General features: G+C 43.0%; 7 protein-coding genes across 13 annotated transcripts; 3 read left to right on the forward strand and 4 right to left on the reverse strand.

The window, feature by feature from the left end:
- The first annotated feature begins 104,002 nt into the window (after positions 1-104,002).
- vwc2l (von Willebrand factor C domain containing 2 like) lies at positions 104,003-114,798 on the forward strand. The gene is made up of 3 exons (XM_067228213.1): positions 104,003-104,392; positions 111,000-111,129; positions 114,647-114,798. The coding sequence occupies exons 1-3, from the start codon at positions 104,003-104,005 to the stop codon at positions 114,796-114,798; spliced, it is 672 nt and encodes a 223-aa protein (XP_067084314.1).
- Positions 114,799-119,014: 4,216 nt separating this feature from the next.
- Positions 119,015-129,482, reverse strand: bard1 (BRCA1 associated RING domain 1). Its single transcript, XM_067258798.1, has 11 exons — positions 129,391-129,482; positions 129,245-129,301; positions 128,766-128,914; positions 127,157-128,223; positions 126,542-126,622; positions 125,571-125,743; positions 123,537-123,663; positions 123,109-123,241; positions 122,168-122,260; positions 120,297-120,391; positions 119,015-119,713 (listed from the first exon to the last, which is right to left on the reverse strand). Exons 1-11 carry the CDS (start codon positions 129,480-129,482, stop codon positions 119,384-119,386), a joined length of 2,397 nt encoding a protein of 798 aa, XP_067114899.1. The 3' UTR covers positions 119,015-119,383.
- A 3,705-nt stretch (positions 129,483-133,187) lies between these two features.
- abca12 (ATP-binding cassette, sub-family A (ABC1), member 12) lies at positions 133,188-163,812 on the reverse strand. The gene is made up of 53 exons (XM_067252091.1): positions 163,804-163,812; positions 163,477-163,589; positions 163,156-163,223; positions 162,617-162,768; positions 162,254-162,384; positions 161,838-161,980; positions 160,890-161,072; positions 160,531-160,748; positions 157,399-159,816; positions 157,032-157,135; positions 155,580-155,686; positions 155,105-155,313; positions 154,895-154,971; positions 154,583-154,713; positions 154,102-154,272; positions 153,511-153,675; positions 153,019-153,214; positions 152,753-152,892; positions 152,495-152,614; positions 152,241-152,331; positions 151,917-152,096; positions 151,435-151,750; positions 150,515-150,629; positions 149,828-150,157; positions 149,440-149,509; positions 149,185-149,319; positions 148,929-149,093; positions 148,487-148,670; positions 148,009-148,227; positions 147,683-147,879; positions 146,922-147,079; positions 146,510-146,746; positions 146,137-146,284; positions 145,660-145,906; positions 144,957-145,046; positions 143,847-143,940; positions 143,549-143,676; positions 143,342-143,429; positions 142,804-142,912; positions 141,919-141,973; positions 140,023-140,200; positions 139,757-139,872; positions 138,691-138,850; positions 138,228-138,481; positions 137,791-137,995; positions 137,517-137,626; positions 137,134-137,284; positions 135,137-135,271; positions 134,895-134,998; positions 134,419-134,511; positions 134,125-134,230; positions 133,644-133,781; positions 133,188-133,512 (listed from the first exon to the last, which is right to left on the reverse strand). The coding sequence occupies exons 2-53, from the start codon at positions 163,511-163,513 to the stop codon at positions 133,402-133,404; spliced, it is 9,987 nt and encodes a 3,328-aa protein (XP_067108192.1). The 5' UTR covers positions 163,514-163,589; positions 163,804-163,812; the 3' UTR covers positions 133,188-133,401.
- A 4,535-nt stretch (positions 163,813-168,347) lies between these two features.
- On the reverse strand, positions 168,348-182,878 carry LOC136967203 (uncharacterized). The gene is made up of 22 exons (XM_067261103.1): positions 182,828-182,878; positions 182,483-182,558; positions 182,016-182,109; positions 180,457-180,616; positions 179,156-179,283; positions 178,975-179,048; positions 178,146-178,325; positions 177,853-178,046; positions 177,481-177,599; positions 176,601-176,707; positions 176,158-176,304; positions 175,364-175,530; positions 174,831-174,961; positions 174,571-174,701; positions 174,257-174,418; positions 173,912-174,120; positions 173,187-173,317; positions 172,832-172,952; positions 169,948-172,656; positions 169,615-169,727; positions 169,334-169,401; positions 168,348-168,836 (listed from the first exon to the last, which is right to left on the reverse strand). Exons 2-22 carry the CDS (start codon positions 182,546-182,548, stop codon positions 168,348-168,350), a joined length of 5,700 nt encoding a protein of 1,899 aa, XP_067117204.1. The 5' UTR covers positions 182,549-182,558; positions 182,828-182,878.
- A 1,084-nt stretch (positions 182,879-183,962) lies between these two features.
- pofut2 (protein O-fucosyltransferase 2) lies at positions 183,963-189,662 on the reverse strand. The gene is made up of 9 exons (XM_067258215.1): positions 189,472-189,662; positions 188,937-189,187; positions 188,636-188,780; positions 188,333-188,443; positions 188,125-188,191; positions 187,234-187,359; positions 186,467-186,647; positions 185,976-186,099; positions 183,963-185,100 (listed from the first exon to the last, which is right to left on the reverse strand). Exons 1-9 carry the CDS (start codon positions 189,660-189,662, stop codon positions 184,947-184,949), a joined length of 1,350 nt encoding a protein of 449 aa, XP_067114316.1. The 3' UTR covers positions 183,963-184,946.
- A 616-nt stretch (positions 189,663-190,278) lies between these two features.
- myo1b (myosin IB) lies at positions 190,279-243,544 on the forward strand. Of its 7 annotated transcripts, XM_067250660.1 has the most exons (32): positions 190,279-190,433; positions 197,374-197,517; positions 200,194-200,309; positions 214,326-214,420; positions 217,090-217,194; positions 218,478-218,524; positions 220,696-220,759; positions 223,058-223,156; positions 224,696-224,799; positions 225,882-226,029; positions 227,211-227,329; positions 228,404-228,490; positions 228,591-228,656; positions 230,392-230,496; positions 231,655-231,717; positions 232,012-232,212; positions 232,699-232,925; positions 233,041-233,241; positions 233,912-234,005; positions 234,709-234,858; positions 234,972-235,040; positions 235,162-235,248; positions 235,638-235,724; positions 236,875-236,961; positions 238,070-238,156; positions 239,234-239,308; positions 239,472-239,606; positions 239,741-239,847; positions 239,993-240,125; positions 240,407-240,559; positions 240,746-240,876; positions 240,989-243,544. In XM_067250660.1, exons 2-32 carry the CDS (start codon positions 197,392-197,394, stop codon positions 241,116-241,118), a joined length of 3,498 nt encoding a protein of 1,165 aa, XP_067106761.1. In that variant the 5' UTR covers positions 190,279-190,433; positions 197,374-197,391; the 3' UTR covers positions 241,119-243,544. The 7 variants fall into 7 exon arrangements, with proteins under 7 accessions (XP_067106761.1, XP_067106769.1, XP_067106777.1 ...); XM_067250668.1 differs by lacking the exon at positions 236,875-236,961; XM_067250695.1 differs by lacking the exon at positions 236,875-236,961 and having other exon boundaries at positions 190,308-190,437; positions 197,379-197,517.
- Positions 243,545-247,265: 3,721 nt separating this feature from the next.
- On the forward strand, positions 247,266-252,093 carry LOC136956742 (eIF5-mimic protein 2-A-like). The gene is made up of 12 exons (XM_067250718.1): positions 247,266-247,370; positions 248,362-248,435; positions 248,535-248,711; positions 248,851-248,945; positions 249,090-249,155; positions 249,292-249,427; positions 249,594-249,703; positions 249,879-250,049; positions 250,171-250,317; positions 250,456-250,594; positions 250,907-251,029; positions 251,354-252,093. Exons 2-12 carry the CDS (start codon positions 248,372-248,374, stop codon positions 251,383-251,385), a joined length of 1,260 nt encoding a protein of 419 aa, XP_067106819.1. The 5' UTR covers positions 247,266-247,370; positions 248,362-248,371; the 3' UTR covers positions 251,386-252,093.
- Positions 252,094-256,313: the final 4,220 nt, after the last annotated feature.

Raw genomic sequence — 256,313 nt, forward strand, 5'->3', positions numbered from 1 at the left:
TACTTAGAAGAAAGTAGAACATATCTGTTGCAGAAACAATACAATTTTTGCAAACCAAACTACATTATTGGCAGGGATCTATCTTGTTTTCTTCACAAAATGAAAGAGAAGCCATCATTCTTTCTGATAATGTGACATATGAGGCTAATGATGTGTAGAGGATGCTGAATATCTGGTGGTTCCTGGTTTGACTGATAACCAGTTATAGAGAGTGAAGGCTGCCTTAGCCCTCTTCACGCCGAAAAACCACACCCCTCACCAGGGAGAGAAGGTAGGAGAGATAGACAGTGAGACAGAGAAAGAGAGTGAAACAGAGAGTGAGAAAGAGAAAATGACAAGGGGTTGCATGGCAGCATTCGTATTCTGTCTCTATTTCTAAAATCACAAGACAAGCCATCTCTGTTTGATGGTCAACTAAAGAATTGATATTTTGGGATGGGGTTTAGTATGTTTGATTTCCTCGTGATTGAATAGATATTTGAGGAAGTCAGTTTTGGTCACATTTGGGAATTCATCCAAAACAGAACTAGAAAAGAAAGATAAGCTTAGGGAAAGTTGCTGCATCAATGATACATTTAATAAATTGCTTGGGCTATCAATGACAATTTGCCTGTGGCTCTACTGAACTTTTTCCAAAAACATTTCCATGTAAATTATTTTACATGATTTCCTTCCAAATAAATACTATACGTTTACACAACCTTACTGCTGCCATGGAAACTAGGGACACTTTAAATGTGGTGTATATTAGTGTTATCCCAGTAATAATATATAGAATGTAATTATTTTGATCACTTTATATATATTTGTTGTGATAACATGGATTTTCTGTAATATTCAATGAGGAGAACTCCACTTTCATCCAATCTATGACTTCTCACACCTCTGAACCAAATTATTACGTAATAGGTGGGAATTCTAAATTCTCTCTCTCTCTCTCTCTCTCTCTCTCTCTCTCTCTCTCTCTCTCTCTCTCTCTCTCTCTCTCTCTCTCTCTCTCTCTCTCTCTCCTCTCTTTCTTCTCTACCGGTACAGACAGTAGGAATCCCAAGGGGCATGTATTCCACTACGATGTGTAATTCCGGCTCCTCTCCAAAGTCTACAGCTCAACAAGGTCTTGCTTGCAGGTTGTGCATTCCGTCTCAGTCTCTCTATCATATAAAGCTGTTTCATCGACCATGAAACACCTTTTCCGATTGCTCGCTGCTCCTGTCCCTCCACACAGTTAGCTGTGTGAGGATATGCATAGTCAGGAAAGCGGATAACTGTATCTGTGTTACAAAACAGTTTTTTTCCCCACTACTGTCACTGCCTGAGATGAAATCGGATGAAGTGACAACCCTGAAATGAATACACGATTACTAGAGTCCAACTATACAAGTGTTACCATCTCTGGTGGAGACTGGAGGCTGACCTGTGTGAAATCAATCAAAGAACCTCTGCCTGAGAGAGTGCTTAGATAACCAGGGTAACTTTGTGCGCATGCAGATATGAAATTAAAAGTGTTTTGGTGGGGTTTCAAATCCACCGCTAATGTTAAGTCCTATGTTTCCATTGCACTGTAATTAACATCCACTTCGTTCACATTGACAGCGGTGCCAGGCAATTCTAAAAACACAAATCAAGTCTCATCTTTGAAAACCATCACCACTAACTGCAGGGGTCCATGCTATAATGGAAGGTTTGTATGCTTTGCACTTTACCTTACTTCAAACAAATGACAAAAAAATGACTATCCTGTCATCGTCACTTCATTATTAAGGTTGGTCTCATGGCCTGAAATTTAATCAAGCCTTGAGAAAAAGGAAAGGACCTCACTTTGACAGCCCAATCGACATCCAGCCTGTTGTCTAATGATCCAGCTTCCCTCTGTTATGAGACAGGGGAAGGAGAGGGCATAGACTCATGACATTGGGAGCCTCTCAATCCTCCATTGGCCCTGGTTGTCTCCGGGTTATTAGTCAAATCTCTTTTAATCAGACCAAACTATTCCGTGGTGGGGCTGGTGATTTCAGGCCAGTACCAAAGACCTCCCTCATCTATTCTGCAGTCGGCTTCTGATGCAGCTGCTGGCATCTCGCTGGGGGAGAAGGAACTCCATGAACACTTTAGTTCTTTCCCCAACTTAACCTCTATACTGCCTCAATATCATGGATGAATTATCCTCTCTCCGGTAAACATTAGTCCCTATAATGAAGGCTTCCATCATCTGCAATGGACCAGTGCACATGGCTTATTGTGTTTGATAGATTATAATGAATAGGAGACATAGGATACAGTGTGATAAACATTCTACTAGCATGTTGACAGCATGATGGTGTTTACAATGGAACTACAGTGGCAGGTGTAGTGATACATCTATTTCTCTCGTGACTGTTAAACAGCAGGGAATGGTGCTACTTTCTTCTCCTAAACCAGGTTATTTTGCTGTCGAAAATATGAGCATGACTCCCTTGTAATGCCACTGAAACCTCATCTAGGGCATGAGAACAGCAGCTGCCAGACTCCAGCCTGATTCATAAGCTGGACCCTACTGTCTGCCATGATCCAGTCTCTCATCCTCGCTTCTCTCCAGATATTACAATTGAGTTTGTAGGCCAGATGGCCTCAGCCAAGGCAAGGTTCCTGAAGAGAAAAACCGAAAGAAGTTATTCAAATATTCATTGGATATCACACATCTCACCCGAAACAACGTTTTCTAAGTAGTTGTATATTATTGATCACGATCACAGAAGTGTGTTAGAAGTAGCTTACATCAGCAACAATTTGTGTTACTTATGAGGAAGTGAAGATGCCAGGATACATGATTGAATTATGCAACAGCTTTGTGTATCCAAAAGGCATCTTGAATATTGATTTAGTCAAGAGTGTAATCATTTGTTACGCTTTGTGCAAATAGTTTTGTACAAATGTATTTAATAAACTGTACTCCTACTACTCTTCTGATACAAGCATTTGTGTTTAGCACCACACACACACACACATACACACACACACGCACACACACACACAGACCCTGTATATGGATATAACTTTGAAGAGCCATCCAAGTGCTATTACTGAGCAATACAAGACTCAAGCCTTTTAGTGAGATCCCATTCCCTCCTCATCAAAGGAACTGTATGTAGGACAGACGAAGAACGTTGCTGTGATAAGGTTTGCAGCACACTCTGAGAACTAGGTTCAAATGTTTGGGAAAATGGCTCCTACAAACACAAATGAGTCAAATGAGTTGGGAGTCAGGTGGCTGAGCAGTTAGGGAATCGGGCTAGTAATCTGAAGGTTGCCAGTTCGATTCCAGTCCGCGCAAAAAGACGTTGTGTCCTTGGGCAAGGCACATCCTACTTGCCTCGGGGGGAATGTCCCTGTACTTACTGTAAGTCGCTCTCGATAAGAGTGTCTGCTAAATGACTAAATGAAGAGAAACATTAATTTTCAAAGACATGTCCTGCATTGTCCATGTTGTGGTTGTGTTTCAAATGGAGACAGAAAAAACATACTTGAAATGCTTACCAAACAATGGAGCTCCGCTCACTCACAATTTAGCTGGAACGGCAAAACTTTATGTAAATTCAGTCCCCTTAGGTTTCTGTATCAGGGTTGTCTCAGCCAAAGCTTCTCTCACTTGGAAAGCCTGGGCTCTGGCCAGAGCTCCCTTTGTCTCTCTCTCTCTCTCTCTCTCTCTCTCTCTCTCTCTCTCTCTCTCTCTCTCTCTCTCTCTCTCTCTCTCTCTCTCTCTCTCTCTCTCTCTCTCTCTCTGTCTCTGTCTCTCTCTGTCTCTCTCACTCTCTCTCTCTCTCTGGGAACGACTCCAGAACAACACCCAGAGCCAGTGGCTTTTTGTCTCCCCCAGTCTTTCTGGCCTTCCAGTCTGGCCAGATGGAGCATTGGGTTCACCAAACCCCACTTTTTGTCTTTATTGCTCTCTCTCTCTCTCTCTCTCTCTCTCTCTCTCTCTCTCTCTCTCTCTCTCTCTCTCGTTCTTTCTCTCTTTCCTTCTCTCTTCTTCTCTCTTTCAACCTCCTCCACACCTTCTGTTCCTCCCACCCATGTAATTACAGTTCCAGACCCACCATTATCTTGGCTCCATCATGACACACGTGGGCCAGGTTCATGGTCTTCACTGGTGTTCTGCAGTACTGGAGTTCTGTGTGTTAATGCTGTCACAATAAATCCCTGCTGGTGGAGGTACCACATTTGTTTGGAGCCCTTCTATTCTACTAAAAAAGAGAGAAAAACAGTTGTTGAGCAATGCGTGGAATTCTGCAGCATAACATTCAGTAGCATGAAACATTCTATAAAGGTGCTGAGTAGGTGTGTAACGAGAAGCTGTTGTCTGTATCTTTTACCATAAAAGTAACCAAAAGTGGGGTGGAACCTAACACGGACAACATTTAATTGTGTTTTGTGAAGATTCATGTTTTTTGGTCTATGCATATTAAAGGGGATCAGAGTATCAGCAATACAAGAGCAGGGAGTCAGGTGGCTGAGCGGTGAGGGAATCGGGCTAGTAATCCGAAGGTTGCCAGTTCGATTCCCGGCAGTGTCAAATGACGTTGTGTCCCTGGGCAAGGCACTTCACCCTACTTGCCTCGGGTGAATGTCCCTGTACTTACTGTAAGTCGCTCTGGATAAAAGCGTCTGGTAAATGTATCACTGGATCATTCTACAGAAGAGAAGATTTTAGGTTTATTCACTCTCAAAGTTGCGTTGTTCCCATGTTTTTTCCATTCAAACATTCAGTCACATTAAGTGAAAGCCTCAATGACCATCTTCCTACCTTTACAGAAAGCCATTGACCACATTGCTACTACACTGTTTGTGGTAACAATAGATTATTGTGAAAGCATCTATCTCTGAGGCTAACAGAGCTAGTACTTTGAAACTTGATATAACCTTCTTTACGTAGACCTTGTGGAGTGAGATTCAACTGGCCAGATCTGTATCCAGTTTAAGGATTTGTGTGCAGTACTTTGTCCACCACATCTCCACAGTGAGTCCGGGTGAAAGTTCGGAATGTCAGCAATTCCTCTTTCAGTTGGCATCTTCCACCTATCAACTTATTTTGACAGCAAAATACCTTGCCATATTTAAGTTAAAGTCACAGAATCCAGAATCCAAAAGATCTGTGTTACTTTAGGTTAACATTATTCCCCTGCATGCTTTTGGTAAGAGTACATGTTGCAAGACTTCAAACTCAAGAATAGAAACACTGTGTGTGAACTTTACCATCAGCACCAGACTGCAGTAATGCTATAAATAGCCTTTTTGTCAAATGCTTGATGGCTAAATAAAAGCTTTCTCTGAAAAATGCAGAAAGAAGAAAATTGCTATACTGCAAATAAAACAGAGACTGTGCCTAAATGTTAATCCGTGTATTATTTTACTTTGAGTTAGCAGTGTTAGGTACAATCAAATGTCACATTAGTGTAGATTGACAAATTAAATATTTGCATGCTGTATGTACAAATGACATCTAAGTACTTTTTGGGGCTTGTTCAAGGGTTGTCCAAAGCAGAAAATAAGTAAATGAAAATGTGAGTCATGATGAACACACCTACTGTATGAAAGGTTATACTGCACATTTTCAAAAATCTTCAAAGCCAGAGGCAACTAAAAACAAGTGTCTTATGGACATTGGAACACAACCATTATGCAACGCCTTAAAATGACATCCAGCTTAAATTTGAGACAGGAGGATTGGGCACATGGTAATTGTTTTCTGAATGCACATTACAGTTCAAATTGCCTGTGCACTTTCATTGGAGAGCAAATGAATTAGATAAAAGCCTTGTTACTCAAGACCTCTCCCACTCAAGAAACTAAATTGATTCAATAGCTTTTAGTCTGACCTATTCTGTCTGACCAATAACTACTGTTATTATCTTATTATTATTATCTTTACAAGTGTCCTTGCAAGAACCAGGGAGGCAGTATTCTGGATAAAGAAAGCATAACTTAGCCTGGTTGGTTCTGTTGGTAGCAAGATGCACCACAAACACCCCAGTGCAAGAAATCGCCTGAGCAGCTTCTGCCTGCATCACCAGTGCCTAGCATGTTTTCCTCTCTGCATCTCTGGCTCAAATAAAAAGGCGATCCAAAGTGCTGTGTTTTCTTTTGAACTGTAAGCACCGGCAGCACATTGGTCACCGGCTGGGGCACCATTGGGACTGACATCATGTCAAGCCTCTTTTCGATTGGGGTTGTCAGGGAGAATGAGAGACGGGGAAATGCCAGTGTCAAAAATCCCTGTGTTTAGCTTGTCCATGCTGACAGGTGGGGAAATGGAGCGTGCTACCTGACCGGCATAAAAGAACAGGAGCAGCTGGCTCACCTGTGGGGCTCGCAGTCAACAACTCTTTCTCCTGTCAGTCACCCAGGTGCACTCTCTATTCTCCACCCTGTCAGATTAACACAGCCGTGCCTTACTGTCACACACTGCATCAGAACTGGCAGTCTTCGGAGTGCTCTGGGATCAGTTATTCACGGGGATGCCATCTCCTGACGCCGTAACCCCTACCTTTCACAAAACAGATTATTCCACATGAATTATCTCTGTGGAACTGATCATTACTTTCTCCTTCCAAGCGCGGGGAATTTAGTGAGGCTCGGGGATACCTGCTACCTGGTGATGTTCGTTTGTGTCATCACGTTGCTTCAGGCTAAATTACACTGAATATATTCTCATTTGAATGTGCTGACCTCCAAGAATCACTGTAGTAAATGGGGCAAGATCAGTATAGTAATTTCTATTCATTTTACATTTACATTTAGTCATTTAGCAGACGCTCTTATCCAGAGCGACTTACAGTAAGTACAGGGACATTCCCCCGAGGCAAGTAGGGTGAAGTGCCTTGCCCAAGGACACAACGTCAGTTGGCATGACCGGGAATCGAACTGGCAACCTTCGGATTACTAGCCCGATTCCCTCACCGCTCAGCCACCTGACTCCATTCAAAGCATAACTCATAACTCCTGACTCCTATTCAAAGCATAATTAAGAACCATATTAAGCAATTGACTAATGGCTTTACTCAATTGTTGGTACTGCACTTTTGGAAAGCCACAAAGCACAGCAAAAAAGTGAACAATTGTCACTGCTCTAAAGTAACACACTAAAGTATTGTGAACAATCTAACATATGTTCGCATCCTACAATTTTATATAATCTGCATAATATGCAATATTTCTCTATAGAAATACACACTTGAATGAACTCGAGGGATATTGAAAACATGCCATCAACCAGACAGTGACTAATAGGCTATTTTTGTCTGTGCACAATACCTCCATATTGCTTAGGTTTCAAACTTAAAGTACAATACAGTATCCCAGATGCAAGCATCTTAATAGCATTGAATAGAGTGTAATCAATATCCCATAGGAAAGAGCGATGAGGCATGGATAACTTCAGGTCTTGACTCCCAAAGTGATGTGGAAACATTGCTCTGACCTGGCGCTTGGCTACAATATGTGTATTCACTGTGTCATGAAAATGACTGTGTGAGTGCTGTTGGCTCGACCATGAGAGAACCTCCCTTAAGAACTGTATCCCATTGTTTGTTTTTATCTTGAGCAGATCAACATTGTTGTCGCAGACAAAAACACTGACCATCTGTAATGAAATATTAATAATATAATTTTGAAATATTATTCCATGGCTAAAATGGGTAATGTACAGCTGAGTGTTAGGATGTAACCACGTTTTGTCACTTTTACAAGCTTGTTATTTCATGTTGAAATAGATACAACTGTATTGTAGGTATTGCATTGCTATCTTTTGCTTCTTCTTCATGGAATGCAGCTGTGCTGATGGACATATCTAGCATTTTTAAATTGAATTTTCAACAGACCCTTTGTCTTGAGATGTTTTTGCACATGCTGTGAGAATAACGGAAAGTACGTGGCGTAAGATCTGTGTATGGCGAACAAATGCTTTTTCTCAAACCTTGACATGAACGATAAACAAACAAACAAAATGTTAACTCTATGCCAGCGTTTGCCATATTACTCTTTGGTCTAACAACGCTCTCAGAGAGTCATATTGTAAAATTCCCAACTGAGGAATAATCTGTTTTATCCCCAGATTCCTATACAGTATTTGCTGAACAGTTTATTTGACACCTCTGCCTTACATAAACCAAAAAGTATTGGTCCTGGGACAAAATACGATTGTGGAGCTCTATCCATTTTTATTTCTTGACAGAGCCTACTGTAATATCTCCCAAATCGAATAAACGTCATCATTCATCACCAAAGCAAGTCTCCTCTTATTTGAGAGGCAGAGGCCAATTCAATCCACTTTGGCCAAACATCAATCTATCAACCTCACTCTCAGTAATACAACTTTAAGGGTCATATTTTTGCTCTGTTATCTACACTGCTCTATATTACTGCATCACTTGATCTGAGAGTGTGGATACAGCCACATCATATTTCTCCTCTTTATCACTACCATAGAGGCATGGTGTGTAAGGTGCATCCATCTATTAGTGGTAGAATGAAAACATGGATGCTTCATGGCTGCTTCTCCTAGCTCTCAAAGGTTTGGGAGCAAGGTCTAAAACTACAGAGGATGTTCTCTTTAACTGGGCCTTGTTACATTTATAGATTTAGGACAGAGGATGAATGGGAGTGATGGCTGCTTGAAAGCTTTGAGTGGACATAAAGATAATAGCATATTTGACCTTTTCATTCCATTGAAACACATATGTATCTTTAATAGGATTCAGTAAAGAAGATGTCTTCATGTCATATTCTCTTCCAAGAATGGAACTGGAATGTACGAGTAAGGAATCAGTGAACTGCACAAGATTATGAGGAGATAATGCTAACTTTGTATCACACATCCGTCGATAGGCATCAGTCATTTTGTGGTCAAAATGAAAGCAGAGGTGCAGAGCATAATTGTAAAAGTGTAACTCAAACCAGATCCTGCATTGCAAGGATTGAACCTTACAAAAAATGTACAGCTTGACCATAGCAGCCAATAACGTCATAATTTTCACCTGATATAACGGCAGAAATACTTTAAAATCTAAACTGACAATTAATGTTTTATACAAGTATACAACATTGAAAATAGTGTTGGTGTCATGTTAGCCTACTGAAAACTAACATTTGACACCGATTTGTCATTGGAAATGTAAACTCCAGGCTTTTGTACAATTTGTAACTTATGACAGATGGCAAGTGGTATGTTGATGTCAAGCAAAGATACACTCAACTAAAATCCGTATCGATGAGTAATGAACCCGCCCATACTCATGGTGATTGGTTGATGTGCAAGGATCATCCATCCAACCGGAATAGATCTTAGATTACACATCATTAGAAGATGTTACACAAGCGAGCAATGAAGACAAAACAGTCAACAGTGATTCTGAAATGTGTCCTTTGGCTCGCCTGATCTCACAAAATGTTTACATTCAAAAATGGTTTTAAATCTAATTTAAAATTGAGAAAAAAGTTTACCTTAATATTTAAGTACTCCATTGCACTCCCACGGATTGTAATGGAGGGATACGGTCACCGTTTTTCTAGTTTTTAACCTGACCCAAAAAGTTGAAGGTAGTATTACATTATTGATAGAAATGCTATTACAATATCATTCAGGAATTGTTATTATATTATTCTTTTTTTTGTGTAAATGATTACATTGTTAGGTGCTACAACTACATTGATGTAGGCTGTTTAGGAATTGTAATGAACATCACAACTGTAGCCTATTGTGTAATGTAACAATGAAATATAGTGTGTAGTGTACATGGATCACAGAATAGTATGTCATAATGTTGGCCAATTATTGCCATAATGTGCCATTTGGAGTGTAGAAAATATACAAAATACAGTACAGCGTGTTTCCAACCCTGGAAGTATTAGAAGGATGGGCCTCTTACCGAATACACATTGGCACTAATGCAGCATCTGAGGGTCTCTTTAGATTCAGATTTGCCGTCTGGAAACCAGAGAGAATAGCTGAAAATTGAGGTAATGTGGATATGGAAAGCTGAGTGGAAACCTCCAAGGCGGTAGGAGGGACTTGTAAAATGCTTTTCTCACTGTGAAGAGCACAGACAAGCACATCAGGAACTGTAGTCTCACAGGATACGCTGTCATTTTCAGTCGAGGTCACCAGATTGGTTTGTTTTCTCTCACACTCCTCCAATAACCTGCTTTTTCTATTTCAGCTCAAATCAATTCATATAACTGTCTCTGTTCTAAATGTGGTTAGGTGATTTGATATGCTTCAACAATTTAGATGCTCACCAACTGCTTATACCAGTAAAAACAAAACATAATTTGGGTCATGGTTGAGTCATGCTGTTGACTATCTTAGCTCATTATAAAGCATACAAAAATTACTTACCTTCAGTGTTTATATATCTGTGAACTGACTTTTGGAACTGACTTTGGATATTTTAGAACTGCAAATGCTCCAGGGTTCAGTTTAAATGCTACGGTCACGAGACAAACTCAATAGGCAATATGAAAGGTAAGAGCTCATGCAATTTACCCAGAAGTCATTGAGACTTGCTGCACCATGTGAGTGCAATAATTGACATATACGTAATTTGATTGCACTCCATAATAAATCAGCCTGACGGTACATGCAACATCTTTACTTACTACAGTTATGTAAAGACTAATACAACCTAAATTCACAGAGGCTGAGATAGAAGTTCGCCAACTTAAAGTAAAGACAACTACAAAGCATTATGGAGACATTCATCAACCCCGCATTTCTACGTCTAAAGCAGTGTGCAATGATCTAGGAGTGGCTGTTGCAATAGCAATGGAAATGCAAAGAAAGGTTGACCACGAAAGTGTGAAGTGGTTTGGAGGGGTTAGAGGCAGGAACATCCAGTACCTACTGTACGCAAAATATATTTCCTATATTGTAAAACTTCTAGTCGATTGATATGCAAAACCACCAATAAATTTGTGTTTAAAGTCTTCAGCTGATTTGATTCAGGCCTATGTAATTGATCTAAGATCTGAATAATGAATATACTTCAAAGAAAACAAAAATGTTTTATTAATTACTGTAATGTCACATGGACTCTACGCTCTCTCCTGGAGCACCCGAGAGTGCTACTCCTCAGCTAGCAGATAGCACATGCATCCTTTGGTGTGCCCATGCTGTAAGAAGAGAATGTTAATTTTTTTAATTGTCTTTTTATGTATTTATGTATTTATTTTTTTACATACATTACCTTAACATGCTTTTCTGTCTTCATTGAAAATTTGGTTTTGGAATAAAATTACTTTGTTGAGTAAATTGCTGATGAAGAGGCCATTTGGATAATAATTTTTACCGAATAATCTTTCACACAAAATATATTTCCTTAGAATCTTCCTCAATGGGGTTATGCTGATTACTGTTATGCTTAATAGAGTGTCGGAAGCATGCCAACATATCCACTCTACACAAGGAATCATGCGATGACATTCTACAAATACCAGTTTTCCTGTTCTCCTTAAGCAGGCCCTGAGGGTTCCCTGTCGCTGCATTCATCCTCCAGTCTAGCTGCACTGTACGCTCCACTTGGAGCAGGCAGATCTTTTCTTCCTCCCGGACACACAGAAAAGACCTCGCTCTCGCTTCCTGCTTAAATCCTCAGAGCATCTGATGTGATTATTACCAGCTCAGTGGCCATTGAAGTAGCTAGCCAGGGGTGTTATTCAAACATTCGTACATACACGCTCCTACAGGAGGTTGACATGCATGAAGATTTAAACCGAGCCACTGTTTACATAGAGATGGGAAATCACCATGCTTGTGTTAGTGGCATTGTGTTTTCATTCAGTGATTGTTCATGCAGTGATAATTTGGCATTGTGTGAATACATGAGTAGCTGTAATGGCCGCTGGGAAATCTACTGTGTGCTAGAGTGGTGGCTGTTTTCCTACATTGGTGAAACTTCTCTCCGCACCTCCCCTGTCTCTCACTGGCTTTAATAATTTATTTCCCATGTGATCAGGGGAGCAGTGGTGTGGCCAGAATGCAGTGTGGAGATCAGAGACACTGAATGACATTGGCTCTTTTCACTGATAAGGGGCCCCCATGTCAAAACATTTGATTTACTTATTTTAATAAACTGTGCATTGTCGACACAAACACTTGCAGGTATCATACTGTGCACTGTTGCAGAGGCAGGGTTTTATTTGATCATCAAAAAGAGCCTTTATAAAAACAATATAGGTCAAAATTTGAATAACCTCTGATTTTCAGTCATTACTCTGTCTTTGTCACCTAATAATAACTACCATTTCCTGACATGGCCTTCCCCCAAACACATGAATGTTAAAAATGTTTCCTCTGAATAAAAGTGCCAAGTCCCAATGTCATCATGACTGAAACATGTCTAGAGGCAATGCCAAGAGATCAGTTCGAGTTCAGCTAGGCTCTAGAGTCACTGGGTTTAGGAATCTCCACTCCTGCCTGCTGCAGCTAGATAAGAGCTTAATGGTTAGACAGTCCTTCTCAAGTCACAAGAAAACTTTTGCTCAATTAAATGGCTCAGTACAAGAATAGCTCTCAATGTCATTGTATTTGTTTTGACAACAGCTTTTTTTTAGGAGACATCAACTTCAGTACTAATGATACTGTTGGGTAAAATCTGTCCTGATCTAGTCACTCCAAACTGTGTTTTGCCTTTCATTTGGTGGCTGGCAGTGTTCTGAGAACAGTACAGCCTTCACAAGATTCATTTTGTGGATCCATGGGTAGATATTGTTTTACTGCTACCCTGCAGGCATCTCTAATTTGGTCCTTTAGAATCAGCTCTGTCCTGCAGAGAACAGCCCTTTAGAACCAGCTCTGTCCCGGAAAGAATTGTCCTTGGAACCAGCCTGTTCTTGTCAGAACAGTTATTTGGCACAAGCCTCGGCCATGTGAGAACAGTTCTTTAAAACCATGCCTTTCCTGGTGAGAACTGTTGTTTAGAACCAGCCCTGTCCTTGTGATAGTAAGTGGAGCAGAGAGATTCTTGGCTCCGGAGGGTCAGACTTGGATAATAGCTGCTCTCTCAACAGGAGCAGCAGAGAGAACAACATTTTCTGACACTCAAAGGTGCAATTAGCCTCAATCAACAAAGAGCCCTCCTATCTTCCCTCGATCCCATCTCTCATTCACTTTACAAGCTGCAAATATGATTGATATGCCGATTCTCATCGGACAGATTCCCTGTTCCATTGTTTTCAGGTTGTAATTGAGTCACAGATGAGTGACTGCTTCCCTCCTCTTGTAATGAAGATACAGATGACATCCGCCACTGCCACCAGGCCAAGGATTGAGGATGGGGTCAATTTAAGCAATACGTTTTTCTCACTGGGTTTTCTGTTACAGATACCGTTACCTGTAACCTCGAAGGCTAAAGGGTTAAGCACATGACCTTTGCACAAATTATTTAAACGCTTGATGAGGGCACATATCTATCAGCTGTTCAACTGACACTATGGCTATGGAGTTAACCACTATCAAAGTATACAAAATGGACCCCCAAAGACTGTGTTGACATGCCTTAAGTATGGAAAACATTACTGAAACAGCGACTTAGGTCCCACTTTTGTCCTGGTTTAAAAGCAAAATGTTTATGAACGTTACTACCCATATAAATCTGACTAGCTCTGTGCATTCTTATCTGAGTGTGTGAAACATGCGTGGCCCACGAGAACCAGTCACATTAAATGCAACCATGCATTCTGGGCATTAGTTGGGTGAACCTATCTCTAAAGAGATGTGGCCCACGAGAACCAGTCACATTAAATGCAACATTATAATTTTATTATCCAAATGATAAGATAACCGATGTATCATGAAAATGAAACAAATCTATCAAGAAACACCTTCAGAGAATTCACTAACAAATGCAATTAAAGTGAAATGAAACTAGATGCCTGGCGCAGCGGAGCTTCCGTCTTAAAGAACACACATATCTGACATTTCAAAGCATACAAATTCAAATGAGACAATTTTCAGTGACAGGAGAGGCACCTTTGGAAGATGAAGGAATTATGCAAACACCAAACTATGCTATACCATACTACAATACTAAAAACACGACTAAAATATGGCCCTTAAAAGAAGAAACATGATGCTGCCAAACATTGCATGAAAAACTGTTCTCCTCCTCTTCACCGTCGAGGCCACTCCTCAAATATCGTGTGGTTGAAGATGTGAAGACGGTTTTGTTGGACCAATAGCTTCCACAGGGGCTTCCACTCTCCCACACATAACTTCATATAGGCACTGCAGGTTGGATGTGGCAATGACATTCGATGGAGTCCTATTTTGGTCATTGGAAATTTGCTTTTGTCACATTGATTTACAATCGCAACTATGTGTTTATGCTTAAATTTTGGTTGGCTTGTGCATGGTTTGCTGACCTAGATATAGTAACTCTTCTTCAATGACATACATTCTGCAAAGGACTCACGGAAAGGTCTCCTTACAAGATATCATATACTAATTACTGTCCACAGTGTTAACAAGCCATTATGTGTAAGCACTGACTGAAAGGATTTGGTTGTTATCAGTCATTTAGCGTAATTAAGTCTGCTTTTGAGGACTCCTAATTATCATCCTTCCCTCTCCCATGACACCCTCACCAACCCACCGGCTGAACGACTGACAGCATCTAAGGTCACACCTCTGTGCCTCAAAAATGTGCCTTCAGTTGAAATATTGCCTTTCCACTGCATTGTTTGATCCAGCATGTAGTCTTTTATTCATAGGCTTTCAAAAATGCAAGAGCAATACCACAGGAATGCACACAGAATCTTAATAACACTCCCCCATCTGCAGGAGAACTTTGAAATCCAGCCAAGGTCATTGCCGAAAACAACAGGGACCTGCGGATTTGTCAGTATGTCAGGCAAGAATTAGCAGATTGCAAAAGGCAATTACCGGGAGGTCGCAAACCTCGGTGCACATGCTAAGCCAACACAACCTGATCAGGATTATGATGTCCTCATTTCCATATATCTGCTATAACCCCAACAGGAGGTGTGCCTGACTGATTGTAATCACTGGGAATATTTGACGATTAACAAACCTGCCAGGTCACAATGTCTAGCTCGCAGCTAAAACCCTCGGGTACGATGCTACATTTTGTTTATGATCAGCCGTTACCTTGGTTTAGAAAATGATGTGATGAGGTTGGATACACTGAATGGGATGTCCCACTTTGTGACAGCTATGCACCAGGGGTTTTCATTTTTCTAAAGTCATCCAGTCATCTCAGATAGGTTCCCCTTACAAAGGTATGAAACATAAGCCCTTCGAAAAAACCTTTCTCACACCAGAGCACCTGTTAGGACCATGATCAATCATCATTATGGCACACCTCTCCCTGACATTGGCAGGTGCTGTCAACCTTGCATGGTGGAGGGGATGCTTGTTATTGAGCAGACATGGACCAGGAGAACAGTGTATCCAAGGCTTACTGCTGCCATTGTCCTTCAGAAAGACATGACTGGGCACTTTGCAAAAGAATGAGAAAGAGTGGGTGGTTGCCAGGTTGGCACTGGGCAAGATGGATGTGGTACACTGAGGCACATCCACACTGGCAGAATGGGCACAATAGTGCTGCCGCAGCAGGCAGCCGACCAACAATCAAGCACACAGAAACACATGCACACACAGACACAAACAAACCCACCTTCATGCACACATGCTGGCACTGGCAAATGCAAGCATAAATACTTGTACACTCCATTTATTACCTTCATACATATGATAGATGTATGACTACTGTATAGTATTATAGGGCTGAGCCATTGTTTCTGACCAGGTCTGATCTCTAGTTTGTAGATTATTTTTCATTATGTAACATATAACTTAAGGTAACATTATATGGTCTGGCAAAACTCTGGGGTAAGCAGACATTAAACTACAAGAAATGTTCCATAGCATTCCATGAGGAGAAATGTTCTGTGATTGTGGTGCGTCCAATGAGAACAGGCCAGACACCTTTATTGTTTGCAATTCATCTAATCACCAATTCATACCCATTTATCAATGAAGGTACAATATGAGGAATGTCGAAGAAGATATAATAGATTACACATTTCAATAGAATACTGCGATGCCAAATGGAAAATTAATCGAGCCGTACCACTAACTGTGGACAAATGATCTTCCTTGGTGCCAAGACGATGACAGCATTCTCTGAGTCCTTGCTCTGACTGCTCCAATCTCTCAAATGTAGCTTTTGAACATGGCCCATCTGGACTGGGGGGAAATTGAGGCATGGTGCTTTAACTCTCTTTCTTCTTCTTTACGATTTTAAATTTTTGTTGGAAACAAACCAGTGCCAACTGTTGCCGCCTACTGCCAGCAGTTTCAGAGTGTTCATTTCATTCTGGGCATTAGTTGGGTGAACCTATCTCTAAAGAGATGTTTCCTTGGGTTTAATTGTTTTTATGAACCTGGAACTGTGGAGTGATACGATAACAAAGTGAACAGCATCCAACATGAACAGCAGGTTTTTTAGTAGCTTCTAGAATTGTCCTAATCCAAGGATTGAGTGAGGTCATCGACCACCACACTACAATATACCAGGAAAAAAGGATGTTTAAAAGACAGCAAAAAATGCAAACGAGGTATCTTACCCCTGAGAGTTTAATTAAGAAAAGCAAGTCAGCTCCTGCCTGGATTGCTAGGACAAGTAGCATAGCAACCCCACCCGACGTGGAAGATATAATCATCATTCATGCCATGTTTGCATAGTTAGAGGTTAGCTATGCACCAGTTTCAACATTTTTACAGAATGTACAGTCCACTTTATGAGATTAAAACTGGAATAATACAACTATGTATATATACAGCATGCTGTAATGTACAGTCTTCAACATAAGTTTTTTGCATATTCGATTTTGTGACCTCAACAAACTCAACAGAGTAGGACATAGGACCAGTGGACAACATGAAGGATGGTAGGTGACACAGAAAGAGAAATATGGCCGTAATGATATGGACTTTTGAACAATAAATAGTGTTCGGAGTCTGGGAGGAGACAGATGCATTAGTTTAATCCACTTCCATAATGGCAGAGAGGCTGGCAGTGCCAAGTGTCTGGTTTATTGTAAGGGTTTTGAGGTTGTATGCGAGAATCATTATGGGAACTAGTACTGTTTAGAACCAGGTTGGTTTGATCAGTTGAGACAAGATTAAATATAATTGTATGACAAAAAGACAGTAATTGACAAATTGACAAGTTATTTCAACATACTGCTCTGTGGACTGCTACATTGTACCATAGTGATGGCACACTGAAAGAGACTTGTCATGTCATTACTCTACAGATTGTCAATCAAGTTTGCCTGTGACATAACCAATGTTGGAGAAGAAAGGATGTCCTTGGGATAGCATTTTGACTGATGAGGAGGGCTGGGAGAAAGTATAAATGTCTCTGGCAGTCCAATTGCAGCAGAAACAATAAATCAACAAGGATAGAAACTTGGTGGACCAGTGATGGACAGCGTACCATACCAAAAGAGCTGGACACTCATGACAAATATAGATCTATCAGAACAAGGTAAATGTTATAGCTTTACAAATCAGTGGTATTGTGATATTTTTCCAAACTGATTTTGTTAATGGTATACATTGAAGTTCATGTCCTAACTTGTCAATGTCAACACAATCTACACTTGGAAAAAGCTTGTCTGCAGAGTTTGTAGGCTAGTTGTGGTCTCTTAGGGGAATGTGTTGTGGGACTGAAGCCTGGAGCGATGCACTTACACAAACATAAAATACACACATTAATTTTACACTGGCCCTGAGGGTCCAACATAACACATGAATACATTGGGAGGCATTTTTTGCCTTTCTCCTGCTCCAAGCTAGCAGGAAGGCAGTTGGGCACTCGTACCCAAATTGTGTATAATTCAGGCAGGAGACTCAGTAATATCTAACAAACACTTTATTGATGATTCAAACACATTCATCTTGGCATATATGGATGTGCTCGCACCGGCTATCTGTCGAACTCAACAGAGACACTCTCTCGACATCCGTGACTGGGAGACATGACGGTGGTGCTGACTGACAGCACATAGGTCTCTGAGTCTCCTACATGACTCTTGGTCAATACGTACACATTTGGTGACAAAAATGGAAAACAGCTACAAGACGAGAGCATGCCGAGTTGTAGATCTATGAAGGGTTGTCACATTTGTTTTTCAAAATTGCTTGGTAAATTGCCTCCAGAACGGAGCGGTCATTACTATATGGTAAAACAGTATGGGGCCTCGTATACATGTGACCATGACAGAGCGCATCACACTGTTTGATGGCAAGTGTAACAATTACACTGCCAGAGCAGGGGGAAATGTGTCAGGGTTCAGCGTGAACACAGTGACACATAGCAACAGCGAAATAGATTAAATGTGGTTGACGCATTAGGGTTCCAAGACAACTGAGAAACAGAATGTGTAAGATTGCATGTGTGAAAACAGCAATACTGGACAGAGGGTGTATTTACGTGGTGTAAAAAATCCACAGTCTTTGACAGTCAGTTTCAATCTGTGCATCAGCATGTTGCACATACAACCCACAAATGGATATATAAAGTAATCTCACCATAATAAATCTCTCACAGTATAATACTTTGAGACTGAACTAAACTGTGCAACCAGTTATTCACAACAACATTATCAGTTGGCAAATTGTGCATTTGTGTATTTGTCCCTCCGGGTTTAGCACTAAATCTCTGTCCTACTCTGTCTTCCCACCTGTCTCGATCTTTCTCTTTGCCCTGGTGATATAGTCACTTCCCTACCCATTAGTCTCCACAAACTTTCCTTTGCCCTGTCAGCATGCTTCCCGTCCCAATTACAGAACCTCCACTGCAGAGCCGAGGCCCAAACTCTCTGTTCTGATTCAGCAATTAATGTGTTCTGCACCACTACCCTGTGACAATGACCCCCAATCTCCAGAGACTCCCTCTGCTCCTCCGGCTTCCTCTCTCTATCTGTCTGGAGTGGACATCAGATGGGCCTGCTGTTGGAGCCATGCCAGCTTTGGAGAGAGATATCAAATGTTTTAGGGTCCAGGGGATACTGACCAAGAAGTCAGTAATTCTTCAGAAGAAAGGACAAAGTTATGGAAGAGAACTAGTTCCCACAGCAATTCAATTCTTAGATTTCAACCTTTCCAGTTCTACGTTTTTTAGAAATGATCTAAATACCACTACGTTTATTGGATGAATTCTTGCTACCAATATTGAAAGGCTGTGAGGGAAATATTCTTTGCTGTTTTAAATCATGTTATTAATGTTAATGTTAACTAAAGACTTGTTACAATTAAAGCTCACCAGACCTCAACTCATGTCTTTAGCTAAAATTTATGCACAGGTTGTAATTCATCATAATTTGAGAACGTGAATGACACTTAAATGATGGTCCTGGATATTCGAAGGTTATGGGAATTTGTTTACAGGCAAAAAACTTTACACTAGTGAACTGACAATAACTTTGAAATGTTGGTGCATATTCTATTGTATGAAGGCATACAAAATAAATGGCAAATAATTAATTAGGACCTCTTTCCTTCTTAGCAGTTCAGAAAGGTGAAAATAATGTAATTAATCCAATGTCACTTTGCTTTGAGTGAAGGTTTTACAACAGAAGGGACTTTCTGGACAACTTTGAACAGAGATAAGTCAATTCTTTGCTTCACTAGTTCTGAAATGGTTTCAACTGGCAGCAACTAAGCAGACCCATCTGTTAGCATGAGACTAATCTTCACTATTCTCACAACAAGTTGTATAACAATGCAAAATAGCTGCCGCTTCAGTGGACTGCACATGCTTTTCATTTCTGAAAATCGTTTCAGAAAAATGCTTCTCATTCTTCTCTCAAAAGTTTTTATTTTACCATTGTGTGTTGATGTCTGGAGCTGCACATTTGTGCACCATACTGAGAATATCCACCCCCTGCTCTCTTGGAGGTTTTGAAGCATCCATTCACATTGCTCATCAGACTCGTTCTCTTTTGTTTACCACCCAACACTCAAGAACATTTCAACAATTGAAAACTGTCATATTGTGAAAATTCTCTTCAATTCCAGTCATTTTCAGCAATTACAAACACGTCTGTATTGTCAGTTTCTGTTAAACATGACTAGAAAACAATATTATTTGCTTCAATAGATAAGCATGTAAATGATTTGTTCCAGCTCCAACGATTTGTTCTCTCATCCGGTTTTGTGGAACACTTGTCTTACATCAGTGAGGACAATCAAAAATGTGTGTCACAAAGAGGAAGGAGCTTGACATTAAGTGACGTTTTATTCATTAAGGGAACACACTCTTCAGGGAAAGGTGTGTCCTAAACAGATAGTCGACAGTACAATCACCCTGCTTCTTTTTCTGTGATTTGAACACCTTAGTCTTTACCTCCTATTAATGGACAGTGCTTGCATTGTGTTTCACACACATATCCCTTGCTTATAGTATAGACTATTTGCTCTGTGTGGCATTCAATTAGATGACATGCCTTTTGGTTGCATGGTAGTGTCTACTTTTCAAGCCAACATTGATTTGGGGTAAGTAGCACAGCCTTCTCTGTGTGCATCCAACATGAAATGAACCTGTCTGTCCTAAATTGACTCGACAGAGGGCATGCTAAATTGAGGAGATGGCAGTGAAATGCTGATTTGTTGGGAAATAATGTTCTCCCAGTAGAACCTACTATGCTAATGTAGGTTCCAGGCCATCAGGGTGCACTGATGCATGCAAGACCCTGAGACTGCTATTCCCAGGACTGACAACAGGGAAGCTCAGTCGGATCATGAAGACAGGACCTTGCCACTTATGGGGAATAACTCGTGGACAAAATGAATCCAAACATGGAGCATAATGGACATCAACAGTGTGATTACAGCTTTTGTGGCTGTCAAGTGTAATTTCATTTGTCAAAGTGGTGGAGGAAGTGGAATTCTGACTGAGCAGAGTGACATTTTCTAAAGCACTGTACAACGTCTGTAGTTCCGCATATGACTAATCACATGTATTATATTCCACTCACTGATGGCACAATGAACATTGTTTTCTCATAGTCACATTCTCTTGTACTGAGGGGTTGCATTGAGGAGTTTATATCTTTATGCCTGTGCAGGACATATAAGTGATTGGGTCGAGCCAAAAGTATGTGGTTCAATTAATTTAACAATGCAGAAGTACTGCGCAAAATAATATGTTTGATAGGAGGGGTTCATTGTAAACAGATTAGGGGAATTCACTCACCTTCAGTCAGAAATCTGGCAATCTTTGTGGAAAGTATATCTGCTGAATGAACAAGGCAGCTGTCTTTGGTTTCTCACTGACTGTTCAGTCGTACGCTAAGTCGGTTTGTTGATTTAATGGTTAGGTGTATGTAGGGAGAGAGGAAAAAAAGGGTGAGGCGGCAATTGCTTTTTACTGGCATCCTTTGGGATTCCTCCACAAGCAGCCATTCAATGGCAAGGGATTGTAACTTCCAAAACCTGATACGATTTTATGTGTGTTCTTCCATAATGTATAGTTCTGCTTAGAATCCGCCAATGTTTAGGAGCATGTATTGTCGTAAATTGGAGCTCAGGGGATTCCACAACATGGATATCCACAGAATTCATGATCAGGCGTTCACAGGCCATTCTGCAATGGCTGTTCAGGTACCCCGTGGGATCCATCCAGTGAAATGCATTATCTACGAAGTGTATTGATCTAGCAACTTTATAATGAGAAGGGTCTTCAGTGGTGTTTCTAAGAAACCCCTTGAGAATTGAGGATAAGTGTATAGGCTGAGTGGAGTGTTGCCATGCCACCGTAGCATACATCACATCTGTCCAAACAGTGTATTTGCTATCCATTCCATGTGCAAATGCGTGAATAACAAGGTGGCTGCCTTCCAACAACGCTAATGATACTATTAGTGCACCGCTAATGTATTCAAAGCCATAAAGAACTCATTGGTGGGTTGAGCATGAACCTGCTCCCATGCTGACCACGTTTCTCTCTTTCCCGGTCCCCTTTCGGCCAAACCCAGGATCCGTTTTCGCTTTCTCTCGTTCCTAAGGTTGCTAGAGAGAACAAAGCTGGGAACCTGTCCAGAACATGATATTAACACACCCAAACAGAATTTGATTGATTTACTTCCTTCCATACTGTACCTTCATTAACATGAGCTCGCCGACCCCCAGAATCAGCTGGCATAGCGCATCACTTAAATTATGATTGCGCACGATACAGTATGTTGTTGTACTTTTTCGAAACAATAACTGAAATTGCATGTCTGTGTTTTGAACTTCAAACTATGCCTTTCCAAGTTAGGTGTAGGCTCACTGTGTGCTGGGTATTGTTTGGCCTCTCTCTTCGATGAACTCTCTTCGGGGCTGAAGGCTGTAGTAAGAGAGCCTTGTAGGTAATGGGCCACAAATGACATTAGCACTGCAGAATTGAGGAGATGGATTCTAGCAGGGGCTTGACCTGTGTGAGCCATGCCATCAAATTGTGCACAAGCAGAGGAGGAGGAGAGCACAAATTAGCTTTTCCAGCTTGACATTTCTGAAAAAGTAAATGTTGCAGCTCAATGTCTCATTCATGGGAAATTATTTGTTTGCTTTTCATGTCCAACTATGAGAATAGGCAGACATGTAAATGTATATACATGGTTTGTGTACATCAAAACTGATGTAAAGGGGAACTTTCATTTAGCATATTGGTTTGAACACATCTACGTGTGAAAACAGCAACTTCTCATTTTCAAAACACTGGCTGAGGTAACAGCACCGATAATAACATGTTTGTTTGATGATCCATAAAGACAGAACATAGCGTGAAGGTGATGTGTATGTCAATTCATTTTGTGATGAATATTTGATTATGAATGCATTTTTTTTTGTTTCAAGCAAGCTAGCTGGCTTGGAGGAAACTGAACGATTGTTCCACTTGGCTTTTGTTTATTTCATGCTTCCCTTGATTTCTAATTCCACACCTGCAGAGTGACTGCACAAGCAAACATTCACTTGGTACGACTGCCTCTGACAATAATACATACAGACACTACATAGACAAAATGCTTTAGGCAAAACAAAGGTCTTAATGCAAAGTGTTATAAGTTGTAAATGACCATTAAGGGCTTCAAGGACACATTAAAGGACTTTGGCATTACATGAACATGTGGAGCCACTGGTGTATTTGAAGCCTGTTCTCACCACTAAACGGAGTAAAAAAAAAGAAGCCATTGTACAAGGTGTAGTGTGATTACCAGAAACACGAAAGTATCCATAACATCCTTTCCACTAAGCTTTTGCAACCTTGGAAGCTCAAACTAATGGCTAGAAACGTGGTGTTTTACAGTGTGCGATGCTTACAAGATCATCCGTTTCTCAAGCTTAAGCTTCACTCTGAGCTTCCCTATCCCTGTTCGTCTAATGTTTAGCCACATTCCTCTTATCTAACTCCTCTTTGTCCACTGGGAGAATTACAGTACAAGGGTTAAGCTATTCACTGTCACAGCTGTCTATCCCAGTTAAACATCAAAATCTCAGGACACACTGGCATTTAGGCAGAGACTGACATTCTGAGCGTTTCATATAGTGCAGAAATTGGAAAACTAATATCGTGCCTTACTTTGCTTGACTCTCTCATGGGATTTTACAATGAGTTGTCGTGGTTTTGCGGTTTCTCAAAGTCTCCAGGTGAGATATTCCTGCTTTCTTGTTTTGATATAACACATTTGTCTCTTCCTGCAGGTGCCCTCATTTCACAACAATGTCTTCAGAGAGCGATGGGAGGAAAGGAAGACGTTATTAGAAGATGTGGTTGCGTGATGCTTCTCATTACAGGAGACTAAAGTTTGAGGTGTTCCCACAGAAGCAGTAAAAGACTCACCCAGATCACTAGGCCACCATGTCTCAGACTCCACTACATGCAAGCAGAATGAAGCCTCTTTGATTTCAATTGATTCATATACATATCACCATAGAATACATATCATAGAGGATGATAGTACATGTCATTAGGTCTGTGTTTCGTGAAATGTAGCATGACCATAGATGATCTTGCTCGTAGATGGTTACATGCAATGGTCAACGAATGTATTATATACATTCATATATGAAATGTGTTGATCATAGATATCAAGAGTAAATAAAGAAAACATTTGTAATAATGTTGAAGGCAGACGGGATGTCAACGCTTACTGAAGCGCTGTTCTGTATTCTCATTTCTCCCCATCCATATTTTGTTGACTATATTTCCATTGATATTTAAATGTTTGCTTTATTCGTAATATCTTTGCTGTTACCTAAAACAACAAACCATGATTTCCCAGTAGAATAAGGAGCCCAGGTGCCATGGTCACCAAGATTGATTGGATCTGGATAATTCTTCATGGTTTATTAATTGATTCTTTAGAACCTGTGATCTAAAGCAGTTATTTATCAAGTTTAGCTTTGATGTTGTATCTTGTCTAGAGAAATGGAAGTTCAATCAGAGTGATTTCACAGTATTGTCAGCAACAAATCGTTAGAATCAGTGACACCTGAGGTGCAAATCTGTCAGTCATAATCCAAGATTGCCCTTAAGAGTGACTCACATTATCATTCATCCTCATTAAGTATTTAGTATATTTGTTTTTGTTTTGAATTGAAACAACAACAGATTGAAGATATGTAGTGGCTGCACAGACAGATGGGCACATTTCCTATTATTCATCTCAGACAAAAACAACTTGTTAGATAGTGGCTTGTGGAAATACATCCTGTAGATAAAACCATGTAAGGTGGCATCACCAAGATCAGTGGGAGGTTCCTATGCTGTCTCCCATCTACTCAGTCACCAGCTCACTCACCACGCGATGAAGAAGGAACTTCCAACACAATCCAACGAGATCTGACATGACTTCACAGAGCAAGCAGTAATTACAATTCCATTCACTTTCAATTTGTCCTGTTACAAATCAATGGATTTCCTCCTTGGTACACACATTTGTTTTCGTGGCACTAACAAGCTATGACAAGTTACCTGGAACCACGTGATGATAATAGAGGATGTAGAAATCGTTTCAAATTACACACAATGCAAAATAGTATTGACAAGAACACGGTATTCCTCAGTATACGAGTATTTGGAGAATAGTGTTTTAGTTTAATCTGTTAATACTTTGCCGTTTGTGTTGCTTTTAAAATCCTGAAGTAATACTAAAACCTCTCCTTTGTTCTTCTCTCAAACATCTTATCTGCAAATCCCTCTCTCTTTCTCACTGTTGTTCTCACATTTCCTCTCTGAATTTTCACCAATCACTGAGTCTCAGGATTTCATTTCACCCCTTTAGTGATGGAGGTCAGCCCAGCCTCAGTGTTAAAATCAATTTCCCAACCACTCCTTTCCATTGCCCAACATGGACTGCCCTCAGTGACCCAGCAAAACGGAACCTCTGACATGTTAGGTGTAGCACTTGAATGACAGCTAAACAAGTTCCTTTCTCCAATGTCAAGGCAGACAAAGAAACACTTTGCACTATTATGTTTGTGTGCAACCAGAAAAAGCCTTGGGAAAAAAAGCTGTTGTGTTCAGCAACAGCATTTGCAAGATCGTCCGGCCAGTGCCATCTCTATTTCATCATGAGCCTGCAAATCGTTACCATATTTCACAAGAGCACTTCCAAGAGTTAGCTGTTGTGCTAACATGAATCACTCCAGCTCTGTCTAGGGAAGGGGGAACATTTTCCAACCCTGTGACGTTTAAAGAACAGAATTTTTCTATGAGGTGAAGCTTAATTTGCCCTTGGAGACCTAGGTTTTTATGGAGACCACAGTGACTGATAGGCTGTGTCACAGGCAAAGGGCAGGAGGATGAGTGAAGTTGCCTTGTAGTGTAATGGAGGTTATAAAATGTAAAAGAGCTCAGTGATGCCTTTAGTAATGTCCATAAAGTAATACTCCACTACAATTTTCCATGGTGATGAAGTGTTGGGTCTGCCCCACCTTCTAAAAGCACTGTGTGTGTGTGACCGATCATTGACAAAGTACAGAGATTCTTTTTTTGGTGGGAGAATATATTTGACAGGGTAATTTTGTACTGTTCCAATTGTTCAGCATTTTGAAGACAATTACACAGTTTACCTTTTGTTTCATATCTTTTCCATCCAATATTTCCCATGTTGTTTGCTTGATTAGACATTTGTGAAAACACACATTCGTTAACTTGACTTTTTTTAACAGGTTCCACTGTCCAACCATGTCCACCCTTTTAATTCAGTGTTTTGAATCTCGACCACACATGGTGTTGTGTTGATGAAAATGGGCTGACTCCATTAAAGCATTGTTTATCATCATTAACAGAGTGGTCACAGAGAATGTCATCCTAATGAGAATAAATGGGCTGTAGGGAGGGCACAATGCTGGTCAGCACATGAACACCCCGGTTCCTCTCCTCCAATGTTCGCACTCCATCTCAGTCAACTCTTGTCTTCCCTATGAGGTTATCCCCATGGCCATGTGTCCCAAGTCAGTAACTACTTTTATAGGGCAAAGCTACCGAGGATGCGTGCATGGTCCTGAAAATGCAAAAGTGTGAATTCGTCGTCGTATTCTGAAGGAAAACTAATACTGGAAATGTCGCCCCAAATAGTTGTCACAAGTGCACTTGATTTGGGAACAGCACACGTTACAGAGGACGATTTCCTTGTGGAAACCCTCTCAATGTTCCTTGTTGTAGCAGTGTATTTTTTTTTACCGTCAGCTGTCTCCCCAGTTCCTGTAGTTCTCCTCTGTATGTGTGTCCTATCTCAGGTAGTCAGCCTACTGTGCTGGTGCTGCTGTCGGGCCCTCTGGGAAATGTTGTGAATGACCTGGTCTGTGAAGACACTCTGACACTGAGGCTGTGGAGCATGAAGGGGCTGAGGGTTATTCCAAGTGTGGGTGTCCCTCTCCAACATTCCTCTGTCCCTCTCTAAGCTGCCTGCAGTGTGTCAAATGGAAGAGTGGGCAACACAAATAATACAAGATCAAGCAATGTAGAATCAGTCGGAATCATTCATGCTGTTGTTGTCTGGCGATTCCATGCAGTGTGATACTGGGAATTGTGGTCCCAGTATCACACTGGGACCACAATAAATTGCTGTGGTCACTGCAATAAATTGCTGTGGTCACTGCAATAAATTGCAGTGACCACACCACATCAACACATATCTTTGAATTAATATTGTGACTCGTACCACTCTTCTACTTTTTACATTAAAAATGTAGGTGGTTGTTACTGAGTCACATCATTTGTGTCTGTGAAAAAAATCTTTAATTTCAAAAAAATAATTTACTGAATCATTGCAATAAACAAAGCTGTAAAGGAGCATGATTCTAGAGTAGTTAACCTGGTGGTGATGAGGTTGATGCACTTTGGATCCCTCCATCTGTAAATTTAATTCCTTGGCAGTGAGAACAACTAACCTTTGTTCCTGGCTGTCTCCACAATGATTAATTAACAGTTAGGACATTACACCTCTTGCTGTAATGGCAATCCTGTAAAGCCTGACAACTAAGAAACCAATAATTTTAGTGGATGTTGTAATAATTAATTCAGGCATTAACACATGGCATTGAAAACAGATTATTACAGGTGTAGAATGTGTGTTTGTAGTGTGTACTGTAGTTGTATTTACAATATGCTTACAAATCTGAATTGGTCAACATCAAAGTTGAATGGTCCCCACAGAAAATAACTATGAATGTGTTTTTTACACTGAAATTAATTATGATTTCAAATCATCAGGGACATGTGAAATCTTTTTAGAGATATATATTTTCTGAAAATTATTTCATTTAGTATAATAAAAATTAAATAGTAAAGTTTTGTGGTAACATTCGTGTGATAACATTTGTATTTTAATTCAATTAGATTTTGTCTCTAAAGATGTTTCTCCACGCCCCAACTGGGTTCGTTATTAGTGGCAGGGTACTATTGGGTCTAGGGAGATCTTTAGTTGAATAAAAACATTTCAATTGATATGTTTTGTTCTGTCTTCATGAAGTGTTAAAACATACTAAAGCAGTGTAGAAATAACATACAGATCATTTAGGTGATCAGTACTTTTATCCTGAAACAGTCTTGTCTGAGTCACGTACATGCAGACAGAAAACCTCCTTGCTGTATAGTCCATCTTCTTGTTTTCCCTCAACAGGCCAAAACAGACAAAATCAAAGAAACTGTACTCTCTAGCCATTCTTCCTGGAAATGTATTCAGTGTTTTTGTCACCTCAGCCTTTGTTCTCCCAACCTAAATTGATCATGTGAGGGTCACGTACAGTAGGTCAGCAATTGCCTAGAATGCAAAACCATGTGTGGGGTGCAACTCCAATGCCTTATTTCTTCCCTAAATGGGTTTTGCTTTTAGATGGCTTCTATGATAAATCATAACTGTAGTATAGGGGGAATCCAGCCACCGGCTAGAAGAGGAAAAAACAAGCAATTTCTCAGGTGTAATGGCTTGTGAAGCAGTGCTCTCATTAGGTCCATTCATAGAATACCATGTGTTTTAGTGTGAGTGATATGAAAACAGACATATTGAAATACCAGAAAGAAAATGTAATGAACAGAACTGAAGTGTTAAACAGAAGCCCTTTTTGTATTTCTATCATTTAGTTGGCACTGCTTGTCTGGCATGCATGCCATGATGTAATTTAAAGTGTAATTTCAGGATTTTAAATATCTAATGCAAAAGAATCTAGTTCGGAGTTACATTTACATCACAAAGCGAGTGCGATCTTTTGTAGCTGCAGTGACAACATACACAGACACACAGCCACGACCCCACTGAAAGTGTTTCAACGATGGCCTTCAATTATTCAAGAAATTAAATAATTATGAAGCTTAGGCTTTAAAATGTATTTCTGGATATCTCTATTTAGCAACTTCCTGTTGCAGGGTTTCTTTGTGATCTTCTGCTTTCTGGAATGTAGCCAACTACGTTGGGTAAATGTTCTCAATTTGCTTATTTGAATAACGTTTTCTTCAAGAATCATTTAAAAGAAAGTACTGATTGATCCGAAAGTCCTTCAAACCAAGGCCGAACAAGCTCTGACTGTGACCACCCTCTTAATTGTCAACAGTACAGTATGCACAAATGATAAAACCTGACAACATAGCTCTGCAAATGTGTCCACGATCACAATCATACACATCCCAGTGTCTCTCATTAAGGGTATTTTTGCTGTTTAATGGGCATGCATTTGTCTTGAGTAGCCTGATAGGGTCTAATGAGGATGGGATGTTAATTAATAAACAGCGCCTGGTGGTACATGTGTGGACAATTAATAGTGCTTAACGAGGTGGAAGATGAATGACCAGATGTCTAGAGATGGACCTGTGTTTAAGAGGGCCGGGTGGTTAGGCTGTTCTGGTGCCTCCTCATTGATTTTGTTTTGAAAATATTTCTGTCCTAAGGGTTCTGATGAAGATCCACTCTAAGATAGTGGGGACAAGTTACTTTTAGTCACTGGATTACAGATGGACAGATGTTTCGGTCAAGGTTAACCCTCTGGTTTTAGGGTTTGGGCTGTTTAAACCTAGTTTTATGAATATCTGTGTTACCACAGTGTTTATTCCAATACTCTTTTCCAGTGTCTGGCAGTGCTCATTAAAAACGACCACCCACAATTTGATGCTTCTTGTTGAAAGCTGTAAAAAAAGAATAGTTTACTTCTGCACTCAGAGAGTTGAGAGGTCATTAATATTCCGAAAGGGAGTGTGGGTAAAAGGTTTGACAAAATGGGGCCTCATTCTCAGGTTGGTGATTCAGCATTGGGCTTGTCACTATCAGTTAAGATGACAGAATAATATTGATGGGCCTTGTCCTTGTCGAGGCTGATACTGTACCCAGGCTCAGGTCTGCTCTGTCCCCAGGGCTCCCCCAGAGCTGTACAGAGGAGGGAAAGTGACAGACAGGCGCTTCAGGTGTATAATCCCCGCAGGAGAACATTGGGATCAGTAATGAGAATCTAAAGTGGAGAATATGACTGTTTCGTTCAAGCAATCAATGGCAAGCAAAACAGTTTTTAAATTATTGACCAAATGCCTGTGCCTGACATGGTGCAAGCACAGTGCATTGTGTTCTGGGCTGTTTTGCTGGTATGATAAACAGTTCTATGTTACTGCTTCAAAAACATACAGTATGGTAATGTTGCGTTGAGTCAACATTGCAGATATTGAAGAGGGAATGCAAGTAGACTAGACAAATATTACTAATGCAGGCAATACTCGTTGCCACATTGTGCTGACATTACATTCATGAATGTTATGCCTTTTGATTGAAGAGTGCTTCTAATACTGTCTTATACAGAAGATGAACTGCTGTGTGACCCCTGCAGTACAGGAGTCACAAGCAGTTCCTCATATTCAGTACGGATTGGTCAACCCTGTCAACTGGATAAATTACAAATTAAACAGTGGCCATTTCACATCTGGTAGTTTTGGAACTCCATGTGCTCTGCAGGGAGAACAATATTGTACATTTGGCAACCATGTGCGCAAGAGGAACCAATATGTCTTCAAATAAGCTCCACTCACATAGCCATTAGACCACCATTCCTCCTTCTATTGAAGCCTCTAATGACCTCCTGCTTGGGACAGGTGCTCCACAAATTGCTTCCTCTAAACGATTAACGAGCTGAGATTTATCTGGGGGTTGGCGTGTGTAGGTGTTTGTGCGTGTGGTGTGTGTTTGTGTGTGTGTGTGTGTGTGTGTGAGTTAGGTGAAATGCAGGAGACAAGTGCAGGTGAGCATTTGCTTGGCACAGTCTGGTGTCGCCAGCCTGCCAACCGACCCTTTACATTCCGAACAAATCTCAGTTAGTCTGATTCCTTGATGTGGACATCAACGGATAATTAGGTACAATAATTAATGGTTGATGCTGTGAGGGGCGTCCACAAATACACATTTTAGTGCAATAATGTTTGCTTGGTCCTCAATCAACATGAAAATGCATTAATGTGATGTTACAGTATCTTTCTCTCATGAAATAACTCTACACTGCTACTTACCAGCAAAGATCTGCATTACTTCTTTAGGAAAAGCTATTACCTTCTTATTTGTCATTGTCAGATCCGGTGTGAGAGAGATTCACAGGTGAACTGACCTTTCATTGTTAACATGCAAATTCAGCTGAAGAACATGTTTCTATAGAACAGGGTTGATGGAGTACTGTGCAAACTCAACGTTCTCTACCTGTTCACACAAGATAGATTAAGCAACTGTCTTGAAGAGGAAGAGCTTGTTACCTTTTACAGTTTCTGCTGTATAGCTTTGTACATGGCAGAGATAAAGGCTCAGATGAACCAGCACCATTAAAAAGCCCTACCATGGTATGTGTTTGAGGACTGAGAATAAACCACCTTTTGATTTGACATTTTGCGTACAGCATGTGCACAGAATCTGTAGAGCTAATGATGTAGTCAACTGAAAACAAACCACCACCTATTAATTACTAGAGTTTATGCATGATGGACTACCGACAGTATGAAGAGTCTGTTGTTTGCAGAACTAATGATGTAGAGGTCCCTGGTCATCTGAGAAATGTTATGCGAGCAGGTATTCCACCTAAGGTCCCTCTCATGTTTTATACATCAGTGCTTGAAACGGACAACTTAAAATGGTCATGTAAGACTAAGGACCTCAAAGAGAACGTGAATGTCAAACTTCATTGAACCAATAAACGTACTCACTTTCGCCCAAAGAAAATGTCAAATTTCCTCTGAGTGTGACTGCTCTTGGAGAAAATGGCACCAGGATTTCCAGGGGCAAAAATTAAAGGGCACATAAAGGCTACTTTCCTGCTTGTTGCTTAATGTCAGTGGCTCAGAATAAATGTGATTAGGCATACAGTACTTTATCATTTTAAGTTATATTAATTCTTATTTATCCAATATGAATTGCGGGTACATTGACAAACTATGGAGAGCTTAAGAACAGAACAAGTATTCACTGAATATGTTATTACCTTTCTAATTGAAGTGTTTGTCTTAATTAATTGGTTGAGTATTAGGGAGAGCTTGCACTTGATAGAGGTGCACGCCAGTGTTGTGGAAGAGGGAATTTGTCCAACAGGCCAGAACAAATAAAAAAAATAAACGGCTACTTGAATGGCTTCTCCCAAACAATTTACACACACAATATACTAATACATTTACATTCAATTGCCAATTATATGTATGTGTATATGTTTGTGAGTGAAATACGATACAAAAAGAGAAATGAAAGGAGAGTCTATTATCTTGCTGATTAGATGCCATCTGTAATGAGATGATAAAGATGAGCGTTGGATTAAAGGACAGATTTTGGCTTGACAGTACCATATTTGTATGTTAAACTATTACCCCTAAGAGAAAAGAATACAAAATCCACAACAAATCGAATCAAAGTCCAACCATTTATCCCTGTATTCCAAACAATTGGTAAGGCGAAACGTTTTATGATTGGCGGCGTGGAAGATGCTTTATTAGGTTTAGCGGCTAAACAGCTTTTTAGATGCTGTGAATTTAGCACACAGTACACACATCCATATGGACATCCAGTGTGTTCCTGGATGAGCAAGAAGTTTAAGCTTCATTCAGAACTGTCCAAAATATGGCAGGGAAAGACAAAGTTGCATGATCTGGATAAATGGAGGGAAGCAGTCTTGGAACCCACATCAGAGAGCATTATACCTTGTAGAAAGCTGTTAGTAAGAAATAAAATGGCAGTTGTACCACGGCTTGTCAGCTCCCTAAGATGGGCAGAGCTTTTGTCAGTGAAGAAAAAAGCATAAAAGGGAAAAGGAGGACGAAGAAAGAACAAAAGAATCACGGCCTTTGATGAAATTATGGAGGCAAGCTTTGCTAAAAGCCTAGGTTGCTCTGTGGCTGGTCTATTGTGTGTGCAGAATATGGCACCCATTACCCTGATGCATTTTGCTGCATCGTTCTGGAACATCTGTGGTTCTTATTTTCCACCAGATGTTTGACACTTTATCCAAAGTGGGTGTGAGGTAGTCCAAATAAACAAATTAAACTAAGGTTCATAATAATACTAGAAGGTTTAGAATAGGGAGTGCCACTTTCATGGACATATGTATGTTGTCTGTGTAAGACACAGTTACCAAAGTCTCATGAATGGGCTGCTCTCTGTGTTTCTTGCAGGTCCACGGGAGATTTGTTTGTAGTGATTGCAGATAGAGTAGCTGGGCCACGTTTTACAAGGGAGTGAACATGAACATGTCAGCCCCATGTCAGCCCTATGGAAAGAAGCTTTACTTTGAGGGATGAAAGACACAAAAGGAAGGCTTTTCATCCATTCCATAACCTCATGTCCAGAGCAAGAGACAGATGTCTGCATACTGCCTTTTGCTGAGGGAAGTCAAGATAGAAAAGTGCTATCTCTGCTCAATACGGCTGTAATTATCTTGACCCAGTGTCCTTTAGCACTCCTCATTCCTGTAGCCCAGCAACATGGGGCCACAGTAATGGTCCCAGAATCATTTTCACCTCCACCAGGGCATGCTGAGAATTCAAATTTGGCTCTAATAAAAGAACTTACTATATAGATTGGCTCTAAGATTAGCTTGTGTTCTCAAAGCTTCTCTGTAATCTCAAAGGGACAAATTCAGACTGAAAAATAATTATTAGCTGCCTTTTCTGACTAGTGCATTTATCTCTGTAAACGTTCATGTTGCAGCATTGAGAATAATCAGCCATGGGACCCTGTAAGTATTGGTGAACATGGAGTGGGAGTAAAGATGGATTTGTACTTAAGGGCAGTTTTGTTTGAACGGAATATGCATCGATTCAGACAGCGAGCTTCAGAGGTCTGAGTCAGTAGAACTATATGTTTGCTGATGCTAGGATACATCTAATTTCTGCTGCCTTTTATTAGCCTGCGTAAGTATGCTTGTGTTTGTACTATTAACTTGGATGAGCTGAAACACGTTTTACTATTATTCATAGTACTTTATTTCCTTGAAAAGTAAACTACTGTATGTATGCTGAATTCACAGTTTTAGAATGATAAACAAATTTACTAGCAAACATTTAATACAACAAAAAAGGAAAACATGACTAAAGGTTGATATAGCAATGTGGCATAAAATCATCACAGGAAATCAAACTCTTCCCTGCTTCCTCGATCCTGCATAGCATATATTTTCATTTTTCATTTTGAGATGCCATTTTGAATGAACATGTGGAGTTAATTATACAACTCAGTGGGCTTGGCGTTCCTCATGTTTTCTTATTAGGAAGCGCAGGGTCCGTGGACTGCTTGCTTATGAAGTTATTTGTTTACTGGACTTAATTTGGTTCATGTAAAATCTAATCTTGCTAGAGGTTAATCAGCCCCCTATCCAAATCCTATTTGCATGGCTGCATAGTTTAGCCAGTTATGTCACTATTGCATCTAGAATACTAGGTGGATACACAGTGAAAGCATACAAAATATGTAATGCGCTACACATATTCCCCCAATTGCATTTGTTCCATTTCAAAATCGGCCAAGTGGAGCCTCCCATGTTTTTTTATTCACCCTAATTACAATCATTTGAGTCATATCCTTAACCTTGCGTATATCAAAATTGCACACAGTGGAGGATACCATTTTCTAAGCAATGCATTTCTATGCATATAGCCACATAGTATATATAGTATATCATGGGTAATTGTTGGGGTTCACCTTTAAAAATACTATACATTCAGTTATGCTACAAAAAATGAGTATTGTATTACTAATGAGGCTAGTTACTACTTTATGATCACACTAATCCAGAGTTTATAAAATCTCATGCTCTGAAATGTAATTATTCGGTGTTTATCCATTGTTGGGGTTAAATTCTAGAATGATGCAAATATAAATTTACGATTATGTAACTCTCCTCTGGTCTCCAAAAACATTATTTATAAAGCTATTTTGAGGGATAAAAGTTTTTTTTTAAGTCCACACATTGGCATTTCTTGTAACTTATTTTTTTGTTCAGTATCTGCCCTTATAAAGATAAGATAAGATAAACCTTTATTCGTCCCACAATGGGGAAATTTGGGAGACGAAAGACGAGAACTGTAGAAAAGATAGATCAGTTCTCCTAGCGGCCCTTCTTTCTCCCCCCCTCCCGACCAAGCTGCCATTAATCTCTCTCTAATGACCAAGGTGTCCATCTCTGTCCCAATACCAGCCGTCAAAGACCTATTAGGCTGCTCTAGGCTAGAGCAGTATGTGTCCAGCACATCACTCTGGCTGCACAACACCACATCCACTCTTATTCAAACAGCCTGTGAATCTCCCTGTCACCAGTAGCTTCAGGCAACAAACAATGTGTGTGGTCCACACTCAAATAGGAACTGATGCCTCCTGTGGCTCTAAGAAAAAAACATTTCATACAGTAGGCGATCTGTAAATAGGATGTTTGCTGACCTACATAATAAAGTTGTTGAGTGTTTACCAATCGGTATTATACCTGTTTATTTTGATTGTATAGTTTGCATAGTTTGAATGTGATATCCATTTAGCCACAAAGGAAGAAGCAGCTGGAGTTTTGTTGGATGCATTTTTTGCTGTGAAAATGTATTATTTACAGATAGCCTTGGATTGGACCAGCTGCCATTACCTTCGGTTTTATCACTGGGGGCCATTTGTCTTTGGGCAGGAGCAAGACACAAAGAATTCACACATGGACGCATGCACCTCTCTCTATCTTTCAGTTATTCATGTTCACAGTCTAGTCAGCCTTGGCTTAATCAAGGGTCAGCCTTAATCCACATTATTTTCTGCGCTTTTCAGACAATCCTGTCCTTGCCACAATGCCACAAAGATTACCGCCAGACTGATATCATGCCTTTCTACAGTATTCAACTCTTTCACCAAACACTTCATTGGATAAATCATAGTAGTAGTAGTTTAGTATAACTATATATTGGCTATAGTAATAGAACTGTATACAACAAGAAACAACAACAGAAACATTCAAAGTCAAGTCAAATATTGCTTTAATATAATTGTATTCACACATTTAATTTCTGTACTAATATAAGGGTTACAATACAAACTCAATAGCTAATTCTAAGATGCCTATTTAGATTGTGGTATGACAAGGGGTGCACTTCTCTTTGGAAATGCCGACATCGGTGGCACAAAGACCTGATTGAATGCATTTGATTGCCTCCATTGATTCTGCCATTGTGTGGCCATTTTATCAGAAAAGACAAATTGCTTCAGCAGACAAGTATGGGGACTGAGACGTGACTGAAATCTGAGGGGTCGCCAAGAGATTGCCTGCCACAAGCTCACACTCATCCTTTCATGGACAGGGCTTCAGAAACAAACTAATGATCTTGACATGGAAAACCATGTAAACATGCTTTATGTTGATCTAAGTTCTTGTTTTGAGCAGACTCATTATTTGATTCATTCAAGTTTTACTACAAAAGTGACACACATTCAAGTCTTCTTCCAATCTTTGTCTTAAAAATCTAACTCTAGTCCAGCAATAGGTTTATATACAACGTTGATGTAACAATCAAGCAAATTTGAATACTCTAGATGGTGAATATCAGTCTGAGATCACATATTAGATCATTGACCCAATCATCTGATATGTCTTAGTTAAATTATATGTACAGAACAATTAGGAGAGCCCAACCATAGTGGAATGATAAATAATCTTTGTTTGAAACTGCTTTGAAAGTCCAATGCAGCAGCATTACAATTGTTTTCCTGGGCTCTGTTGGGAACAAAGAAAACGACTTTCCTTTTGAAAATATGTTCCAAAATCAGGCATCCCCATCTCAGAGAGAAACAAAAGAATCATTAAATGAATCAGTTAACAATACAATGTACATTGGCGAAATGTCAATGATGTGCAGCTTCAAATGTTCATTAAAATTGTTTTCTGTCTTGCCTTCCTTATTTATAAGTGGTGAAATATAAAGGCTGCACTGACAACACACATGCAAAAAAGTATAGTGTTAGACCTCAATGTCATGGACAATCATTGAACTCAGTTCTGGCAACACAGTTCCTTTTGGGTCTCCATTCTGTTCATGTCCTTCTAGGCCTTAACTCCCTATCCAGCTGTTGTTGGACTCCTCCACTAATGCTCAGATACGTACCTTGGTTTTCCAAGACAGACAGATGGGAGACACATTCCCAGGCCGTACGTGAACCATCAGTGGGAGAGCAGGAGATGCCAGGGAGCAGACAGCCGTCAGACTCCAGTGGTGCATCCTAAATAACCTCCCTGTCAGCAAGGAGGACAGCAGGACAGACATGTTGCCCATCATTTCCCTATGAAGATGAATCTGGTATTTTCATATGCTGTATGCGTGTTGTTTCACTGTTACTAAAGCTAGTTTATGTACTGTATAATGCATGTTTATGATGCACATTCTTTGTCCATATGTACCAATTAAGTGGCTCAATAATCATGTGCATAGTACATTTGTAGTATAGTACAATGCAGTCTTCAGGTTGCTTGGGAAACGTGACAAATACATTTGCTAGTCATATTTATCCTTGTATGATAGTTTGCCTTGTCTGCCTTCTGTCTACATTGATTGTTAAAGTAAACAAAATGCAAGAGCTGCAGGCTGGCTGGTAGACAATAAGAAAATAAACTAGAGAGGATACAATTTCTGGGGAAATTGTAGGGTGTGCTTGCTTGCGTCGGTTGCACAGGGGTCTGTATATTTTATATAAAAATGCATCGGGCCTACTTATTATTTATAAAGATTACATAGATTTAAAAGCATCTTTTTTTTGCTGCTCATTTACAACTCAAAATACGAGTGAAGTGTAGAATGAAATATGATGTCTTCTCATTTCCCCTGCAAGAGGCAGCTGACAGGCTGAATCAAAACGAATACATTTGGCAGACCGGTGTACAAATGGACCTAATCTCTATGACTTAAACGTCCTTTTAAGTTGTCCCTTCTCGTGATATTTTCAGGCATTTAGCCTACTCATATTGCATTCATTCATTAATAAAGAACCCCCTTTGAAGATTATTCTACGACTTTACCGGCAGAAGATAGAATCGCGATTCAAACAGTACCATCTGCTAACTGAAAATATGCCCCCAAAAACGTAAATAAGCTTGACATTTATTTAGTGGAAAATAGCTCATTCATAAAAAGCTCACTGGTAGCGATCATTGTCAGTAACAACTCAAAATGCGATATAGCCCTGTTTGGAGAAGCTGCCCCGGTAAATTCTACTACTACAGTACAGTACTAGACTACTGCTGTGTTCGTCTTGATAGCGATTGCGTTGGTTGAATTCGATTAAACGTTCCGTTGTACGGTTTAGGCTGAAATTAATTATTTTCATGAACAGATTGACAAAGTTTAGGCTGTGGCAATGAAGTTCAGGTTAGTAGTCAGATAGTTTCCCTACGGAAAGACTTTTGAGTAAGGGGAGTGCCGAACATGTTCTGTTGCCGTTTGACTTAAACAGCTGAGGAGTTGTTGTTAGCTACTCACACTAGTGTCTCGGGTACAGTAGGCTACAGCGTTGCAGTGAGCTACACTGGTTTGAAACCACAGGTAATGGTAATTTCACCAACAAATCGTTTACTAATGTCAGAATAAATCCTACAACGAAAATGTATATGTGAGGAATGTTTATTTTAACGATTGAAAACAGATACATCATAGACCACTGTAGTATGTGTTGCCCGGGCAACACAGGCTAATGTCATGATGCTAATATGTCAGTGAAATAGTAGACTACTGTTTCCGAAAGTAGATGTACTTCCTTAATAATATCAGCTTATATTGTACATTACACATCACAATTGTGTGTCATATCACAAAGTAAAATGAGTAAATATTTATCACCCTGGCCTCTTTGTTTGTGGCGTTTCTGCAGCTGCCTTGCAGTAAAGCTATAGTTAGCCTAGCTATCCCCCAAGTTAACAGATGTGAAACGAATGTTCTGCCAAAGGTAGTCACGCGTGTTTTCGTGACATTATTGCAGACCGGTGTAAAAATGGACCTAATCTCTATGATTTAAACGTCATTTTAAGTTTTTCTCTTCTCATGATATTTTCAGGCATTTAGCCTACTCATATTGCATTCATTCATGAATAAACAACCCCTTTGAAGATTATTCTACGACGTTACCCGGCAGTAGTAGATGGAATCGCAATTCAAACGGTACCATCTGCTAACTGAAAATATGCCCCCCAAAACGTAAATAAGCTTGACATTTATTTAGTGGAAAATTGCTCATTCATAAAAAGCTCACTGGTAGCGATCATTGTCAGTAACAACGCAAAATGCGATATAGCCCTGTGTTGAGAAGCTGCCCCGGTAAATTGTACTACCACGGTACAGTACTAGACTACTGCTGTGTTCGTCTTGGTAGCGATTGCCTTGGTTGAATTGGATTTAACGTTCCGTTGTACGGTTTAGGCTGAAATTAATTATTGTCATGAACAGATTGACAACGTTTAGGCTGTGGCAATGAAGTTCAGGTTAGTAGTTAGATAGACTTTTGATTTAAGTAAGGGGAGTGCCGAACATTTTCTGTCGCCGTTTGACTTCCTAAACAGCTGTGTACTGTAGCTAGATGTTTTTGTAGTGTGTCTAGCGTAAGCTACAGCGTTGCAGTGAGCTACACTGGTTTGAAACCACAGGTAATGGTAATTTCACCAACAAATCGTTTTCTAATGTCAGAATAAATCCTACAACGAAAATGTATATGTGAGGAATGTTTATTTTAACGATTGAAAACAGATAACGCTACATCATAGACCACTGTAGTATGTGTTGCCCGGGAAACACAGGCTAATGTCATGATGCTAATACTTCAGTGAAATAGTAGACTACTGTTTCCGAAAGTAGATGTACTTCCTTAATAATATCAGCTTATATTGTACATTACACATCACAATTGTGTGTCATATCACAAAGTAAAATGAGTAAATAGTTATCACCCTGGCCTCTTTTCTTGTGGCGTTTCTGCAGCTGCCTTGCAGTAAAGCTATAGTTAGCCTAGCTATCCCCCAAGTTAACAGATGTGAAACGAATGTTCTGGCAAAGGTAGTCACGCGTGTTTTCGTGACGTTAGTGACGCAGTGACGTTAGTAACGTCAGTGACTGTGGCTAGCAAATTAGCCACCGTTAGCTTCACTTTTCGCCACAAAAACTTAACTTACGCTTAAACCATGCAACGGAACGTAAATTCCAATAGAAGCAACTCAATCGCTACCAAGACGAAACTTTTGACACCTACGTTGTCTATGTAGGCCAAGTATTTACTGAGTTTTAGGGGGGCAAAAAGAAATAAAAATAATAATAATAATAATAATATATATGTGAGAGAACAAAGGTTGTGCTCTCGCCGAAGGCTTGAGCACACCCAATGAGTAACATATTTACCCACAATCCTTCCACAGCTGTCACACTACCGCTCTGAGAATTAACATATAGAGCAAACATTTATTATAAATATCAAAACCTCAAACACTCAAACTCTATTTGAAATATTTGTATGATTGTCTTCATTTAAAAATACCTCTATATTTTCATAAATATTTATATATATCATATATTCAGTTACATTTGCTGTATATTTTCAGAAATTAGATTTATACTTTTAGTGTTACGTAAATGTATATTCAGACCTATATTTATATATTCAGGAAGTATAATTTAATATTCACACTTATCAAAAATATCCTGAATGTTTTAATTAAACATTTGACCACAGCAGAAAGCTGTAAAGATGATAGACAGATCAACTTGTGCAATGACTGGAAAGAGCTTTTCAGACCACAGTGATCCATTCTAATTCATACAACACCATTTCAAGTTTGCTGTCATACATTTTCAATACCACTGTAGAATGTGCCACAACTATGGAACAAAAGACAAGGAAGCTGTACCCAGCTGTACTCAGTAGAGAAGTCTTGTAAATGGTCGCTTACAAAAGACCAGACTGAAGCCAGCATTATATATATATATAACTTTATTTGCCGGCTCAGGGTCAAGATAAAAGTACACATAACATATTACAAGAGGGCTACACACAAACACACAAACATAAATACATATTGACATACTGACTACCACATATTACACAAAGGGAACATACAAAACATACATACTTACATACATACATACATACATACATATAGCTATGCACAATAATTAAAACAGGTACAGATGTGTGTTCAAGTGTTTCCAGAATTCATGTTAATGTTCTACTGTGATCACAATCATTTTTATTGTAGTAAAACATATTGGGCTCATGGCATATCTCCATAATTATGTATCTGGCTGCTATGATGATTTAATTTCCCTCAGGGGATTAATAAAGTCAACTATCTATCTATATTCTATCTATATCTAATAATTTTGCCATTAGGTAAGTCATCACTCCACTGTACACGTTCAACCAAGCAATCAATCAGAGACTTCATTATATTCTGATAAATATAATTTTTCAGGCTGGCTCATTGACAAATCATGTTTGCCAGCAGACTGAATGAGCCAGACCTGGTGAGAGACTGATGACTTTTAAAGGATCATAAAGAATCCCAGGGGGACAGCTCATTGGAGGATTATTCAAAAGCATTTTAATTTATAGGGTAATTCTCAGGGAAGGGCTTCCCTTATCAATGCTGTGGCTTTAGCCTGACTGTGATTCTTTTGACATTTAATTTGGTTCCCCCAGAGCTCTCAGTTTTAAATAACTACTGCTGTTGCTAAACCTTTCCCTGAATGCCACTAAAGAAATATCATAACATGCTTAGTGCTTCTTGAGATTGATGCAGTCCATAACATTTCCATTTCATTTAGAATGGAACACAACACCATTATAAATGAAGAATAGTGTTTAATTCTTCAGACTATTCCAATATTTTCTCATATTCTATATTAGCATAAAGATAAAATACATTCAACATCAGATTCGGCAAATTTGCAGCCTAATGGAGATTCATATCAATCCTATTGAAGCATGTCATTTTATACATTTTAGTCAGGATATCATGATCTGTACAAGAACAAAAGTTGTTCGACTGTTCACCTGTGAATAAAGGTCAAAGGGTTTATATTTGGCAACTCTCTTCTTTGACAGAACACATCTTGAATTCAGTAGAGGATAATAGTCTTGTCTAAAAATTACAATGTAATGTTGGCCATACCCTAACTTGAGAGGTCTAGTAGAAAGTATAGTATTTTCAAAGTATTTTCCACACATTCAGTTTCAGGAATTTGTCAAATACTTCTGTGTTGGAAAACTCCATGCCTTCCACTTCTCATTATTGTCTAATATTCTGCCTGTCAATCATTCAGGAAAGGGAGACCAGTACCACTCTCATACTAAAGTTGAAAGTGGCCTTTCTCTAAAATGCCAAAATGCTGTCATATTTAGTGAAGGAATAGCAGTAACCTTGACATGACAGAAAAGAGTGAGACACCTATCAGAATGTGGAAGTCTGTCAGATGGCCTGATTAGTGAGAACCAACTGAAAGTTTGGACATAAAGGTCAGTCTGTGGTGATAGCCCTCACGGAAGAATGATGGATATCAATACCTATAGAAAATTATGAAGACAGTGAGTCTTCTGTACTATTGAACTTTTCTCTTTTATTATTTGGTGGTTCCTGGTGTCAAGGTTACAGTACATGTTATTCTGATCATCAAACTTGCAAATATTAATGTTCAAAGTTAAGTATATTCCCTGACATCACTTAAGGTCAATGATGTGTTGTATTCACTCAAATAACAAAGACCCACAAAAATCCCTTAGTACATTTCTTTTGTGACCTATGCTCAGAAATAGGTCATACTCTTATCTTGTTATAAGCTGTGTGCTATATTTTTAGAGTGAATAATTGAAGTCAAAGTAGAGGCAACCTTGTTAGCATGAAAAAAGAAATACTTACTGTCATACTTATTAAAATGGCAAGGCCCTGACATAACCTGTAGAACCCAGAGAATTACACAAGCTTTTAGACATCTTGTTCCTGTCCTTGTGTGAGTGGAAATTTCTGTTTGCTGTGATAAGGTTAATGTTAAATATATTGTTCGTTTTGAGCACAGCCCTGCCTGTCCTGGTCTTCTGTTAATAGAAGCATGACAAATACGTTATTTACTTAGATTCTATCAGAAAAGGTTACTTCCTGCATCTCTTTATAAATAATTTTAATAAATAACAATGAATAAAGTTATTTATTTTACTTGACTATTGCCAGAATTTTACTATGTGCATTTTGTGTATTTGGTTGATGCTAGTTAAACATGGTTCTACACTTGATACAGTACTTAACTATGACCAAAGTATGTCATTGTAATCTGTTCAAGAAAATCTTGAGTTAGATTACGACTTTTTTACCCCACAGGTTCAGATATGTTCATGCTAGTGTCTGCAGGAGACAAATTCTCAAAAAATATCAACGTCTATATATTGTTTCTGGGTTCGTTAAACCATGATTTTAATTGTCACTTGTAATTCTGCACCAAATCTCAGAATACACAGTATAAAACATTCATTTCAGCCACTTACTACATTCCTAACTGGTTTTCCCAGCACATCTCTCCTCAGCTTGTTTGTATGTACTCCATGGGCTTTGACCCTTGGAGAGCATCAGAGAGATGTGTGGGATCTCTTACTCCAAAGGAACGTCAGTGTCAGCACTGTAGAGAGGGACTGCCAGAGGGCAGGGACAGGCAGTGAGCGAAACCCAAAGCTTGGAGGATGAGAGGGAGCAGGGCCTAATGAGCAGGTAGCTTCAGAGCAAACTCTTAGCCCTCAACTCTGTTGTTGTTTGCTCACCCTGTGTTAAACAAAGTTTGGATATGAGTGTCAAGTAATGTGTTAGGTTTTATTGTCAATAAAATCCTGAAACAGACAACCTGTGGTTTGAGGGTTTAGAGGTTTCAGTAACACCTTTCTAATTGTATGTGCCACTGTTGGAGCTATAGCTACACCATTGTCATGATGGCTACTGTAGAGTTACATATCGCAACACTTTTGCCATCTTGATTTCCACAATGGGTTCTCCTATCAACAAATCGTCTAATTTCTTGTCAAACACAAGAAGTAAGGCTCTTAACACCAGAACTGGCTTCAGAAAGCAAAATGAATGGGCCCTGTAATTATGCATGGATACTCCACCAGGCTTGAAGATAATTGTGTAATTAATCCAAGATCTCATTCAAGATTTTATGTAAGAATTCGATTTGTCTCTTGCTGTCAGTACCTTACACTTCTAATAGAAAAGCATTTGTGTTAAAACTTCTTTATTAGATTACTTGGAAATACAACTTTAACCCTTGTGCTGCCTTCGGGTCACATGACCCAAAGGTTCATAACGAACCATCGTTGTGTTTACCCAATTTTACCCAATACAAAAACAAATACAAATTATTTTCTTTTAACCTTTGCAATGTGGGGTCTGAGACAGCCCAACGGTTAAAAGAAAATGCTTCACTTTGTTTTTGTATGCGGTAAAGTTGTCGCAATACGACGGTGGGTCACAATGACTGATGGGTCAGAATGACCCGAAGATAACACAAGGGTTAAGAAATACTCTGGTTTAAAATGTAATTACATTCTGGCTTCAAAATAGGATTGTACTTCTGCTGACAGAGTATCTATGTATCTCTATTGCAGCAAGATAAGTAATGTTCAAGTAGAATGCTAGGAATGCTAAAGTACAATATTGTTACACACAGTAATGTATATAAATATTTGTTTTGGTAGAATCTCCAGATGCTCTGGAGTGTAAGATATATTTTCACTCTCCATGGATTCAGGGTACAAATGCACACAGATTACTTGTTTTGACGTTCTTTGCCTAACTTAAGGCCACAGGAAACTTTTGTAATTAACTTGCCTGAAATAGGCTTTCAGCCCCCTGCTGAAAGCCTATTTCATATGCCTTGCATCATCCACCAGTTATGGTCTATTTTAAGGTAATTCAATACTGTATCCCAATTGTACAGGTTATTTATTCAATGAGCACATTGTGATATATAATCAACAGTTTTATCGTTATGGTCTGTATTTTAACCTTGGATTAAGGAGGAAGGATTCATTCTTAGACACTCAAACATTCAACATCCTGAATTTCAATTAACAGCTTTGCCTTGACTTAGTCTAGAACCTCTAAGTAAACCTCAGAATGTATAAGTCAGTAATACTTTATTAGAAAACTTCAAATGACCCAAGTTATGCTTAGTTCGTCTCTATTCTACATCTTTATCCCACCAACAGTTTTCAGCAAATGGGTTTGACAATTAAGGTGATCATAACATTCAGCTATTGATCCCCTGCCTGTGTGTTGCATAAACAGTCATCTGAGGTGATCCTAATGGTCCACCTGCCATTTAGCATGATGCTAACTAAGTGTGGAGATATGAGAGTCCTGATGATGGACATGTCTGGTCACGACTCCTAGTGGGAGCTGTTAGGTGGGGTACTGCTCCTAGCCAGCTGTGCCAATGATTGTCCAGGGGGCACTGAGAGATTCTGTCCTTGTTTACACCTTCAGCACAACGTTGCTCAGACAGCCTGGCGGCAGAACCACAGGGAACACTAGGCAGATACTTTCCGACATTTGGGTCTAAAGGAGGTCCAAAAGGCTAAAGCTTGCCAAAAGCAGGGAACAGAACAGCTGTCAGTGGCAAGGTTGAGATCAGTTTTATTTGAATGTGGTCAATTATTATTTTTTTAAGTATAGAAGCAACAAGAAGCAATCAGCCAAGAAGCACTTGATGTGCAAGACAATATCTAAGCTGTGTCGATTTGCATTTCACTGCAGCATCATACTTGACATTCTGCACTATAAGCAATACAGGTCTATTCAAGTCCCCTCCATGATCTATTTCATTACTTATACAGCACAGCCCAAAGGCTAAGAGTCCCTCACTCTGCAGTGAGGGCTATCCCTTGTTGGCCAGCTCTCTAAGCACTTTGTTAAACCCCCAGAGGCTGCAGTCCAGTTTGCAGCAAGCTTTTCAAAGCATGAGATAGAATTTAGTTGAGTCGGAGTTGCTGACCTCAGCTCCCTAACCACCCCCATTAGCTGCCCACATAATCTCTTTGCATTTTCCATGTGGAAGTTAGCTCCAGGGTTGGTGCATAAAATTTGAGTTGGTGAATGTTTGGTCTAATTAGATTTATGAGTCGGAAATGTTTTCAGATGTGGCATCACAAATTTGTAATAGTTTGGAATCAGGTCAGATAAAACAAGCAATTGCTCTTTGATGTATATGGTTGGTGAAAGTAATACAGGGTAATGTACTTACACTTAAATCTGAAAAGTGAAGTGTGCCCCAATGGCTCACCAGGCGAGTATCCTTACCATGTAGGCTAAAGCCTTACTGCCATGTACTGGGTTGGAATCCAGACCAGGTCTTATTTTCTCCTCTCTCTCTTACTTACATTTTCTCTTCACTGTATCTGTCCCATTAAAGCAGAAACACCCTAAATAACTCAAACAAAAGCAAGTTATATTAATCCAGCTACAATGTTTAATACATCCCTATGGAAAACATTTTGAATTGCTTTATGACAACTAAAGTTACAGTAACATCAGCAGGTGGACAAATAAAGATTCACAGAGAGAAACAGAAAGAGACAGAGTTACTTTGAAAGATAATATTCAAGAGATTTCCTGGATTTGTGATTAGTCAATATTGAATATTGCACAATACCAATGGTGTCACAGCCAATGTCTTGGTGTTTTCTTGTGTTGGTCCTGCCTTCCTACTGTTTCTATTGCTGCCAGTCCATCTCCCTGTGTGTGTCTGAGGCGTGGGTGTATCTTGTCTCCCTCCAGAACCCATGGCTCCTTCCTCCCCCTACACACCTGTGTCTCCTTTTGTAATCACTGGACATAAAGGTCAGTGATTACAATGTCAATTGTGATCACCCTGTGTATATATATTTGCTTCCTTCGTCGGTCTTTACCTGTCTGTTTTGTTGTCTTTTTTACCACGTAAGTAGTTATGTCCTTTGTGTTCCCTGTTTGTTTTGCTTGTTATTTTTCCGCTTGGGTCCAAGTACCTGAGATTTTGTGTTCCTTGTTATTTCATAAATCCATGTTTTTTGGATCCATCTGCCTGCTCTCCTGTGCTGGGTTCACTCCCTCTGCTTATGGTTTCATAATTCTACGCTGTTTTGAACACTAGATAAACCACTGGCAAGTAAAGCGCAATAAATTAAGTAATCCGTTTATTGGCCATATGATTGTATTTAGATTGATGTAGTGGATATGGTGAATGCAGAGTATTTTGCACTGCAACAATGTCAGCTCACCAATCAAATTATTCATAATGAACCATCTCAGCCATGTATTGTTAGCAACAACAATGCAATAATGAAGAATCTGATTTACTGCGAGAAACAGTAAATTATGTCATTTTATCAACTCAAAATTAACTACTTTGTATCTTTGATTTCAGTGGAAAATGCTAAAAATATAATGCATTTCATATAGAATTATTTATTTAGGTCAATACCCTCCTAAGATTTAAAGTGCAATAAATAAATACTTGTTTCCAAAACTGTGTATTGTAAACACTGTACTGTAAGATCCCGCCTGCATCCTCCATAGGGTTACCCTACACTTACCCTAATCCTCTAAACACTAAAACACTTTTGGTTTACCCTGCCATCTGTACCACCTGTGCAATTCACAAGAGGTATCTAATTGAATAAGCAAAGTGCGCCAATCAAGACTTTAATGGTGACCCTGTGATAGTCTGTGGCACATCAATTCAGTCTCCAGCTGGTCTGAATTATAGACACACTTTCTCATCTCAGCCCTGGTGTGTCACTGCTAACCATTGTTGATTGCACTCACAAGCACTGACGCCTGCTTCTATGCTGTAAGTAACTGGCACTGCAGTCAATATTGCTAATAAATATCTTCAGCCTCTGAAATCTGTTTAACTTTAAAGAAGTTCATACACATGACCACTGAATAAAGATGATGGTAATTTGTTTATGTTTACATCATGGATTACAGCATGTAGTAAGGGCAAAACATGGCTCTTTCAGTAATCATATTTGAAAAGAAAGAATGCCATTCAGTATCATGTCAATGAAACCCAAGACAGGCATCCCTAATCCTGCAGTGTTTCATGACAGCTAGTGAACATCATTAGGCATATGTTGATAGAATGATACAGCAATACACACATGGAAAGGACGCCCCAACCGTGATGTCTTTTTGATGAAGGAGATTGTGCTTCAATCGAAGTGTGTGTCACATTCTTGGCTTTAATGTTTGGTTTTCCCTTCTCCGAGAGCCCCCTTGCACAATACTGCATTAGAATACAGTATGAATAATAAACGACCACAGAGGTCTGTGTGTAAGCATGAGTTATATATCTACCGTACTTTCACAAAGTAAACTATTCAGCATGCCAGGCATGAGCACGCGGCTTTCTGACTCGCTAAGTAGCTTGCCACCTTCATCTTGGATATGCTATAAAAATGCATGAATTCTGATTCTGGTCTTTGTTGATTTCTGCGCAGGAAGTGTGCTCTCAAGATTGACATAGGGGATGGTAAGGCGAGTTGGTATTCACATTGCTTTCATTTTTCATGGACTGACATGAAAACCTGCTCCAATCTGACAATGACTTGCACACATTTGCAGTACTACAGCCTAATATAGGAACTGATAATTGCCGTTGCAGCAAATGGTTAATAGGTCAATTAAGACAACAGTGAGCAAGGTTCATTTGGGTTATATTATTATTAAGGTTTTACATGATCACGCCGTCTTACAGGGACTTTGAAAAGGAAAACATCTCTAAAGACTGCTGCACTGCATGTTCCAGCCCCGGCAGTTTAGCTCATTACTTGCATCCTGCTGAGTGCTTTTAAGGTTCAATCCCAATTAGTCAAATTGTCTGCTGTTCCTTGGCTTGTCATTGGATCATTGTAGTATTTTTTTTCCTGTTCATGCAAACATTATGGTAATTTGACTTAAAATAAACAAATTTAGGAGTTAATTGTGGTTCATGTATATGATTCAACTGGAGGAAACGTTTATATTTACCAACACTTTAACTAATATGTAGGTTTTAGTAAGGTACTACACCATTATTAGTGCAGCTACTAAGGCTGTGATTTACAGTAGTTTGACTGTCCTGTTCAAAAGACTTTATGGTCATTGTATCATATTTGTCAAGACATTTCCTACTTGGTCTTTCAAATAGATCACAATCATCAAAACAATATACTGTATGAAGTGTGTATTCATTGTTGTTAGAAGTCTGATGTGTGGAATATTTCTTGAACTGTAAGTGAAGACAGTTGAGTGAGTTTTCGTAATACTATAGTTATATATAGACTATACATTTAAAAACCCTAAACGTTGTTCCAACTTTTATGACATTTTATATAACATGTAATCCCCCATCATTTCATCAAACCATTTGAGTCAACGGTGCAGTTGACTCTCATCTTCATCACAAAAAATGAAGATATTAAAAAGCAGTTTGAAATGAATATTCTAATTTTCCATCAAATTCAAGGGATTTGGGTTTGGACTAATTGTATGTGGGTGCATACGTGTATATATACTGTATATATCCACATCTGCTGTATGCTTTTAGTTGAGTTTACATTCCCATGTATAAAAATGGGGACTAGTGAGTACTGTAAACCCCAAGAGAACACTTTTATCACAGATAAAAGATAAAGATTTCCTGAAAATAAGGCATGAATGTAAAAGCTCAGGATCTCAGTCCACAGGTCTTATGTTTTTACTATTTAGTTTAAGGGTTCCCCCTGGGCCTTGAGAGCAGCCACCCACTCATTCGCTCTCTAATTGTGTGCGGTTGCTTACCCGAGGCACCTGGCCTCTTTGACACATCACTGTCTCAATCCTCAGATGGTAGACCTCTCTCTTCAACCATCTATCCAGTGGGGACTTCCTGCCTGGAACACAATCTGTACCTCTAAGCTCTCAACTTGTCATGTAAGCCTGGCCTACACTGAGAAAAAACTTTACGAGTTCAAAGTTGACTTGAGGCACATTAAGCAACCAACATCAACGGATGTAAATGTATTGACACAAGATACTCTTAAATACAGGATTCCCTGTCCCAATAAACATGTGATACCATATAATAGAATAACATTATCCTATTGGTATATGCTCTGAATAATGTTTTGATTGTTACAGTAGATACTGCTCTTATAAATACCAACCATATCATTCTCAATAATAACATGTATACCAAAGCCAATTATTCTTTCCAACTCAGGGAGAACATACCAATTTAACACTAGATTACATCAATATAGCATTGCTCCACTGATCTTGCATTTCTGAGTGTTATCTATTGCAAATGCCAGAGGGCTTGAAAGGTGACAGAGAATAACAATCCTGTATTCGTTACAAAACAGATATTACCAAGCTTCTGCATCTGTTAAAAGGGCAGGACTGCAAGATGGTGGAGCGTCACAAAAAGAATTGGAATGCTTCCTTGATTCTAATAAACAGTGTTCTTTTGAACACAATGTGTAGGCTGCTGTTTGTAATGTTAATGTCCTGGTTTAGACATAGACAAGAAATCGTTTCACTCTTACTCAAAATGATCTACAGAGTAACACTATGTAAGACTGTATATCTTGAGTAGTACTCAAGGAGTCCCTGTATTTCCACCTTTGTATCATTTCAAAGGCAATGGTGTTACAATATGCAATCAGCAGTACTGCAGTATCAGTTGGCTTGTCAGAACTAGTTAATATAAGAAGTACTAGATGAGGGTCATTATTGGATTTTTAAGTAATTTGATTTTACAGCCAGGTTTTATTTCAAAAACTCAAACAACTGCTCCTGAAAGAAATAAACATACTGGCTGAATGCCAGTAATAAGCTTAATGGTGAGAATTATGTCCACAACATAAACAATGAACAATGACCATTATTCCAAATGAACGATATGTCTTGTGTTGCTCAACAGCATGCATGTGTACAACATTCATAACGCCTAGCCAATGAAAGGCAGATTATCTTCCATCTCTACTTTCAGGAACAGATACAACTCTTTGAGTTCAGAACTTTCCCCCTGGTATCACATGCTGCAGCATATATAGTAATAACCCTGCATGGATTGAGTGATGTATTACAAAGGAAATCCTGCTTCTAAAGTTGCAAGACTGGCTAGATTTTACACACCAGGGATCTGCAGGTGTTGGATTCATGGACTTATGGGGGAATTCATCTTTCAAATTGCTCTCTCAGCATCCCCCCACCCCCCATCTCTTTCCACCTCTCTCTCTCTCTCTCTCTCTCTCTCTCTCTCTCTCCCTTGTTCTCTCCCTCTCACACACAAGTTCGCATGAAACTGTGTTGCCTCACAGTACCATTCAAAGCAAACTGTTGTGGGAGAAATCATGTTTTTTTATGTGCATATATTAATCACCATCAGTTGATCAGCTATTGCACATAGTGTATGCCCTCTGTAATCATGCTTGTGTATACTGGCAGGGGAGTGGGTTTCATTATACAGCTTTTGAAAACAGCGAATCTTCCCCCACTTTTCATCAAAAATATTATAGTAACATCCGCATCCTCAGTTTATAAAAAAAGTCAGACGGGGGGGACGAGCAGAACCCCATACATTCGGTATGATTTTGGGTCCCGGACTACAAATTAGCCAGAAACCCCATTGGCGCCCCTGTCTAGGAGTCCTGATATGAGAAGACTTCCTGAAATACTGTGTCTGTCATGTGCATGATGTAGTATTCGGCTGATTGAAAAACAAACACGTATTGGCTGTAATGTTTGTTTTCTCTATTCAGCTATAAAACCCGTCTCCTGACCTTCATGCAATCAAATCAGCTGGTTGCTTTATAGCTTCTTCTAAACACAGAACTGATCTGAACGTCATTCCAGTGGACAAAACGTTCGTCCACGTCCAAAGTACAATTTGCTTCAATTTAAGGGGCTTTTGGAGAAGTGTCACCTTTTAGATATGTCCTCACTTTTCACAGTGCCTGCCGGTTTTGCAAAGCCTGTGACATCAGTGACAGCTCAGTGTACCTTCACCGGTGTGGTCTCTGGCTTCCATTTTGTGTTTATGTGCAGTCCTGGCACTATGCGGGTTGATCAACAGACTGTGTCCCAGACATTTCTTTGATGTTCACAGCCTCCGCAGACCCAGCTCTGAGCCATGCCAAGACTGGGAGAACAAACATGGAAGTAGATGACTGGCATCTCAATGGATCTCAAAGGCCTTTTGAGAAAAATGTCAAGACGGTTTAGATTACACAGGAGTCTGTAAATCGAAGTTTGTTGATGGTTTACCTTTTTTAACTTGTTCCGAAAAACAATCACATTTGGTTTCTTGCGGCAATCAATAAACATACAAAAGGGGTAACGGTACTGGTGGTTAAACTTATTTTAGCAGGGAAAGGAAGTCCAACAATGCATCTGGTTCTTTTCTTGCAATTGGGAAATGTGACCTAGTATTTCTGTAGGTTTGGAGACACCCTTGCCCCCCACCTCTCACATGTTAAAGACTGGACTTGCTGGATGTAGTCTTTGCTGGTTAGATGTCACACCTCATTGTGTGACACAGGGGTCATTATGTTGAGGATTCATTATGTTGGCTCAAGATGTGGTCTGATTAGTTGTTCTTACAGATAATTGCTAGGATGTAAAAGGTCACGTGGAGCTTCGTTTTCTAGATTCTTTATCTCCTGAGGTCCCTCTCAGCTTCTGCTTTTCCTTGTACTTCCTTCTATCCTTGCTCTCCTCTTATTCTCCCTTCAATTTACAATAAACATGGTACAGTGGGTAAGATTTTAAACTTTCATTTTCTAACATCCTTGCCTTGGAATTGATTCATAAATTGGCGATGTTATTAAATTTAACTTTGTCATTTAATTTTACTTCGACCATTCTTGCTCTGATTTAACCCATTACGTCAAATAATTGCTATTCCAGCATATTTGGTTCATATTAATACATTGTCCAGTTTACCCCTCTTCCATTAGATCAAGGGGTATCATTGTGGTTAATTGAACAATATAAAACCCCTTACATTTTAATGTGTGTCAAATTGTTGTGTTATACTGTAAGTTGTAGCACAATAACTACTGTAGAGCAGATGGTCCCATTCAATCCGCATCTTAATGTGGATGCAAATAACAAGAAAAGGACAGATAATAGATAGTATCAAAGAAATAAAGAATGTTATTACAGACTCCAAACTTCCTGCTGAGAGGGCTGGAATATGATTTATCTTAACGTCTGATGAGATTCACAGTGTGGAAACTTAATCTCAGAAACTTGCCTCCTAGACACAGGTAGGCCATCTGAGTTTCCTGAGGGCTTCTCTACCAGAGCAGACAGATAAGAACTGGCATGGCTGCCTCTCATTATCTTCTAATTGACACCCAAGGACAAGGTAAATGCTTCTCACTCCAGCTCAAGATTTAAGGCACCAGAGGGAAAAACACTGCATGAGTTCCCAAATACAGTACATATACATGTGTTCCTTACATTGTATTTATCCCTGTATATTTACCTAGTAAGCAGGATAATTGTGCTAGTGGATTTCTTTAAAATTAAATAAATACATAGAGAAATAAATAAAACATCCTGAGAACAGCAGTAAGTCTTTTTGAATATTTGTTTGCAGAATGACTGATTTGTTTTCGCTCTGGTTGGTACTGTAATCTTGAGTCTCATTTGAAACCTATTAGATGATGTGGAGTTGCCGTATGGCATTTGTTTGTTTTCCTGTCACCTGTTTTCTGAAAACAGTGTGACTAGAATATGGAAGCAAAAAATGTTAGTCAAACTTCAAGGTGATCTAGATTTTTTGGTGCCTGCGTAAATTTGCGAGTGGTATTTTGGGAATCATTTATTACATAATGGTTCCATCATTTACAAACCAATAACATGATGAAAATACACTAACATTGACTTTTGATTAAAAAATGGCATTGAAAAATTGCCAAATTATAATATTTAAGAAACAAATTAACAACACACTTTCAGGATCTGTAAATAATCTGAGAGTTAAAACATATAGTAACCAACAGTGAAAACATAGGACATTGGAGAAAGGGTTTTAGGTATTGGAGCTACATGGAGTTCGGAAAGTGCTGTTTTAGAAATGTTAGGGTTTGCTTTAACAAAAAGCATTGATTCAACAAATAGGTTTCACTTTTCAGGGAACACAACTACTTGGTTATGGTTAGCTCATGTACAGTGCTTTAACAATTCATTTGGGTCTGAATTTATAGATTTGCCATCATTGCTAATAAAATCAATTCAATATAGATTGACTTTATCAAAAAGATCTTCATCGGTGTGACTGTGCCAGTCATAAACCCCCAGCTTCCTGCTAGTCCTCAGCCCCAGACCCCACTCTGAGCTCAAGGATGTGGCTTGGCTCGTTAATCATTTAGAGGAAGCAATTTGCAGAGCACCTGTCCCAAGCAGGAGGCTATTAGGGATTTCAATGTGAGAGGGACTGCAGACCTAATGGATGAGAGCAGAGCTCGTTCTTAGAAATATTGCTTTCTTTGGACTGTCTGTTGAGTTGACCGGGGTACGGGCAATTTTCTCCAGAAGTGGCTCTGTGTTCAGTCATTTGGACCAGGTGTCAGAAGCCTGTGATTTTCAGGTGAAGAGTGTGCTTAGTTTAGGTAGGTATACTGATGGTGATTAATGTGTTGTGCAGCTTTTTTTCTGACCAAGGTCTTGTAATCTCTACTCTTAAAAACCAGTAAATGCAGTCAGAGGCTAGATGAGACACAAGGACATGAGGTGGTTGAATATTCAAACATAGTATTCTGTCAATGAAATGACTGTGAATGCTGTAATCTATTCAATAGATGGTCTCTGGATTTTGGTTTCTGCCATTAGGATTTACGGTGATACCCCATTGCCTGCTTGTGTATGGTCTTTACTCCAGAAATCCAACTCAGCAGAGCAGGTGTCTGAGTCCTGAATGAAAATGTTTGTCTCCCAGCTGCCAACTCTGGCCAGAACATCTGTCCCCATTGGACAGTGGACGAGTAGTTCTGTTTACGATGCCGCTGTGCCAGCCTGAGAAGGCGAAACAACAGTGTTCACTAACTCCTGTCACTCAAAAAGTTTTTGATCACAATGATGGGTGTCAGACAGTTTCCCATTGGTCAGTTTGAGGCTTGTCTGTCAATATGTTTGTTTTTTTAAGCTTTGACACCCCGAGCTGGATGTACATATGAAGAATGAAAGTTTAATGAAAGCAGAGTGTGACTCCATGTTTTGCAGTGTGAATAAATTAAGGACAATGTATATATATTACTTTACATACTGTAGAAAAAGAAATACATGCATAAGAAACAGACTGCCTTTGCATGATTCCTAAAACTGAGAGTTTGACAGGTTGCATCATAAATCGGATTTCCTGTTTGAAGATGAGCGTGGTGAAAAGGCTTTCTAGTCAGAACTGAAGGATTTCCTTCCAATGTAGACAGACCAGGATCGGCTCCAAGGGGGGGCATTGAAATCCCCCCAAATGGAATGCTGTGCCCCCCCCCCCCATTATTTTAGTGATACGTTTCCATAACAGCTACAGTATATATAAAATGCCCGCTTGTGGAAACCAAATGCCCCCCCATCTGATTCATTCTGGAGCCGAGCCTGACACAGACAATTATCTTCATTATGAAGTCTTACTGTATGACCAGGGAGTTGAGAAACATCTTTATGCCTTTATGAAATCACATATATTTTGTTACCATACTGTATATTCCCCCTAGGCTGTACTTGGTTATTTCCAATTACAGTGCTTACTGAGAATGGGAGAGAAATGGCGCAATAAATGTTCGTAATGTGATATGTTCCAGTCTCAAAGCTAAGGTTTCCCTTTCTTCTTTTTAGTTCATCTATTTCGGGTAGCTTCAGGAAGGACTTAGATGGCATGGTAAAAGAAAAGAAAGGATGGAGGGTTTTCAGACAAGGCAATGTAACAGGAGACAAAAGGGTGAGAAAACGAGCTCATAACCAAGGCCTTTGCTTCAACTGTAAGACTGAAACAAGTTACATTTTACAGTGTCAGGCTTTACATTTAATGGTCAAATTCAGGAATGGACGGCAACACCACGAAAATCGACTTACTCAGGCAAAAGATGTAAGTGAAATGTAAGTGACACACTTAACAAACGGCATTATTTGTGTAAATGTCACACAATAACAGCATGATTCAGACAAAACAGGAGGATTTAAAATGGTGTTTGTCTGCAATACCAAGTAGATACTGTGGAGCCAGTTGAGGTTGATAAATGGATTATTGATGCTGGTTAATGCTTTGAAATCTGAATGTTTACTAAATTCTCAGTCATGTCTCAAGAGACATGGGTTCTTTCCCCTCATCTTTTTATCTCTTTGCTTCCCAGCTACAGGTCTACTTGTCACCTTGAGCAGAAAAACAGAAGACATTAGTGGGGGTTATTTAGAATTGGAAAAAAAAACTATGTTTATCATTATCATTATTTTATCTATTATGGTATTTTCAATGCCAGTGTTAAAAGACACAATACATCAAATGTGTTTTTTGTATACTGCGACCAGAAAATTATTATCATTCTTTGCTGTTTGTGCCATTTTGTCAGCAACAGCTTAATGCAGTGAGTAGTGAGTGTATTCTGTGTTTATGTCACTACTAATATTTTAGGGAATGATGCCCGGGCAATTGAAATGGTCATCTTGGTGATTTTGTTGTGTTGTCGTCAGGGACACTCTTTATCAGGGAAGTTGGACCAATCATCTCTCACCCAGACAGCAAAGCAAGACAATTCTAATTCATAAGGCAATTGCAGTCATCATCAATCTCACGCAGCACTGATGCCTGAAATGTTTTTGTGTTATTTGCAAAACCTATTGGAATTCCAATGCAACCTTTTGTCAAAGTGAAGACCAGGAAGAAAAAATATCTCAAGCATTCTAGCTAGTGGGTTTATATAAGACATTTGGATGGCAAAGGAAATGGTCAATTTAGTCAAATTCCTGGCAATGGTGTTACGCATGTGGTGATGTTTTCACTCTATTTAATCTCTACTGCCAAAGAACAGTACAACTTGCAACTGGAAATGGTTCCTAAAAGACACCTACAAAGTTGCAAACGATTTAAAAGGTCAAAAGGAATAAGGCTGTTGGTATGTAAACTTCAGATCCAGTGCCATAAATCAGACCAAAAACCGCACAATGTAAGTGCAATAAAAGTACTGTTAATCTGGATCATCAGGAAATAAAAATCAGCTGTCTCTCTCTACTCCATACAATGTGTTACACAGTCCTCCGCCTGGGCTCCTACAGTGTAAACTAAAAGAGGAAGGAATTAGTTGAAGAGGTCAGGGGTTCAAGGGTAAGGGTGCTGGACCTGGCAAACATCCCTTAGTCAAGTCATGCTCCATGGTCTCAGAGTGTCTTTACTGACCAGGTCATTCAAAACATTCCCAAGAGATACAGACCTCAGCACCAGCACTGCGACCTGACCACCGAAGATAAGGACAAACGAGCCTGCAGGAGAGAAGAAAATAGCATTACCCTCACAAGGGCGAACATGAGACAGATGCTGGCTCCTGAGTGTTGGGCTAAGACGCAGAAGCACTGACCCTGTGATCTTTCCCCCCCCCCCCCCCCCCAGAACAAACATTTGCTGGAGAAGAGGATAATTCTAAAGATAGTTTATCAGTTTTTTTTTCTGTTTCTCTATTGCGCTGTAAAGTGCAACGAGCCAACAAACTGTTTTAAATGCCATATTTAATTTGATTCACAGGTTCAAATCAGTGACTTTCATAAGTGAAAATGAATAGACTCTGGCAGAAGGACTGCTACAGTAACTGGTCTACCTTGTGAAAAAAGCGGTATAGTTTGAAATATATACATGTTGGTGTATTTCAATTAGCAAAGCTTAGTGATCGCTGCCCACCATTTCAAAACATTCTCTTCAAACAAAATGTTTGAAAGGTTGAATCGCCGTGAGCATGCTCAAGGGCACAACAATCCCTGCAGATAAAATATTTTCCCGGTTGCGCTTCCCGAATACCATTACATTGGGATGGCTTCTTCTGAAAAGCTAAAACATAATGTCAAAGCCAAAGAGTGTGCTGAGCAAGGACAGTGGCAAATTGTAGTCCTTGAAGAATGGGTCAGGTAAAATCCTATGTGATAGAATTAGATTATGTAGAAGACTAATTGACACACATGACAGACATTATGTTGCAACACACTTAACAGTGTTAGAGGATATCAGCGTTCAGAGTGAGTTAACTTGCAGTTACTGTATGTTGTCAGGTTGCCAGTGTGGACTCCTTACACAGACTGAAAATGAACACTCCCCCACCCCCTCTCTCCAATGATCACTGGACATCGTTTTTAAGCACTTCTAAAAGTTTTAAAAAGAAAGAGTTGACAATAACATTAACATGGTAGTTCAGTACTGTGAACTAGTTCAGAAGCAGTCTAAAGCAGTAAAGTCTAAAGCAGTCTAAAGCAGCCGATGACGTGCTTCCATTCTAAAGCGATTCCATGCAATTGTGTCCTGCAGTTGATTTGAATTGGGCTTTTAACTACATACACTCACAGCTGGGCAGCTCTGCTTACAAAATGGCAACATGTGATTGGCATCTATTCATTCTCTCCCATGCCGGAACAGCCTGAATCACAGTCAATCATTGACCCATTCATACTGATGGAGCCAGGATGTGATGGGAGGGATTAGCACTCTCTGTCACAGCCTTGTTTACATTTCCAAATCCACATTCAGAAGCCAATAGAAACTGCTTCAATTGTGCCAGCTACTAATCATTGCTTAACATTTCTGCTTCTATTCAGATACTTTCATTTCATGTTTTTTTCCCCCTTCCATTTCCTCAAGAGCCAAAGGAAGCACCAGAAGCTGATTCAGTGTTGGAGGGAAATTTTGCCCAAATAAAAGCACAATAAAATACACGAAGACATCCCAATGTCCTTGGTAAGACACATTATGATTATGCTAAAAAGAACAATGTCTACAGCAATAAAACCTCTACTGCCACTAACTCCTCAGTCAATACTGACAAGAAGCAAAAATAGTTCTGGTGGGCTAATATGAGTGCATGCGTACTATGTTTGCAAGAAGTTTTGTCACTATGCTTTCCTCATTTGAGCATCTTTTAACCAAGAGCCCAGGGATGAAGATCAAATCAGGAGACACAAGAGTGCTGATAAACATTTTGAAATTTACACATTGTAATAATTAACACCTAGCCTTGTTAATCCTTTATAAATGTTTATATGCAAAAGGAAATAATGCACAGGGACAACTATGCCAAATATTCAACTCAAATATGGCCGAATTCAGGAAGATTTGTAACTCACGCATGCACGTCTTGCACTTAAAAGTCACCCTTGTGTTTTAATTATTTATTCAACTTTAGGTCACCGTAACGACATTATGTTCCTTAAAAACATGGGGAAAAGGTTGCAGTGTGTATTGCACCATTAAACAAGTCGATACAACAATTCAGTAGAGACATTGTTCACAAAGCAACAGTGAAGATTATGTTTTCGTTTGTTTTCTTTGTCTCATTGTACTGTGGAATCTCATCAGCATGTGTAGCAATTGTCTGTTTGCTTGATGAGTGCATCCCATTGCACCTCTAGAATTAAAAATCAACTGGAGCATGAAATAAACAAAAAAACTGGGTGCAAGATGGTTTATTCTCTACAGTGATTACCGGAGAAGGAAATGTAGCATTCATAATCACATAGTTGGTGCTATTACACATGACTTTCAAATCTATTCCACGGGCAATACGGTATATCGCATTGCTGGAAAAACAACAATGAAACACAGTTGATAGTCCTACTGTCTGTAACCAAAAAAGAATCAATAACTTGTGAATAAGATTTGATGGTTTTGTTCCAATCTGATTTGATTGAGAAACATTGATAATTCAACTCGGTAGTAACAATCATTTGTGATTACAATTTATGCTCAAAACCAAAGTGCCTCTCACATGAATTGTCACACTACATTTGGGATGTTACACTGTTCATATGGCTCAAAAATGAACATAACAATTAATGAAATATGTGAAAAAGTCTACCAGTATTTCAAAGGTTACTGGGAACAAAGTTGGACCTCAAACAAACAAACAAAAGATCAAGCAGAGTTGGAGTTGCCTCAGAGTTGTCATATCCTTTCATACAAATTAATTCAGATAACATCTTCCCAATGGATGCTGTACTACATACAAACTGCCTCTGGAACTCTGTATGCAAGTCCCACTAAGAAGTTGTTGTTGCTGGCTCTGTCAAATCTCATAAGATCAGTAGAGTTCTATCAATTCAGCATTCTCTGTCTGCATATTTCTCTGAAGTGGTTTTGGATATACAAAGAACTATACACACCATAGGTTTCACAAGATCGATGAATGTCACCTTGCTGTCTCATTGATACAGCAACCTTTTCAGTGACCTTGAGCGTTAGCTAATAGGGTGAAAGGTCATGAATCATCATCATTTTTAATCCTGTTATGTACAAATGTTCAACCTTGGATAACTCAATGCTTTCTGAAAAATGACATCAAATATGAAGGGCAGCAAAGTGCCTGTCATTGTTTTTGGAGGGAGATGGGGGTCAAACTCCACCCCTTTATGCTAGATAACGATGCAATATTTTGCCCCAGCAAGGCTCTGTGCCACTTCAATGATTCCAAACAATAAAAAATGGTTATGTGCTCCAGGGCTTGTCTAGTCCTAAAGTGCATAGACGTTCTGATCTTGGGCAAATCAAGCTCTCATGAACTCTGGTTGTGTCACAGTGCACACGTCGTTGTTGGTAATGACTCACTTGAGGATTAATACACGGGCTGCGCAGCCACTACAAACTCACTCATCTTGCTTGGATCTATAAGGTTACAGAAAGTGAAAGTGAAAAAAAAAAGTTATCTCCAGTTAACAAAGGCACACCACACCAGAAAGCTCTTGGTGATTATGGAAAATTGCTATAAATTAAAGGCAATTTTCACAATGTGAGACACTTTTCTGAGACAAGATTTTTCTCTTGACGGGATAGAAAATCATTCTGGGCTCCAAGTATACTAGGGACGGTTTGATGAGCAGAGCCAGGAAAAGAGGGAAGACAGAATGACAGTTCCTAACAAGAGCAAATCTGGACAATTACTGAAACACAAGAAAACAACTTGGTATGGTGAGGTCATAATGCGTACAACAATCTCCTCTCTCACAAGGATCTGGCTCCACTATGTCACTGCATTCACCGGTCTCACTAGTGTAATCACAGTACATTTAATTATTTTAATTGATAAATATTTGTATTTATTTCAACAGAACTACTTTGCACATTCTGTATGATTATAAATTAATTTATGTGTCTCACAAATGTCTACATCTTTAATGCATTGTCACTTTTCACGATGACATTGAACGTAAACAAATGCTGAGGAACTTTCTTTATTCAGGCATGCTACTGAACCTGTAGATTAAGGTTAGACATTAAAACATTAAGATTTAGGGTTCACATCAATACTTCCAGTAAAAACATTGAAGGTGCACACTGTAGGAATAGTCACGTAAGGGTATTAAGTTCTCGGGTTAGGGTTAGGCCATATAGGTAATTACAAAAGTGTAAGAAGGCACAATATAGGTGAGAGGTGTAAGGGTTAAGTGGATGTTGTAAAGGGGCAGTAAATGTTGCCAAAACAATTGAAGGGTGCCCAAATAAAATCCAATCTCCTCCAAACCAAGTTTCCTTTGTGTAATGACTTGTACCACTAAACTGTAATGAATTGTAACTATATAGCAGTTGTTCTGTTATTACAATGTTCTCATTATGGGGATTGCTGTGTAGTTACATGATAGTTATTATAACCTTAATGTGAAGTGTTGTCTGCAGTTCTCAAGCTGGCAGAGTGTATTTATAATGGAAATGTTCCACACAAAAAACAGGCATTTCTCTGTCCACTGCCTTAAAGTTAGTGGTAATCTCTCTATTGTGTGACCAGCTAGTCCTCCACAATTAAACTGGGTTCCCTGCCCTGAGCTCTGATGCTAAGAGAAAAGAGGTTTACACTCATATCGGTAATGATTTACACTTTATTGCTTTAGATTTATGAATTATTATAAATCTGATGGTGTCTCTTATAATCCAGCCACAGGCTCTTTAAATCAAGCTGACAGACTTATTATTGGCCCCTGGCAGAAGAGGCAGTCTTGCATTGAAGTTTGCCATCCATGATGTGGGAAGAGAAATATTGCCCCATACTCCTTTTGGTGAGGAGTTGTTCAATGTAATGACATTCTCAAACACAGCTGTTAACTGTCCCTCACATCTGTCATGTAGTGTTTTGGACTAAACATTGATTTAGTGTGAGTATCAATCTTATCCACTTTTGCTTTGATTATGTATTGTTTTCTATTTTGCAATGCAGACTTTACTTATGTAGTATATACTTTTATCTGGTGACATACAGGGGCAACCTCTTGTTCTGCAGCTAAATGCTTAATCAATACGTTAAACCAATACGGAGCCAATGAGGGAAGTAAAAAATAAGAAAAAAAACATATATATATAAATATAAAGCTGTGGGTGGACAAGTTGAGAACTAAGTCTCAGCATGGCTTGAATTTCTCCCTTAACCACCTCCTCCAATTTTATCAGCATGAAACCATTTTATGTGCAGAGACAGATCCTTCACGTCAATCTCTCTCTCTTTCTGTGTTTTTCTCTCTCTCATGGACACACTTAAAAGATGTTACCTTGTCTTCTCACAGTTAGTATTACAATAAGTGTACATTTAGAGCATACAGTCATTCTTGAAACAACTGTTTAAGTGCTGTCATGCTTCTCTGGACATAACAAACTGATAAAACAGTCAAATACCTTTCAATATAAGTGTCCATTTCCTCTCAAAGAAATATACTGTGTCAAGCAATGCTTCATCTCAAATGTCAACTTTACCTCAAAATCCCCTTCTATCATCCAGAAAATATTTTTAAATGTTCCATGAATCTTGTAGAGACTAAAAATACTTTTCTGAGAGGGTTTTTTCTCTGACTGTGAGTTTGTTCTGAAAATGTCACAGAGCCACATAATGTGTGATGCTACAGTGAATATATAAAATATAGATAGATTTCAACATGTTGATTCAGATTATAAAACATGGTCACGTTATCAACAATTCTTATCAATACACTCAATAACACTATTATACACTTTTATAGACTTATTGTGCTTTGAGCTGGGCCTCACATTTGAACTGATTCCATCACACTATAGTCATTTTGAGTTTGCATGCCTTGCAATACAGTATGTTCTCTGGAAAACAGACCATCCACATTTCCCATTTGAAAATGAAGCACTGAAATGGTTAATGATGTTTTATGATGCAGGAGATATGTTTTTCCAAGAATGATTCACTTTGTGAAAAACTCTGGTAATGTCTGATTTCTTCTGTACTCTTACTATGTGCTGTCACTGTTGTCCCCCCACCTTTGTCCCACCGTGAACATTTAAAAAAAGAAAATGAAAGAAAGAAGAAGAAAAGAAACGAAAATGGCTGACCTTTTTCCACAGGTCAGCCATTTTGTAAAAGGTACTCTAAACTAATGCTGATGTGTCGAAAGTTGTGGCCACAATCCCATTTGAGCGCTCACTGGGACTTTGCAGTGAATGCATTTCAATCTGCTTGAGATCACATTAGGCAGCCCCCTGTTATCGACTCATCTAAAGACTTTACGTTCTCATCTAATTAGGACTGATGCTTTTTTAATAGCGCAACACTTAGGTCGACTTATTTCATAAGTGGGTTTCCGGTACATCTTGAGGGAACAGTGTTCCGCACCACAGTACAATTGAGCCCCATTCCAATCTAAATAATGTTTTAGTAAAACACCAATTGGGCATTGGATGTATTGGATTGTATTATTGTCACGTTATTGAGTGTAGAGCATGGTTCCCTGCAGTGACCAGAGGGGTTTGCTGTAACTACAGTCCATCTCCATACTCCAAGGCACAGTACGATACGATACGATGAACTTTATTGTCCCGCTCAGGGAAATTTGTCTTGGTCTCTGTGGTTCGTCATAAATGCCTTGACAGTCACAATAACAACAAACAATACATCCTCAGCCAAACATTATCAACAGTTACATAACAGTATTGCACATATCCCATAACATAACACATACATACACCTCATAATAATACATGCTAAAAGATCACCGTAATAAAGGCACTATAAAAATTATTACATAGATTTCATCCTCAAGCAGCATTGAGAAATTGTATGGAAGTTGGAACAAATGAGTTCTTAAAACGGTTGAGTTTGGAACTCAAACAGTGTTTGAGTCTCCAGTGTCAGTGGAGAAGACAGGTTCATGGTTGACGCTGATAGGAAACAGTTCCAACGTATCGGAATTGTAGACCGAGTGTTTCACCTCACTCCTTTCTGCTGTTCATGTCATAGGGTGAACAAGGTAATGAAAGATGTGTTATTCATTGGATACTGTGGTGCACTATACCTGCTAGGAAGCTGTCTCTGCCTCATCATTTGATAGTGCCGGAATCCCTTATCTCCCTCAATCATTCTGATGAGACTATTACTGAAGGCCACTGAAGTTACGTAACCTTCAGCATATTTAATTGTAGAGACCCAAGAATTTTTGTTTAAGTCCCAAGAATTTTGTAAATTATTTTGTTACTTTGTTATTTTGTTACTGCAATCAATTTTTCATTACCGTTCAAAAGTGCCAAAGTTGTTGCCAAACTGAGGACCTGTCAGTATACAATCCTAACCTTTTGGTTTCTTTGTTCAGTGGTCACCTCTGACAGTGAGCTTGTATACGACTTGGCAGCTCACTCTGGGAAAAGCAGAGAAAAGATGATAGCTGTCACAGAGACACAATGAGGGGCTCCCATGTTTTTCAATATGTGGTTAAAGCAAGTGTTTCAGGGCAAGAGCCACAGCAACAACCAAGGGTTCAAGGCAGGGAAATCTCATTTCATTCCTGTCATCTGATCTGTGTTGATTTAATGAAAAGGTCAGAGTTGTGTTTAATGTTCTGTGTAGTTTTCATCTCAGAATAATTCAAAAAGATTGTGACTATCAGACGCATATTCAATATAATAACATTGAAATAGTGAACCTTTAAAACTAAGTTATCAATCCATAGTACTTTCATAAGGAATTTGATACATCAGTGGGTAAAAAATAGTATCTCCTCCACAGTTGTACATGCAGGGGATAATAAATGCAATTTGCCTGTGATATCATAACTGCATATCAATTTGGCCATTGCCTGCCATCCTGGACGCAGGGATAAGAACTGTTAAAAAACAGCTCGTATTGGCAAACACGTTTTACTGAGAAGCATTAGTGAAAGAAAAGATCCATTTCACAGAAGGAGCCAGCTGCTCACTGGAGCAGCATCCCAGGTCTCCGGCTCCTGTGCAGGAAGAAGAGGCTCCACGCCGTGCTGGAGACAGATAGGGGTTCAGAGACACCAAAATGGGCCCAGAAGAGGGACCTGCCACTTGTGATACTCATGGCCCTGGCAAAGGGAGAGAGACCATGCCGGTCTAGAATAACCCTCAACCGGCAACACGGTCTCATGTGAGCGAAAAAGGGCTAGAAGTCCTTGTGGCTTTTGATGAGGCAAACATCATATGGAATACTTCTATCAAGAATCCTTGACAATGACGTGAATTCAGATGTTGATTCATACATGAAGCCAAGAAATCCCCCTGAATATCAATGTATGAGAGGTGTGATTGGCATCAATAAGGCTCAGTCTGGTGGTGAATCAGGGGAACAAGACGAGGCTCACTAATACGTGTTTTTGTCTCAGTAGCACCAACCCTGCGAACAATGGTAGTATCAAGTCTGTCTCTATGAGGTGCTTCTCTAGCAGAGAGTGTTCATGTACCCTGTTGTTGTTGTTGTTGTTTTGATGTGCTGGTTGACACTCAGAGAACACACTGTTCTGTGGCTGCAGACCAGCATGCTGTTTCTGGGGTATAATGCTCATGCCTCTTCACCAGCATCGGCTAGACGCCCCCTCACCTGCCAGTCATGGGGTAAACACTTGCAAGGACACATTTAATCACAGACCTGTTTACACTGTACACAAACGTTTGACTATAGCATTGTTTTTATTTGCGGCTTGCAGTACTATGAACTTAATGAAGACCATACACATTATTACTCAAACAATGGGGGATCCCAGAGGTTCAAATATGTCTTGATCTTTACAAAAATAAGTACAGTAGGTTTATGTGTGCTTTTAAAATGATTATGTATCAATAAACTTTCAAATCTAAAGGTTCTCTCATAAAGTTCTATAGAAAACCATTTACAGTCAATTAAAATGCAGGGGAAAAATGTGAGCCCCAAACCATTTTGTGACTTCTTAAGCGCCTCATGTTGGGCTCTGACCTTGGTTAATGCAGCTGAAACAATGCTTTTCAACACTAATAGATTCATTTCTGTTTCAAACTATTATGGTATACAGTAAACCCAATCCAGGAGATTCTGATAAGGTTGTAAATAATTCAGATGCAAAGCTAATTCTACAGGGATATTCATTTCAAAACAATTCAAAAACAAAAAGGTACCCATTCAAATTTACTGGACTAACTGAAATTGTTCTGCATCAAATCATTTTGAACAAAACATAGGATTCGTGGAATGCCAAAATAGAAATGAACAATTAATTTGCAAGTTAATTTGCATGCAAATGAATGCACTGAAAGTTCAAAGAGGGAAGAAAAAATTGTCCAACATCAGTATTCAAAGCGTGGACAAAATGTACACCAAAGGAGGAAAATGTGGAGCCCATCAAAGATAGGACATGGTTGTGTGCCTATTGTTTACCTGACAACAACTATAAATACAAATCATCACTAAATGGGTTATGGATATACAAACACAGGTACAGTGAATGATGTGATTGTTTTCTAATGTATTATAAGTAATATAGTAATATAAACTGCACTGCTAAAGACAAAGCTAGAAGGCTGAGATCAAAGTGAATACAGGTGTTCTGGAAGGAGGGTGTGATGGACTAGAAGTGTCAGGCAGACAGAAGGGTACAGGAAGAGGGGTGTCAGGACTTTACTCTAAATACCAGCGAGTCTGAGGGATTCCCTAGTTTCCAGCTCCCCTTCAGAAAGAGGTGTGGTTCTGCTGTAAGTCAGCATTCCCAGGACAGGAAACAGGACAGGGAGGACACACTGCTCCTACAACTGATTGTCAGGAAAACCAGGAACCATCTTCTTCTGCCAACACATTGGCAGCTAGAAGAACATGCTATGCTGCTAAATGACTAAAATGCTATGAATGCTATGAAACATCTTAGGAAGACTTTTTTTTATTGCAATGTATAAAGCAATATTAATAATTCAGGAGAACTATCAAAGGGGATTTTTGTGGCTTCTTTAAATTCTCAAATCTGATCAAATAATATAGTGGCAAACAAAAAAACAAACAAAAGAGAATTTGAATTATCCATGCAGAGCTGTTTTATGCATTATAACTTGAAAATGGCTATGTTTAATCAGACCCATACCGTACAGGTATACACAGTACCCTATTCAAGACCCAAACTAATCAAGTCCACCTTTTGTCTCTAATTTAACTCACTAACCGTGACATTTAACACAGTCATAAATCAACCTTTCAAGAGTCAAACCCTCTTCATCTATTTGAGCAAGATGGTGTAATTGTGGTTAAATATTTTTCAAGTGTGCGCAGTTACACATGTGTATATAACCGCAGAGATCATAAATACACTACATTTTAAAAACCTTTTGTGTGTTTGTGTAGTGAGCAAGAAGTGGGTTTCTCCTTCCTCTGCTTTTGGACTTTATTTATTTCACTCACGAGAACAGAGCAGTATTAATTTCACACTCTGGCACACAACTCCCCCGTAGGAGCAGATTATATATTTGTCACATTAAGACCATCCCAGATGCAGAACAGTGGACAATTACACCTTAGCCTGATAACGAATGAATGCATGTCAATGGAAAAGGTCATTTCCTAATACTATTCAATCACTCTAATGAATTCTGCGTCTTTTCTCTGTGTGAATGGCTCAAGGAATATTCATGAAAACAGATTCATTACACTGATCTCGGTGGCTCCAACACAGTAATGCACAAGACTACAGGGATCATCGTGAAATCAGCACAGCCTGATGTCAGACCCGTTGGAGAAGTGAGCAAATTTGATAAGGACCTGTGGTGCACCTGCAGCGAGCCGTGTGATTATTATCCGGTCTGCATGAAAGAAGGAAACATAATGGCCAGATGAGAGGAGAGACACAGAAGAGGTGCTGTTGTGTGTAATTCAATTTATGGACAGCATAATCTCAATTTTGGTCTGTTTGGAAGAATACGGATCTCATATTCCAGTCATGAATGAATAAGGAGGATTATCTACCTCTCGTTTTTATGGAAATTACTTGAGCTCCAGCCAATGCATAAATTCAGCTGTGCCGACAGCCCAACGTTTTGTTGTGCTGTTAGGCATTGAAGTAACACAGGTGGTTGGTGTAGCCAGGATCTCCAGTCATTGCTGCTGCCTTGTTCATCTATTTTTGATTTGACCAAGTCAGCACTGACCTGAACCCCAATGCAAGGCTACATTGAACTGTACCTCTGTTAAACAGAGTTTTACGTCGACGCACCGTTGCGACACATGGGCCACAGGTTAAAACAAGCATGTCCACTTCGTTTCGAGTTCCTGCTGCTTTGAGGAACCTTGTAGACAGCCTTCGAAGATTGTGAATCCATATGTGTTGGCTTTGTTTATTTTTGGAGAGGGTAATTACGGTCATCATTCATTTGGTAGCGTGACGGTGGTTCAAGCACTCTTGGGTCCATTCTAATTATCAATACTGCAGGGGTTCTCCCGTTCTTGGGTATTCTTTTATTTCGCCCCACTGCTGTTGTTCCTGTGTGTTGTGACAACCCATTGCCCTCACAGCAGCTATGAATTGACTTTTTTTTGTTTGTTACTGTTTTGATTCCGTGACTGGAATTCCAATAACTGGAAGGCCACACTGGATCCAGACTCTCTGTTTTCACGGCTAATATTACAATGCCCCAAAAAATCTAAGTACCTGAGTAAGAAAAACATGCAACATAGGCTACCGACGTTTTGTCTGTGATACAGAATTAACTATCAACGATTACATTTACATTTAGTCATTTAGCAGACGCTCTTATCCAGAGCGACTTACAGTAAGTACAGGGACATTCCCCCGAGGCAAGTAGGGTGAAGTGCCTTGCCCAAGGACACAACGTCATTTGGCACGGCTGGGAATCGAACTGGCAACCTTCAGATTACTAGCCCGACTCCCTCACCACTCAGCCATCTGACTCCCATGATTACATTTGGATAACAGGTTTTGAATGTAGTACAATGATTAAGTTGCTTAAATTCATATTAAATTTTCTCTGGTTAAATGTCTAGCTGTATTGTGTGTGTGTGTGTGTGTGTGTGTGTGTGTGTGTGCGCCTATGGTGTACAGTACTATAGATATTGTATACAAGGTCAAAGGATCAACTGAGGTTAGGATGTCATGAATCACATTTTTTCAGCTGACAAGGTTAGACTATGCTGCCCGGTTCAGGGGTGCAGCCCCATGGGAAAAAAACAAAGCACTTACGGAGAAAACACAAGGTCAACTAAGACCTCTGCTGAGCACTTACTAGGGGAAAGCACTTCACAGTGGAGTGTTAGTACTCAGGAGAAAGGCATGCTCACTCAATACAGTTGAACACATAGCATCCGTGTTTGATAATGGAACTGCGCTTTTTCTGTGACGCAGAGGCTGTTTACAGTTTATTCACTCTCAACCCTGTCCACTTACATCTCACAAACTCAGATAGAGATAAGAATGAAAACACATCCCACAATCAAGACAGATTCATGTCCAGATCTCTCTAAACTACCTGTCAGAAGAGTGATCCTGGTGTTCCCAGTGGTTTCATCGGAGTAAATCCCATCCCATCTTGAGATCCCCCCTGCCTCCAACCAGGGACTTTTTGACATACAACCTCCATCTGACTCTAGGAGGATGGAAAAGGAACTCATGTTGTTAAAGTAATGGACTAAATCCAGGCTGTCAGCCCTGTGAAGAGGAGGGGGGGCATGTTACTTATTACCAGGGGTCCAGCCTGTCTGGCAGACCTGCCAGGCGCCAGAGTATCTGCCCCACCTTTCCTTCCTCCCTCCCTCCGTCTCTCCACTCACCACTGGCCAGGTCTCTCCCCTTTCTCTCGTGACAATTTATTTCCTACTCCTGTCTCCTACTCTTGCAGCTGCCACTGCTCAGCCAAAGAGGTATGCTTAATTAAAATGAATGATGAATGGTCCCCAGTCACTTGTCAAAAGCATAAGACGCAGCACGCTCAAAAAAGAGAAAAGAAGATGGATTCCCATCGGGGAGACTGATGAGGCTACTTAAATGTGCTGTCTATTTCTAACTAATACTGTGGATTGAACAGACAGAGAGAGAGACAGAGACAGAGACAGAGAGAGAGAGAGAGAGAGAGAGAGAGAGAGAGAGAGAGAGAGAGAGAGAGAGAGAGAGAGAGAGAGAGAGAGAGAGAGAGAGAGAGAGAGAGAGAGAGAGAGAGAGAGAGAGAGAGAGAGAGAGAGAGAGAGAGAGAGAGAGAGAGAGAGAGAGAGAGAGAGAGAGAGAGAGAGAGAGAGAGAGAGAGAGAAAGAAAGAAATAAAGAAATAAAGAGTAAAATTGTGTGTGTTTCACAGTTCTGAAAGGTTTTTTGCTTTCACTTACCAGTCATAGTGTGCTGTGGTGGCTCACACTGACTCAGACCATTTCCTGGTCCTACAGTACATACCACTCAGTGCTTTTGCAGTATTCAGCATGTATTGCTCAATGATGTAACATTGGACATCACTTATGTTCTCTAAGGAAGCTGATGGGTAAGTTGAGTGTGCCAGGCCTTTTTAGACAATATCTGTCTGGTTTCACCTTAGACTGAGCATGTATCTCTTCCTTCTGCTAGTCCTCTCTCCCTTACATGATGCCAACCGTAGCTTCTACACTTTAAATGAACTAAGACATTCTCTTAGAGAGCGTCTTGACCGATTCCTCTGAATCCAGAATCACTAGAAGAGGGCCCCAGGGGAAGACAAGAAGAGAGAAAAGTACAAAAGTGACTACTCAGTGTTTTCAAGGCTGTGAAAACAACCATTGAAACATGATGAGACTGATAATTACAATGGTTGCTATGATACTGTGGTCTTGATGCTCTTGATCCATAATGTCTTGCATGGGTACATAATGGCATGTGGCGTGGTGAATATGTCATTTAAATGGTATTGTGTCTTGTCATTTTCAAAAACATTAGACTTGCATGGTTAGGATTACGGTTAATCTTACAAAAAGTAGTAGGCCAAAATGTTTCTTTATCTTGAAATTCAAAATCTTATTTAACTTTGCCACTGCATCAATAATCTCAAAGGTTACTTTTGCGGCTACACCGCCTACAATATTCTTATGTGTCTGCATCAGAATGGCATATGTTAACCCTCATCACATGATACATTTGTCCATCTCGTGATTGATGAAAAAGGATATGCAGACACACAAACAAACATGGACACACACAAGGACATGGGCATTCCCAGTAAGTTTCATGTACCTCCTTGACGAATTTGATGACTCGCCTATGGCTTGACTGACCATTATCCTATTAAAAGAGACAGCTGTGTCATTCATCTTGCTGTCTTTGTACTTACAACAAGCCAACGTTGACAGCATCACCTTGTCTCCTCACCATACATATTGACTGACTATACACTGAACTCCTCAATGTGACTTTATTGATTGACCTTCAGTTGTGTACTGTAATGCATACAGTATGAAGTTGAGGTGATTTAAATCCCGCCCCCAAAAAGAAACACAACAAAGTAACCTGTGTCTACACAAAGCAAGTCCCTCAATCACAGCTGTCTTCCAGTGAGGACCCCCCCCCACCCCCCACCCCCATTTCCCATGCCTCCCAGCTCATGACACTTTAGATTATAAGAGCCCAGCATGTGTCGTATCTCTATCAGCTGGTGATATATAATGGGACTTTATTCTTCTTCCTCCAAGCGAATTGTCTCATTCCTCACTTCACAGATTCTAGCTGGGTACACACATACACCGCCACTCACACACATTTCCCTCTGTGATGGAAATGAATGGCCGGATCCGGAAGAGAGTATAGGTCTGAGAGATTTACTCCCCAGCTTCCTCACATAACTCTCCGTTGCTGCTGCCTCCCCTGGCTCCATGCTGATGAGAGAGAGAGAAAGGCCCTTTTCACTGATACTCTTCAACATGCAAGCTTTATAGCCTGAACAAAACACACACACGCTTTTGGGGCCTCACCTAACCACACGCCATCTGTTTCAGTAAATATTCTGCAAGGTAAACTAACATGAGCTGTGTCTAGAATTTGTTTTCATGTATGTGGTGAATTATGGTTTGTGAAAAGCCTCGAAAGAAAATAAATTCGAATGACCACCAAAACCCTATCTGAACCAAAGCAAAAACAAAGTGTTTTGTGATGTAAGATGTACAGATCAATATAGATAGAGTTCTAACAAGTGTCATAGCTGTGTACTAGATTAAGATTTGTAGGCTTTGCAATCTATTGTGATTTGGATATTAGCAATTGTTTGGGGGATTTTGAATGAGCTGCAAGACCCACTGTGGACATGGCTGCAAGCCCTAATGACACACAACTATGCATTAAACAAAAATTAAGAAATACAATTCACCAAAGCATTGAGAGAGGAAACCCCTTTTCTATAGCTTTTCTAAGTAACGCTTGCCTGACAGGAATGATATTGTGTTGCCAGTTCCTGGTGCAACTGATAGCCGCCTCAGACAGACATCTCTGCTGTCCTGCTGTCCTCCTTGCTGACAGGGAGGTTATTTAGGATGCACCACTGGAGTCTGACGGCTGTCTGCTCCCTGGCATCTCCTGCTCTCCCACTGATGGTTCACGTACGGCCTGGGAATGTGTCTCCCATCTGTCTGTCTTGGAAAACCAAGGTACGTATCTGAGCATTAGTGGAGAGAGCCAACAACAGCTGGATAGCGATATAAAGGGTGTAAGGACATGAGGAAAATAATATCACAATAATATCCGTGACAAATAGTGAAACGAAGCTCAGATACTATTGGAGTTATTTGTCCAAGATGTTACTGGTTTAGTAAAAGAAGATCCTGGAGGCATTTCTGCCATGTACCAGGCCAAACCTGATGGATGAGGCCAGACCTGATGCCAAACTGGACAGTGCAATACAGAAAACTACATATATGGGTATTCAGTTCACGCAGACATCTTTTTTCCCCAAAATATTTTAGACTTTTTAGTTTTGAACTTGATTGACTATACATATGTTTATAAATATGTATGCATAAGGATCTTGTAGGTTCTTTCACAACAAAGATAACAGACATACATCACAACCTGACCTGTAAACAATGTTGTCATGTGATCTTTGTAGAGCTGGTCTCAGTAGGCCTATCCTCTGGTCCTGCTATTCAGTTGGCATTTTAAGGCTTTGATTGCTTTGTCACCCATCGTTCTTTCACACATACATATGATGTACCGTCTGACTGGAATATCCATACAGCACAAAATAAATGCACAACCCTATGGAAATGTTTTGCCAGTGTAGTGGTGTATGCTGTGTTTACAAGGACAGTTTTTTACGTCTCACACGATAGCTCTTCATCAACACAGATTTTCCCAGGTGTTTTATTACATTGAGAAGAAGTTAATAACCAGTGAAGAGGATGAACAGAGAATACACATTATGTAAATGAAGTGGAAAGGAATTGTTGTTTGAGATTGTGCCTGATCACCAACAAACAAATATCCAATAAGAAGTGATGGATCCAATGATAATGTCTTGACACTTTTGTCCCATACCTTTCCATTTACCAAAAGTATAGTTTGCTCCAAAAGCTACTGTGACATTACTTCAAAATAGTTTTGGTTGCCTTGTCAGAATGTGATAAGGATAAGGTGAGGAGAAGAGAAGACGAGACATTTTGGTTCTCACTTTATGAAACAAAATGCTGCCTCAAGATTAATCCTGTCAAAGCTCTTCAACTGAGCTTTCGAATTTTTCATACAATAAACTTGCCAAGCCATGAAGCTTTTAGATTTGTTGACAGTACTGTAGATTTGTTGCTGGTAGCTGAGATGATGTGACTTTGCGCTGTGGCTGGTAAATACAGACTCTAATCACCAAAATACATTAGACCTATGCACTTCTGATTCTTGATGTTTTGCTGTTTCACATTTCATCATGCACTATTTGAACATCACTTTGGATAAAAGCATCTGCTAAATGAATGAAATGTAAATTACAACTTGTCTGTTAATAATTGTAAAAGTTAAAACATGCTGCATATTCCCGCTTGGAAAACAGGATCTATGCTAATGTACAGAACAGCTGAAGAAATCTTGTTGTCCTAACTGAGCACATGAATCTAGCTATGTTTTCAAGCCCAAAAGATTGTTTTGCCTACAGTATCTTACAGTAACACTGTTATCAACAAAGCTACAAAGGCCTTAGTCTTGCAAAATTAAGCTCTTACAAATCTTATATCCATTCGTGCTCATGAAGCTTGGATAGTCTTTAAAGGAAGATATTTGTGGTGCTTTCAGTGCCTCATCAGCCTAAAAAGCTCAATAATCCTTGTTGTTTATCCAGAGACTGCTGTTGGCAGAACTTCCTATGGTGCTGTGGGGCGAGTCAAGGGCTGGGACGGTTGAGGCTGATATGTTTTCCTATTGGTGTAAATTACGCAATTATGCTAATACAACTCCTTCTGGAACAACACATTGGCTCATCATGGGGGTACACCGGGGTGTTGTTTTGTAGGCTTTGCTACAAATCTATCAGAAGTGAGAATTCCACTTTAGTTTGTTCACTCATCACATAGTCCTCTCCCTGCCAAGCCATTCATCTAAGACTATCTACATTACCATTTATTTAGTTTTTAGTTTTTAAAAAGGGTGGGCACAACTCTTTTCTCAAACTTTTGGGGGGGATCCATTTTGTGGAGAATTATCATGGTGAATTACATAATCAAGGTTATTACCATGATAGACAGGATCCGACTAGTCTTCTATGTGTGTAATTTTGACACGGGAGGGTAACATAGAATTGAAATGTTTAGCTGTTTTAAATATTCAACCCAATACTCAGCCTCTGAAATACAAATGTAGATCAGCTACAAATCACCAGATCCTTTTAGCAGCTTTGACTTCCATTGCATCTCAGAATCCCATTCCCTATACTTTGTCAGTCCATTTCATCAGCATTCCTCTAAGCACAGTGGCATTCAACGGACATTACTTTTCAGTGCAATCACGATATATTTAGAGGTTCTGCAGAGACTCAGGGGGCTTTCCTGGCCAGCAGGAAAATAGGCTAAGGGACAGCGTAGCATTATTCGAGTGAAGGTCAGCTTGTTAACCAAAGTAATTGGATTCTTTTGGTTCTCTGTGGGCCCTAGCCTTCTGCGTACTAAGTGCCAGCCTTAAGCTATATTTTGTCTCTCACTTTTGAGTATTCTTTCTCACTCCCTTCTCTGATTTAGTTATTGATCCCATCTGCCATTTGAACTAATGAAAACAGTCATCACTATGATATATTAGCACAGAACATCCAGGAAAATATTGTATTATATTTGACAAGATCCCAATTGTTGAAAAAGGATCATCCTGATCTTTCAGATCAAGAGATTACAGTCTGACAGTTTGAGTTTCAATACAGTGATTTATTTGGTTATTTTGCGAGAATTAACAGATAATACATTCTGACTTGCACCATGACGAGGTGAGGTAAAAAATAATCTAACGCTGCAACTTTGTCAGTATGAAGAGGTGAAGTTACTGGCAAGCAGATTTAATCTGTTACAGCCAGCAGTAAGAGTGATGGAATGGACTGAAAGGAAATATCAATAATTCATTGTGATGAAATGTGAAAAGTTACAGCCATGGTCTGAGAGAGAGAGGAATTAAATTTTGCTTTGGGCTGTTTTGGGAAACAAACAAAAAAAACTATTTATCAACACACAACAGTACAGCAGCACTAAATCCTGTTTAGGGTACACAATTTGAGGAAAGATAGTTGTCTTTCCCATTTAGAAAAGTAACCACCAACATTAATTTTTGTTGTTCATGTTTTTTTCTTGATGAAAATATACTAATGCTGCATTACAATCAAAATATTCAAGCAAGTCAAACAGCAGGTAGGACATATAATTATGTTCTAATGTGAATGTGAAGGCACTAGTTTTTATGTATCTTCACTGACCATAATAAGGTAATTATACATTGAAGTAGATGTCACAGTTTTAACATGAGAAAAGGTTCAAAGGCTCGAGTTGTAGAGAGTAAAATTGCTAATGCATGAGATATCCAGATATAGTACAATGATCAAGGGTTGTCTCAAAAGGTAAACAGAAATCTGATCCTCACAAGACAGCCCAGGCCATTGATGGTGTCCAAAGCAAGTCATAAGGCATTCAAGTGTATCACTTGATCTAAAATAAGTATGAAAGTATGTATAATGCGTTAAATGTTGGCAACAGACGTTAAAAGGGTCGGTAAGCCAGTATCCAGACGTACATTCTACAGCACACTGAACTCTGCAGATCATGCAACGTGCTGTCTATCTCTGGGGGGGATCTAATTAGAAATGCTGATTTAGTGTTACCTTAGCATTAGGATTCTCCAACTATTAATTAATTATACCAGTTCATCTACATGTGCAGGAATACCATACAGTTGTAATGTGAGAAAAAAGCTTTCTCTGACCTCAAGGTCTATTTGGAAAAGTGTGTAACATCCACCCATCCATCCAGATGAACTATAATGTTTTCATGGCTGATGAATTAATGAAGAGTAATGAGCAAAAGTTGTCCCTTTCTCAGCTGGTGTCTGATGAACCGAGAAAAAAGGTTGGTTTCCTACTGTGTGAGTAACATGGAGTATATAACTGACTGAAAATAAACGCTTCCCCGCTGTATGCTGAACATCACTTTATCTGCCTCAGAAGACAAGCAAAACTGAAATCTAGACATATGACATGAAATCCCTTTTGGCTGTGTGGGCTGGTAAGTCATACAAAATGAATGTTGAGTACAGTATTGTGTCACTACAGAATGCACAAATGTTAATGTTTCTAATTCACTTTAATATTTCCGTGCGAGAAAACTAATTGTCATTGCTTTAAGTGTCATTGTCATAGACTGTTCTGACAAGAGCTCAAACACTTTGTGCTGTGTTGTCTGGGCAAGTTATTCTACAATCTGCACTGTTGAATTTTCCAGAGCAAGTATGAACGTGGGGGGGGGGGGGGGGGGGGGATACTTGCTGTGAGGCATAAAAACAGCTTTGAAGAGTGAGATGAAAGTTACCGGAACCAAATATAGAGAAAGTTGTTTTATATTTGGTTCTGAACATAGAAGTTAAGAACCATGATTAAATCATGCCTTTGGAACATTAATACTTCAGTCTCAAACACAGTTATTTTTGTATTACCTCTACTTCTCCAAATCCAGTTTGTTAAGTTATAAAAATACTGAGTCTATGACTTACTTTAAATAGATGTCAAGAATACATCCTGGCTCTGTTCTAAAGCACTTTGGCATGCTGATCCTTAATAAAAGCACATTTTCTGTGTGTGTATTTTTTACCAATGTCATCTTTATCTTACTTCCCCAGTGGCTCTCGCCATTTTGCAGCCATCTGCACACTGTTGCCTAATTACCATCTGTATTCCTGTGGAGATTGGCAGTGCTAGAGCAGGGGTGTTTTATAAATCACACTAAGGCTTTGGACGGATCATGTGATTGAGGAAGCACTGATACAACCCTTGGTGAAATATAATCTGGAGCATACTGTTGGTATCACACTGAGCAGTTCACAGGGACAATTAGGTAGTGAAGCGCCGTGCAAACACTGTCATGGGCAGACAGCTGGATTTCATAATCCTTCATATAATTATGTCTTGAATCCCGGAAATCTAGTTTGGCATTTCTTTTGTCCTATTGATGTACAGTACAGTACTGAAATGGGACAGGGATTTTTAATTATCAACATTAGAATAATATTAAACCAGTTTAACCCACACATTTGTATTTCCAACGTTATAAACGGCCTCCATCAACTCTAAATAGGAAGAGAAATCATTCAGGGCCCAGCCATGTTTGAGATGTTCAATGGTCAGGGTGCAAAATTATTAAAATTTCTCAGAAGAGTAGTAAAAAATACGAAATACTATGGAACACCAATAAATTATATACTGAAACAGAATATTATAAGACTCCAATGTGACTTCCTTGACATCTTCATGTCTTTCCTCCAAACGGATGTCATCACAAAATGACTACATGATAAGGCAGGACACAAAGAGATATTACATTGTTCCTGCATCACACAAGCAAATATAAACTTGACAGATTCCAAACAGTATGCTGTTTGCAAAGTGCAAAGACTTTACTATGCTTGTGATGTTGTATCATTTCCTGTTCTCTCTCCAAGGCTTCCCATCTGTGGCAGTGAAAAGGCCTGTTAAATCGTGACTACCGCACTCTGATCACATCTGCCATGCAAATCTTGTCAGCAGCTTCTCTCACTTGGCCAACTATTTTACAGACTGAGGTTGGCAATAAAGTCCCAATTGTGGCAAGAGATTGGAGACTGAAAAGGGCACACGTTTCCACTGAAATGCCACCAAGCAATAGTTGGCAGTTTACCACAGACAACACTATATTAGGAGAGAGACACGATACAAAAAGAGTAACATTTGTTATGATTCACATAATAAAACTTTGGCATTCTTAATGTAATCTATGATTGTCATGAGGGAAGAAAGCTTCTTCTAAAATCTGACATTAAAACCAGAAGACTTAGTTGGCATATCCATGGGTCAGTTTGATCATCCGGATTCGTGTTCCATGCACACTGATTCAGAAGAGTCCAGCCCTTGACAATGAGCAAATGTTATTCCTCCCTTCCGTACATGCACCCAAAGCACATCCAAAGATTTATGGAGGCCAAAGCACTCAGACTCCAAGACACATATTTACTTTCTCTGAGATCTCCTCGTCAATCACTGTGTAGAACCAAGGACAACCCTTTCCTCTGACATCTGCTATTCCGGAGATAAACATCAACTGATTGACTCAAAAAATGGCTGATTGCTTACCCATGTTTAAAGAGAATTCATTTAAGTATTCAATGCATGTGCTAGAACATGTTTTAGGTTAATTAATAGAATCTGTAGAGAATATAATACAATTATAGAGAGAATATAATATGAATCTCTGCTTCATTATGTCAATAAAACCATGCATGAATACTTTTAATTATGCTTCATAACCAGATCTGTTATTTATATACAGTACCAGTCAAAATTGTAAAACCTGTCCAAACTTTTGACTCGGGGGTAGAGAGGGTCAAATACTTATTGAAAGTATGGTAGTTCGATCCCTGAAACCCTTGTTCTTGCCACCATTATCCATCAGCTGTTTCCTTTTGCAAGATCCTGTTGGTGTCTTGCATTTGTTTTGACACTAACGCCCATTATGAAAGTGGATTCAGCAAGTGCATGTGTCTCTTCAATCCCTCTAAAGACTGTCAGTGTGATCTACATAAATACGTCTCTTCTTGCCCTTTACCTCTGTCCTTCAAACCTTCTGTTGTTTTATTATAGTGTCTACAAAGAGTGAGAAATCCACTCGAGAAAAGATTCAAACACGTTGCAGATATTTGACATAGTATTTGATCCTGGAGTCTAGGATGGGATAGGGTTGTGCAAGAAGTAATCTCACAGACTCTTGTTGGAGTATGCCCTCTTGGAAGTGAGATGCTAACTGTCTAATTTTAGCACCTACATACGTAGCGGGAATACAGTAAACACCACATCTCATCTTTCCTGGGCTTGTAACAGAAACATGTTCTATGCGTCTGCAAGAATAATCAACTCAGAAGCCTGTGATTTAACAGCATTAAAAGACGGAAAATGAAAAAGCCCTTTGTAGAGGACAGCACAAGGGCTTGCATTTCCTCTCCACACTTGTTTGTTTTCCACAGATACTTGCGGTATTTCTCTTTTGTTCCGTGCCTTGAAAAGAGGGGATGAATATTTAACGTCCCCTGGTAGTCTCCCACAGAGAGCAGCATGCTGGCCTGGTGTGGGTCTTCACAGGCCCCCAAACACAGGACTCTGTAGAGGACAAGAGAATGATGTTTATTAATAATAGACTTCTGATAATGACAATATGCTATTGTTTACATGAACAGGCTACTATATATTTTTTCTTTACATTACATTTAAAGTTTTTGATTTGGCTGATGTTTTAATCGAATGAATGCAGAAATTGTGCATATATAGTAAGTACAGAATATCTATAAATACAGTAGAAGATCAAGAATCAGAAGTGCATAGTTTTAAGGTATTTTGGTGGTTAGAGTTTAGGAACAGTCTGTATTTACTAGCCCTATTTCTTTAAAAAAATATATAATTTATGAACATATCCCGCTTGCAGCACAGTTGTATTTCAATTGTTGCAAATTTTTTACTAAATGCTTGATTTTGCATGTGTTTTGATTGACAAAATCTGTTTATAAGTTTGGATGTATATTTGGTTTTGACATAAATCATTCAGTACATTGGCAGGGGAGAAATGTAGTGCAGAGAGAGCTTTCTAGAAAGTTCCTGAAATGTATTATTTAAGACCAAAACGTCGGGAAGCAGAAAAAGAAGCAGGTTTAAATGGCAGTAGACGGAAGGAACTGCAGGTGCCATTAATAATCGCCGGCCTCATGAAAAGACAATTCACGGGGAGGTTGGAACAAAACTTATTTTACACGCCGGACTGCAGCTTGACGCAAGACATCATTTAAAATCTTCCCTGTGCTCGTGCTGTCACACAGCTGAATAATGGCAAGGTAGCATCACTTTTGTTTGTGCGTGAAGAAGACAAATCATAAACATTGCCCTGTCAGCTCTACTTATATCTGTTTATCCTAATGTAACACCAAGCACACTCAAGCCCACCCGGTAGCCTCATATGGTTCCATTACCCCACGTCAGCATAGTGGCTGGTAGTGGATTTGATTGGAGAAGGACTTAAGAAGAAACGAACTGCACTGGCATGCCAGACAGATACTCTAACTATTTTAAGCACATGACAACTACTAACAGAGTAAAGCCAGAGGTTTCGCAAAGGTAATGAAATATTGAACTCCCTAGCTATGGGGACACTATACGAGAAGTATCTTGGCAAGTTGGAACTCAGTGTCAATCTTGTCCTTTTATCACACCAGTATCATCCTAAATGACATAATTACAATGCATTCATTAAAGATGACTGTTCATCTATACACCCTGTTATCTCTAACGATATTTTATAGGGCTTTAGGGTGTTTTTCTGCCGTTTCATCTGTGAAGCCATTCATGACATTCCTTGAAAAAGGGCTACGCCAATAACAATACCCTGGATTTGATTTAATCTGACATCTTTTCATTACCAGATATTAACTACAGCCTGCATGGACTACAGAGAGTAACCTGTGAACACAGTTCGAACTATTTTGAAGCTTACATTCCATATTGTGTGAGATTGTACAACTTTGTTTCCCTTAATAGTCTGATGAACAATGTTCAGCGGCAGCAATGCTATCCTAAGCATCTCTTGAGATGGTTGGATAAATAGGTTAAAGAAAGTAACTACAGACTTGTCAACAAACATGACAAAATCCAACAAGAATTTGGCTTCATTGAGAGGGCTCTGTTGTGGAGGGCTACAGTCAGTGTACCATTTCTCTCCGACCCCATGATAGGAGGTGATTACTATAGAATGCTCATAGTGCCTGAAGGAAGACAGGTAGTCATCTGTGACTCAATTACAACAAACAGAACAAAGGGACAGGAAATCTGTCTGACAAGAATCAACATAGCAATCATATTTGCGGTGCGTAAATTGAATTACAGTGTCACAACGGGGTCACATAAAGTGGCAGGGGCAGTAGAAAGAGCTAGTGTGGATCTACCCACAGAGAACCTATACGCTCCACTGGCTTCTCTGTGTATCGGACTGAAGGCAGCACTAGCTCTGTGTGTGGTCATGTGTGCAACCCACCATGCTAGAGAGGCAAGTGTGCTGCGAGGGCTCACATACTGTAATGTATGGAATTTCTTTGACAGTGAGGAAAATAACACCCTCAGGAATCAAATATAAAAATGCACGCAGGGCCTTTTCGTTTTAGCAGTCTATTCGAAAACATGGACAAACATGAATAAATCATTGACAAATATGATAATGAGGGGGGCAGAATGCAATTGCATTGCCGTTTTTCTGGTCAAGGAGGCATATGAGAATGAATTTTCCCAGTGGGAAATTGGTATAGGTCATTTGACCTCATTCCCTCCAGTGAGTCTCTCGCTTCCTGTTGATGCCTGGCAGGTGATAACTGATATTTGAGGCTTGATGCAGTAAGGAATGATGGTTAACCCTCACTATACCTCTACTAACAGACTTCTCTAGATGACATTACTCAAAGTTTTCTCACACCATCAATTCACTGTCAAGACCTTTAAGGGTCTTCAATGCATGGCCATGAAAACTGGCCATGGTATGGTCTGCTTACTTGTCTGTGTTACAACTTCATAATACATCATCATCATTTCCTTATACATCATAGAGTTTATTCAGATCAAATATGGTGCAATATGATATACTGTACGCTCATCCTCATCTAGGATACAGTATGCATAGGTTGCCTAACTACATTTGCATGAAGCATAATTCCCATTAATCAAATCAATCTATACATCCATTTAGTATAAAAAATCTAGATTACTTCTAATCAGCTCCCAATTTTCCTTTGCCTTTCACTCCAATAGAACCATATTGCCCTTCAGCATACTGTATAAGTGTTGTGGTACTATTATTAGTGTTATGCCATGGAGACAGCCCATCATTGCCTATTCTTTCTCATATAAGCGAGTGTCACTCCACTCCTCTGATCTGGGCTCTTTGCATTCCGACCATGAAGCCTGCCAACGGACCACGGGGGAAATTAATAAATGATTAAAGTCTAGAGGAGTCAGGGGAAGAGCAGAGGGGAAGAATGGTGTGTAACTGAATGACTGGATGTGGTCGCAGCAAAAGGTAAAAGGTAAAAGACATGGAGGCCCCTGTAACGTTTTAACCACATATTTCCTGGTCAATAAAGCATGATTGGGAAACAATCTGACTGGACAGTGGTGATGTAGATACCCTTAGAGGGTAACACACAAACTCGGCCAAGTTGAAGCTGAAGATGAGGTGAGAATGCCAGAGTCATTTGAATGCACTGGTTCAAAGCCGATTCACCTCGTGTTCATGTTTGAACTCTAAAAACAGTACTGAACATTTGAAATTAAAATGCTGGATTTCCTTGAAAATGTCATGCCACTGTTCCACTGGTTCCTCTCAGCTGTGTTACTTCAAGAACTTTGAAAGACACTTGGTTTAATAATACTGTATGTACTCGAGGAATTCAAGTAAATTAACTGAACTGAATGAATACAAAGTATTCAAAAGAGTAAACAGTTTATCGATTACATATCTCGTTGTTATGATCAGTGACCTATGCGCTTTTGAAAAGCTCTCTCTTGGAAGTCTCTTAAGCATCTGCTAAATGCATAAATGTAAATGAAAAAAGAAATCTAATTTAAAAATGTAATTAAGTTAAGTTAACTTTATTATGTTCAATATATGACAGTTTTATATATAGTTACCTAATCCAGTTAAGTTAATATGAAATGTCTGATTTATTTCAAGTTAACGTTGGATTTAGTTATATCCAGTGGTTTAACTCAGTTCAGTCAAGACAATCACGTATTAGATTTTAGCATTTATTGATACCATGACATGGAAATAGGTTTGACTTTGGCGGAGTGGATGATCTAAGGGAAGCGCTATGAGGCAGAGAGCAATAGAGATATGATCCTCCTGATGGATAGAACATACTTTACAGACAGCAAGGGGGAGAAGGGGGAGGTGGAGGGCGGCAGCAGCGCTGATAATACAACAACCGAGGTGAGTGTGTGCGCATCCGCGCAGCCTTTTAATGCCGTCTTATCGGACGTGGCCCAATAGGCTTGTGCTGGCTCACACAGGTGTGGTGATGAGCCTGGATGACGCTTGCTGCCCGATTGCCATGCCTGAACTAGCGTCGCTCATTAGTGTTAATCCTGAACAATTTATCAGAACTTCATTACATTTCAAATTATGAAAGGGTGATATAAAATCTGCAGAATTGAACTCAAACACAATAATTTTGAAACAAATCCATACTTTCTGAGTATGATGCTCATAGAAACACTTAATTTCACAAATACAATGCAAATAACTTTAATAGGTGATTTATTAAACTGATCAACAGTGACATTTCATTTTATGAGTGTATGGGGAATCCCATGGTAATGTTGTTGGTCTTGCATCTACAATGCTGTCCCAAGCATGTGTAGGTCAATACTACTATTGATTAATCAAGCCAATCCATTAGACATTGTACCATGGATAAGGCACTGCAGAGAGCTGGACAGGATTGTGTTATTACTCAGGCCGTTGTCAAAATGCCATGGTTCACATTCTTATTGGATCTCTAATAAAGTTACATGATCATGGCTGATATTTATCTTGTACTACCAGGAAAACAACAATACATGTATAGTTAATGCATACATATACCTGAATATGAACTTTGAAACTGTGGATCTAGTCAGATCAAGAGAATTCAGTGTATCCATTCCAATACATTCAAATGAAACTAAATATGCATCCTGCAGTTTTAGACATAACCTACAACCTACACACTCCTAATCTGTAGGGAAATGAGATTGAGTATATAGAACCTCCAATCGTATCACAAATCTGTATTGTGTATTACAACTCTGAGGGATGGAATAAGCAAACACATACAGTCACTGAACGCTGGCACAAAGGTTCAATCCCCCTCTGTCAAACTTCCCAGAATAAGTCTGACCCTACGGCATTGGATAGAGAAATGGCTCCACTGAAAACGACGACCTGGGTTGAAGATCTGGAGGAAAATTTGATGTGACATGTTGGACGGGTCTGTGCCTCACTTCAAAACACCAGCGACTCCTCTGGGAGGGCTCGGTGTGACGAGGCTCTCTGTGCTCTTCACAGCCAGAAAAGCCTTTTATCAGTCACTCAGTCCAGCTGCAACTGAGAATAGGGGGATTCTGCCGCTCCCTCGGTTTCTATTCAGCCCCTCCACTCCACCTTGCCATGAGTGGGACTGCTGTCCAAGGTCCTAATGCTCACATTTAAGTACAAACCACGTGCAAATAGTTATTGGTTGAACTTAGGGAGTCTAACTGGATTTGTTCAATGTAGTGATGTGCACATCATTTATTTTGGTGACATGTTTAAATGGTAGGTACAGTAGGCTTGGGGTTGCAAATGCTATACATGTGTTGACTTCTAAATTAAAAGTCCTGAGTTTGGTGTTCAAAGGGTATTGATTTACCCTGACTGAGTGACCCAAATAACAATTGAAGTGGTTTGTGTGGTTTAGAAAAAAAAAAGTAAAAAGTTTTTACGCTCAAGAAATGATGTGATATTGTCAAGAATCGGACTGAATCAAACCGTTCTTAGTGGTGCAACAGTACGATTCTCCTAACAACACAACCATGTCAGAATGTCTGTAGCAATCTCAACTACAGTGGTGTTCCGTACATTCTTCCAAGTTCGCAAATCATATTCACAACTCATACCTCTTAGATGAGGTTGTTAATTAAACATGCTGTAATGTACTGTAGGATATGGCCAAGGTTCATTTTGTTCTGATCTGAGTGGGAAGACTTTGCCAGAAAATGAGACGTCAATCATTTATTCATGAAATTCTGTCTCAGATGAAGCTCAACCCCTTTACACCAGACCCAGAGGTGTTCCGTGGGCACTTATCTACCCTTGGAAATCATTGTGAACTTAGGATCACATTTGAACCTTGACCTCAGTACATCATTTAGGAAGGCCAGGAAGACATTGTTGGAAGGAAATGACTTCTGTGGTCATTACGGCACTGCAGTGGGCTATGGTGTGTGCATGCATAGATCCTAGTTTTGAGTGCATAGTTGCATTGTTACTTTTAGGAGACTCAAATTCGGTCACATACTTTTTCTCTCAAGCTTGACTCTTGTGATAACACTTCAACAGAATACACATTACACACACTCAACACACACCATATTACTGTATCTTAACTACGGAGGGGATAACGTATAAAAGATACAATCTGATTATGTAAAGTCAGAGTATATATACAAGTTTTTCATTTTATCTGAGAAGTAATGAAAACTTCTGCACATTTCATAGTGGGCCATGAAAAAAAAAGAAAGTTTTCCAGGTGAGATATGAAGACATTCCTTGGAGACTAGTACAAGTTATGGTGTGATAAAACTTTCCCAGGCATCATAAAAGAAAAGAAAATATGATCTCCATGCAGTCCTGATCTGCTACTGCTTTTAGATTTCAATAGAGGAGACTATACTTCATCTCTCTCGGTTTTCTCTTCTGCCTCTGTCTTTCTTTCTCTATTTCTGTCTTTCTCTCCCACCATCTCCCATATCTTCGTTGCAGAAAAAAGTCTGTAACTACTGGTGAGTATTCTGTCACAAAGTGTAGTATACTTAGCAGCGACATACCTTAAGAGCTGGAGATGCAGGCACCAGTACGCCTGATGAGACTCATCAGTTAGACCAATATGGTAGTCTCTGTATGATTTATGAGTCTGTCTGAAAACTAATTTCAGCTTTAAGAAGAACTAGTGTCACTGCATTTGTCACTGGCAAAAGAGAGCTATCCACGCTGAAGAGAAATACTAACAATCTCATTCCATGGTGATAGCAGATTTGAGATTTTTTTGTTGGATGTTGTTGACGCCTTAATGAGAAAACAGAACAAAATGCTAATCTTTAACGTTCACAAAATATACAAAGATTTTTTTGGGTCCATTAGACAAGAGGATTTTCATTTGTATCAGTTGCATCACCATAAACCTGAGCCGTGAGTCTTTAAATGCTCTGTTGTGAATAAAGTGGGACAAGAGCAGATGCTTGGGTGACTCCAAACATCTGTCTGAGCTAAAATGTGGGTAAAGTACAAAGGCTGATGTGCTGACATCTGCCTAATTCCCAAACAACCAGGAACATTCTGTGTCAAACTACATTCCCAACTTAGACAAACCATAACCTCCCTGCTGGTGGCGTAAAACAGCTGTCTGTCACCATGAAACATTCAGAAAGTTTCAGTTGATTTATCCTGGGTGTCTGAGGGGAGTAACAAGAAATAAATAACCTTTGCTTTATATATTTGATGCCTCTAATCGATTACCCTGCAGATGGATCTGCACACAGTCTGCATGCTCTGAAAATTCCTAAAACACAGAGCCATTCAGCAACCCTAATGAAGACATTGATCACTGTCAGGTTAACAACACCTTAGAAATGGAATGGGAACAACTGGAAGATGGAGATATTTCTGAAACCCAGAAGTCCTTAGAGATATGGGAAAGCTTAATGTGCAAGAAAAACCTAGTCACGTTATTTACATTAGACAGTGTTTTGTCCATGAAATACAGAATGCCTAGCACTGTGGTTTTGACTCTTTATCCTGTTCTGTTGGGACAGGTGATATGAAGAGTGATCTTATAATCTCACCATAATTAAGATAATCAGTGACCCTTTCACATGAAGACAATCCAGAGTCTGGTCAGGGGAGGATTCTCAGTGAGTATTACAACACACCACATCCCAATAGGAACAATGCAAGCCTCATACCAGGTTTTTCAGAAGCCTCAAGGTATCATTGGCAGATTGCATGCATGTCAAATTAAAAGTGGGGATTTAGATAGTGCAAAGACTTCTATCAAACAACAGCTTAACTCCCCTGCATCAACCTTTGGTAGATAATGGACACATTAGAGAAGCCATTTGTCAGACTCGCAGCCTGGGGGATATTTGTCTACAGACATTTCCTCTCTGGGTTGTCACCATAACGAGGCTACACAGATACAGACAACCTGCAGCCTGTTCTCCATTTTCCAACATGATGTACAAGCAAGGAGCAAGGGACAGCATGTTTAAAAGCCTCTACTGTTGTAGATGTATCAGCCGTTAACAGTTGTTGTGATCTGACAAGCAGAAAGGGTGAGCAGTCTTGTTTACTGAGCTGACAACAGAGGAGGCCTGTCTTCCCAAGGCCGGGCGATGTGACGGCCTTGGTGAGTCTACTCAGTGTCCCTCCCTGTCAGAATATCCCATTCTATCTATGTTTGTGTCTATGTTTTCACCTCCCGGTCTGATAGACACATATCTGTCAATTCTCTTGGGGCTGACGGGCAGGACCTGAGGAGCTGTCACTGCAACTAGTGATGGATCACTGTGACAGTATTTGAAAGGAGAGGGAGATAGAGGAGCATGAAGGGAAGCCATTTTGGGTTCAGGACGATACCAAAGGGCAAATCCATCAAGAATTCATTCATCATGTGTGGGAGCTCTGGATCATCAGTCTATTCAGATCATCGTTTTGGTGAAGGAGGATGCATGCAAAAGGTCTTTCTTGCTCCAAGTTGTTCCACTAAAAATGTATTGTGAACCGGCAGATGGGATGGTAAATGTGGTTTTCCCTTTGTAATAGAAAACACGGGTGCAGACAGTTAACATTACTGCCCTGTGGCTTAAGGATGAAAAAAGCTGTGTCTCATTTATAGTTGGCTCTGGCTGGTCTAGCTAGAGGGAGGATGACTAATTCTGTCTGAAAATTATTCTGAACAAACAGGAAGTATTCTGGGGCTTGTCAGAGGAACGGTAGAGTTCAGCTGTCTAGAGCTGTCATCATTTCAATGCAAAGGTCTCCACATAGAAGTTCAAGAAACATAAAAATAGAATACGAAATATCCCAGTGAAAGTGCATCTGAAAAAAGAAAAACAAGATGACAGAAGATCTCAGAGAAAGAGACATCCATATACTATTCTTAAACCTCCTCTTGTTTGTTTCAAGTTCATAACTTTTGTGTTCCCGGTCCTAAAATGACAGTCCCATTTTAGCCGATTAGAAATCCAAAACATACATGTATTATCGCCTATTGTTATGTTAGATTGTTTTATGAACTTAAGTTCTTCTGTACTTCTATATGCTTCTATGTACTTCAAATACACAGACAGTTGAAGCATATTGTGTTATCTTATTACATGGATGTGGGGGTCTGGAAGAGTAGTTTGTTTATCTGATGAATGGGTAAGTGGCCTGAACTAAATTGTACACATTAATTGTAATGAACAGTCACTTCAAACAGACAGTCCTTTTTTAATAGGAACACCACAGGTGTTAATAAGTTTAATTTAATGAAAATCATCCAAATGTATTTTGTGTGTTCAGATGCCCTGTGTGGACCAAGCCATGGAACCTCATGCCAATAAGATTAAAAGGAATACACATTTTCAGTGAGAAAACTTGCTCGGTCCAATTCGACTGGATCACAACAGGAGGGGGATTCTACTGTAAGCTGGGAGACAAATACCATAATCCAGGTATTGATTTAAAGGGTAGTTGTGGCTGTGAATTTTTTAACAAACGCGTCGCTCATGTATGTCTTGGATGTGTTTTGTGTTTGCTTCATCCCAAGTCTTTAGCTGTTCACATGCTAATGAGCTGAGCCTACCCTTAATGGATGCTCTGTCTACATTAATGAGAAAGTGCTCTTACCTGGGTCTACCAGTGTGCCTAGACTTTTAAGTGGCTTAAAGTGAAATGGTTGGCATGGCATGGAAATAGAGTTAGAGGATTCATATTTATTCAATAGTGGTTAACAGCCCATTCATGAGTATGTTGGAGCTCTGAAATAACAGAGGTATCTCTGTTATTTCAGAGATTCTGGGCCGAAAGTTTTATTCCTCTAGACTTTATGTCGTTTATTATCCTTCCTAATGCTTTGTTGTCAGCAAGAAACCCCAAGCGTAGATGTCGTTCAGATATTCTTAGGTGTGACTTTTTGCTAATTGAACACGCAGCAATTGTAATTTATATATTGTAGCTTCCACAGACAGCGGTCCCTCTGTTAGTGCTAACTAGTTCCACTCTGGTAATGCAGGGACTTACGGGAATGTTCATGTTTTTGATTGTGTTTTAAAGATGTTGTATTCATGTCATTAGCATTGTTGTGGCTATGAAATGTGGGTTAGTATTTGTGTTTCTAGAACAGTGTTGGGGATGTGTTGTCTGTCTGTGTGTGAGTGTGTGTGTGTGTGTGTGCGTGTGTATGTGTGTGTGTGTGTGTGTGTGTGTGTGTGTGTGTGTGCGTGTGTGTGTGTGTGCATGTGTGTGTGTGCATTCAAGTTTCTGTGGCTCGACTATCCCAGACTGTTGATTGGTGTGCATTGTCCCTCCAAAATACATGAATAAAAACAAAAACAAAACTGATACTGAAAATAAAGTAGATACTTTATATTGTTTTGCTGTTAGTTAGCAAGCCAGCATTAGATGTTTTATTTTACCAAATATTTCTAACAACCTGATTTGAGGTGATGTTAATTATACATAATGAATATATGACAGTTTAACTCTTCCCAGTCAACATTACAAGATCCCAATTATCAAATACTCCCTGTGTCCTCTGAGACAAAAAGGAAGAGGGCGTCAGCTGAAGATTGTTTGAGGATCAAAGCAGGACACTCTCTATCCCAACAACGCTACTCTAGGCTAGAGAGATTGAAGATTCCCTCTGTTCCTAGTCTCTGAATCCCTCACTTTGTTCTGTCTTACTGAGCGCACCCTCTGTGGAAAACACAGAAGGCAAGGATGGACTTGTTTGTCAAATGCAATTAACCCAAAGTGCCTAGAATGCTTTCTCTCCTTTTATCTCTCTTCACAGGGAGATTTATGCCAAGCTTCTTTATCCAACCTGTCATATTATCCTTTCTCACCCTTCCCTTCCTGAGTGAGAAACATTTTGAACTGCTTCTTAATTTTTTAGAAGTGCCGGCCCTGAAAAGTACAATTTATTAAGGACAACTCAATTATTAGTATTTTTTTTTAATTTTTTTTTAAATAGTATTAGCTGTTATTAGTTTAAAGGATTTAAGTGGAAACATAATCATTTGTGACATAAAATCTGGAGACAGGAAGACCAAGTCATGCAAATCATGACTTGGTCTCTTCCACAAAACTAGAAACAGCAGACTCAAGTAGTTAATCTTCTGAGTGTTTTTCTCTAAGGCCCACACATACACTATGTGCAAGGAGGAAAACTGATAAACATCGGGGCCATGAAATTGGCCAACGCCTCCGGCTTATACAGGCGATAATAACCATGGTAATGGAGCTATCTATTTATCTACTGCATGAGTAATTAGCAGAGAGATGGGGCAGGAGGAGCAGAGGACGCAGGGCCACTGAATAAAGAAAGCTGCTGGGAGAAGGACCTTTTATTTGGTTCCATCTGGTGGGAAGGTAGAAGGCTAGGGATAATGAGGATAGCCAAAGGGAAGGCAGGCAGACGGCTGGATTGCCTACTAGCCGGCAGACTGTCTGGCAGGTTGAATGAATGGCTTGCAGACTGGCAGGCTTGCCGTGTGGCTGACTGGCTTGCTCCTGTTTGGCTTCATGGCTGACTAAAGGGTTAGTTAATGAGCCGGTTCTCTTGCTGGCTGGTTTCCTGGCTATAGAGCTTGATATTTCTTTTGCATGAGAGAGAGAGAGAGAGAGAGAGAGAGAGAGAGAGAGAGAGAGAGAGAGAGAGAGAGAGAGAGAGCGGAGGAGGTGGGGAGCCACTGGCACCAGCCCAGGTGCCCAGGGCATAATTAAAAGGTCTTGAAAGAGGTGTCGCTGGGAGACATGGAGGGATTAGTGTAAATTAAGTTTCACAGAGTTACGTGGGTGTAATCTTTGCCTCCCAGTCTAGCATCGCTCGGGTCTATTTTGTCACTGTCTGTTGTGTATATCTCATCCCTATTGAAGCAGAACCTGAGATTCCCATAGGCCTTTGCTAAAGGTTATTGTGGATGTTTGAAAGCTAGAGGGATTCCCCTGTCTATCTACGCCCGTTCAGATGCCCGTTTCCTGGGGGAGTGCTAGGCCAGCTAACCCTACTGCTGAGTCGTTAAAAGTTTCCAAGTGGCAAATGGGCAATGTTGGTGAATTAAAAGCTGTGAGACAATATAGACCTAACTTTGTCAGAATGTCTTTCATGTGCAGACAAGATGAATGTGTAGAATGCTAAAGCAGTTGGATGCTGTTATTTTATCACTGCCTAATCATTGCCTCACATTCTTGAGTAATGGATATTTGGATGGTATCCTACAGTACCTCTCCCCCCCCCCCCCCCCCCGACCTTACCTTGTCAGTGTACCTTTCAGAGGAAGTGTATGTGGATAGAACTTGGAAGAAGTGCCAGGCTGTTTAAATTTTAATGCCAGCCATTCAACAGTTCAAAGTGGCACACGATCAGAAGCTTGTTTTGGGGGAACCAAGACTTCCTCTTCAGGGCTCAACTTAGGAATGCAGATACACTGGCTGCTCCACATGGCTCTCAGCGGATGCCTGTTTTGAAGTTACATACTTGCGGAGAAGTCGTGGGATGGCATTGATAGAACACTGCAAATATGTGCATGATGAAAGCATATTAACAAAGAGGGAGCAGAGGGGAGAGAAATCACAAGCTCATTTGATGACGTGCCTCTGATGCTTCCCTGCATCTTCTGAAATTGCCTGCACGGAAAATATCCAGTCCTCTCTCAGTCTTCTCCTTATGCCAGAACTCCAAGGTGAATTGGCTACCCCATCATTTCCACTGGCTAGAGCAGTAGACGAGTAAACTGTAATGAGTTCTATCCCCATGCAGTGACAGTACTTTTTTTCTCTCCCGTGAAACAAAATATGTCTTCTTGCACCAGAGTGGGGGACAGAGACAGGCTGGGTGTGTACAGGAATGTGTGTCGCCCATTCCTGCGGACAATTCCAGAAGACGTTTCTTGACTTGAACAAAGTGATGCGTCTCCTCCCTTAGGAGCTGTGCTGAAATGACTCAGCCTCATTAAAGGGATTAGAATAATAGCTCTGAGCAGTCTGTCTGACGGTCTCTCTTCCTACCTCTGCTCCACTGTACCTAACCGTCTCTCAAGTGAAGGACTTTACATTTACAAACTGCTCAAATAACTATTACTCCATCATGTGAAAAAGTACAGTTTGTGGTGTGGTTTGTGCTTCCTAGGAGTTTAATAACTCTGCTGCGAGTTGTTTTTTTGTAACATGTTTTTCAAGTTCTTTTCATGTCGCTCTTTTGACCACGTTTTCTTAAACTACTAAACAAAAACAAGTAGAAAAATCTATATCATTTTGTCCCTTTTTATAGTTTGTATAGTTACAGCCAAGGAAGAAGACCAGGGGTTGAAGACCAAATGACAAAGGACCTGTTTGCTACCAAGACCTAGCAAAAATGGGAAAAACGGCTTCATCAAAAAAGTAAATCTGAGAGCAACTGGTTAATAAGGTCACAGGATGAAGCAAACCTTATCTTGCAACAAATCAACACTAGATAACTGCTACCAAACATTCGGCTTTTGCCAGTGGCAGGGTATTTACAATATGGGTTGATGCAACAGAGGATTTGGATAGATTGTGACACGGCATTAATGTATAAGCAATTGCTTTTGAAGGATTTTGAATGGAAGTGCGGACCAAACTATATAGCTAGACTATGGACAGGGCTACCAAAAGCCTGAGGCCTTCTGCAGACAGTGTGAAAGTATGAGTTAATTATGCAGTAGTTACCGCCACTATTTCTATCTATGTCTATTTTTGGGTTGCCGTTAACAACAGCAGACTTTCTTTTGAAATGCATAGAATTGGTCTCCATCTGCTGCTCTAAGTCACCCATTTTTCATGCAATGGAAATAAACAACCAGAGGGTAGGAATTAACTTCGTTCCCAGGCCTGACCCCTCTTCCCCCTGAGGGAGAGACCACACTCCCCTCAAGAAGCTTAAAACAACTTCACATTGAAGAGGTGAGAAAGGGAAGCAATATAAAAATGTTTCATTGTGGTATTCTGTTTTGACTGAAACGTATTGACACAAATTCATGGTAGCCAGTGAATGAATCCATTTCACTGAGACATTTCACTCATTTGAAATCCTACTGCACAGGGGAGTGGTGAGGGGATGCACTTCAAGATGAAGGGATGAAAGTTCCCTTAGTGAGTAGAAGTGGGGTTCATCGACAAATCAGGGATTCCATTAGGTCTCTGTTTGAGAGCAGTATATGTAGGCAATGGGCAGCATTTCAATCCTGACTCTTTCTACATTGAAAGTACATTTACATTTATTCATTTAGCAGACGCTTTTATCCAAAGCGATTTCCAAGAGAGAGCTTTACAAAAGTGCATAGGTCACTGATCATAACAATGAGATAGCCCAAAAATAATAATATATCAAAAATATTCCATCTTATCACAGTACCTTTTCCTTTTCAGAAATAACACCTAAATGCTATCAAACAACAAAATTTGAGCTGTGGTGCTGAACTTCGTATTTAAATATATTAAGTTATCATATTTTCATGTATCCACTTGTTGACTTGTTTAGCATCAATACATTGTCTACCTGTGAGTTTCCAGCTATTTGGAAATATGCACACATTGTTCCACTTTACAAATGTGTCTTGATCCAAATAATTATCGACCTACATCAATAATCTTATGCCAAAGATTTTGAAGAATAAACTAAAATCCGTTATCTAACAGTATCCCATTGCCATTTCAATCCAGATTCAGAACCAAAAATTGCATGCAAATATCATATATCTTGTTTTCACAAGACATGTATTCACATACATCATTCAAAAATCGAGCCTTTTGAAGACAAAGCAAAGAGAAGGCCACTATTTTTGACCCCATATAATCACAGAGGCTTTTCTCTGCCGCTCCAGCCGCTGCCTCTTTACCTCGGCATCCTGCCTCCGCCTCATATTCTCCTTTCTGGCTGGTTTTAATGAGGTCCACAGGTCTGCCTCAGTATGCAAAACATCGCTTCCCCTCAGTATGCTTCCCCATTCCACTGGCGAAGTAAATCCCTCTTTCCTGCACACAGCCCCACAGATGATCACGCTGCCCTGCCTGTCCCATTAGACCCCTAGGAGAGCGAGGAGACAGGACCAGAGGGGTTTATGGGGGTTGACAATAACGGGGGTGGGGGTCCTCTTCACTGGAACATTCAATGGGTAAAGCCAACTCGTTTGTATTGGTCGAGCCTGTTCACCCTGGCGTATGGACCTATCCTCACCCCCTACACACACACGCCCTTGCGCCTTCATTATAAGCAGTTTAGGTTGTTGTGGCAACACCAGGAGCGTGCTCTCGAAGGCAGGCGAGGAGATGACTGTATGTCGTCCCTTTGCACAGGAGGAGCATAATCAAAGCTGATTACACAGGATACAGTACATCCATAAGACACTGCCTGACATGGCATATACACACTCTTAATAAATCCCATTTGGTAGCTGGTGCTCCTCCTCCCACTTGCCTGTTAGCAGAAATGTGTTACGAAAGGTCCCGCGTTTCCTGGTTGTCAAGACGCACATGCACGTTACATGAGTGGCACTTTGTTGGTAAGTGGGCCGTCACTTAACTTGTAAGACTAATAGCAGTTAAACCACGTATTCATGAGATGTTGAAGCATCAGGAATGTCAGACTTGTTGTTTTTTCAGTCGTACCTGGACAGAATCTTTGAAAAGAATCTGTAGCTCTAATCCATGTCATCCTTGTTCTCAACCCTCCAGCACATTTGTATTTCCTCCTTGCTCTTCACTGATCAATCGGTGTCAGTGATCACTGAAAGAGTGTTTACACCGGTTCCCCCAGCTGTGTCAGGCTCTGATTAGAAACAAGCAGGCGATGCTGCCTACAAGGCCTTTATCCTCCCAGTCTTCCCTGCGGCCAATTCAGCTCTACGGCCGTGACGATGACACAGTCAAGCTCAGCAGCCTCCTTCTCTCAGCCGTGGTGCAGCATCAGCCCAAGAGAGACAGAGCAGGGCTGTAGCCCACCTCCCTGGAGGAGAGAGGTAGCCAGGGCTCTAGCCCACTTCCCTGGAGGAGAGAGGTAGCCAGGGCTCTAGCCCACCTCCCTGGAGGAGAGAGGTAGCCAGGGCTCTAGCCCACCACCCTGGAGGAGAGAGGTAGCTAGGGCTCTAGCCCACCTCCCTGGAGGAGAGAGGTAGCCAGGGCTCTAGCCCACCACCCTGGAGGAGAGAGGTAGCTAGGGCTCTAGCCCACCTCCCTGGAGGAGAGAGGTAGCCAGGGCTCTAACCCACCTCCCTGGAGGAGAGGTAGCCAGGGCTCTAGCCCACCTCCCTGGAGGAGAGAGGTAGCCAGGGCTCTAGCCCACCTCCCTGGAGGAGAGAGGTAGCCAGGGCTCTAGCCCACCTCCCTGGAGGAGAGAGGTAGCTAGGGCTCTAGCCCACCTCCCTGGAGGAGAGAGGTAGCTAGGGCTCTAGCCCACCTCCCTGGAGGAGAGAGGTAGCTAGGGCTCTAGCCCACCTCCCTGGAGGAGAGGTAGCCAGGGCTCTAGCCCACCTCCCTGGAGGAGAGAGGTAGCCAGGGCTCTAGCCCACTTCCCTGGAGGAGAGAGGTAGCCAGGGCTCTAGCCCACCTCCCTGGAGGAGAGAGGTAGCCAGGGCTCTAGCCCACCTCCCTGGAGGAGAGAGGTAGCCAGGGCTCTAGCCCACCTCCCTGGAGGAGAGAGGTAGCCAGGGCTCTAGCCCACCTCCCTGGAGGAGAGAGGTAGCCAGGGCTCTAGCCCACCTCCCTGGAGGACAGAGGTAGCCAGGGCTCTAGCCCACCTCCCTGGAGGAGAGAGGTAGCCAGGGCTCTTAGCCTAACTCGGTGGAAAATGCCTGCAGCCACGGGGGGACAGTTACCCATGGTCAGGCTAATAAGTACCAGGGTGAGACTGTGATCCTCTGCTGAACTGAGACCAAAACGTGGATTTCTCCCCCGTCATGGACAGCATGCCGTTGACTCACCCTAAAGAAAAAGGATGCTGAGCTTTCTTTGCTTCGGCAAAGCTCTTTAAATGCCTAAGTCACTGCCCCGTGTAATACAGTTGGCTGGCTACAGGAGCACAGGGAGATGGAGATGAGCTGGGAATGACTCACTCTCTGAGTGAGGTGGACAACCGGCACGTTTGAACCCTGAGGAACTCCATTTAAACATAGATATGACTAATAATAAGCAGACTGTGAAATTTACTGAAATGACTTACAATATTTCCCTACTCAATGTTCCTGCTGTATGTATATCCATGACAGATAAAGGACATTACTGAACACGATGACGGTATCTTATCATTCAGTATAGCTGAAGATAGGGATGTATATTAAATACTCACACATGGATTAATTCTGTATCAGAATGTCAGAATGGCATATTTATCATAATAGGATTAAAAGTGTGCTTTGTCAGAGAACTGTATTTTATTTGAATAATCCTGAGAGGGATGGATTCAAGTTTTTTCAGACATTCTTTCCCAGTAAGGTACTCCAGAAAATCCGTAAAGGATTACATTTGTCACAGCCAAATAGTTACTACATACATATGTACATTTGAGCATTCATTTAGAGAGAAATGAAAGACTGTCTTTTCCTTCTTTCTGAAAGAAAATGTTAATGGATATTTTGAGGATTTTTCACTGACTGACATACTGATAGACCAGTAGAACGGAAACATACATAACAAGAGAAGGAGTACTTTAGCTGTTTATAATGACTGAAAAGATCAGTCATCAAAAACATCTCTCTCTCTCTCTCTCTCTCAAGGCTATTTGTGACTCAGATTATGAAGGAGGCATGAATAGCCATGACTGAATATAATGGTGAGGACCTGCTACCGGTCTATAAATGTGGCCTTAATGGCTAAACCATTATGGCATGGTTACAGTCTCTGCTGTGAACTCTCCGTTGAAGAAAGAATGGGTTGGGAGGAAACATTCAGGTCCTCCATTAGCTAATTGAAATGGAATAATTCCTGTGGTTGGAGCTTTTGTTCCTTTTCTCCTTTCAACCATGCACTAAATGCATTACACCCATTTAGGACATTACAGTTTTTCTCGATTGGTTACACACATTTTCTGAATGCATACCTCATACTCTCAGAACTCTACACACAAATCAAAAAAACACACACACAATGGGCAAAACCCCTCACTTCTCCTGCAAAATTAAACTTAACATTCAAAACAATGTTATTTAATCTCAAAATTGTACTTCTTCTTCAGGACATTCATAAGAACCATTTGAACACTGATGTGCTCAATGTAAAACATTGAATGAAACATGAATTGAAAACACTTCTTCTTCATTCATCATAGTGAGTTAGGCCTTTTTTTGTTCAGTGTTACATTTACTACAGACAGTACATACATAAGTGTGTTGTAAAATATTTGAGAATATTGTTTTTATACTCAGAACACAGAAATACACGGTAACAAATATATTTTACATATATGTACACAGTGTAAATCCCAACCAACACAAAGTTGCACATACAGCGGTTTACATACAAAACAACAGAATAATTTACTGTATAGTGTATACAGTTACATTATTATTATTTTTCTTTGTATTTGCTGTAATGTTATGGCGTTATTTTCTAGGACCATGTTCATGATTTCAGTTTCCTGTTCAGGAGACAGAAGACGTTCCCGACCACCTTGTGTTGGTAATCTTTCAGTTCTGCCAAACATATAGTAAAATACTGTAAATACTGTGTAGGAATACAAAGTAGGAATACATTTTCCAAATACTTGAAACATACTTTATTTTTACAGTCCTACAGAACAGTCCACAGGCAATACTTTACTACTGTACTCATTGAGTACTGTATTGATATGCAGTAGGCCTACTGCAATTTTGTAGTGAGAGTAGATTTCTTACCTATTCTCATTTCGGAAGGTCCCGATGATGACAGTGTACCTGCTCAAATTTGGCTGTACTCTTTGCCCAGCCTCCCTCATTGTTAGACCATGGTTGACTACATGGTCAACCAAAGCGGCTCGGATCTCATCAGAGATTATGGTCCTTGGCCTTCCTCATCCTCGTCCTCCCTGTCCTCCTCCTCTTACTCTCACTCCTCTGCCTCTGTTTCCAATGTTGGCATCCATTGCTCAAAAACAGAAAAGGTCACCTGTTGCCTTTTTATTCTAAAGCTCTGATTGCTAATTGTAAAACTGTGTGACAGGTGTTTGTCCATGCGATGAGTCAGTGTGCGTATTTGAATGGCAGTGTGTTCTTTGTGAAAACAAAAGATTTTCTTCATGAAAATTGTGCCAAATGCAGAGAATTGTGTGTAGTGTTTTGAAAAAAGTCTGTGTTAGAACTGCAATTTGAGTGTAAAGCAGGAATTGTGCTTGTAGTTTAGCACAATTGGTTCATGGGGTTGGTGCATGAGTTACATGTTGTGGTCATTGTGTCTCAAGTACCAGTATTTGTGTGTAAACAATTGAGAAAAACTGTAAGAAGAAGTGGCGGCAAAGAAGAATGCCTACCTGTACAGTACACTAACCTGTGAGATGTAGCTAGTGATATTTATAGAAACTTTACACGGACTGTAAAGCTGTTGTGTCTTCTGCCGGTGTTCTTCTTGAACGAAAGTGAGAGACTAATGGACCAAGTGGTGCTGCGGATGTTGAATATCTGAAACAACATATCCTGCAACCCAATGTGGTCCAGAGTGCAATGTCAGACTCAATTATTGATACCCTCGCTCAGGCGTGATGCCGACCCTCCCGACGCTGAACCAGAAGGCTATGGAAGAACCGCGAGGGGGGAGGTGAAGAGCTTCACGAGTCATCAGTGTTTCTGGCCCTGACAAACAGGTCAACAGCATGTACAACGCTGTGAGAGATGGATGGGGGATGTCGTGACACATAACTAAGCATAGTGGCATGCGAACGCATGCGTGTCCTTCAGTTCTGAGGAGGGAAATCGTGTTCTGAAACCACACAAGGCTTGCTGGGTCTTGTTAAGATCTTCCCAGGTTAACACGAAAGGCGCCCAGGAGTTGGGGGGAAAAAAATAACGATTTTACTGTTGCTCCTGCTCGAGGACTAAGTAACTGATAAACCTCCTTGTGAAAGTGGAGTTAGAGGAGAGGGACATCTTGGATATTATCTTGTCATGCAAACTGAAACTTGTGGGCCATAGAAATGAATCGTTCGGTTAAATAAGCGATTCTGATGGGAAAGCGATTCAAATTCCAACAAATTCAAGTTACATTTGAGTGTAAAAATGACTTGAGCAGCAAAACGTTGTCCTTGTACTCAGACATTCTTTTGCTGAAGCTGACACCGTCATTCTTGCTCCTATTGCTTATCACCATGGCTATGAAAGCACCCCAAACGAATCAAGCACTTCTAAATGATTTTGTTGTGACTGCAGTCATGGCAGAATCTGCATATCAGTTTTGTGTCACCTCCAAAAATCCGCCTGCCTCCGAGCCATGGCGTTGCCTTGCAGCCTGATTGACTTAAGAGCACACTCAGCTGGTATGATCCCTCGTAATGAGATATGTGACCTACATGTACTGCTTGGACTCACCCCTTCTCGGGAAACCTTTGAAAGGGGGGAGCTGGAGGGTTAGGAGCCAATTAGTGCAACATGGCTATGGGGAACTGCTAACACATTGCTATTTTAAAAAAAAGTGAGAAAACACGGCTCCATTACAGAACAGGGATGTCATCCACCCAGGGCTCGGACATGGCTGAAGCTGAACAGACCTGACAGGCACTGCAGAGCCTGCTGCTGTTTACACTCCCTTGTAACATGAAAACATTTCAAGGAATAACAAGGCGTCTACGGATACATCTGCACAGTACATTCATAATTTCAATGAATAGAGTATCGTACTTATTGTGACTGTGTAGAGTAGAGCTGTTTAAACTCTGTTCCAAGCCTGTAGGTTTCCATCACACCTAGTTCTAGTGGCTGTTTGACAAGCTGAATTGTGGGTTGGAGTTCCATTTTACATTGTAGATTTCCAGAGAGGTTGAACAGTCCTGGGTGAAGTAAAGTATGAGGGTTAGGGTTAGGGTTAGTAAGTTAGTAAGTATTGTTGTCATTTAGCAATTTCCATTGGGGCATCTGTGTTTTCACATACATGCAGGAGAGAGAGCCTGGATGTGGACAAATCCTTAGAAAGGTAATTTCTGTGTTCTCATTTTACAACAATGTACAGTCTCTCTGGCCACCTGCTATCTCTTTGTGTTTTATACTGCACATGGCTTACAGTGTTGAAATCATATAGTGTCTCTGCTCCAATTCACATATGTGATGCTTGTCAATTGGGCGCTGCAAAGTTGGGCTCTCTATGGATTTTCCAAGGCATGACCCTTTAGTTAATTTAAACTGCCATATGGAATTTTGCACTACTTATTTTTTTCTAGAAAATTGGACTACCAAATATCAAATACCAAACTCCATGCTCCATGCTTCCCTATGCAAATGTCATGTGTTCATTGAGATAACATACAATATGTCCTTGAACAAGATGAAGTATAGATTATGAGAGTTGATAAGAGCACTGTCACTGTCAAATATAGCCTACTTAAACTAATTCTGGATCATTGGCAGAAATTTGAGAATTGTGTACGTTTGTTGAATTTCTTAGTGACAACCTGTTGCAGCGATGTAAGTGATCGACAAACCTAAAGCATATATTGCACGACATTCTTACGAATAATTCACTCACAAATGATCTAGAAAAATAGATAAGAAGACTAAGCCATAAACGCAGGTCCCAGGGCTCCTATGATCGCATATTCAATTACTAATATCTATAATAACTGATTATGTATGCTCCGTCTCAATCGTCACTATTTTGACGCGAATGCAGGCAGGCAGTGGCCCCTACGGGCAATTATTTGAAAGGCAGATATAGGCCAGTGTGCTGAAATGTGAATATAATTTTGGGTAGGCCTACAGTTTACTCAAATGACCAAAAGTCACACTGTTCAGCATTTCTCTGTTGCGAGTGACTACTTGCTCACACAACCATGGCCACGATATTTTTAACGCCACACACTGCATGGGTTGCCTTTGTATGGCACATTGTGCGTTACATTTATTTGTCCAAATTAAGTTTAAACGAGATATTTCAAATGTCAAGTAACCTTCAATGGTCGCGTTTGCCTTCCTGTTCATTGAAATGGGTTGAAGAAACTTCAGCTTCCGCCGTGCTTAGTGGGACGCGCGACTGAGCAGCAGCAGTACTGAAGACACCGCTGTCCATGGTGCTGAAGTCGGAGAGTGTCTTCTCTCGCACAATGATGATGCGAAACGCCGCTGCACTCTTATCCTCACTGCGTTTCTTGTGGTCGGATTTCAACGGGTTTCACTTCAGCATATTCAACTAACTGTCAATAAGCCATGTTTGATGGAGATACTGGTATCGACAAGCTGTTTTTTACTGCTTAAGGAACAATAATGGACTAAAGATGCTTTGTATGCCATTAAAAATGGTAGGATTTAATTGCTCTTCATTCAAAATGTCTGGCACTTAAAGTTGCACCTTTGGAATTGTAAGGTTTCTTTAGCCTTGCAAGCTTTGGATATACGCACCAAGATCGAACCGTGTTGTTACTGAACCCGAAGCATTTGGAAGTAGGCTATTTAAATTATTCTGATTGGCAAAAACGGACGGAAAATTTGCTTAATCATCTTTTTTTATATAGATGTTTCCAACCATCGCTTCCTTGTTGACTTTAATGACGTTATTTTTGGAGTCGGGCATGGAATAATCATGTATCAGACCCATTTATGTATGGATTTCGCAACGCTGGTGCTGCAAACGAGCATCGGTACCCACAAAGGTCTGATGTTTAATTGGTTTTAAGAACATTACCCTCTTAACGGGATTATCCAATATTTCGGAGTCGTTTGATCTTACCCAGACTTTTATCTGAGTTGCAAACTGTGTTTTATCTGCTCCACCGAATGTTGGGTTCTGTTGATCCCGAATCTAACTAACTGGAATCATACAGTGGAGCGCGGTGAGTCCGTAATACACCTCCTCCAAATCATGTACACTTGACAAATCCACATGGAAAACCTCACCCTTGTTTGTTTTCCAACCGTGTTTGTTTAAATGTATTTGAAAATTGGAGTCTTAACTCGAATTATCTGAGAGCATAACAGAACCACTTTGTCAATGCAGTAAGTGTCTCGACAGTTTTGGTTAAGAGATTGGTCTAAATGCAGCAATTGGATTCTGCTTCAGTGATGGCTCATTTCTCATATCGCAAGGGCCGATGCGTTTGGATTAACGCCCTCTCCGCAGTTAACAAAAACCGTGGAGATCAACATTGACCCTAATTCATAAGAATGGAGTTAAGATACATTTTGACAAGATACGCGGCATAAATACCTGTTTGAAAACTGCCCATTCGCAATACACAAGCAGGCTATTTAAAGTTGTTAAACAATAAATAAAAAACCTTAGGAATAATACACAGTCGTCGGTATAATTTGTTTCAGAATTGCAGTGATCACTTAGTCTCTCCCTCTACCTCTTGTCGTTCCATCAACATTTGCGCGAATATACGCACACACATCACACGCGCACACACACTGATGTGATAGTAGTTCTACCTTCACTGATAGTTACTTTGATTTCCTTCACCAACATATTTAAGGTGTCTAAATATAAAAATGTACGGTATATCACTGATCATCCACCTGCATGCACATTGCAGCGTATTCATTCAGCACATGCCAAACACAGCCTTCTCTTCCTCCATAGGCTACAGCTCAAAATGGGAAAAAGGAAAGTCAATTCATCTTAGACTCCTCTTCTCCACTGCAATAGGAATACCGCGGCGAAGGATGGGCCCTTTCTTTCCAGCGATCTGTTTTGTCCTTCTCGCTCTGAACGCTGTCACCGTGTCGCCGGCGTCCGTCAGTCCCGAGGATTATCCCGCGGACGAGGCCGAGCGGACTGTAAACGACAACATCATTTTTGACGACTACCGGGGTAAAGGCTGTGTGGATGACAGCGGTTTTGTGTACAAACTTGGGGAACGGTTCTTCCCGGGACATTCAAACTGTCCGTGCGTTTGCACTGAGGACGGACCCGTGTGTGACCAGCCGGAGTGCCCCAAAATACATCCCAAGTGCACAAAGGTGGAGCACAATGGATGCTGCCCCGAATGCAAAGAGGTCAAAAACTTTTGCGAATACCGGGGAAAAACCTACAAAATCTTGGAAGAATTCAAGGTAAGAAAGTAAAAATACGCTCATTTGCAAGGCCTATTTGCGCCATGTTTCAAGGTACAAGCAAAGGGGTAGGCTACATCAACAGTTTGCACTCATCATGGCCTATGCGCCTGTGTGCCGAAATCCATCCATGGAAACTAAGTGAAAAGCTAAACTACAACAATAAAACGAAATCACACACTAGAGTCTCCACTGTCACACTTGGTTGTAGGATATGCTTGATTAGTGTTAACACGATATCCATAATCATTCCAGGTGGTTAGCTTTGTCTCTCATTAACAAGCACGATGGGGGACCCCAAGTAGATTCCTCTTGGAAAAATAATAGAAATATAAAGTTAAGTTGGAGGTGTGAGTTTAGCATGAACATGCATGTCAGTCACATGGGCGAATGTAGCTGATAGCAGTCATTTTCATGGCAATCAGTCATGCTTTGGTATGGGAAGCCCACATAGAACACACAGTAGAGATGTAGATTCATGTCATCTGGTACTTCTGTTGTTTGGTGAACCTAGGAGGACCTCTCTCATCATTGTTCCACACGAAGAATCATAAAGCTCCAATATCAGATACGAATAATCTCATCTAACTAACATCTCATGCAACTCAACAAGCATAGATAAGATTCACTTCATTAATTTGATCCAGTGTGGAGAAAAGGACAATCAGTCATAGAGTTGTAAGAAACCAGGACATCAGCATTCTGGTCAAGCATATTGGGGGAGGTTTACACATACTGCCAAATGTACCTACATTTAAACATCCAACATCTGCTTAGATAATGTATAGTAGTATGTAATATACAGCGTGAGGCATGAGGAGTATATAATTTGACATTTGCGAGAAAGCCTACAAAGATATCCTAAACTGCAGACGAACACAATATCTTCTTTATTGTCCTTATTAAAGACATACTGTATGGCGTGCATTTAATGCCATAAAGACTGATTTGTGCATTAAGGTTATCTTTAATGTCTGAAGTTGCCAGTGCCACCTATTGCTTCATCAGGATCCAAGCCTATAATCGTTAATGCCCAAATGGTGCTGCTTAAATCATGCAGTTGGCTAGTAGTGCTCATTTGATTGCTTTAAAAATCTCATCATGTTCTATTGGTCCAAGCATAAAAGGAAGGGTTATTTTACATTTTAATCCAAGTAAACGTTTAAGTAAAGATCACAGTAAATCAGCACTGTGCTGAGGGTATGGTTAATGCTTTTAGTTTCTTAGAAAAACCAGGTCCTATAATTCACATTGTCAAGTTGCATGTGTACATGAATGGCGACCAATCAATTCTGCCTCTTAATCACATGACGTGACACACATGCCACTGATTCCCGAGCAGCATTGTTTACAAGGCTTTTTCATCTCCAACAAGAGCCATGCATTAGGTATTAACATGGGCAGACTTAAGGGAAGTTGCCTTGGGTCTGTGGAATCAACCCTTTGAACCTATGTAGTGTAGTTAATCCAACGCAATTGGTGACTGCGTGCTGGACGGCAGCAGGTATTTTAGCCCTGCTTTGGGATGCACGTCCACATTCTCCTGAGAGGGAGCCTGTGGACACGTTAGCCTGCCAGTTTGATGTGAGATCAAGTCCATCAATAGTGCATCTCCCCCTCACATCCCCACTAACCTTGAGTGGTGGCCATGGGAGAGAAGGACGTTTCATGCCACTTGAAAAAAAACATTCATTTGTTCCTATTGATTTTCGAACCGAGAAATAACAGTGTGGACAAAGGGAGAGGAACCCTTTGTGGGAGATGGCCACCCTCAGAAAGTTAGCTAAATAACCAGTCAAAAATATGAGTATGCCTTGCAGTAGCATTTCCTACTGACTATTGCTGTAGTCGCTGATGGCTTGTGACACAAGTCATTATGGCATGTCCTGGCCTTTGAGCCATTGCTTTGAGTTATGGACTGAAGATCGGCCTCCAGGAGTGTTGGAGGAGATCAGAGGGCGTCAGTTCTTCTGATATACGTCCCAATTAAGAGATGCCGACAGGCTAACCTTTGGTATGGGCCGACTTGGCATTTCCTTGACTGGGAGCCCTGGAGCTTCACGCTGAGGTCCACGTTTATTCAGGGCAGCGGGTGGGGGAAGAGTCCAACCCAGATCAGCATCTCTGAGACCAGCGCGCCAAGGCAGGACTGTCATATTAAAGGTTGAAGATCTAACTCGGCCCCTTGCACAGTCGTCTGGTTGGGATAATGTGGTCCATGTGAAATCGCATTGATCATGTCATGATCAATGTGACGAGTCATTTAAGGATCACCTGTAGGGAGTCTCCGGAAGTTAAATTCCATAGATTTCATGTCATTTTTGTAGTAATTCCATTCATTATATCTCTTCTGTCCATGTGCCCAGTTTCCCATAAAGATTTTTCTTAGCGAAGTGGGGTTGTTCTGGAGACTTAGAGGTAGAATCATGGAGTGATGTAGCAGAAGTAGTGGGACTGTGCTGCTGTGTTGTATACTATACCTGCCCTATAAGAGAGCTATGCCACTCACCCTCGGTAGGTGTTTCACCTACAGGGTTCCCCGCCCGCCGAGGAAGGGACCAGTTCACCAGACATCACTGCCGGCGTGCCCCTGGCCTCAGCACAGCTCCAATCAAGAACCAGGAGATATAGGGTGAGTTCAGATCCCAGGCGGACAGGCTAGGGCTGGGATGTGAACTCAGATCGATCCCATCCGTGCCCCTGAGATCCCCAGGGAAGGCATGTGGAGACGGGGAAGGGTTAATGACTGAGAGGGAGGAGGAGGACACATCAATGCAATCTCTGTCCAGAGCATCTTTGATGTGTCTGTTTCTGATAGCAAACCATTTACAATCTTTATATTTATTTATTATTTCAAACAAATAAAAAATATTATGCCATTATATAAAGTGTGTAGGTGAAAGCTCTCTCATTTGCTCACATACTGAGCACACACACACACACACACACACACTTTCAAACTTACAAACACACAACCACAATAGTATTCCCCTCTCACTCCGTCAAACACATACACACACCTGCACACACACATGCACACACACTTACAGAACCACCTCTTCTCTGCCACAGTAATTAGTGAGTATGCTCTTCAACAGTGACACCTTTGAAAGCAAATTGCTATAAAAAGAAGCTAAAATGAGTCACTCAAATTGATTTTCCAATCCAATTTGCCTGAGGTAAAAAAAAAGTAGTTTTCATCTGACAAACTGATTGAGAGCAAACAAGTAGGCCAAACACAACTGGAGGTTTGAAACAGTGAAGGACAGGTATACTTTCCCATAACTTAAAGTCATGGGAAGTCAGATTAAAAAAAAGCCAAACATTGCTTTGGGCATTTAGCATCTGCTTCCCCTCCCCTCTCCTACTGTGTTGTCTACACTACCCGACACCGCAAAGGTGTTTTTTGATGTGGGCAAAGAACAGCGTGCATTCAGTGACTTTCTATCCATCACTGGCATCCACTTTTTCTGCATCATGCATGTTCCCCAACACCACCCCTCCTCCCCTTCCCTGCGGTTGTTTGTCTGCCTCTCTGGACCCCTGCCACTGCAGCGGTCGCAGGCTAGATGAGGTCTCTGCAGAGGGTGATGATGGTCCGTTCCCTTGCACCTCAGTGGGTTGGAAACGAACAATGGGGAACTAGTTCAGAAATGCATACATAGCCGCCAGCATGGCTAAATATGGTGTTTGTGGTCTATTTTCTTTTGTCCGTCAACACAAAAGGCATGAATCTACTTCAGTCTTTTGGCTTCACACAAACGTTTGTGTTAAAAGCACCTCTCGGGTAAATACATTGATGGGAGTCTGGCAACGTATTTGAGAATACATGTAGTAGATTAAGCTTCCTACTGATCAGACATTTCAGCTGTATACGCTTTAACAACCCAACCAAACATTGTGTAATATACACAGGCTATTGTGTATTAATATATACATGCTCATCATTGTGAATTTTGTTTTATCTTAGCAACGACCCAACAAAAATGTTGAAGAAAGGAAATGACTGCTTATCAAATGCAGCCATCCATCCCTAATGTCCCCCCAGGGAGTAGAGCAGCATCAGTCACTTTGTGCCTTATTTATTTTCTGAAAAATAGTCAAGTCTACTATAGCATTACTATAAATAGATTTCAGCTGAAGCATGTCAATGTTTTAACTGGATGTTTTGGAGTCATCAACTTGTCCACGGACTTGGCTGAAGATCAGGAATAGATCAGGAACTGAGTCAGCCACATCCACTGCATCCATTAACATTTTAAAAGCATATATCACATGCAATAGGGCTTTTACAATGCAGGAAACCACATGTTCTTGGTCGAGTAGATCAGCAATGATAACAATCAATAGCATGTTGGTCACATCTGGGTACACATTTGAAGTCATTTTTGCTTCCCATTCCTCATTAACTTCCATAACCTCAACATTCTAACGCCATTTAAAATTTTCTTCATCGACACATATGCATCACTCAGCTAAGCAAAGGACTCTACGGCCTTCCAACATTGTATGTAAATACCAATGTTTGGTGTCCAGCTTTGAAGTAGCACAAACAAATCCAACATGCAAGAGCAAACATTGCAAAGTGGTTGTTTGACTCTCTCCTGAATAGCAACACAACACGCCTGTTTGTTCCCACTCAGCTTTGTGCAATTAGGGGCCATTTTCATGGCTAAGTTGTTCCCAAGCCCTAGCTCTGAGGCTAGACATTCTTATTGGTGGAACAGATAGAGGAATAATTAGTGTGCAGGCCATTCTCTATGGTAATTACACCATAGCTGTACTTTAGCTTAAACACCCTAACTGCTGTGAGGGCACCCCCCTCACCCCCTCTGTACCATTATTGACACCCCCTCCCTCCCCATCCCCGACAGCAGACTGGCTCTTCCAGGCAAGCTGTAGCCTTTCTCCATATGCATGAGTCAACATCTTGCTGTTTAATTGGCACACTTCGGGCAAACAGGTCAGGGAAAGAGCACAAGGCTGTAGGGATGTTAAACACTGCTAATAGGAGTCTGTTTCAGTATAGAAGGGGCCATGGTGTGTCTATGACCAGTACTCTGTCTTCCATGGGCACATGTTTTGAAGCATATATGAAACGATATAACAATCAAACCACTCAAGGGCACAAACAAATACAGGGGAAGAGGTACACGTCTGGTCTTTTATGAGTGTAAGCGTCAAGCTTTGTCAGCTACACTGTCACTGAGGCAGAACGCAAAGAAGAAACAATGGCTGGAGCCTCTTTGACTCAAGCAAACTATGGAGCGGATGAAAGGAGAAACATCTACGATACGATGAACTTTATTGTCCCGCTAATTTGTCTTGGTCTCTGTGGTGCGTCATGAATGCCTTGACAGTCACAATAACAACAAACAATACATCCTCAGCCAAACATTATCAACAATACTGTTACATAGCAGTATTGCACATATCCCATAACATAACACAGACATACACCTCATAATAATACATGCTAAAAGATCACCGTAATAAAGGCACTATACAAATTATTACATAGATTTCATCCTCAAGCAGCATTGAGAAATTTTATGGAAGTTGGAACAAATTAGTTCTTAAAACGGTTGAGTTTGCAGTAAGGGACTCTATATCGCCTCCCTGAGGGTAGGAGGTCATACTCTGAATGGAGAATGTGAGAAGAGTCCCTTGCTATTCTCTGGGCTTGACTAAGAACAGATTGTTCATAAATAGACTGCAAGGTCTGGTAGCTGCTTTTTCCAATGACCTTCATGGCCGTGTGCACCAGACGAGCGAGTTTACTTTTCAGTTTTGCAGTGAGGTTGCCATACCAGGATGACATCCCATATCTGATTAAACTCTCCAGCACTGCCTGGTAAAATAAAACCATAATGCTTTTGTTCACCCCATATACCCTCAGTCTACGTAGGAAATACAATCTCTGCTGTAGACGGGAACACAAGATATCAACATGCACATGCCAACTAAAAGTGTCATCTAAGTGAACTCTAGTCTTAAGTTTTACTGCTTCCATGTGTTCTAATGACTTGTTAGGAATTGCAGTTCCTTTACCGAACCTTCTGGGTCGTGAAATACAGTAATATGTCAGTGACAATTGAGACGATATCAGTTCATGAACTGCCTTTTTTTGACATGGTAAACGTGAATGTTCTTCCTCCATAAATGTACATAGTTATATGGCAAATATATTATCTTGACACTAGACCAAAAGTGCAAATGTTGTTTTTCCCAATAGTTCTAGACAATATATTTACATACAGTGTGCACTGCATCTTCAATGTGAAAATGGTATTCATAAAGGGTTGTTTTGACAAAAAATATTTCCGTCACTCACTTCCACAGTGGAGGATGTATATAATATGTGGAAGTAACTACGTATTAGTAATTCATCTTACTATATTTTGAAAATTCATACACTGTCAATAAGAAAAGAAGTCAGCGAAAAAAATTGTTACAGACACGATTTTTCAGATAAACTGAGGACTAACATTTCACACTACATACACTAACAAACCTTTGGCCTTTTACACAGTTGGAACCGAGAGGTACTAAGATTGGAGTCACCAAGTCGTCTAACTTACACGTGGCTCTTTGGCTCTGTCCCCAGCCGTCCCCCTGTGAATGGTGCCGCTGCGAACCAAATAACGAGGTGCACTGTGTGGTGTCGGACTGCGCCGTCCCCGAGTGTGTCAACCCCGTGTACGAGCCTGAGCAGTGTTGCCCCATCTGTAAAAATGGTAAGCCTTGCTCGCTCTCTCTCTTAAAAACACACACACGAACACCCACACACCAAAACAAGTGCATACCTGTGGCAAAGTTTGTGTTTTCGTGTTCTTGTCAACAGAGATTCATCATATCATTTATGTTTTGTGAGTCAAAATCATTACCGTGGGCATCTTTGCCAGTAATGATAAGAATTGCCTTTAATTATAGATGACACGCTAAGCAGAATAAACATTGACCCATTGATTAAGGTTGTGATGGGAGGGAATAATAGGCCCCTAGAGAGTCCTTCATCTTCCTTGGTCCTGATGTCCTTGTCAGACACAACCAATCCCCAAATTTGAATTAAAGGATTCCAATAGCTCATTGGCCAGTTAGGTGCTGGGATATCCCTTTAACAGCCCCATACTGAGGATTGAGCCTTACCCCTGGGTGACCTCACCAACAGGGATTGATCTGGACACAACTCACAACTAGGGGGAAACCCAGTTACAGAATTTACCAAAATAATTTAATTCCATTGTGTTATGTGTCATTGTGTTATCGATGTATAGGAATGGTGATCATGTGATCAAAGCTCTGTCAAACAAAGGGGGCACTAATGTCTAATGTAATGTGTGTACATTTCACATGGAGATACTGCCAGGCTAAGTGGAAAGTAAATACTGTAGATACATTATTACATATTTAGAGATATACTTACCCTCTGGGAGCAACTAAAATGATAATCTTCTTAAAAGTATGTTAGCTGTTTTTCACCTTGTGGCAGAATTTGACCCACAGTATATTTGATAAGCACAGTGAAGATTTTAGGGAGCTGTAAGGTGTTCAAGCCAGACTCTAGTCATGTCCATCCACAGTACGCACACAAACACACACTTACAAAACATACACAACCACAAGTGCATGCCCCTCTCACTACATCATACACAGACAGACACACACACATACACCACACACACACATAAGCCAGCCTAAAGGAGAAATAAGAGCTAATCTAGGCAGACAGGATATGGTGACGGCCTTGCGGCAGTGGCATTTCAGGGGAGCCTGTCGTCTTGGGCCCCACAGGGAAGTCAAGCCAGCCCGGGCAGATAATGGCTTGGAGCAGGGTGGTGGAGGAGTGTTTAACACTCCTTTCTGGCTGACCGGGGGAGGACCAATCCCCTCATGTAATACCTTCAGGACACAGCCATGCTTTTTTAGTAGGCAGATGTTCAGGCCTGCAAGGCCCATCTGATTGGACGCACACACAGTCATGGAGATGGAGCTCTTAAATTCATCAGCAGGCGCACATCGGCTTCTGTCGCTAGATAAAGACATCAGACTGGGCTCCCCATGGATTCTTCAGGAACATATGTAATCAAGAAAAGTCTGATGTTGATTAGTGGTCCTGTTATGCACATTTATTTATATTACTCTGCTCATGCATGCACACTAGGGAACCCACTGTCTCAATATTTCATCGGGGTGTCACTTCTGATTCCTCTTTCCCTGTGATGCCCTGGAAGACTGTCATATAATGCCACAGAGACAGCTGGAGTCAGGTAACAGTTATCAGAGCTGACAGTGGGTGATGGACAAGTAGCATCAACATGGGCTGTGGAGATATGGCCCTTTATACAATTCATGTCACTGTCAAACACACACACCCACACATTTTGAGATGGCAGACACATGGTATAGACATACGCAGACACACATGTACACGGTATGTTTACAGGTTTATGGTGGGGGGGGGGGGGGGGTCACAAAAAGACCCACCTATCGTAGGACTTTCACTGGCTGAATGGACGATCAGCCCAGCCTGTTGTCCGTGAGCCTGCCAAGGTGACAGGTGGTGGAAACGTTGTCCTTGTGGCCCCAAGGCACTCAGATCTATCGGGCCATAAACAATCAAACCTGGCTGCGCCAGTGCTTGCCCACTTGCCCAATGCCATGTTTGTCTGCTGTCCTGAGGAGGAACAATAGAACTAGACCCCATGTATCCTCTCAGTGCAGATCTAAGGGATGTTGTCATGGTACAGTTACCAGGTGACTCGTTCTCCTAAGCGTTTATGGCAGCACATATTCATTAGGTGGGTAGAAAGCATGTTATGACACGTAACATCTACATACTTCAGGCTTCAGTTCCACTATTGTTGAGGGCAGGAAGAGCAATGCTCTGTCATCTTTTGAAAACCAAACACTTTGGTTTCACAAGATTTTGGTTGTTACTGTGTAGTGTACAGTAGCCGGTGAGGGCGTGTGTTTTTGGCACATACCTGTCTCTGATCATGCCAATTTGGGGTCAAAACCTGAGCCCAGGTTGAAAGTATGATTAATGGTTGCTTAAGCCCCCAGACAAGCTAGTTTTAATTACACAAACGTGTCTTAACCTCACTATTGCCGTTTGTACCCTTATACTGCACTTTACGTCTTTCTGTAGCAAGCTTTGGAAATAATTCCCTTGCCTGCTGGATTTTCAATATTAGTCATTATCGGAGGAAAGTAAGTCAAGGTCAATGTGTTTTCCCCCAGCTTAGACAGGCAGATCCCATACTAAATCCTCCTTACTCAAAGCTTGAATCACACAGGTTTTATAGATTTGCATTTAGGAGAGCAATCCAATGTCACCGTCACACCAATTTAGCCGCTGATTGCTTAATTCAAATGATTAAAACTAAAGCCAGTTCTTGGCAGCGGCATACTTCCCTGTACTTAGATGGAAATAAAGTGGTATTCGCTCAAGGCCAGGAGCAGAAACCAGTAGTAATTCAGGGAACCTTAATTGCAGATAGATGTTGGCGTTAGGATTAGCCTACGTTAATTAGGCATCCCGCATCTGGATAAAGACATCTGATTGTCAATCATATACAATGTGTCAGCTGTTTCAAAGACACGTCATAAAGAAAATGAACATCATTTGATACAAAATAAACATCAATTCCTTCAACCAAGAAACACGAGCCGAGTCATCTGGGAACAGTGTTTCAAGGAGGACATCGATCGATCCTTTTTTATCAGAATTTGTTATTAAAAGTTGGTCAGGTGTCGAGAAAGCTGTGCGCTAAAAGCCATGGCTTTCGGAGGAGGCGAAAGGCCTTGTCATGCAGACGAGAGTGATTAACACTCTCCTCCCTGCTGCGGCTCAAAGCAGCTTTCTCTGTGTTCCAACCTTAGCGTTCTGCCAAGCCTGCAACTGCCAGGGCCTGCATCTAGCCAGCCTCCTCTGCTCTCCACTGCTCTGCTTGTGGCACATTAGGATGCAAAGCGCTCCACGTCGAGGGAGAGGGGAGGCTAACAAAAGCGCTTTAGTGTTGCAAAAACAAGCCCATCGGTGCATACCCGTGAAAAGATCTGTGCGTCTGTTCTGACTTCCAACTCTCCTGGGCTCTCTGCCTCTCTCCACCATCCCTCTCTAACGGATAACCTCTTGGGGGGGCCGCACATTCATTCCTCCTTCTCTTTCTGTGTATTCTCTCCCCTCTCCCCGTTTTTCTCTCCTCCTCCTCCCCTCCCTCCTTTCTTTGCCTTCCTCCCATGCGGCAGGTCCAAATTGTTTCGCCGGAACGACGATCATCCCAGCCGGCATTGAAGTGAAGGTGGACGACTGCACCATCTGCCGCTGCTTCAACGGAGACTGGTGGAAGCCTGCGCAGTGCTTGAGGCGGGAGTGTCTCAACGGCCAGACGTTGTCATAGAAACCCCACCGGGGATCGGAGATGGTGACATGCCGGGTAGCGCCCTGCCACGCCAAACCTGATGCCTATCTTGGAGGATTGACAGCACAGGAGCACAATTCCTAGGCAACCTGAGACTGCATAGCTAGTCGAGACGCTCTCGTTCAAAACAATCGACAAATGAAACCCACCCAGGAGCAGGAGGAGCGCCGCCGCCTATCTATTTTCTAATAATTATGCTTATCTGCTGCTTTCCCACAAAGTTTATATACTTCATGAGGACAAACGTATCCATTCGAATCATTTGGCGCTGTTGAAATGTTCTGTTGTTTTTCTGTGAGTCATCTGCTTGCTGTAGCTGTCTGTCGCTCCCACAGGTGTTGTATAATTAGACCTATAAGGTTGAACAGCAGGACACAATGACCCCAAAGCACACGACTACATCTATCTGAGGCGTTCTCTGCTATGAGGCTGACAGTGAAGGCGGCATGACACGGCTGTGTTCCCCAACACAAGCCCCGCTTCACTCAGAGAGTGGCTCACAACACCCCTCCCCCATCCGTCTCGGAGGTCAGGTCTCGAATGGCTTCCTCATGGAGGTGTCACTGGCTCGAATGTCGACTGCTCGATGTGCCTCAGCTTACGTAGCTATGGAGCTCAGATGTGCATACCCATCTACCATACAGAAAGGAATACGTCTGCCTGCAAAGATCCTACTTATTATCCTAAACTTTACACAGGGTTGGGTGACCAACCAACAAAGTATGGCACCAAGTGTATTACAATTGCCAGATATTGCAGGATTCAAAGATCTGCAGCCCACAAAAAAACTCATGGAGAACTACTGTATCAATTCACTGATTGGGCACAATCCCCTGGCCTAATTGGCCTTATTGTTTTCCCTCACGGCTCATCCCAACAAAAATATTCCTTCAGGCGAACAGCTTGAACTTGTTATCTGAGAAATTAGCAAGCCAAAAGCATCCTGCTTTAATTTCCCTTAATCAAGAAGGTTTCTGTGATAAATCACCCAGCTGGGTTCTCAGTAGGCCTGCCTGTGAGCATAATGCTAGGGAACTGCAGGAGAAACTGGCAAATCTGCATACAGTATGTCTCTGTACTTCAAAGCAGCCCTCATAGAAGCATGCACACACATGTAGACACATACTTACACACACACACACACACACACAGTCTTTTTCATCCTCAGCAGGCTCACACACAGCTTGTGGTAATTCATTTTCAGCTTAAAAATGTTGATCCCCACTGCACCCCAAGAAAGCACTTAAGCCAATAAGGCACTTGTCAAGGCACAAAGCAATTCTCCTCCCCTTCTCTATAGATTATACAATAGATTTTCTGTTTTGCAGATTCTTCCATATGTCTACACAGCTCTGACTTGGGGTAGGCTAATGCATTGCTTATAGATTTAGCCAGGTTCAGCTCAAACAAATGCAAATAAAACAGACTTCGACAAACCCCACCCAACCTATGCCTGTGCCCACTTCTGCCCACTTCTGAAATGATAAATACTGGTCATTAATTCACAGGCAAATTTCCACTAAGCCTACAGTATGCGATACCTCACTGGTATTTTTTTCTATTCCAAGAGAATCCATTTCTTTAACCTTTTAGACTCCATTCCTGGGCCATGATGGATGATCTACTTAACAGCATCTCAAAGCCCTTGGTAACGAGACAGAAATGAACACAGGAGTGAACCCCCTTGACTACAGAGAAAAAAGGATTTCATGTGCATTACCCAACTCCTCCCTTCAGGGCCCTTATGCTGGTTCTACCTACATATTCATAATCACGTTAGTAAAATTCCCAGATTTTGACTGAATGAAAGGGCGTTTCATTCCCAGGTTCATTATACTTGCTCAGGACATTTTTATCAAGAAGGGAGTAAGGATTAAGTGTTAGTTCAAAATTAAATGACAGATCTCATCCTTTTTAGCTAGACTACGCCTATCTACACTCAATTTATCCATGAAAGATTGTTTTGAACTAATGGCTGATAGATCTGTTGATCATCAATCATGTATATTAATCAACATTGTTTGGTTAAGGTTAACAGTTCATTTGTTTCATGCCTCTTGTATTACATGTTGAAATATGTTTGAAAACGGTTCAATATATTTCAGAAAATCCTGAACAAGAGCGGTGAAAAGGAGAAAGAGATAGAGAAAGAGAGTGAGGAGGGTGTGTGAGACAGAGAGGCAGATGGGTAGAGCTGGTGTTGCAGATCAGAGGCTCTGAGGCATGGCTCCCAATGTCACCTTCTCATGCTGACCTTTATATGAACTACCAACCAACAGCTGAGACAAGTGCTATATTAATTCACCCCCTGCTTTCTTCAGACCTGCGTTACCAGGAACTGGTATAATGCCCATTTAGTTGCTATGTCTACTAGATGGCAACAGAGCGCAACATATGGGATGGGCAGACAGTCATCTCATAGCTGCATAAACCTGAATAACTGTAACTGTAATGTATGCCTCCATTTAAAAAAAAAGAAGCCTTGTAGATCTAGTCAAGGTTACGACCTAATGCACTCAGTCTCCAGTTATTTTCTTTTGTGATTTCCTCTAAATGTCTGCTTGCACATGCACCAACCCCTGCCATTCTCAACACTGCTTTGTCACAGCCATCATGTAGGTGTACCACCTTTCACGAGACACCGACTTACTGTAGCTGGAAGCTATTAAAGATTGTTCTTTTTTTTAAACAATACTGTTACATAGTGTGCCTGAAAACCAACCCAGAGAAATATCTACTCTTGAGAGAAACACTGTTATTAAACAATCAATTGTATTACTCATGGGTACTAAGGGTCAGTTCTACAACTGCTATTTACTTCCACTGTTATCGTTTAGTTTCGACTTTAAATTTAGAAATATAGTAAGACAGTAAAGAAGAAAGCGTTTGGTTAGAAGTACTAATTCACAAACACACATCACTACATCATAACTGGAGACATAGTCTGGTACATCTAACCAAACAGCCTAGATTTGTATGAATTTCTAAATTCAATCACCCTTGGTGCCCTTCATGCTGTATAACATGTAAATATCTTCAAACATATAATGTGTATTCTGAAATCAGAGGTGGAAAAAAAAGAAAAATGCGTATTATTTATGAAGACAAAAACTATTTTGTTAAATAGACTGGAAAAGAAGTGTTATTCCGCAAGTGTGAGTTGATTTATTTCCTTCATTCCACCCCTCTTGCACAGAACAGTTCTTTTACCCGTTGCTTCCCGGGTAGCTACACACTCACCAAGTGAACACACTGATAGTAGATACTACAAACCTTCAGCACTGACAAATCCTGAATTACCTATGAACATGTTGAGTTGTACACCAGGCTACAGTAGACAGGTGCACCAGGGGCCACCATGTTGGCTGTATGCACTAGAAGCTGTCAGAATCCTGCTCGCTCAAGTCAAGCCTCAGCTTACAGAGGCTCGTAGTACAAACCCATATGCCCTGGCATGGGCATAGACCTTGTACAGAGAAAGACTGTTCAGAGACATCCAGGAAATAACACACTCCCAGTCTACCGTATTACGTTTCCTTCAGCCCAGCATGAGTTACAAGGTGCCTGGTAGTGCCTGTGCCTAGTGGACTGGAGTGAATAAGGGATCTCTACACACAGGTTCATTCCACATTCCAATTCATTACCGGAGTCAGACTGAGGCAGAGCTTCTGTCCGCACCACTAATTGCCTCCCTCCTTGGATGGGAAAGGGGGGAAGCAATTTAATGCAGCATGCAGCAATCAATAGCAATTAGCATCCCTGACTAATCCCATTGAAAACGGCGTCTTGGGAGACGGCCAGGAGAAGACCTCAGGGAAGGCAGGGCCAGAAATCTGCAGCGTTCACCACTGGGGAGGGCACTTTTCTCCCCATATCTCCTTGCCGAGAGAGAAAGGGAAAAGAAAACTTGTTTGTTTCTTTTCCAAAGTGGGTGCCAAGTTGGTGACTGGACAATTAATTGCACTGCTTTCATGTTCAGCTACTCCTATTTGCCCTGAATCGATCTTTTGAGGCCGAGGCCTTGTTTGTTTTAAAAGCTAGGAGTTATGAACTAAATAACCCAGTCATTCCCAATTACAGTATAAAGTATTTCTGGTGTTGGAGTTAGAGATGGAAATGCTATATTTGCCATCCATTAAAAAGCACTGCTTGACAAAAATATTCATTGCAACATAATTGGAACAAAACATGACTATTTATTTTTAAGGGCATTCCATTGTACTGTTTTTGTGCAGCTTCATTGAAACTCTTCCTTTCATTATGTGGCCGACATTGTCACACAGAATTAAGGAAGTCACAAATCTGAAAAACATTCAAAATGAAGATCAACATGCCTTAATGCCTTAAGCACTAGTCTACTGTAAAGAATGAAAGCACACCGAGTTAGATGGTTCCCATTCATTAAAATACAGAAAATGACTGTGAATGTTTCAAACGAGCTGTCATTATTGTGCAGCCAGGACAGAAGCTTCCATAAACACATGTCCCAGTCATTTGAAGAGCTAGGCACAAAGTATATGGTGGAAGTCTGGAAGCTCCAAGCCCCAGGTAGCAGGTCCACACCTCAGGAGACAGGGAGCAGCTGGAAAGCTGAGACACAGCTGATGATCCAGGAGGAGGGAGCGGACCACACCTTACCCAGGCGCACTCTGGGCGGCTTGTAGGACCCCTGGGGGTCGTAGATGATGTACTGGGTGCAGAGGGCCTGGTCCGACCCTGGCAGGGCATGGTAGGCTGCAGCGTTCAGGGTCTGCGTGACGTCACTGTGGGGCTTGGGATGCCTGCTCAGCACCTGGCCCCCTCCCTCTTTGACCAGCTGCAGCAGCACCTGCCTGGGGGGGTTCTTAAAGGAGCCCAGGAAGAAGAAGAAACAGCCGTCGAACAGCGGGGGCAGCTGGATGGGTGCGTTTTGAGTGGGAGCGTGCGTGTGTGTGAGAGAGAGACAGGGGGAGAGAGGGGAGAGATTAGTTAAAATGGCATAACAAGCAATAGTGCTGTTCCATTTTTTTCCGTTTTGTATAAAACGATCTGATGTGACAAACTCTTGCACATTAGGAAAAGCGAACGTTAAGGTATCTCATCTCAAGTTGAAAAAGATGTTAATCATACAAAAGTGCCCGCAGCCAAAAACAGGTTCGACTAAGATTCAGTCTAAATGCTAAATCCCCAAATCACCAGTCCTTAAGTCCTTACATAAGCATCAAGAAGAGCACGGTAATGACTTTGTTTCAATGCCAACTTTTACTGGGAACATTGCAGTTCTGCCCCCAAACCACTTGGCTGGCACTGGGCTGCTTAGCAGTCCTGAATCCAGGCACCAAACGCCTGCTATGAAGTGCATCAACAAACTCAATTGTTCCTCTCAAGCTTTTCAGTTTTCAGCTCGATTGCTTCCATTCCACTGAACTATGGGAACGTCTGTTTGTGTTCCCACCCCCAAAAAAGACTCAAATCTGCACTGGGCGGGTGTGTCTCACCAGGCTCCGCCTGTTCATGCGGCTGCGCTGGGGTCCTTCTGCCTCGTGTTCGGTCTCCTCAGCCCAGCTGGCTGCCTGCAGGCTCTTCTCCACCCCTAGGAGGGAAAAGGCAACAGGAATGTTCCAGTGGGACATGGAATGTTAAAAACCCAGCTACAGTTTACATAAGTGAACCGGTTGTGTCGAACATTTCCAAAGTGTGCAACCACACACTGTGTTCAATATAATATTCTGTTACCTTGTTTTATTTTTTATCCTATCTTTCATATTATATAGTTAACAGGGGTGTTGCTCTGAACTTCCCATTTCTGGATGTTATGAATTGGAAAATCGCCCTAAAGAATCGGCAGGGTAACCCACTTAATAGCCTTGCCATGTGTCAGATTATAATCAGCCAAGTGTGTTTGAGTGCTTTTCTCATGCAGTTGTGCCTGTCTAGTATGGTGACACAACTAATTACAACATGTGTACACTCAGCAGAGGTACAGAAGTCCTCAAACAAGGAGTGAATGGTACACACACACACACACAGACGCAGTCAGGGGGCGTAATTACATTTTGTGGTTCCTCTTAATTAGAGCTTTCATTTGGAGAGCCCCCGTCGTGGGAGCCCAGGCAGGGGGAACAGATACCGGGGGTTAATCCGGCTCTCGCTCCGGACGATACGGCCTGCTCGTTAAGCCCCGCGTCGCAATGAAACCCCATTAGCATATCAGCTAATTAGATTCTTGAAGGTGGGAGGAGGACAGGAGGGAAGGGGGGGGTAGTGGTTCTCTTCTGCATTCCCACAGTGAGCGCTGTGGCCTGCCCGGAATGGAACCAGACAGCGCCACCGAGGCCTCTGAAGCGGAGAGAGGGTGGGCGGCACGGAGCGAGAGGGAGGAAGGGAGAAAGCGTGAACGAGGGCAGGGTGGGCGTGCGGGCAGAAAGGACACGGAGCGAGGGAGCCCCGCTCTCTGAGGGCAGACAAGCTGTGTCAAGTGTTCATCCGCCGTGAAGAGAAGAGAAAAATCTAACCGCTCTCGAAAAGGGGGTAAAAAACGAGACGCGCGCACACTTAAAAGTCAAGGAGACGGACAGGGCAACACCAAGCTGCCAGATGACTTCAAAGAAAGATAAGTGACTGTCGAACAGCTGACCGCCTGTGAATATTTAGAGGTTTGCTTTGCTGGGAAACGGATGCAAAGATTGCAAGGAAATCGTCAGAGAATGGTGAATTGTCATTGTAGGAAAAAACCCCAAAAGATTTAAAAGAAGACTGATTCATTCATTTTCTGAGTACTTCTATGGTCCATAGAAATGCCCTAACGTCCTTATTTCCATGGGCGGCCTTCTTGCATTTCAAACAGTCAAGTATTTTGACACATGCACACACTGGCCTTGTATTAGCAACTGCTTGTTGCTCAAATGATGTAGCTTGGCTCTGTCTAAACAGAGCAGGAAGGCTAAACACACTGGAACACAAGGCTGTAGCTCCATCATAGTACCCATACTTCATCATACAGCTTTATGGATGATTCTACGGCACACTTTGGGAGTGTGGGAGAAATCAAGGATTTCCTATGTCCTCATGTTAATCACAATCAGTAGATCAGCTACTGCCCGATTATTTGTTTATGTATTCCATCTTTCTATTTGTTCCTATATACCGTATGTGCATTTGAGAATGTATGCGTTTTCTTGCTGTAACCTATTCTGTGTAAATGTGGGATGAATGAAAGATATCGTATGTGCGTATGTTAACTAACACAAGCTCGTCGAAAATCCATGGCGCGTAAGAAATCCTTGATTTACAGAAGCCAGGGCATCCGAACGACAGTCAGACGGACCGGCTGCGTTGTCTGGGTGATTGGTGGTGGGGGGCTACTCACAGCTGAACCCGAGGACCCAGCAGCCACTGAGGACGCCCAGCAGGGTGGTCAGGGTGGTGGGCATCGGCCCGTCTGGCACGACCACGTGGGTCACTGGAGAGGGAGGAGAGAAAGAGAAGGAAGACTGTGTGAACGCGTGGTCACGGAGGTCACCATTCCCACGAGGTCCAAGACACGCTGTGAAGGGTGCTCTTTGTTCGTCGTCAACAGCGTCACACGGATGAAAGAGCTCTGAATGTGGATCGTTTTCACACATATATATAACACGCCTTACATTATATTCATACTGTTTTTTTTTTTGTTTTGTTTTTACCTCGGCGATTGTGTGTGAAGGTAGGAGGGATTTATTAGAAACATATACATGTTTTTTCAAGCCTTTGTTCTGATTGATAGTTACACTTTTTGGAAACCGCTCCTCTCGCAATGGCTTACACAATGTGACAGAATTGTAATCAAAAATTAAACGCGGGCTTATTGCCTCTTCAGTCAAAAGAGCTCTTGGGCTGACAGCTGCAGAAAGACCTTAATTATATCTGCAGGCTCAACTCAGATGTTTGCATGCTACACACAGTAGCTACGGTTTAAATATGAACAATTCCCACACAGCATTTCACCATAAGCCCTCCAGTTACACTTTGAGAGCAGCGGCAAACCACCCTTTTCCGTTTCGTTTGAACACTGTTTATTCCTCACTTTGACAACAGTCCCAAATGGCCTATGAGCCATCCCTTCAATGATTTCCCCTTTTGCTGTTCCCTACTGCCATTACGAGACGGCAGCGAAACAACTCGGGCGTCTCCTGTTATTGCTGTCATTTGCAAAGCTCCACGAGTAGCGGAGGATCATCGCCTCCATCTGTGAGGAGTGACCCGGGAACATGCGACGGAGACGCTACTAAGAAAAAGAAACCCCAGCGAGCTTCACGTGGACTGGTACCGTACCTGAGCTTGAGAACGATTCGGCCTCGGTCCCTCCCAGGGTCTGGCTCAGTTTGGTTAGCCGAATGTGCTGCGACTTGGACAGCTTGCTGGCCAGAACCACAACACGCTCATCCCTGCTCACGCCATCAGACACCTAATACATCAGATAAAAGTCAATAATACAGTTATATATTATCCTAAGAGACAGTCTGCCAGACTGGAGGTAAACATAAGTTCTACGGTAACAGCTATTGTAGTACGAGCCAGTATATAGAAACAGATTAAGCCCAGTCTTACAAACCTTCATCAAGCACAGTAAGATACAAACTGCTATCCACTGACTCGATTTAGGCCGAATTATATGACCAGGAAGAATGATCTGCCATACTTAGGACAGTGCATTTGAAGAGAAGCTAGTTCGTGTCCTGCAATTGATGGTCCTACGGTACCTTGTAGACACTGGGCAGAGGACTGAGTGGGGCGGGTGCCGGGTGGGGTCCTTTCGAGGCTGCTTCGAACACTGCCTGCATCTCTGGGCTCACGGCGCAGTCCACGGGTCGCAGCCCAAACATATTCCTGCCAGGAGCAAAGACACAGCCCCTCGCTCAGATGGGAATCACACGGACCAGGAGAATCCTGACCGGACTGCAGATGGCCCGATAGGCGTGCGTGGGAGACAGAACCTGGGTATGCCGGTTTGGCTTCTGCTAACATGATCACGTCTTGGGTGAAGAGTATGAGCGCCTACACAGGGAATCATTCGAAACGGCGACAGTCTAATTCACTGCACATAGGCTTCACATGATCTAGTCGACAAGGCGGCTGTTAGACACGTAGGGTACTGCACGCAGGAGGCTGCACAGAGCGGGAACGTTAGACAGAACCCTCTTGTATGACGAGCAGAAGAGAGGAAGAGAGGGATGAGAAGAGAAGGAGGGGAGATAGAGGGGAAAACCACAGCGTGTTGGGTCTGAAAGATTAGGCGTCAGCAAAGATAACACCTGGGGTACAATTAATAGGTCCACTGGTCCATAAAATATTTCATTTGGATTCAACCCCCCCCCCCCCCCCCCTCCTCCTCATCCCACACGCAAACACGCCATGAAAAGAAATGCATCTCTCTGGTTTATGCAGCAGAACACCAACAGAATATCTAAATAAAAGTAAAGTGTGAAACATTTTTTAATTGTGCAGGGGAGGTGGAGTTTGTGGAAACAGTTATGATCGTGTGTGTGTTTTTGAGATAGGGCACTTTCTACTACAGCGGGGACTGAATATAATACCCCTCATGTATCTGTCCATAGCAATACTTGTAAACAAAGAAAGGGGACAGCTTTCATTTCTCAGATGGAAAAGGTGTCTGAGGATCCAAGGCTAGAGAAAATAAACAGTAAGGAAACCAGCCGCCCCTCAAAGACCTAATGCTGGACATGACAATGAAATCAACATTCCCCATGGAGATCAGCACTGTGTGCCAATCAATCCATTAGAGATGGCCCTGGCAGATCCATAGCTCTCTGCCCAACTCCAACGCAGCCTTCAAGGAGATGATTTGTGACTAAGAGAGCTAGGATGTGTGTGTGTGTGTATGTAAAGGAGACTTGGGGGGGAAATGAATTGATTGCGTGTGATGGGGAAGGATTGCATTTGTCTTGCGGCGTCATGACAGATTGGTTCAGTCCCTGTCTGTTTTGCCTTGCAGATGAGTAGCATGGCCGACCTGAAGAAATCTGCCACGCTGGCGTCAGTCGCCAAGGCCGGGGGTGCCACCCACCCACTAAAGGCCATCACCATGATGAGCTGAACGGAAGGGGGGGGGGGAGAAATAAAATCACAAAGTGGAATGGGAAGAGGGGAAAAAAAGATTGAGAGTGGAAAGGCGGCGGCGACTGTTCCTTTCGTTCGCCCCAAAACCTCTTTCCGTCCATCATCTGTAATTAGAGGAGGTGTCCTGTACCTACTCGCCGACATCCCAGAGTGCGTCAGTTCATGCCTTGCAGGTGTTGCACGATGAGGTCACGTGGCTGGTTCGTCCTCCGCCCAATCAGTGTCACCATCTGAACTTAAGGGACTATCCATCAACAGCACATTTAAAAACCTCACGACCACTCAGGGTGATTACTCACGGCCAGAGATGGCTACAACATGGAAGCGGCTCCACGTTTCACTTCGTACAGCCGTTTCACTCAAACCCCATCTCTGCCGTTTATAGTCAATACAAAGGACGACAGTTTGTACTGCGTCACTGTTGGACTGCAGTTCTTATCGCTAGGCAACCCGTTGATTCGATGACATAGAATGCCTTATTTATGGCTTGATGTTCATGAGCGAGCGACAGTAAAAATGCATTTCTTTTCTCAAACAGATTTAACACTTTGTGCAGTAACAATCCCTCTGGGTTACTCAGTTATTTATCTATCTGCAAAGCTGACGGATAGACACAGAAGAAGAAAGCCGAGTGTGTGTGTGTGTGAGGTACTGACAGCACGCTCTGAGAGGCTCCGTGCTCCAGCAGCAGCCGGGCGATGCCCGCGTGGCCGTTCCTGGCCGCGTCGTGCAGGGGCGAGTCGTTCTCGTAGCCCGGGGTGTTGAGCAGAGCGCCCTCCCTCAGCAGAACCTCAACCACGCGCTGGTGGCCCAAGTTACACGCCTCGTGCTGCAACACAGGGCCAGACGGCTGCTCAGTCGGTGTCAGTTCGAACTACATCCAGCTATCAAACATGTACCTACATTAAAACATTGAATCCGTAAAAAAAAAAAAAATGTGAAAACATTATTTCAAACGATCTGTTACGTTAATGCACTTAACGTTATCTTTTGAGGACATTTTATAAGGTGGCACAACGGTGCATCTGCCCCTTCTGATGTTATGCGAAGACTACGTTAAATGTCGCCCATTTCATTTCAAGGAAAGCGCATTCGTGCAATAAGGCTATGGGGAGCATGAGAAGTCGTATCGGTTTTTAACATGAGCGTTGAACGTCATACTGGGTGGCCTGAGATGAAAAACTGACAGGGCTGGAGGTTCAACAACAAAGTCAGACCTTCTGCCAGTTAACCATGTTCATTTACGCTTCAACAGGGCATACTGCTCGGCACCAAATCAGTATGCACATATCATTTACACACGGTCAATCAAATAGAGTGTTCTACAAAAAAACGATATTACCACAGAGAGAAGGAGTCAAGAGCCATTGTCGATATTTCTCTGGACAATCCATTATACAGAGTTGGAGTGTTATTAACATTTCTCAGACCGACACATTTGTGGTAGGAGAACAGCCATGATGTGTGTGTGTGTGTGTGTGTGAGGGTTAGAGGTCAGGGGACAATTCCTTAAACTGTATCAGCATATCTGACACCGCAGCATGAGTCTGGCTGTCTCCCTTCATTGTGTGGAAAGGCCAGACACAAGCGGAGTGCTTCTCTACGGACTGAATGAGAGCTGACTCACCAGTGGTGTCCAGCCTGCGTTGTCCTTCAAGTTAGGGTCGGCTCCCTGCTCCAACAGCTCCTTCACAGCCTCCACCTCCCCCTGTGAATGGGAGACCACAGGTCTTGGGTCAGTACTGGGGACATGTGAACAGGCCCCTCCACGCCTGGGAACGGATCCCAGACCAGCCTGGAACTGCTGTTATCAATCACTCCCAGCACAGGGACATTGATTACCTTGTATGGGCTCCAAGCAGGGATTACAACCGTGTTTACAGGGATTATAGAAAGCCGGGTATTCTCACAGGGTTGAGAAGGCTGTCTGATCATCTAAAGAATGAGATGGGCCATCGGAGAGGAAACACGGCTAGGGGGGATTTATACTAGCCAGCTCAAGCTAGATGTACAAGGCGTTTAGTGGAATCCCAACCAGATTGTAACATAAAAATGGCTTTATACATCCTCTCTCCTGTCCCCTTGATCGTGATACTGATTAGCCATCCAATTAAAGACAGCATTACTCCTACGCAAAATAGGTCGCCACCTATGCATAAGTCAATGATATTTTGATAGACACAGCTACCAACTCCCCTCTATTATTGTATTCTTAATCTCCCATTAGGCTAAACTCCCAGACCTTTATAGCTGCCAGATGCAGAGGCGTCTCTCCCTTGAAGTTCCTCTTCATAAAAGCAGGGCTGCTCTGGGAAGACTTTCCCCCAGACCCACCAGGGGTACCTGGGGAGCGCTTCCCCACGGAGGCCGGGGAACCTGGGCTCCCTCTCAGCTCTCCTCTGGCATTTCTAGTCATCCTTCCCTGGTTGGGGCTGGCTGGGGAGCGTGGAGAGGGCTGGACTGGTGTCCTCGGTCCTTCTGGGCGTCGACCCTGGCTGGTAGAAGCCCTGGGGCGCTTTGGGGTGCTCTGTGAAGCTCTGCCTCTTTCTGCCACTCTGGCTCTCTTGGGGGTGATCTTAGGAGAGCGGGGAAGGTCCTTTTCCACACCTCTCTGGCTTGATTTGGGACTTTTGGACAGGTTAACCAGTGAAGATGGGCTGGTAAGTGGACTCTGACTGGACTGGTCTTGGTCATCAGATGTGTGGACACCGTTTTCTGTCTGAGCCCCCTTTAGGATGCTTCTATTGGGGCTGAGGACTATGGATTCTCCTTGAGGGGGTTCCGGCTGCATCTCACCTGATAAGATAGCAGGGCTTAGGAAGGAGACCCTCTTGTTGGACATGTGGTCTCCCTCTCCTGAACTGATCTTCTCCCCTTGGGTCTCTCCCACAATCCCAATTCCCCACTGCTCATTAATGGCCTCCAGCCTGTTCCTTTTGAAAGCCTGCTTGGTCTGCTTGCGAGTGGTTGGCTTGTTCCCACCTGCTGCAGGTTTTCTGACTGCATTTTGCGGTTTCCTTTTTTTGCTAACAACCCCTTTGCCTCTTTTGGGAGAGGAGGGGTCGGAGTCTTGTGAGGAGGAATTGAAGTTGTAGATGGACAGGTCTTTAGACTTGGTTGTGGTCATCTCGGATGATGTCGAGGTAGGTTTCTCGGGCGTGCCGCCTGATGCACAGAGATCAGCATCCGTGGGGTTCTCCAAGCGGCAACGCACCTTACGGCTGCGAGGACTGAACCATATCTTGTAGTTTTTCTTTTGCTTCAAGACAGAGTTCGAAGGCTGCGTTTCAAGCTCAACAGGGGAGGGATCTACAATGAGAACACTCAAAAGTGAGTTACCCAAACATGACAGCATATCACTGAAGCAAGCATTAAGACCTGGTATTATAAATTTATTTTATTTATACTTGTATAATCAGATTATGTGACAGACAAGGCCAGCAACTGTCTCCAGAACGTCACCCACTGCTGATCTACTGCCTAGTCTGTAATTGTCAGACCCATTCAAGTTTTATATAACTGTCAGCCTGTAGGCATTGCATAAAGCCGCTACATCGCACTCTCTGTCAAAGGCTCAAACTTACAGTTGAACACCACCATCGCTAACTAATTGCATTGCATAATTACTGTCATTACCAGCCGGCTGAAAGCGTGACAAGGAAAAAAAAAAACGATTCTGAGGTGACATGTTAATAATATCAATCAGAGCTTAACCTGGGGGGACAAACCAAGCAGAGTATGAATCAATGGGTGGAGAGCTGATTTAGCAAGGTATATAACCACTTCTTTAATATTTAACAGGGAATTCTTTATGGCCTGGTTGCAGCAAGATTGATTGGCATGTAAGCTACCTGAGTTCTCTGTGGGGTTGAGCAGGGAGTCCAAACTGCGGAAGAGGTCTGTGATGTTGCTAAGCTGCCTGTTGATCTGGATATCCTTCACCCAGGCAGGGCTGTGACAAACCACACAGCCAGCTCCAGCTTGAGGACCAGCACAAGACCTAAAACAGGATGCTACCTTAGATGACGTGACTAGCTGTCAATGATGACAGTGATTCTTATTGACTTGTGTGCACATCGTGATGGCGTCACTGACATGAGGCAAATACAGTCAATCATTAGCTTACATGAACATTTATTCGTTTAGCAGAACAGTATCACATACTACAGTGACACACGAAAGTGCATATAGCAAGTGCAGCAGTGTAACAGCATTACAGTGGATAATATTAAATCATACCAAATAACAGAATGTGTACAATACAACATCCGATTTCAAACGCATCGTATCTGAGCTTGCTGGCTAAGTAATGTCTGTAAGAGCTCCTTACCTGCATAGCATGTGTTCGCAAATTCCCAGGCACACTGGTTCGTTCATGAGTTTCAAACTGTAAAGCACAATTTAAATGTTAGTTAGCTGCATATGTTAAGTCAGCTGGCATAGACAAATAAACAATACAGGACAGAAGTTCCTTACCATCTTGAACAGAGCAAAAGTTTACGAAAGTCTGCAATAGCCTCCCTCGTTCTTGTCCAACCTTTTACTTCGGTGAAAGCATTTTGATCCATGTCAATTTTATCTGCAGTCAGAAGTATAGTAACTTTCCACAACCAATTGATTTATCCTGATGAAAACCTGCTTAAACACGAAAACTATCCTACTTCCTACATCAGTTTCTCCCGCCATGCTTTCGCGTAGAAAGGGGCGTGGTAAAGCTTGAGGAGGCGGAACGTTCACGTAAACTACACCAAATTATAAATTTCACAACAAAAGTACATTTTTGTATTAAGATGGCTGGGATCAGGCTGGGATCAGGCTGGGACTTCATCAGTAGAGCTGCCAGCACTAGAAGAGGAGGAAACACAGAAATATGGACCCGGTAAGATACCCAACATCTACCTAAGCTATTTTCCCACACGTGACTTTTTTACGTTTGAAGTAAGAGTTCTGTTCATATCATATCCATGATGAGCGTTTGTGGGACCCTGAGGCAGTAATAACAATTATAATATAATATTAATATATATAAAAATAATAATTATAATAATATACATACATAAATAAATATCAGTTCCATTTCTTTTTTCATTCAAAGCAATCAGAAATCTTGGTGGCCAGACATGTAAATGAGGTGGCCTAGACCCGCAGGCCCCCTTGTGGCTACGCCCCAGCCTTGAGGTTATAGACTGGGGCTGTATGCTGCTTTAAAAAACAAAATCACCCTGTGGCATTCACTATTCCAGTCATGCTAGGTGGTAGATTTGACAGACTTACATGTGAACTTCAAAGTTAACTGCCCAGTTGCCTGTTTGGTATGTTAGTACTGTTAAGGATCAATGCATTCTTCTAGTTGAATTGCTTCATCATTGATGGATCTGTATTTTCCTCCAGAGACTGTGATGGATTTGTCTGTACATGTATGTTTCTTATGAAAAGTGTCTGGTAAGGAATCTTTGTAACTGAAGCAGTACCGCCAACACCCTGGAGCTTGAACTTCTCTTGTGCATGAGCCAAGTAGTTAGGTGAGTAGGAGGAGGAATATAGTTGCCATGGAGTTTTGCTTCTGTTTCAGACATGCAGACTTTTACTGGGCTGGAAGTTGGCCCATCTCTATGTGGCAACCATTTATACTAAACTGATGAACTGACACCTTGGATGAAACCATCTGCCAAAGAAATGCATGTCAATTAGTGTGTAAGGAGTATAATCAACAAACTCCTTGATGCTTGTCCCTGTCCACCTGTGCCCCTGAAAGCCTGTGGTGTGATCTGAGCTCTCTCATATCACAAGCTTCTTTGTTGAGCTGCTGGGGTCAGCACTGTGTCCTCCTTGTCCTTGTGAATTTACAAAGAGATAGAGGTTTCAGACAGAAATCTTACTCACTTAAATACTAGGATTTTCTTGTTTTTCCTGTAAGGATTTGATTATAGATCAAATCAGCTGCCTTAATGCTCTGGTGAAGAAGCTTTTTGTTGGGGAGAAACAGAGGCCTGAGAGGAGGACCAGCCAGCACCATCAAAATATTTCTTCTAAAGCAAATTTTACAACACAATGGTACCTTTAAAAAAAATTGTTGATTGAATCGGGAGGTTGCAGTTCACTGAGTTCATTAAGTGGTGCCTTGTTCAGCTGCTGGCTAAAAGACCAACTGTACATTCTGGGGAAGCATCCAACTGGCCAGTGTGACGTTAGGTGAACAAGATACCCTGTTTTGCTTTAGTGTGAGCAGCGTAGGAGGGGAAAGGAGAGACTGAGAGGAAGCCTAATGCAATGTGGTGTAATGAGACTGACCACGGGGGTGGGGGGTGTTCTTGTAGTAGAGTGTAACAGAAAGCGTGAAGATCTCCCCTGTTCTTTAAAAAAAAAAGCGTAACTACGCTGACAAGTAGGTTTTTAAGACCTCACTGCACTCCAGTACAATGGGTGGTGGTAATGTAGCAATAACTTAAAATGTCAACCGTCTAAACACAACAAAAAGCTGAGTATTGAGATGTATCAAAAACGACAGGGGGCAGTGTACAGACAAAGCTCACCCATGTCCCATTTGGTTGCATAAGTATTGGTCAATTGGGCCAGGAACACCCTGCTGTGGTGGGTATGGGGGATTGTTGGGAGAGGAACAAAGGTGAGGTGAGGGCTTTTGGATGGGTGATTGGGGAGAAGGTGGGGGAGTACGGGCTGGAGGCGAGGGTGGCTGACCACGCACTCCTGCACAGTAGGTTGTTGTGTGTGCACCTTTAAAGATCCAATTACATGCTGTTTTTGGATGCTTTTATATATTTATATATATATAAGTGTCTTTCCCGAAATTCAGCCCTGGTGCAGAATTACAGCCACTACGAGCAGTCCCACAATGAGCTTTCCTCAGGACGTGCTGTTTCTGTGTCTGTAGCTTTAAATGCTATGAGGAATAAAGAGGCGGGGCTAACTGCCATGCTTCGGTAGTTTGCAAGCCATGATGTCTCGAGGAAAAACCAATATCGCGCTCGCACGGTCGTAGCTAATTTTCTCATTGGTGGGCCAAATTCTCTATGCGGGCAAAGCAGAGAAAGGGGAGGTAACCTTCCTCATTATGACGACATAAGGAGAGGATTTTCAAAACCCAGCATTTCAGCTTTCATTTTCTCAAAGACGGAGAAGAATACCCAGGGCTTGGTTTACACCTATCGAAATTTCTAGCCACTGGGGGACCAAAGGCAGGCTAGGAGAATCAATATTAATGTTAAATAACGTCCTAAAGTGAACATTTCATGTCATGGGACCTTTAAGTTGGATGCGATCTGCCAATCGAAGGCAAAAAAGGAGTAGTTCGACTATAGACTATGGTAACTTACACTATCTCAAAATAAACCAAATAAATCAACTAAATACAAACAAAAAAAACAGCTACACGGTAGACCATTGTAGTGTAAAAACATAAAAAGTATGCAAATGGTATACTTTCAAAACATAGATGGAGATAAGCTAAGCTACTCCCAATTTACTGCCTGCATAACCTTGGACTCACAATATCATGTTGATGTTTCTACTACAAGCTGATTTGTTATTAATTTATTCATAAAGGTATGTAGTTTATTGTAACCAAAACCTCTTGAAAAGATTCTTTGAACACAAAACATCAGAACTCAAGAACATGATACACGATAAACATTGAATGCTTTGAAATGAAAAGATGTCCCCACTGTAAACCCACTTTTGCAATAATGAGCATAGCTACGAAGTTGCACTTGCATTTGAAAAAATAGCTTTATTAAATGTATAAAAATGAGTTCAGTACATTCAAGTCCATGTGGAAATGTGCCTTAAGCCATATAGGGAAAGTGTCTATAAAATATTCAGCACATTCTTACAGTGAGAATATGCCCTCTGAGGAAATTTTCATGAGAGGGGAAATGGGCGGATATTTCAATCGTTTTTTTTTTTTGTAATTGTGAAAACATTTTTGTGTTTTCTGTATGTGATTTATACCACAGTATGACACACAGGTCATAATGTGTATTTGAATATGAGTAAAAAGCTGATAATTCCGATCTGCTTTTGCACCTCCACCATAAATATATAGATTTCCAATAATATTACAATACAAGATCCTTCATTTGAGAAACCCTTATTTCTATTTTTGGATAAAGTAAACAGATTACTGCACAATTGTACATGGGTCCAGCCACTGTCATGCACCAACATCATGATTTTTTAGGCCACAAACATAAATAGTAATCATCAATGGCAATATCATGGGGTGGCCTATAACAGAAAGGTGTTTTTTCTGGGGCATTATTTAATTATTCTTTATCAGGACATAAAACTTAAATATATAGAAACTACATCAAAGACAAAGAAGAAAGTGATTAAGTAATTTTATCAAGGTGACATATATTTACGTTAAGCTCCTACAGAGATGATTATCGGTTCACGTACAGCAGTTTTCATAGAATGTGTCAACAGACATTGCATTCCAGTGCATTGGAGACAAAATGACTGTAATCCCTATGTGTCTACAGCCTCAATGGAGTCAAGGCTGCTGGAATCTTCTGAACCCTCGTTGTCTAATGGGATTGTCTCCATGCCAACCTTCCCCATGGCAAAGTTAATAAATACCTAAAAAGGAGATAGATGATTCTAGATTATCAGTGCTGGCACATGTTAAAACGCAGACATTTCAACTATTCAGTCTCTCCCACATTCTTAATGAATGTCCTTGTTCTTTCCCTCCCTCCCTCCTTCCTCACCTCATCCAACGTGGTCTGGCTGACAGAAAAGTGCTTGATCTGCAGTGTGGCCTTGTTGGACTCCAGCTGGTCAAAGATGTCCGCAACACCTCCAGGTGCTATGGGAACGTGGTACTCCACCATGTTGGAGTGCTGGTCCTGTGGTCGGCAGACAGGAAGGGGCACAGTTACACTCCAAGCTGGAAGATACCCTGACTGGCATTGTTATCATCCAGCCTGGTGGACAGATTTTAGTGCCACCATGGCAGAGGTCTCTCTGTGACAATCATACTCTATATAGTACCTGGAGAATACATAGTTATTAACCCGATTCCCACTTCTCCCCTGCTGTTTAGGTAGTAAAACGATGTTTGTATTACATATATTATATAAAGTATTTGCATGAAACAAGTTAGCCATGGTGTTAATCCTATACAGCGATACAATAAACAGATCCATTCACAGACTAAAAACTAACTGTGTGACCTAACTAGTCCAGTACCTTGAGGTATGTGTTTGGGAAATGTTGCTGCATGAAGTTGGTGAGAACCTCCACATTGCACAAATACATTTTCAGGTACATCTTGACTGTGAATCCGCTACCAAACCTGTCGGGAGAAACGGTAACAAAGACATTTTCATTACTGGGGTCAATATAATCATCAGGGAGGTAAGGCTTCGGCAGAGCACAGAATAAAAGATCACACAGGGGAACAATAGATGGCAGACTGCAAAGGACCAGAGGTGACTAATGGCCGGCTGGGAGGGAAAGGTGGAACGGAGGGAGAGCACTGACCGGTTCTTAATGTGCTGCAGGGAGCCCAGACACCTGAACTGACCCTTCACCATGATGGCTAGACGGGTGCACAGTGCTTCACACTCCTCCATGCTGAACACACACACACACACACACACACATCAAAAATGAGTAGAGCAAATAAGGTTGCATAATGTTTATCACATTGCATTGTGTTAACCCTCGTGCTGCCTTCGGGTCACATGACCCAAAGGTTCATAACGAACCATCGTTGTGTTTACCCAATTTTACCCAATACAAAAACAAATTAAAATAATTTTCTTTTAACCTTTGCAATGTGGGGGGTCTGAGACAGCCTAGCTGTTAAAAGAAAATGCTTCACTTTGTCTTTGTATGTGGTAAATCTGTCGCAATACGACGGTGGGTCACAATGACTGATGGGTCAGAATGACCCGAAGATAACACAAGGGTTAAGTGCTGCAGAATTGTGGAGATGGTCGAGAGGGAGGTCGTACCTGTGAGAGGTGAGAACCACAGCACACTTTCCCTTCACCTCCTCGGAGATGATCTTCCACAAGTGGCGTTTGGAGCGAGGGTCCAATCCCGAACTAGGCTCATCCTGGGGACATAGACAGGTGGGCACAATGCCAGAAAGACAGAGGAGAAGAGTGGAAAGTTAATTCTGTGAGAACCACCTAGTCAGGAGACAAAACCGCCATCGTCATGTCTATGGAGAGATGATGTGAGTAGACCTCACCAGCAGAAGGATCTGAGGGTGTCCAATCAGGGCCAGGGCTGTGGAGAGCTTCCTGCGGGTTCCACAGCTGTAGCTATCAGTGATCTTTCGCCTGTGGTAGTTCAGCTCAAGCTTCTGAAGCAGGTGGTTTACCACCTGTGAGCAAAAAATATAAAAAAGATGCAGAATTGGTTTCGCAGTAGTACAAAGTATAGTTCTATGGCAATTATGCTGTGGAGATGCATCTAGTGGGCATGCATTTTTCATGATGTTTGGCCATCAAGACCTTGTGTGTTTAGCTAATAGTTTTCATTATTGTCCTCAGTTATCTGGTTCTATTGTAAAATGCCCAAGAGAAAATGAGGATGATGCAACTGTAAAAAGATGGTATGTAATATATAACTTAACGATAATGTGAAGGGCACTTGATTGACAGATAATGTTGCATGGTTTGTTGCATAAATGGAGGCTGCATTTTCACACCAAAGAAACTAACAGTTTATTTACATTATTTAAGGTGACATGTACCACTAAAACTATCAACTGTACTCTAAATTATGTACTTTTATGTCTTTTATCTTGGGGCCACAAATCAAAGGCATGAGGTATTTTCAATGGGCTGTCAGAATTTCCACATGAATAATTCTTATAATCCAGGTTAATGGCCCAAGCTGAGGAGCAACCTTTAACACCTTTAACCATCTATTTTTTTTTATAGGAACACACACTTCACTACATGAACAGTGCTTTATATTGGCTTCAATCAAGTAAGCTTTACCATACAGCACAAAAGGCATGGTTTCTGTTGCTCCTTAAAGTCATTTTGGCATTTTGGGTGATAGCAAAATAAAAGACTGAAATAGACTATACTGTATACCTCATTGTAGGTATAAAAGTCCCTGTATCATAGATTTAATCCTGCACAGCCTTTTAGACTGACCTTTGGTGTCTCATCTCATTAACAGTGGTAAAAATCATGGGACTGTAAACCTGCCCATTAAGACCAGTTATCATTACTCCAAGTAAGGACTGTCTCCTGAAGGGACATTATAGAGCTGAGGGGACATATATATATCCATCTTTGAGTTAGCCACATTAGCCACCACTAACAATGCTGTGCCCATTATAGCCATTGTTGTTCTCAGTCAGAGGTAATGGCAGAAACAACTGTGATTAGAATCATCCGCATTTGGTCTGTGTGGCCCTTGTGTCTATTGGTGACATCATCAAGGGCTCGTCGCAGCCCATCAGCGGTATGGAGGGCAGGGGGAGAGAGGGGAGAGAAATAGGGAGGGGTGAGAGAAAGATGGAGGCCTTGGGAGTCGGCAGTCATATTATAAAATCACACACTGACAATCACTGGGAGCTGGCTTTTTATCTCTTTGCCTGTGGATCTAGGTCACCATTCCTATTTTTTTCGTTTATTTAATTCTTATTTTATTTATTGAATGTGATTTTTGTGTTTTGGTGCTTTGAACTGAACTCACTTAAGACGTTGTCTAAAACATTAAATGGAAAATCTAAAATGTCATAATCTCTGATCGCCTGGCCTCTTATTTTTTCGCTGTCAGGGTAAGAGGGAAAACATCTCAAATACTCAGCATAATCAGGACAGACTGCAAGATTGCTTTCCATTCCAAGTAATGAATATGGAGCCCACGGTGACGCGGGAAGCTAAATTCTCTGATCATACAAGGATCTCTTTAAATGGAAATCCATCATGATTCATAGGCCCATTCACACAACATCCTTTAATTAGAAAACAGGTGCCATAAAAGCAGAGAGAAAAGCACAGCTACTGCAATGTTGATGCATACTTAGTATGGCCTCAAGTGTTTCCTTGTGCACTGTACTACTTCAGTAAGCCTGTAAGCATGTACTAGCATACTTGTAAAAGAGCATTGCTGTACTTTGGTCAAAAGAATTGTTAAAAATGCCTTTGAAACGTTACATTTCATGGGAAATAGATGTGACAACGTTAATATCAATTTTTTAAGTGGTTCTCTCAGCAGTCTTACCCGGTCGATCTCCCTCTTGGAGATTCCTCGTATGCGGGCATAGAAGTACAGATGCTCCTCTCCAGTCAACAAGTCATCCAGGGCGTCCACTTGGGGACAGTAGCCAATGTTTATACCCTCATTACGGCAGTCAATGATGTCTACCATTCTCCTGGGAAAGCGCAGGCACAAAGAGGAACATGTAAGTGGTGGCTTTAAGTATAGGGTCTCGTGCTAAATTGCTACCTCTCGCTCATTTGCAGTCAAACACGCAGACCCTGGTCACGGGAGGTCCATAACGCCTCAATCTCAGTGAGAGACACCAAATGAGTTTGTTTCGGACGAGCATCCCCAAATATGGCGAGTCATGAAAGAGCTACACGGGGCACACAACCGCCACTTACCCATCCCAGTCCTTGATTTGTGCTGTGCCATCAGTGGGGCTGACGTCCCCAGTCAGCATCTTGAAGGTTGTGGTCTTCCCTGCTCCGTTCACCCCCAGCAGGCCAAAGCACTGCAGGTAGGGACCACGCATCGCATTTCACTCAACTACTGATATTAAGGAGAACCTCCTCTGCTTTCGACAAACTTCATTAAACCCTACTGTGGTATCTGACGTTCTAAGGACAGGTTGCGACATGTAGATGCCGGACAGAACCTCAGGGGAAGTGATCTTACCTCCCCAGCTGGGATGCCTACACACAGTCTCTTGACAGCATGGACCTTCTTGCTGAGGTGCTGGTAGATCTTGCTCAGCTGGTTGACCTGCAGCAGGTCTGAGCGGGCCGACCCGCTGGTCACACGCCGGTACTCCGCCTGCACGTCCTCATCCTCGTCCTCAGTACCCGCGGGTTGCACCGTCTTCCTGCGGCAGATCAGAAGCCTGGAGAGGACGGAGACGGAGAGAGCGGAGAGAACAAGACAAAGACGTTGTCGGTGTTAGTGCCTACTGAGAGACATCAGAGGAACTAGTTTACGTTCGAATGGCGACCGGTTTCATTCCGACCCTATTAGCTTGGTTCTGCTTCCCTTGCTCTTCATCTTCTGGCCCGGAAATCCAAAAGGAGTTCTACCTGACCGACCCCTGCCCCCCTCTGTAAACCCCCCGGACTCACCTGACTCGACGAATGAGCCACTTGTTGAGCAGCAGTCGCAGAGAGAAGAATGTGATGCCTTGTAGGAACAAGGAGATGAACATGGGGCCTATGGTGTCCATGGCATAGGGGCTCTTGTAGGCGTCGATTCCAAACGCATTGAGGACCTGCACCTGCATGTCAATGCGGGCCAGCTCCATCAGCCCATTACCGAAGCTGAACTGGGGGAAGATCAGGAACACGTAGCTCATGGTCCTGTAGACCTGCTGGATGTTCTGGTGAACAGAAAGGGAGGGGGGGGGGGACATCAAAAAGGTAAGTGAAGAAGAAAGGGTCAGTGTCATTCTCCTTGAGTGCCATTGTCCTTTGGTAACTACAGCAAATCATCAACATCAACGTCCGTGACTCTTCCCGCAATTGCAGGTTACAGACCCCAAATTGAGGCCTGGATCGTGTCCAGTCTCTGTCTAGCAAGCACACTCACCTCGTCATTCTTATTGAGTTCTCCCAGGAAGTAAACGATGGATGTGGAGATGATGGTGTTGATGCTTATGAGGAGGTTGATGGACACGTAGCTGATGAAGGCCATCTCTGGATCCTTGAACACGCTCGACAAGAGATACATCCAGGGGAAGGTAGCAAAGCTGAGAAGATAGTAAAAAGCAAAACAATGAATAGGTCTTTTCGTTCTCTTAACACTTAACACAAAAATAAGGACGCAAAGCTGTTTAATCAACATGCCTATATAGAGGATACCTTATGAAGTTTTTCAATTAGAAACGTGTTTGCTTAATTGAATGTCTACAACCTTGAAAAAGGAAGCGCAAGAGAGAGAGAAAACAACAACAAAAAACGTGCATCTTAAAGGCAAACACTTGAACTCAAAAGGCGTAAGATAAATCACTTGTTCTTTCTCCTATCTTCACGGTTAACACTCTCCGCCACACTCCTCTTACTCTAAATGATCTGCTTTTCATTTGATTGCAGTGCCTGCTAGGTCAGGGACAAAATATGCAGCTGAAGTGTTTCAGACAGAACCACTATGTGTAAAGCTATAAAGTGCAACACGGGCACAAGAGTCAGTCCAGGTGGATAAAGAATTTGACTGCTGTGACTATGGTCCTGTGTTATGGACCAATAAATCTCTTGAACTTTACAGTATGTGATTATTATTCATATGAGAGTCAGTTGTCTGTATAAAGAATTGGTGGTGCTGAGCTAGGTTTTATTCTATGATTTGGGAGAACATTTGCATTCGTAGCCTGAAACTAAAACCGAAGACAATATCAATGGGCTTTGATTTTATCAGGAATCCCACTTTGTCTAGATGGCCCTCTTTATCTAATATAAAACCCAGATTAAAATCGTTTCATGGTGTTAGAAGTACAACAGAAGCTACATTTGCAGACTGAGATTATTCAGTCAAATTAATTCAAGGCTACAGCTATTTTCCTTCCTTTTTCCTTTTCCATGATAAGCGTCTGCACAGTAATACACGCATTATCGGTGTCAGCAACATTCCTGTCACGGTAATGAGGCTGGTCACTCACCCGAATAGGACCAAGAGGATGGTGACAGCCCCCAGGTTCTGCTGTTCTGTGAAGGCTGGGAGGCCAAAGGCTGCCATGACAGCCAGGGAGAGGGTCACTGGGACCATGTACAGGGTCTGGAGGTGACACATGGACAGACTGCTCATTACATCACAAACACACAGCGCTTAAACCGTCTCACACATCAATTGGTAACACATTGTTCATCTGTTCAATTTGACCAGGCTGTCCCTGGGAGAAGGTGGTGTCTTTTGGGGTTATGGTACCATGTCATAGAGGAAGTTGATGGTCCAGTAGAAGGGTTCCCCAATGCCAGCGATGTGCTGGAGTCCTTTTGAGCCAGTATGGTGTTCCTGTACCTCGTAGATGACAAAGCTGGCTGTCACAATCGAGAAGCCCGTCAGCATACAAAGAGCCAGCAAGATGTGGACCATGCCTCGAATCCTAAACATCAGGCAGACAGGGATTGAGAATGAGAGAAAGAAGGATGGAGTTGTGAATCCCGCTTGGAAGCATGTTTCTCACAGTACCCTGCGATTCATATCATGTTGAAGGAGTCCGAATAGCCCTATACACAGACAATCCAACTCAAACGTTCCATTTGCTGTTCTCAAACATCCAATCTACGTCCTCATGTGTATTTATGTAAGGAAAAGCCATGGTTTGCCCGAACTTGTGTGGTTCTCCCTGTGCAGGAGAGGTCATAACACACGCCAAGCCTTAAGGAGGCACAGAGCAAGCACAGTAAAATATATACAAGCTTGTTAAGAGAGATGCTTAAACCCCAGGGGAGATATAACAATGGCCACAAACAAAATAGACAATTTTGCAACTGGATGTAAGATGTCTATAAAACAGCTCATGCTACTGGTGAGATAGTCTCCCGATGGAGAGATCCCAGCTGAGCCAGTGGCGAGCAATGGGCTCCGCGATCAGGGGTCCTTTTAGATATTACAGCACCCCTCTGTTCCCCTGCTGTGTCTTTGATCTCTCCATCCCTTTCCAACGCGCCACTCGGCCGCAGCTACTTCCGTCCCCTATCGGCCTACTCCATCCACTCGTGAGTCGTCGAGAGACGTGGTATCCGAGGTTTTGGTAGAATCTGTCGAATCTGTTCGGCCTGCTCACTTTGGTCCCGGTTGCAGGACCACAGACCAAAGAGAGGAAGCTGAGCTCACTGGAAGCGAAGCTGAGAGAGCAGCTCTAATTATCCAGCAGCGTGAGGCTTGTTATCAAATTGACCTCGAGTTACAGTACTCCCAAGCCCCACAGACAACAAGCCCCACTTTACAAGGAGGACAGTGTCGTACTGGGGTAGGAACCTCTTTAACTCCAGGTAGGCAAATCAATAACAACCTAGGTCCATAATACCAGTCTCAGTAGAGTGGAATACATTGACAAAACTGAAATCCAATAAATACAGTCGGTGCAGTGGGAGGGGGAGCGTGAGAGAGGAGTGGCTGAGTTGCCGCACAACCCTGTGCACTAATGAGGTGCTTGGGGAACGTCCTGGTCAGATCAGGCCACTGCCCTCTCGTTTATGAGTCACTGCTCAGCACTGACCTGATACCTGAGACTGTGTGTGCAGGTGGGGGAGAGAGAGAGAGAGTTAGAGGGAGAGCGAGAGCAAGAGAGAGAAAGAGAGAGAGCAAGAGAGAGATAGAGAGAGAGCAAGAGAGAGATAGAGAGAGCAAGAGAGAGAGAGAGAGAGAGAGAGAGAGAGAGAGAGAGAGAGAGAGAGAGAGTATGGAAGAAGGGGGAGCTTGCCATACATACTACAGAGGTGTTCAATCCCCGAGTCCTTAAAATAGCCTGCAGTGTTTAAAACTGCCATGTTTGTGGAAGTAGGGTAGAATCAATCCACCTCTGCACCACCTTCTGAGTAAACACACATTATATTGGGCCCCTGATCAATAATGCAGCCTCAGGAAAATCCATTTAGAAAATCAAATATGGCTAAATACAACAGTCAGATTGCCCTAGACCAAGACAGTGATGACATGAATCTAAATGTCTTAACAAGTTGCAGACAGGTTAGCGGCAAAATGAACTGAATTCAATGGGATAATGATGAAAATGTCATCTCATGATCTCTGCATTAGTTTCAGCTAGCCTTGGTGCAGTACTTCATGCGAGGTCAATTTGTCCCATTTTGCTCTTACATGGTATCTTCTTCGTCCACTTTACCAGGATAGGGATGGGAGAACACAGAGATACCTGTATAGAAACAATAAGAAAACACACGTTTTCTTTTTGTTACATAGCATATAGCGCACAATGAACACACAGAATGTACACAGTTAACAATGGCACGACGACTCTGCTTGAGGCAATCCCTGAAGACTCCTTTTCCATCTCAGTCTGTTAGTCTACAGGTCACATTTAAATGATTGCATCCCCTTCCCCCTTTCCCTACTCTCTTATTGACTGGGAGTTGTGGAGGCTGAGGGGTATGATGTGTGTGTGTGTTGCATTAATCTTGCCCACAGGCAGACAGTGAATCTCCGGTACAGTGCTGAAATGGGACTGAAACGTCAGTCTGCCTCGGTTCAATCCCTCTGAGCAGCTCTCTGTTGCTCATCTGTATACATTCGGCGACGTGACGGGAGGCCTGAGGACACACAGCGCCCCCTGGCTGCGGACTGAGGAACTGGTAGCTCTGCCCTGCTAATCCAAATGGGTGCTACACTCACCTCCCAGACCCAATCAATCACATTATATCATTTTAAAGGTCTCTCTAAACATGACGAAAAGCTACCCGGGAGCACTGTTTGGAGAGAGAGAGAGTAAATCCCTTTCAGCAGATTAGGCGGGCCACAGAGCCAGCAAGTGATAAATGGAATTTGATTGCAAAGTGATTTTGTGTGGTATTGGCCCTTTGTTAGACCCTCGAGGAGCCAGAACACACCGATATTTGAATACTTCAAATTAGAGTTGTTGTGCTATTCCAGTGAAATACTCCTTCTCGAGGACCATTGTTTTTATGTGGGAATGTTACTGCGTGGTGCAGAATCCTAGTACATATTTGAAGAATGTGTGCTGCTCACCATATTGCTGTGGGTCCTTGGCAGCAGGAAGGCTGGAGCGTAGAATAAAGTTGTTCAGACTGTTTAGGTATGCCGGAATGGTGTGGTGACCTTCAGGGTTGTACCAGACCTACACAGGCGAGAGAGAGAGACAGAAATAGAGAAATAGAGAGAGACAGAGAGAGACAAAGAGAGAGAGCGAGAGAGAGAGACAGAGGGAGGGGGTGGGGTGTATTGTGTTATGCCTATACATTCTTCCATGCTTTTCTATAATTAATGTCAACCCGAATGTTCCAAGGGGCGGTTTCGGAACGATGCAAATAAAAGCATCATCATCTCAGGAACATTTCAAGCAAAAACATAACAGCAGCAAGTGCAGCGATAAACCATGTTAACGATGACAGTGATAGTGTAATAATGCAGCTCCATCTGGGGCCAGGCATCTTAGTGCATCTGTAGCATAATGCCTCCAATTATAAACTCAGGCATAATTGACTTAACTATAGCAGAACGAGAATGTTTGTTTGGAGGTTTTGGGTACAGGTACTACATTATTTACCTTGGAGAGGGTTCTGTTTTTGGGCACTTCCAATAGGTCCATCTGCAGACTTGTAGGGAGTGGCTGCCCAAACGACCAGCCTCCATACCTGTGGAGATAATGTTTTAAATACATTTGTATACAGTTACAGTACTGTGACATAAAGAAAAGTATTGATATATATGAGAAAGTGAGACTAGATATTGTTGAAGTCTTTTTTTTTTGTACCTGTCCCTGATGAAGTTGTTAGCTGTGGAGAGGAGATAGCTTTCTACATTGAGACCAGTCAGGTTGTAAGCAATCTGGGAGGAGGGCAACTTCTTATGAGGAGGCTGGTACTGGTGGTTCGGACACACCTGAAAGGAAATTAGAAGGGAACACAAATGAATCCCGCACACAACCACGACCACACACACATAACAACACCCCAGCCAACCCCAGCCACACACACAGAGGCACAGCGACTGACGCACACAACAGATGTCCAGTCACTGTGTTACTTGCCTTCGAAGTGGCTCGTTCTTACCTGTTCCTGATGGGCACATTTGCAGGGTTCAAACACATCCGAGCTATTCCCCTTGGTCTCCCAGGTGTCTGGCTGTGCGTTTCTGCTGCACACCCTTCAACAGACACATTCACAAGGTGAACCAGTGGGACGAGAAGATGAACACGTGCACACGTGAAGTGGTTCACAATAAGATGACTCCGTCGCACACAAATCCACGCATACACTTTGATGCATAAGCGCGGCAATATCCGTGATCCATATGGCTGAGCGTAAATCACACATTTATTCCCATTTAAACTGTCATGACATCACAGACCACATCTGTAGTCAGGGAAGCACTGCGACACTCAGCACTCCTCAGTGATTGTCCACAGGGCATCAAACTGAAGCTCTTCTGCACGACTAGATGTCTCTTTTTTTTTGGCTGACAATTTTATAGTGCCTCTAAGGTCTGGTTCATGAGTGCCAACATTGATTTGAGTGCCTGTGAGGGGAAATCTATCCTATAAACACAGAGTGTTTATGGAATACAAATGATTCTCGCACTGCAGAGGGGCTTCTAGGCTTTAAGCCACAAATACCATGTGGCTTTAAGCCACGTATACCATGTGGACAGTCCAGCGAAGAGCGAGTACGGAGAATGGTGGTGAGAGAGAGAGACCGAAAGAGAGGGAGAGAGAGGGACAAAGGATGACAGAGAGAGATAGAGAGCTAGCGAGAGAGAAACAGACACAGACAGAGAGACAGGAAGGAGTTCGAATAAAACAAAGTGGAAAACAGAGGGGGTAAAGTAAGGAATATCAATGCCAAAACTGGATGCAGAATGATGACAGATAGACAAAGTAGGACACAATCAGTTAAAGAGGGACAAGGCCAGTAGGGAATGTCGTGAGCCAAAATGCTAAACGGAGGCGGTACTGTCAGTGCAGGTGGGAGCAGAGACAGACTGGTGGGACTGTGATGACTGATTATTCGCGGACAGATCTAGGTCCGCTTGTGACAACTGGATATTTGTAGACAGATCTAAGTGTGACTGTTATCGCTCATTGTTACTACGACTGAATCAAACCAAGGTTAATAGGAGAAGTGCTTCAACGTTTAGTCGACAGTAAGCAGTGGAGTACATACGGGTTATCAGGGCTGCCCAGGCAGCCATTATCAATCCCAGGATAGGCCATCATGGTGTCCACCAGTTTGCTGGAGTCTGAGTTATGGTTACTGTTGTCAAGGGAACAATTCATTAGACCAAGGTAATTGCACATCCATACATTGCTAACACACAGTGCAGTTGTGATGAAAATGACCTGGAATTGATTCAGAACTGGAAACTGTAGGTCAATAATACGCAGGCTTATGTGAGATCTGGCACCAGAAAATTGTATTCCAACTCATTCAGACATCAATCAAGGACAGTAGGAGGGCGCAGACTTTGGGCCATGTCCATACCTCCGACTTTCCCCTCTCTGCACGCTCCACAGATCAAAGAGCTGCTCAATCAAGACATCTCCCTCCTCGACTCTCTCCTTCTTACTGACTTTCATCTCTAAATCATATAATCATAATCATCTCTCTCTTTCTCATCCCCTCGTTGCACTTGGCTCCATCTCTTTCTGATTCACCTGCCCTTCAAGGTGTATCTACCCCCCACCCCAGCCCCCCTCTACCCACCACCCCCACCCCTCTCAAAATAAATCAACTCCCTATGCAAAACATGATTGACTTTTTATCTGTGGAATGAGAAAAAACAAAAACACCTACACACACAAAAACCGTCCTATTTACGATCAGCGTGTCTATCTGGAAAGCTATTGCTTCGCGTGTACTGCCTGACCTGAAGAAGGTGTACTGAGGTCCGACATTGTACAGGACGGGGGACAGCTCCATCTCGGGGAAGTGCTGCAGGTCGCTCTTGATGGAGCCCAGGCCCATGGCTAACATGACGAACATGACAGGCAGGACCACCTGGGAGATCAAGCCCTTCCAGTCCCGGCGAGAATGGTGGATCCTCTTCATCAGCATGGCCAAGATCTGCTGCCAGACCAAGGCCAGGCCGTGCACTGTGGATGAGCCGGTCAGACCTGCATGAGGGGGATGGTGGAGGGGTGGGGTGGGGAGGTTAGATAGTTGCTCCTGAAACTGAATTTACCGAGCACACAACACTTTCCTAAACTCCTTCTTTTAACTCTGTTTAAACAGACAGGCAGACAGACTGTTCCCCATCCTCGTCGATCCTTTTTCTCTGCTCCTATGAGACGGCCGATGTTTTCAGAGCTCGCACGGGTGTCAGACAGAGAGCAGAGGAACCTACTGGCTTTGTCCCCGAAGCTGGAGCCGCTGTCACTGAGGTCCTCTGGTAGGCTGTCGACGGAGGGCGACGCCTCTGGGACAGATTCAGACACAGACCAGAGCTGGTCGTCCTCAGGCTCCAGGTTATCCCTGGTCAGCTGGAGGAACACCTAAAAACACCATCCAGTGTAAATGGACCTGGGTGTAGACATGTGCAGCGCACGCCCCCGGCTGTGTGGAAGACAGACCCGGAGGCCAACGTTCTATTTCTTTGTGAAGGTTGTTTTTCTCCAAATCCTTATCTGGCGCGGCACACGTGTTTGAGAGCACAAGCGTTGTGGTGTAGGGGTGGTGTACGAGCCGTTGGCGTGTGCAGTAGCCGCGCGTGTGCTCACCTCCTCCAAGGTCGTGTCGGAGATGCCGTAGCAGCCCAGCTGCAGGCTGTCCAGATTGGCGTCCAGCGCGGAGAGGAGGGAGCGGTAGGCGGAGGCGGTGTCGGAGGTGAAGGGGGGCAGGGAGTACACCACGTCCCCTACCTCGCCTTCCTTCAGTCTGGCCTCGGGCACGTGCTGCTGGATGAAGGTCCTCACCTCTGCACTGTTGAACTGCACCTTGGAGCCCGGCTCCTGGACCTGCCGGGGAAGGGATGAGTCGGATCAAAGGGCTTTTGAGTAAGTCGAATATTTCGTGCAAAGAGTAACACTAAAATACAAAACAAATCTAAATCTGTGTGAGGGACAGGAGACTGTTCGTATAGTCAGAGAGTTGGCAGGATACACAGCCAATCCGCACAGCATCTGTCTGTACCTTCTTGGTGAGGGTGAGGTTGTATCCTTGCGCCAGCTTGTCCTTCAGGTAGAACGGCGAGCCGCAGCATTTGAGGCCACCTCTCTCCAGGAAGGCGATCCGGTCACTCAGCACCTCCGCCTCGTCCAGGTGATGAGTGGACAGGATGATGGTACGGTCTAACCGTGGGTAAATACAGACATACACACACACACATTCACACACACAGACCAAATTATGCACATTAACAACAGGAAAGGAGCAAACGAGGACACACAGCACAGTCCCAAAGGCCAAAGACAGCCAGACACCGGGAAGTGTGAGAAAACTTGACCTTTTTCCGGTCTCCCCCAGCGCAACCCACTCTCTATCGTTTCAGACAGACCCAATTAAATTGCAGATTCCACCGTCAAATGCATGACGGATAGCAATCGCGGCCATACTACAGCCGCCGTGGGATTCTATGACTTCCCTTCGCCACAGCTACCATGTGTGCACCTGGAGAAAATCCATTTCTGCTTAATTAAATGTTGAATTGAAAGTCAGACACCAGATAAGAACAAAAGCCCTACGGGGAACGCTCTCATCGCCTCTCTTTCTTCTCCTCCTGTCCTATCCTTTGCTTTTCTGTCCTTTCCTGTCCATCTCCTAAAATGTCACACGGCCCCTGGCATTACGACGTGGTTGTTCAGTGTGTCTGCCAGTGTGAATATGTATTGTGTGTGTGTGTGTGTTGGGCGGTGGACTAGAGGACAGGGGGTGCGCATGCATGTGTAAGTCACCCTTCTTGTGCTGGATGACAATGTCCCAGATGCTGCGTCTGGAGCAGGGGTCCACCCCGGTGGTGGGCTCGTCCAGGACCACCAGGCGCGAGCCGCCGATGAAGGCGATGGAGATGGACAGCTTCCTCTTCATTCCCCCGGACAGGGTGCCCACCCGCTTGTGCCTGTGGGCATACATGCCGGTCTCCTGCAAGGTTCTGGGCAAAGGGAGAGAGGAAGTTAGTTAGAGGTGAGGTATTTTGGCGTGAATGAGTTATCCCTTCCCAGTGAAACCTTGAAATTTGACTCGCAAAATGTGCTACTCATGCCTCTGGTTGGAGACTTACTTGTGCACTTGCTCCTGTAGTTCCTTTTGTGACCAGTGGGGGGCCTTTATCTGCCCATAGAGCAGCAAGTGCTCCTTGGTGGTCAGGTGGTCAAAGTGGACGTCGTACTGCATGCAGACCCCCAGCTCCTTGCGGACCTGGTCAATGTTGCTCTGCATGTCCCGGCCGTACACCTCGATGGTGCCGGAGGATGGTGCAAAGAGGCCTGTGAGAAGAGACCTGGATACAACCACATTCACACGTCATTGATTGACCAGCAACACTTTACATGGGGGATAGTTAAAGAAGTAGATTGTGATGTACTCAACAGTACAACCACATTTGAATATCTATCCATCCATCTATCCGTCCATCCGCCCTTCCATTCATACCTCCCTCCCTCCATTCATTCATCATCCATCCATCCATCCTCCATTCCTTCATCCATGTGATGAAAGTGGCCTAGACAGTGGAGAGCAGAATTGACCACGGCCCTCACATAGTGGTGGTCTTGCCAGCGCCGTTGTGTCCGAGCAGAGCAGTGGCATGGCCCTCGTAGAAGGAAAGGTTGAGGTTCTGGATGGCGGCCTGCTGGCCGTAGATCTTGGTCAGTCCGTGTAGAGCGACACCCACGGGCAGGTCGGAGAACTCCTCGTCCACATGGTGGGACAGACCGCTCTTCCCTGAACGCATGAGAAGGGGGAACGAGATGGAGAGAGAAAGGTTGGGGTACAGGAAGCAGTAAAGAGATGGAGAGGAAGACGAGAGGGGGGGGACCAGCAGGGGGAGCAGGAGACATAACAAAAGAGGAAATGACACAAATATCACAAGGTCAAAGCACGACAAAGGGACCTCAAAGCATGTTGCCTCTGTCGTGGCAGTCGGAACTGCGATGGAGTGGAGGGGGGGTGGGGGGGGGGGGGGAGGAAGACGATGAGCACCTTCTTCTTTGTCAGTGGAGAAGACGGGCTGGTTCCTCTGCATGATGTTGGTGAACAGCAGACCCTTCCCTGTGCTGTCGGGTCTCCTGCCCCAGCAGCAGAGCACGTCTGCCCAGAAGGAGGGCAACACGGGGAAGTACCACGGTGCCGCTATGCCATACTTTCCTGAGAGGAGCAGAAACCGCACGAATGAGGACTCTCTTCGTACCTCATGAAGTGCGACGAGGGGCTATGTGTGCTTGTGTCGTGCTGTCACCTGGGAAAACCGTGCGGATGTATGCTCCTATCAGGAAGTAGAGGGCCGAGTCGATGAGCAGGAGCCAGCACATCCAGCCGAACGACGCTGAGTCTCCAGGCATCGGGGAAATGTACGAATTGCTCCACTGAATTCCTGAAAGAGACATAACAGCCCGTTTCAATCACTGCTGGCTACCTCATTCTCTCCGTTTCTCACCGCGGTTGGTATGAAAAGGCTGCCATCCAGATGGCTTCCATCCCAGCTTGCGCCTACCTTGTTCCTGGTTCTCGTAGCGAGTGATGTATTGACTGGCGTAGCTGAAACACGTGGGGGCAAACAAACTCTGTGGGAAACGAGTGACAAATATGTTAGGAGGACACCTCTTATCCCATCTATCCCAGTCTTCGGAGCTGAATTTCTCTCCCGCTCTGTAAATTCTCATTTCAAAGTTACAGTATGTTGCCCATTTTGAATACCTTCCTCTTTTGTCACACAGATACACTGTATCCAGAACTGTAGACTAAATCCAGCCCAACATTTGTTTTGTACTGCCTCATCTAGCACTGATAACTCCATCCATCTCTCTCTCTCTCTCTCTCTCTATCTCTCTCTCTCTCTCTCTCTCTCTCACCCCTAGCCCCCATCTGTACTCTGTCCTCACCAGGGCGTTCTTGGCAGCGGCGGTGAGTGAGGACTCCATGGACATGACCACGATGTAGGGGAAGAAACAGATGATGTAGATCAGACTGCCACTCAGACCAGCGATGTTGGTCTTGTCGAAGAAGGAGCTGATGAGGAAGCTCATGGCGATGATGCTGAGGCCGTAGTCGCACAGGTAGAGGAAGATCAGTAGGCCGTCGCTCTTGGGCAACACGTGGCCCGCCTTCAGGATGATGGTGAGAATGGAGATGGTGATCAGCAGGAAGGTGGCGCTCTCCAGGAACCAGGCAAAGAAGTGGCTCGTGGGACTTACGCCCATCATTTTCATGTACTGGGAGAAGAGGGGGGTGGGGGGTGACAGGTTGAGTCAGGATGTCGTCACACAGGTAGTTGATGAAGTATGAGCGGGAGAGAGAGGGACAGGTAGAGGAACGAAAACACCAGCCATTTTGTTCATGTTTGACGATAGATGCTTCTAACAGAGATCAAGTATACACGGACAACCAGGGGAATTTCTAGGCACAAGCAACCAAGGCAGTTGCCTAGGGCACCACCCGCCCCTCAATAATACATAGGCCTACATTTTCGGGGGCAATAATCTATCTGGATTTTTAATGATTAGAAAAAGAAAAGGAATAATATGCACTGCACACAAAATGTTGTGTGTCTTGTTTTTTTGTCGCCCTACCTCATGTAATCGGAGCTCTCTCTCGTGAACCAGCTTCTTGACAAAGTCGGCGATGAACAGCACCCAGGAGAGCATCAATACCAATGGCAACGCAAATGCCAGGCTCTCCAGGTACCTGAGGAGCAAGGGAACCCACAGCTGTCAGTCAAACAAAACACGAAGACACTCCGGAATTGATGTCGCAAGCTACGCTGCGCACACTGACTGTCACTCATAATCTGCCACTGAAAAAGAGACAGACTACAGTGTCCTAACCTCGTATAATTCACTTTCAAGTTTTTTTGGGGGTTGCCATTATCAGATATGGACCCTGATACATGGACCTAGACGCTGTTTGTTATAATACAAGTAATATTTCAGGAGCGATCGTATCGGTGTAATGCGTTGTGTAATAAATCAATGCAATGGAGCTGCAAGGATCCCCATATCTCACACATGGATGAGACACAGCCAGCTAAAGACAGTGAAAGCTGCTTTAGTGAGATGAGATATCAGTGCTGGCTTTAGAAGCACTCACGGCAAGACATAAACATGGACATTATCCCCCCTTATGATTTATTGGAAACAGTGTCCAGTATTGATGCACGGTATATAGTTTATGTTTTACCCAATGCTGAACTCTGAAGGGGTATTGATTGTTCTTTATTATTTATTTTGCTTTATCTGTTCACTGAAAGGTATGAGCGATTAGATTGTATTTGTGTGCGTGTGCATAAATATGCAAGTCCGTGTAGAACATGCAAGTGGCGGTGAGGTTGCACTGGAGCGCACGATCGTGCACGTTTGATGGCCCGTGTTCCTCTTGACACGTTGCACGGGAGCACGCGCATGAATATGCAACGCTTCCCCTCGTCGCTCAATAAGGGTCGACATGTTTTGAAATGAACGGAACGCCTCTCGTGTGCGTATGCACGACTCACTCATCCCTGTAGTAGCAGGGGTAGGGGAAGGCCTGGACTTGGACCGCTGGTTCGGCGATTTTCCGGCCCGTCTGGGTCTCTATGATGGCCCTCTCGATGGTCTCCTGCAGGTAGACGAAGCCGCGGGTGTAGCGCAGCGCCTGGGGCCAGATTTGCGCGCTCCGGATCCAGAAGGGGGTCCGCGTGCGGTCGGTACGCATGGAGTTGTCGATGTGCATGCGGATGGTGTAGCCCACTTTGGGAGGGAGGATTTGGCCTGAGGTGTCCCGGCGCTTCCTGGAAGAGGCGCCATCCTTGGGCAGCTTGAAAATGACACCTAGGGAGGAGAGAGAGAGAGAGAGAGAGAGACAGAGAGAGCGAGAGCAAGAGAGGACAATTAACAAAGAGAGAGAAAATCCACCATCTGAATACCGAAAGTACAGAGGACCAAAATACGGAAACCAAACAAGATTGGAAGCTAACATTAAACAGTATTCACTCACTGGCATAGAGGTCTCGTGTTTTGGCCAGTTTCTCCGCCACAGTGTTCAGATCCTTGGATGAGTTGTAGGCTCGGTAGCGGTCAAAGTTAATACAGGAGGAGAGGTTCTTCATGAGGGAGGAGAGCGTTGTGATCTGCTGGACGATGGGTTTGTTCCTCTCCAACAAGGTGGTCATGTTGGCTAGGAAGATTGAATGGCAACATGGTCAACATTTTAGGCAGAATGGTTGGAGCTACTTTAGCATTTTGCTGATATTTTAGAGGCATCCAATTATGACGGGGCAAGGCCTGTTTAAATGGGTTCAAGACAAAGATTCAAACTCACAGAAACTGCTGAGCGTATCCTTCATGTTGCCCACATTGATGTTAGTCTGACTCTCGATGAAAGCCTTAACAAAGGGGATGCTGAGGGAATTCTGTCGGGCAAAATGGCAAAGAACATCAAGGTGGGGTAGGGTGGCTTCAACACAGCATAACTGTCCTTTTCCCTGTGCTTTGTCAGAATGATACATGGTGTGGAAGTCAGACCATATATCCAGCTCACAGCAGCATATGATAGCTCCAAGTGCTAAGCCTTACCTGAAGCATTGGCAGAGTTTGGGTCAGTATCTTGGCTGACTGCATGATGAAGGAGGAGGATTGCAGCCAGTCTTCAGAGTACATCTTTAGGTTGGCAAACTGCTGCAGAGTGGCATTGGACTGGAAGACAAAGCAGAAGAACACTGTCAAATGCAAATAGTGGATGTGCTTGTTTGTGTGGGTGTAGGTGGGTGGGTGGGGGAGGGAGGCAGGGGGTACACTGGGTGGAGGAGAGCTGGGATCATTTTCATGGAGTACCTTCTGGATGATGGCTCTGGTCAGGGGTGTGTCAGGGCTGTAGAGGACCTGGCCTAGTAGCATAGGCTTGAGGAAGGCCCAGGCGATGGCTCCCCCAGTGGTGTTCACCATGTCCAGGTAGAGGCTCATGCAGAACGGAGCTGCAAAGCGAAAAAAAAAGAAGCTTGTTGTGGTAACACACGTCACTGTCAAGCGCATAGAAGTCACGTTTTTTTGGTGTGAATTCGTTCGTCTCCGAACATGTCTAGCACAAGGCGGACTCCTACTGGCATCGCGAGGGATCTTGAACTTCTCCACCAGGTCATCGATCTTGTGGTACTGCTGTGTGGAGGGGTCAGACGCGTCCATGAGGGGCAGCTTGGAGATGCCGAGCAGAGACATGATGCCGTGGTTGCAGACGGCCTTGGACACGGTGGTGAATGTGGCTTTGCTGGACATCACAGACCGTTTTCCTAGCACCAGCTACAGGGGATACAAACAGGTTCAAAGGGAATAACAAACAATGTTTTTTTCCCCCTTCAGTTTGTTTATGTCCAAACAGCCAGGCAGGAGTTTGGGGGATCAGGAACAGTGTTACATGAACTATAATGTCATGGCTGACTACAGATAGACGATAGAGGAATGAGGAAGATAATGTCTTGTGAAGTTAATAGGGTCTTGTGGGAGTACAGAAGACAGGTTCAAAATGGAGAACAGCTGGACTGGGAGTTGGAGGCCGGGAGTCCAGAAAGAGACAGCGGGAGCAGAGCACTACTCACACCACGGAACTCTGTGTTTGCCACCAGGTTGAGGTCACCGATGGAGAGCAGGTAATCCTGCAGGCGGTTGATGGAAGGAAGCAGCTTGCCCATCATGTCTATCAGAAACTTGGCCATCTGCAGCATGATCCCCACCACGCTCTGCAAATCACTGGACAAGACCAGCTGATAGAGGAAAGCACACACATACACACACACACACACACACACACACACACACACACACACACACACACACACATGAAAACACGTATGGCTCTATTTTGAACACGCTGTTAGTGTACACCATCTATCTACATGTGCATCAAATCAACTGGGGTTGCATTGACTGAAGAAACAAATGTAATCACAACAAAAACACCATGGCATGCAAAGCTGTTTAACCTTTACAGTACGACATATGCCAATTTACTTTTCGGCACTGTGCCTGTCAAGAGTGACAGCATTGTGAAGAAAAGTTGACAATACCCATTCATTTACTTTGAGGACTAACAAAGAAGACAGCGTTAATTGTGACCTTTCTCGTCTGACAAACATAACACCTGTGTGTTTTAACTCCAACCATGACAGTGCGAGGGAAAGGCCTCTTACCCTGTAGATAACACTCTCCAAGTTGATGTGGCGGGCCATCAGCACAATGAAGTTGTACCACTGAACAGGTGGCAGGGAGCAGAACATCCTGAAGATGACCTGGTCTGTGAGGTTCAAGGTCAGGCTGGCAGGGTTGTCACAGTAGTGCATGTTAACCAGCCAGGACAGGATCTGGAGCAGAGAATGGAGCTTAGGCAACAGTCATGACTATATTCAGATGGCTGGTCAGATGGCTGAGCGGTTAGGGAATCGGTCTATTAATCAGAAGGTTGCCAGTTCGATGACGTTGTGTCGTTGGGCAAGGCACTTCACCCTACTTGCCTCGGGGGGAAAGGCCCTGTACTGGATACGAGTGTCCCTGTACTTATTGGAAGTCGCTCTGGATAAGAGCGTCTGCTAAATGACTAAATGTAAATGTATATTCACTTGATTTGATTGTCAGACCCTTTACAGAAGCAGGTTGAGAGGGCAGTGATGTTACCTGGAGGTTGCTGCTAGGCAGATTGGTGTCAATCAGCAGCTCTACCGCCTGTATCGGGATGTCTGTGTGAGTCTGGATGTCCAGAAGAAACGCTGTCTTGTTCCTCAGGATCTCAGACACTTTGGCCACTCCTGGTCACCCAAGGGTATATTGGGAGAGTTTTGTAAGTGACGACATCATTTATAAATTCAACCAAATGCTAATGCTTCGTTCTGTGTGTGTACGGTACAATTGGTGGTTCAATAGAAAAAAAAACTGAGAATGATTTCTGTCGTCTTGCACTATTCCAAGTGGGACAGAAGTGTACAGTACCTAGACCGGTCATGTTGATGTTGAGTTCCATCAGGGAGCTGACATTCAGACCAAACGCATCACTGAACATGGAGGTCCTGAAACACACAAACACAAGTGTTCACGTGTGATTCCAAAACAGTTTGAGAAAAACATACGCACTCACGTATATTATTATTATTATATTATTATTATTATATTATTATTCATTTTTTTAAAGCAAAGGTTTACCAGTTAGTCTGGACATTGTAGGTCATGGGGTCTCCGATGAAAGTTTCAAAGAGGGCATCATACAGGTTTGAGCTGTCCTGGACCAGATTCTTGGTGAGCTCATACATGGCCTGGGTGACAGGCAGCACCGTCTCACACAGCAGCCCCTGACTGACAGACATACTCTGCAGCAGCTGCTGAATGGAGCCCATCTTCTCTATGGCACACACCTAGGACACACAGCATACCACACAACAAACCATGGCAGTGAAAGTGAGTGTAGATCCAGTGAATAAGTCCAAAAGATACAGGGTAATACGTTTTCAATGCTTGCTCTCTGGGTGTGCATGGGAGTGTGCTTCGAAACAATGCTGTGTTATTGTGTTAGGTGTTTGTTTGTCTCATCCTAGAAGCTGACTGGAGACAAGCTGTTAATTTCAGTATGACACACAGCTTCCCGCCCCACAGATGAAAATTGGATGTTAGATGATCTAACCGTGGACAACATTTGGTTCAGTATCCTGCTGAAATTTTCATCTGTCCAAGTGGTGTTGATGAGTAAATGGCCTGACTGGATGGCACGCTGCAGGAGGGCCAGGTTCTCTGAATAGTAGAAAGTGAGAGAGAATCAAGTAAATGTAAAAATAAATTGTCACATACATGATTATACATGGTACAATATGCAGTGAAATGTGTTGTTGTACCTACAACCACTTAAATAAAATAGAATTAAAGGATACTAAAAAGAGACTGTATAAAAATAGATAAATTACAATAAATAAAACAAAATAAATAAAAGAGAGAGAGAGTGAGATTGGGGGAAGGGGCAGAAGGGGAAGGGATTAGCCTCGATAAGTCTCAAAGGTGACAAAGCAACACCATATCCCTTTGGGGACCAATAGGAAGAGCCTCATTTACAGTCAGGCATCATATGACTTAAATAGAGCGTGGAAATCCACAAACAGGACGGGAGGGTAGCCCAAATTCTGCAGTGTCATGTGGGAGAACAGGTCTGACAAGTCCCAAAGGTGATAGCTGAGAGAACTTTCCAGCGAAACTTCTATTTGTCATAGGATATGGCAATCAGGAGCTACTTACATGTTTTAAAGGTTCTCTGTTATCTGAGCTTCACATGAGATGAGAGGAACAGCAGATCAGGGCTCGTGAGTGGAGGCATACTCATTCAAAGTTTAGAATGTTAGAACGCACTACTTCAAAATTAATTGTTTCGATATTGTTTTGTTTGTGAAGTTGAGCGCAATCAAAAGGGTATTATACACACATGTAGTTTACGGTGTATTGTTTTTGCCCTTCATTTAAATTAGAATTTATAGTCTCTGTGTGTGTGTGTTAAGGCTCACATTGAAGGAGTAAGTGATTAAATCATATGTTAAGGTGTTTAATTATTTTAGTTGGAGAGAGCTACAATACATTCTGTGTCATCTGAAACTCCTGCCAAGCGGCAATTAAACATATAGTGGATTCCACGCACATGACCTAAATCCATTATTATTCTGTTACAATGCAACAGCATTAGCTATCATTTAGCAGGTTTCACAAGAACTGGGAGCAGGATGAAGGTTAAAGAGGGGGGAGGAGTTGATTCATACAACTTGTTTGGCAAGTCATGTGAAATTATGCCTGGGAACACGTAAAGAGCACTTTTGGTTGGCTGCCAGATTGTGGCTGCAGTGTCAATATAACTGCCACAATGGGAAGAACAATTAGTCAGTGTTGAGACATCGAGGAAGATAGAAGGGAAAGTTAACTTGGCAAAAATATATGCCCCTCTAGGGATTCCTCATCTTACCACTAATGAGAGTGTGATGTACATTCCTCTTCATCAACTCTGTCTGAATTCAATCAGCAAGATTCATTCCATTGTGATTCTCACACCTTGCCACTGTGGTGGTTTGAATGAGGAGTTGGTTCAGAGGAATGGACTTACCATGAGATTCTGCGGCCAGGCCTCGGGTGATGTTCTTGATGAGAGGAGCAAAGGGGAGGTCCTCAGGGACCCTGTCAGCTATGTCTAACAGCACTATTGACAACCTGAGGGAGTTTAATGGTTTTATTGAAATGGGGTTAACATCCTTATATTATATAATCAACACTCAAATCTAAAATGAACTTGGATGGATCCTGGAGAACCAATAAGGGCTTCAATCAATTTACTCGAAGGGAATGAAGCAATAATTAATCAACTTACTACAGACCCTGTCCTGTGGGTTAATTTGGATCAGAGCTTCTGCTAAGCAAATACATAATTATAGTCACAATATCATTTTAAAACGTCCAAAACAAAGCCAACTCACTTGTGTGTCCAGTTGGTGTCGTTGATCATCAGGAGGTGCCCTGTGTTGATATTCACTCCCTGAAGAACCACCTGCGCCAGGTTGGCCTCCATGCTGCCGTTGGCTTGGCCCAGCAGGGTGTGAACACTCTGGAGGAGCAGCTGGGTGATGTCAACCGCCTGGGCCAGAGGTTGTTGGCCGGACTGCAGCACTAGCAGCAGCTTCTGTATGGTGTGTTCAAGGTCTCCTACAATGCTGCCTGTGCTCTCTAGGCCTGGGGCTGACACGGATGCCAGGAGGGTCTGGATGGAGCTGGCCACGACATTCATGGCGCCCTCTATGTCTCCGGTGGCGGCAGAGTAGTTGAGACTGGTGGCAGTGATTTCCAGGACGTGAAGCGAGACATTGAGGTACTTTTGGCCCTCAGCCGGTAATAGAGGCATCAGTGTGCGAACCGCCTGGTTCAGGGACATGAACACGCTGGGAATGTGGGTGGCAGAAGTGGGAGTCATTAGGCCCTGCCACAGGCTCATAGACACTTGCTGGGACACCACAGAGAGGACCTGAACCATGTCCCGTATACCAATGTCTTGGGACACAGGGGTGTGGGTCATGTTGAGCATAGCTAGTATAGACATGGTGACCTGGCTGGAGATCCCCAGGAAGGCCGGGGGGATCTGGGCCGTGTTGGACACTCCCGAGAGGGCGGAGAGGAGGTGTTGCTCTAGGGGCAAGATGTATATCCTCTGGTCCTCAGGTAGTAGGACTACTAGGGCACGGAAGGTCTTTTTGACCATGGCCTCCTTTTCCTGATCATTGCTAAATGTGAGGTTGGCATCAGTGAGATTCCATAGCACTTGTGTAGCCAGGGCGCTATTTAGGATGAGAGGGTGGGTGATTGTCTGAATTGACTGTCCGTTTGGAAGGGTGGTCTCACCCTTGAAAGTCAGGAGGTGGTCCAGAGAGTTGGAGATGATGTGGCTAGCCTGAACCATCTTCTCCAGATCCCTGGGGAAAGCCACCAGCAAGGCTAGACCTTTCAACATCTGCCCAGAGGTGTTGAAGTACACAAGGTCTTCAGCAGAAAGGTAGGAGGAGAAGGTGTCGATGGTCTGATCTAAAGCCAGCAAGTAGGGAGCCAGGGTCATCTGGGCTTCAGGCCTGGTCACCGTGTTGAGAATGTGACTGATGATAGCAGTGACTTTAGGAGCAACATCTGTGACCTCCATCAGGTTCTCAGACAAGATGTTGTTGACAGCAGAGAGGAAGTTGACCGCGACGTTCTGGCCCTGGCCCTGTCCACTGACTATTTGAGCAATCGAGTCACTGAGCTGTTCCACAATGTGTCCCACCCTCTGGGCAATGTTGACAGACGGCTGCTGGGAGAGCACCATGGCTACGTCCACTATCCTTCCAAGACCCACAGTCAGCTTATCCATATTCGCCAGCGACTCCAGACTCCAGCTCTCTTTACCCAGTTCCACAAATAGGCTTTCATAGATCTTCCACTGAGTCGGAAGGGTTAGGAAGGAGAGAACACCCAGAGCTGTGTCGATGGCCTCGTCTTGGGAGGAATTCATGGTAAGGTCCCAGGTCACCCCTTTCACGACCACAGCCAGGTCCGGGTTGGCCAGGAACATGTGGCTGGTCTCCATGATCTCAGGAAAAGTGGGGGGGACGGAGAGGGCCCGGAATAGAGAAGCATAGTCAATGTAGAACAGGTCTATGAAGTCATCCATGGGTTCTCTCCTGGGCTCCCACATAGCCTGGCGTCTGGTCCTTCTGGTTAGGGTCCGGAGGCCCATCTCATCCTGAATTTGGCTCAAGTATTGGTCCATGGGGCCAAGCACATTGCTGGAGCTGGCTATCTGTCTCAGCATCATCAAAAGGTTCCCAGCCAGGTCAACAAACATGTTGGAGTCTATAGGTAGAGGGACACCCATCTGGGTTAAGGTGGACAGGAGGGCTTTTACCACCTCGTACATCCGGGGCAGGGTCTGGCTAACCAGGTCTACCCCTGAGGCCTGGGTCGAACCCCACCAGACACCGAACTCAAGCACCTTCTCCAGGATCAGACTGGTGTCCTTGGCTGCCAGCAACTGTTCCATGACCCCGTAGACCATAGGAACGTCTCCCAGCATTTGCATTTGGATGACCTGTTTAACCACATCCTTTATGAGACCATCGATGGAGTTACTTTCTGGCCCAGAGAACAAGCCACTGTTCAGGATGGAGCTGAGAGTGTCAGAGGGTAAATTGGTTCCTGTCAGAAGAATCTCCAACACCTGCATGATGAGGTTCTGGGCTGAGGTGGTGTTCTGCAGGAGATGACCATTCTCCATGGTGTAGTTGATGGCCATCTCCAGGGGTTTGGTATAGGGCTGTATGCTTGGGTCCAGGGCCTCCATCTGCTCTAGAGCCAACCTGATGCCCTCCATACTGGGGAGGTGAGACAGAGAGAAAAAGGTAGAGAGAGAGAGATGGTAAGTATGACTAGTAAAAGTGACTAGATTTTTGTGAATAATGAGTGTGAAAGACACTGTATTGCATATCTTCCTGTATTTACTCACAAAAAAACATTCCCCAAACTATATTTTCCTTATTATTATTTAGTTGAAGCCTTGACAATTGACAGTTACATATTACCACTGTGACCAATGACAAAAAACACTACACATTAACCTTGATGTATTCACCTTCAGATGAATAATGTGATTATCATCACTACTGAGTTTATAATCCAAAAATGATAGACCGAGAAATCAATATGAAGGCAGAGATCCAGCTATCAAAATAACTATCAGGGGAAGAGTACATCTATGTTTAATGCAAAATGTTATGTAATTCCCTAACCCTAACCCTTCCTTTGGATTACAAAAAGGGGCTGATCTCTGCAACCTGGCTTTGGCTGATAATATCAGCATGTCTGTTGTACTATAAGAGCATAATGCTCTGCCTGTTGCCTTTGTTATTCCACCATGGAGCGTGAAAACATCCTCTGACTCTGTCTACATTCAAATCCTCAATAGTGATTGTAATGTGGGATCCCTGTTCTGACAGTAGGCTGCACCTCTCCTATGTTTAGGCATACACATTCAATTGTGGACATTAGATCATTTCAACATAAGTCAGGTGGGAAGGGCTGGTGGCCACCTCTGTCTTAGCTGCATTCCGAGGAACATGGCATTCCACTGAGCCTGGGTGGCAGGGCTCACGACCACTTCTCCCAGCTGGGTGAAATGGTACAACAAGACCGAGGTCAGCTGCTCAGAGACACGTGTGAGATTGGCGTTGACCCAGTAAAAAGACCGCAGAGCTGCCACAATTCCAGCAGCTGTACCATTCACTGATCCTGCAGCCATCGCCATTCCCTGTGTGGACAACAGGCAGATTGTGGCTCAGTCCCTGTATCGGTGGACCACTGGTTTAACTGGTGAAGTCACACTGCCATCTAGTGCCCAATGTTTCACATATCTTTTTACGTTGCAGAACAAAACGTTGGTGGGACTCACAGTCATATTATTATTCAGAGTGGCAAAGAGTTGATTGGATGCCTCGAATGACTTTATAACCGGCAACAGGCTAATGTTACACCACATTTCCAGGGTGTCCGTACTGAGCCCAGCCGCCTCTCTAACCTGATCCCAAACTTCCAGAACATTCCTGCACTCCAAGGCCTCGTTGCTCGCATTGTCCTATGGAGAGATAACAACAATGAGTAAACGAGTCATCATATTTCAATGGTTTGCTAACAGAAGGTCAGTTCAGTGAGAATAGTTGGCTTGAAAAGGTTTAACAGGACAAAAGAGCTTTATTCCATCAATGGAAAGGGCAGACAGCTCACACAAGTATCTATGGGGCTCTGAAAGACATACTCTCTTCCTCTCTTGTCTTTTTTTCCTCTCTATGTTTCTTCCTCTCTCCTATATTAGACATATATTGCACTTTCTGATATTAAGCATTCAAGTCAGTAGTACATGTACATGACGTGTATCTGTACAGGGCAATTTGGTTTGTACTCCTAAGATGAGGCAAAACACAGAGAATCAGCATTGGTAATCAAAGATCAGTGGTGTCAGAATCACAATACATTTTATGCTGACAGACAAAGGCTATTTCTCAGCACTGTGCAGGTGTGTCTTGTTTCTGAGAAGGCATGCAGGGAATGACATGACATTCTGTCAGGCAGCCTACGGTGTGTTCTAAGATTTGTGTTTGACAAAGACACAATAGCGTTAAGGCACATGGAAGAGGCACCTGGAAGACTACAGCAGACGTTTTTAGAGAATGCATTCTTTCCCTTGTTGGTTTTAACGGAGATAAGCCAACCGGTCTGTAGTGCAATAAATGGTCCTTGTAATGAGCATGCCATTATTTACGGTGGCATGCAAGAACACTTTTCTTGTTCACTCAACCAGTGTCACGGATACTGTGAGAACACTTCAGACTGCCCTTCTAACCTGTATGGTAGATTCCACGGTGTTCTGGATGGCGTGGGACATTTGCTCCAAAACATCAGCAATGTTCAGCTGACTGGCATTAACAGAATGCACAATCTCTGATATCAGAGTAGTTAGGGGTATCTGGAAGCTGATTAACAGATCTGGGGAGTACAGAAAAGATATGACGCACAATGACAACTTTTCGACAATTCAGGAATTCCCTCTCAAGTGATCTATAGTCTTTGACAGACATTTTACACAAAACACAAGCAAAAAACACAATACAATGCTTCAGTGCTCGGTTGCTCAACACAAGACTAAACGTTTTATGCAGACGCATAGCATGCTACATGTTTCTACAACAGGGCCGGCTAAAAGCAATAGGTGTAAGCTTTGTTGTCGACTGTTAATGGAATGTTTACTGCTTCCCTCACCTGTCTCAGCCTTCAAGTTTTGAACTAGAGCTCCCACAACACCCCTCATCACAGACACAGCAGGGGGCACAGAGTCCCAGCAGGAGGACCCTCTGACGGTCAACAGCAGATCCCCCAGTATCCTTTGCAGCCTGCCAGACACAGTAAACACATGGAACACTTAGGACAAAAGTACATCTCATAAAATAAAAGATGGACTGATTAATAAAGATGAATAAAATGTGCTTCCCACAATGATCAGCTATACAAACAACAACTGAACACAATATCCCATTACCCAACTTCTATTATTACATATCTCTTTGGCAATTGCCTCTCCATTCAATTTCTCTTCTTCCCTGGTTGGGTAATCTTTTGACTTACTTGTCCCAGGTGGGCTGGTCGGCCTGTCCAGTGAGTATGTCTACGATGATTGTGTTGATATCATTAAAGATCTCAAGGGATGGGATGGTTGCAGTCATGCTTTGTTCTTCTTCAAGGATGAGGGGAACCAGAGACTGCAGAAGACTTTCCATCTGAAAGAGATACACATGTAACATTAGCTATGACTGAACTTTCATTTGATTTAAAAGTGACTAGGTAATGAGTGTAAAGGGTGGGAGAGCCATCCTTTCTTCTACAGAATAAACGTAAATAACTAAATAGAGCTATTCACTAATTGGCGTAATTCATAAGTTGGACAAAAAAGTATAGTTTGTAAATGGATAGTTTTTTCGTGTTCACCGTGCATTTTCTTTTACAAGCGTCATGTATTGTGGTTGGCATCAATTAAGAAATGCGCAACTTATGCAAAACATAACATGTAAAAAGATCTCTGGAGACAGCCAATGTTTTTCTATAGTGTGGTTGGGAAATATACATTCTTACATCTTTTTCAAGAAATCGGACTATACTAGCCTTACCTGGTTAGTAATTTGAGCAATGGTTTCAACAGTCATGTTTTCAAAGCTCGGCCAAAGGGTGGCAGTGCCTGTGTAAAATAACATTGATAACATGAACAACTGAATGCTTTTCTTAATAGCTGTGTGAAATAGTATTCATCGAACAAAAAAATTCATAAAGTGAAACCTTCTATAGTTAGCCATGTTAGTACATGGTGTTTAAAATGTCTGCCAACTACTCATGAAAGAGTGTTGTTAATGAAATGTATGCTGCCAGGCTGACAACGTCAGAGTCCATTAGGACGGTACATCCGACACACCTGTGGTAAATAGCTGACTGACCTTGGCTGGGATCCAAGATGAAGTGACTGATGCTCATGATCACAGACAGAAAGGCTTGTGTACTGTTGTCAGGGGGCAAGAGACTCTGAACTGTGCTCAGCTCACCCAGAATGCTGAAATCAAGAGCAAAATTAACCATCATCATCCGCAATCCTACTGACAGTTTTGTCATATTTCTGAAGGTAAAATATGCTTGTGTGCTATGGTCTTTCACCCACATTTCAGTTTTGTCATTCTTTTTATTGAAACAGTTTGAGACATCTTTATCCATCTACTCCTCTGAAGTCAAAGGAAACATAGAAGAATACACACGATAACATGACTCACATCTCATTCAATTTGTCTGGGCCACCAGCTGTGGAGATAATCTGAAAGTAGGTGCGCATGAGTTTGATTCCAGGCAGGAGGTATTCAGCAGCCATTGGGATCAGGTTCTGGATGAGTCCTTCTCCTCTCCACAAGATGTCCAGGGTGAGGTTACGGGCATGGGCATAGGCCATCTCAGGTCTTAGGGCCAGGAGGAGTGAACTGTGAAGTACTCCCATGATGTTGTCACTGACTGAGGGAGGCAGGGGGCCAGTCATGGCAGTCAAGTTACTCAGCACAGTCCTGGCTGCATTCAATATGGCTCCAATGAAGAGATCACTCTCCAAGCCGCCTGGTTTGCTGGCCACCAACAGCACCTGGTTCAGGGACTGGGTGATCTGGTCGATGAGGACAAGGTAGGCTTGTTCACTGGGTGCGAGAAGGGTTAAATTCATGCCTTGTTCCCCGATGATGAGTGGCAGCAGAGAGTTTAGAAGGCTTCCCATCTGACAGAGAAAAAAAAGTGTAACTTATCTAATTTGTCAATATTTACAATTTATATTTCACCATTGCCTTATTCTTTTCCTGCAATTTATCTTTACTATCAATCTGGTAAAACCACAACTATATACACTGAGATATACAGTATATGATCAAACATATTTGGTATTTTGGATGACATTGTGTACTAAAGAGAAAAATCATTCTAAACATGATGTGAACATGGATCTCTGGAGACAGTCAATGTTTATCAATAACAGGGTTAGGAAATATAAATATGTACTTTGCATTTATGAAAAAGCAAGACTACAGTATACTAGTCTTACCTGATTAGTAATTTGAGAAATATCTTCAACAGTGATGTTTTCAACAGTGATGTTTTCAAAGCTTGGCCACAGGATTGTGTTGCCTGTGTAAAATAACATTGATAACATAAACACATGAACGTTTCTCATAACAGTTGGCTGAAAACAGTATTCATAGGAAAACTTTTTAGACAGTGAGGCCTGTCTGGCAGATAATCATGAAAGGTTTCAGAAATGAAGTGTATATTGTCAGCTTGACTAAATCAGTCCATTAGGACGGTACACCAGACACACTTGTGGTGAAAATCTGACTGACCTTGGCTGGCGTCCAAAATGAAGTGACTGATGCTCATGATCACAGACAGAAAGGCTTGTGTACTGTTGTCAGGGGGCAAGAGACTCTGAACTGTGCTCAGCTCACCCAGAATGCTGAAATCAAAAGTAGAATTCACCAACATCATCCTCAATACCAACAACAGTATCGTCACATGTCAGCTCTTAGAGGTAAAATATGCTTGTGTGCTGTGGTCACCCTAATTTCAGATTTGTCATTATTTTTATGTAAACGGTATGAACCATCTTTATCCCTCTACTCCTCTGAAGTCAAAGAGAACATAGAAGAATACCTATGATAACTTGACTCACATCTCATTCCATTTGTCTGGGCCACCAGCTGTGGAGATGATCTGAAAGTATGTGCGCATGAGTTTGATTCCAGGCAGGAGGTATTCAGCAGCCATTGGGATCAGGTTCTGGATGAGTCCTTCTCCTCTCCACAAGATGTCCAGGGTGAGGTTACGGGCCTGGGCATAGGCCATCTCAGGTCTTAGGGCCAGGAGGAGTGAACTGTGAAGTACTCCCATGATGTTGTCACTGACTGAGGGAGGCAGGGGACCAGTCACGGCAGTCAAGTTACTCAGCACAGTCCTGGCTGCATCCAATATGGCTCCAATGAAGAGATCACTCTCCAAGCCGCCTGGTTTGCTGGCCACCAACAGCACCTGGTTCAGGGACTGGGTGATCTGGTCGATGAGGACAAGGTAGGCCTGTTCACTGGATGTGGGAAGGGTTAAATTCATGCCTTGTTCCCCGATGATGAGGGGCAGCAGAGAGTTTAGAAGGATTCCCATCTGGCAGAGAGAAAACCACAAGTGTAACCTTTCTCGAAAACGATCAACATATAACACCTATTGTTATTCCATACAAGCAACTAGGCAAGGAGAGGAAAGGGTGGGGCACAAAATAAATGTTGTGTTTTTTCTTCAGTTGTGACACTGAAAACACACAGTAGGGCTACTGACTGATTGGATGTAGGACACAGAAAATTCCTTGACCTTTGTTGAGTATAGTTCAGTGCTACAGCATCTGACTGTAGATCAAGGGGCTATAGGTTCAGATTCCCCCCTAGACTGTATGTCACTATGGATAAAAGTGTCTGTCCAATGAACACAATATTTTGTTATATATATATATTTTTTGTAATCTTAATTTTTTGTAATAGAAATAAACTTTTGCATACATGCCTGGAAAACAAACGAATACCATAGTTGGATATACAGAACATTATCAAATATGTTAGGTAATTTGGTTGGCGTTGTTTCATAAATGCTGAACTCTTTCCAAACGTGACTTGTGAACATAGATCACTGAAGACAGTCAAGATGTTTCCTAAGCAGAGTTAGTAAATATAAATGCATTTTATGCATTTTTGAACAAGCAAGACAATGCTATCTTTACCTGATTAGTAATTTGAGGAATGTTTTCAACAGTGATGTTTTCAAAGCTTGGCCACAGGATTGTGTTGCCTGTGTAAAATAACATTGATAACATAAACACATGAACGTTTCTCATAACAGTTGGCTGAAAACGGTATTCAATGGATACAAATTCAGACAGTGAGGCCTGTCTGGCAGATAATCATGAAAGGTTTCAGTTATGAAGTGTATACTGCCAGCTTGACTAAATCAGTCCATTAGGATGGTACACCCAAAACACCTGTGGTGAAAATCTGACTGACCTTGGCTGGGGTCCAAGATGAAGTGACTGATGCTCATGATCACAGACATATAGGCTTGTATACTGTTGTCAGGGGGCAAGAGACTCTGAACTGTGCTCAGCTCACCCAGAATGCTGAAATCAAGAGCAAAATTAACCATCATCATTCGCAATACTGCTGACAGTTTTGTCATATTTCTGCTCCTAAAGGTAAAATATGCATGTGTGCTATGGTCTTTCACCCGCATTTTAGATTTGTCATTCTTTGTATATAAACGGTATGATACATCTTTATCCATTTACTCCTCTGAAGTCAAAGGGAACATAGAAGAATACCCATGATAACATGACTCACATCTCATTCAATTTGTCTGGGCCACCAGCTGTGGAGATGATCTGAAAGTATGTGCGCATGAGTTTGATTCCAGGCAGGAGGTATTCAGCAGCCATTGGGATCAGGTTCTGGATGAGTCCTTCTCCTCTCCACAAGATGTCCAGGGTGAGGTTACGGGCCTGGGCATAGGCCATCTCAGGTCTTAGGGCCAGGAGGAGTGAACTGTGAAGTACTCCCATGATGTTGTCACTGACCGAGGGAGGCAGGGGACCAGTCATGGCAGTCAAGTTACTCAGCACAGTCCTGGCTGCATTCAATATGGCTCCAATGAAGAGATCACTCTCCAAGCCGCCTGGTTGGCTGGCCACCAATAGCACCTGGTTCAGGGACTGGGTGATCTGGTTGATGAGGACAAGGTAGGCTTGTTCACTGGGTGCGAGAAGGGTTAAATTCATGCCTTGTTCCCCGATGATGAGTGGCAGCAGAGCGTTTAGAAGGCTTCCCATCTGACAGAGAAAAAAAACATGTAACTTTTCTAATTTGTCAATATGTACCATATATATTTTAGCATTGCCTTATTATTTTCCTGGAACTGATATTTACAATCAAGCTGGTAAAACCACAACTATATACACTGATATATACAGGATGTGATCAAACAAGTCTGTTATTTTGGCTGGCATTGTGTCATAAATGGTCAAATCATTCCAAACATGACGTGAACATGTTTGTCTATAGCAGGGTTGGGAACTATAAATATGTACTTTGCATTTAGGAAGAAGCAAGACTACAGTATACTAGTCTTACCTGATTAGTAATTTGAGAAATATCGTCAACAGTGATGTTTTCAACAGTGATGTTTTCAAAGCTTGGCCACAGGATTGTGTTGCCTGTGTAAAATAACATTGATAACATAAACACATGAACGTTTCTCATAACAGTTGGCTGAAAACAGTATTCAATGGATACAAATTCAGACAGTGAGGCCTGTCTGGCAGATAATCATGAAAGGTTTCAGTAATGAAGTGTATACTGCCAGCTTGACAAAATCAGTCCATTAGGACGGTACACCCAAAACACCTGTGGTGAAAAGTTGACTGACCTTGGCTGGGGTCCAAGATGAAGTGACTGATGCTCATGATCACAGACATATAGGCTTGCGTACTGTTGTCAGGGGGCAAGAGACTCTGAACTGTGCTCAGCTCACCCAGAATGCTGAAATAAAAGGAAAATTAACCATTATCATCCTCAATACCAGCAACAGTATTGTCATATTTCTGCTCCTAAAGGTAAAATATGCTTGTGTGCTGTGGTCTTTCATCATCATTTCAGATTTGTAATTATGTGTATTTAAACTACATGAGCCATTTTTATCAATTTACTCCTCTGACATCAATGGGAACATAAAAGAAGACCTATGATAACATGACTCACATCTCATTCCATTTGTCTGGGCCACCAGCTGTGGAGATTATCTGAAAGTATGTGCGCATGAGTTTGATTCCAGGCAGAAGGTATTCAGCAGCCATTGGGATCAGGTTCTGGATGAGTCCTTCTCCTCTCCACAAGATGTCCAGGGTGAGGTTACGGGCATGGGCATAGGCCATCTCAGGTCTTAGGGCCAGGAGGAGTGAACTGTGAAGTACTCCCATGATGTTGTCACTGACTGAGGGAGGCAGGGGGCCAGTCATGGCAGTCAAGTTACTCAGCACAGTCCTGGTTGCATCCAATATGGCTCCAATGAAGAGATCACTCTCCAAGCCACCTGGTTGGCTGGCCACCAACAGAACCTGGTTCAGGGACTGGGTGATTTGGTCTATGAGCACAAAGTAGCCCTTCTCACTGGGTGTGAGAAGGGTTAAATTCATGCCTTGTTCCCCGATGATGAGTGGCAGCAGAGAGTTTAGAAGACTTCCCATCTGACAGAGAAAAAAAAGTGTAACATTTCTCATTCTTGAAAACGATAAACTTATCTAAAACCAACTGTTACATTTTACAAGTTACAAGGTATGGAGAGGAAAGTTTGGAACATCAAAAACTGAGAATTTTGTATTCAATTGGGACACTGAAAACCCACACTAGGGCTAACTGACATGCTGGCTTTAGGACACAGTTAATTCCTCCTCATTTGTCAATATTGACCATTTATATTTGACCATTGCCTTACTATTTTCCAGGAACTGATATTTACTATCAATCTGGTAAAACCACAACTATATCAACAGATATATAAAGTATGTGATCAAATATGTCTGGTATTTTGGTTGGCATCGTGTAATAAATGCTAATATCATTCCAAACATGACAGGAACATGGATCTCTGGAGACAGTCAATGTTTCTCTATAGCAAGGTTGGGAAATATAATTACATACTATGCATTTTGCAAGAAGCAAGCCTACAGTAAACTAGTCTTACCTGATTAGTAATTTGAGCAACGTTTTCAACAGTGATGTTTTCAAAGCTCAGCCACAGGCCTGTGTTGCCTGTGTAAAATAACATTGATAACATGAGCAAACAAATGTTTCTCTTAACAGTTGGCTGAAAACAGTATTCATTGGATAAAAAGTCAGACAGTGTGGCCTGTCTGGTAGATAATCATGAAAGGTTTTCAACAATGCAGGGCATACTGCCAGCTTGACTAAATCCATCCATTAGGACGGTACATCCGACACACCTGTGGTGAAAATCTGACTGACCTTGGCTGGGGTCCAAGATGAAGTGACTGATGCTCATGATCACAGACATATAGGCTTGTGTACTGTTGTCAGGGGGCAAGAGACTCTGAACTGTGCTCAGCTCACCCAGAATGCTGAAATCAAGAGCAAAATTAACCATCATCCTCCGCAATACTACCAACAGTTTTGTCATATTTCTGCTCCTAAAGGTAAAATATGCATGTGTGCTATGGTCTTTCACACACATTTCAGATTTTTCATTCTTTGAATATAAATGTTATGATACATCTTTATCCATTTACTCCTCTGAAGTCAAAGGGAACATAGAAGAATACCCATGATAACATGACTCACATCTCATTCAATTTGTCTGGGCCACCAGCTGTGGAGATGATCTGAAAGTATGTGCGCATGAGTTTGATTCCAGGCAGGAGGTATTCAGCAGCCATTGGGATCAGGTTCTGGATGAGTCCTTCTCCTCTCCACAAGATGTCCAGGGTGAGGTTACGGGCCTGGGCATAGGCCATCTCAGGTCTTAGGGCCAGGAGGAGTGAACTGTGAAGTACTCCCATGATGTTGTCACTGACTGAGGGAGGCAGGGGACCAGTCATGGCAGTCAAGTTACTCAGCACAGTCCTGGCTGCATCCAATATGGCTCCAATGAAGAGATCACTCTCCAAGCCGCCTGGTTGGCTGGCCACCAACAGAACCTGGTTCAGGGACTGGGTGATCTGGCCGATGAAGACAAGGTAGGCATGTTCATCGGGTGTTAGAAGAGGCGCTATTGTCTGAAGCAGCTTGAAGAGGTCTTGGCCTGGGACAGTGATGCTCATGGAGCTGTTGTTCCATTGGAGCATGCTGGTGATGACAGAGGTCACGTGGGGGTCTCTCAGCCAATGAAGTGTTATGTTAAGGTACTTCTGGACCAAGGTGTCAACCATGTTCAGCATGGATGAGTTAAAATCTGGTGGGTACTCCATGCCCTGGTAATAGTCATTCTGGAGCTGAAGGTTTTGCCTCACCTGTTCCATGCTAACTTGGAGTATATTGGCAACTGCCTGCCCTATATTGCTAACCTCTGTGCCATCTATGGGATTGTGGGTGTTTTTGATTAGGTCTTCAACCTGATTGCTGACAAAAAGGGAAAACTCTGTTTGAGAGATCTGCAGGGCCAGCTGCATCTCGGTAATGTAGTAGAAAGGGTGAAGGAGCTCGGAAAAAGTGCTGGTGCTTGTCACATTCTCCAACTTCCTCAAGTACCACTGGGCGATCTCCAAATACACCTTCTGGGCATATAACGAGTCCTCCAGCAGAGTGGAGTTCAGTGTATGGAGAGGATATTGTCCCGAAGAGGCCAAGTAGAGTAGACCCTCCACTATACTAAGCTCATTGCTCACTTGCTGGATGGACTCGAGGGAGAGGGGTTTGATGTTCTCTCTAATCCCTGCCAGGGTGCTGGTTAGGGCCTGCATGATAGATGTAGATGAGCCTGAACCAGAAGCAGATGCTAAGCCGATGCTAACAGACTGGTTGACCAGGATTGGGATAACAGCGACGAGTGCGGTGTAATTTGACTGGCTGCCAGGAGGCATGGGCAGGTGCTGGATGAAGCCACTGACTCCATCAATCAGCTCCACTGCACACTTAGCTGGACTGGTGTCAGCCACACCCATGTTGGCTGTTATGTTCATAGGTTGGAGCTCCAGGCACTGAGGAACACTGGCAATGCCCAAGATGTTAGCCAGGAGGTCGGGAATGTTTGCAGCTCCAGCCAATGTGGCAATTCTATCCAGTTCCCATAGGGTGAGGTTCGATTGTCTGAGAGCCTCCTGGAGAGCAGATATGCTGATGTTGGGCTGACTGGTGACCTGCTGGAGGAAATTAAGGATCTGATTCACGGTCTTCATAAGGGCCTCTGGAGAGTAGGACATGTTGGTCTCATCTGTCCAGGACAGGAGCAGAGACAGAAGGCTTCCCGTCACAGAGAAGGACTCTGGGGTCACCAGGTTAGGATTAACTGGCCCCAGCTGGATAGTGATGTTTCCGCTAGTCGCTAACATTGCTTCAGCAGCCTGAGAGAGGATCTGGAAGACCTGGGAAACTGCAGATGTGCAGTCTTGCCCTGTCACTGAACAGGCTGTTAAGCTCTTCACCAGGGCCTGAGTGTGTTTGATCAGGCCCATGAAGCGCTGCTGGAGCTCAGGTGGTAGGAGGGCTCCAAACTGTTGCATAACTGCACCCAGGGCTGCCTGATCTCCTGCCTGGCTGAGGGCCTGGAGGGAGGCGGGAGAGAGGATCTGGAGAAGGTCCACTACAGCCAGATGGAGATCAGTGACCTGGACCATAGTCAGGTTCCCTCCTGGCAGCAGTAGCTGATCGTACCTGAGTAACTCGATGGCAGAAGCCAGGAACCCCTGTAGCTGGTGAAGGTAGCCCAGGATCAGCGCTGTTGGGTCATTGTTGGGGGCTTCGAGCACCTGTTTCAAGAGTTCCACAGCCTGTAGGACTGTGTCGGTGATGCCTGCTGATGTGTGATTGGTGAGAGACTTGAGGATCTCCCTAAGAAAGGCCAGGTCTGTAGAGTTTAGAGAGCTTGTGTAGGTGAGCAGGCCGTCTCCAAGGCTAAGGGACAGAGGCAATGTGAGGTTCATGTTCATGGACAACAACTGCATGAGCAAGTCCTCCAACTCAGCTTGTGAGTTACAGACTGGCAGGCCGGTGAAGAGTTTTTGGGTGTTCCTGCCCACTTCCAGGGCTATGGTTAGGACAGAGGAGGCGTTAGGGGGACCCTGCGTCCACAAAGCCTCCAAAGGCCTCAATCCCAGAGCATCAAGCAAGTTGTTGAGGAGAAAGAGGGAGAGCTTGGGATTGAACTGCTCCATGCTCATCAAGTTGGAAATAAGATGGATGTTCTTGTCCAGAGCATGTGTCACATTGACCAGGAAGCTGGAGATAGAGCCGTCTCCTGGTATTACAGCTGGGGAGCTGAGATACTTCATGAGAGTGGCTGTATAGAAGTCTCTGTAGATTCCTTGAACAAAAGCCAATGACCCTTGCACATATCTGAGGGAGAAAGAGAAACACAGTTATCCTGCATTTAACACATTTCAAGATGAGTAAACCTATTTCGGACTTGTTAAAGCTTTAGCACATTTCCTCAAGCTGTTTTTGGACATAATCAGTATTCTGTCACATTCACATACAAATTACACTCCAATAGTCTGGTATGTGATGTTACCTAAGTAAGGCTGCAGGATTGCCTGGAAAATCCTGAAGCACAAGTGCTGTGGTAGGAATGAAGTTCTCCCAGGTGAAACCAGTCTGACATGCGGGCACGAATGTCTCAAGATCAAGAGTACCTGATAAGAATGATAATGGGGGCTTATAAAGGCTAAATACTAAATTCAAGTTAATAATTGTATTGGTATTTGTACTGTTCAGTTCTGTTCTTTAAGTCAGATTTCCTATTATAAAAATGCACAAAAACATAGCGTAGGAACTTATATTTAGACAAATTACAATTTCCATAAACACTTTCTTGCTGTAATGTGAAGATACATTGATCAACAAGTATCTCTGTTTGTTACACTCACAGGTTGGAGGTCCAGTTATATTGGGTTGGTATGTCATTATCCAGTACGCAATGTGAAAGTATGTCTCCATGGAGGGCCACATCGTGGTCATTTGGAGTTCAGACCCCATTGTCCCCAATACCCCTAGACCCCTGGGAAAAAAACAAAAGACATGGTTGAGTGAAAGCCGCCTATTTTAATAATGTATTGTATGAAGAAACAAAGTAACCTTACACCACATTTGCATCACACACATTTTTCCGACACCCACACTGTTCTGCAGACATTTTTTTTCTTTTTCGTTTGTTTGCTCTGAAGACAACCAAACATAGTGCTGCCCTATACAGCTTCCCTACACAGCTTCCCACACATATCCTCATACAGCAATTTCCACAATTTATCCAAGGTTCATAGTTATGTCATAGTTATGATTGTCAACCATCTGGAACCCTTACTGTTGCCTGTGAGGCCAGAATTCTAATAATTCTATGAAAATGTACCCTCTAACCGGAGCACCATGGTGTCTGATTCACAGTAAACCAGCCCACTTTCCACCCGTCAACACATCACACAGTTGATAACATTTATTGGGCAAAATCTTTTTTCATAGGGCTTGAAATTGTATGAAATGGTTAACAAATGTAGTTTTAGGCAATTTTGATCCAAAAGTTTAACAATATTCAAATATATGTCAATATATATATGCATATCAAGTTGCTGTGTACCCTGTTACAAGGTAAACTGACCTTGTCATGATAATTTCTTGCCAGTCGACAGTTACGTTCTCTGGAACCCAGGCCTCAAAATAGTCCTTATAGAACCCTGTGAAGAATCTCTCCAGGAACGCACCAAAGCGTAGCGAGGTGGCTGATAGCCTGTGCCACTCAGAGAGAATCATGGGTAAAGTGACGTTGAATGATTCTTTTCCTTGGACCACATCCACGAAGAGTGTCGCCTAAGGAACATAATGATGGGACACAAATGAGAAGTTCCATGCTTAGAACTAGAGTCAAATCTCTATAATATGCAAAGTGGTTTGAGAAGCTATAACTCAAAAAGCTGGTAAGTCTACAGCAGAACTCTAATCTGACCTTCAAAATAACAGGCATCCACTCGGCCAGCAGGTACTGTTGTAGGTGGGAGTCATTGCCTGGGCAAATCATGGTCACCCAAAGCCTTGGGTCCATGGTGCTTATGGTAGTCAGTGGTTTGAGAAGCTCCTCACACTTGACGGTGTCCTGTTTCACCAGAACCTTTGGGGATGACAATGAAGATAAACCCTTACATCAGAATGTAAACAGATGGGTGTGAGGGTTCAATATACTTGAACATTTTTAATACAATGACACACTTTTATTGACATTTAATGTATATGTGTACCTGTGACTCAACAGTGTTCACCTACCCTTATCAATATCTCAGTGCTGGAGTTTATGAGCTTCTCAGCATAGAGGTCTGCCATAGACTGGTTGGCCATCAGAGACAAGAAGATCTTTTGTAAGTTTTGGGCTTCGGCCGACAACTTATCCATCATTTCTACGAGAGTTGGGGGCAGCGGCGAAAGTTATCTTAATATCCTCACAAATGTCATTGATCAATACATAGTACAATGTGTGCATTTTGGCATGGTGTAAATGTTGTTCTTCTGCAGGAAAGCCTACATACCCTCTGTGGTGTCCATGGCCTGACTGGCCAGCTGCATGGAGGTGTGTCCGCCCATAAGGAAGCTGTGGATATACTGCGAGCCTGGAAGGTCTTTCAGAAGCTCAAGCAGAGTTGAGCCTACACCCATGAACCTAGAACACAAGAGAGAGGTTAGCCAGTGCGAAGAATGGATATGGAAGACCATCTTTTACCCACTTTGTATTAGATTAAAAAATTTAGTTTCATTTTGTTGAGTTATGGTTTTGTATTCTATAATTTATATAATTTCCATAATTTCTTGATTTACAATCCTTATGAAAAATTGTATTGTCTAGAATCATGACCTACCCTTGGATGTAAATCATCTGGGATTTTACACCTACTACATATTGTATATCGCTTTTTAAGTATTAACGGGACATGTCTGAGAAATAAGATTAATTTATTGCAATTCATCTCTCTTGTAAGACAGTTGTATAATCAGATAATGAACTCTGAGTAACAGGAAAAAAGAGAGAAAGAAAACACAAAGAGAGAGAGGGTGACATAATTACAGTTGTTCCCCAACGTTCTGTGGCTGCGTGTCACTACTCCTCTGGGACCTGGTGTTGTCAGCGGATCCCTGGTTTCCTTGGGCGTACACTCCCAAAAGGCTATACAGTAGTCCTTTGAAGAAGACCACGTCCTTGGAGGCTGCATCCTGAGTCCAGGCCAAGAAGACCTGTGGGGGAAAACAACCATCCATTACTGCTCTCCATTGTTTTTACCTGATTGTTACTATACCACCTTTCCTACAATCTTACAATATATTATCCCACTGGATAATGATTTCTTTTTTCTATAACAGCAATTTCTCCCAAGTTTCCCCTCCAAGTATTTTGATGGAAGTAATTGGAGCTCTCTGGGGTGGGGGGTGGGGGGGATCTGGCTGCCCAGGTAACTACTCGCATGTTTTTATGGACCACAGCTGGATCTCCATGAAGATGGCAAAACCAGAAGAGAAGTGGAGGAGGAGGCTATCTATTTCATGTTGGTCATACTTATAATTATGCAAGCATTCGTATATAGTTGCTTAATAGTTAATAATTTACAAAACATCATTAGGCTAATACATTCTTAAAACATACTAAGCTATATATGCATTGATGAATTGATGAAAAGTTCCTAACTAAAGCTAGTTGTGAAGTAGCTCATAGCACACAATTCCAATTATGCCAATTTTGACTAGAATTGAAAACCAAATTACGCAAGACAGTAAATTAAGTAAGTGGGGAGAGTAAAATCATCCTCCCCACTGACACAACCACTTAATTTGTTGATGCCAAAACATTTTGGACTCCAAACTTGCCTGTTCAGCCACTTTTTTTGGACTGATCCAGCTAAGAAGTGCATCCACTGTGCCTGTGCTGCAGGCGGCCTGCAGCCAGAAGGCATTGCTGCTCTGGTCACATACATAAGAGTGAACCAGAGATCTGTTCATGATCAGCCCTATGGCCTTAAAGGGGACAAAAAAGTGGTCAATTAGTAGGTCAGGTGTTAATACTTCATATTTAATTTTATTTTTTATATATATATGCACAGTATTGTTAGTATTTTGTTGTACATTTTTCACATTTCTTTCTTTTATATATATTTAAGGACCATTTATTTTTATTTTTATTAACCATTAATTTATTTTATTGGCGATTAAACTTTATTCTGATTCTGAAGAATGTATCCACATGCCCAAGATTCAGAAGAATAGCATGACAATTAATGGTGACAGTTGAATGGAGTAAAGGTGAACCATACCTTGTCTAAAGGGATCTGAACTTTCTGTAGAACTTGTTGGACAACTTCATTCATTAAGGATGAGTCATTCTGTGCAGTGACAACATCACCGAGAGATATATACACATCTAGAAAGAGCAAACGGCCACAATCAAATACTAGATACAAGCAGATCATTAAAGAATTATACTGACACATGCGTTCCAGAAAGATGACTGTCAACATTTCTACAATGTTGCTGATGAGCTGTGATAACTGTTTCTTTATTTTTGTATTTTTGATTGTGTGTGTTTTCTTTGGTTGTCGTGGGTGGGGTTGTTAAGGCATGAGATAGTGGTTCCTGTCACTATCCCAATCACGTGTGTCAGAGCAGGGAAACATCTAAAACATACAGGACAGGGTGCCCTGAGGACCAGGGTTAGGAACCACTTAGAGCACCAGTGGACTGTCACCCGGTCAGAATGATAGTTATTTTACACAACTTATTTCCAAATGACACTGACTGAGATATAACTTAATCTTAACTGTAACTTGATGAAGATGCACTTGTTATAGTGGTTGGGCCGCAAATGTGAAGAGCCAAATGCATTGGAGCATAAGGTCTAACGTTCACGTTGAATGTATAGTGGTGTTGGGTTGGTAGATTGAGATGTACAGTATGTATGAAGTGCAAGTTTTGAATGCCCCCCTCCTCCCACCCACCATAAAACCACCCACACAATACTGTTGTTCCCTTTTAACAGGTTGCCATCATCTTTACCTTTATCATAAAATAAACACAATCGTTTAAATATATTATAGATATTTCTGTTTCTCATCATGGTGTTGACTTCCCAGCAGCCTTTTACATTATGTTTTGGTGCATCTTAACCGGCCAGCTCCAGTGATTATGATTTCTTACCTCTGCCTGGCCAGTTGCGAAGGTACTGAACTAGGTTGATTCCCCCCATGATGGCAGGGTTCACCACAGAGATGGATAGATCAGCTTCAGGAATATTGCTCTGAAGAGCGGCCATAGTTCTGAAACGAGGGGAAGAAGAACATACTATAAAGTCTTGAATCAGCTGTCATGTGCCTGAGAACAGAAAATGTTCCCTTAAGATTAGATTAGATTCAACTTTATTGTCATTACACAAGTACAGGTACAAGGCAACGAAATGTAGTAACATGAACCGTGATTCAATTGTTGAACTTGATATTGTGTCATCAGTCATCACTGAGAACTTTCACATCTTGTCTCTCAAAACTGCCCCCTCCTGTCCCAGTACAGTACCTCTGTATGTTGGTGAGAAGAGCCTGGGCCTCGTCCAGGGCCTGGTCAACACTGCTTGGTACCAGGAGGCTGGGCAGGCCCAGAAGCCCCTCCCACAGGGAGCTGTCTTTCTGGATCGTGTCAAACACCACCACTGCCTGCCCCGCCATTGTCATGGCCTCCGCAGGGTTGGTCAGCATCACCTCCATGAGAATCTGCGGAGGGCAACAGGGGCATGTACCAGAGGAAAATATCAAACACACTGTTTCAAACATACTCATAATACAGAGAGAGATTCACACACACACACACACCTGGTTGATGGTGAGCAGGGAGACCTCCAGTAGTGTGTCATTTGACTTGCAAAAGGTGATGATGCCGTAGGTGAGAGGGTGGATGGAGGAGAGGGTGGACGTGTTGAGGACACTCAGAGAGAAGCTGCACAGGGACTTCTTCAACATACTCACAGACTCCAGCATGGAATTGAGAGCTTCCTGAATGGTAGCAAATATACAGTATACATGTTAAGACAAGGATAATGTCATGTAATTCTTAAAAAAAACAAAAACGTTTTAAGTGACTCAATAGGTGTATATTTGTAAACATAATCTCTGCCAATTAAAAAGAATGATTTACTGTATATTTGGACAAAATCATTATTATGGTAACTGCAATACAGATTTGTTCAGCATGCTTTCTACAGATGTGTTAAAGGTAGCAGAAGCTAATGTGTTCATTTAGCAAATGCATTTATCAAAAGCAATTTACAGAGAGGATTGAAACCCTGCAACCTCTTGATTTGCTGTCAAATGATCTAACACTGAGCTACACCCATCCCCATGTGACATGAAAACAAAAGTGTCCTTGTGAAACAGTATATGATCTCTGAGGCCTTTACAGGAGAGAGGCAAACCCCTACTCTGGGCAACTCTTTATGAATACCATTATAGCCTCACTTATGGTTATAATAGTGCTATACCCAAGCATGGCTCGCTGGGTAGAATGTTTACAATTTGAGCTGTGGCCCTAACGCAAGGGCTTGGATTCAATTCTGGCTGACCCTTTCTGCTGCTACATTTCATATGTTCTTGTACAGTGCACAATGATAATAAAGTTTAATCTAAATGTATCTGAGTATATCACCTGGTTCCCCAGCACTGTGGTATTGAAGCCATTCATTAGTGATATGTTGTTTGGTATGCCTTTTAGGGTGGAATCTGAAGAAAATAAGAGAACATAGTTTATAAGCCATTGCAAGTGTAGTTATTATGTAATGCAAGTTTATAAAAGGTTTGTTTTTCCTCCTGAATATGCGCCGACTTACTTAGAATCTGGTCCCAGATACCCATGACACTTGGTTGGCTTGCTGTACTCTTGGCCAGGACTGAGCGGACCATGCCACCTGTTTGGAGGCTGCTCAGTAAGGGTGGGCCTGAGGGAAGGAGGTACAACCTGGGACACAGAGAGGGGCTGTTAGGTTTCAGACTCATTGACAGTACGTTTAGATATAGCAGAGATGCAATGCACTTTATAATGTCTACCTTTGCCATGCGTAACTTTTGTATTGTATAGAAACATTCTACTGCGTGTCAAACAAAAACATCATTCGTCATTTAATAAGTGACACTCTGAACACAAAGTCATATAGCATGGCGGTAATAATTGGCCAAAGGTGAAGAGTGAGAACCCAACCAAACAAAATGTGTCCACAAAGGATTGGAATATTGCAACAGTAATCAGTCAGCGCCAAGGTAAGCACTGCACAAACAGGTTCTAATCTTAGAACCAGCACTGGACTGGTTATATATTTTTCTCATTATGCCGCGGCCGTTTGACCGGCCGTTCGGGAAATCTCCCGACTCTCCCCACGGCCAGTCCGACCTTGCTTAGAACCCTCATGGTATTGCATGTTACGTGAAATAACACACTCAACCACAATAGAGATGTTACTGACAAAGAAACAAAGAATCGAATAATATGGCTAACATTAGGTCGCACAACATACAAGTGACTTCAGTTTCCATCTGAATGGAAAGCTCACTGGTTAGGATGCCTATACTTTAGCTGGTGTGAAGACAAACAACATTCCCAAAGATTACACAACCAATGGAAATTTACACAATGCAAATCAAAAAAGCAATTGACTATGGAGCACAATTGAGGCCATTCATCAGATAGGCTCTCTTGTCAGTCTCCAATGATGCCTGTCTGAATACAATAGGCAGCCATTTCCCCTGTAATGCCTGGCTGTTAGGGTGTGTCTGTGGACACCCTCTCACGGACATGTTCAATAGGGTGTCGGAAAAGCCTAAACGCAGCTAGGATTTCCAGTAATTTGAAGTATCTGTTTATAGTTAGAGGTATCCCTTGGAGATATAAAAGGTCCCAGGATCATACAAACAACTTTGTAGTGAGTGACTCATTCTGTTTTTGTAGAAGGACCTCTATAATACAACAGAACAGTCTCCCAAAGTGTGTGCTGTATGTAGAGTATGTTGCTTTTCTAAAAACCATCCCCCAACTCTTAATGAACAGAAATATATCTTCCATAAAAGGTTACACTACTTGTGATGACTGAAGTATTGGCCAGAGGAGAATGAGGAAAATGTGAAGTTTGAAGAGTACCTCTTGGCATCTTTGGCCCCAAACGAAGCTTCTTTGGATTTAGAGGTGCTCCGGCCCACCAGAAAGGACTTGTTATGGCAGTTGCCATCTGTGTTGCACATGAGAGTCTGTAGGAAAGGGAAGAAGCCAGTGCTGGGAAGATTTCGCGGAGCCACATAGCCTGGTAAAGAAAAGTCAAATCATCAACAAACAAAGTGGCGTGTCTTTATTGTTATTTATACGTTTTCTGACTGACCTTCCTGGTATCACAAGTGTTCACCTAACAGATTATTTGTCAACCCGATTCTCACTATCATGAACTGAAAATTAATTATCTACATACTTTGTCAATGCAAGTCACTTACAACTTACAATGTGAAAAGTGTTTTCTAGTTGTGAATTGTTTAGCTTAGCAAATCGTTTTTGAGACCTGATACCTGCATTGAAACCTAGGGGCCCATAAGGTAAAAAGAACCAAAGCACTTAGGCCTTTGTCCTAAAATGTTTATCAGATCAAACCTTTAGAGGTTACTGTAGTGCAGTCACATGACAAAATGATTACAAAACATGACATCACATACAAATGAACTATAGGCCTTTTCCAAAATATTACTATAAATTAACCGATAATATTGTCATCTAAACAACCAACAAATACGGTAGTACTGTACATTCAAATACAAACCAACACAAAGCATGCAACTTGGGAGTATATGAGGAGATGAGAAGCCTGACACTATAGTTCTACAATTGACAAAAAACGTTTGGCACTACGGTTGTTAAGTTGTCATTAACATTTCTCTTTATGTAGCTGTAAAGGTAAAATGTATAACTAGAGTATGACATAATACTGATTCATTGTGAAACTTGTCCTATACATGCAGGGCTCTTGATGGAGTGATGCACTGAATAATGTCCTGTCTTGTCTGTTTTCTAAGCCACAATCATGGGTAGAGTGACCTTTCAACACCATACAGTATTCGATACTGATTCTAAGGATAGGCGCAAACAAACAATGAACAGCATATTTTCCATTCACTGGTTCTATAAAGAACAGTCGTACATCACCCAGACGAAATGGGATCGACATTTTCGAGGCCAGGTGATTTAGAGCAAAGTTCGGCACCTAACATTGGGTCAGACCTTTGTAAGTTTGATCAAACGTAAGAGATTGGTTGCAAATCCTCAGAGCTGCCTACAAAGATATGTCTCACAATGCTGGACCTACAGTTCACTAGGAAATCATTATTTCCCTAAACTGCAAAGAATCAGCCACTGTTGTACATGAACAGAAAACAAATTAATGGTCACATTGTTCTTTAAATAGACAAATGATATGTCTAAACAAAGTTTACACTTTGTCCACTTACATCTATGCAAAAAAGTTAATGTTTTAAGCTGTGGCATTCTCAAAAAATATCCAGACCCCATTACATTTGTATACAAATTCATAGTATGAAACACATTTCTGCACCACAAGCACTGTAAGGTTAACAATACAACCATAAGCCCTGTACTCTTTTGAGGGTCACACTAACCAATCACATAAACTTCACATTAACCAATATTTGCAAACTTACATGAGTCTCTCAGCTTAGGAGGGAACTGAGATCGGGTGATGGCAAGTATGATAAAGATGACCAGCGGCCAGACCAGAAGTGCCACAGACCATCGCTGAAACGGAGATCAAATAGAAATGGGTTTGTGGTATTACAGCAAGCATTATGTAGGCTACTGTACACATTTTTTTTATGATATTTACAATATGTTATGTCTCATAATTCCATGTTTGGGTTTATCCCTTGATTACCCCAAAGGTGAACAGAACATACACAGATAATTCATTGTTGATAACATGTTTGTAAATGAGAAATAGACTGATAGGCCTATTGCAGCTTGACAGTTTAAGAAGTCAGTTGACAGCTGACTCATGCAAAGATTTTAATATATAAAGACGGGGCTCTATAGGCTAGGGATCTATACAATTACAATCACTGATAGACAGGTGTAGGATTTAGTAAGCAAAATATAAATTATGTCCACTCACCGGTTGTCTGATGACACTAAGGCCATTTTTCCAAAGTAATAGCCGAAGTTGGTGAAAAAATGCCATCAGTGGGAAGCTGTGTGAGCAAATTGCATTATTCAACAGATTAAAATGTTATGTGCACCATTAGGCCCTACGCATTGGTATATGGCTTAATCCTGAACAAAATTTTACAAACTAGGCAACGTTCTAATTTTTTGTCAAACATATTCAACTGTAGACTACTTAAGCTAATCTTTTTACACGCTACCAATTCATAATTGTATTATTTTATGTCTAATGTTTGTCCTCAAATTATTTGACAAATAGGAATAATGAGGAAAATGTTAATATCGGTAATCTTACCTCCTTGTTCTTTACGGGAATTATGGATTTCGATCAACTTGTACCGAAAGCATCGCGCTAGCAAGTGATGTTACCCATAAATGGACAAATATGAGAAGCAAATTTAAAACGCTACTTGACGAAAGTGAGTTATTTAAATCTATAAATCTTCCAAATAAACACGCAGTACACGTTCTGTTAATTGCCAAGCACGAATGGTCCTTTTATCTTGGAGAGTGCCAAAGTATGGGCGTGTACAACAACTGGAAATTCTAATGTATTGTTTGCACATGATCACAGGGTGGGTGTACGGACTTCATTTCGCCACAGTGATGAGTAAACGTAACTGGATTCCAGTAATGAATTGAAAGTAATTAAGAAAAAAAACATGAAACACTACTTTAGTTGACACAACCACCGATTAAGTCAAACAATCATTCAACACATGGTCCTATTGTAGGTCGGCTACGGCGCGTCATTATCAAACAGATAAATCATAGCCTAACAAATTTGAAGAAACAAACTATACAACACCACACGACGAGATGAAGTCTACGAGTCACGAGTCGTCACAAAATCCATGTTTCATGACAATTAAATTGACAGGATCAAATTACTTTCTTGGAACCGGTGTCCAATCTAAGATAAGAAAATAAGAATTTGAAACTAGTTATTTTTCTTTTGTTTTTTAAGTTAGTTGTCATTCTAAACTTATTTGCAATGTCTTCAGTCTTGCCACGTACTTTTTTGCCATGAGCTTTAGCCAGGTAAAGGTAAAACGATCTACAGAGCTTTGGACAAGAGCAAAGTTGAATTCGACGAAATTTGATCCATGTGCATTGTGAGAAAAACAAAACAAACTCCAGAGAGTATGTGCCCACGCAAGAATAGGTACGTTCTCATGATCATGGTGCTATCAAGTGAAAACATGGAAGATAGAAATAGATATTAGAAAGGGGAAACTTGTGTAGGCCAACGAGTGGTGGACACTGCTGTCCTTTACAAAACTGTGACGATCGGGTTTCTGGAATAGGCCTACTGTGATTTAAGGTCAAACCACAACACACCACTCTGTGTTTACAGTCAGGGAGATGTCTAGCCATTAATACAATAAATACCGGTGTTGAAACATGAAACAAAACAGATTTGTATTTTATTGTAATTTTCTGTAAAACATTATATTTGCATTTTTGTCTCTTGGACATCCTGAAAGGTGATAACGGTGCCATGTCAATTATGGCTTCCTTTTAGTCACCAAAAAGTAATCCACACAAGTTTCCACATTATATTGCACTCTCACAGTACTTGTGTTTTATGTTTTCAGACTGCCCACAGACATCAATTCAAGTATTTGTGGTGGGAAAGCTGTAACATCATATACATTTAAAAATATCACTAAATTAGTGTACCTATTCAATGTGTTTCTAACAAATTGCAGATAAGTTATGTTATTTAGTCATATAAAAATAAGTCTGTTGAGCACACTCTCAGGGACACCACACAATTGTGAATCCATGTTGTAATGATAATGAATAACCTCTATTGAAACACACTTACACAAAGTTTTCAACATCCATTGAAATTAAATGTTTACCAAAAATATAAATGTTTAGATAGACAATTAATTATAATCACATCTAATCAACATGAAGAATGACAAAATACTGGATCGATCTAGCAGATTGTTCAATACTATATAATTGTTTTTGTAAGAGAGCCACACCCGAGTAGTGCAAGTGTGGTTAGGTGTAAAGGACATTGTGTAAACATACATATAATAATCCCTTTATGACAGTTTGCAACCCTTTCATTACAGACTGTAAATAATCGTTAAGTGAATGACACTATTCAATATGAAGAGAAAATAGATAACGCATGCAACACAATAAAATATGGAAATGGCTGTCCAAGTTTGAACTTTAAAATCTGAGTCTGATTTACACCCAGTCTTCCCTTCTCGAGGTAAGCCTTAATACTAGTCAATGTATGCCTGATTTCACAAAACATTTTAAAACAATTAAAATTATCCCAAAATATTCTATAACTGCAATAAAAAACTTTCTGAAACATATCAAAATGTCAATTTGAATACAGGTTTTGGCACTTTCAAACAAAGACATGTCATGGGTCACATTTTCCATCAATATACTATCTTCCAGTGTGTGGGCTGTTCACAGTGTGTCTCATTGTCCCCACAAAAGCGGTTGTAGGTGGTTTTAGGGTCAAAGCCCAGAATCTCTCTCTCCTCATGGATACGGAAGGAGAAGGTGGATACAGAAGTTCCGATGAAAAACCTGCAAGTAAAAAAAAAAAAGAAGGAAATTCTGGAGATCAAGGAATAAGGAAAAGTGTGCATAACAAAGGGAAGAATCATTCTAAAACAGCGTAGGAATGTACTGGTGCACTTATGCAACACCTCGGGGATCACATCCCGCTGTTGGCCTCTTCAACAAGGCCAAGGGACCACACTGACTCTAATGACTTCCTGCTTAAAACACACTGCTTTTTTCACTGCATTACAAAATTGTATCTTGTACATTTGTATTTTTTTTAATATTTGTATTTTTATATTGTAATTTACGGCAACTTATATTTTATTTTATTGTATATTTAATTATATTCTAATCCCACTTAGTACTGCTAGTTTATGTACCCTTAGTATAGATAGTCCACATATTTAAATTTTAGGTCCCTATATGTTTATTGTATGCACAGTCCTGCCAAAGCAAATTCCTTGTCTGTGCAAACTTTCATGGCGAATAAATCCCATTGTGATTCTGATTTTGATAACTAGATTTTGCAGTTTGAATTCTTTCCACCTTAATCTACCACAGAGATTGGCTCACACTTTTACACATCATATCTACTAGGCCACATGTGTCAAACTCAAGGACCGGGGCACAGATGGTGTATTGAAATAAGTCTACGCTGCTTTGACCATAAATTACATCGCTCACAATGCATTTCGATTATGTTATGGCAAAGTGACGATATCCCGCCTCTAGATAGCAGTGTATACACATCAGTGTTTAACGCAAAGTTCCAAGTTTAACTGTGGGTTAATGCATGGTTTGAATGACAGTACTCCAATTGTATAAATGGGTGTGACACTAATTAAACATGTTTTACAAGGTGTTGTCCACAGATATATATCTATGGTTGTCCATACCTGGCATGTGCACAGATCCATTGGTCGATGATGGCCACTCCTCCGTCCTTAAGCAGCTCCAGGTCCTCCCAGGTAGGCTCAAAGCGCACCATCTCTGGCAGCATCCTCGTCAGCTCTTCCAGCTCTGACACACAAGCAGAAATGCAAGACGTCACACATATACATAGAACTGCATCTGCATATGTGGAGCAGAGATACCAATAAGAAGTTGAACGTGGGAAAGTGACAAACCATTCAACATGCAAAATATGTACAACTAAGTGATCCTGTATGTGGCTACAGTATATATGGTCCTTCAATGTTCTGTTTATTAAAAGGTTAACTATATCTTCATCAAATCATAGAATTATCTCTTATTTCTTGAGAATCAAATGATTTCAAAACAGTTAATAGAGTGATTTGCCCCAGCTTGCCTATTCTTATACCTTGATAAGATTCAAAGCAAATGGGCAAGCATGTGTGGTCCCTTGAATCATATTGAACACATTTACCTTCCTCATCTGCGTCCGTGGCAACAAAGACTCTGTCAAGTTTGTGCTTCTTCATCAAGATATTAATATTCTTGACAGCTCCTTTGAGACTGGGCACATCCTCTCTGTGACCCCAGATGAAGTCCTTCCTGCGGAGGTGCACCCCAAGGTATGGCCCACCTCTAGCAGAACCCATCTTAGCCTGGGAAAGAAAATCAGAATCAGAATGGGATTTATTCGCCATGAAAGTTTGCACAGACAAGGAATTTGCTTTGGCAGGAAGGTGCATACAATAAACATATACCTAAAATTTAAATATGTGGACTAACTATACTAAGGGTACATAAACTAGCAGTACTAAGTGGGATTAGAATATAATTAAATATACAATAAAATAAAATATAAGTTGCCAATTACAATATAAAAATACAAATATTACAAAAAATACAAATGTACAAGATACCATGTTGTAATGCAGTGCAAAAAGCAGTGTGTTTTAAGCAAGAAGTCATTAGAGTCAGTGTGGTCCCTTGGCCTTGTTGAAGAGGCCAACAGCGGAAGGGAAGAAACTGTTTTTGTGGCGTGAGGTATTGGTCCTGATGGACCGCAGCCTTCTGCCGGAGGGGAGTGACTGAAACAGGGAGTGTCCAGGGTGGGAGGAGTCGGGGAGGAAAAACAAACTAAACTAGTCTTAAACCTGCTAATTGCCGACCATTAGAAAACTATGTGTGCATGCAAGAATGGCTTTTCTACAGGTTCAAGAATTATATCAGGATGTGTTCACTTACCATCATTCGAGTCCAGTCCTCATTATACACAGTTTGGTCTGTTTGATCAGTTGAATTCAAGTACTTTGCTCTAAATTCATCCCCTATTAGTCTCAGGTGTTTTGCAAAAACCATGCTCCGGCGAGTCTGAAAAAATCAAAGACAAGACGCACATTCCATCAACGCTTTTTCGGCCATGGTTGCTTAAGTCTTAATTATTCACTTTGAAAATGTATTTTGACCAAATTAATTTGGAATATACAGGATAATTTAAATTTGTCATACTTATAGTACAGCTAAGGTTTGGAGAATATTCAGGAATTCACTATCATATATTTTATTCCACTGTGTCAGGCCAGGTTGGCTGACAAGACCAGTTGGAATGCAGCGTGTCAGGCCAGGTTAGGATAAAAATGAAGAAATGTGGGATGGTGATTCAACCTATTTTTAGTGAAAATATATTGTTACCAGGCAAGCTGTAACCATGACAACAATTGCATCAAAGGGTAACACAACAAATGTATTCATCTTAAATTAACCGTGTTGAGCTCTGACATAAAAAACAATGCCTGTTGGATTCAGTTCAGACTCGGTTACAACTCTCTCTGAATCAGACAGAAATATGCGGCCTGAGCAACACTCTACTGTGTAAATACAAATACTATAAAACAAAACACACTGTAAAAAGAAATCGCTGAATCATATTTTGAAGAATATAAAGCTGAAGTTTTAGTTGAGATTTGTGTCTGTATCTTCCATCTTTATTTTTTGTGTGTGAAAGAGACATAGATCATGTACAGTTACAACACCACAACAACCAGTTGTTGTGGTGTTGAATCACAACATGAACCTTGTCACTCCCAATACTTTTGGCCACGACTGTATAGTAGATGAATAAATAATTATACTTGCATCCCAGTAATCCTTTCCAGCATAGTGGTCATGCAGAACAGTCTCTGCTCTATCCAGCATAACTGACCTGCATTGATTAGAAAGACCGATGTTCAGCGTTCATAGAAGTATGAAACTAAGTAAAACATTGATTGGTTTGAGGTTTAAAAGATATCTGGCTAGCAAGTAAAGTTGACCTCTGAAGACCCACCCCCAGAGTACCACTCACATTGCTGTGAAGTTGTCATGGAGGAGTGGGGCCAGAATAGATGCATGGCCCTGAGCTGACAAACAGGTGACATTCAGACCTCGTGTTTCTTCATATCCCCAGTACCATCCTCTAAGGGAGAAGGAATATGATGAAAGAACTGGGTTTAAGATCATTCTTTGAATAGTGGAACAAAGCATGCTAATGGTAGCAATGCATAGCCAGATAATCGTATCTGGCTATCGCTTCATAATTTATAAACATACTTGTGTGTATCCACAGCAGCTATATGCCTCGACAAGTCTTAACAGCACAAAACTGTACCTGTAATAGCCCTGCTTGTCTTTCGAGTACATTAAACGATCAATGCATGGCCGCTCATCCACTTTCTCCTCCCACTTTCCATCTGTCCAGCCTTCAGCATAGTTCTGCAGCACAAGGACTTGATCAATAAATGGGCCTCCAGACTCTAGAGCAGAAACAGAGAGATCATTAACATAGAGACATGGACACTGTGGATCATACTGCACAATTTTAGTCACAGTTAATGCTGAGGGAAATGTAAGTAACACTGGTGAATAGATTAAAACGTTTAAGACCAGCAGTGCCACGATGGGTGCCTCACCAGCAATGAACTCCTCATACTCTATGACAGGCACGTTGGCCTGCAGGCTTGTGATGCTGAAGAACTCGCCCCAGGGGATGCGGACCTGGTGGATGTCGGGGCTTTGCCAGTGGTAGAGGCGACCCCAGGGAGGTAGCACCAGCACCCAGTCCCCCTGCCTTCCCAGGGTTTTCACGAGGGACGCCATGCGGATATACACATCCCGGCGGAGGTTAAAGCCTTCTGGGGGATTCACATCATATAGCAGGTACCTGTTGGTTGGGTAACAGACTATGAACTCAAGAAGGTGAATGTGTCAGTAGCTAGTTGTATAAACTGACTACCCATGGCTTCTCATACAAAACAAATACAGTATCATACTACCTAGTAGCTTGTCGACTCAAATAAATAGACATCATAAATAGGCAGCACATGCCAATATATCCCATATCATATGTAGCTTAGAGGCGGAAAATAAGTAAACAGTCAGGAAAACATTTAGGTTAGATTGTGGAGCACGCTTTTCTAGTTGCAGTCATATGAGCAATCAACATACCGTAGATCTCGTGCTGCTGCTGCGGTCGATAACGTGACAGAGTTCCCTGCACGGAACACATCTTCGTTTTTAAATTCAGCCAACGCTGTTCTTATTGTGAGAATAAAAATGCACAATGTCATTACAGAATGCACAGAAACATTCCCTAACACTGGCGCTTGCACTCCTCTTGTGCCTCTGATGTCCGCCATTTTTCTGGCTACGTACATCCGGAAAGATTCCGCTTGTGTGGTTGCATAGCAACTGCACGGTTGGCACAGAGCCATTGAAATGGATGGATCTGGGTTGGCACCTTATTTTGTCACTATTTGATCACTAAATAGTTATTTATTTTATTATTGAGCTGTTCAGGGAATAGATATTTTCTCATCACTAAAAATATTTAAAATGTTACAAAGACAATAAATGTACTCATAATCGAATGCATGAATATAAATACATTTTCAGAATTCAATATAGGCTAGAGCTAATATTAAATGATGATTACTGCCTATAACTGCATAGGTGGATAATAATTTCTGCAGCACTTTAAAACCAGTTCGTTTGCTGCCATTCCCCCAAATCCACACAAGATGGAGCGATTGTTCCACCACTTGTTCGTCGCTAAACGATCAGCCATGCCACTTGGAAAACTTGCAAGTAACCCATCTCGCCCAGCGGGTGCACTGTGTGTTGTCTACATGTGGGACGCGACGAGCACATTGTTACGCTAGTTCAGCCACTCCCTGCCTCTGTGCACACACTAGTTGGTGTCCACCACTGTTTCATTCAAACTCCAGAGAGCCGCGGATGAGAAGACGCGTCCAGGCTCATTCACCGCGGATTTATATAACAAAAAACGGGGAAGAGTTTGAATTCAAGTAGATTTTCATCTAAAGGGCCATCCCGGGACACTTGGCTGCAATATCTTTCAACGTGGATTTGGCAAAGGCCACATTACTGCAAAAAAAAAAAAGCCAAAGGTAAGTACAAGGCTCAGACTACATGTAACGCGTTCAGGTTAATTGTGAGGTTGTTCAGTCTTTGTCAGTGTTACTGTATAGCTAGTTTGATTTGAAGTCACTTTGTGGACATACTTTGTTAGTTTCAGAAACCATAGTCCGCTCAACTCATCCTGCTCTTCATTGTTCAGGTTTTGGCGTGCAGTCCAGTCGTTTGTCTTTGTTACTTTATAGCGTAGCTGTCATTCAACTGTTTCACAGTAATTCGTAGCCCAACTAATTGAGGACATTTAAGATAAGTGTGTGGGGGTTGGGGGTAAGCTACGCTTTTATTTTACTATATCGTCCTCATCTAAATCTAGGGCAAATTTACAAAGTTCATTAAGTAGGCTATGTCCAAGTCGTTGATTGCGAACATCTGCGAAGTGACCGGTGGACACAATACACATAATTGACATGCTCTAACAGCATTTAAGGCATCTTAAATGAGAAAAGAGCAGCAAAACATAGCAGAAGCTAAATTGTTTACATGTTTTCTGATCGATAGATGAGTCTATTTCTTACGAAGAACATAAATACTGTAACAGATAGTGAACCTACTTAGTCTTGTTTAATAATTGAATACCTTTTTCTTTCATTTATGAAGCACTTTTGAGTGAGTATAGGCCTATGTTACCAACAAAAAAATGCTATGAAGTGGGACAGACATCCAGAAGTTGTAAGCAATGGGAAGATCAGCTACATGCATGCAGTCCAGTTGGCTTGGTGCAAACTTTTCAAAATATGTATTTAATTTGTCCCGTTGTAATGACTTCTCCTGCCCATAGGATCTCCTCTCAGGACCCAAGACAGGCACTCAGTTTGACATTGACATTGGGAACATGGAAAATGTTCCTTGTCAACAGACAAGGATCTAAAAAGGTTTTATCAGGGTTAGGTTTACACAATGAAGTCACGCTTACTACTGAATCAGGTGCAACTTTTGTTTTCTGTGATAAGGAGATTACATTGAGGGTTGAAATGCAGCTCAGTGTAAAGTCTCAGATGTATTGCGATAGGCTACCTGTACATGTTTTTGGATCATATTGACATTCCATCCTTTGGTTGCAAAAGCCATCTGCAACCCAAGGCCTTGATGTTGTTGTTTTTGAGCCTAAACATGGTTCTGTCCGTCCTCGCTTGTGACCCCGATGTAGTTGACTGCCAGTGGGCAATGGGTCCAGTGACAACTAAACACCATCTATTGATTCGATTAGATTCATAATTCAAATGTATAAGGCCCTAGTCCAGTTTTTTTTTACAAATCCTCTCTCAAAGAATGTGAGGGGAAATATTAGCAAAACCAGAATGCTCCTTAGTGTTTTCGAAGACTATGGTTGAGGGCAATGTCCTCGTAAAGCCCCTGTCCTTTTGAGCTTTGGCTGAGTAGCTGACCATGACACTATTAGGAAGTAGCCTTCAGTCTTCACGCAGCGTACTCCATAACTCTTCTAAAATAGTGGTTGATATTTATTTAGAGTCCATATCTATCAACACAGTGTTTGTTAGTCAATGATAATTTGCACCTTTGACTCTTTGTTATCTAAAGTTATGTTGGTTTATTATATCAGACCTCTGCTCTTTGTCATGCAATTTGTCATGTTGGCCATCAGGATGTTCAAGCTTTCAACATGTTTTTTAATAGGTGTAGTTTAGATAGCATAACTCCTGATCATGATTGGAGTTCCTGAATACCTGGGTTCATAGTCAGACTGGATTACAACATCTCAGTATTTTAGAGCTCGCTACATGTGCAGTACAGTAGGGGAGAATGTGCCTGCTGTATGTGATCTTTCTCTTGTCAAGGGTTATACAGGGGTTCTTCTGGGAGGGAAAACACTTCAGTAAACTGATGCGCCATTGTGATATCCATCTGTTTCATATGAAAACATCTGCAGTGTGACTGAGGCCCAGGATTTGGTGCGAAAGCAACATTAATATATATGGCAAGCTCACTGAGGCATGGCTGTTCAGCTCCACCTCCGAGTGCCATCGAACCATCCCTCTACTGTTTCCCTGCATGCTAGATTACCATGCACAGCTCCATGTTGCTGCCTCTTTAAGAGCTTTAATCTCTCGTATTGCCAACAAGCTGTGATGTTACTCAGCACTGTGCAACCTCACTGGCCCATCTCTTGGGATTTTCAGTCAATTAAAGTTCTTTTTTGGATCTACACTAATATAATTGTGTTTAAGACAGGCAATGTCATGATCCTATAAGGACTCTAGGTCCTTATAGGATACCAATTATATTGGTATTATATCCATGCTTATGCTGTTTGAGATCCATAGTTCACAAACAATAGTATGGGCTTTTTGTCAAATTGCTCTTTTGAACCCAAACCTGAATGCTTTACTGCAGCCGCAGTAGTTTGTTTTCCTCACCAAGTTGCTTTTCGAGACTAGTTGGTGAGATGTTGGGGATGTCATGGTCCGTTTGGTGCAAAAGAGGTGTGTTCCCAAGATTTTATGGAAAAGGGGGAGGGGAGGGGGGTCTTTTTCACACTTCAAATCCAAGTGGAAAATCACAAATGGCCCCAGTCCAAAAAACTTAAATTATATATTATTTGTGCTGCTCTGGCTGGAAATCTGGGGCAATGTCAAACCCTGGAGGAGAACCAGCTACAGCTCCACAGGCAAGGTGACATGGTGTGTAAACTCTGTGTTCAAGTCCCGGTTCGTCTGTAATGTAGACTCTTCTCATGGTGAAATGTTTCATTTGTTGGACAGTTTCTAAAATGTGTATGTTAGTCATTGGGATTAGGATTGCATATTTTAAACTTTTGTATACTCATGTATTGAATTGCCTTGTAATGCATTATGACTGAGTATGGCAACTAAGCAAGGATTTACTAATGCACGAATGACATCAAGCCTACTTAAACAAAATCTAGTCAATAAAGAGCTGTAGACCTATACACATTTTGAGAATTTGCCCTGGATTACTGGTAAGAATAGACATGTAGGATATTTCATTTCACCAGTTTGGAACAATACAATTCTGTACAATGGCTTTTCGGTCATATTTTGGTGACTTTTTGAACACTCGCTCTCTCTTCCCTGATGCCAGTTTCCATGTCATGTTAATCCTACATGCAGTTCATCCACAGTTGTCAGCTCCTCCCTCCTGAGCTGGATTCGATATGACAGGCAGGCGGAGAGGCACTCTCTTTAATGTGGTTACATCACTGCTGCCGGCCTGGCACTGCTGGCACCACACTCTGAATCTGGGGTACTAGGCTACCAGCTGGGGAGCTGTCCAACCAGACGCAGAACCACTTCTCCCTAGAGGGGGAAGAAGAACAATTACACTGTATCACCCTGTCGGATGGTCAAGATTAAGATCCTAACAATCTGGATGAGCGTGTTCCTCCCAAAGTGTATTCAAAGGCTGGTTCTTCAGGATCTCCAGCCCTCAAAGCTCTGGCTATGCAGAGTGTCGGAAACTTCTGGAGCTATCCACATCTCTCCTTCAGCGCTAACTCGACAGCCAATGTTCGGCTGACTGGTCCCTTGTCGCTTCAGTTATCCTGGATTGTTGGGGTTGGCAGGATTTTTTAATCGATCTGCTGCTGTAGCCTAATACAACTATGCACAGGTGTGGTTTATTTGGTTTATGCTAATCTATTTCCCCCTGCAGCTGGAGACAGTCTATAAGCCCCTGCCCGGTAAAACGGGTTGTGTGATCTTTGTTGGTTATCCTCCTGCTTTACATTTATTAATTCCCCCCCTTCCTTTTTTTCCAATTACCCTGAGAGGCTCCACCTGGACAGTGAGGTTGGTCTATCTGCTTCTGTTATAATCTACCCAGCTTCGGTGGACCTTCAAAAGGTGACACATTGACTTAAATTGCCTTTCCCCCCCTTTTTTCTTCGTTTCCCCCTTCCCCTTAATGCTGAATGGTTGAGAGAGAAGGGGTGGGCTGAGTGGGTTTGGAACATTTAGCTCGTGAATAACCAAGAGCCAGAGCTCTTTATGGGTTCATATAACACTGTACCCCTTCAGGGAAACAAAAGTCAGGAGGAAGACTCAGGTCCCATTTCTGACAGGACCCACGCTGTTGCTATGCACTGAGGCAAATTAAACTTTGTTTCCCCTCCATGGGGCATTGCATTTTTTGGAGCAAGTGGAGCTTTTCTTTGCTAAATGTTGGAACCTCTTCTGTCGGCACCTTTGCAGAATTATTTATAGAGGTCCATCACAATGAATTGAGCTTTTCATCGCCTCAACATTCCAGGCTTCCATCTTGGAGATGATACTGCATATCTGGGCCAACTAGGCCTTGTAAAAACATGTGCTGGAAAGTACGCAAGCTGATTACTGAGAGTCTAGCAAAGCCAAACTAGCCTTTTTGTCATAAACTGTCATAGCTGCAGAATTTAGTTTGACTTTTTGTAGCAATGATCTAGGCTAATAATAACATCATGAAGATGGAATAAGATATTTATATTTACAATGTCATACTAGTAGGTTCAACTGGGTAGCAGATGTTTTCTTCAATGTTCAAGAGTTCAGTTTTGTTTTAGTCAACTGAAGCCATGTTGCTCTATATTAAGATGAAGTGACTCATCTGCATGCAGTGGTAATCTGGGATTACAATAACAAGGACTCCATGCGCTGCCCAGCACCTTGTAACAGCCCAGCTGTGGACTGTCTGGGCCAGTCGTATCAATGACAGTGCCCATCCCCCAGCTAGAACCCTCCATCTCCCACGATCTCTCAATCACCCTGGGATCTGCGACGGTGACCCCTTCATCCTCTGCCAGGAACCTTGGGGTTACCATGGACGACGAGCTCTCCCTCACGGCCCACATTGCTGCGGTCTCCCGGTCGTGTAGATTCACCCTCTACAACATCCGGAAGATCAGGAGATACCTGTCTGAGCACTCCACCCAGCTGCTAGTCCAAGCACTCGTCCTCTCCAAGTTGGACTATTGCAACTCTCTGCTCGCTGGTCTCCCAGCATGTGCAACCCGCCCTCTTCAGAGGATTCAGAACGCGGCGGCCCGCCTGGTCTACAATCTACCCAGACGCTCCCATGTTACCCCGCTCCTCATCTCTCTCCACTGGCTACCTATCATGGCCCGTATCAGATTCAAGACCCTGGTATTGACCTTCCGAGCAGTGAACGGGACTGCACCCGTCTACATCAAGTCTCTCCTGCAGCCTTACACCCCCACCCGCCACCTACGGTCTTCTTCAGACAACCGCCTGGTGGTCCCACCGCTCAAGACCGCCCGGTCCCAACACAAGCTCTTCTCCTGTCTGGCCCCCCAGTGGTGGAATCAACTCCCCACCTCCATCAGAGACACTGACTGTCTCTCCACCTTCAAGAAAAGGCTCAAGACGCACTTGTTCCGGGAGTACAACGGTACTTAGGAACGGTTCGCTTGACCCGATGTTAGTTTCCTCAAGGATCACAATGACTCTTGCTTAGAGACTTGTTGCTCTTGTGGTTAGTGGTAACTGATTAAAATTTTTGGTTCTCGCTGTGATATATTGTTTTATTACTGTTGCTTGCTTTTTCCCACAGGTACACTTGCACTTATAGCTGTTCATGTTGTTTGGTTGTGACTTGTTTAACTACATGCTCTTATGGTTCTTCCCTTTGGCACTTACTTTGGTTGTTCACAATGTGTGCTTCATGTTTTGGCTACTCGCGATGTTTTTTGGCTATCTTGTTGTTATGATCAGTGACCTATGCACTTTGTAAAGCTCTCTCTTGGAAGTCGCTTTGGATAAAAGCGTCTGCTAAATGAATAAATGTAAATGTAAATGTAGAACCCCTGGTCTAAACACCCTCCTGCCCATGGCCCCATCCCCCTTCGCCTATCCCTTCAGAAAGCAGGCTCCCTGCTGATCCAATCGTGTAATCCCTCACATTAACTTGCAGCATCTAGGTCCATGCTATTTGACCTCTCAAATGGCTAAATACAGACTTCAAATACAGCATGCCTAGCCCTTGTGTTGTCAGAATACATCTTAAATAGGGCTGGTTTGCTTGACCATGTCGAATAGTGTAGCTTGTGGCTAGTGTCAAATGTGATCCGTAGAGCGATGTTAGCTGGGCTTTATTTCCATATAAGATGCACGCAGTGGCTCTTTGGCAGTGTTTATTACTGCTGATCTAAAGGATGCTGGTTGTTCAGGGAGGACCATGAACAATGGGGTATGAACGCATAGCCTCAGCCCCGGCCCCTCTGTTACAACAGCAGACACAGGCTTTGGGGTACAGCAAAGCCCTGTATCAAGGCCTTGAATGTGCCCTAGGCCTCTCTTTATCTCCAGTGCGCTCTGGGATTATCGGCCACAGGAGATGGGGAACAGGGGTGGGGGTAAAATGCAACCCCCAGCAGTGTAATTGTCTCCTGTATTCTGCTCTAGATCTCTTTTTCCTTCTTTCTTTTTTTCTTCCAAATATCCACCCCGATGCACAAGCAGCTAGCAAAGGTGGTTGGGGTTATTTGTTTCCTTAGGTTTCATTCAAATCCTTGTCACTTTTTTAGGTAATAGTTGACAAAAAGCAGAGCAGGGCCAAATCCATGTCGACAATTGAAGGTTGAGTGTGAGATTCTTCCATTACATAATTCACAACGGAATCTCTCAAGTCCATGGTGTTCAAAACGATATTTGAACAGGCAAGGGCCAATCACTATTTCACTGCGAAGCAGCCCAAACTTCTGCTGTACAAACATTTCCCCCTAGAGTTTATTTGTGCTGGCTATGTTTAGAACTGTTTGTTATTGGGTGTTCAGAACTCTTGGCCATCAGGCTTAATGTACTCCTGCCTCTACACAGCACTTACATGCTATGAAAACTTGCCTGCACTGACCAGAACAGAATGAACTGGTCATCTGGTTCCCTTCCCTCAAAGCTTAGTGTCTAATGTGGCCTAATATGTTTGTTTGTTCTCTTTTACCAGGGGAGGACTCATTCCAAGATGGAGGTAAAGACGTCACTTCTCGATAACATGATAGGGGTGGGCGACATGGTCCTGCTGGAGCCCCTTAGCGAAGAATCCTTCATTGAGAACCTGAGGAACCGCTTTGACCACAATGAGATCTACGTAAGTCCCTCTGCTGTTACTGTGGCCACCGTTGAATGTATTTGTTTGTCTCTTTCAGTTCAGTATATTTATGGGTGCCTATCCCCATGTTTACACCCAATACCCTTCTGAAGTACGCCGATGGCTGCACTTCCCTTGTCCAAACCCTTTTTGTCCCTTAACTCATTTATTTTTGTCCTGGCCTTAAAAACAGAGGCACTATATCTAGTAACCACAAAGCTCAGACGATCGATAAATCACGTCATTGAGGAATGTGGATGATGTCTTAAATGAAGCAGAACTTTCTGAGCTGGAGGGCGAGGAGAAGGCGGTGGGCTGGACTGTGGCGGGCTGGATGCTTCTCTCCAGAGAGAGGGGGAGGGTGGCTGAACAGAGAGCCTGGATCAGGGCTTTGGCTCTGGGCTATAAGCTCTGGTGGCTCTCCTGACTGCTTGTTCCTCCGCTCTGTGGCTAGGCTTCTCTAGACGTCAGCTTCTATGATTATGGCTCTCTGGCTCCTCATTGCTGACTAGGACAGGCCCAGAGCCCAGGGAATGATGTCACCACACTTGTATGTGATTGGTTCTCTGGGACTCTTGATATTTTAATGGAGTTCAGTTGACTTCCTGTGGGTCAAAGCATGTTGTTTTGATGTCTGATGCCCTCAAATTTCTCTGTCGCAGACTGTTTATTCAGAACGTGGTGTGTTGTGGTGGCCCACCTACTACAGAAGTAGGACCAAGAACCTTGCACAAATACAATGAATTGAAGTTGGACCAGCTATTTATCTCTATAGCATCAGCACAATGGAGAAACAGCCTAGTTCCTATGGTTGCAATGGCGTAGGCCATAGGGCTGATCTGTGTCTGTAATCATTTTTTTGTAATCATCATTTTTGGGTCGGCATCGATCCAACTTCTGAACAGCCACATTACGGTGGCTGCACCATGGAAGCATTTATACTGCACTCACCCAATAACCACTGGTTGTCCCTTTTGCCTTATTGTTATGGTGTGAGGCCCTCCTGAGCTTTGTTCCCCTATATATTCTGCTCCTTAGTGTGTCATATGACACCAGTTTCCATAAATTAGTTCTACTGGGAATCCTATATCAGATTACATATGGAAAATCCCGCTGATGTAATTTGCCTTAGTAAAATAAGCAAATCAGAATCGGTAAAATATGCATGTCAATGGAGGCTTCACATTAACTGTTGTCTGAATCTCCTTTTAACAGATCATTGTAAACTGGATCTGATAGTAGTGCTTTGAGGCTAAACTGTCTGGATCGTGATGGTTGGGACAAGGAAGTGTTTTTCTTTTCCTTTGCAGCTAGTAATTACCTAGCAAGGAGGTCCCTCCAGTTTGTAATTTACTCATTTCTTCCATACTTTCATCCAACACATAAAATGCTACAGCTTTGAAACAGTTCTGGGCCTTATGATTGCGCCTAGCCTACTCGTTCTTCATCTTTACACATTTAAACGTAATGGCTGAAAAAGTTCTTCCTATTGTTGGGATGAATGGAAAACCCCTTCTATAAAACGCCCCAAGGCCAGCCCCTTTATATGACTATGATGTTTACACTAACCGGGCCCTCATCCTTCAGCCTAGATAAGGATCTCTACTGTATCCTCCTCCAGCCCCATTGTAGCCATCATTATCAGAGGTATTCGAGGGGTCAGGGCGGTTCATCCACATAGTAGGTCGGAGGGTCTTAGAGTGGGCGCCTTTCCTGTGCAGACTAGGGAGGAGGCCCCCCCCCCCCCCCCCCCCAACCTTAATGGCTTCACACACATCACTGATGGCCATGTAGAAGCAGTCCCCACAGCTCCACCGTTTTGTTTTTAGAACGCCCACCCCATTTGTCTCTCTGTTGGCGGCATCGCAAAGTCCTGCTCCTGCCTCCCGTGTTCAGCTTAACAATAGGCCCGTGGGCTGTCGTGTTGGCACGAAGCGGTCTCCGGTCCTCTCTTGTTTGAGTGGGTTACGCAACAGCCATTAAACTGGAGAGACATTGAAGAGGTTCAGCAGTTCCGAGTTGGCGTTTTCTGTTTGAGTGATGAATACTTAACGTTTGTAAATGACAGATTGTGGTCATTTCTCTGCTGTACAGAAGTAGTTGAAGCTGCCAACGAAGTAGTCAGTCTACGTTGTCCTTCTTAGTTCTTTTACTTCCACGAGTGCCTAAATGTAAATATTATTAAGGAATACGCAGTTTTCCCAATGGAGATTGCACTGGCTGTTGCAGCGATGACAGTTTGTCATTATTTGCTGGCGACAACATCACCGTACATGTAACTCACTCTGGTGACCCCAACTGCTTGTTCACAATTCTGAGTGAGCTGATGGTATGCCGCTGATGCCGTCCAGGATTCCACACATTGTTCTTTTGTGTTTTGAGTTTGTCTCCTGATGTTCCCTCCAGGCTTTGCATGCCTGAGGAATGCATCAGGAATTCCCAGCTGGAGCTGAGGGAAGCCCAAATGGACCCACCTCAGCCCAGATAGATAGATAGATAGATAGATAGATAGATAGATAGATAGATAGAATCAGGACAGGTATTTTAAATGTTGGATCATTTCAGACTTTATCCTGTTTTTAGGTTTCCACAGTATTATTTAGATTATAACATAATGTCAACTTTTCTGTTGCCTCTCCCTCTCTCTTGATCTCCCTCCTCCCATTTTCTCTGCAGACGTACATTGGCAGTGTGGTGATCTCCATGAACCCATACAGGTCGCTGCCCATCTTCACGCCAGAGAAGGTGGAGGAGTACCGCAACAGGAACTTCTACGAGCTCAGCCCACACATGTAAGTCCTGGCTGGGCCACCTGACCGGCCTCCACCTCCACACCACTGTGCTGAGAAGCCCAGGCATGCTGCTGTGTAGGCTGCAGCATGCTTTCTGTCCTTATTGAGGGTATCAGTAACAAAGGTCCCCTGTATTTCAAAGGTCTTTCAGGCAAGTGTCAGACACACACACACACACAAACACACACAAGTGAACAGCACTGCTCATCACATTCACTCCAAAGATACTGGCTAGACACGCACACACACGCACACAATATTAAATATTTTAGGGCACGTAAGACACAATGCACAAAGACGGAGAGTTGTCTGAGTGGCTGTACTTGGACTGAGTCCCAAAGAACATGGCAAATGTAAGCTTGTCATCAATATTATTCATTTTCAGCGGTTCACAAGGTTGGTGTAATGCTTAGACTTCACGAGGAGATTTATAGCCAAAGTGGAGGAATAGGCCAACACAAGAACATGTTGTGGGGACAGTTGGGTCGTGGGGGGTCTATTGAGGCCCCCGTGCCACTCTCCAGCGGGTGGCCATCTGTTCATCCAATGTTAAGCCTGCCTCTCTTTTGGGCTGAAGGAGTAAAACAAAGACCAGTGCTCGTCAATTAGCCTGCCGTATCCCCGGGCAGCAGCACACACTCGCTCCCCCTCTGAGACAGACCCCCGCACCCCCTCTCACGCCTCTGTACTGACACACTCCACACTGACAAAAGAGACGGCCTGTATTTACACGGGAGCTGGAAAACTCCACATTGCCTCCCCCCACCCCACTTTTGTCAAATTATATCTCTCTCTCTCTTTATCTGTCTCACTTTATCTCTATCTCTCTCTCTTTATCTATCTCTTGTTCCTCATCCTTTGTTTATCTTATTTCGTTATGTCTCTTTTTAGTATGCAGTGAGTCAGCAGAACAGTCCAACATGACACATGTGTCCAGCTGTTTCTTTTGGCAGGCTTAAAATGAGGATGTTTTTCTCCGTCTCCCGATGCTAAAGCTGTTCTGCTTAGTGTCATCCTATCTCTCTCTTTTTATTTTTTTTTATTTTTACATTTACATCGTTCTCCCCCTCCTCAATGTCTCCCACTGGTGTTGTTTTTAGAGCACTCAAGTGAGCAAATCTCTCCGGTTGTAAAGCTGATGGCTGATGTCAGAATCCCAGGCCTCTCTCCTCTGATCTGGAGCCACGATGAGGCCGGTGCTCAGACCAGTGGCCGATCCAGGGCAGCTGTTTGGATTATTACTGCCCAGTGACCGATCCCTTGAACATGGAGAGGGTGATGGCACAGGACCTGAACTTTTAGGACTCACAAGGCTCAATTCTGGCACATTCCAGTAGCATGAGACAATAACCCTGGAAGTAGCCTACTTATTGAACTGTGAGCACACTTAACAGTCAACACATTGTTTCCTTAGCAAACAATGCTGACTGCAGGAGCCTATTTCTTGGGACTGTTCACGGTTGCATCACCTGTTGTGTTCCAATGGTGTTGGTGAATGCTCATGCCCATGAATCAACACTAAACAGTTCTGTGCCTAAGGTTATCCCCTTGAACCAAACTGTCTAGTTTGTTGCGAGTCAGCCTCTCTCATAAATCCTCTCAGACAGGACTGGGGAGTGGGACAGACCTTAAGGAAAGAGGTTTAGATGGTTATCCTTTTCAGCCTAGGGCAGAGGTCACACGAAATACCATGATCAGTGTCTCCGACAGGGCCATACTTAAGAGATGGATCAAAACATGACAGAGTAATGGCTTGTAGACATGTTGCTTGTCATCCCCGGGGCATATTTTAAACAGTTTGGGTAAGTCACAGTTTACAAGTGAACAGATGTTGTCAAAGACAAAACTATGATGTAAACCAGCTAAAAGGAATACAGTACACTCTGCTAGTGATTGTCAGGCAAGGCAATTAAGCGTCCTATAATTGGAGGGGCCCTCAGTGTTCCCAAAGTGTTTGTCAAGGCTGGAATGGTTAAAAAATGGATCTTCATCCTCATGTTGCACCAATCTGGACCTGCGTTTGTGTGCTGACCCTGCCCTCTGTAACATGAAACCTGTCACCAAGTTATCACTAGGGATGTTTGTCACCCTGAACCCAGCTTGTGCTTGTCTAATACATAAACAAGCACAGGTGCATCTTCATAAATGGCCAATATGGCAGATTGGGTCAGTAGAGAAGTACGGGTACAGGACATAACTGTTACTTGAACCCCTCCAGTTACAGAGGCAGCTAAGGATGCTACTGTAACTGAAAACAGACATTTTAATATATGTATCAGAGCAGTCAATGTAGTCCCATGTAGCTCTTCCTTTGTTATGCAAGCAGTGTGATAAAACGGCAATCATCTAGATGTAATATATCAATATAGCTTTTTTAGTAAGACTTTGCACTTGGTGCTGAACAATTTGAGTCACCGGAGATACTGGAAGCAAGCATTGGATGTGATGTTAATTTCCTTTAACCCCACAACCTTTATCAGATCCACAAATGACTAAAGTCAACACTGCTGCCAGTCTTCATGCGTCAAGAAGTTCAGCACCCTGGGCGGAACGTGTCCTAAGGACAGAGTTTAGGTGAATAAGCCACACCTCCACATAACCGATCAAACTGGGCTTTCAAAGGTCGCTCATGCAGATCCACATTTACTTAACTTGGCAAGATCTTCAGTACATACAGCCCTGCGGATGCCTCGTTTTCCTTTCGCCCGCTACCCAAGGCCACGATGGTGTTTTAACATGAACACAGCGTGCATGCAAATCTGAAACATGAGCAGGAGTTAAATCCAAAAGAGAGAGTTGATCATCAACCGTAGCTGTGTTTTCTTCTGTAGGAGGGCTCATCTAGTCTCCATCTTAAGAATGATCTTGATTCTTTAGGATATGGAAGGATGACCATTTAGGAAAGAAATAGAATTAATTTAACTACAACCTAAACCCTACTCATTTATGTCGTTTGACTTGTTGGAAAAAAATAAAAAATAAGCATTTCCATAACATGAATGGCCTCCCAGTTCACCATCCTCATGGTCTGATTCCCCTAGAGGCTGTGGTCATTGTGTGGGTCTGATCTGGTCTGCCTAAAGGGGATCAGGGTTGGCCTTTAATTAATGTAACACTGGGGGGTCCTGTGGGGCTGCGCACCTCCCTCCCTTCCCTTCCCCATACTTCATTAGAGACTTGAACACCCTCTAACCAGTAGCAAAGGACAGCCCACACCAGGCCAAAACCACAGCTTGGCTTAGCTAGGCGGCCTGGCTCTGTTGTTGCACTGAAACCTTAGTCTGTGAAGCTCTGTTTTTACTCCAAACAATGATGAGTCACTGTCCGAGTTAGGTTTACATTAACAATAAGAGTTTGGGTGAGCGCACACGTCATTTGAAGTCTTCTGACGTGCCATTTTACCAAGTTGACCTTGCTCCTTTCATCTTGGGAGGAACAGGACAGTCTTGCGGAGAGGGCAGTGGTATAGTGTAGAGGAGTCGTCTATAGGTGCATCAGTCTTTCCACAGAGGAGGTTTGGCAGGTCATTTCAGAGTCACACAGACGGTCAGTGTTGTGACCAGAGCTGATCAGAAGAGAACTTTCCCAGATTCTACCGGCATTTTAGTTAGTATTATTATACATTTTTGAAATTGCATACAGTGACTAGTAATACTTAGTACTTGTCAGTTTTGCAAAATGACCTCTAAATAAACATTCTAATATTCCATGTCAATAAAAAAAGGGCACATTGGAGGTAATAAAACATGAGCACAGACACATTTGTGAGTTTTGCTTCCTGGTTTATGCAGTGTTCAGTTTTGGCTGAGTTTCCAAAGATTACAGACAAGATAAGGCTGTGCCATAATTACTGGTGATAGAATAGCTTTCCCGTCAACTATGAACACTTGGCCGCATGTATGCTTTGACTTATCTGGATGCAAGGCCAAAGCCATCACTATCATTAGCTTCAATATGCCTAGGCTAGCTGCTTATAGGAGGAGCCTGATGTGGCCATATTAAACTGCTGTGAAGGTATTTGTCTACGTGTCTTCAGAATATGGCCGTTAAATGTGTAGGATTTGAATCTAGAATGTCTGCCATGGACACGGTTTCTCTGTAGATGAGCAGGGTACTGTTGTGCCGAGGTCTCAAGAGCCAGCAGTCTAGCTGAGTTGTGAGATCATTGACTCCTGTGAATGAGTTTGCTCACTTTTCTTGTCAATGCAGAGCTGCCCCTAGGACACACAGCAGCCTGCTAAGGCCTGGCTTCTCACTCCCAGATGTTTAATGCATACTGCACAAACACCCGCTTTCACACACCTACATGCAAATAACACAGGCCTGACCTGTAATAACACAGACCAACTCAAAGAGCGAACCCTTTGGACTCTTGATATCGATTTATCAGTACAGATTAGATCAGTGTATATTTTAATTTCTTTATGAGACATAATGTTCCGTCTCAACCACAACCCCCCACCTGTAACCCGACCGTACCCCTTAGTAGGATCCCCTGGCATGGTCCATGGTGGGTCTGCATGTTGGGAGTTGGCAGTAGCACAGCATGGGCTATTCAGCAGACAGTGTTTTCTTTAACCGCTTGACTAAAACCTGCAGTGGCACGGCTGCTCTGCTGACCAGCCCGCTGACATCACCTTACAACGCAAGAGGCATAGTTACACCAGGCTTCTATGAGCTAAAACAAATTACTACTGGAGCTGGTTTAGAGCAGTTTGATTGTGTATTTTACAGTATAATGAAGGGCAGTGGTGTATTTCTTCCTTTTTTTTTCTTTCTGTTACCTGATGGGGTTATGAAAAGTTGTTAAACACCCAGGGTAGATCAGTCTAGATAAAAGAGAGGTTATTGGCCTATCAGAAGGTTACTTATTTACAGTATTGCTAGAATAGTGAGTCAGACTGTAACCATACCCATTTATGCTACTGAGTGAATATGGTATTACAACATTCTTGCCACAATCTATTTCCCTGTTTGTGTGTGTGTGTCCACACCTGCTCTTTGATCACCAGGGATCTGAGGGGGTGGGGAGTAGCACTGCAGCTGCCCCCCCACACACACACACACACACACACACACACACACACACACACACACACACACACACACACACAGCCCCGACTGGCTGCTCTAATGGGCTCTTATTGAGTTCCATTGTGATCAGAGCCCATTACAGGGGGGCTGTGATGCAGCCCAGGCCTTGACTAGACACAGACTACAGACCAGAAGACACCCATCCCCTCCCCCTGTGGACAGAAGAGGACAGCGTTGGTCTGTCTGCCCAGATGAGCCGTTGCTTATTAAACGGCAGGGGTTTTCCCCCCCTTCAACACATCTTTGGCATCATGGGGTGATAAATAATCATGGCCCGTCTCGCCGCCGTCGCGGCCGTGCAGATGGTGTTGCCTGTCTTTTGTTTGGCCCGGTAGCCAGCCCTTGCAAAGATTGAACTGGTAACAGTGGTGAAGTGGACAGCTCGATTTCTCCTGGTGGGGGGATTGTGTTCCGCCTGGGTGTAATGAGGTAATCAGACCACTGTTCCAGACCCTCTCGCTCAGTGCTCACAGGGCATTGTGGGGGTTGGCCACCAGGGCTTCAAGATTCACCGATAGGTCACAAAGGCCCGGCTGAAAGGCATTATGGCCATTTTGGGTTTCCGGGAGAGGGTGGTGTGGTTAGGGGACTGTGGGGAATACAGGCTTTTAGAGTCAGGCAGGACACCATTTCTGACCCTAGGGATTTCATAGGCATTAGGTTATGTCAAGGAAATCCTATCTGGCGATGATTGAATCATACACAGATCAAAGGAGCACAAGGCCAGCTCTTCGCTCCAGGAACCTTGTGAATTTTCAGTCCTCGCTAGAGGTGTTACGGGCCCTATTAGCACAGTGGAGGCTGTCAAGGTCAGGCTCCAGAGGGACTCGCTCATGTTTCACTGTGCAGATAGGCCAGCCTGATGGGGGGGTGTCCACGCTGTGGGAACACAGCCTCCTGGTGGGTGTCTCTCCTCAGCTCAGACTCAGGAAGCTGGCCCGTAGGCCCGCTAAGAGGCTCATCAGGACTTATCCCGGATTCTGGGCTCAATCTGAAAATGACATGGTCACCGCTGCTCCAGCTCGTAACCTAATATGATTGCAGTTTTGCGTCAGCTCGACGCTGGCACCCGCCGAGATGGGCTGATGTGGTAGATGTGGCTCCCAGGTTTGGCCTGTGCCTTTTTTGCGCTAAATGTCTCGTTACGCTGTAAAAGCGACCCACGCTATCTGTGGGAGAGGGGCTTGGTCGAAACCAGAGTGTGTTCACAGGCTTGAGCTGACACACCAGGTGCATGATGGGACAGGCCTCCCATAGAGGGGCCTGTGATCCCGTGTTCCAGGACAGAGGTAGGTCGAGCATGAATCAGTGTGGGAGTTGTTTGGAGGCAGCAGGACGAGAATAATGAACATTACGCTGCGCACCGCCCAGGTTTCTCTCCATCTCCTCCTACATGCAGGGGAGGCGTGCGGGCTGTTTTCGCAGGTTGTTTCTATTTAAGGTGGAATTTGAGCGCATCAGCAGTGTGTGGGTACAAGATGTGGACGTCAGCCATGGCATGTCAGTGTCTGGGAGTCCCGTTCTAAGTTTGGGCACGGAGAGAGGCTTCATTAGTGCGCGCAGTGTGGACGCTGGTTCTGTTGAGTGCCTGTTTGACTTGGTCTCTCGGCGCCAGATCTCGCATATATGTGGGGAGGCTTGGAGGCTAGTCTCTATCCAGGGTGTGGGCCAGATGTCTGGCTTAATGGCCACTGTGAATCTCTCTCCCCAGCCTCACAGCATGACGGGTCTCCTGCTATAAAGCTGAGCTGGAGCCCCAAATGGCAAAACAAATGACAGGACATATGGCCAACACACCCAACACACTTTTCACAGTAATTATCTTCTGAGTGGCCTAAGAAATCCATCACCCCCCCCCCCCCCCCCCCTTCATCTATTGTCAAATTGACCCACAACACAACGAATAGGCCTACTGTAATTGTCTCTGTGTGAAGCAGTATTGAAGTCATGGTGATGCGCCATGGTAACGTAGCTACCATGGTGATGAGGCTGTGGACTCTAGACTCTCTCTTTTATAGTAAGTACACATTTGTTTGCATAGTCAGTGATAATGATGCTGATCAATCAAGGGGGTGGTTCTGACGGATATGTGTTTTGCGCATCTGTTATGGACGCAGTCTGGGACTATACAAAGTATTAAAAAAACCCAGCCCTCGAGTCTCTTTTAAATCTATTTACTGTACTCATTTGTTTACTTTCCAGGAAACCTTGGAACAGAACATTTTAGCCAGGCAGAATGCTGTTTTTTCTTGGAAAGGAGGTTTACCTGAAATATTCTTCACCACCCTCTCTGACAAACATATCTTTATTTTTTATTGAGCAAAAGGTATTCTTTATCAAATCCAAGTGAAGTTCTTTATAGTTCTCCTCATCCCCTTGGCTCCAAGAAATCACGATCAGCCACATTATGAACAGTTCTTTGTCCTACTTACAACATGCTGTCGGAACAATAATTGTTAGTGGGCTCTAAAATCTGCCATTCTGACCCAGGTGGGCTGAGCAGCGCGCTGGAGCACTTGTGTGCTGGCGTGACGGTGTCCTGGTGAAGGTAGAGAGGAACGAGGAGGCCCTCGCTATGGGTGGGCGAGTGTGTGCCTCCTCCACACACCCGTGTCTGTTAAGAACATAATATGATACTTCAGTCCCTATGGTAACGGCGCACAAACACATGCTTGGGTCTGGTGGATTGGAGCAAGGTTTTGTAACTGACAGGCTCTGCTGCGAAATGATTCCTACCTTCCTTGCTCTACGACTACCTACTACTTCCACTACTTTGTTCTTTTCAACAGACTTTGACTGTTTCACTGGCAGGAGGTGTGGGGAGAGGAGCAGCTCCTGAAAGGTGTTTGAACATCATGTCTCAGTTTGGCTATAGCACTGAATCACCACACTGTATTGAACCACATTGATCGCTGGAACCCACCCTGTGTCAGTCGGTGCTATCGTGACCAGAGATGGAACTCGGTCTTTTTAGAAGTGTACTTCCCTATTCGGTCTGAACAAAAGAATCGTGGTGTAATATTGTTATTGCTTAATAAGTTAATAAGTAGCACAGCTGAATGCAGGCATATTGACCAGATGGATTTCACCAACTTTTCCTTCCTTGTAAACCCCATTACGCAAAGAATCCTGGTGTTATGTACTTGAAGCTCCTCAGATATTATGGTTAGTGTTAATATTTTATATGTATATATATAGACATGGTGGTCTTCTTGATTCACCATACTTGTCATCTTCCAAAATTTGAGGTAAAGTAGATACGTTTATATTCAGATGCTTTATTTATGTGCAAATGAATGCGCATGTCATTTCCTTTCAAGTAGCTTCTCAATTTACACTGACTGAACTTTGCCCTTGACTACGACAAAGTCAATGTTTTTCTTGGTTTCCTCGTTGTTTACATTCCTAAGCATTACTTCCCATGACTTTACTCTGCAGCTGAACATGTGGTTTGAACACGCTTAATCTTGTGGCCTTGACAGTGATGGTGTTTGAGCGGCTCCATACAGTGGAGATGTAAAACGTCCCCTCAGTCCTGTTAAAACAAACTGTCGGACTGATTCATCTCAAGTAATTGGCTTTCAAAGCTCCGCGGATGTGCCCAAAGGTGCACTCTTTCTGTGTTTACCTCTGTACACCCTCTCAGACACCCAGGTGTAGATTACTCGACACCTTGTCACCCCCCCACCCCCACCTCCATCACACTTTCCACAGAAGCACCGGGTGTACTCCATCCTAACCTCTCAACTCTAATGGTTCCATCTGCTCCGTTTCTTTTGGCACCGGCCGTTTTGCAAAATGTCTCAGTACACCCAGCCATGTGACCCTTCAGATCCATACCCCCCCCCCCCATCCCACCCCACCTCATATCCTGATGTGGGCCAGAGTAAACAGCCTCTCCTCGGTGGCACGGGCTGGGGCCGGCCGGCGCTGTCGGCCTGCCAGTCACCCTCTGCCACAATGGCAGTGTCTGTAGTCTGTGGGACCCCGTTTCTGGCCCTCTGACTTAGTTTTGACTAAAGATGCCAGGCCACCACAGGGTCAGGGCACCCTTGGAGACATGTCAAGTGATTTGCTGCTCTGAGGGACATTTGCCTGTGCCCACTCTGTGTTTGTGTGTGTGTGTGGATGGCGATCAATGGTGCCTGGAACTATGCACTCATTGTTTAGACATTTTGAGATTTGTATCTGATGCCGTTTGCACTGTTAAAAGCTGTGTATCAATATAATTGAGTTTAAACAAGCGTAACCATTCTCTAAAGCTCTGCGGGAATGAAAGAGAACTGTATTGTGACAAGCAGCCTCATGATCCTCAGTACAGGAGAATTACTGTGTGTTCATTCTAAACTGACCATCCTTCCTATGGTAATGTCCACACGTGGACTTGGTTGGGCTCACACTCAAGTGTTTCCTTCCACAGAAACGTTTTTGGTTTTCATCTTGGTCTCACAATATACAAAGAGGAGAGCGCCTTAAGGTTGATTGCCTGCGCTGTACACACACTGCACCTCGATGGCAGGACCAGAAGGTAGTTAGCAGTGACTGGGTAGGATGGGGTAGGGAGCAGTAGAATGGAGTAGGCAGCGGTAGGATGGGGTAGGGAGCAGTAGAATGGAGTAGGCAGCGGTAGGAAAGCTGAGTCAGGGAGCAGCAGACTGAGAGGGCAGACACAGGGAAGCATTAAAGTCATCCGGAGCTCTCTGAGCTAAAAACAGGCCTGACTTCTCCTTCTGTTTCCAACATCCTGTGGCATAAAGTGTGTGTGTGTGTGTGTGCTCCTGTCTAAAAGAGACATTGAGGAGGAAGAGCAGGGGGGGTTGGAGTAGGGGTAGGGGTTCCCCTCAGAAGACAAGCCAGTCACGCACACATGCTACCCCCAGAGGCTACTGTAAGACACACACTCGATTGTCTGTAGGTTAAGACTGTTAGCCAACACCCGGGGGGTTTTGCTCCATTTTCATCACTCTGTGCATTTACCAGGGGCCTACGAGGGGGGGAAACTGAATTATCCGATTAGTTCCACTCAATTTGATGCGATCTTGGTGAGCAAGGTTTGTTCTTCAACAATAATGTGCAGCATGTTGGCACGCACAAACACCTGAGAAATGCTTGGAACAGAGAACTGCTTTTGCCTATTTAGTGTGAGTGTGGGGGGGGGAATGCTTTCAGATGGTTCTCTGGATACTTTAGTCAGCAAGGTTTTTTTATGCATGCGTCAGTTTTGCAGGGGTGATTATGCTGTATTTTTCTTTTCAGGATCTGAGAAACTGCTTCAGATGTGGATTGCTCTCATCCATGTTGCAGCAAGCAAAAGCAGTCGGGCCTGAATATTTTGAAGGCCGTTTCTCCTTGTTGTGGTTGCACGTGTGTGTGGTTTAATTCTCTTTGGGGCTCTCCATCGGCTAGCACATGTCGTATGGCAGACCCAGCATGGACGGTGTCCCCATTGTTTTTGTCCCCTATGACCCAGAGCTAGTGATCCCTCCTCCTCTGCAGTGACTCACTGGTCATGGTACCACCTGTGGCTGTCACGGCAGGAAGTGCCGTCTTCCTCTGGTGCTCTATTAGTGTACAACATCCTGTAAGCAGCCCCTGGATAACCCAGATTATAGAGATCAGTGTCTGGAGCTGAGCCAAACATTGTCTGACGTACAACTAATATCAGATACCGTTCCCTCAGTCGTTCACAAGAACAGGGTCAAATCATTGCTGACGACCATGTGCGGTTGAAATGTTTCCGCTGAAATTCAGTCAACATCTGGGCAAAGATCTGCTAAATGCGGCAGGGTCTGTCATTCCCTATTAGAGCTTGGTGGGCCGTCGTTAATTCGGACTAACTGAATTCTGACTTCATTAGAGACTTGAATCTCGTCTGCGGCCCGAGGATCTGGATCTGGATCCGTTCAGAGCATCTCCCCACCCTCTCCACTGCACAGCCCAGCCCGCTCAGCCCTCGCCCTGACCCCCCGAGAACACAGAGGAGGAGGAAGGCGGAGGGGGTCTATTTTCTGCCGTCTGCCTCATGCCGATGTGGCTTTGAGTCCCACCGCTGCCACGAGGAAACCTTAATTACAGCCCTGAGCCCTGGGCCCTAGTGAATGACTGATGGGGGTGTGCCAGGCAGCCACCCTGACCTGCCCCGCCCTGCCTGGGCACCAGCTCCGGTCAGAGACCAAGGGCCCTCCGGGCCAGCGGACTACTTTCATGTCCCATTTGGTGTGCTCTGCTAATTTACACACTGTTAATAAAAGAAGCTGTGGTGCATGGTAACTTGCGTTGGGTGAACATCGAAGAACGTTTCAATCCTTTCATGGTTTACGGATGATTATACTGTACGATCCTGGTAGCCCAGCAGATGGTCTGATCTGATTCAGATTCCCATCTCTGTCACGAGCCGTGGCAGCGCTGTATGGGCCGAGGAGTGTAAAAAAAACAACAAAAAAAACAGATTAGATGCCCTCTTCTTCTTCACAGCAGGAGAGGCTTGGTCTGTGTATGGACAAGTGTAACCAATGAGGGACATTCGTCCCCACCCTGCCCCGCAGACAGAAGGTCCTGTCCCGCTTTGTCGTCCCTCTTGCTGCTCCTCTTGTTCCCGGTGCCTCAGCTTGCAGGCCCATTCATATTGTGATGTGGCCATTCATATTCATATGGGCTGCTCGGGTCATAATGGGTGCCTTGGAGGAGGGAGGGGCCACGTCGCATCACACCACGGCTGCTCATTTGGCCCGTTTCCCGGTAGGAGACCTCCCACCAATTCCCTATGCCCCTCCCCTGTCCGCCCCCCTCCTCCTACCATCACCTCCCTCACCCACACCCGCTATTTGGTAGGCTAATTGTGCGATGGTTGTGTTGCTTTTTGTCAAGCTCCCTTCACAAAGCACCGACATCTGCCGCGCTGCCCTGCACGTCTCAGCAGTGACGTAACCCCCACCACCGCCACCCTTTCTCTCCAAGTGGGGTGCTTTGCTGCACAGGCCAGTTGTGCTGCATGTCGGGCCCTAATCCAGACGTCTGTGTGATGGTGTGGAGAGTCTTGCTGCTCTCATGGCTTCCCGCCACCACGCCAATCAGTTCTTCATTTCAGACGTCAACAAGTAGATTTTGTGGTTAACCTCTGAAGTTGTTACAGTACTCACCACGGTGGGACTCTTGTTAAGACTGCAGGCTATTTTATTTTTTACATTTTATTTAAGTACATTTAACACATTTTGTATATTCAAAATATGTTTAGCAAAAGGTAGAATATGGTTGAAGTGTAACGTTTTTGTGCTTTTGATTGTGTTGAGCGTTGAGGTAGACATTTTTTAAGCCTCGTGTGCGGTCAGGAATTCTGTCAGGCTGGAATTTTGGCGCTTCCAACTACTTAATTAATAACATTATTCACATCATTGGGACTGGAATTGGGTCATGACGTGACACTAAAATTAGACACTTGGGAAGGCAATTTGATACATTCCTCTACAATTGCCTGAAACTAAGGGCCTACATGTACAGTGAACATGGTATGTCTAAAACCCACCCATTATGTTGTATTTATACATTTTGGACAGGTATGCTTGTTATTTTGACAAGCACTGAATGACATGAACATACTTTCCATGGCCGGTGTGGCCCTCCACTACTTGAATTCTCTCCACGTTTCTTTGCTCTGTGAAGGAGTGTCAGAGGTCATCCACTTTTCCTAACCAGGGGGAGTCTATAAAGGCCTGTCAGAGTTTCATTACCCTGTTTTTAATAAGAAACCATCTTCAAACCAGACAGGGGGGGGGGGGGTGTTCAGGGTTTGAGCAGAAGGGGAACGACATGTAACATTTCCTCCACAATCATAGCTATTATTAGTGGTGGCTCTGGAAAATTCCTGAGTAATGAATGTAGAAAAGCACAGATGGGGGGTGGAAATGGGGAAACCTTGCTGGCTAATTTGGACTCCTAGCAGGCTGGGGAAGGAGATGTTGGAGTACTGTAGATGACTGTTTGCCTGCCAAGTGTGATCCATAAAGGCATGGCCTCAACCAATGGGGTGGTTCCTAGTTCTCTTTAGGAGTCTCCCTTGAAAACGAGAGGACCACGCCCCAGTCTCCAGCCTCCCAGCCACCACCCCACCCACCATTATCGTTAACTCACTATCTCAGGCTGTCCCCCATCACCCTTGGTCTTTAGCATCAGAGGACAGTAGAACAATGGCGACCCCAATGCTGTTGGGGCATCCAGTTCTGTCTGCTATACCATGCTCCACTTTCCCATTGTGTCCCAGTCCTGGAATGTAAGTACAATGGGCTTTGCTTTAGGACCACCATTCTCCTGCATGTGAAAGTAAATTATTGAAGCAGAGAGAGAGCATTGTTATGTTTTGCATCTTTAACTGAAGCCATTTTATTAAATAGAGATGATTCTGTTATTTTTGCTGCCTGCTTCATTCAGGGGGTTGGCTGGTGGCAAACAATGACTCTGCCAACAGTTCAGAACGCGCTCAAATTGTTGATGCCACCAGATAGAGCTCAGTGTTATCCTAATCACAGGGTTAGTGCCACAGATGCGACCTAGTTTCCATCTAGGTTGGTATTGATCTGTAGGCATGCAGCCTGGTCCAACTGTTCTTTTTTTCCCCTTTCCTTTCCTTTTTGTTTTTTTTTGGTATACCTCTAGGGCCCAAACATTTATTGTGCAATTATCCCTCCACCAATTCAGGAAAGCACTGGACAACCAAGACCACCCTGCATGAACTGATGACATCTTCAAATACCCTTTTAGTCCATATAATAACATAAGTTGTTTGAAATACATTCCGTAGAACAAGAACATAGAAGTTGCCGTTCTTGATGTTCAATACATGAAGCAGACTGTCAACACACACAATACTCTGTAATTTGAGCAGCGATGTTCTAATAGATCTCCCTGTAATGTCATTGTGTTTTGCAGCTATGCCCTGGCCGACGAGGCTTACCGCTCCCTGCGGGACCAGGACAAGGACCAGTGTATTCTCATCACAGGGGAGAGTGGAGCGGGGAAGACTGGTGAGTCCGACCAAACTCAGCCTGGATCCACTTTATTACGAGGACTGGAAGCAGCCTCAGAACATTTTGAAAGCCGGTCTAACGCAGGTTTAGACTGCCGCACTGGAAGTGAAAAAGATGTGTAGCAGAACATTCTGGTTTAATCTACAGAACAGGCCGTTGTAGCTCCTTGAAACTGCATGGAGGGACACAAAAACTGTCAGGTTCAGATTGAGTTCAAAACCAGAGCTTAGACAGGGCTGTGTTTACAGTATGCATGTGTGTCAGTCAGGTTTACTATAAACTTCAGGTGCATGTAGTGGTGATCCAGTGATGGACATGTACAATAAACAGAAGCTGACAGGATCAGACCTAGGCATATACAGCCACGTATTGTCAGCTTATACTGTGAAATGGTAGATCAAGCTAAATTTCTAATTTTAGGAAGCTGAGGTAACCATCAACTGAGAAATCACACATGCATCACAGAAGCCTGTACCAATGGTATTTCCTGGCTACTTGTTATATAGGGTTGGCAGCGCACTTGATTCCCAGGTGATGGCCACATGGAAGTGACAGGCGAGATGAGGAGGAGTACGTCCCCCACAGTAAACGATGATATCCCTCCACTCAGTGATCAGTCCTTGCACATGCAGGCACAACCACACTCCACAGCTGTGTAAATGTTCACCTCCATCTCCGGCGGTGGTGTTGAGTTACCTTCTGTTCTTCAGCTACTCGAACCATCGCAAGTGAATTTCACATTTCGTTCAGCCTTTCAACTTTGTGAACCCGAAACCCACATGATGATCCGAAGCTGGGAAACACGAGAGGCTTCTTTTTGATGAATCCGGATGTCATTCTGAAGCTGCGTAGCCTCATAAGAACCCAATATGTATCGTGGTAGTGCCGTGCGCGTGTGCATGTGGCGTCTGTCCTTGACATGACATTCTGAAAATCCTCACGGTTCAATCCTGTGGCTCCTCATCTAGAGTGATGAGTCTGCATTAAAGCTGATGCCTCCCACTCAAGTCCATCTGTAGGCCAGGCCTGAGGTCTTTGTGTGTGTGTGCGTGCCTGCGTGCATTTGCGCGCTGCTGGAGTGATTTATAGTCCTGGTGTCAATACAGCTGATTCGGCATTTGGTTTCCATCGCACTTGCTACACATGGCAAACATCTCAGTGGAGAATGGACAGAAATACACTCGTGTTTACATCCAAGGAGGGACTCCCAGTCGTGCCTCTACTCTGCGGTTTACCAGAGCGCTTGATTAAAAAGCTTTATCAATCTCATTATGGTAAAATAACCTTTGTATGGCGAACATGATTGCGATCAAAGTAACATGCGTAACAGGTTAACTTCATTTCCCTGGTTCGCAGGGTCTTGCGCCTTTGCTGTGGCCTGTTCCACCTTCCTCAACTAGAGTTTGTCGACTAAGCATTCGGCCTCTTTGGTAGTTCTTTGGCGAGGGGGGACAGGAGTCTTTAAATCCTGGTGTTTGTATTTGCCAACGACTCATTGGTCGAATCCAGGAAGTCAGTTAGCCGAGGCAGAGAGATGAGTTTGGATTTAGGTAATCTCCTCATCATTTTTATAGGTTTATGCGGGAGGAAGCCTCATGAAAATAGGTCTGGGTTTTTGGGATGGGGGTCAGTGCACTCAAGTAGGAGTACATCACAAATACATACATACTCATAAGGAAATGTCCTGGTATGGTAGTACCTTCATTTGACTATAGTATAGACTGGAGTATTACTGCGTTTGGAGAAGGGCTTTCTGCTGTCCAGGGAGTGATACTACTGTCTGTACTCTTTGCAATACCATTAAATGAAAGATGCAACAATGGGGGTCATTGTGTTGTGTAGATGACAATGCATAACCTCCTTTTCTTGCCTGAGAGATGGCTGAGGCATTAGGTTTGTTTTGACGTCCTGGGACTCATCAAAGGTCAAGATGATCGTTCTCTCCATGATATTGTAATGGAACAAAGCGGCCTCCTTTTGATCTCTAGTGTGCTACCTTTGAGACTGGCACGCCATTGTGCCAGCTCATCTTTCTACTCTTTGTCTTCCTGTCTGTTTTGCCCTGCATTGTCAATTCTGTAGTGCATTCTATAAAGACTTTCATCCAGTGTAAGATTGTTTTGTGTTTATGGCCTCATCTTTAGCCAGAGCCAACTTCTCTGGTCAAATAGCTCGGCTTACACTAAGTCATATGAATCATCTAATCTAGAGGAAGAGATGTTCTGGACATGTTCTAGAGATGTTCTGGACATCATTACAGTTATCCTACCTAACCATTTCCTGTCTACGCACAGAAGTCATCAGGTTCGTCAGACATGCTAGCTGGCCTCAATCCTGGTAGGGGGTTTGTGGCTCGGGGTAAACTTGGGACAACTCAAACACGTCTTCTGAAAGCTGGGGTTAGGCTTAGTGTACCGGCAATATTATAAATCATGTTCTCGCAGTAGAGTAACGGCCCTCTAACTTTGGAAGTGGCGATGGCTATGGAGCGTGTGAACAGTTCCCCTCTGTCTGGGGGTACACACCCTGTCCCTGTAGAGCTGGGGAGTGAGGGGTGATGTCAGGGACTTTTCTGGGTGAGGTTGAGAGTGTCGAACGCTCGCTCCCCAAGCCCCGTCTAGAACCACACTGACCTCTGACCCCGTCTGTTGTCCTGTCCGTTACAGAGGCCAGCAAGCTGGTGATGTCATACGTGGCGGCGGTGTGTGGGAAGGGCCAGGAGGTGAACAAGGTGAAGGAGCAGCTGCTGCAGTCCAACCCTGTGCTAGAAGGTGAGTACTTGACTTATTTAATGGTTTCCATGCAACCATGTACAGAGCTTGGAGCATCAAGTCGTCAGACAGGAGAAACTTCACCTAGAGAACGCACTCGGCTAGAGTGGCTGTGCTGGCACGCCATTACTTCAGCTCTTGACAACATCGCTGACTAATGCACGTGTGTCTCCAGCCGTAGTCGTTTGAGTCATCCTTCTTTGTCACGCTCTCTAGTTCCATCTACACCAAAGTCTCTGAATCAGAGACGCCGAGATTCAGTCCCATTTCCCAAATCCCAGTCCTCTTGATGAGGAGGGGAAAATATCCCCCTGGCCGCGTGCTGGCACAGAGAAAGCCGTGTTTTTTTAAATTGGGGGTCTGTAGACAGGAAATGCCCATGAGTGGTGAAGCAATGCCCAGCGTTGAGCTGCTGCCGCTGTAGAGCCTGAAGACATCTGGAAGAGGTTAGCTGCTGGGCTGTAACGATCCATGGAGCAGAGAGACAGAGCAGACATCCTGCTGCATGCTGGTCATACACTGTTGCGCTCCCACACTCCTTTTCTCTCCCTCTCGCTCTCTCTCTGTCTGTACCTACCCCTGTCTCTCCCTAAGGCCCCCAGTGTGCTAGTTAAAAAAACAAACATGCAAACTACTAATGAACTTAATCAATGCACCTAAATTAGCTCGGCAATTAAAGTCGGGACTTGGCCTCATGGCAATGTGTTAAACAACTCATTAATGTCATTTAATGTAAAATTCAGTATGACAGGAGGAGGGAATGCAGCAGTGCAATGTCAGCTTTCCAACACTCCTGTCTGTATGAACGTGTTATTACAGGACTTGTTTAAATGTTTGCTTCATCCATTAAAACAGGTTTTGAGCTGCAGAACATCTAAGGCTGTAGCTGGTGTTTTAGCACACGGGAACACTTTAATTCTAATGTAGCGATACCACCAAGGTTCATTGCTAAGCCTTGGAAGCCTCACAGCTTTGTTTGAATCCATACCCCTAAAAACAGGGGTCTGAACCGTGAGCCCTCATCAGAACAACCGGCTTTTCAGTCTAGGTGTTGCATGACAGACCACTTAATGTGCACAAGATGCATCCCCACAACTTAGTGGTTTGTTCCTTGTTAGAAAGTGGTTTACCAAACAATCTAAAACCACTTTGGCGATGTATGAGCTCAGACTCTGGGGGGGGGGGGGGGGGGGGAATAGAAGTTCTGCATTGTTCTACATCGGCACTGTTCAAACCTGGAAAATTATACTAATGGACTGTTTTTTGTGTGTTTCTTTTTTCAGCTTTTGGGAACGCAAAAACCGTGAGAAACGACAACTCATCTAGATTTGTAAGTGTTTTTCCCCTCATGTCTACGGTTGTGGCTGCTGTGACTGGGTTGTTGCTTTGATGGTTTTTCATCCAGTGATGGTGTGTTTGCTTAAGATTAAACACAGGTGGACCTTTGATCCCAACATCAGCGATCACAAACAGCCCTGTCGGTTTTCCTCTCTCCCCACTCTTCCACTCTGACTCTCTTTCCCCCCGTTCCGTTTTTACTGTTTTCTTGCCTCTCTCTTACTCTGAATGGCCAAGTTGAGGTTGGCATAGGCCTACATATCGTAAAGAGGCTGTGACTGCCTTTTCCCCCGTTATCGTTGGTTTGGTTTAGGGATCTTTGTCGATTTTATTATCAATGGCCATAAGTATCAACAAGGCTGTTACCAGCATTTTGAAACTGAATACAGTGCAGAGTCTTAGCGACTGACATAACTATCAGGCTGTCACAGTTGCACTGCTTAGGACCGAACAGAACTGAAACCGAAGGCAGCGCACCGTTTTGGCAACCATCTCCAGATGTCTGCTGACGGTCCCTGCCAAGACGTCTGTGTTTGGAAACTGCTCTTTTCTCCAGGAGTTGTGCTGCCTGTTTTTTGTTTAGTTTTTTCTTCTTCTTCCCCGAGGATGGATGTCTCTTAAGCACTTATATCTACTCCCTCTTTCAGACTGGGCGCCACTGCCCTGGTCCAGGTCTGTCAAGATTACAGACCCACAGCCTGGACCTTTACCGCTGTGGAGACGGTGTTGGAAGCCAGTGGCAGGATATTTTGACTGTTCTGCTGACGTTTGACATGTACACTTGTTCATGAGCAAATATGAATGCAGCTACAGACTGGCTCGGTGGCCAAGCCGCCGTGTTGACTGAGCACGTGCAGAGATTGCTGCCCTGCTGCATTGCCTTCCAAATGCAATGTTATGAAAACCTTGGCTAAGGCTTGCATTAGGATAACATCAGCCCAGTGATGCAACCACTATCTGGTTCTGCTGTGGAGTTCTTTGTCTGGCACACTAATCTAGGAAAACATTTCATTTCCAGACACTGGCGATATCAAACGAGACATTTTTCGGAGTGTGATTTGCGAAAAGCGCCTTTCACGCTTGCTGACAGCCTGTGTGTTTATGGGGGCTTGCTGGCAGCAGCTGGCTGTTTCAGATTCCACCCTGATGTCATCACATTACTGCAAGCTTCCCCAATATGACAGAATACATGGTATCCACCCAGCCTCGGGAGTGAACCAACCTCGTAAATCATATCTCCGTCTAGTCTAGTCTACCCCAATACTAGTTGTTGTTACCACAGCTACAATGGCCCACCAAATCCTGAGTGATTCCTCACTGTACAAGTTGATTGGCTAGCTCCTGTGAAAGTATCGTGGCCCTATTCAATCTCAGTGGCACTCCTAAAGTTCAGGCACTCTCCCTCGGTGTGTTCCCTGTCCTTGTGTTCAGGCTTATCACAGCAGGGATATTAAACCAGCTTATATCTGATCTGTTTATATTTAGGTAACCTTGGTGTTAACCACTGGATGATCAGCTACACCTCAGGGCTTTCCACAGCGTGCATTCTAGTCATAACTCATCTCTCCTAAAGGAGCACCAAAAGTTGCATCTCTTACTTCCCTGTAGAGGGAACAGGGATCTGGTTGGATTTGGCGGCAGACAGCTCATCGAGCCTCTGCTTTTTGAAGAACTCTCAGCCATAAATAAAAACGAGGTGGTTTGAGGAGTGGGGGATATCAAACGTTTCAGAGACACTGGGCCCAGTGTTCCGAGTCCAACTTTAAACAGAGAACAAGAGGAATGGTTTGTTTTACTCCTCCAGTGGAAGAAGGGAAGCGAATTCGTTTCCTTCACAGTAGTCCATTACTTCATTCTGCAGCAAGCCTGTCCATGATTGGCAGCTGACTTTATGAACACATCTGTGCCTGGAGACAGAATGACTTGAGTTCCGAGTCCAGAGAAAAGCTTATTGCCTCGTGTTAGGCTCGTATTTCAGTGAGGTTTGCAGTGAACCTTGCCTGCGAGAGCTTCTCTCGGACTGGACAGACTTGCTGGTGCAGCCCAGTCTATTTTTGCAAAAGTTTCTTACAAGGCTGTTGATTTGCTTATGCAAAGAAAACTGTTTTAGAAATGCTATTGTGTCTTCAATTTCAAATAGACTCAATGAGTGTTTCTCCACAGGGGAAGTACATGGACATAGAGTTTGACTTCAAAGGGGACCCTCTGGGCGGAGTTATTAGCAATTGTGAGTATAACACACACACACACACACATACACTTATTTTTATCCCACTAGCCCCTCCTATGTCAGTGTTGTGACGCTGGCTGTGACTGCATGGACCTCCCATAAACAGTTACAGTAACAGTTCGATTAACGCCCACAGTCATCCCACCCTGAAAATGGTTTGTCACACACGATAGGAGTTTAAGGTTGATCAAAGCGTGCCATAGGTCACGTGCGGCCCCCCCACGGCCGGTCGGCCCAGCAAAGAGAATGCCTGATCAATACCACGCTGTTTGTTCCCCGTCAGTGGAGGGTCAGTGACACGGGCCTGCCAAGCAACCTGCGATGGACAAATTAACGTAACTTTGAACTCTCTAGCTCATCTTTCCATCCCCCCCCGCCTGCACCAACTTCCCTCAGTGTTGTAGTTTCACAGTGTCTCTCTCTCTCTCCATGTTGTTGTGTCTGTGTGGAAAGATGTGCCAGAGGTCACAGAAACAGTGAGGGGTGGATTTCGCCGTCACAGACGCCCCTCTGTCTGCCCGCTCGCAGAGATCGCTAGGAAGCCACCCCCTAACACAAGGGGATCTCTTGAGTGTTTTTAGGACATGTGACTTTTTTTTTTAAAGCCAGGGGTTAAAGATGGATGGATGGAGAAGTGACAGGCCTCTTTAGTGCCTTCGGGGGCTCTTTTTTTTTCGCCTCCTCAGAAGTAGCTGGTAATAAATTCAGCTTTCCTTCCTACACAGCCGCATTGTCAGCTGACACCTCGTTTTCGCCTCCTTCATATCCAGTCCTCTGCCTCAAGGCCCGGTTTTAACTGAGAAGAAAGAGCTGGAGCGACCGTAGGAGGTGTACTCACACTGAGACACTGCAGCGAGGAACGAGGAGTGCATTAAAGTTCATTCCCAGAAGTGAGAAGGGGACGACTAATGACCAAGTCTCTAGTGCTTGTTAGACCCCAGTCACAGCAACAACACAGGATATGGGCTTCTTTTTCTCACTGGACGCCATATTGCATGTCCAACATTGCTGCTTTAAAGTATGTTTGTTTATCTAACCGAGCATATCCTGAATGCAGTCTACTGTGAGTGCCAGAGCTTTATGAAAGACTCGAAAAACACAGCAAAATAGCCTTCAGTCGTAAAACGCAATAACTTGACTGAACTTACCGAGTGTACAAAAGGTGGAAGTTCAAGGCTCAGCCCCCTTGGAGGGAGACTGATCCAGAACGTTCTTGAACCAAACTTCCTGTATTTCATTCGGTGCCGATGCTCGCAGTCAACCCCACATAGCAAAACATAGTGATATTGCTCTGTCTGAAAGTGAGGGATGCAGAGAAACTGCCGGGGCCTGGCAGAGAAAGTAAGTCCTGTGTTGTTCGAACCCTCTGCTACTTTGATTACAGCACAGACAGAGGCAGCTCTCGCTGGCCCCGACACCGTCTAAAGGGGCTCTGCATTATTGATGAACTGGCGCTCCCTGAGCCACTTAGGGACGGCGGTGCCGGAGCGTGGCAGTGGGGTTAGCAGTGGGCAGCACAGATTCATGACCTCCTACCTTCAAGTGGTTGACCCTGATATAGTGTTGCCTGGGCTCTTTGGGAGGCTGGTCTGGGGCCTGGAAATGGGTTTGTAAATTGAGGGATAATGTATGAACAGCAACAGCCTCTGAGGGCTCAGTGATGGCCATATCATGCATTTCTCAGTGGGTTTACGGTGAAGCTGACCAAAAAATTCCTTGAGCAATCTAGGAAAATATATTGAATGTCAAGCAGGATGCACTTGACGTTTTTAATAACCTACTCACTACCTGGCAGGATATACAATTCTATGAACCAACTAGAACAGAGAAAGATGGCACACACATGACTAGTTTATGTTTAAATCCATCTGTTTCTAACCCCAGAAATGACATCCTCTTCACTCAGGTGTTGTTTTCTCTGGTCAGTAGCCATGGAGACCAAGCTGACTTTTGATCTCCTCATACGGTTTCCTCCTCTGGGACTTCCTGTCCCCGGCTTAGGTTCAGGCTCCCCTCACACAATGGACAATGAAGCTGCCCGCCAGTGGCTCTGTCACCTTGGAAACTCTTAATATTTGGTTGCGCTAGAAACCCATCCTGGCCCGGCCGATGTGGCCAGGACACTGTCCACTCATACGAGAGATTAGTTATCAAAATACAATTACACCTCATAATAAACAGCCCGTTTCATATATCCTTGCCGAACCCCATTGTTAGATTGATTTATTTCCGCGTGGTCTGTTTTGAACAGGCTCTCCTATATCCACTAACGTTGTGCCTGTTGTCTTTCTGCAGACCTGCTGGAGAAGTCCAGGGTAGTCAAACAGCCTCGCGGAGAAAGAAATTTCCACATCTTCTACCAGCTCCTGTCTGGAGCCTCTGATGACACGCTGAGTGAGTCTTCGACATGCACTTCTACACTCACACACACACACACACGTTTATTTAGTACATATGAATATGTTCCTAATTAACCTGCCAGGTCAAACTGAAAAAAGGAAGCATGAGATATCACTGAAACAGGATCCTCTACTTTACCCACTGCGGACTACAAAGCCCAAGGAACCTGTTCCGTTCCTTTGTTCTGGGACGGAGCGCCATCATTGTTGGACGCTCCAGCTGAGGAAGAACAATATAATGGTCATCGATTAGTTTCACTGGTGCTCAAACATCAGAGCAGTGTATTGAAGCACCGTTAATTTAACTTGTAATCCAATCTTGTCCATGTTGAGGTGCTGGAATGAATGTCCTTGATACTTGATCCCTGGCTTTGAAAAAGCCATTCAATCTGCTGTATTAATGTGTGTGTGTGTGTGTGTGTGTGTGTGTGTGTGTGTGTGTGTGTGTGTGTGTGTGTGTGTGTGTGTGTGTGTGTGTGTGTGTGTGTGTGTGTGTGTGTGTGTGTGTGTGTGTGTGTGTGTGTGTGTGTGTGTGTGTGTGTGTGTGTGTGTGTGTGTGTGTGTGTGTGTGTGTGTGTGTGTGTGTGTGTGTGTGTGTGTGTGTGTGTGTGTGTGTGTGTGTGTGTGTGTGTGTGTGTGTGTGTGTGTGTGTGTGTGTGTGTGTGTGTGTGTGTGTGTGTGTGTGTGTGTGTGTGTGTGTGTGTGTGTGTGTGTGTGTGTGTGTGTGTGTGTGTGTGTGTGTGTGTGTGTGTGTGTGTGTGTGTGTGTGTGTGTGTGTGTGTGTGTGTGTGTGTGTGTGTGTGTGTGTGTGTGTGTGTGTGTGTGTGTGTGTGTGTGTGTGTGTGTGTGTGTGTGTGTGTGTGTGTGTGTGTGTGTGTGTGTGTGTGTGTGTGTGTGTGTGTGTGTGTGTGTGTGTGTGTGTGTGTGTGTGTGTGTGTGTGTGTGTGTGTGTGTGTGTGTGTGTGTGTGTGTGTGTGTGTGTGTGTGTGTGTGTGTGTGTGTGTGTGTGTGTGTGTGTGTGTGTGTGTGTGTGTGTGTGTGTGTGTGTGTGTGTGTGTGTGTGTGTGTGTGTGTGTGTGTGTGTGTGTGTGTGTGTGTGTGTGTGTGTGTGTGTGTGTGTGTGTGTGTGTGTGTGTGTGTGTGTGTGTGTGTGTGTGTGTGTGTGTGTGTGTGTGTGTGTGTGTGTGTGTGTGTGTGTGTGTGTGTGTGTGTGTGTGTGTGTGTGTGTGTGTGTGTGTGTGTGTGTGTGTGTGTGTGTGTGTGTGTGTGTGTGTGTGTGTGTGTGTGTGTGTGTGTGTGTGTGTGTGTGTGTGTGTGTGTGTGTGTGTGTGTGTGTGTGTGTGTGTGTGTGTGTGTGTGTGTGTGTGTGTGTGTGTGTGTGTGTGTGTGTGTGTGTGTGTGTGTGTGTGTGTGTGTGTGTGTGTGTGTGTGTGTGTGTGTGTGTGTGTGTGTGTGTGTGTGTGTGTGTGTGTGTGGTACCTGGTCCCCAGCAGTGACAATATGCTTCATGTTGACGTTCCTCTATAACCCACAGAGAAGCTGAAGCTGGACAGAGACTTCAGCAAATACAACTACCTGAGTCTGGACTCGGCCTCTGTCACTGGGCTGGACGATGCAGCCTGCTTCAGGACTGTGAGGGTGAGTGTGAGACACACACATATATATATATATACACACACACGCACGTGCACACACATACACACCCACACACATACAAAAAGCTTGCACATACTGTCGTGTCCCAGGCTTGACCAAAAACTCCACTTCCGCTGTCGTTGAGACTGAGGGCGTTGGTCAGTGCGTCTGGTGTTTGAATTTTTTTAGATCTCAGGATTGAACTGTGACAGAGGCCAATAGTTGGTCTGAGCTTCTTATATCCTTATCAAACAAATGAGCAGGGGGATTGGATTAAAGGTAACACTTGATTCCTGCTCTGCTCAAGGTCATATTTACCTGGACTTTTATTTGCGGACCGATTTGGGCGAGGAATGGACCTCCACCTGCAGGCCATAACAAACACCATAACAAACACCATAACAAACACCATAACAAACACCATAACAAACACCATAACAAACACCATAACAAACACCAGCACAATGCCTGGGAACACATGCTAGTACAACTGGCCTGGTGTGGGAAACCTGAGCAAGAAGCAACAGCTGCATCCTGCTATTCCCTCCGTTCACTTCAGACAAACACGTATTGTCACAGACAGACACACACACACACACAATCAAACTAGTGAGCCTGTCATGCCTCGTATGGTCACCAGTTTGCCCATTCCCTGTACGCATGACAATTGTGACACAGAGGATGTGTTCCGGCCAGGCTCCTCTACTCGACTCCCTGTCTGGGGTTTTCCCTCTGCTTCCTGCCTCTCTGCTCTGCCCCATCTGAGTTACCCAGCCTTGCCATGGCAGGCCGCTGCACAGCTGCAGTCCATATCAACACAACACACTGCAGTCTGTAGGAACAATGGGCCTCTCCACTGGACATGAAGCCAAGCCTGAGCCACAAGCACTCACAGGCATTCCTCGCCCTCCGTCACAATAGTGTCAAACCCCGATAACACAATCGCATCATTCATTCATTCATCCCGTGTCCAGCCTGCGCCCTGCGCCACCAGCTGTTTTTTTTTACTCGGACCGTGTCTCTTCAAGACACTTCTTTTAGCCTGTTGGCTAGCGGCGGCTGATTTGGCTCTGTCTCGTTCCCAGAATGCCATGCAGATCGTGGGCTTCATGGAGGACGAGGTGCAGTCGGTGCTGGAGCTGGTGGCAGCCGTCCTCAAACTGGGAAACATTGAGTTCAAACCCGAGTCTAGGGTCAACGGGTTCGATGAGAGCAGGGTCAAAGACAAGAACGGTGAGTCCTCAGTCGGATCATCCTTTACAGGATCTGCAAACGTTTATGAAGTAGTTGCCCCTGGATGGCTCATTTGTCTCTGTTTTTACAATGGGTTAGATTGCGTGTTACATGTAAATAAGATATTACCCTGCAATCTGTTGCCAGTACGTTAGTTACCAACCTTGACGAATAGTCTCTCCACGTATATGGCCTTGCAAGCAATATGGTAGTTCAACAGCAGATTCTACCTTTAAACTACTGCCACCTATTGGACACTGAGTTTACAACCTGGCATTTGCATAAGCAGCAGGAGGAGTAGATTAGTTTTTTATCATTGCTCATTGAAAACTGGATATCCTCAATGGAAACAGCTGCTCTCTATTAAGCAAATAGCTTACAAGGTGTATTTGCATGTCTAAAGTTACCCTGCCATCACATTTTGCATTTCATTGACTTCACACTCTCTTCATAGTGCATGGGCATGCCATGGGGAAAAAAGATATGAGCGTCGGTCATAAAATCCACACTCTATAAAATGACACCAGTTTAATTGCTGTCAAAAATAACGTTGTCTAAACTAGTCCTTCCATAAGGCAGCACAGTGGGGAAACTTGACTGTTGAATCTAAGTACATTACAGCTAATGGTCTTCAGCAGCTCTTTTTAAACACTACTTTGTGAGGCTACCATAGCAATGGCTCGGAGAGTAGAGAGGGGAGGGAGGGAGGGCAGAAGGACCCCTCCCACACTCGATGCTAGCCAAGGAGATCCACTGGCCAGATTGAGTTTAGATCACCTTATCTGGTCATCAGCCCAGGGCCTGCTGGCAGGACTTTGTGTCAGCACCCTCATGGTCTCCTCCGGTTCACAGGTATCATGAGACGACATCGCCCATAGAGCTTAAAGGTATCATTTAGTCATTTAGCAGACCAGCTGTATCACCAGCTGAAACTTGGCCGACATGAACTGAAGGGTTGAATGTTCCGTGTAAATGTGAGAACGTCGTCTCCTGCTGTTCAGTGGTTTTGTAATGGTTATCGGCTTTTGCAATGGCTCATAATGCTAATCTCACCTGAAGTATATTTCAGTCCAGTGACTGTAAACACGCACACTGAGCTTGTTGAGGCACGATTGTTTGCCTCTCCTGTTTCCTAAGTTTGTGTGTGTGTGTGTGTGTGTGTGTGTGTGTGTGTCCAACAGACCTGAAGGAGATGTGTGAGCTGCTGGGGATCGAGCAGTCCGTCCTGGAGAGGGCTTTCAGCTACCGTACCGTGGAGGCCAAGATGGAGAAGGTGTCCACGACCCTCAACGTGTCACAGGTCAGAACAAGACTGTTTCACCGTGTATGACAACACACCACCAGGAGTCTGGTTCTGATGGGTCACAAGGGATTCTCTGACAGCCACACACAATTCCAAGGATGAGAGCTATTACTTCCTTCTTACTAGCTCTAGCCCCCCGCCCCCCCCCCCCTCCCATTTCTACTACACAAAAAACTAAAAATCTATCAATTATAGATGAGGTTTATACTGCAGATCTAGGTCATATTTTGGAGGTTTTTGAGTTGAGGGGGAGGGGGGAGAACATGTCCTCTCTCTCTCTCTCTCTCTCTCTCTCTCTCTCTCTCTCTCTCTCTCTCTCTCTAAAGGTCTCAGCGATTAGTTTGTCTTCTGATCCTCGATTTTGACCATCCCTGTTACAGATACTGGTAATACTATGGTGAAACTGTGTGTGAACCCAGAACATTCTGTCACAAACATCCGGCTCCCTGAATAAACAAAGGGTAGAAAGGAGGAAGAAGTAGACAATAAATCACTGCTCTTGTAGGAGAGAGCAGTCTGGTAACACTGTAGACCAATCGAGCCAATTTGCCTAGCAACATTGTTGGTTCAAACACGATCGACCACTCCGCTCCTCCATTCGTCTGTGGTCGTCTCTTTGCATGTTGTTTGTTTGACACGTTTCCATGACAGATGAGCCTGATGAATTGTCCTGAAGTCCTACTTGGCTTGTGGACACGCCTATCCAGACATCTCCATCTGTAATTTTCACTGGTGCTCCATGGAGGTTCTGGAATGAGAAAAATGCAGGGATGGAATTTCCTTCAGTGATGTTCTACGCTCTTACATCCCCCTGCATTGCTTATCTGAGTTCTGAGGCCTGTGTTTGTCTCTATCACCCAGACGGACTGAGCATTAGTAGTAACTCATGTCACCTCTTGAAGGATTATTTACTTGAGCTGTCTCCATGGGACAGCTCCCTAATTGAAAGTCTACCTGTTTCTCTTCTAATTTGTTTATCAATGAGGTCATGCTGAAAACAGAATCTGGTCCTGTTGATGGGTTGTTCATGTATTCATTAACCCGCTGTTGTTGTTGTTGCTGTTGCTGTAGGCGTACTACGCCCGGGATGCTCTTGCCAAAAACCTGTACAGTCGTCTCTTCAGCTGGCTGGTTACCAGGATCAATGAAAGCATCAAGGTGGGACCCTATGGGAACCCTGAAAAATGTATTGTGTGTGTGTGTGTGTGCCCATGCATGTGTACGTGAATTTCAAGCGTGTTTGTGTTTCTCCTCTCAGGCTCAGGCCAAAACACGCCACAAGGTGATGGGTGTGCTGGACATCTATGGTTTTGAGATCTTTGAGGTAAGGGTCATGGCTCTCAAGGAAAGTGACGTCGTAATCAATTCCCTATTACAGAAAGCATCTCCATGTACTAATAGTTGTCTAGAGTTTTTTTTTTTTTTTTTTTTTTTTTTACTGATTCATGTTACTACTCTGATCTAAAACGGTTTGTACTGTAAGTATCTTTAAAGTCCATAAGTGCTTTGTCTCGTGTCCCTGGTTCCCAACTCACTATGAAGTCCTTCTTCTTCTCCTGAATGTTGTCGTGTCTGGCTCGACAGGACGGAGTAAGTACGCCTGCTGAGGACAGTTTGCTGTGCCAGTGTGCATGCTGTGACGCCTCTAATCTTAGTCCTAATTCAGCTCCTTATCTGGACAACACAGGCACCCAAGGGTGCAGCGTGCCGCCTGTCTGAAAAGAACAAACCCTACGTCTGAATGCGGACGGCGGCCCGCGGGCCGTGTTGTTCATGCTCTGTTTGTTTTGGTTGAAAGGAGCAAAGCCTTTCCCAAAGCCTTATCTGACTGCGCTCCGCAGTGCTTTTTGACATGTCAAATGCACAAGCTCGAATGCCGTTACCGGTGCGGCACGTCAAAGTGCACTGCGGGACCCGGCCCAGATGGCTCTCGTTTGAAGACGGGGCCAGTGTTGTTTCAGCCTGGTATCAGCTGCCCCTTTGAAAGTACGACATGTGCCGGCTGCCGCTGTAGCCGCAGCAGAGATGCTTCTGTTTTGCAGTGGCGTGTTGTTTGACGAGGTTGAAGGCATACTGGTTCCACTCTCTAGGAAAGGAGAAAAACGCACAATAGAACACCAAGGCTCTTTTTCAACAGTGTATATGGACACGCTTGCTTTGCTGTCGTGTGCGTTTACTGGCCTTCCTTATCAGAGTAGACCAGTGCGTCTTTCATCGCAATCCTAACCCTAGTATATCCTAAGCAAATGAAGAGTTTTCTAACCCAGAAAATGTTGCAGTTACCTAACCAAGACAAATATATGAATGCACCTACTCCGGTCATAATTGATGGAAAAGTGGCATAATTTGGTGTTATTTATTTTTGGGATCATGCCTGCTAATGTTTAATGATTGTTCATTCCTTATATATCCCTGATAAAAATGATTTTAAAAGGTATTCTTGTTAAAAACTAAATTGCTGGCTTTTGAGGTCTAGGATGTATTTTTCTCTGATGATAACGGAAATAGATAACATTTTATTGACAGTCATCTATTGTCCAATACTTGACTGTTTGTACAATAGTAGCTGTAAAGCAATAAGGTTGTGACCGTTTTCAAGAAAGCTGTAGGCCCTGGGTTCGGGGCTTGGTTCAGCGGAATTGCCTTAACTTTACGAGACAACAGTTCCCACAGCTGTAAGGAAGAAAGAAAATGTACTTTGTTTGGAAATAGACTTTTTCCTTTGTCAGCATGGCATAACATTGAAGGAATTGCAAGAGGAATTTGGCAGATCTTGTGGAATCTATTAGAGAACAGAACAGGACCCTAGAGTGACCCCGAGGCTTATGGCAGCATTGTCAGAGCGAAATAGAAACAGGTGGCGTCAGATGGGAGGAAAGTTTCTTCAGGTTATAAATACAGACCGTTTATTAGTTAACTCTAGTCGTGTACTACCTCCCACCAGTATTTCAAGTAATATTATGTGCTGTCCGGCTGTGTGAATCTGCAATGGGGAGGGGGGAAGAGATATTTTAATGATGGATCATAAGTCTGAGCGGTGCGTCTGGGTGCCTCCACAGGAAAACAGCTTTGAACAGTTCATCATCAACTACTGCAATGAGAAGCTGCAGCAGATCTTCATTGAGCTGACTCTGCGCGAGGAGCAGGAGGAGTACATCAGGGAGGTGAGTCCAAAGGAGTTTGCAGCAAGATTGGGAGCGGCTTGTAAAGCCGTGCATCCATCACCAGGTCCCTTAGCCCCTCCCTCCCTCACCCCCCCATCCCCCACCCCCACTCAACACTTCCATCCACACATCAACAACCCCAATTTGTAGTGTGTTTTGGTATGTCTGGGATGTATTATTGACCTTTCCAATCTGCTCAACCTTTAGCCTCATCTTTTCCTCAGTTGGCTCCATCTCACACTCAATTTCTGTTCCATCCTTTTCCTTCTCTGTAGCTCAGCACACCCTCACGCCCTCACACGCTTCTCTTCTCTCCATCACTTGTTATGGGACTCTTCCACCCCACCCCCCTTTCCTCGTCCTTCTCTTTAAATTCCTCTCTCTCTCCTTCTTCTCCATCTTGGGCGCGGGGACGGAAGTGATCCTTCACTCCAGCAGGGGTAAACACACTTCTCCCCATGGGGCTCGGGGCTCTGTTTGCTTTCAAAGCTCTAAGTATGTGAGTGCTGCTCTCTTGACCTCCCCACCATGATATTCCACTCTGGCCCCCTTCCAGACCAGTGCATGGGAAAATACCACAGTTGGGGAGAGAGTGGGAGGACCACCAATCCAGAGTCCCCATCCTAGATCGCAACCCCCCCCCCCACCACGCAGATCTGGTCCCCTGGTCCCTCAGTCCAAACCAGCCATAACCACATCCCAATCTTAGTCCAAAACTCTTCACTCATCCCTGAGTAAAGTGATACTAAGTGCTAAGTGATGCACTTAGTATAATCTGTGATTTATCATGCCGTTGAACAAAGACCTCTCTGAGAATGTGTTAGATGGAGGTATTTTGCTGCAGTGTCCACCTACTGACCACAGTTCTGCAGAGACCCACGTCTGCTTCCCTTTGTGTCTGGCCAGACATTCCAGATGATCAAGTATCAAGGAACAATTTATACCTTGTTAATCTCTCGACTAGATACCCATTGGTTAGCTGTCTAAGAGGAGGGAATGTCAATAGATTTATCTCTTAAACCACTCAGGTCTGTATAAGTAAGTCTAGGTGATGAGGTGAGATTACGCCACACGATACTTTCTTGGAAGCTTTAAGTGAAAGTCGGAAGAGGAGCAGAAAAAAGTAACACCTTTCACGCTTGTTTTTGTTTGTCACAGGACATTGAGTGGACCAACATTGAATATTTCAACAACGCCATCATCTGTGACCTCATCGAGAATGTAAGTCCGCCTCGGTGTCTCTCCTAATTCTTGAAAAGCAAACAAAGCCATTTTCCAAGAATCTACGAGTCAAATTGAAGGACAACCCTTGTCCAAGCATGTCACGGATATACGCTGCTGTGCTTAAAACAGTGGAATTTCCCGAACGTGGCTTTTGATAACAAAATGACAAACTCCAGACTACTTTCAACGAGGTTGACATTTACGTTCCTATAATCCAGCGTCTTTTTCACTCATCCCGTCATTCCTTCCGTCCTTCGTCCGTCCTTCGCCCATCCGCACCTCCGTGTCCAGAACCAGAACGGGATCCTCGCCATGCTGGACGAGGAGTGCCTTCGTCCAGGCACGGTGACGGACGACACCTTCTTGGACAAGCTGAACACCATCTGCGCCGAGCACCAGCACTTTGAGAGCCGCCTCAGCAAGAACTCCAAGTTCCTGACGGACCACAGCCTGCCGCACAGCTGCTTCCGCATCCAGCACTACGCCGGGAAGGTAAGAGTGGGGAAAGGGAGGGACGCCTCGCATCCGGTTTTCAGGAGGTGTCCAGGGGGATTAGAATCTCCCAAGCATGGTGGATTTGGGCGAATAGCATAACCTCATCTGTGTAATTGCAACAACCAAAAATGTTATGCACAGGATGCTCTGCACACATGATGGATGAGAAACCTTTACAATATCCCCATCTTTACAGACACTCCTCTCTGGGTGAATAGGCTGATAATCCCTGCCGGGTCCACATGGCCTGCGGGCAGCTATAGGCATTTCTCAGCTTGGCTGTGCTCTGAATGGGACTTACTGGGCAAACGTTATTTATTTACTACTAAGTAAATAAGCCAAAGTAGACTCGCACGCATTGAACGCATGCAGATGTTTGCACTGATAGCGATCAGATAATGGTCTATTTTAGGGTCATGGTTTCTGTCCATCTTCTAGTACACAGCCAGTGCCATCCACATTTGTTGTCATCCGTCTGTGTAGGTGTTGTACCGCGTGGAGGGTTTTGTAGACAAGAACAACGACTTGCTGTACAGAGACCTGTCCCAGGCCATGTACAAGGCCAACCACAGTCTCATGAAGCAGATCTTCCCAGAGGGCAACCCTGCCAAGGTCAACCTGAAGAGACCACCCACCGCTGGCTTCCAGTTCAAGGCCTCAGTGGGCACACTCATGAGGAACCTGCTGACCAAGAACCCCAACTACATCAGGTATCTATCAGACACACACACACACTCATCATTCTCTGTGGGCTCACGTGAGGAATCTGGAACACAGAGATGCCCCTATCACTCCCAGTGACCTCCTCTTCGTGTCTGTCGTCAGGTGCATCAAGCCCAATGACAAGAAGGCAGCCCACATCTTCACGGACACGCTGGTGTGCCACCAGGCGCGCTACCTCGGCCTCATGGAGAACGTGCGCGTGAGGAGGGCGGGCTACGCCTTCCGTCAGATGTACGAGCCCTGCCTGGAGCGCTACAAGATGCTCTGCAAGCAGACCTGGCCCCACTGGAGAGGACCCACAAGGTAGGAGTCACACTGCCTGTCTGGAATACCGGTCGTGTTTAGGCTACCCTAACAAAGAGACGCACACACCAAGCGCAATTCCATCATGGACACACAATCACCCACACACACACACACACTTTGTATTTATCTGCCCCTACCTCCACACCTACCTCCAACACACATTCAACTGTTTCAATAAGCCTTATGAGAATTGCCTGGCTAACTGATTTCCTAGGTTGATTATCAAGTTATCAAGACCAAACACAGTTCAGTCTTTCCCTTCTTTATCCTGGACATGTTGGGACAGTTAGTCTATAATCAATTCCAAATCAGTGACACTAACGCATTCACTGTAATGACAGCCCTTTGACTGATATCTACTGGTTTGTGAACTAAAGAATTTAGTGTGCTTTTGCGGTCTCGATCTGGCCGTCCATATATGGTGATTTAGTAGTTCATGAGGTTAGGCATGTTTTCATTCCACATGTTACTGTAGATACGCCCCGCTATCTGCTCCTGGAATGACATCTTGCCGTTTGCCCCCTTGATGGTCTTATCAGATCTGCCACGCTCTTTCTATAATCGGCATGTTTTTCTTTGAGATCGACTGTTCATAAAATGTCTACCTTGTTGCTTGAGCCGTTCTCTCCCCCCCCCCCCCCCCCCCCCCCCCCCCATGTTACTGTAGGGAGGGAGTGGAAGTTCTGATGGCTGACCTCCAGATTTCTACAGAGGAGTTTGCCTACGGACGCTCCAAGATCTTCATCAGGAACCCTAGAACGGTAGCTCGCCCCTCCTGATGGGCCGCTTGACGCCCACCGACACACAACTCACAAACCCTTCCGCAGGGTCATGACAAAGGTCCAAAGAAAGTTTCATACAGCTCAAGCTAGAATCCAAACATGTCTTCACGAGGGCGCTCCCCCGGGCAGGAAACTGTGCTTTTTGAGCCCCTTCTCCAGTAATTAGCACTTATCCAACATTTTGAACACACATGCTTTCACTTAGCTGTTCTGATGCTGCTTTGCCCAGCCAGCGAGCATGGGAAATGAGCGTTTACTCTGCACGGCTGGAGCTTTTACAATCCTGCGAGGTTGGAACAGTGTCCCTTGTGAGCCCAGAAGACCAAACAAAGCCAGTACCGACCTGATCTCATGCTGGTGCTCTGTGCTTATCCATGATCTGGATCTGGGCTTATCTTACACCCCGTCTCCTTGTGGTGCGTGTCACTGTTCTTTCAGGGTAGGCTCCAGGTGGCTTAGCCCTCACTCCCCTATGTCTCCTGTCTTCAGAGCTAGACACTAGACACGTTGGGTAGTCTGATACACAGGATATGTTCAGGGCAGATGTAGCACACTCATTGCAGCTGTACCGACCATCAAATCTATTCACCGATCTAATCTTCATTGTCCTCCACGACAGTTGTTAGGAGCGAAAAGGTATTTTGCCATCTTAAGTGTTCTGGTGTCCCAACTCTGCCGCCAGCTGTTCTTCCTGGAAGAAAAGAGGAGGGGCTGTCTGGAGAACCTGGCCGCTCTCATCCAGAAGATCTACCGGGGATGGAAGTGCCGCAAACACTTCCTGCTACTTAAGAAGAGCCAGGTGGTGGTAGCAGCCTGGTACAGACGCTATGCGGTGAGATGCCCGCCTGCACACACACACACACACACACACACGCACACGTAATACACGTGCTCATCTATAGATCCTTTTATATTAACTTTTCTCTTCTGTTGTTGTTTTTGTAGCAACAAAATAAATACCAGAAGATCAAGAGTTCGACCGTCGTGATGCAGTCCTTCATCAGAGGCTGGAAGGTAAGACAGTGTCATGGCTGCCTGGTCCTCAAATAAGTTGAATCCTACCTTACTATCAAGAACAATATTGGTTCTATAAACCGACCGACATCTAATGAACCGACATGACCATTTCCAACAGGCTCGCAAGATCTTGCGAGAGTTGAAATACCAGAAGAGATGCAAAGAGGCAGTGACCACCATTTCTGCATACTGGCACGGCACACAGGTACAGATATTGTGACAACGCCGATTCCTCTCAATACCAATTCATTAAGTGTGCTAGACGTTGCAATTGACGATGACCAGGAGTACGCGAATATGATGTTGGGTCATTGAGGATGTGATGTCGTGCTTCGCGGTGCTTCTTCCAGACGCCGGACAAGGGTGTGAAGTATATTAAAGCAATCCCAAGTCTTCCAGGGAAGCTGTATTTGAAAAACATCCCCCCCACTTTCACCTCGTCTTCTGTGGCTGATCTCACTACTGCTCACTTTCCCCCCCCACCTCCTCACTCTTCTCTCTCTCTTTCTCTCTCTCTCTCTCTGATTCCTCCTTTCCTAAACCGCCGGCTGCCTCTGTCCTCACTCTGACCTGCCCTCCTGCCGCCCCCTTCAGGCGAGGATGGAACTGCGCCGCCTGAAGCAGGAGGCACGGAATAAACACGCTGTGTCAGTCATTTGGGCATTCTGGCAGGGGACCAAGGTATTTAACCAGACTGCCACCGTGTGTCCCCCATCCCAGCTGTCCGTCATCCCCATCCTGCCTTGAAACTGCCAAATGACAAGGGACGTGCCCCTCTTCGTCGTCATCCCTTCCCCCCCCCCCCCCAACCCTCCGTTGTCCAGTGGTTCACTAATGCCCCTCACCAGTGTCTATTACTCATCCCTGTCATTACTCCTTAGGTGTTTGGATGGGGGAAACCAACCTACTAACACATTATTATTTCAATCTCATTTCAGTCTTTTTTTTTGTGGGTTCTTCCTTTTGTTAAGAAGCAATACCTTTCCCCTAAGGAACAGTATTCCAGTGTTCCTCAGCATCCTTCGCCCATGTGCTCAGGGGCTCTCTGATCTACTCACTACTTCCACTTTGCTTCTTTGTCTTATAATGAGACATGTTATATGAATCTTGGTATATTCACTAATTATGTCTGATTAAAATGCCTCCAAAGTATCTTGGAGAGAGGACTCAGAGAGCTGTTTTACTGACTTCTAACTCACAGGTTGGCACATACAACATGGCTTAGTGTAGAACATAGTAGCACACCATTTCCTGATCATAAAATGCAGATGTGGGCCAAAGCTTTTTTTTTTAAGGTGACCTTTGTAACTCTGACTCAACAGCATCTTATCTAACGGCGTTTCTAACCAGTAGTGAGATAAAACTTCTAAGAGAAGGTTTATTGAATCATGCTGTACTGTGGTCAACTCTATTCGGTGTGTTACATGATCCATGATAAGCACAGACACGTGTGACTTATCTTATTAACGAATGGGCAATTGCACTCGGTTATCTCCTCCATTGCAATCCAAGGGCACGGCATCTATCTGTCCAGCATTTTACAGCATTAAACAGTTTATTGAACTATGGGCTGTGCCAACTGTGTGTGTGTGTGCTGGGTAATTTGCAATATCTAGTCTCTACCGTTCTATTCTCTCATTGAGCAGAACCTCATCTTTTGTACACTAACTTACTCAAAGCACAGCATAATGCATTTTTACACACACACACACACACATTTCTTTTATACTGTTTTCATTTTACCCTCCCCCCCTAACTCACCGTAAACACTAAAGACACTGCCATTTTCACCTGTCACCATAAAAGTAAACCCCCCCACCAACTTCCCCAGGCACGGAGAGAACTGCGGCGTCTAAAGGACGAGGCGAGGAATAAGCACGCCGTGTCGGTCATTTGGGCCGGCTGGCAAGGGACTAAGGTATTTGGGAAAGCTTGTCAACATCCATGTTCTACCATCTCCCATCAAACCCATACCAGACCCTTACAGTAGCTGAATGCCCCCCCCCCCCCCATGCATGACAAGGTACCGAACCATACAACCCCTTATCCAGAGTCCCATTGCATGCCAAACAAAACCAGTAAAGACAAGTCATTTACAGGGGGAAGACACCCTGACAGCCCCCTGGTCAGTCTCTCCATGCCAGACTGGGGAGCGTGTAAAGGGGGTTACTCTGAAAGATGGACGGCTGAAGAGCCAGTGACCCTTGGCTTTGATGGGTCTGGGGCACGGGGAGGGAGGGGGAGGGATACGGTCACTTAAGCCTCTTTACTCCACAGCCGATGGATTATAGCTGATCCAGACTGGCACCCGCGGAGGGGGTGGGATGGGACGCCGCCCCGTAGGCCCTGCCTACTCCTTTGCCAAACGGCCCCGTTTGTGACGTGTGAACAGCAAACCTTTCTCATGCGCGCACACACACACACACACGCGTCAAAGCACACACACTTTTCACAAAAGCAGACACGTTATCCTGACATGGCACTTTGGCGGGTTTACCAGAGAAGTCGTGTTTGGGGTGTCTTTCTCTCTCCCTCTTGCATCCTCCTCCTCTCGGCATGCCATGCTGTGTGCATTCTATGTGCATGCTCTTTTAGGCATGAGTAGTGTGTGCATGTAACGCCTCCTTGCCTGCCTGCTGTCCTCCTGATACTGAACTGCTGTGTTTTTGCTTTTGTTTTCTAGTAAGTAGTGTTGGATCCTTTTGAGTGACCCACTGCCTTGCCGAAACGAGCCTAGTCGTTCTCACTCAAGAAAGCTCCAGTTAAAACATGGTTTACACAGTAACGTGCTTGACACCTCTTGGAAAATACTCTTGTATGCTATTCTTTCGAAGGGGATTTCACATCCTAAGCTCTTGGGTGATCAGACAGGCTCTCGTGTGTCGTGCGGTGACCTCGTGTGTTCCTCAAAGAAGGCAGGCAGTGTGTCGGCTCTGCTCCACCTGTGTGTCCACCTCTCTTCCTCCTCGCTCTCATCTTGCCACCCTTCATTGGTTCCTCCCGTCTCTTCCTCCCCCTCCTCGCAGGCCCGAAGGGAGCTGAGGCGCCTGAAGGAGGAAGCCAGGCGTAAGCACGCCGTTGCCGTCATTTGGGCCTACTGGTTGGGACTCAAGGTATCACAGACCTACCCCAGTACATGTGTTCCCTGTTGTACGGCTGGGGGGCCTTGCCAGAATTCAGCCAGCCTCTGCCCATTAAACTGAGGATCCGATGAACCAAGTCTTGAGGACTAGTGCCACAGGAAAACAAACTACCTCCAGAGTGATTGACATGTGGACCGATCAGTACTGGTGCATATTCATACCTCTATTTTCAGCAACGCATTGTTCTGCTCCGGTGGTCAGGGGATTCAGATGTATGCTATGAGTTAAAGCATTTCCTCTCCTCCCATGAAGTTAAATCTGCTACTATAATCCTGGGATTTAGATAAGCTGACGCTAGATAATTGAGTGACAGATGCTTTTTTCCCCCCTTCTGGTTCCTGAAGACCACATTTTCTCACCGCAGAGGTGAAAATCCCAACGTGGCAGAGGCTGCCTGGATGTCTGCCTGTCTGTCCATCCACCTGAATGTTTCCATCTGAATTCACCTGTCCAGTCTTTCTTGTTGACATTCGGTGCATGCTAGCCTGTCAAACTAACATACTGAACGTGCTCCTTCGTTGTGTTGATGTCTCTGGTCACATCCTGTTTGTGTTGTCCGGGTGTCCTACTAGTGGCCTACTTCCTTGTAATGTGATTGTGTTGTGTCTATTGTGTGTCATTCTAACGCATGAAGAGTTGCCAATACTTCTCATTAGCTCTATGTCTCACTCAGTGGCCCAAATCCTCTCCTCACGTTAACTGTTATCAAATGATGACCTACACAGTGTTACAAGTCAGCATTGATGTTATTTACCACAAACTCCAGCAATTCAAATAATTCTGTTTTCAGAAAACCGTTGGACCGTTCCTACAGTTATTATAATGTGTTACATAACCATTCAAACCTTGCCGTTTTACCTTCCTGTTTAGATCTCTGTTGGTGTGTCTGCCGTCTGAATCCTTCTAACTAACCCCTTGTCTGTTGGTCTACCGTCCTGTTTCCTCGGTGTTGTGGGCCCTCGCCACTGTCTCTCGTTCCCGTCCTGGCCCTTGCCCCATCTGGTCACCATAGTGATAGTTGATTGACAGTCGTCATTCTGATTACAGGTCCGCAGAGAGTACAGGAAGTTCTTCAGGGCCCATGCCGGCAGGAAGATTTACGACTTCACTATACAGAGGATCGTAAGTAACACCCGAATGACAACTGTCTTTTTTCCAAGAACATCCAGATGATTCCCTGCACATCTGAGAGTAAATTATAATAAGGAATGGAATTTTCGGACTCCCATGAATATTGGCCATAAATACACTGCATATTGAGTTGCTCTCTCCTGTTTGTCTCCAGATGCAAAAGTACTTCCTGAATTTGAAGAAGACCATGCCCTCCATGTCACCCATAGACAAGAAGTGGCCGGCCAGGCCTTACCTGTTCATGGAGGGGGCCAACACAGAGCTGAGGAGAATCTTCTACCTCTGGAGGGTCAGCTGCCTAGCAACACTGGATCCATCTGTTCCTAAATGGAATCCTATACCCTATATATATATCCTACATTGAAAAGGTGAGGAGGTTCCATCAATGAAACTCTAATTTCGATACTTGTTTATTCTAATCAGTGCAAGAAGTACAGGAGCCAGTTCACAGAGGACAAGAAGGCAGTCTATGAGGAGAAACTGGAGGCGAGTGAAATCTTCAAGGATAAGAAGGCTCTCTACCCCAGCAGGTTGGCTGTCTCCTTCACAATGAAATCCCACTCTGCACCTTCACATGTACACCAGACACACCTATTCTACACCTGGGTTATCCATGTCCTTTGAAATCATCCCCAAGAATGTCCTTCACACGGTGGGACCTCTTGTGTTGTGCAGTGTGAGTCAGCCTTTCAAAGGTGACTACGTGGAGATCAACAAGAACCCCAAGTATCAGAAGCTGAACACCGCCGTGGAGGAGAAAGTCATACTGGCGGACGTGGTTAACAAGATCAACAGAGCCAACGGCAAGGTGAGGACCGCAACAGCAACACGCGCCTCCAGACATTCAACCTACAGGTCTCGGAGAGTTTTACGACTGAGACATTTACATGTTCTAAAGCCATGTCTGAACATGCCTGTGTAGAATACAGCCTGAAGACTAATCTTAGCTATGTGTTTGGGAACACTGTAAATTTGAATATGATCCATTTACAGTTCCATAAAAATCATCAATCAATCATATGCATACAGTATCAGGCATTCCTTAGGTGAGTTATGATTGTTTGGGTAAGCCAGCTCCTCTTTCTACAGGGTTCTTCCAGGATCTTCCTGCTGACCAAGAACAACTTTGTCCTGGCTGATCAGAAAACAGGCCAGGTGAAGGCCAGCATTCCTCTACCAGACCTCACCAGTGTTTCCGTCAGCACTCAAAATGACGGCTTCTTTGCCCTAAAACTCAAAGAGGTGAGGAACCAAATGGCCCGTTTACAATCCAGTACACCAAAACCGTATGTGAAACTGTCTTCTGTTGTGTTCTAGTTATTCTCCATGTGAATTAAATGGCAGTCAAATTGATCATCATCCCTACTTTGGAACATTAAACAACCATGTCAGGCTACTATGTTTACTGTTGTTATCGCATCCCCACAGGGCTCTGCCTCAGCAGCCAAAGGTGACTTCCTGTTGAGCAGCGACCATCTCATAGAAATCATCACTAAACTCCACCGTGCTGGGACAGCCATGGCCGATAGGGAGCAGATAAACATCAACATCTCAGACGAGTATGAGCTCCTGTCCCTGTGCCTGTCTCTCTCCTTCCTGTCCCCTCCGTTCATAGTCCCAGGATCAAATCTTCTGACAGTTTCACTCCTCGCTCTCTCTCTCTCATGGCAGGTTTCTAGTGCAGTTCAAGCAGGACAAGGTGTGCGTGAAGTTTGTCCAGGGAGGTTCCAAGAATGGCAACAGCGCGGCCTGCAAGCGCAAAAACAACCGCCTGCTGGAGGTGTCTGTGCCGTCGCCATAAAGACCCCAGCCCCACCACCACCATAATTGGGTGTTTCGCTCGAGGACAATTGACCTTTGAACCCCAAACTCCACCCCCTTTGATTCCCCTCCCCAGCCCTCTTCAATGACTGTGCAATTATTCTACTTTGTTGTGGTTGTTATCTTGTGTCTTTTCATTTCATCCCAAATTATTGCTTCAATCACTGTAATATTGAACTGTGCTGCCCAGCTTTGGTAGAGAGAGCCCCGCTGGGCTGCATTCCAACAGAGACATGGAGGAGAGATGGTTGTTTTATGTTTTGTATGTCATCGTTTTTAAAGCGGGAGTTTGGTGGCAAAAACGATGTCTCTCTTGCCAATGGATTTGGCGAGTTATCTCGAGTTATCTAGACAAACAGTGGCGATGATGACATGGACGAAGATAAAGAAAATGACCAAGTTGTAACCATTTTCAGTTTTCTGTCAGGGTGAAGAGATGGGGGGTGGGGGGGTGGGTGGGGGAGAAACCAGACAATGGTTTTGCCATTCAGTCACCCTGTCTATAAGATATCTGAAAAAGCAACTTTCTAGTCAGAGGAAGACCAGTTAACATTTCCACCACAGTAGGCCTGACATTTTTCTTGAAAGTTAATGTTAAAATGATTGCACTTGTGATGTTCACCTGGGTGAGAGGAAAAATAACTTGATTATCAAACTGTCGAGGAGATTGATATTATTGATTTGTTAGGCTTTGCTTGCACCTATTGCGGAGTGAGTGGTTCAGCAGAAGCACCAAGGGCTTGTCAAATGTAATTTGCCAAGTGATTGTAAACCACTTCTTGTTCGAGACCCACATGTGCCATTGATCTAACCCTACGTTGTTGGATGCACCATGACTTGTTGCGTGCGTGAGAGTGTCAGAGTCAAGTCAAGGCTGTCATTAAGAACCAGTAAGGTGAATGGTCCCTGTTCAAGCCATCGTCGTTGTTTATGCCAAAAACCACTGGGAAGGGGACCCTCCCAGCCTGGGCAAGACTAACGTACTGCACTGTGCACGTGATCAATATCCATTTTCTCTGTAGTTGTCTTTGACGTTCAATACATCTCTCAAGCTTTACTCGATGTACTTGTAAAAAGCATAATACTAAACTGTATCTTTTCTACCTGTATCTGACCTAGGCAGTTCCACATCCTTTGCATACTATATGTTCTGTACCCATCATACAAAGAAGGATTGGATCCTGGGTTTATAAAGAATATACTGTCATCAAGACCCCTGGCTAGACTGGTGGGATGATATGTTCCCAACCACACAGGAAGTGAGGGGACCCCTGGGTCCTCCCTGATGACTTTCCCACATCTAGGGTTTTTCAGCCCAGAGCCCCTTGTTTCCAAGGGCTCTCTTGTGCAAATGGGAAATGTGCTCGTTGCCTGAACGCTGCATAGACACCAATTGGCATTATTCCTCCTCATTTGCCTGGGAGTAGAAACATAGTGATAGGATGTACAATGTTGACAGGAGCGCAAGTTCTCTCACATCCGATGTTTCCCTTGGAAGTGTAGTAGAGAGATACAGAGAAACCATGCTTACTGGGCAATACACATTGGCTGTACATAGGTTAGGCTGTAGAAACAGCTTAGAGGTGGATTATAGTATTCTGTGCTACTTCTCTTATTGCTGTGTTCCAAAAATATCTGTTTTTTTTGCTATTGCAATGTGGGCTGTTTTATTTTTAGTGACCTCTGGGCTAATAATAAATGTAGTGTTTTACTTGGGGCAATCCCAAACTCTGTTAGAGTGCATATGGCATGTATACATTCTACAGAGGTTTGCTTTAAGTTTAACCTGGCACAGCTTTACTGTCTACTCTGCCTATGTACATATTTGGCATTCAGACACACACATGCCAATGTTCTTGATCAGAAACCAAACAAAAAGTGTGCTATATTTTGAAGTATATTTGATATATTCTTTATCTGGATGTTTTATTGGAGATTTTGTGTACTGTTGTAAGAAAACCAATGGGTGATGTGGAAGTATAATTCAGCCAAACTCGCGTTCTTTAGATTCTACAGATGGACCTTGATTTTAAACCCTTTTTCATGGTTTTTTTCTTTTTCTTTGTAGTTACACAGAAGACACAGTTGTACTTGGGAAATGGTTGTTTCTGTTCCATGGACAGGGGGAAACTGAGCTCAATTGAAGAGTTTTTGCTTCTCTGCTCTGTACAGTTTGAGATTTCAATGCAGTTTGCAAAGGTTAACCCTCTCTCTTTCATTTGTTTTTATCTGAAGTAAAAGACAAACTAGAAAAGCAAATGATGTATGCATTCTTGTTGTGTGCCTAACGTAACCTATGATGAGACCGAGAACATGGATGTGTTTCAGTAGAACTCAATGTAACATTTACAAGTAATCTCTTTTTTAAATTAAAAAAACAATTAATAAATAAAGTACTTTGGCTACCATCTGTGAGTTTCCTGGATTTTAGGGTTGTTGCGATGCACATTTTTGATATGTCCTTGCACCATCTATACATTTTTTAGATACACTTCATGAATGCTCGGTGCATAAGATGACTACATGGGTGATGCGTAGCTTCTCATTAAGACATACAAGACCAACAAATGGTACTGAGGCCTTTTGTAGAGATGCACTTTTTGTCATCCACACAGGGTTGACTGAAGTGAAAGTTTGCCATCACTATCAGAACCCATTCCACATTCCTGGGCTGAGATGCTATTTATCAGCAGTACCACGAGCCTGAGAGAGGGAGACGGAGGTGGACAGCCCTGTCGGCAGCAGCCCAGATGTTTTCCATCACATCTGGAGAGTTGTTCCCGGGTTAAATTCCGCGGCCAGGGGAGCCTGCCGGCGGCAGGTCCCAGGGGAGCAGTCCTTGACAGATTGTGCAAAGAGAGGTAAAAATAGAGCACAATTATGGGCTGTCCCATACCCAGTTCCCACCGATCTACAGGCTGGGAAAGGAAGGAGGGGCCAGGCCTCCCGTCGTGATTCAGTCCCTCTACGGGATTGTCTGGCAGAGAATAGACAAAGTACAACTCATCTGCAACAAGCTACATGTAATTATCACAGGGTATGACAAGTTAAACCCGTGTAACAGGTACTTTCCATGCAGACAATGGCATCAAATAGGATGACTGCCACCCAGCATTGTTAATGAGCATTACTTTCATTTTTCAAAAAAATCTGTAATTCGAGCCACTGTAATTAATGGATATATATTCACAGACTCGATACATATGTATTCACACCAAAGATTTTTTTAATAATATGAACATTTAAAGTTTAATTTTTAATCCTGATTTATTGTAGTCTCTGATGCCACCTAGAGGAATTCCTATGATATGCAATAGTAATCTTTGCTCTTGAGTCAGAAGTAGTTTCAAGATCCAAAGACCACCATATCATGCCCTTTCCAGTGGCGGTTCTAAACTATTTCAACTGGGGGAGCTAAGCAGGGGCCAGTTGTACTGTTAGAGGGGCCATTTACATTAAACATTATTGTTGTCATATAGTTTCTTCACTGCACTCCAAGTATTAACAGGCAAAAGGCCATGTTCATAATTATTCCACAATTTATTTGCATGTCCCTTCCATTTGTACATGTGCATTACATAATCTGTATCAGTCACATCAGCTGTATTCTACAGGTTTTGTGGTTTCTTGCAAAAATATCACTAAATGTTGCCCTCCTTGAATCGATACTTAATACACCTAAATTGCTTAACCTCTCATCTGATATTGTGAACCTAAGATATGTTTTCACCAGCTTTAGTGCAGAAAAACTCAGTTCACAAGAAGTACTAGCAGGGATTGAAACAGCTATTTTTTATATTGTTTAAAGACCTCAAAGAAAATATCTTTATAGCTCAATGAATAATGCTTGTTTTACTGCACTGGTGGGTCTCTGCATGCCATTCTGTATTTTCCTTTGTAAAATTATTCAGAAAGGATGTAGTTCATGCCCCAAGTCCTCAATATTTGATTCCTACATTCTAGCAAATGGAAAAAGGGACATCTATCTTCTCTGGAGGTGAACAGGCTGCTGGACCAGGGCCAGGTGGGGCAGGTGCAGATGATGAGAGATGGGGACTTCCTCACACACATCCCTCGCTTAGTGGAGAAAGAGCTTGGAGGTGAAGCTCTGCTGGACCTGGGGGTCTACCCAAAAGCCACAGGCTATTGCATAGACACAGATGAAGTAAGTATAATACATGAATTAATACATTATTCAAAGGTGTACTGTACACCCCAGAACCATCATGGTAGGCACTGGCACAGTAAGTGTAAGTCACTTACATGCATCGAATACATTTAAACAAGTCACGGAACTCAGAATCTAGTTATTGATCTGTTAATAAAGAGTGGAGTTGATTAAAAATGTTCATAATTAATTGAGCTCTGACTTTATTGAACAGATTTACAGTCTGAGCATGTTTAATAACCTGTGCAGTTAATTAAATTAGTTTATGGTTCAAAGGTTAGTCTGTTGAGTTCATTAAATTACTGTTAGATTTAGTGTGTCATTCAATGAGCTTATGAAAACTTTATTAGTGTTATCAAACAAACTGTCAAAGCCTTTTGCTCTCATATTAAAAATGGGTATGTGCAATGTTAAAGTGTGTTCGTTTCTTAAGTTCCAAACCAAATGGTAGGTTTCACCACTCTGTGAATGTGAATGGGAAGAAGCAGTTTTCTCTTCCTGAGCTTGGCATAATAACTGTATATAGGGCTCACAGAAAACAAACTATATTCACACAAAAACACCATATTCTGCACCCAAATCTCATTCAAGTGGATGATAGCCATCGGTGGATGGAAATCTAATCCCAATAGTGTCCAAAATGTGACCAAAACATTTAAATGAGATTGCAGTGCAGTCTACCGAATCCATGTTTTTATTTTCACATGAATTCAAGTAGTGACAATAATCAAGAAAGCAATTCTCATTTTATTTTATTTTGAGTGTCTATGACAAATGTGAAGACTTCCTCTGATGTCTGTTTGCAGTATCTCAAGAGGAATCAATAATGTACAGCATGTGACTTGAGACCTCATGATATATATTTAATGAGCAAAAAAACAGTACTGGTTATTTTTTTGAGTTATTAGAATTGCTTATCAGCACATATCCCCTGGGCCCTGCTGAATGGGGCTATTGTTTTTTTTGTTTGTTTATTCGTCAGCCCATATAGGGTTATGACTAGTAGTCCAGCACTCAAGGTGTAGCTTGTGCAAGACAATCATGCTGTTCACATAAACTACACTCCTGATTCTCCTGATCTGTTGGGTGTTCATGATTCTAAATGGGGAAAGGAAGGCAGTAAATAAGGTATATTACATTTAACTCCCTTTATTATGCACGGAGGTAATTTATGTTTGTGATGTGTTATTGAAGCTTCTTTAGACTGCATTCAGTAGCTCTTTAGATCTTTTAGTCGGTATGATGTGATTCCAAGTATACAAAACCCTGATGCACCAGAAACCAGTTAGACGATCTTGACTACACTAAAGCCTACTATAGGCTATAGCAGGCCTATATCTCCTATAGATATCCCTTAAATTCAGTTTCATTGTGTCTGGAGATAAAGCCCACAAGTTGAGGGTTTGGCAAAACAAACTGGGTTGATTTCTGGCCACATTTAGTCTTTCAACTTCTTGCCAGTGATTGCACTCAATGTCAATAACTTTGTTTCAGTTAACACACGTTTTATCTGATAGCCTGTTAGGTTACCTTTTTCAACTCAAAGCCGCATTTCAAATGTACACTTTAGATTCGTTTCAGATTACCGTTTGCATGTCATTTCCTACACTACTGCAAGAGGACATTTTCCTTTGACCCTAACAGAGATGTGCATTGTTCAGAGTTCCCCGTGTTCAGTCGATGAGCATTCACCTCGGGGCCTTTGTTCAAGCTTGCCTTTTCAGGGAGGGTGGTAACTTTCTAAAGTGGGGTGGTATGCCCTTTAAAGAAAGTATCTGCGCTTTAGGTCAATTTTGATCAATAATTGTAACATACCTTTGTCACAATGTATGTATCAGTGTTGTTTATTTGTAATACATTGCTGATATATATCAATAACAGAGATGTTTTGTTTTACAATTATTGCTGTCTCCCCTACTAAAGTGTGATGATCCATACGATATCAAGCTCGAGTCGGCGCAGAACACTACTTCCTCAGATTTTTTGGTTAGGCCAAGAAATCTCGTTGTTGTGTCGCAGTACCTAGAGTTTCTTTGACTGTTTTTGATCATACATCGGAATTCGGTAAGTTGTCATTCGATTGTGTACAGCTTCGCTGCGTTTATCATCGAGGTAAAAATATTGCATGAAAGTTACATCGTAGTAATGTTAAGTCAATTTAAATTGAGGAGGGGACATGCGTCTACTGGTTTGGCTAGCTACCGAGCATAGCTAGCTGGCTACAGAATCAGAAGGAACATACAGTACCAAGCTACGTAGGTAGGACTAAACAAACAAAACCTGGCGCGTGGTCGAAGTAATATAGCATGGGAGATCGCATTACTTGTAAATTATTTGTAAATGAAAGACATCTGTTTGGTTTCAGTTTTGCACATGATGCCGTTTGAACAAGGCAAGGCGGTTAGTGCTAACTATTCTGGCCTCGACCAACCCAGCTGATTGCGGTGGACTGTAATGGATGTGTAGATCCATTAAAACCTAACAAAAACTAGCATGTACAACAAGGGGGGAGGGTGGGGGGTTTTAAACTTATACAGCCCCTTTTCTACTATGTTAGCTCTAGTTTTAATGGATTATGGTTGTGCGTAATTGTGGCCAGCTAACTAATAGTGAATGGTGACGGGCTTCATATTACCATGGCAATTTAGCTGTTTATCGTTACCGCTGTTATGTGCATCTTTATCACAAACAAATTTGATTTGATCACACATATATTGCCAGTTATAATACGGGTGGTTGAAATCAAGCATTCTGATTGGTTGAGAGTGAGTCACGGGGTGTGCTTTATTGAGCATAAAGTACGGTACGGTGTACAGGTGTTTACAGTACGCCTGTTTACATTTGCCTTAAAATGGAGCGTTCCATATTAGTGCGCACTCAAAATAACGGTTACATTTTTGGTTGTCATTGGTAATTGTGTACGTGTTCCAGGGTTTGCCGGCCCTCCGCGCACGTACTTTATTGGCAATAAAGTACTGCCTCTCGTACCTTATTGCTTAAATGTCTTTGTCACTCATTTACACTCGTTGTACACTCTCTCTCTTGTCTTGTACAGGGTGTCTTTTATGAGTAATCAAAGGCAGCAGAAGCCTACGCTAACAGGCCAGCGTTTTAAAACTAGGAAGAGAGGTGAGCTTAATTATTTACATATCCAGTTTTGGAAAAAAATAACTTATGCTGCTGTCTTGTTTAGCTATTCCACACAACTAAACATTTATTGTTCAACAGATGAAAAGGAGAGGTTTGACCCTACCCAGTTTCAGGAAAGCATCGTACAAGGTCTGAATCAAACTGGCTCTGATTTGGAAGCTGTAGCGAAATTTCTTGATGCCTCTGGCGCAAAACTTGACTACCGTCGCTATGCCGAGACACTCTTTGACATCCTGGTGGCTGGCGGAATGCTGGGTAAATTATATTTGCATGTCTAATGCCTAGTTAAATATTTAAGTTTCATTTAGTCTAAGGTTTAAATTGTTCTTGAACATTCAATACGTTCAGTGTATCAGATGTATGAGTTTTGCCTAAAATGTCTGTTTGTTTTCAGCCCCTGGGGGAACCTTGTCTGATGACTTGACCCGCACAGAGTTCTGTCTCTTCACGGCACAAGAAGACCTAGAGACCATGCAAGCATATGCACAGGTTTGTTGGAAGTATGGGATTCCTAGTGCTCCCAGAAACCTCCAAATTGTTGTATTTTTTCAAAATGTTGTTTCAAAATCTCTACAGTCCAAGATTTATGCTAGAATTATATATATATATTTTTTTGTTTTTTGTTATTTGAAGGTCTTTAACAAGCTTATCAGGCGTTACAAGTACCTGGAGAAAGGTTTTGAGGAAGAGATTAAGAAGGTCAGTAAACTGAATGTAAAGAAATGTACTACTTGTGTATCGCCAATGTTGGTTTAGATGTTCTGAATTAATCTTTGTCGGCCCTCAATTTTTGTCTTGTAACAGTTTTTCTCTTTGTTCCATGTCTTCTATTCAGTTGCTGCTGTTTTTAAAAGGATTTACTGAGTCTGAGCGCAACAAGCTGGCCATGCTGACTGGCATCCTGTTGGCCAATGGAAACATTTCGGCCTCCATCCTGAACAGCCTCTACAATGAAAACCTTGTCAAAGAAGGTAAGGATTTGATTTCCCCAACTTTAGTGTCATCGATTGTTTAATACGCCTCATTTTTGTCTGCGTTGCAAAAACATGTTGTGCAGTCAACATAATAGTTTGAGAAGGGATTTTTCTCTTGTATGCTCTGGAGCTTCAAGTCAGTCAATCTTATTTTACCCTACAGGGGTCTCTGCAGCATTTGCTGTGAAACTTTTCAAATCCTGGATCCATGAGAAGGACATCAACTCTGTTGCAGGTAGTCTTCGCAAGGTCGGCATGGATAATAGGCTCATGGTGAGTGTAGACCGAAAGATGGTTGTTAAAATGTGTAAAGTTAACCTTTTTATAGTATAATCAATATTTTATCAGCTAATGCGGAATGGGAAGGAGGGGAAGGCTCTAAAGTTTCAGAGAATCATTTGCTGCTGAGAAGTATTATAACAGCCTTTCTCCTTCCCACATCCTTCAGGAGCTATTTCCTGCCAACAAGCGGAGCTGTGAGCACTTCTCCAAGTACTTCACCGACGCCGGGCTCAAAGAGCTGTCAGACTTTGCCAGAAACCAGCAGTCCATCGGGGCCCGGAAGGAACTCCAGAAAGAGCTGCAGGAGCAGATGTCACTTGGGGAGCCATTAAAAGATGTAAGGCGCCCTCTTTTTAGCTGTAATACAGGAAAGCCAACAGATCCAACGGATCGACCTGCTTCGAGGGACTTGGGTTTGTCTCCTTGTGTTAACTGTCATATCTGTGGTTTTTCTGCAGACCATTGCCTATGTCAGGGAGGAGATGAAGAAGACCAGCATCTCCGAGCAGACCATGATCAGCATCATCTGGAGCAGTGTGATGAGCTCTGTGGAGTGGAACAAGAAAGAGGAGCTTTGCACCGAACAAGCCATCAAACTCTTGAAGGTCAGGCACCATCCCATGATGGCTTCTGAATCCTAGATCTTCTGTTGTATTTTCTATATGCCTTATTTGTACAAAAGTTGCACTTTGATCAAAAGTGGAAGAAAAAAAATCAATAAGTGTAATGTCTTGTTTCTACAGCAATACAGTCCCCTGCTCAAGGCCTTCACCTCCCAGGGCCAGTCTGAGATCACCCTGATGCTCAAGATCCAAGAGTATTGCTATGACAACATCCACTTCATGAAGGCTTTCCAGAAAATTGTCGTGCTGCTTTACAAAGGTATGCGACAGCTGTACGTGTATAGGGAGTCAGGTGGCTGAGCGGTGAGGGAATCGGGCTAGTAATCCGAAGGTTGCCAGTTCGATTCCCGGTCATGCCAACTGACGTTGTGTCCTTGGGCAAGGCACTTCACCCTACTTGCCTCGGGGGAATGTCCCTGTACTTACTGTAAGTCGCTCTGGATAAGAGCGTCTGCTAAATGACTAAATGTAAATGTATAGATACATGGCTGATGATGTAATGGTTCCGTCATAGTTGGGTGGGTGCATGATTAATAGGAGTGGTTTGATTGGTCTTATTTCTTTTGTTCAGCGGATGTCCTGAGTGAAGAAGCCATTCTGAAGTGGTACACTGAAGCTCATGTTGCCAAAGGAAAGAGCGTTTTTCTGGAACAGATGAAAAAGTTTGTGGAGTGGCTCAAGAATGCTGAGGAAGGTGAGCATGTGTGGTTGTCAGGGGACTAATCTACCAATAAGAGCGATAGATACTATTCACCGTTCCATCTCTCAATTTCAACCAGGGACAGCATTTTCTTTCAATTGGTTTGTACCGAGCAGAATCTTCATAGTTTTCATATTTCCTGTTTTATGTTCCACCTTTTTAAAATGATTGCTCCCGAACCAGTCAGAACCAAATTATAGATTGTGTGTGTGTGTGTGTAACAAAATATTGATTGTTCCTTGATTTGGGTGTATTTGTGTGTGTTGATTTCTGGTTGTCTTTGCTCATATGGCTGACACTGAATTTGCTGTGTTCCAGAATCTGAGTCAGAGGAGGAAGAGGCAGACTAAAGACCTCAAGCCAACCGAGACTCAACATTTTTAGGCTAACTAACGTAGCACCTGGAGCAGTATAATGTTTTGTTACAGAAGTGCTTGTCTTTAGTTATTTACTTTCTTTTTTCTTTTGTATTCTACCTCCTCAACTCGAACCATAATGTCTAGGTGTAATGTAAGGGCTTTTACATCCTATCCATTTTAAACATTTTGTTTTCTATTGGAACTAATAAAGTTTACACTTCTTATAATATGAATCACGAGTATACCTCCTCATTGAAGTGAGGACATGTTGCCAGATTTGAGGAAATTTATCCAACCCCACTTTTCTATGTATTTTTTTTTGTTAGTTTCAGGACTTCCCTATAAACTAGAGCATTGGAATATCTACATTTCATTTAGACACCGTTGGTTGTGGAAGTCTGCCTGAGGCTAATGCATAATTAAGAACTTTGTTTTGCAACGATTAATGATGGACTGATGGAAAAACTTCTCTTTTTTTCTCGTTTTTGCCAATGTGACTTTTCCCCCTTCCCTAATTTCATCTCTCCTCCTTTGGACCTTAACCAGTCTACTGCAACGGTGCTGGTGGCATTGCCCATTGAATTGAACTGTAATCGCTATTTACTTCATCTGTAACATACTGTGCCAGCTTCAAGATTATAATTTTTTTCTTTATCCTGTTATCAATTTGACTTTTTAAAATAAAAGCAATTACTGGTTGTCAGCGTTTGTTACTGTATTTTGCGGGTCCTTCTTGTCATGAAGTGTTTATCTAGAATGAGTTAGCAAGGGCAATTGCGTTGGCAGAAAATACTGCAATTCTGTGAAAAAATCCTCATGACCTGGGGTTAACACTCAAAGGTGTAAAGTGCTAAACAACCAGAATGTTTATCTATGGTGAGAAGTGCAAAACAGTCATACATGGGTAAATGTTTGCTTTGTTTTAAAAGCCAATTAGGGCTCAGCCGGGCATGAGGAAGTGGAGATAAAGCGCTGTAAGCCTGCTGTGAGGACATTGAAACAGTGGACCAGTGAAGCTATGGAGGATCTGCGGGCGTGCTTGGACTGCACTGACTGGGACATGTTCACAACTGCTACCAATAGTCTGGATGAGCTCACAGAGGCTGTGACATCATACATCAGCTTCTGTGAGGACTGCTGTATACCAACTCGGACCAGGGTGAGCTACAACAACGACAAACCCTGGTTTACAGCTAAACTCAGAAGGTTGAGGTCAGCGAAAGAGGCTGCGTTTAGGAGTGGGGACAGAGACAGTTTCAAGGAGTCGAATAACAGGTTTAGCAAGGCGGTGAGGGAGGCTAAACGACTACTCGGAGTAAAAAAACAATTCTCTGCAAACAAGTCTGCTTCTGTCTGGAGAGGGCTCAGGCAGATTACCCCCACTACACTAACGACTCCCGCCTGGCCAACGACCTGAATGAGTTCTACTGCAGATTTGAAAGACAATTGGACAGTCCTGAACTACCCCTTCCCACCCAGGAGGCCTCCCACCTCCCCCCTCTACAGTGACGACTCTCCATTCAGGAGGGTGAAGTTAACAGAATTTTCAAGAGGCAGAATCCCCGCAAAGCAGCTGGGCCGGACTCTGTCTCTCCAGCCACCCTCAAGCACTGCGCTGACCAGCTGTCTCTGGTGTTTACCTACATCTTTAACACCTCCCTTGAGACATGCCATGTGCCAGCCTGTCTCAAGTCCTCCACCATCATCCCTGTGCCCAAAAAGCCAAGGCCAACAGGACATAATGACTACAGACCCCTCGCCCTGACCTCTGTGGTAATGAAGTCTTTCGAGCACCTGGTGCTGGCACACCTTAAATCCATCACAGACCCTCTACTGGACCCCCTGCAGTTTGCCTACAGAGCCAACAGGTCTGTGGACGATGCAGTTAACATGGCCCTCCACTTCACCCTACAGAACCTGGACTCCCCAGCATCCTATGCCAGGATCCTGTTTGTGGACTTCAGCTCTGCCTTCAATACCATCATCCCCGCCCTGCTTCAGGACAAGCTCTCCCAGCTGAACGTGCCTGATTCCACCTGCAGGTGGATCACAGACTTCCTGTCTGACAGGAAGCAGTGCGTTGAGCTGGGAACACAAGTCTCTGACTCCCGGTCCATCCGCACTGGATCACCCCAAGGCTGCGTCCTTTCTCCTCTGCTCTTCTCCCTGTACACCAACAGCTGCACCTATAGTCATCCGTCCGTCAAACTCCTCAAGTTTGCGGACGACACCACCCTCATTGGGCTCATCTCTGGTGGAGATGAGTTTGATTGGGAAGCGGCCAACCTGGTGACCTGGTGCAGCCAGAACAACCTAGAGCTCAATGCTCTTAAGACAGTGGAGATGGTTGTGGACTTCAGGAAGAATACAGCCCCACTCACCCCCATCACCCTGTGTGACCCCAGTCAACACTGGAGTCCTTCCGCTTCCTGGGCGCTATCCTCTCCCAGGACCTCAAGTGGGAACTGAACATCAGCTCCCTCACCAAGAAAGCACAACAGAGGATGTACTTCCTACGCTGAAGAAAGCTGAAGAAATTCAACCTGCCAAAGACAATGATGGTGCACTTCTACACAGACATCATTGAGTCCATCCTCACCTCCATCACCATCTGGTACGCTGCTGCCACTGCCAAGGACAAGAGCAGGCTGCAGCATATCATCCGCACTGCTGAGAAGGTGATTGGCTGCAATCTGCCTACCCTCGAGGACCTGCACACGTCGAGGACCCTGAGGCGAGCAAGGAAGATTGTGGCCGACTCCTCCCACCCTAGTCACTCCCTGTTTCAATCACTCCCCTCCGGCAGAAGGCTGCGGTCCATCAGGACCAATACCACATGCCACAAAAACAGTTTCTTCCAGTTTCTTCCTCTTCAACAAGGCCAAGGGTTCACACTGACTTCATGACTTAATGCCCTTAAAACAACACTGCTTTTTGCACTGGACAATTCAATCCTGTACCATTTGTATTTTTTGTAATATTTGTATTTTTATATTGTAAATTACTGCAACTTATATTTTATATTTTATTGTATAGTTTATTTTAATCTAATTCCATTGCTAGTTATGTACCTTTAGTTTGCTAGTTATGTACCCTTAGTATAGTTAGTCCTCATATTTACATTTTAGATTCCTATATGTTTAATGTTTGCACCTTCCTGCCAAAGCAAATTCCTTGTCTGTGCAAACTTTCATGGCGAATAAAACCCATTCTGATTCTGAGATGAGACAGTAATCTAATGAGTGGCAAACACTTCATACTAGGAGGTCATTGAACCTGATTTATGACAGTAATTTAAAAAGCAGAAGGTATGAAACGCATCCCTATGCTTGTATGTGGAGTGTGTATGTCGGCATTTAATAAACTGGGTCTTGGCTTTTGAATATTGTATCTTCTCAATGAGATATTTCAAAATCTGATTATCAGTTAAGATGCTTAACTGTTTCTCTGCTAAATTATACCTTTAGTCCTACTGCTATATTCATTGAAGTCACAGACCTTTTAAAATGTGATCTTGGAATTTCATCATGAATGATGTGGATTTAGGAGTTGACTTATAATATAACCATGCTATTGGAATATCAAAAACTGAAGTGAAACTAAATTTGATTGCTGAAACAATTTTCATAATTCAATAGATTGAGACACAATGTATCCGAATATATAAACACAAATATTTATAGTCCATTTAATTTGTATCCAATTACGCTTTGTTTTTACAGACTCAGAGCAAACAATATAAACATTCTCCACGCCTTTACATTTTGATTTACATTTTTGGTACGGTAGGTTGGTCTTTTTTACTGAATACCAATAGATGGCAGTATGTCCTGGGAAGATGACGCCTTTGAACGCTTTTTTCTGGAACCGTCCAAATTGTATAAGAAAACTAAGTCTTCAGGTCTACAATCCTAAATGTTCTCTCTTTTCTCTAAGGAGTCTGTTTTTTGTGTTGTGTTCAGTCTTTCTAAAAAAACTAAACTATTTGAGAGACATGCCTGTATGTGAACGCAACTAGTTTGTCCGGTGAGAACTTGTCGTATGTGTGTGTTGTGTGTGTGTGTCAGGAGATGAGGCAGCAGTCCTAGATGGCTATGAGGTCCCCCCTCCTGCGATAAACAACATTAGTGTCACTTGTCATGGTAATACCTATCACTGGTGCATTGTTGGTGAGGTTCCTTTCATGCAGGCTGCTCTTCTTGTGGTGTCGGTAGGCTGGCACAGTACGTCAGCAGGAACAGGTATACTGCTATTTAGTAGTAAGCTTTCAGAAGAATAGGGAAAGTATGTAAATGAAGGGTAGGGACCATAAATGATTTGTGAATGGCAATCGGTTCGCTAATTAGGAATGTATATACTGACATACAATTACTGCTGGAAGCGTGATGTCTCCTACCTTTACATTGAGAACTATGCTGTAGCAGCCTGAGAAGAGAATGGAAAACTTAAACTTTATTTATTCTGTGAATTGTTTGTCTCTGTTAGACTTCCTCTGTGAACTGAATGGAATGCCAGGAGCCAGGGGAGAAGCAAGAGAGTAATTATTCTGGATTTCACACTGCGGCTTTGGTCAATAAACATGACTCACACTGCAATGCAGAACTCATCTAAATAATACCACCAGAATACAGAAGGACATAGGACAATGGTCTGTCTGAACAAAGAGGGAGGGCTTGATATAATAGCTGGATTGCCATTTTAAGTGTAGCTTTCAGAATGCAGGTTTTTTGTTTGTGTCAGTGATATCCAGGCTTTACATTTTAAGCCATATGTTGACTGAGGATAAAAGGCCATGTTAGAAGATGTAACAAGTTGGCACAATACTTAAAATGTGTCCAAAGTGACCAAAGTGACTGTCGGCAAGGATGTTTATCAACTAAAATTCCATGTGAACATGTCTGCAACTAAGGCAGTCTCCA

The sequence above is a fragment of the Osmerus mordax genome, chromosome 2 (assembly GCF_038355195.1).
Source record: "Osmerus mordax isolate fOsmMor3 chromosome 2, fOsmMor3.pri, whole genome shotgun sequence".
Taxonomy (NCBI): Eukaryota; Metazoa; Chordata; class Actinopteri; order Osmeriformes; family Osmeridae; genus Osmerus; species Osmerus mordax.

Coding starts and splice junctions, on each gene's coding strand:
- bard1 (XM_067258798.1), bottom strand. CDS start 129,482: ATGGATCAAAATGCTTTCACCGAAGTAAAAGGTTGGACAAGAACGAGG. Junction 129,302..129,390: donor CTTTTGCTCTGTTCAAGATG/GTAAGGAACTTC, acceptor TGTGCTTTACAG/TTTGAAACTCATGAACGAAC. Junction 126,623..127,156: donor TGCATCTGGCAGCTATAAAG/GTCTGGGAGTTT, acceptor TCCCATTCACAG/GGGGAGGTGGAGGCTGTGAA.
- pofut2 (XM_067258215.1), bottom strand. CDS start 189,662: ATGGCGGACATCAGAGGCACAAGAGGAGTGCAAGCGCCAGTGTTAGGG. Junction 188,444..188,635: donor GACAAGCAGGGCTATTACAG/GTACAGTTTTGT, acceptor CTTCTCCCTTAG/AGGATGGTACTGGGGATATG. Junction 186,648..187,233: donor AGGACTGGACTCGAATGATG/GTAAGTGAACAC, acceptor TTTCTTTCCCAG/GCTAAGATGGGTTCTGCTAG.
- LOC136956742 (XM_067250718.1), top strand. CDS start 248,372: ATGAGTAATCAAAGGCAGCAGAAGCCTACGCTAACAGGCCAGCGTTTT. Junction 250,318..250,455: donor AAGCCATCAAACTCTTGAAG/GTCAGGCACCAT, acceptor TTGTTTCTACAG/CAATACAGTCCCCTGCTCAA. Junction 251,030..251,353: donor GCTCAAGAATGCTGAGGAAG/GTGAGCATGTGT, acceptor GCTGTGTTCCAG/AATCTGAGTCAGAGGAGGAA.
- LOC136967203 (XM_067261103.1), bottom strand. CDS start 182,548: ATGGCATTTTTTCACCAACTTCGGCTATTACTTTGGAAAAATGGCCTT. Junction 173,318..173,911: donor CAAGAAATTATCATGACAAG/GTCAGTTTACCT, acceptor TTTTTTTCCCAG/GGGTCTAGGGGTATTGGGGA. Junction 169,728..169,947: donor CCAGACAAATTGAATGAGAT/GTGAGTCATGTT, acceptor TCTTGATTTCAG/CATTCTGGGTGAGCTGAGCA.
- abca12 (XM_067252091.1), bottom strand. CDS start 163,513: ATGAGCATCAGTCACTTCATCTTGGATCCCAGCCAAG. Junction 145,047..145,659: donor CCTCAGTACACCTTCTTCAG/GTCAGGCAGTAC, acceptor CCTTGACAACAG/TAACCATAACTCAGACTCCA. Junction 134,999..135,136: donor ACCCTCAGATCCTTCTGCTG/GTGAGGTCTACT, acceptor CTATGTCCCCAG/GATGAGCCTAGTTCGGGATT.
- myo1b (XM_067250660.1), top strand. CDS start 197,392: ATGGAGGTAAAGACGTCACTTCTCGATAACATGATAGGGGTGGGCGAC. Junction 220,760..223,057: donor GGGCGGAGTTATTAGCAATT/GTGAGTATAACA, acceptor GTCTTTCTGCAG/ACCTGCTGGAGAAGTCCAGG. Junction 231,718..232,011: donor TCTGTGACCTCATCGAGAAT/GTAAGTCCGCCT, acceptor CTCCGTGTCCAG/AACCAGAACGGGATCCTCGC.
- vwc2l (XM_067228213.1), top strand. CDS start 104,003: ATGGGCCCTTTCTTTCCAGCGATCTGTTTTGTCCTTCTCGCTCTGAAC. Junction 104,393..110,999: donor AAATCTTGGAAGAATTCAAG/GTAAGAAAGTAA, acceptor CTCTGTCCCCAG/CCGTCCCCCTGTGAATGGTG. Junction 111,130..114,646: donor TTGCCCCATCTGTAAAAATG/GTAAGCCTTGCT, acceptor CCCATGCGGCAG/GTCCAAATTGTTTCGCCGGA.